Here is a 244,048-nt window from a genome sequence, read left to right as displayed (position 1 = left end):
CTGTGCCCAGGAGCCACACACAGGTGTGAACCAGCCCCTGCAGAAGAAGCAAGTCACAAAAAGCCCTTCTTCAGGGCAGATGTTCCCCAGGGTCTCGTTCGGTGGCAACAGCCACTGCAGCTTTCAACTTCCAAAAGAAGAATGCCGCTCCCCAGCACGCTGCCTGCGGCTTCACACCGCCCAGCCGCGGATCGCCGCCCATCCAGCCCCTGAGTCCTGCTGCGGGACACCTCCGGTGGGTGCCGGGAGAAGAAGCCCAAGTAGGCGATGGGCAGGCCTCCTGGGCTGGCTTTACAAGGGAATGTTGTGACAAAAAGCCAAGGCGGAGGCCCCCCTCCCGCCGCCTCTCCTTCGGCACTTCCAGCGGCAGACGCGCCGCGCCGCCGCTAGAGGGCGCGGCCCCGCCCCGCCCCACCCACGGTCCCGGGGCGCGGTGCCGGGAGGGGCGGAGCATGCGCAGTGGGCGCGCCTCGCCCGTGCCGCGCGCCCCCGCCACCCCGAGCGGGAGGAGGAGGAGGGAGACAGGGAGGGAGGCAGGTCCGGCGGCCCTCTCGGGTACCCCCAGCGGCGAGGGAAAGATGGCGACGCTGGGAGGCGAGTCGCAGCCCTTCCCCGCCTCTGCTTTGGCGGCAGCGGGTGGGGTGGGCGGCAGCGGCGGCGGCAGCGGGGCGCTGGGTCTGCAGGCGCCGCTGAACCGCGGTCTGGAGCGGGCGCTGGAGGAGGCGGCGCACTCCGGGGGGCTCAACCTGAGCGGCAGGAAGCTGAAGGAGTTCCCGCGCAGCGCCGCCGCTCTCAGCCACGACCTCTCCGACACGGTGCGGGCAGGTGAGCCCGGGCGATGGACCGGGGGCGCAGGGAGGGAGTGGCCGGCGCCGGGCTCTGCCGGAGCGGGAGGAGAGGGGAGGGGGACTGTGGTTTATTCACCGGGGACGCCCCTCCGCGCCCCCTCGGGCATTGGTGCCCCCCAGGCTCCCTGAGAGGCGAACACCCACTCCCCACCCTTTCGTTCGCCCTGCCCCAGGCCCATCCCCACGCGGGAACCGAGCCCACCCACCTCGCTCCGCGGACCCTGTGCTTTCTTTATTCCCCCCCGCCTTGGTGTATGAGGTAGGTGTTTGCTCCCATATGGCTGGATCTCCGCACGCTCCTCTCCATCCCCCCAGCTCTGCCTTTGGTGAGGCAGGGCTGGCTCTCCCGTGGCACAGTGGGGGAATGTCTGTGTATGTGTGTGAGGAATTCTTGCTCGCACCTGTCCGTCTCTCCCTCTGGGGAATGTGCGTCTCTGTGCCACCCTTCCCTGACTGCTGAGGTTTGCGGTGGCTGTCAGCCCACCTTTGATTCAGCTGCGGGAGGAATACGTACACGTGCCAAGGTGGATACCTGCGTCTTCTGCCCTGCTGCTCGTGGGTGGACCTGCCAGGCACGGAGGATGTAACTGCATAAAGATACTGATGTGCCTCTGGACATGTCACCTGTTTGCATGCCATAGGTGGAGGCATGTCCGTAGGAACACGTTTCTCTGCAGCTACCCCAGAGAGCATGCTGTCTTTCACTAATGACACTTGTTCAGCACTGGGGTTGACAGCCACAAGTACCAGCTCTGTGCAATGCTATCTTCCAAGGCAAATGTGAAGAGAAATCCCAATCTTCACAGGCAGCGTGCATATTCTGCAGTGGGGGACACCATCATTACATAAATCTGCAGGCAGCAGTGGTGAGGGGAGGTGTATCTATCCAGTCTGTGTTTACCTTGCCCTAACACTTTCCTTCCAACATGGAAAAAGGCACACTTATTTCTCACCTAAGCAGACAGACCTCGCTAAAAGGGTCATACTTGTTTTCCTGCCCCTGTTTATGCCAGGACTTGAAACCTAATCCATTCTTTACATATAAGGAGGCAGAACAGTACAAACCCGCATTAGAAGAATATATTAGTGTATCCCTAAGTTCTTTAGTGTGCTGCCTCCGCATGCCCTTTTGTGTCCCCATTTGCCTGCTGGAGATAATTGTGTTGTAACAGCAGAGGAGGAGACGTGTAGTCACTTGTTCTTGTCCCACGAAACAGCAGGTGCTATACCTGCATGCAAACGTGTGATAACATGAATCGCAATTCTCGGCTGCTCCTGCACATGAGGGTATTTATGCCTTCCTGTATGTGGAGACATATGTGCTGACTGCATACTTGTGTCTATCCCAGGTATAAAGAACAGAGTGTATGTCCCAGATGTGTGGTAGATGTCATATGTAATTGTTATTTAGCTTTGTCACTTGATTGCTGTTGCTGAGTGTGAACACCTGTATCATCATATCAATAAAAGAGAAATATGAGAGAAACCTGATGTATGAAACTACCTTGAATTGGTAGTGGGAGCTGCCACGCTAACAGTTAGTTGACTCAGTAACAGATGTGAAGGGGTTAGGCATGGTGGTGGAACTGTATGTGGTTAGAAGGAGGACTTTCAGCTTGTCTTCCCAAGCAAGGCATTTTATCTCATTTCTTTTTTAAAGTTATAGTCTAAAAAAGACATGCCATGATACGAGATAAATAGTTTGGAAATCCAGAAATTTAGCTTGTTTGGTTTGATCCTCTATTGATCCAAACTGTTGGAAAACAAAATTTTGTATTGGGGAAGAAAATTGTTTGATTGGTGGTATGTTAGTGTTTATGTATTGTGTAAGTATGTGCTGTACAAGCATGAGCTGTGTGTGGTATATATAGGTAGTACCTGCTTGTTACATGCTTGCTTATTCTACTAATTTTTCTAGGAAAGAAGTAGTCTTTCTAGCATTAATCTACTTTTGTCAGAGTTTACCTGGAAGACATTCAATATGAAATTAAATGTAGAATTGTGTTTCCATTCTCTTTTTATTTGGTATAAACAGCAGTGTAGAGCAGCCCATGTCTCAATCTTGTGACAACAGCAGCCCTTTTATAATTGTCCCTCTTTGGAAGAGCCATGTGTTTATCTATAGTTACTTTATGTTTTTGTTTGTAACAGTGTGTTATAACTGTTGAATGGGAATTGTTTGCCTTGGGAGTTAATAGTGTGTTGATATATTTAAAAAAAAAAATCCATGGTTTTTTTCACTTGTTACATTGCATAACTAAAATATATAAACAGAAGAGATGCTTGGCTTAAGGCCAGATTGCTGAAGCTCTTGGGGCAAACTCTTGATGAGAATTTTCTCTTGCTTCCTCTCCTTTAAATGTGCATAGTATAAAACCAGTACTTTATTGTACTGCTTGGAATATGTCTGTGCAATGAGTGACTTATAGTTTTGGATCTGATGTGCTTACATGTCTCTGAAGCCTGGAAACTTTGGGTTTTGGGGTAGGGGTAGCCTTTCATTGTTAAAGCTTTTTTTTTTTTTTTTTTTTTTTTTGCTAAAGAGGGCCAATTTCCCTGAAAAATGGAAGACACTCCTTGATATAGAGAAGACTATTCTGTAGGGTTGAATTTACAAGTCTGAAGGGCAGGGAATTTCTAGAAAACTAAAACTATGTCTGCATCTTGAGAGTATTTTAGTATTAGAGACTGAAAATATTTTTGGATTCAGAAAGTGATGATCTACAGCTACTCTCAAATAAAGTATTATCAAGTGTGTTGTGGGGAATGGTTCTGAGTGCTTTATGTAGGTCTGAGGAAGAAAGAAGTGTTAAACTTTAATTTTTTTTCCCTTGAAGTTAAAAGTCAGATTTCCTATAGCAATTGATGCAGTTATGAAAGGGACATAGTTTGTTTGCCTTTAACAGCTGGGACTGGATAGTTTGACTTCTCTAGCTCTTGTTGCAGTTACATTCTGTAGTAACTGCAGAGGCTTAACTGTACTTATCACTTTCTATTTGTGGAGCTTCTTGTTACACTTTTTCTTCTGTGACTTTTCTTTCCATTAAATACATCTTGCTTATGATAGGACATTTCTTTCACAGTCTTTGAAAGTTCTGCTTAAGAGCTGAGTGACCCGGTCAGATGGAACTTTCGGGCTGTATCTTTGCATGCAGAAGTGAGTTTTCATGGTGTTTGGTACTGTTAGAAGAAAATAAAACCTCTATGTAAAGTGTCTTGAGCTTAGTCAGACGTTTTAAACCACATCAGTACCGGATGCATTGCAAAAACCATTTCAAAAATAATAAACGCTATTCTTATCACATTTATTACAGGCTGGGTTATGCAGAAGTCAGTGGCACAGTAATCACATAGTTCTTAAGTAATAGCATGCAATTACATTCCTCCAAACTGCTGGGAATGCTGGAAGCATGTTACTTTATAAAAGAGGAAGAAAAGGCCCCAAAGATGTTATTTAAGTGTGTAACCATGGCTGCCTGTATCACTTCAGCCTCTCTCTGTAGGCTTTGCTTGTATTTCTGGAGGCAGGTCCTCTGAACCTTTTCTGATGAATACCTTCTTCATCTATTTCTGCTGGGCGAGTTAGTCACACAAGGAAGGATTACTTGCTGCTGCTGGTAATGACATGGGAGAGAAGCAATACATTTTTTAATTATATGCTAGATTGTTAGAAAATAATTATAAATTGAGGTATTTGATTCCTAGATTTGACAGTATGAAATTTTGGAAGGAATATGTTTTTATTTTTTGAGCTTTAGAATGCTCACTTCAATGAAAGAACTTCTACCTGCTGTTTTTAAAAATGTTTCTAAGTGGACTGTGCTTGCCAGACAATGCTGTGTTGAAGACACCTTAGCCTGGCAGCATCTTTGAAATAGTTTAGACTGTATCACTATGGCTTTGTTTTCAAGATGATTAAAAAATCGCAGTATCACTATGAGGATTGATACTGGTTGGGGTGAAATATGTTCCTTTCATTCCTCTTTGCTAATAACAATAATCATCATAATAATCATCATCATCATATTTCTGATTTCCCATTTTTTCAAAATTAAATAACTTATGGATGGGGCTCTGAGCAACCTGATGTAGTCAAAGATATCCCTGCTCCTTGGAGTGGGATTGAACTAGAGGATATTTAAAAGTTCCTTACCACCCAGACTATTCTATGATTCTGCGTATATTAGATTGCCATAATTTATTCTCACTTATTTTCTCCAACTCCTTTATTAATGTAATTCTTCCTTTGCTTCTGAGAATTCTCCTAATTACAACAGTAAAGGTGCATTTGGTTCCACCTATTCTAAGTGGTGGTTGTGCTGGGAAGAATGTCACATGTACAGACTAGTTTGTTCGTGCTACTGCATGCTTTCAAGTATCAAATATGACCATCAAATGGACTCTTGTTCAGAATTTGGTTGTTATTTGGTCACTAGGGAAAAACAAGAGATTTTATATGCCTCTCTCCTTTTAAGAATTCTCTCTGGTGATTACTGCTTTGAATAATTCATCATCTTGAATTCATATTTCGATTAAATTGTGGGGGTTTTTTTCTGATGGGGCTTTTGAGAGACATTAATTTTGCTCATTTTATCTAAACTCATATCAATAAAAAAAGTCTCTATAAAGCAAAACAAAAGAAGAGAACTCTATTTCTTCTTCATGTTCAAAAGTCAGTCCCTTCCTATAGCCTTCCTGTGTTTATTTGAAGATTTCTAACTTTACTTATTCTGTTTCTTACACCAATAATAACTGTATTAGGACTGGAAGAGAGAGTAAATATGTTTATTATCGCTAATGAATGAAATATTACCCTGCAGCCAAAGCTTATGGGATATAACTCTGAAGGCTAAAAAATGAAGATAAATCAATTTTGTGTTCAATATTATGTATCCAGGAATATATGGAGCATTATCATGTATTTGACGGTTTCCAACACTACCTGATCATGAGCTCTGTCTGAACATCTCTGTCAACATATTCTAGTTTCTGTTTTTTACTCAAGCAATGCTTCATGAAAGAGCTTTATCAAAGTAAAGGAGTTTTTGTAGAAGCATGGTTGTGTGTAGCAACTTATAACTGCAGAACACTATTTAAACCACTGTTTTTTTCTTTCTTCCCAAAGCCTGAGTGCATCATTGCTGGTGGATCTTAGAAAACCTCAAGGCTATTGACTCCGATTGAAAAGAGTTTATTAGTTCTTTTGCTGTAGAGTCTAGTCACTTGTGTTTTTGAGTTACCTCTTTTGTCTGGAGATTTATGCCCCCATAGCTGAAATGTAGTCAGTGACTTTGCAGCTGCTGTTAGACTCTTCTCAACACAAAACAAAGTGAATTAAGTCGGAGTGCCTTTTGTTGCGTAGAACAAATTAACAGTATTCAATTGCCTGGTTTCTGTTTCAGAATGTGCTTTGAACAGATTAATGGCTTTCTATCGCTGACTCTGTGTGTGTGTGTCTCTTTCTCTTGTATTTTTGTTTGTTTTTTCTTTTGGACTAGCTTCAAAACTTGTGCAAGGACTAAGAGGCAGGAGAGATGACAGCCTAAAAATCGTATGATAGGAAGGTGAAACCTTGCAATTTCAGCAGGAGTAGGCTCTGCTGTGTATTGAACCTTTACCCTTAAAGCTGACTTTCAGTTTAAGGTGGCTGTTTTATAAACAGCTCTACCTAGAATTGCCAAAGACATGTTTGGACATGCTGTGCATGTAAATGAATAAAAACTGATTGCTTTTGTAGAAATACTGCCACTTTGTGCATCCTTGGCCAATCTGCTTGGAAGAGACTGACTCAGAGCTCCAGGAGTGCTGTTATGGTAGTTAAGGTCATACAGGTTCCTTTTCAAATGCTTCTAGGCAAACAGTTTTGGAGATCCACTTGCATATGATCACAGGCCTTGTGGGAGGTAGAAACCAAATTATCCCTATATTGTTTGTGAGCCTCCTTTTATTCCTTCCCTGATCTGTTTCTATTGTGTCTTCAGCACAAAAGACATCTTGGTTTAGACATCTGTATAACAGGACAGACTGCATGGGTCTTAATACAGTTACTATATGTAGAGTTTTGAAAACACTAAATACTTTGTCAGGGAGGAAAGGCTGGGGCAGAATCAGCTATGACAAAGTAGAATGAATATTTGCCCAGTAGAACTGGCTTGGAAGAGGAAGGGAGTGAATGCCAATGTAATATAGGTTTGAACAAGAAAATTGATAGAAAGAAGATACTATTAAATAGATACTACTGAAGGCAGAAGGGTCATAAAGAGTGAAAATTTTTGAACTACTGAGCGAAAATATGTGAAGTAGTAGAAGTCAAAGAAGGGACAGGATTTTAAGCAGAGAGGTGAGCTGTGTATTATTGTTTGAAAGTAATAAAAGACTTGGGATACTTTTCTGATATCTGTAAAGCTGAGGAAAAATGCTCGTTACGTTAATCATGATGATTAGAATTTTGTGAATAGAGAATTAGATATACATGGAGAAAATGGTTTGACTCTAATGTCAGTGATATTTATTGACTTTATGCTAAAAATAATAGTTTCAAACTCATAGTTTAAAATATTAACTGTTGGATTTAAGTTTGGAAAACTTAGCATGCATTTGCCTGTAGAAGGAAAAGCCAGTGACATTTTTGCTGCTTACAGAGTTACAAGACCAACCAAGATGGAGACTGACATTTTGCATATCAGAATGACCATTCTAGGAAGGATGAGTAACTTCTCCAGGCCATACATGGACTGTTCATCATTCTGCCTGCTGTGTTGTTGCTGTTAGTAAGCATCTACTAGATTTGTGAACATTCCTGAGCTGGTTAGATTGCTAATTCACTGTTAAAATCAATATGATTAAAATAATTTAAGTGGCACTTCTCAAACCAGAGGTATCCTTAACTTGTTCTATTGAGACCAGAATTAGGAAAACAGTGTACCCATTTATTGTTCTCCTGTGTGTAAAACTGAAAGAGCCAGAAATGTTATTGCCCTGTTCAGCATGCAGATTGCTGTCGAAAGTGGAAATGGGCGTAACATCTCCTGACTTCTGACTGTGCTCTGCTGACAATATTATTTCAGGTATAATACACACATCAGAGTAGTTCTTCGGAAGGGTACTGAGGGGTTAAGCTTTCTGCTAAATTTGTGCATAGATGTGTCCTTGTGGGAGGAGTTCATTTATGAAATTCTAATGCTTTCTCCCCAGCATCTTTTCACTAAGGGTGTCCTGCTGGCCAGCTTTTAATCTGTTTTTTCCTTGTATGGTGTAGAACACCATAATGTCTGTAAACCTCCTAACTATTTAAAAATAGAAATAACAATAACAGTCTTGCATCTTTTATCCCAGTCTGTAGGAGATTTTATTCCTTGGTGCAAAGTGAAGTTATTGTAATACTTTTATTTCCTTTCAAGACTGTGGTGATTTAAAATGTAAGATTGGTAACAGATTTAATTCTTAAGTTTTGGATTTGTCTGTATTGACCAGTTAAGTGTTTTCTACTATTGCAGCCCAATAAATACTTCTTTCTGGTAGAAGGAGGCATTGCTGGGGCAGCTGGTATTAATATGTGTGTAGAGGATTTAAGGCAAATAAGTTTTTGAATTAAAGAAACAAAATTCAGCAAAGTACATCTTGGAATTATGTTTAAACATAGCATGTGGCTTGATTTCTTAATACTGTAAAGAAAACTAAAATACTACTATAATACTAGTTTATATTATAAAATAGTGTGTTTCAAAAGTAGCACAGAAACTGCAAATGACACTTTCATTTATCTTCTGTGTACAGACCTGAGGGTTTTTTAAGTTCTGAAGTCTGCATCTTTCGTTGTGTTATTTGCAGTGACATCACTCCTTTCTAGCATTATATTAGACAGGCAAAAAGCAAAAAAAGAAATAAATTAAATGAGAAATAAAAAGCCCTCCACATTTAACTGTGAAGAGAAAAACATGACTAAGAAGTTGGATTTGTTGTTTGGTGAACAGAAAAAAACGTGCATAAAATGTACGTGCAAAGATAAATCACTGAAACTGATGGAGAAGTTTTGTAAAATGGGCAAGAAGTGGGGTAGGAAGAGAAGAGAAAATTAAATCAGAAATTAATCCAGGGAAAGAAGTGGAACAGAATACACCGTTGGATAAGGTTTACAGAAGTAAGGCGAGATACCAAACATGCAATGGTTCATTTATAATAAGAACCTTGTGTCACATTTTAAAGATAGTGAAATTGCTAAGCAAAATTTTTATTATTAAGTGACTTTTTTAAACTGTTTAAAAATTCAGTGATAGGAGAAATAAGGATTATTGAACCATTGACAGGTTGTACCATTGCTGCTGTTATATTACTGTATTTGGATAATGAGGCCTAGCTGAATTCAGTCTTTTTAAGGCAGGGCTAGTGTACTAACAAGAAAGTGGTCTGTCTATTCAGTGGGGAATGAGAAAGAGCATAGTGTCATTCATATGTTATATAATTAAAAAATGCAGACAGTTATGAAGATTTCTGGAATGGGATGTCTGGTCAAAGCTGAAAGGAGCCTTCTCAGCAGTTGGGGCAGGGTGAGGTTATTAAACACAGCTGTGATTGATTAAGGGGAGAAACTTAAACCTGGCTTCACGTGCTCCTTTTATGTTGTGTTGCTAAGGTTTATTGTTTGGTTGGTTTGTTGTTGTTTTTTGAGTTCATCTCAGTTCAAGAAAACTGTCCTTTTGCCGTCCGCTTTGTATAGTGTCGTTTCCCTATTCGGTAAGCTCTTCCTGTGATCCATGTTCCAAGATTTGAATTCCAGCCTGGCTGAATGCCTACTCTTTGCTTGTGTTCCTTTTACCAGCCAGTTCAGATTGCTTTGTGTTAGTGACTTGTTTTTTTCCTCACTCACACATGGCCTGTCACTTCCAAGGTTTACTAGACATGGTATTTTCCCCTGCTTGGTAAGAGGTATGACCAAGAATATCCTTGTGCCACCCATCTGAAATGTTTTATGTTTCCATGCTTTGTCTTATTTTGACACCTATCAGTACCAGTTCCTCCTACCTTGTATACAACATTAACATGCTTTGTCGTTGCATGTAGTTCTTGATTATTTTTTTCATCTCTCATGAGCAGATGATGTAGTTTTTTCGTCACAATGTGCAGAAACCAAGACTGCTTTACTGAATTGTAGCTGTATTATAATGGATGTTTCCATTGACTATCTGAACTTTCAAATTTGATGGAAAAGTGTTATGTTAATTTGGCAATGTGTAGTTTTATATGCTATTTTTATGAGATTTTATTTGGGGGGTGATGAAAGAGGCTGCTGAATCTAAAATTGCTTGTTTTTCTTTTAAAAAATTGGCAAATTTCTTCCCCAACTTTGGAACTGCTCTCTTTTTTTTTTCCATATGCTTACTGAAATTCAGCATAAAAAGTGAATACGATTTGCCAGACTGTTAAAAGAAACTATTTCATGAAAGCGGTGTGGATTTTATAATTTGAATGAAAATATGAACTACTTTAAAATAACCAGTAACTTCAATTAGCTAAAATTTTTGTAAGGGAATTTGGAGATAAGACAGACGCTGTCATGGTATAGACCATGAGACACTCTTTTCTGTGATGGTACTGCTACGTTGAAGTGTGCTGTGTGTAGCTCTGGCACTCAGCCAAGCAGTCAGGAACTTCTACGGGTAGAGAAAGTAGTCTTTTGAATTTCTTGTCTTTTGAAAGCCTTTTTATGTAATTATATTGATTGTTAATGTAATGACTTTAAGAGCTTAAGTCTTTAAGTCATTAATATAATGGTTTCCAGATTTCTACTTTTAGTTATACCTAGCGCGGACCTTGTTCTATGTTTCTGTTAAAAATTACCTTGCAAATGTTGCTCAGTGAGTTACTTCATTGTTCTGTAATGATGCAGGTTATCCCTGTTTATACAGATTGGAAAAACTGAGAATCAGGTATTCTGAATGGCTTAATCCAGATCTTGGAACAGATCAAAGACAAAACTGTGAAGGGGATCCAGCTTTGGTTTTCTGGCTTCTTATTTTTTTGTCTCAATCAAGACAGTGTATGTTATCTTCAAGACTAGACGCTGAGGGATTTGAATTAAAGTCTTGTTCTGGAAGATACTGGGATGGTAGTAAAGACCTTGAAGCTTCCATTATGGTCTTAAGTCCCAGGAGTGGTTTTAAACGTATTAACACAGTGCAGAAACTCACTTTGTAGTAGCATCTGGCACAGACACACAGATACATCTCAGAAATAGTCATTCTCTAAAAGAATACCACTATGGATTTGTGAGCAGTTAAGTATTAACTTTACACAAAAAACCCCAAACAAACAACAAAAAAACCAAACACTCCCCCCAAAAAACCCCCACCAGCCCCCCTCCGAAAAAAAAAAAAAAAAAACCAAAAAAACCAAACCAAAAAAACCCACAAAAAACCCCTACAACAAAACAAACAAAAAACCCCCCACAAACCAAACCACTATTTTGGCAAGAAGTGCTGTACTCTTTCTGCCAGTTTTCATATCTTCATACTTTTGGCTTCCTAGAGAACTGAAAAGGTTATTTTTGGCCTAGTGCCCTAAGCTAAAAATGGCTTCTGGAATCTCATAGCTCAGTTTGGTGTTGAGCAGTTCTGTGCAGTAGTAACATAACTGCAGTAATTGGTAGTCTTGCTGAAGCATTTTAGTTATGCGCTTAAATGTTAAGCTGTGGGAGATGTGGCTGTGTGATCCCTTCAACATCCCGTTTATCAGAAAAATTTAAGCCATGTTTTTCTATGAAGCAATGGTAGCCTGAAGAAAAAGAGGCTTTTCTGCAAGTACTTGTTAAAGGGAAATAAGAGTCAGTGTAAGGTTTAGCCTCTACAGGGAAAGGCTCTAAAATGAAGAAATAAATCATGGCATTGCTGTGGGAACAGTGAAGCATGAGCATTGCAGCTGAGCCTGTATTTGTGGGCAATAGAATGAGTCTGAAGTTTTCTTGTGTTTCTATCCAGTGTAGTAGGGTTTACCTTTAAAAGTGAAAAAACCCACCCCAACCCTAACACTGCCCTTCCCCCAAAAACAAGTACACCAGTTACTAGATGTACATGTGTACTTATAATAAATGTAGGTTTCTGAATAGTTTGGATGGAGTTTCAAATCAGGAGTTTGAAATAGTCTGGAGAATAGAGAGGCTAAGTATTTAAATCTGAAAAATCTTAGACAAGTAAAAGATCTGAAAATGTGAAAAGGCTGGATATTGCTTCCTTCTCTGTGCCTCACAAATCTGTTAGCTTTTTGCCCAATTGAAACAAGTAGGAATAATGCGTGGTGCTGCAGGAAAGTAAAGTTTTTCTGACTAGAGTTCCTATAAAAACACAGTTATATTAATTTTTTTTGTGGGCGAAGTCAGCATGGGCAAATTCTGCATGAGAATAGGTGTTGCTCTAGACATAGCTCATAAACATAGCTCAGAAACATCCAACAGTAATTTTAAAATCATCCAAGAAATCAGTATTGGTTTTTGGTGTTCTAACCTTGCAGTGTAAGGCTTTGTTAACACGGTTTGGAAGTATGGCCGAAATAAAATGAGTTCTGGTCAAATTTGTGATCACACAAATTTGAGATGACCAGACTAGTGAATGGCTCTTCAAGGACTGTTATCAGACTTCTTTATCAGTGCTAAGGCTGTAAAATGAAGAAATAAATCATGCTATTGCTATGGGAGTAATGGAGCACAGGCATCACAGAGAGCTAGCCACCCTCAAAATTACTGTTTCTAAAATACAAATGCTATTGTTCTAAACAATTTATGAAAAAGAAACATTCCAGATCAGCTTCTGTAGAATACCTGTGCTCAATCCTCAGAAAGCTTCAATTTTGCTTACTTGGACTAAGGAGAAACCTTGCTAGTTGTCCTAAATACAGCTGTCCCTGTAAAACAGAATCTTTTGTGTTTTGATGGCTAAGTAGTATAAGCTGTTTACATTTCTTGCTTGCAACCTCTAGCCAAATAGTTTTATAGAATGTTTGCTATTTTAAAAAAATATTTTTGATATGGTGTTTGATGAAGATAAATCACATTCTTGGTTAAGAGTATTTGAAGGAATTAGTCTGTCTGAAAATTTTTCTTCCTTGTCTTTACCAAAAGCACCTTATTTTTCAATGTTCTTATCCTAGAGAAAATAAAAATATTTGCAGTTGGAAAAAAGGTATTATTTGGGCTCAGTGCATTTACATTATGTCATTTTGTGTGTATTAAATATATTGAATGCATTATATATATAAAAAATATTTCACTTGCTTCACTTTATGCATGATACAGTTCTACTTTCTCGTAAGTTTCTAAACCCTTACTTGATGCATGAAATAAGTGTAGCTTGGGGATAACCCAGTCAATATGTGTGAAAGGACAGGACATAGGGAGAAATATATTACTTTATTGGTAATTATTATGATTAAGTTATAACATATCTAAGGTTTTGTTAGCATAAACACTTTTGTCTTTCTTGTGGAATAGTATAAATAAATCCATTGAAAGTAGTGTTACACAAAAGTAAATGGTAAGAGTGCAGTAAACTGTTAGGGTTTTTTGTTTTATTAACAGAAGCTCTAATACTTCAAGAATATTTTGTCCATTCTGTTCTTTACCAGATTTGTCTCACTTTATTTTGTGCTGCTGTTTTCATTCTGGTGCTAGTGGACTATACTTGTTGAAGTGTGTTGAAGCAATTGTTTCATCGTAATAATAGAAGAGACTTCTATATTGATGCAGTTTATCCCTCTGCATAATACTGGCCATCAATTTCCCTGACTGAGTCTGTATATCTAGATCACAAATTTATGGCTCATATGTACTGTCCCAGTTTTAAAGTATGCCAGTGGTAATAGTATAATTTATTATATATTTCATTTGGAAATAAATAAATAAATAAATAAAAGAGATTACATACTCTGTTTTTTATTTTAGCTTCAACTTCTGGCCATTTTTTTTTCCCCTCACTAGATCAGCTAATCCGCTATAACAGACATTTACTCTTCTGCAGATGTTTATACATTATTTTTTACCTTTGTATTTAATAAACTAAGAGATTTGATTAATGAGGATTAGTTCCTATTACTGTAATTTAGGATGCCACTGCAGTTGTCCATCTGGATTCCTGCTGAAAGGTACTGCCCATATAACTAGGGTGACAAGTGGTGATGATGGCAGATTTAAACTAATAGGACAGGCTTGGAATTGTAAGGTTGAGGAGCTGGCACGTGATTTCACCTGCTGCACCTGTTCCTGGAAGGGTACCCACCAACAGGAGTGGAGGGCAGAATTGAGGCTGCTAATATCTTACCTTGCTGTTCTGAATGTTGCAAGGACTTGTGAGTCAGTCCTAAACAGATGAACCTGTGGTGTTCTGCTGTGAAATAGGATTTCAGATCTCAAATCTTGCAGTTTTATGAAACCTTATATGTTTTTGTGTGCTTTATAATTTTTGTCTTTTACTTAGTTATTAACAACTGGAAATAGCAATTGTGAGGTGATTTGCAAATAGTTTCAGTGGTGTGTGTTCAGCTTATTTATCAATAATTGCTATTAATGCACCCAACTTTCATTACAGTCATTTGCACCTTAGAGTTGGTGGTAACTCATGATTGTCATCACTCCAGGCTTATGCTGTCACTTCCCAAGAGTATGATTCTATGATTGCATTCTTTCATGTTGTATTTTAAGTTTTCGTATGACAGGGTTAACTATGACCCTAGTTGTCTTACGTGCTTGAAACAACATCTCAGCCTTGGCCATATCGATCATCATAACTGGTCTACTCTGGCCTCCAATCGGGAGGCCTGGAGACACACCATCTATAACGCTGCTATTTCCTCTGAGAAAGCACGCAGGATCACTCTCGAGGAGAAAAGACAACGCAGAAAGAATCGTGCCTTGCAGAATATACCACCTAAGGAGTCTTTCTGCTGTGCCTTTTGCAATCAGACCTGTCTATCTCATATTGGCCTCATTAGCCACCAGCGTGCCTGTAATAAATGTGGATAGAGCCTTCCTAAATCTTTGTTCGCGAAACCTAGACATGATGATGATGATGTCTTACCTGCTATGTGCTCCAGGTCCCCATGTATCTATAACTTAGCCTTACTGTTACTTATAGCACCATTAATATCAATCAGTTGCAGATTTTATCAGCAATGGCTTTGTATTCTAGGAGGGGAAACTCTTGAAAATCTTGACTGATGCTGCGTTGTGAAGAAATAAAGCTAATTTCTCATGAGACACTTAATGACTTCCTTGAGGGTACTGTTCAGTTTCTTCAAGTAAATGTCGGATTAACACTCTACAGCCACATCAGAATGGCTGATGTTCAGGAGTAAGCAAACGAAAACCACTCTTCTAGTAGATAGTGTATTCATATGAGATTGTAGCATGTGATCTGTTTCAGTAGCGTACAAGTTCTAGCTTACAACCATGTTTTTTAAAGATATCAAAGTTGGTTTTTTTTCCCTTGTGATAATTATTCCCTTGTGTCTCCTTTGATATTTTGGTATATGAATTAGGAATATAAAAATGAAGGTTATGTGTAATGTTGAAGAAGGTTTTAAATCAAATACAGGTAAAGTTGCTTCTTAATTAATTCCTCCCTGAGTGTTTCAAAATGGGTTGCTTGACTATTCCTTTTATAGAAACAGGATGTTTTGGTTTTATGAAAAGTGCATTTCTTGGGAATTCATTTTGAGAAAGTGTTCGTCTGCCTCTACCCTTGGTGGAATGCAGATGACATCAGATTTTTTTATGTACTGGGGCTACAGGCAGTACATTAAGACCAACTTTAGAAGTGTCAGTGACATAATAGGAATTGCATTCTAAGCAGTCTTATTATTTAGGGTGAATTGGTTGTATTGATGTTCAGGTGATCATATTCAAATAAAAGATTTGAATTTTTATCTATAGAATTTTAAATATTGTAAATAATTGCAGTGTAGGTTCCACTTCAGGTAATTTTGTGATCTAAAACATAACCCTTGAAGTGCCTTTCTTGGATGGCAAAGCTGTGTTGTTCACTTGTTTTGGATCTCTTTTATGTGTTTTCTCTCACTTGTGCTAATTTTGGTTCAACTGGCATTGGAGTTTAATTTGTCCCTTTGGAAACTTTTGATTAAGATTTAATTACAACTTCACAAAACCAGTTTCTTTTAGAGAATATTTTGCAAATAAAAAGATAAGTATCATTTGAAGTATGCAGTTAATTGAATAAAAGCTTTATTCTAACTTTGTATCTAAATTTTATGGGATCATAGGATAACTATGAAGAGACCTAAGATGCTAATGAAGGGACTTCTGTAGGTCATCTAGTCCAACCCCCTGTGCAAAGCTGTATCAAATCTAAACCTGTTCAATCTGTGCTTGTCAGCTGAAACATATTTCATTTAGCTGAGACATTCCAAAGTATCTTGAAGTCCCAGGTGCTACTTCTGCTATGAATTCCCAACATTTTTGTGATGAAAGAATATCCAATGTGATTGAATTTGGTTTACAACCTTGCTTTGCATCTATTCAAAGTATACTGCTCAGACACCTTTTGTTTGCTCACATTTTTACCCACAGACCTACTTGTAGAGTTTTACTCTAGTGTGTATTGACATAAATTCTGACATATTGGGCATCTGTTACTAAATACAGACTCTCGTTATTAGTCTGTTTAGGAAATACTGAAGAAAGGGCCTAGCTTAACACATTTTGGAAGTGCTTTTACAATACTTTAAAGGAGAATGTGGTGCAGTCTTAGTTTTAAATCCTATTGTGGGTACATTGGTGTTTCTCCGTTAGAATGACAGTCATGAGGAGCGTGTAGAATTCATGACTGGAATGCTTGGTAAGAATACTCAGAGACCCTGATTTGAGATAGTTGAGATAGTACAGGGTGTTTGTTTTTCCTTTAAGTTCTGATGGCAATTGTGATGTGCCTGTGTTTAAAATTACTAAACTATTTAAAGTTGTATGGCAGTAAATTTTACTTATTTGTACTGCTTATCCCAGTAGGCAGCTAAGCCCCACACAGCTGCTCACTCACTCTCCCCCAGAGGGGTGAAGAAAAGAATCAAAAAGGTTAAAGGTGTGAAAACTTGTGGGTTGACATAAAGTCAATCTAATAGGTAAAGTAAAAGCTGCGCATGCAAGCAAAACAAAATAAGTTGTGGATGGGTTTGTTTGTTTTGACAATTTGGTGTGCAAATGCAGGTAGGGTGAAAGGTAGGCATAAGTGAAGTTAGTGGCAAAATGCCTTCTGACCGATACATGTGGGATTTTCCCTGTTCTAATTTTCTAAAACAAATTATATTTAGGACTAGGTTATAGCAGTGTAAGGTAGCTTGCCAGTCTTCTGTCTTCGTAAACCTTAGCACAGGTTTATTCAATCTAATTTCTTGGCAAGGTCTCCTGCCATGCTGCTGTACTTTGCTTTCTGTCAGCATCTGAGTTTAGTTAGTTCAGAAGGAATTCAGTGTGTCTGTGTCGCTGTGACTGTAGTAGTATCGATATCTGTAAACAATGTGACTATAATGCAATTACAGCTGTTTAAAGATAGTTATTTTTGCTCTCTAGCTAGTGTGTATGGTCTTGAGTGTTGTGCCTTGGTTTTAATTCTTACTTTTGGGCTGTCTTGGGGATCTGTAGTGCTGTATCAGCAGTAATGTAAACAATAAAATATTAGGAGAATTTGTTCTTATATTCAAGTATGTGAATGTTAGAATATTATCTGACATTTATATTTTGTGATACCAGATTACTTTCATGATTCAGTCATATATTAGTGTAAAATTGCTTAGGTAATGAAATACACCGAGGGCTGGACTATTCAACACCACTATTGTTATGCAGGATTTTGTTGGTTTTTTGGTACAATATTATTAGCCTGAAGAGCAGGAACATATTTAATCAAATCATGTCTTTGGATGTAATTCTCACAAAAACTCCTTTCCATTAGTTATATTTTCTGGTTTCTGTTTTGAAATGTGGTTATCAATGTTTTTTTCCTCATAAAATATTTATGTTGCATTTAACAGTACTTACGACTTTTTATTTATTCTCATAATAATATGATTTATTCTCATAATAACCATCAAGGGCTATAAACTTTCAGAATGGTAGATTTCAATTAGTGAGAACTTTCATGGTATAACTGGAGAAGCCGATGAGGAATGGAGCAGGCAGCAGGTGTATTGGGAGGTGACATTTCTAAATCATGTTTAAATAATATTAGCCCTCTGAATGCCTTATTATTTTTTTTTTTTTAGCACTGATCTCTTCTTTGGGGTGACCAGTGACAGAACCCAAGGGAATGGCCTAAAGTTGTGTCAGAGGAGGTTTAGGCTGGATATTAGGAAAAGGTTCTTCACCCAGGGGGTGGTTGGGCACTAGGACAGGCTCCTCAGGGAAGTGCTCACAGCACCAAGCCTGACAGAGCTCAAGATACTCCCAGGCACATGATGTGACTCTTGGAGGTGATCCCGTGCAGGGCAAAGGATTGGAGTTGATGGTCCTTGTGAGTCCCTGTGGGTCCCTTCTGTGATACTGGGCTACTGGCAAAATAGTAGCAAATAGAGTTATGGTTTTACTGTCTTAGGTGCACTGAATGGTTTTGAACCCTCCTTTAACTGTCTCTTGTATTGTCTTCATAAATGTAGTAAACTGTAAGTTTTAAAGAAAAAGGAAGTACAGTGAGTATAGTAATTGAGCTTATATCCTATCCTGCATTTATTCAGTTCAGTAGCAGGTAAGTATTTTCTTTGAGGGATTGCTCTATGTTCCTCAAATTTCATTTAAAATGTTTGTTAGTCAGTGTACCTGGCAGCAAATTAACTGGAGGAAGTCAGTGTTTAAATATAATATCATTTGACTGTTTAATCTGTGGACTTTCCACTGGATTTCCACAGTGGTGAAAGGTAATTTTTTAGACAGTATTTTTTTTTTCTTAAATTGTTAAAGAAGCTTTGAGTCTTGGTTTCATGAAACTACTATGTAAACACTGAACTACCAATACACCTTTAGCCATTTTCATGCAGTTTACTAATTTGGAGCAAAATTTGCAAGTTATGTAGCATGAATCTGTTGTTTTACACAGTGATTTAGTAGCTAACTTGGAATGACAGAATGGATAAAGTTGTACTGTGTATGAGAGTAAGGTGCTAATACTGAATCTTAGTGCTAATACCTGTTGGAAATATTTTTTCTCCCGTCTTTGGCTTTAACCTTATTTTACAGTAAAGCAACTAATTAATTCACTTGGTGCAAAGACCAACTGGCCTTCCTCTGATGTGGAGGAAAAATGAGAGGAAGAAGACTCAGAAGACTGAGCCTAGCTTCTCTTTTTGAAATTCTGAAAAGGGCATCCTCTAAGAACTTGGCTTTCTTTTTTAGTAGTGCAAGAAAGTTGATATGTAATTCAGAATTTTTTTTTTAATAAAGGAATGTTTATGAAAATGAATGTATGATTAATTTCCTTATTTTTTTCAGTTTTGTTTTCAATGGCCTATGTTACTTGGAAGGGAAACTTGGAGAAAAAACAGTTTTGCATATCAGCTCCTAACAGAAGGACATTGCATCGCACACTTAAACTTTTTAATTGTGATTGAATCTATTAATTTATGACTACATGAGAAAATATTTTGCTATTTTTATGTACCTTTTTTGTGTGGATGATGATCTGTCATTTCCTACCTGATATCTTGTTTCAGGTGAATGAGATAAATATGAAAATCAAATATGAACTATTTCAAGTTAAGATAAATATAGATAGGCTTATGTGGGATACCATAGCCCCAATATCTCTCTGACCAATGATTTATAATATTACCTACTTTTAGCACATGGTGAGAGTCATTGTGTAATTGTAATTACCAGAATGCTATTTTTAACTTCAGAATAAATTAATTGGTTTGTTTGTGCTTGTTGTTTTATTATAGTGAAACATTACTTTGCAAGGACTAGTTGAGTCAAAATTTCTGAAGGTTGCCAAATCAGTATTCTTTGTTTTGGTGAGACTATCTGACCAATGTATGTACTTTATATTTGCTTGTAGAACTTTGAGGAAAATTTAATTAATAGACCACTGATACTTTTTATCCTTCTTTGTTTTCTGTGAGTGCGAATATATATCTTAGTCAAGTATAGGCCTCTCTAAGCCTTGATAGGGCAGGTAAGGTGCTTTTTTGCCAGATAAAGCCACAGTTAAGCCAGGAGAATGTATTTTAACAGACTATTCCCTAGGGTAACTATTCACATAAAACCCCATCTCTTTTTAGTTTTGTAATTCTATGCAGACAAAATATTTCAAATCATACTGACTATTTAAAATTACTACTAACCAGAGTTTTGTATAATGTAGTTTGTCAAACAACGATGTATTTGAATAAAGAACTGCCTCAGTCGTTGTGCATTGTGTTCTCTCATTTACAGGGGTGTGCAAGCACAAGTCCATAGACATGGGAGACATGATGTACATGCATATACACACTTCAGGCATATGGACTTAAAATTTAGATTTTCATTTTTTTGTTTCTGGGAGAAATAAAGGCATGTTTTTATGTCCATAATTTGAAAAGTAGAAGTAATTAGTGTAATCATGGGAGCTTTCCAGTATCTGTTTTAAGAACAAAATTTGTGAATTATGCAGAATTTATTCAAAGAAGTTGTATATATATTTCATTCTGAACTTGGCTGCTACTCAGAATATACACTGTAGGTATTTTTACAGTAATTTCTGCGTATCTAAATACTTTTATGTGTTTAAATAATGTAGTATTGGCTCTTTTGTTTTGTATATTTGTTAGATAGTAACCTTCCATAGAGAATGTAGCTGATTACTGGTTTAAAATCCCTATTCTCTGTTTTTACAGAAAAAGTACTAGAAGAGCACCTCAAAATTCTAGTCTGATCTTTTTTATTTGTGTCCTTATGCAATTGTTTTTTCAAGTATGTCTGGCTACAGTTTAGCAAGAAGAAAAATATTATGCCTTCCTCTTCACTCATTTTATGATTTCTGCAGATATGTCCATGTAAGGTGTAATCATTATTTCCAAGATTGCTTAGGTCTGAGGGTAGTTACCTATCTTAAACATTTGGGCTGAGATATTTTTGACTGTCTTGTTACCTCTTCTCTGACTCCTTTTTGATATTCTCTTAATGTTTTGCCTTTATTAGGCAAAGGAAGGGTCTTTGTATTTCAGATACTTGATTGCATTCTGTTCCTCTCTGTGATGAGGAATACTAAAAGGCTATTTGAAGTGCATTTAAGTGGATACAATTGAATGTTTTTAATGCATATAAGCAGTAATGAAAAGATTTTGTGCCTTTTCTAGGCTGTTTTTGTATCATAATTGCATTCTTTAAAAGTAAGTCTCCAGCCGCTAATGCTGCTTCTTATAAACCCCATAAGAGTTAGGTTATTCCTGTGGCTTTGTGAAATCTAGAGGTATATAGACTACACAGTTTGAAAGAGTAGTTTAAGGCAGGCAAAGCATTTAGCATCCTGTCAGATATGTAACATTCAAATGTGTGTAAAAGTTCACTCAGGTAGTACTTATAAATTCTTACTGAGAAAAAGGTATGGAAAAATCTTTCCCTCTGAACTTGTGTTGCTGAACATTCCATGTCAGAGACGCTTGTAAGTATTTTGGATCTGTTGGAATTGGAGGTGGAAGACATCTTGTACTGATTTTTCACTTTGGACAGTTTCTCTAGAACAGCAGTTTGCAAAGTGAAAAACATTAATTACATAAAAGCTTGAAAGTGATATTTCACTGAAACTGTTTACAGATCCTTGACATGAAACCCAAGGATTTTCTGAAAGAATGTCCTCTTTCCCTTACTAAAAATACAAGCAATAACCAGAAACTAAACCAACTTCTGTATTTTAGCAGTTTTCCAAAGAAGGGCTAGACAACCTAATCCAGAGGTTCTGTTAAGAAGTTTTTGTTGATGTAACAGCTTCATCTGTCTGGGTAATTTTTTTGCTCTTTTTATGAATATTCTAGACTCTCAGAAAAGATCCTTGATTTAAATATCCGGTTTATATTCAAGTTCAGAATTACTCTGTGTTAATTTAGAAGTACAGGATATTTTTAGAAATATTTCAGATTAACATTTTATTTGAGAACTCGAAACAAGTTTAAAATCCTTTTCTTGCTTGTTTTTTTTTTTATGGTGGCTTATTAGAGTTTTGAGCCTTGGTAGTTGAGGTGCTTAATTTGCAAGGCTTTGAACAAAAGGAAGATAGGAAGGAAGGTAGGTTCTTAAGGGTTATACCGCTGTCCCTGACACTGGCAGTGCTTGTGGGTTCCTTGCAGAGTTGTCTGAAATGACTGTGAATCAATATGGGACTGCTGGGCAAAGGGGGAAAACCAAATAAAGGCAAACAATAAAAAAAGACAACAAAACCTACAAATAACTCAGCAAATTAGTAGCCTGTGGTTGGCCATAATGAATAGACTAACCACAGTATAGAAGCAGTTTCTGGATGATGTTGATTGCCAAAGCTAACATAAACCCATATTTTGACATGCAATTATTGTGTGATATCTAAATTCTCAGTAGAACTGAGCCTTTTTTATTATTGAATATATTTTATTATTGAATATAGTTGCTATTTAAGAGCACACCATGAAATCAGAGAATAAAGCATTTTAAGTAATTAAATGAATGCCTAGCCTTGCTTTGTACATAAAGCATTGAAATAATTTTTCATTCTGAAAGAAATAGTGAATAAAATATAATTACCTTAAACCGTTTTAGCCTTATTTAAAAATGGTGTGAAAATTTTCTGTCGGAACTAATCTTAAAATCATAGGATCGTTTAGGTTGGAAAAGTCCTGTAAGGTCCCGAATCATTAGACATAGCAAAACTATCTGTATTGGCACTGGTTTATGGTCTTCACTCTCACTACTGTTAATGCACTGGCACCAGTACAAAGTAGGAATCTGAACTTTACCAAGGTAGGCATATTTTCTGAATCTTAACATTTACATTTAGTAAATGCTGGCTAGTGGAACTCTTCAGTCTTCAGCAAAAACAACAATAAACTGAAAGTATCTTGGATTCTTCAGGCAAAAGCTGGCTTCCTGTCCTGGTATTTAGAACTGTGTTTGTGTACGGTAAAGGTGGAGAGTCTCTCTTTTTTTCACTCCTTCCCTGCCACTCTCAGCAGTATTACTGTGCAGTTTTTTTCTCCTCTGAATCCTTTACAGCCTCTGCCTGATTATTTTCCTGTAGGAAAATAAGATGTCATCATAGAACATACATCTAGAGTAAGACAGACAAATCTGGCTTTCCTTATTAGTCTGGCTTTGCTGACTTGTGCTACTTATTAAATATGGATAATACAACTCCCACTGCACTTGAAGTAAATGATGTGTGGTGTCTTGGAAAAACTAATTTCAAGACAGTCACTGTGTCTCCAATCCCTTGTAAAATAGATGTAACTAATTTTTACATTGAAGTATGATGAGAGCAAGTGTAATAAAGAGAGATACACTGATATCTCAGGACTTGTTAAAATGTGTCAGCAAGATAAAAGAACAAGTGCTGGAATGAATAAGGAAAGATGGATGAAAGTTCGGAACTAGGAGTGGTGAAGGATGGGTTGTATTGTAGTAGGAAAGAGTAACCTTGCCCCTCACCACCAGCTGTTTTAGCAGTTTGGTATAATTTGCAATTACATTAAGCTGTCATTATGTTTTTCTTCTCACCTCTTATTTTTTAATGGCTACAATATACTGGAAATGTAGTTGTTTAATAATGTTTAAATGCTTTTAAATAAAAAATAGAACTTTATAATACAATAAAAATGGCTAAAATGTTGGTGAAATAATAAGTAAGTTGTCTCAAAAACTTCTTTTTTGAGATGATATGTGTAACAATATCTGATAAACACAGTGGTTGAAGTAGAGAGCTTCTATTCCCTGATTTTTATCTCAGAAACCTGGACAGTTTGTTTTATGCCAACTTTATGCAAACCATTATTCTTAGAAAGCTGGTTCTGAATTCTTAGAATACTTAATTCTTAGTCATCTGCTCCTTCTCTACCTTAAAATGTAAGGCTCTTGTGCTCCATATTACTCTTTACTTTCCCTTTGTTGACTGAGTGTCGGGTTCTGATGCCATAGTGAAGAGATTAACTCACTTGTCATCTCCAGATTCATACAACATTTTTGTTGTAGACTGTGACAGGATCATATGCATGGCACTGGGTTGCTTCCCCTAGTTTTAGATGCTCTGTAATAAACAAAGTGATATAACTTTGTCAAGTACTGTTGCAATACACATAAGTTTTACTAGTTCTAGTTAAGACATAAAACATGGTTTGTCATGGATTTGACAGAGAGTAACTGTGATCTATAAACCTTGTAGAAGTATCTGACTGCCAAGATAAGTAACCTCTTCCTTGCATTTCACTAATTTAAGACAACTTCTAGCAGTGATGGCATATTTTACAATAATTTGTCACTTGCAGTTTAAAGCAAAGAAATTGAAGTTATCAGTGTTCCTACAGTTCTGTTTGGGGTGTAACTTTGTTGTTTAGGTACATTTTACCTGCTATAACCATGATCGTTTGCCTAGGCTTGTATTGCATACTGTCCTGATTCATGTGTGAAAAGCATATACTACCCAGTGCTAGTAATGACTTTGAAAGACTCTGTATGTGACTGCAGGTAAGAAAAGAAAAAAACTGGAGGGTTTATGTCACCTGTCACTTCTGCAGTTGTTAAAATATTTGTGATGTGTGGCACATGGATCATCAAGTCCAACATGAAGTTGTTGGACTTGATGATCTCTGAGGTCTTTTCCAGTCTGTTAGGTTGAGAAGTTAAATTGCTTTCTCTTAACTTGCTTTATAAAGAGTGTGAAAATTTTCTAGTAGTAAAGGTACAAAATTCTTAGGACTTAAAGACCAATGTATAAGCCATAGGATCAGCAATAAAGCAGTAGCAGCAGTGATTGTTGTAGGCACTCAAGGCATAATACTTATGTTAGAAAACGGATGATGGCAGATGAACTGTGGTGTTACCCTAGAAGTGACTGCTATCCAGCCAGCTGGTTGAAAAAAAGAGGGCCCAAAAAGACAATGAGGAAATCAAAATTAAAGACAAGCTGGCACTTGTTACCATATTTAGGAAAAAACTTCTTTAGAAAAAATGAACCTAATTTTTGACCAGATTCTTGCACAACTGTGTTAGTTGTTGGCACTGACAGCAATGGACAACCAGAGCACTTTCACCTGAGATTGCAATTTAGCCTTTCATGCAGTTAAACAGTGCTTCGTGAACTCTGCTTCATGAGGGTGTAGCTCATGAGTTTCAGCCTCACCTTAGGTTTTTCCCTTGGGAAGTTCTCATCCTCTAGCAGGTATGTAAGCCCAAAGTTTGATCTCATTTCTGACTGGTACTGGCAGCCCCTTTTTTTAAAGAAAAGTAGGTATTTAAGACTAAGGTGTTACAAATGGTCATCCTTTTCCAGATATTAGGTAGTAATGTGCTATCAGTTTTTATTTGTGGGTTTTTTTTGGAGGTCCGCAGCATTGCCCTAAAGCCCTGTCAGATCATCCAGTTTATAATAACTGTGAAACAGAAAAAGAAGTTTTAGGAAAGTGTAAAGTGTGATATTTTGTCAGACGGAAGAAAATGTAGGGGTTCATGGAAAGTGAACATAAGGTCCAAAATTTGTGTATCCTCTGAGTTAAATTATATTACTTGTATTATGAGATTACTGAATAGCGTAATACAACTAAATCTGGAGGAGGTATGAACTAGTATAGAGAGGCACCTGTTGGTGTAAACGGGGGAGTGTGATTCATGGTTTTGCTTCTCAATTCTGTCTTAGTGACTTAATATTATGTTTACAGGGATAGCTGTGAAATTCCAAGAATTAGGCAATTCATGTCATTGGCATTTCCTGTGGGTATGTTGCATATATTGCATTTTATTGTGTACTTGTACGTTTAATCTCTTCAACATGTTTTCTTTATTGAATACTTAGTGAAGACAATCAATAATAGAACAAACTACCCAATTGACCTGTTAGAAATAAATTATGTGGGTGTGCTGTAGCTTGTTCAGTTGTACTCTGAAAATACTTCAAATTCTGATGAGTGGGTGACTCCACTTTTCCTGTCACAGTAATCCTTTGTGTAACATTCGCCATGTTTTTGGAGCAGTGATATTGTTATCATGTTATCTCTTTTTACTCAGCAAAATGGAAACCTGTTGGCTCAGTTGGAATTTCAGAACCAGGATTTATTGGCACAAAAATCTAAGTTTTATTTTGCCACAGTATAGTTCGGTTTACTTTTGTATGCTCCAGAATTTTAAAAGTATAATTAAATATGAGCAAAAGCCACATTTTCATTAGAAATGAAAAAAAAAAAATCATCCACGTCCTATAGGGCACCCTAGGAACTAATGGCTTGATCATTTTTAGCTATGTAAACAGTACATATCTGTGGCATACCACAAATTCTTTGTGACTTGTCTCTCTAATGGGGCAATAAAATGGAATTTTTAAGGAATTGTGAAAAAATATTTTTTCGGAATAGCTGCAGATCATTTCAGGTTTTTAAGGAATTCATTTTAAAGAAGTTTGTTCATAACAGTAATAAAAGTCTCTGTTTTGCAATGTATCATGATTGTTAAGAACTCCCTGTACATTAGATCTTGAGGTTTTTGTTTCTGCTTTTCAGTGCTTTATGGAAACTCCAGGACACTGTATCATCTGCAACTGGAAAGAGCTATATGTCTCTTAACTTCCAAGGCTGAAAATGGAAGTCACTACTGAATTTCATTCTTGTTTCATATTTAATATGCTTCTATTTTTAATATAGTTTCTAAAATGCTGGTGAATCTTTATGGTACTATATTTACTTTACAAAAATCATTTATTCAGTTTTGTTTATAAGTCTCTTAACTGAAGTCATTCTGCTGTGGTACAAGAATTCCACAACTCAATTACATTCCTCAGGAAATAAGAATCTTATACTTGGAGTAATGTCAAATACAAAAGAACTAAATCACGACTTTCATCAACTTCTTTTACCTCACACAAATCCTAGAATTCTAAAGCTTTAGGTATTTTCTATTTTTGTTATACAACTATATTTGAGCGTGAAGGAATTGGTTTTGCTTGGCTGTTTTTCTTAACTATCACTGGTGTTGAGACTGTTTGGTTTAAGTTCATACAAAGCTTGCCGGGAGCCAGTTGCACTTTCCAACTGGAAAGAGTTGAAGGAAAATGATTTGTAGGTGTGTAAGTCGTACCCCAACTGTACATCATAAAATATTACATATGTTTTAATGGATTCTATACCTACATTTTGTGTACTTCTTATGGATTTGCAAAGTGATTATATGTTGTCAAATCAAATACTGCATTTTTTGTGCAGTATAAATGATTTTCTGTGTGTTTTTTTTCCCAACTAATTGTTTACACAAGTAATGTGTATACATTACAGATGTGTAAACTGTTAATAGCTTACAATGGGCTGCTCACTTTGGTTTTGATTCTTATATCTGCCTTGAATGATTTAGTCCCCTGGCCCTTCGATCTTAGTGTTAGAAATTCAGGTGTACCTTTTCTGGAAGGATTTTGAAATGGCTGAGTTTGTAGGATTGCAATGTTATAAGTGCAAAGAGGGAATTCAGAAGGCAGTTGGCTTGTTTTTCAAGACTCATCCATTTAAAATTTTTGCATCAGAGAAGTTATTATAGAACTTCTTGTTAAAAATTGTGTGTGTCAAAGAAACTGCCTTAATGGAATGTGAGGTGGGGTTGAGCATTGTGTTTAAACAAGAAGATACAAAGCCAGCTGTAAACATGGGCTTGAGTTTTGCTGCTTTAGTTTTGTTTGTAAGATGGACCACACAGTACGAAGTGCTGAGAATATCGATGAGTTTTATAACTACATGGTAACCTACTGTCTCTTTCTTTAGATCAGGATTTGTTCCTGTGAGTCATGATTTTTTTTCCATATAGTTTTAGACTCACTCTGTTCTTGCCAGACACTGAGGTGGATGACTGTGAGAAACAAAGCCTTGTGTGACCTGGGGGGTGTGGATTATGCAACAGTCTGCCTTGCTTACATTGCCTAGCTTCCATTTATGAAAGTAATGTTAAATATCCTATGTTCTTCTACAGAACAGATTTTTTTTCATGCTTAGTTCTCTTCTGATATTGTGTGTAAAATGAAGTAGTTCTTCAGGGGAGAGATGTTTTGATTCAGGAGACCTGAAGCCATCTGGCCAGACTGAGCCTTTGTTTTCACAATTAAAAGAGAAAAATAGAAGTGGGAGTGGCATGGACTTGAATTTTTTTTAACCGTGGTAACTGTGTGTGGGCAGTGCTGGCAAAACAGTGAGGACAAGGTATTTCTATTTTGCTGAGGTAAACTTGCTGAGGCAAGACCTGTATCTCCGAGACTGACCTTGTGTTTAGATCCCTGGAGGTAAAAATTTTTTTACCTTATTCAGCAGTGCTGAACAAACCTGAAAACTTGAGGCTGCAAAACCAGCTTGGACTTGACTTGTTAAAATGCAAGGGTTAGAACTGTGCCTGTTTGTTTGTTTGTTTCTATATGAGCTGTTACTCTGCAGTGTGAAGCGAAGTTACATTGCTATTGTCTAGTAATTTTCAACATATTTATCCCTTTCTTTTAGATCTGTTTTTAATTAACTTGCATATGTGTGAGATTTCTGATTATGCTGGATATAATGTCATACTGCGAAAGCAGGCTAGCATAAGATTTTAAAAAACCTAACTGATGGAGAGGTCCACTTTGAATTTCATCGGAGTTGAAGGAATTTGGAGAGTTCATAAAGGTGCTGAATGCCTCTCTCGGGTTGTATTCCTTGCTCGTAGTTGAAAAATGTGTGTTTTAACTTAAATGGATGCAGGTGAATAATGAATAATCTCCAAGGAAATGTTTTGGGGTTTTTTTCCCTTCAAGAAAGCATGTTTGTTCTGCAATGTCTATGCACAGCTGCTAAGGAACATTAGAAATTAATGTAAAGATTGATATATTCAAAGATGCATATTACTGACTGGTGCATATAGGGAAATAGTGCTCAGATCGTGTAGTTTAAACCACAAAAAGCAGTATATTGATTTATTGTGATTTAAACAAGAATCAGGGAACTGCATACTTGGGATTGATATCAGGAATAGAAGAGCTAAACCAGAGTGTCAGACCATTAGAAAAATTAATAACATCTACAAATATCTAAACACTTTTTATAACTAATCATGAAAAGTTTGAATCTCCTCTTTTCCCCATGTGTTAATTGGCACACAAGCTCCACAAGCAGTGTAGGTTCCAAGCAGCATTTGCTCTTCCAGGAATGTGAGTTCACCTAATTGCACGCACCTGTTCCCGGTGATATGGATGTTCCAGCTTATCCCAGGGTCACTCTCTACAGTCTGCTAACCTGCAAGCTAGCAGTGGAGTGTGTTCCCCATCCCAAGTCACATAGCCCACCTGAGCCATGGATCCCCCCACTTCAGCACTCTGAACTGCCGCTGTGCTGATTGAAGTGTGACTGCCCACGTCCCCCAGTGGGGCAGCTGCTCCCCAAGTCATTCAGGAGGTTGTGATGCCGATGGGGTGTGGTTTCCATTGTCCGATCAGGCTTTGGTGTTTCTCTGTTGCCATTATGAGGTTCTTCTTCCATTATAAACAAAGCACAAATGTTAGTCCTTCTTTTCAAGCTGACTCTTCCTTAGTTTCAAGATGTCTTCATAATTCTCCAGTTTCCGTTCAGTCCTTTTCAGTGTTGTCTTTTTAGTATTACTGTTTTTTTAACAAGAAATGCTCTCAGGTAGTTTTGGGTGTTACAACTGCATGCTGTTTGCAGTTATGTTCCTAGCTTTACAAGTGTTGTTGTCCAGGCCATTAAGTCCCTTCTTGGTGATGCTAATCTTAGCATAATTTTGAATTGTTATATTATCAATTTACAAGAGTATTAATAAATACTGTGTCTTTTCTTGTTTAGCATTCAGTGCTTAATTGATTATTTTATTTTAAATATACTATATGGTAAATTTGTGGTGCATCTAATACTTTCTTGTGTATATCTTACTGTATGAGTCTGTCTAAAGCATTATGTATGGGGGAAGAAGGTTATTTTGTAGTTTTACCTGTCTGAGGCCACTTACAGCTGTGGCGCTTGAACCATACTCACAGTTTTCTGGCTGCAGTTAGGAGGAATATCTTGATTTGCGTTTCTGTTGTGAAATCTAATTTGTTAACATGTTAAGCATGCTGGCTTCTAAGGTACTATATTCCAAGTTGTTAAAGGCTAGTGTAGAGATCTCATCCTGTGGTTATTTTATATCCACATTTTTCAACAATGTAAAATCTGTGGTTTAGTCTACTTTGGTCCTCTAGAAATACTTTTACAGCAAATTGATTTGAGAATGTCTTAATCAAACACACTGCTTTGTGTCTCTCTTTCAATGTTGTAGTTTGGTAGTGAATTACTGAAGTAATCTAACTGGGTTTTCTCTTCCCATATGCCTTAATATGCAAAGTATTCGGAAATGCTGAGCTAAATAGAGATTGCTCTGCATTGAAAGCCTTTGAGAATTTTTTTTATGTGGTAATTGCTTATACATGTAGGTGGACTTTTTCAAAGCACCATATATCCTTTCTCAGTAGTTTTAGACTTTGAAATCACCGAAGGTGGAACTTGGTCTCCTAAAGTGCCTAGGCCCATATCTTCAAATGTTTTGACATCGATTAAAATCAGTCTTTAATGTGACATACATTCTTTCCGCATCTCTTAGGCAACATCATGTGTTTTGTGAATAGAAAGACGATTGACATCTGGTTTGGACTTAGTTTTTTCCAGATTGATCAATCTGCATTCCAGGTAGTCTTAGATTTACTCTGTTAAGCATTTTCTTCTGTCAGTCTGCAATAAGATAATTCTGTATAAAAATAAACATTATAGATAGGCAGTATTTTACGTAAAAATAAATTTGACAACAATCAAATTTAAATTATTTCAGACCTAGTCAGTAGGTGACCTTGCTGAAAACTGTTCAACTGATTTTAATGCTTTAAATTTTTATGAACGTTGTTCTCTTTAAAAGCTTTACAAAAATTCATCAGCTTTCCTATGTCTCTTGTGTGGTTTACATTTCTGTCACCCACTGATGAAAAAGATTGTTGTGGGGGATTGATTGATTTTGACCAAAGTTACCGAGCAAATAAAGAAAGTAAAGAACAAACAATTGGTTTGTTCTGTCAAACCCGTTTATCTTATTTCGGTCATAATTCCCTCAGATGGAAGTGTCATGTGACAAAATTGTCATAATGTTCAAGGCAAAGGGTGAAGCAGACGAAAATAGTTACACTTCAGCTCTCATGTTTGCAGAATAGTGAATATATATATTAATGAGGTGGTGGTAAAATGTAGTCATTGAGAGTCAGATCTTGAACGTAATTAAATTAATACACTTTACCTTCTTCATAGGAACTCAGTTTCCCACATTAAACTCACTGTCATTATTTCACTTGTAAAACACTGCCCTCTTAAATGTTAGATTCAGGTTCCTTGTCTTCATAGGTGCAGTTGCTGGATTAATTGAATAAAACATGTGTTGCTTTATTACATATAATTTAAGGAGAATTTTGAAGAAAGTACCTCAACTGTTCAAGAGATTCAAACAATATAAGTGGGTTTTTTTTGTCTCAACTTCAGTCCTATTCTGGAATCCCACAAAGCTGAGAATTTCAGCATATGACTTCATATATTGTCAGATGTGAAGTCATATCAGAAAGGTGTCTTATTTAGCACTTTTTTTTGCTTGCCTTTTTTTATCTGGTGAAAAATATTGTTCTAATGGGAATCTGCAAGTTTTGTGAAGAAAGGCAGGTGGGTTACATTTCCTTTCTTTGGTGTGGTTCTAGTTGTCTGCTCATAAATCCAGTATTGTGTAATTTAGTTTCTGCATGGAATACTGGATGTCGAGGATGATTATTATTGGAAAGCACAGTTCATGTAGAATTTAGTAAGGTCTACTGAGAACTGTGCCTCTCAACTTCTGCATGTTACACATCTGCTATGTGTAGTTGTCTACCTCTAGATTTAATAATTTTTTTTGAGAAAAATTGGTAAAAGGGCTGCTAGAACCATGCGCAGTCTTCAAAATAGATCTATAGCTCTTTAGATTTATTTAGATTTATGCTGTCACACAGCATAAATCTGTTCATAGAATCACAGAATCAGCCAGGTTGGAAAAGACCTCCGAGATCATCAAGTCCAACCCTTGATCCGACACCACCGTGGTTACTAGACCATGGCACTAAGTGCCACATCCAGTCTCATCTCAAAAACCAGCAGAGATGGTGAATCCACCACCTCTCTGGGCAGCCCATTCCAATGTCTGATTACCCTCTCTGTAAAAAATGTCTTCCTAATATCCAACCTAAACCTCCCCTGGCAGAGCTTAAGACCATGCCCTCTTGTCCTACTGCTGGTTGCCTGCAAGAAGAGACCAACCCCCACCTGGCTACAACCTCCTTTCAGGGAGTTGTAGAGAGTGATGAGCTCTCCCCTGAGCCTCCTCTTCTCCAGGCTGAACAACCCCAGCTCCCTCAGCCTTTCCTAATAGGACTTGTGCTCAAGTCCCTTCCCCAGCCTCATTGCTCTTCTCTGGACCTGCTCCAGCACCTCAATATCCTTCCTGAACTGCTTGTTTTTCTGAATGCTTCAATTACTTTTACAATTGAAATTGAGCATTGTGCTGCTCTTTGATAAACCTGTTTTAACTCAAAATATCTATCCTCTGAAGTAACACACAATGAAGAAAAAGATGAGAAAAGTGTAATCCAACTTTGCTTACTGTTTTTAGGATATGGAAAAGTATTAAGCATACCCTCAAACAGTGTGAATGTTCTATCAATACTTTCCATTTTTTTGGCAACTTTATATTTCACTCTTATATCTTGCATTGCTGCATGAAGTTTTTATATTCCTGTGCCTTAAACCCCATTATTTGATATGTTAAATTAGATTTCTGTCCACCACATACATTATTTTTATACTTCATTTATCTTCCTGTGTAACACTGGTTGCACAGTGTCACAGTGTCATTTGACAACACTTAATTTGACCCTTGTCATTACAGATGCAAGGAGTGTAATATTGTCAAGTGTGTGGTTGTAATGCTTAACCAGGTCATGATCTAGAAAACCACTGTTTGACTAAAAGAATGCAAACAGCGTTTTTGACTAACCAAGAACATAGGGAGGTGTATGTATGTACAGTTGAACAGCTGCTCAAGCTCTCCCTTTAATCAGTGTAAAATTACTTTGCAGCTTGCAGAATAAATATTAAAAGCTGAATTCATTTAGAAGGGTAGAAGCTTATAAAACCTCATCAATCTGACCATAATAACTTGATCATCCCTCCTTCACATTCAGCTAATGTCCTGTTTTCATCTTGTACTTCTAGAGGGATAAAGCCGAAGGCCTAGTGGTCTGCTCTTTTACAGGCTTGCATTCATGCACACACAAAATCCTCTTACCAATGTGGATGCTTTCAAATAAGGGGAATTTTGAGGCAGTCCTAACTTTTAGAAGTTCTGGAACTAAATATGTGATGGATAAACAAACCCTTTTTAATATAGTGCTAAAAGACATTGCTGGAGATGATGAAGGTGGGAACTTTTCAAATGTAAGATCCACCTGAACTGGAATGATGAGAAAAAGCAATATTATGTGCAGTTTCTTCTCATAACATTTTAAAAGTTTGTTTTATATCTTAATTTAGATTCTTAAGCCTCTGCAGAGCGGTTTGTATTAGATTTCTGTGATGTTAATTTAAATTGCAGTACTTTGTGTAAACTTTAGTTTTGCATAGACAGTATAGTAACTCCAACATTCTTTTTGAGTCTCCCAGTTAAAGCAGTTTAGATGGTTGGGCACGTTTGAAGTCAGTGTAGTTTGAATTCATTCAGCTGGGTTCAGCTGTAATAAGTACCATGTCTAAACTACTTCACGCTTTCCAGCAAGGGTGAAAGTTTGTTTTCTGTAGGAAATAAGTGGTACATTAGAGTTTTTATTTAAGAAGATTCTCATCCAGTCTAAAGTAAAATTCTGGATATTTTGGATGTAGACAGTACACTTTACTAAATGAATTGTAGTACTGTGAAAACAGTATAAAAATAAAGCTGAACTTCTGTTGCATATTATTAAGTCCAAGACGTGGGATTTTTTTGTCAATACTTTGTCTCTCCTGAATTTAAGCAGCATCAGGAATCTGTCTTCTTTACTTGTCTTGAGTTGTTGATTTGCCATAAGTGTTTGCTATAGATTACATTCTTAAGTGTTCAAAGCAACATGAGACAGTTCAATTGTCTGTGAATAAATGTATTTACAGTATTACTAATAGCACAGTTAACATTTTTTCCTTCATAAACTCACCACTTTCAATAGAGTTGGACAATAACTTCAGAAGTTTGAGTTGAAAACTATGTATCATAACAGACTTGTTTTCATTCCTGTATATCAGCTACTGGTTGTGATCTGCAATGAAGGCATTTAAACTCCTTGCAAACTTTGTACATCATGTTCATATGGACAGTCACTTTCATCTGCATATGACTTAGCTGTTCCTGGAGCCATAAAATAGCACATTTGTGAAGTTTTATTTTTACTGGTAAAAGCTGGAAGAAAAGAGGCTAATTTGATTTGGTTTGGGTTTTGTTTTGTTTGTTTGTTTGTTTTTTTAATTTTGAGCAACTTTTCTGGGCTTCAGACTTGTATCAGTTTGCAGTTCTAGGAAAATATTAATGGACTATGTTGATCTATTGAAAACATTTGAGTAATCACAGGAAATTTAGAAAACTGTCCTGGAAAGGAATCAGTCAGAACAGTGCTGGTATGAAATAGAAAATGGAGTGCTGTAATTTACTGTCACATATATATCAAAATGCAGATTTTGCTTAGACCAAGATCACAATGAAGTCCTGTGACCTCATGCCCTGGCATGTGTGTCCTTTCTGAATGGTAGGAGCATATCAGAGTTCCAGACCAAATTACAAAGTAAGTATGAAAAATAAATCCTGTGAACCCTATACATTGGGTTTGAAGAGGATACATTAATCTTTACAATTTCTTGGCCTTTCCAAATTACTTCAGTCATTTAGTGTTTTTTTAGATAGAGCAGTTGTCTAAAACTTCTGTTAGGAAAATAAAAAATAAATAATTGTTTTAATAATTTAATAAAGTAAAACTTTAAAATGCTATTTTCCTTACTGATAGGATGGGTAATTCTCTCAGTAAAAAATAGGCCAAAAGTTGTGTGAGAATTAAAATAGAATTAATTCATTGTATGAATAGTGATTTAGGAAAATCTTTGGGAATGAAAGCCTCTGGCTTGGTGTAGTTGGGAAGTTGCTATAGGAGGGATAGCACTAGGGGTTACATAATCTTGATCAAGAGGGAGGAATCAAGCCAAGGAATCAAGCTAAAGCAAACTGGAGAGGATTTGTATAGAAACAGGAATGAGAAATACTGTGGACGGTATAACTGAATTTAATAAACTTTCTTAATTCTAAAAGACAATGTGAAGTCACAACACTTGCCTTCTGACTTCTAGATTGCTAATTAGAATGGTTTTTTTACCTCATCCATTTCCCACAAAGAGAGTAACCACCAAGTTATCCATATCATACAAAAAGGATAATTATTTAGAGCAAAGTCTAAAATCGGGATTATTTTTGCCCCTTGTTTCATGAGTTTTTGACTGAATTCTTAATCTGAGTGCTGTATGGGTTACCTGTCAATCTGTGTGGTCCTTCTCATGTTTACAGTACCCAGACAGTGATTTTGTTAACTTCTTAGTGAACTTTATAGTTCAGTCAACTTAGGACACTGAAAAATTACAATTTGTAATCAGTATATAAGTTATTTGAACACTATTTTTGTAATACAGTGCAAGATTAATCATGTTTCAAAGTCAATGTTGGAAACCCATGTGAGGGCTGGAGTTGATCAGCTAGAGTTTCTTGAAAGTACTTAAGACAGGAAAGCTTCTAGGAACACCTAAAAAGTTTGTATTAAAGTCTGAAAATAAATATGAAGAGATCTGATAAACTTTCATCAGCTGCTTTGGTAGTGCAGTCTTATGTACAGAAACTGGAGTTCATTTATTAGTTACAAGTTTTTGGTTATAATACTTTTTAAAATCAGTATGTGACTTGCTGAAAATATATGAAGGACTCATGGAAGTCTTAAAAGGCACTTTACAGTATTACTTATTTAGTTTTCAGCAAACTTCAAGACCTAAAAGATAATTTTAGCCTGTCAGAATTGGGCAGTGAAAGCTGCTAAAGCACACTGAATAAATGCTACTGAGATGTTTGCTTTGGCTGTCAAAGAAAGGCTGTTTTTCTTGTTTGTTATACCTTTAATGACTGAGAGAGAGGTTTTCAATGTTTGGTTGTGGTTTTTGGAAGATACTGTTGCTCAGTGGCCAAGTTTCAATAAGCTGTACTGAAAGTTTTATATGTTAGTGCAAAATAATAAGGAACAAAGAGCAGCTGGAAATGACATGAGTCTACCACATGCAAATAATTTGGCAATCTGTATACAGAGAATGCAGAAACAATTTAAAAAATGTAGACTGCTCCTGCTGGCAGTAAATTCCCCTGTCTACAACTATAGCAGCTTGAGGCAACTCAGTGATACGCTTTTTATCAGTTGTTTTATGTTCATATGCCAAAAGAAAAGGAATGAAATATGTATTAAGAGACTTTAAGTAATTACCTCTATGCATAAGGAGATTTTTTCATGGGAATACTTAAATACATAAAATATTACATGTGCAATAATAGTACTTAGACTAAAGTATTCTAAGTATTATAGTCTAAAGAGTTAGTAGGTGTGTTTGAGAGGGTTTTTTTACTCATATTTCTTTATAAGTGTGTCATATGTAAGGACAGAAATCCTGCCTCCACCCCATTTTCTTGTTCCAGTTATTGAAGAACTGTTCTTCTAACAGTCATGTAGTATCTTAATTGAAATTTACTTTCTTTTAAAGAAAAGCAAAACCACTTGGATGCATTTAGACTATGGTAATGCCTACTGTAGAACAAGTATGATAGTTAAAATTATTTAAAAAGCTCTTCACCTTAGACCAACCTTTTTTAACTATTTAAAGTAATGTAGTCTTATTTGTAGAAGTTCTGTTTTCTCTAAAATGTATCTGTATGCTGTAATCTTAATTTGTTCAGGTTTTGCCCAAGCCAGATGCAGTTTACACTGTGATTCTAGACTACCCTATTACTAATTATCCTATTACTAAATAATTAATTATCCTATTACTAATCCATGGAAAAAAAGTACTGCTTTCGGCTTTAAGACATGGTCTTCCAGCATTCAAAAGCTGATAAATGGATGTTGGTGACTTTGTGCTACTGTCCGTAGCACAAAATAACATAGGAAGATAAACTCTTAAAAAATCTACTGAAATAGAAGAAAGTAGTCTGTATACATCACTCATCTGAAGTAGAACTGAATTTAGTGGAGAAAATATTCCTTCTCTGTTATTATCTCTGATTTTTTCCATTTTTTTTCTAATGTAAAAGTTAAACTATGTTTTTATGTCCTTGGAAAAACAATGGCAAGTGAGTTGTTGAGCACAACCTGCATTGACCATTCACCTGCTGAAAGAAACACAGCAGAATCCTAGCTCTGCCTCTTCTTCCCTTCTGTCAAAGGCAGTGATGTCATGGGTCTAATAGTAACTCTGGTTGAGTCATTCTTTGATCCATGGCCCTAAAATGCTTTTAAGTGTTGTGTCCTACATGCTGCTGAAGGTCACTTGTTCACTGAAGCTAAGCAAACAGAGGTTTTCCACCTTGGGAAAACCTTATTCTCTCTTCCTACTTGGTCTCTAATGTATGCAAGCACTGACTACAGCAGGACTAGGCTGTATTTTTAGTTACAATGTTGCCTGATGAAGGGGATGCTGGTCCAGATTTGTGTCAGCCTCTTTCGCCTCCTACCAATGTCCTGTTCAATAAATCAATATGTTCAGTGAATTGCTAGGGTGGACACATTGCCCGGTTTCTGTGACACATCTTTGAAGAGGCTACGCTCATCATGCCTGAAGGAAAGGTTCAGTTCCCTCCTTCCTCTGTGCACAGTATTTGTTTCCCTCTTTGAAAAATATTTTCACGGAAGTCCGGTTTGTATATATATAGTTAATCAATAATGTTCTTGGAATTTGGCTGCAATGTCCACGTTCATCATTTACCTTGCAGCAATTTTTCTTGTTTCTCAGTAAAAAATGAATGGTGGGATAACAACTGAGTCTACCCTGATGGAAGTTGTTGAGGTTGTTTGCATGGATTCTGTTGCATTGAAAAAGAAGCACTATGAAATGGAAATGCTAGTGCATACCTGTGAGTTGCTGGTGTTGATGGGGAGTTGTTGACAAATGACTGATGTCATTTCACATCAGCAAACTGACCTGTGAGTGTAGTACCAACATACTTTGTCAAAGAAAGTTTAATCTATTCATATTTGATTTAAGAGTTTATGTTGTGAGAGAGATTTTTTTAAATATCTTTTTAGAGCTTTATTGACCTGTAAAATAAACCTTAAAGTAAGCCTAAATAAACTCTCCTTTTTTTTTATGGGTTTATTTAACCTCCAAAATGGGCTTTGCTAGTGGAAAATGCCAAGACCTGTTTTTTGTGTTCATGATTAAGATATGGCTGAATATTAGTGGAAAGGAAGGGTGTGGGCAAGATTCTCTTCAGATGTTGGACAGAAACGGACCTAGGAAAACTTGGTAACAAAATGGCATTAAGTGTATAATCCACTGATGAAGATGATTTGCTTATTGGCTTAATTCATTAAAGCACCATAAATTTTATCTTTGAAATTGCAATTGAGAGTTGTAATGCAAGATATGCTTGCAGATACTTGCCTAACACTTTATTGTTATGAACTCGTAGTAGAAATTACTGTTGTTTACAGTTTGCTTGTGAGCAGAAAAAGTTGATGGTTTTTTTTGTTTTTTTGTGGTTTTTTGGTTTTGATTTTTTTTTTTTTTTCTGGTAGTGATGGTTGTTTTTCTGTTTTCTTCTTGAATTTCAAGTGTAGTAGGTAACTTAGGTCTGAGACAGGAAACTTCCGTATAGAAACAAAGTATTTTCTAGTGTCAGGGGTTTTTTTCACCTGGTATTGTGTTTCTTAAGCACTTTTTTACTTCTTTATGATGAGAACACAGATTTGTGACAACACTCAGGGTATACTTAGTTGGAAACATTCATTGCTCTATGAAGAATGGTCTAGAAGAAAGCTAGCTGCAAATTTCAAGTGTCAATAATTGGCTGCTCTAAGTCACGAGTTCATTACTGGTAATTAGTAAAGGAAGAAAACCTGAATATGAGACTTGTAAAGATGGTCACAAGCCACCAATTTGACAAATCTTAGCCATGTGATTTTGTCCTGAGGCTTTATCAGAAGATATATTTCAACAGAGACTAGAAATTCTTAACGATGTTATACATGACAGTGGTGTAATGTAATCCTCCTCTGGCCAATTATATCCCATTTATGTTCAAGGAAGATGACTTGAGACTGTAACAGGTGCAGAAAAGGACTTGGGTGGTAGGGAAAACTGCAACAAGAGGAAACTAAAACAATCCAACTTGTTCGTTAGTCTTGCAGAAGAATGACTGGGAAAAAATACTGCTCTCATGAATATCACATGAAAAAATATGGGGGGAGGAATTATTAAAAGGACAGTCTTCATCCTTAGCATTACATATTCATGTGGGCAGTTGTATAATGTGAGCTGCAGAATCAAGAAAAAAAGCCTTTTGCACGTAAAGCATTGGAAAGAGCTGTAGGAGAATTTGTTATCCACAAATGTTTCAGGCACAAAATTTCAGATGACATAGCAGATCTTGATAGAATATGTCTTAAGCTTCTTGGCATGCTGGCATTTTAAAATCTTGAGATATTTGATTAAAGTGCATAAACCAACCTTTTAACCAAGTTTTAACAATCGTATAAACTTTTCCACTTGTTACAAGAGCATGGTATATAATAGATATTTCTGTTCTCAATCAATGGTTAAAATTTACTTTCTGTGAAATTAAATACTGTTGTATGCAGAAAATCAACTGACCATTTATAGCATAAAAGTTGTTTAGTATCTTGCACAGAGTATGTAACTTTGTAATAATAGTCTTTTGAATAACACCTTCAATATATCTGCAGGTGTGCTGGCAGAGGGCTCAGCACGAGCCACATTAGAAGCTTTTTGTGTTAATTTTCTGCTATCTGTGTCAATCTGGAATAAATAAGCTTCAGAGATGAGACTTTCCTTAAGTAAGCGTAGGAAACTCATGGGGATATGTGGTACTATCATTTCTTCAGAGAAATAACTGCTGGTTGAAATTATTCATAATTTCTACATAATCAGAGCCTTTTTTTTTCCCCGAAATAAAATTCATTTATAATTATATATTTGCTAGAGCATCTCTTTAGAGTTCTTCCCAAAAGAATGAATTTCTTAGCTAAATTGAAAGAAAGGGAGAAGTGATGAGAGCTGAGGAGTATATGTGTCAGTCACAAAGATTACCAAGTTTTGGAATAAGTCCAAATGAAAATTTTAGAGCTTCTGTGAAATCTTGGGCATTTTTTTTTTTTTTTGTTATTCCCGAGTAAAAAGAGGCTGAATTGGGAGTGAGTTAGATAAGAATGTGAGACTGTTGTTTTTCTAATGCAGAAAAGAAATTGTAATCTGAGAACGCTAAGCAATTAGGTGTAACCTCTTCTCTATGGGCATGACTGAAGTACTTGACACTGAAGTATTGAGTCATGAGAATGGATTTGGAAAGAGTCAAAGTCAAGGTAGGATTACTTTTACTATTGTCTGAAAGGTGACAAAATCACGTAAATCACCAGTGGATCACTTTACCTGTATATTAATGAACTTGTTGGGGGTACAATTAAAGTATCAGTTATTGAGTCAGAATGTTTAGTGTGTACAGTTAAAAGTATCTGTTATTAAATCAGTGAGTTTTGCAGTGTGTTGACTTAAAAGTTGAATTAACTCAAAATTCCAGATTTGGAGTTCATATCATCAGTGGAAGTTTAGCCACTGAGTAATAGCAGAGGTAGTATAAGGTTAGCAGGTTTAGCACCTCCACTGGTGGAAAATTTGAAAATTAACAGTGCATCTCATAGTAAAGATTTTAAAATGTATATGCTGGATAAACGACCTAAGCCAAAAAGTAAAGTACTTGATAAAATCTTTTGCACTTTCTGCTGCCACAGTTGAAGATGTACTCTCCAAATCTCCCAAGTTCTAGTCCTGAAGCTTTTAACTTGATTCCTTTTTCTTACAAAACCTGACTTGGATTGCAGCAGCATGTGTATGAAGCTGTTATTTGTCACTAATTTGAGCAGGTTCACAGCTTGTACAGCAAAGACTTCTGTGTTCTGACAGGGGTAATTTAACCTCCACTGTTTCATTAAAGCATTATTTTATTTTATCTGCAGGAAGAAGGCAGATTGAGTAAGAGGGGATTACTTATTTTTTAAAAATACAACAACAGTGTACACTGCAGTTATTGGACTTTTTAAATCTAAGAATTAATAGATCTTGCTTACCCTTTTCCTTCTAACCATCAAACTATGATAACTAAAGGGAAATAATGCTGTCCATCTGCTTTTCACAGGACTCCTCATTATCTACCTGTAGGGGTCTCATTTGGGCATAAATCAACTAGCTGTTGTAGCCTCTTCAGGATCAGACGTTAGAGTCTGTAGTTCATTACATTGTGTTTTAATTATTGATGGCAATGACATAGTGAATTAACACTTTCCTGTCCCTTTCCTGCTTTATATGCAACCTGTTCTGTGTCTGTGATAACCCATTGTTACCACACTGAGAGCCCATGAGTCATCAAGCAAAGGGGAAGATGCAAGATAAAATACACATAGAAGCTGAACAGAATTCCTTCAGAAAGAGAACTCATCTCCAGATCATTCTTATAGAAAACTATCATGGTAATACTTGACCTGTTAGATGGAAATTAGACCTCCTGAAAGGTAGTTAGGAAGGAAAACGAATAAGGGAGTAGAAATTAATCTGCGCCAGAAGCAGGAATTGTAGGCCAGGCTCAGTATGCTACATAGATGAGCAATTAGTAGTTTTGTGCCTTTCAGAATACTGACTGTGAAGTGTCCCCTCAAAAAATAACACAAAATGGAGGAAATTAAACCAGAAAGAAACTTTGTTGTCCCTTCAAAACCCACATTGCCATCTGGCTGTTACATATCAACAGCAACCTGTGGTTGCAGACTGCCCTACAAGTGGCATCATTGCCTGCTGGCTTATTGCCATTTTTGTCCCCCAGCAAGAATTATGGCAAACACTAAGTTGTTCTGCCTGCCCAGTTGCAGGCACCAGGTTGTTTATAAGTTGGGGGGGGGGAGGTGTTTTACTTTTTCCCCCAAGTCTTCTTGCAGTCTGTGTATCTGGTGTCTCTCATCTTGTAAAGATGTTAGATTAAAATCCTGTTGTAAACTATGACTTGTTAAAACAAGTTAAAAAAAGAAGTTGAGTGTGTTATCCATCCAACTCAGCCCCTCCCTGACCAACAAGCAGCATACTGGATATCTACTTCGGTTTTGTTTTCCCCAGAGTAGGCAAGGTTCTTTGATTCTGAAGGAAAGAAAAATTAGAAGGTTGAGAAACATTGTCCTAAACTTAAGAAAGAGCCATGGGAACAGTTCATAGGATAGAGATCTTGGTACAGAAATTACAGGTCTTTAGTTCTAGTGGTTCCAGCTACGTGGTTTTTAGTTTAGTTGGTTTTTTTAAGGATAGATAAAGTATGTACTCTGCTAATTTTGTTTGCAGTTCAAGGAAATATTGTCATTATTTTTTCCTTTTTTTTTTTGTCCTTCTGTATCTAGGAATAATCATCCAATTTTTAGTTATTTATTGCAATTTAGTTTGCTTTTTCTGGGATTTTTCTGTCTTGCTGTCTCTCTGATAATGGTTTCATGGATTCCTGTTTTGTTTAGAAGTCTGAAATATTCCTTAGCCATTCTTGCAAATGTTGTACCTCCTACATAACAGCCATATAATTAGTTCATTGTTTTAGGATGTGTTCAATAGTGTCAGTCAGCTTTTATTGTACAAAATGGATTTGTGTTGATAAACTATTACAGTTATGCTGTGCTGCCTTCAAGAACCATTGTGGGACAAGGGCATGAATAATGTAGGTAAGGTAGATTAACCCTGACATCTGTGGGAGATGCACAGACAGAAAGGGAAGTGATTAGATGAGTAATACTCTGCTTTCCTTGTCACTGTAAATTATCATCAGCTAGCTTTCTCATGTCTTTGCCCACATGCCTTTGATATACCTAAAGATCAAAATACTTTTATTCATTTCCCTGCTCATAGCAAATTTTTTTACAGAACATGAGACAGTTCATGTAGAAAAATGAATTTAAAATAAGCAACTGTAGCGTTTTAGTCTGTTAGGTGTGAAAAATAATTGTCTTCAAACTGCAGGCAAGAGAGCTACTTCACAGAAATTGCTTTATGTGCTACTTCTACCCAGATGGGAAATGTGAGGTAACTCTTCTTTGAGCAGGTCACCGAGACAGATAATGCATAGCATAAACAGTGTCCTGTCTTCACAACCTGAGGGTAAAAAAAAAAAAGGCAACTATTAAAATAGAGAATGGAGTGAAAAACAAACCTTGACATAGCATTCAGTTTATTTCTTCTTAGTATGCTCTCTGTGGGCTGGAAAAGGTTCTAGACCTTAGACTGCATCCTGCTCTTTTTGAGAGCATCATGTGGAATTCCCCCATGGAGGTGGAAGGTGTTGACTTGCCAAGAAGACAACGTTAAGAAAGAAGATCTTGGTGGCTGAAACAAAAGATTTCTAATAGAAGACGTCAGAAGAATATGGCCATGCAGGAATCCGCTATCATCTTTGGGAGAGAATGTGATTCACGGTTTTATTTCACATCTTCCCCAGTTCTCCAGCATGTAGAAGTTGCTTAAATGAAATAAGATTGTGTGCCTGCGTGCTTATATGCACACATACGCAATTTACACATTTTTTGAACTTTTCTTTTGCATTTGGTATAAGTAGTGGTCACTGTTCTTCTTTCTGAAAAGAATTTCTTAATCCAAGTCTTAAGTTCTGTGAGATGTCTCCGATATACCTGTAAGTCCCCTTATACCCCACAATTTACCTGATCTCACATCATTCCATGCTAATAATTAAAGTGTATCTGTGATGGCTGCAGCTAATCTTGAGGACTTTTCAGTATCAAGAGATACTTCCACAGAAGAGGCAGGGAAGCTCACACATGTCGGTGTTCACTCTGAAATTTCCTTTCATGTGCCAGTGTGAACAGTTCAGGCAGATGACTGAAATACAGTTCCATACAGTAAAGGTATTCAGCTAGATAGTATATGATGTAAACACTTCATTTATTTCTCCAGTGCACTGAGTCAACCTACTGTAAAGGCTCAAATTGGTAAAGAACAGTTTTTAATGTTTTTGGAGTTGGATGAAGATTTCTTCTTAGTGCTGCTGTGTCTGACAAAACACCTGAAATATTTGTCCTACTTAGGCTAATGTGTACAATACTGGCATGATACAATCCATTGATCCTTCTTAGGGCTGCTTGTTTATTAAGGAGTGACAATTAACGACTCGCGTACTCCCTCTTGTGCAGAAGGCGAAGGAGAAGGAGAAATTCTTCATGGGCCATGAACTGGGTTTCATACCACATGTTATTAAAGGTCATTTGGTTGCTGTTTCCATCACTTTGATGGAAAGTGTTTGCTGCCTAATACATTTTCCATCTCATGATACAAGTGTTTGGGTGGCTGTATTGGGTTTACATGGCAAGATTTTGATAAGAGGGAGGCTGCAGGCCTGAGAAGACACCAGAAGCTGCCCCCATATCACCCAGAGCGAGTTCCAGCTGGCTCCAGGATGGACCCGCCTCTGGCCAAAGCTGAGCCACTGGCAGTGCTGATCATGCCTCTGTGATAGCATATTTAAGAAAAAGTAAAAAATGCTCTCTAACATGGCAGCTGTGTGAGAAAGGAGTGTGAAAAATGTGAGGGAAATGGTCCTGCAGACACCAGGATCAATGAAGGAGGAAAGAGAGGAGGTCCTTCAGGTGCTGAAGCAGAGATTGCCTTGCCAACCCTTGGAGATGACCGTGGGGCACCTCAAACTGCAGCAGGTGCACTGAAGAACGCTGCAGCCCATGGAGAACCCACACTACAGATCACTTTCCTAGCAGGAACTGTAGCCCATGGAGAGGAACCCACAGTGGAGCAGGTTTTCTGGACCTTGATCCATGGGCTATTTCATTGTGTTTTCACCCCATGTCCTGCTGAGGAGGGGATTGATAGAGCAGCTTGGTGTACACCTCGTGGCCAACCAGGGTCAACCCACCACAGTCCACATCTGTTTTACCTACATGGAGATCTGCAGGAAGAATTCTGTTGTTTTACAATATGTTTTTAGTGAGTTTTGTGCGCTTTCACAGCAGGTTCACCTCCAGTATGCGAACAATTTTTTCTACCACCAAACTGTTTTTGTCCAAAAGAGAATGAAGTAGAAGATAAAGGAGAAATTTAAATGCTATGTTGTGGCACCTAAAAGCAGGTGCAATAACAAGACAGACTACTGTATTAACTTTTTTTTTAATTCCTCCGGGCTTGAACATGTTACTTGCAGAAAAATTTCCTTTCATCTCCTTGGAATTGGAGATAATAGTGAGAATAGAGAGCCTTTAACTCCCTTCTCCCACTCTTTATTTCACACAGAGGAAACAGAAGACCCTGAAGTGATGTTTGCTCAAAATTTTGGGGTGTCTGGGAGAGCAAATTTACGCTGCTGGATTGTTTCAGGCTAGTTAGTGCACTACCTGAGAAGAAATGTAGGGTGCATGTTTCTTACATTTGGCTGTGCCTTATTGGGAGTTTACAGGGCAGTGTGGTAAAGTAAGCTATTTATTTCATAGTGGAGTGCTGGATGAAATAGAGTAGATCAGGGTTGGTGGGGTAGAATGCAAACAGAGTCTTATCAGATGTTCACTTTTGTCCAAATGTTGTTATTGCTGTACTACAGAGAGCTCAGCAGTGCCTCATATTCTTACATCATCTGAATGAAGGTTGAGGAAAAGTACTTTCAGTGTGACTGTTTTAGAGTAGACTTTTCTTTTTAAGGGCTTGGGGCCATTAGAAATCAGTGTATATATTTGCTTGCTGCAGTAGTGATTGCAGGTGAGCAGACTCATTTATCATATTTTGAAAACTGTGGTAGGCGATAGGTTCACAGGAGTGCCCGGGTTGGTTTTAAAGTGTACCTTCCTGTTTCTGCCCTTTTCATCTGCTGTGGATGGCCTCTGAAAGAAAGAAACAGTGAAACACCCTTTCAGGGTGTTGGCCAAGTTCGTGAGATCGCAACCCCCTCTACTGGTGATACCTCTGTCAGACACTACGAGTTGCTGCTCTCAGACTGTTTTCTTCAGTCCTATTTTTTTCCCTTTCCTCTAAACCCAATATTTAGTTCCTCTCTGTATACCTTTTTAACTTGCTCACGAGTGCTAAAGGAGAAACTTGATATGTTAAATCATAATGATTAAAAGAAAAGTGGATACAAAAGTATGTGTATGATCACTTTGAAATTTCCTACATCCGTAGTGTATTCTTAATTTAACTGTGGCTTTGAGGTGGAGATTTTTAGTGTTAATTCTTAAATTAATCAATGGGAGACAGATAGAAAAGGAAAACACGCTGGCAGTGCTCAAAAGTAGTACTTACCAGGTGTATGAAGCAGCAGAGTCTCTTCATAATCTGTTAAAAATATTTATCTTGCCAGGTCTGTACATTTTTATGTCTACCTGCCTGAGACAGATGCACTTTCTACATGTTTTCAGTCAGCAGGCATGCAGCTTGACTCAGTAGTGTTGATCTAGATATTATATATTATTACATCAGTAATGATGACTTTGTTAGGAATCAACATTAGAACTACCTTTTCTTGCAATGTGATACAAGTTCTGCTTTCAGAAAGAAAAACTTTGAGTCTATGCACAGTTGTCATATTTTTTTCTTCTATGGAAGTGTAATTATGTTTGAGTTTTTTTATTCTTTGCTTCTATTACTTGTTATTCTGTCTGCTAAATAACTGAAATAGAAATGTCTCTTAGTGAAGAAATGTCATGTGTTCTTTGTGGCATAATTTTCATGAACAAAGCAGAATGCATTTGATGCCAGAGTCAGTGGAGGCCTTTGCTACCTCTTTTTCACTTGTGTAGCATGACTGTCAGTAGAAGTTGCTGACTACGTAAAAACTGGATGTACATCCAGGACATTATTCATTCATTCTGGCAGGTGGAGAGGACAAATAGTTGAGACAAGATATGCTGCCATGCATATAGAGACAATGACAAGTTGTAGAGCATGTCTTAAAAGTATATAGCACTTCATAGTTGCATTACAGTGTTTTCATGACTAACAGATAGCATTTGTCTGTAGAATGGTGCATTTTCCTACCACTTAGGGGGAAAAATTGGCTGAAAGCTAGAAGAAAATAATTGCTTCATTAGATAACATTGAGTATTTGATTCTGATAGGCACAATTACACTGATAATGGATGACTTGGCAAAGGCAAGGTGGGGTACTGTGTTGCCAAAGATCTGAAGTGCACTTAAGTAGATATTCCAAAAGGTCTCTGAGATATAGTGCCATCAATTTGTGGCTTTGGTTATCACCGCTGAAGATATACCTCGCTGAGAAGGAAATACAGGCTTCTTAAAAACCTAATAAAACTGTGGATAGCTTAGAGTATAAAAATTAAAGCCCCATATCATGGCTAGGCTTCGCGAATGAAGATTTGGGAAAGACTCTACCCCCATTTGCTACAAGCACGCTGGTGGCTAAAGAGGCCGATGCGAGATAGACAAGTCTGGTTGCAAAAGGCACAGCAGAAAGACTCCTTGGATGGTATCAGCAAGACATGATTCTTTCTGCATTGTCCTTTCTCCTTGAGAGGGATCCTGCGTGCTTTCTCAGAAGAAGCAGCAGTGTTATAGATAGTGTGTCTCCAGGCCTCCCGATTGGAGGCCAGAGTAGACCAGTGATGAAGATCAATGTGGCCAAGGCTGAGATGTTGTTTTAGGGAGTCCTTGTATCTCCTCATCGGGGCTCCTCTCTTGTGGCAGCCAGTGGCAAGTTCACCATAAAGCAAGATCTTAGGGAGGCAGTGGTCCTTCATCCTTGAGATGTGCCCTGCCCAGCGCAGCTGAGTTCTCAGCAATATGGCCTCAATACTTGTAACTGCTACTTGTTCTAGAACAGACATATTAGTCATGTAATCTGACCAATGGATGTTTAGGATTGTAGGGAGACAGAGTTGATGGAAGCGTTCTAGGAGTCGCAGGTGGTGGTGGTAGATGACCCATGATTTGGATCCATATAAGAGAGTAGACAACACTATGGCTTTGTAAACACTGATCTTTGTACTTTTCTTCAGGTGTTTATTTCACCAAACTCTTTTATGGAGTTTTCCAAAAGCACTATATGCCTTTGCTAACCTGTTGTCTATCTCTCCATCAATCTTACCATCCGAGGAGATGAGGCTACCTAGGTAATCAAACTGCTGGACTGATTTGAGCTCTGATTTCCCAATGGTGATATGGGGATGATGGAAGACTTCCTGAGGTGCAAGTTGATAGAGAACTTGTGTCTTCTTTAAGCTGACTTCCAGCCCAAAAAGCTCAGCAACCTCAGCAAAACAGGATGTTAAATGCTGCAGAGCTGCTTCTGTGTGGGCGATGAGGACGGGGCGGCGTAAACGTAAAGCAGCTCCCGGACAAGATGATTTAAGGTCTTAGTATGGGCCTTCGGTCACCTTAGGTTGAATAGACTTCCATTGGTATGATATCGAATGTAGGGTTGGTGCAGCCTTGTTTCACACCATTGGTTATTAGAAAGGGCTCAAAAAGTGCATTGCCATATCTGACTTGGCCGTGCTGATCCTCATGAAGTGAGATGATCATTTTAAGGAACTTGGGGGGACATCCTAAACGTTCCAAAATCTGCCATAGACCTTTTCTGCTCACAGTATCAAAAGCCTTGGTGAGATCAAGAAAGGTTACATAGAGTCCTTTGTTCTGTTCCCTGCACTTCTCTTGCAGTTGTCTGAGAAAAAATACCATGTCTGTGGTACTCCTGTTGGCTCTGAAACTACATTGGCTTTCAGGTAGAAGTTTTCTGCTATAGCAGGTATTAGTCTGTTCAAAAGTATTCTTGCCAGGATTTTGCCAGCAATGGAGAGCAGAGTAATACCATGGTAATTTGAACAGTCTGATTTAACTCCTTTCTTCTTATACAAAGTGATGATGACTGCGTAACATAGATCTGATGGTAGTTCGCCTAGTTCCCAACAGCGCACCACAAATTCGTGAAATTTAGCATGGAGTGCTTGGCCTCCATGCTTCTAGACTTCAGGTGGAATTCCATCAACCCCAGCTGCCTTGCCAGTTTTCACCTGCTGTATGGCCTTAAGAGTTTCTCCCAAAGTGGGGTCAGTATCCGATTCATTTTTCACCGATTACTGTGTAATGTACTGAATTGCTGAGTCTTGAACTACACGGCTAGTACTGAAAAGAGTCTGAAAATGTTCAGACCAATGATTCAAAATGGAGATTTTATCTGTGTGAAGCACCTGACCATCTGCACTGAGTAGAGGGCATTGGACCTGATATGTAGGCTCGTATGCTGCTTTCAAGACCTCATAGAATCCTCTGTGATCACCCGTATTTGCGCATAATTGAATTTTTCCTGCTAGATTGATCCACCACTTGTTCTGGATGACACAAAGTTTCTGTTGGAGCTTGCTACATGCAAGACGAAAGGTTGCTTTTCTTACATGACAAGATGGCTGAGCAAGATGTGCTTGGTGAGCAGTTCTCAACAATTCCTGGATCTCTTGATTGTTTTCATCAAACCGGTCCTTGTTCTTCTTGAAGGAGAACCCTAAGGATTCTTCAGAGGACTGCAGGATGTTATTTTTAATATATTGCCAAAGTGTTTCAGGAGAGGGATCTATGGAATAATCTTCGAGCCTAGTTTGAAGGTTTGCCTGAAAGCTGTCTCTCACTGTAGCTGATGGAAGATCGTTAACTTGGAGTCTCCTCCTTGGGATACTGCCCCTTTTAGGTTTGAACTCAACGTTAAAGTTAAGTTTGCAGCGCACAAGTCAATGGTCTGTTTGGCTTTCTGCATTAGGCATCACGTGGGTGTGATGAACATCACAAACATCTCTCTGTTGCACCAAGACATAATGAGGTGCCAATGCTTGGATCTAGGATGCATCCAAGTTGCCTTCAGACTATTTTGCTGCTGAAAGATAGTGTTGGTGATGGTGAGCTGCTGCTCTGCACAGAATTCTAGCAGAAGGCGACCATTATCGTTGCAGTTTCCAACACCATGCTTGCCTAATACTCCTTTCCAGGCTTCAAAGTTCTTTCCTACTCTGGCATTGAAATCACTAAGGATAATGATCTTATCATCTGTGGGAACCTTTTGGGTAAGGGGATGCAGGTTGGTATAAAATTTATCTTTTTCGGCACGGTCAACTTGGAGAGTTGGGCATATATACTAAAGAGGACAACGTGTTGCTTGTTGTGTAGTGGAAGGCGTAAGGAGATAATGCAGTCGGAATGACCTGTCGGCAGTTTTTCGAGTTTAGGAACAATAGAGTTTTTGATCATGAAGCCAACTCCTGAGAAATGCCTTTCGGTTCTGAGTTTACCTGACCAAAAGAGTGTGTAACCGGCACCATGTTTTCTAAGGCTGCCTTCCTCGTGGAGACGGACTTCACTGAGAGCAGCAATGTCGATGTGGAGACATGACAATTCGTGGGCAATTAGGGCAGAATGCCGCTCAGGACGTCCACTATCTGCAGTATCAAGCATGGTTCTGATGTTCCAGCATGCTAGTGTCAGTTTGGGTATACCTTTGAAGGCAGGTGTGTGCCTTTGTCTCTTAATCTTTGTTTGACCCCATCAGAAGATGCCCATTGACCGCGGATAACCAACCAGGTGAAGGGTGGAGATGAGCTTTGGTTAGGCCACCTTTTCTAGGCCCCTCTCCATGTGGAGCAAGCAGTGCTCTCCTTGAAAAAGGCTGCTTGCCGTTCCGAGCACGGCGTGGCCCAGCCGCCGTCTGAGTGCCAAAGCCCCATATAGTTATGTCTTATATAGACTTCTTAATGTATTTTGTAACGTTCTTGTTTGCATTATGAAATCAGAGTTGAACTTCTTATTTTTTTTTAGGCTTTTGCAGTGAATTGCTTGCATTCTTTGCCAAATCTGTTTTAGGCATCTCATTTGAATACTTTGATACTTTGAGTGGTATCTTAGTACAAATGCAAATAGGTTTTTCAAAATGATTCCCATCTTATTCAGTAAGTGCTGAATCCTGTAAAAAAAGAAACTTGGTTGGCTGGAGTTAAGGTTGTTTGGGTGACTTTTTTCCTTTGCGATTTCTTGATTTCAGAACTTCATAGCAAAGACAGATATTTCTTTTGTGTATGTATGTATGTATATAGATATAATATATATAAATAAAAGATTTCCTGCTCAATGATGGATAGATGCTTACTTTTCTTACTTGCATAATTCCAGCTTTTGTCTATTTTAGGTTTGTGTGTTAGATATATAAACTTTCAGTGAATTTGTCTATAATCTGAAATTTGTAAATCACTGCTTTTTAATGAACTACTTTCTTTCAAGTTCTTGGGTAAGATTTGTGGTGTAGTAGTGCATAAACATATTTACATAATGAATTACTGTTATGATTTAAAGCCTTTAATTGTTTAGCTCTCCAGTAAATAGTCTGCAATTTTAATTTAATAATGTACCAGTAACTGATACTTGATAATATATTAATCACTGGAAAGTAGTAAAATTGGAGTGCTTTGGTAGCTTTACTGAAAAAATGTAGCTATCTGACTTCTTATATTATTCTGGTTTTTTTGACAAAACCATTTTGGCTTCTGCAGCAGCAGCGTTTTATACCACATATAAATGTACAGTGGCACTTAGTTATCTGGCTGTAAGGTGTGAAGTCAGGAAGGTCCTAGTCAGTGGTGGTACTTCATTGTGGTGGACATACTCAGAGCTACAGGAATGGAAAGATTTCCCCAAGAATGGTGGCCAGTTATTACTGGTGTGATGGCAGCGTGGTCTCTGACTGTGGGGTGTACCAGTCACCAAAATTTGGCTTGGAGTTTTCTGTTAAATGCTTATTTACCAGTCTGAACTTTTTGCTTTTTATTGTTCACTCCCAGATGAGGAAGTGCTTATTTTGTGTAGTTCCTGTCTTCCTTCCAACATAGTAATAACATTTCTCATATAAAAACCATGTCACTGTACCAGAATTCTGCCGACTCTTTCAAAGATCAAGATTCCATCTAATATCTTTTCTAAACTGGCTTGCCTATTTTTTTGTGTTGTGGTACTTTATTTTGGAGTTTTAACAAACTTGTTTTTGTCAGGAAAAGATGAAGTAAAGCAGATGTAGTTTGAAAATGTCTTTGTGCCACAAATAATGAATGAACAGTACATTTCATTTAAAGCAGGAAGCTTATTCCAGTCCATGGCCTCCACTGCCCTGTTGTTTGATGTTTATGTCACCTATTTTGTAATGGAAGTTACAGGAAATAGTCACCTCAGGTGAAACCTATCTGTACTGTCTTGGCCACCATGAAATATCCTTTTACTATCATAGACTCATTAATTTGTTAGATCTCCTTTTGTTAGATAGCATAAGCAAATTATTCAAAATTCCTTTAAACAAAAACTAGTCTGTATAGTAACATCATTATTATTAATTACCATTAGGTGTTATTCATCAAATTAATGAAGTAAGGGGGATGTGCAGCTTAGCATTTTGGAAAGTGTAGAGTTAGAAATTTACAGGAAGAAAGTAAAAGTTTGCCAACTAGTTGTTTCTGTATTTTAAAAATATTTTTAGAACTTGTTTAAAAGTTTAGTTTCTGCATTCTTCCTTTTCCCTAAATAGCCCAAGAATGACTTTGCAAAATATTTTTCAGCAAGTTTATGAATGGTGACAAAATCAAGATACATGCACACTGTTTTTCTCAGTATGTTCAAAAGTTTCTGCAGTTTCCTTTGGGCTTAACCCATGTATTTTATTTTAGAACTTTTATTTCGGGTTAACTCCAGTTTTTATACAGACTAATTATAAGATGGAGGAATTTGAGGCAAAAGTACCTTTGTATCAAGTAGTATCAAAGTAATTATGTAAATTTCAAAGGTGTCTGTTTATGTATGCTTTTAAGCATACCTGTTTATGTATGCTTTTAAGGTATGGTATAAAATCGTTATGCAGGCTATTTTCCTTTTTATTTCTGAAGATGTATGCTTTCCTATATGGAATTTTCAGAAAACTGCTAGGCTTTCTTCACAGCTGCATCATGTTCAGAGGCTCACATTCATTCTAGGATTGACTAAAAGCAATCTGTTTTCTCTTTTTCTTCCATATGATCAAGGAAGTCTGTTTTTTGGCAAAAATTTTACCACTAGTTAAAATGTGATGGGCATTCTGTGTGTCCGATTCTGTTTCTGTACTGTGTTTCACAGAGACATTCAGATTTGGTGTTAATGATACCTTTTATCATTAAATTATAGTAGCAAACTTTGCTTTTCAATGAAGTTATATTACAATAATGTTAAATAAAATGTGTAGTTTTTATTCCTCTGCCTTACAGTGTGAATAGATTACATTTTTTAAGTTATTATCATAACCATTTTTAGGAAGCAACCGCAGGTACAAGTGTTGAAATTATCTTAGACTGTGATAACTAGACAGTAACAAATAATTCACTTCCTTTGTTGTGTATGCAGTGTGTCCTATAACCCATGGTCCTGAGGATGACAGGATGGAATTTTTCTGTAATCATCTGCATATTTTTTATTTGTCTTTCTTCAGTTGAAGAAGTAATGGTTTTGATCTGTGTATCACTGAAGGAGGATCAGCTGAAGGATAGGCTGTCATTGTCCATCTACCATCCAGTGCCATGCAGGTTGTCTTCAGCCTAGACCTGAAGTTCAGTTCACTATTCTGGAATTTGCTGCTCCTTCTCCTTTAAAGGAGGAAATGAGCAGTATGTTCATGGCAATGCCTCCGCAGAAAAGTGTGGTTTTAAAAAAAAGGAAGGTTTTCTTTGCAACTGAATTGTAAAATACAAAGGGCCCCTGAATGATTCAAAAAGTTATAGCATGGCAGTCTTCTGTTAATATCTGATAATAAACATAGCTAGAAAGGCAGCAGGAGGGGGAACCAGTGGTGATTTTATTGGAATGCCATGCTGGTAAACAGGCTCTCTCAGGATAAATAGAAACAGTAGAGGATTAAAGCACTAAAACAGAGGAACATTGAAGAGCTTTCTCCTGCTTGGAAACAGTAATAACATTCAGCCAAATAGGAAATGCTTTAGTTTGATGACAGAAATGAAGGGAAGGAGAAGCTGAGGTAGTGCTGCATCTAACTGCCATCGAAGCCCGATAAGAGGAAGCAGAACAATTCAAGTGTTGCTGTTGTACAGTAGCTTAGAAGTGAATAATTTTGGTTGAGATGCTCAATTCAGTCGTGTTGCAGGGCTACTCTCAGTTACTGCACTTGTAGGCCATGGCTGTTGTCTTGGTAGAGGATGGAATAATGAAACCAGCTTCTTGCTGGAAGCAATGAGGTGAAGGAGAGTGAAGCTGGCAAGAATAGAGTGTGCTGAATTTCAGCTCACATTACAGGCGACAAGAACAAAAGCAATAAATCCTTCCTACTGGTGGTAGTTTTGAATTCAAGCCATGCTTCTGCACAGCAAACTGACAAGTCTGGAACTGCAAAGGAAGTTAAAAAGTTCTTCAGACTTCTGCCTCTTTGTTCCCAAAAAGAAAAGAATTGCTTTATGGCCCTAAAGCGAGAAGTCAGATCATCAGTGCTGTGAAAATATATCTGCTGTACTTTGGCTGCTTTTCCCTGTATTTAGTTTAAGTAAGTAAGCTTTGAAATAAGTATTGAAGGATCAGGGAGGAGGCTTAAAATAGCAGCAGTGAAGAAGTGAGAAGATCATTAAGTTCTATTTTTTCCTGCCAATCAGATGTTTCACTTTTTGCCTATGCACATTCCTTTCCTTCCATTTAAGGCAGATGACCTTTCTTCAGGTCAGATTATCTGTCTGATGACATGGGTAGGTAGCATTTGTGTGGTTTCTGATGATGAGAGATGTTTGTTCTGCAACACTATTTAAGCAATTATTTGAACCCAGTTGATTCAGTTGAATGCTGACATGCACTATTATTTTATGACTTGAACTCACATCAGTATTATGATACCTCATTCTTCATACTGTTATAGGTAAGGAACAAACCTCAGTAACATTTTCTTCCTGCTGATTTTCCTTTGTGTCTGTGTGCTTAGAATGAGAAATAAAGAATGAACAACTGATCAAAAGTCATAAGCTTTTGTTCTGTGGGTACAAGCACTCACATGGGGGATTGGAATCCACGACTGTCTTGTCTGTACTTATATCAAATCCATTTCTGAAGGCCTCCACTATTTCTATAGGTAACATTCATTTATAAATGGTTTAGACCTAGGAAATACAGGTCAGTTTGAAGAGTTACCCAAAGAAAAACTTATTTATTTAAAGAAATTAAAGATGTAATCTTTGTTGTTTGTTTTCTCTCAATGCTATTATTATTTGCAGATGTCTAACTGTGTATTGGCTAAATCTTTGGGTATATTATATGAGCTTTGGAATCTACACTTGGCTCTGTCTGCAAGTATTTCCTTAGCATATTGAGTACTGCAAATAATTACTTTTTATTAGACCAAATATATCATAATTGAATGTTTGCTCTTTTATACACAGTCTCTTCCATTTCAAGATTGTAAATGTTCATGCTAGATTTATTTTGCATAATAAAAATTCCTGTTTAATTTGCCATCTCCCTGTAGATTACATTTATTCACTTATTTTAATAAAGTGTAGCTTTTCAAAGTACATCATTCTGATGGTTCAAAAAACATACCTTCTTTTTTTCTCTTTTCAGATTTATCCAAGAACAGATTAACCGAGGTTCCTATGGAGTTGTGTCATTTTGTGTCACTGGAAACACTAAATCTATACCACAATTGTATTAAAAATATACCAGATGCCATAGTAAACTTGCAAATGCTAACTTATTTAAATTTGAGGTAAGTTTAACTTTGCCACTTTTTTTGTTTGTTTGCAAATGTGTAAAGGTTTTATTGTCTGCGCTTTATATGTTTCTGGAACAACTGACTACCTTTTTCATTTTACTGGAAACAGTAATGCAAAAGCTCTTTGGTTGTAGATACAGCTCTGTGTGAAGGCATTTTAAAGGCCAAAATGTAAAACTAATTATTAAGAGAAAGACCCAGAAATACTAATCCATTTCTTTCCCATATTCTTGTAACAAATTCAGGATGCTAATCACATCAGCACAGTTGGATTCTTATAATTCACTTCTCATGACAGATTTTGTAAAACTTGACATAGATTTTGTACTTAAAGATGAAGAGACAGACACAGAAGATTTATGTTTTTATCTATGGGAATAGAATGGAAAAGCATGATACTTTATCACTAAGATTTTGTCTTATGCAATAAATATACTTACTACCTGTTTTAAGGAGGAAATGGCCAAGAATTAGACACCATTGTCTCTTTTCAATGAAAAGTCTGTGTGAATACTAACCAATATAGAGAATTGCTGCTGGTTAAAGTACAGGTGAACACATGTGCTTTTAATGGAGGGCACGTGAACCCTTTTTCAACTGGACCAAGGTGTGGAGTTTTCTTTGCAATTAATAATGTAAAAACTGTTATGGTAAAATATAATAATCTGATCTTTGTGAGAATGAGGTTTGAGCGGATGGTGCAGTGGCTCTTGGTCCTTTAAATTCAAGGTATGAAGGTTTGATCATCAGTTTTATCAACACTGAGGATCTTTCTTAAGCCTTCCTGTATTATTACTGTACTGCAATTTTGGCCACTGTGGAACCCCGTTTTGGCTCTAAAAATCAAAATGTTATGGTGTGTTCTGAGTATCTGCACACATGCAGGGAATAGGACTTGAAATTTTGCATTAGTGTTTGTTAGATATACATAAAAAAATTAAGACTGGATTAAGTTGTTAAATTTACATAAAATATCTTGGTAAATTTAGGAATTAGATTTAACTCAGAACTCAATATCATGAACCAGTGACTCAGTGTAGTGATGGAATTTGTGTGAATCATCACAAAACCATAATAGTTAGATTTTGTATTACATCTGACAGTAAATTAGACAAAAAAAAGGAAGTTTTTCAAGTTCTTAAGGTCATTTCCCTCAGTTTAAAATCCCCTCTTCACTTGGATGTGCCCTTCCTCCTTGTTAGTTGCTCATAGTAAACAGGTTAAAGAAGGAAATATAGCCTTGACTTTCTAACTGTGTTGCTTCTTGGCAAGAAATACGTTATAGATATAGAATGCATATTTTTCTGCCTGTCACTAGCAGAGCCCATATGTTGAATAGCATTAGAAAGTGATACCAAGAGATATACGGTGTCTTTGGGCCTTGGTGGATACTGTTCATGTTTTATTTAAAGAAATTCCTTTTAAACTAATGATGATTTATTACTCACTTGCCCTGGTGATGTACTGTTCTTTATCTCTTAGTGCGTTGCTTCTGAGTTCTGTAGAGCTTAAAAATTGTTTTGACTTGCTTTTTGTGTGTGTCTAATCTGCTGATCTGTGGCATAGTGTAACTATTTTAGAATCTAGATTTCCTCAGTTTGAGTTCTTTAGAACTTAAAAAAAATATTTCTACTTAATTTTTAGAAAAAGTTGTGTCTTGGGCATCTGTAAAGACACTAGAATTAAGAAACCTGGCTCCACAATAAGCATTGATTCTTTTTTCAGCTACTGCTGGTTAATAGTTGGATTTCTCATTTTTAATGTCTTTGGGTTTGTTATTTGATATCTGTCTGTTTCCTGGCTTGTGCAACAGAGATATGATGATAGTTTGCTTTGTAAAACGTTTTGAGACTGTTGGCGTGGAGCATGAATATAGATCTTTATATGTGACTTTGTAGTATACTGCTGGATTGACAGTTGAAGAAATGCTGTGAAACTTGTGGAATTTTGATTTTTGTTTGTTTTTGTTTCACTTCAAGGTTTCTTACTGAAATTACACATGGCAATTTTTACCATGTGTTTTCAGAGTTCAGACACACCTTTGCTCTCTGAAGCCTTAACACTCAAGCAGAAGCTAATTAAAATGGTTTACACTGGGGTGCCACTTTTAAGTTACTGTTCGTTGTTTTACTACAGGTTAATACTCATAAGAAGAACAAGTATTTTAAAAACTTTTAAATATTCTACGACAGAGTAGTTAATATGTTATTCTGATAAGCATGAAGTTTCTTCTGGAAATTGAGCCACAACTCACTATTTTTAACGATGTGGTGATCACAAAGTGTCGTGACATTTGCCATCTTTTACATTTGTCATGTTTTAGCTTATGAATCTTGGAAAGAAATGAACCATTGATAGCCCCAGGATTTTTTGACTCTGTTTAACTGGGTTAATATCATAGAACCACAGAACAAGAAGTATCAAGTAATTTTCAGCTATAAATGTTCCTAAAAGGAATTGAGAAAAATAACCATTTTGTCTGTAATTTATATATTTGTCTTTTAGTTGGAACAGAAGGGATCCATTTTAGTGGCACATAAAACCACAGGAATGTTTAAATACTTGCAAAATACTGTCTCAGTTGACTTTCCGGTATTCATTAGGAAGGGAAACAGCTGTTCTTGGTGAAAAACAGATTTGTTACAATATTGTTAAACTGATATAGTGCATTTTTTCCAGAGTGATAAAGTTCGCAATGTTGTTTAGTCAATAATGCAGGCATTTCTGATGTGCAAGTGTTTTCTTAATGATTGGCATTTGAAAATTTAAATTTTATCTTCTTAAAATCTGACCCAGGAAAATGAAGAAATTTTACAACTCTCAGACTTTATGAGTGTACAGTAGAACATCACTGATGGTTTTAATGTTTTGTTTTGTTTTGTTGCAGTCGAAATCAGCTTTCTTCTTTGCCAGCTTGCCTGTGTGGTCTTCCTCTAAAAGTCTTAATTGCAAGTAACAATAAGCTAGGTTCCCTTCCAGAAGAGATAGGTCAGCTAAAACAGTTAATGGAATTGGTACGTTACTGATCTTTTTTTTTACTTTTTATTTTGACTTCTTTTGTATTTAAATAGAAACAAAAAAAAAATCACTTTGCACATATATTTGAACAAGTGTTTAATACTATAACGCAGGTTGAAAGTAAGTTTTTTTCAACTGTTGGGTAGTAACACAATAATAGTTTCCTTTATATTCTTTCGAACTCTTTTAAACAACATCAGTGCCCTTGGTTCATTCAGTACTCAGTGTCAAAGTTCATGGTCTTTATAAGTTTTACTCACCCCTGCGCTGACTCCCCGTTTCACTGTATCAAGTTCAAAAGTTCTGGCATCAGGCTCTGCAAGGCTGTACCCCTTCCTTAGCACCCTCCCCTCCTGCTTCCTTTTTGTCTGTTATTACTCTCTGCTTACCACATTGCATTCCACTCCTGATACTGGTCTTATCAGTCTATTTTCATTTTATTTCACTATGTTTGTCATGCAGCCTTTCTTTCCTGGAACACCTATCTAAACAGATATCCAAAGTTATATTCCTCTTGTTTTCAAAACTGTCCACTGTTCTGCAAGCAGTAGATCATCTGTAATAGATCATCCACTCAATGACAATCTGAAAAAGTAGAAAAATTATTTGGTACTAAAGATAAAAAATAAATTTAATTGCAAATGCTTTTTTAAATATATATGTGTGGACAATATATATAAGATAATGCTTCCGTTTCTCTCTCTTTATATTCCTCTTCTATAGGAAGGCTGAGACTGAATTCTTTATGGCATATGCTTTATGTCTTCTGGTTATTCTATTCATCTTGACCTTTTGAGATATAAATTGACAAATAAACTACATTTTGACACTGCTAATTTATGCATAGTAAAACAATGACTTTTGAACTTTCTTCCAGCTGCTGCTATCTCCTTTGGCAGCATTTATCACGCACGTCTTTTCTGTACCTGAAAGTGCCTGCTTATCATATTATTCTTTTTATAATAGTAGTTCCCCCATTAAATTGTGTTGCAGAAATTGAGCTAATCTTGCTCTAGGCTGCAGTCCTGCTATTGATTCTTCATATGTGGAGTGAAGTGACAACGGAGGGGCTTTTTTCTTCTAGTATTCTTGAATGGCATTCCGTGGTATCAGTCTTCTGTCACAGATTACAATTGATCTGGCTGTTGATGAGAATGGACAGGTGGTTACCTTTTCCTTTCTGGGTTATGCCTGAGAGTTTGCAAGTTTGTTTTGTTTGCTGAACATTATTAGTTTATCTTTTCAAATAGTTGGAATTTTTGTGTGTGTGTGGGTATACTAAGATTACAGGAATGGTTCTGAATTAATCTTAAAAGGAAAAAACATGTTAGGCTATAGCATTGTTTTTGTTGTGCTTAAAATAGATGCAATAAAAGGTGATGGTTCCAGTTTTATAAATAAAGTTAAATTTAGTAAAAAATGAGTTTAAAATTAGTAACAAAATTTAGTAAAAAATTAAAAGCTTGAAAATCAATGTAGATTATACTCAAAGCAGATGGGATTTGTTTAGTTCAAACATATGTTTAAATTCTGGAATACTGGATTTTCATATTGCTTTCCACTTACAGTATAGTTTCAGTGTTACACTTTCTCAAGAAGAACACAACAATTCCTGCTCTAACAATGAGAGGGTCTAGCAACATGTCACTTGGTAACCTAGAAGATTTATGAAAACTGAAAAGGTCTGATGCTTGTTCTTTGTGATCAGAAAGCAACGGGGGGGGGGGTAGTTGAATAAGAAGTTTTTGTTAAATTGAGCATGATTCTGCTCAGTTGAGATGACCTTATTACTTAGTTTGATGCTACCGTGTGTGTTTGGTACATTTCCAGTGAAGTGAGTTGCACTATTTAACTGGAAATGACATAACTCTGATGTATTGGGAAAAGCAAATAGTGGTAGGATTGAGAGTGGAGATTTGTATTGGCATGTATAATATAATGCAGTTTGGATAATAAGGTGATCATTGTTCTGAAATGAGTAAAAAACCATAAATAAACAAACAAAGAAGATTAAGTCATACTGCAGTTGTTGGATGAAAAATTCAGCTGTGTGAGAGCAATGCCAGCCTGAATAGCAGGGGATTCAAGCAGAACCCTTGCCCAGCCCTCTGGCTGGGAATACTGCTGTTTTAATACATATGCAGTGCTGGTGTTGAGCTGGGCCAGGGGATTGATCCCAAGATGCCACTTGGCTGCAGTGCTTGTATTAATAGGACTTTTCCAAGCAACCTCAGGTTCCCCAAATGTTTCACAAACTGCATGCAGTAAGAAGTGTGTGTACATAGCAAATGGATTTTTTTAATCTAACTTTTTAAACAAAATTTACCTCTGTAGCCACTGTAAAGTGACATAAACATAATTTGCTGCAAATTAGATCAGATCTTTCCAACAAACATTGCATTTTTCCCACTCTCCTCCAAAATGGAGCAGGTAATTCTTTTTCTATTACATGTATGTATTTATATAAATTTCATGGCATAGAGTAATTTAGATATTACATGCAGAAAATGTTCAGGTTTTCTTTTAATTTCTAGGGTTCCGACAGTTAATGTACAAGCACCAAAGTAACATGAATTATTCTCCCTGCAGAACACTTTGCAATTAATTGCAAAATTTGGTTGGGACATTTACTTTTATTTGCAGCTCATTATCTCAATCATACATCTGCTGTCAGCCAGGAGGATGAGTGCAAAATTAGTGTGAAGATAATCTGAAACCCACTTTCTGTCAAGGAAAAGGAATTAGGCAGAGATGACTCAGTAATTGTATCCAGAACTATCAACTGTATAGTAAGATTCTGGTCTCCATCCTATCGGGCAGTATTGCACTGCTGCCTTCTTCAGATAATGGCCCTCTCCATCTCTGAGATGCTGCTGTCTCATGTTGGAAGCCTTTAAATGTCTCAGCTTGGATTTATGTCCTTTACCTCATTCATCTAATCAGCCTGACCATGCAGGACCTGCTGTTGCCTAAGAAAGTCCATGTACTCATGTACTGTGTAGCTTCTTTTTACTGTTCAATATGTCACAAACTTTCTGAATCCACACACTTTTCAGGAATAACTGCTCAGTCAGGAGGCCCAAGTTTAAAATGAATGTAAGGAGGAAGTTTGCCTTAGTTTGAATGGTTCGGATAAACTCCCTGTGTGTGTGTGTGTGTGTGTGTGTGTGTGTGTGTGTGTGTGAATAAATATGTTATATAGACTCAGAGTCCCATATTGATCTGTTTAAGACCATTTAAACTTTGCCATAAACAAAGGAAAAATGCTGATCATTTTAATTTGCTTTCATGCCACAGAAATTAATGTTAAATTTGAATATGCCTTACACTTCTCTGATTTTGAGAAATTGTCTTGTCATGGCAGGACATAGCCTAACTGGTAAGAACAGAATAGAATTAATGCAAGTCTGACCTTAGCAAATAATAGCCCCTCAGAATGTGAGTAGGTGTTTGAACTTCAGTTGCCTACAGATGTCCATGAAGCAAACTGCTGGTTGTGTAGTTCCTTAAAAAATTATTAGCTTGAAAACGATAAGCATTTGACTCTGATAGTGTTGCATCCATTATTGGCAAAGTGAATGGGAAAGGTAAACACTGTCTCTGTCACATACACACACTCATGAAGTCTAATAATAGTCAAGAGCATAACTAGGATAATGTTATAGGTCTTTGTTTTCCATGGCTATTCAAACAAAGTAATAAAAAAAGCAACTTGGGCTGCAGTGTTTAGTAGGATAAAGGATACTACTGTCTCTAGAGATCTTGTGAATGCTGACATGCTGTCACAACAGATCAGTCTTATTGAGGATGTTTTGAAAGGCTGTAGGTGGAAGTGGACTTTGTTTTTGAGGCTACACACTGCCAGGCTTTTTTTTTTTCGTTGTTTTTTTTTGGTACTTCGTTTACAGTTCTCTGTCTCTTTCCCTGACTTTTTCTGACATGTGTGCCTAAGTGCACTTGATCTAGAAAGTTTCTTTGGCACAAGGTGACTTTAAATTCTGTGCTCTAAAAATCAATTATCTAATTATGAAGTCATTTAAAATGTGTAGATTAAAAATAGGACAGTAAAGCTTCAAAAATAAATGATCTGAGAACAGTACAATTAAAGAAACTTTGTGGCAAAAAAATGCACTCATTAGCTGGGATTTTTAATTTCCTTGTCTAAAAGCTACAATAATTTCCTGACTGTGTTTTGAGAAGGGAAGGAAGCCTTGGCAACAGTGAGATTCTGTTACAAGAAGAAACTTGTCTGATACAGGGAGCAGCATTGGCAAATCACATTTTGCTTTTACTATCATTATTTAGGCTGGAAGACAGAGAGTAAATGCAATGCTTTTGACTAGTATTAAAGCGAGTGTCTTCAAAGAGATTACTTAGAAATCTGACTCATTTCTAGAACTTTTGTAGTCCAAGAGCTCCCAGATACTGTATAAATCAATTTGAAACAGTTGAGAGAGTAGGTGTATTCCATTGGCTATTCAGGAAAATTTTGACATGACCCCACTTAGCTTTAATACTATGAAATACTGTTTCATTCTTTTAATACAGAAATGAAAGCATAGTTGGGACATCACTCAAATTTACAGGTTACCTGGAATGTAAGAAGAGGTTTCAATGTTCATTTGGCAGCAAAAATGATAGCTAGTATCTGACAACTGTCTCATATTAGACCGACTTTATCCAAGAAGTTGATCTTTCGCACACATTCGTAACAGTTTCTTGTTATAAATAGTGTTAAAGTATCATATTTATTACAGTAATATCACTGTATATAAACTTCTTGTTTGAAGCTGTGCTCAGTAGTGCCAGATCCTGTACTTTCAACTCAACTTTACAAAAGTTGCTCCTTTAAGAATGCTGAAATGAGGATGGATACCAATTTCATCCAGATTATTAAACCATTTGTATTTAGTCATCAAAATCAGACCCGCTTAGAACCTGTCTAGGCAGTTAAGAAGTACATTTTACAATGAATAATATGTTGAATATCTGTATAATACTAAACAAGATCTGTCCTATTTTATTATGGCCTGCTACATGCTGTGAGAATCAAATATGTGCCTTTACTGAGCATCATTAATAGAATGCTATTGCTGATTATTATCATCATCATCATCATTATAATTATTACATTTTGCTTAAATATTTCCTCTAGAAGAACAAGAACCTTTTTAAAAACTCTGATCCACACACTAGCAGTATTGCATTTCATCCTAATGTATTCGGTTATATAACCATGATACCAAATTCTTAATGTGAAGAAAAGAACAAAAAAATAGGACATCTTAAGCAAATGGTTTTGAATGTTTCTACACAAATAAAATTAACTTTCAAAATTAACCTGTTCTTCAAATAAGAATTTGCTCTGCTTTTAGGTAACGCATAAACATTTTCCCATGTATCTTGTTTTACATTGTGACAACAGGACATAGATTGTTGCATGTTGTAAGGTTAATAAAATGTTACAATGATAATAGCAACTTGGCTACATTTGTATTATTAAACATCTAGAATCGGAAAGTTCATTATTATTTGTTATTACTGTTTTGCTGTAGGATGTCAGCTGTAATGAAATCACAGCTTTGCCACAGCAGATAGGCCTGCTGAAATCTTTAAAAGAACTGAATGTCCGAAGAAATTACCTCGAAGTTTTACCCCAAGGTAAAAGCAAATTACAAAAAATACCTTTACAGTAGCTCTTTTTATTAACATTTTGGAAGTATTTTTTACTCATATTAGTAAATGTGATTAAAAGGTAGTAATTACTTTGTGTTCAAAATTATTTGAGTTTGCAGAATATAACATTGTGGTATTCACTGAAGAACAGTGTGTGAGGTTTTTTTAATGTCTTATCTTTATGATTCTAGGCGTCTTTTAAGTTACACAGGCATCTGAATGCAATATGGGAACTGTCATCTGAGTTTCAGGAAAAAAAGATATTTCAAAGAATTGGTTTTAATATTTATGAACACTTGCATAATAATAGCACTCTTTTAATTTCCTAGTATTGAATGGAGTAAATGTTGATCTTATTCCTCCCTGAGTTTGTATTTTTCCTGAATGCAAAAGAAGCTTTTTTCAGAAATATTATTTTATGGCAAAAATAAAAACAGATATAACACCTTCTCTCCTTTTTGTTACTTTTAGAACTAGTGCATCTTCCCTTGGTAAAGTTTGACTTTTCCTGCAATAAAGTGCTTGTGATTCCAATTTGTTTTAGAAAGATGATGCAGTTACAGGTATTACTGCTTGAGAATAATCCTTTGCAATCTCCACCAGCACAAGTAAGTAACAGCTATGATTTAAATTGTGCCTTAATATTGGGTGGATGATAGCAAATTATAGACTATAAAATGTCACGTTCTGTAATTGCAGGCTTCTGAATTTCAATCATCACAGACATTAGTTGTTGATACCTAAATAGGAAATATCTAAATAAGACATGAAAATATATACTGTGTTCTATGTATGAGTCTGTGCACCCCTTCAACTAACACACATCTGTTAGCTGCTTGTTTATTTTTGTCATTCCTATCTGCATGTGAAACCTGATGTCAGATTATGTATATAATTTTGAAAAAGAGAAGTGAGAAATTTCCTGGATAATTTTTCTCTCTGTTAATAAGAATTCAGTTCTGCAGTGATTTATTATTAACTTAAAGATATGCAGATGGTCTAGAACATAATCCATGTGAAATTTATTTAACTTCATAGTGTAAGTTTATAGATGGTGATACACGGAGAAATCAAACTCCTATTCTGAACTGTAGGCCACACTGAGTAATAATGATAATAAATGAATGGAACCTGTGCTCTGCATCTCTCTGAAAGTTACAACTGTTCTAAATTAACAGCTGTTGAAATACTTAAAAATTTTTATTACATTGGAGAAAAGTGATGCTGCTTTTAAACTAAAAAACAGAGCAAGTTGAAGTGTGCACTTAAAGAAAAAAAATTCTAAAATGCAGGAGAAATCCATCATAACTATGCTTGGACACTAGCAAAAACGATGTGACCAAGAATATAAAGGACACACTAATTAATTAACTGTCAATATTGACTAATTTTGGAAAGTAATTTTTCAATTTGTCATTAGTAATAGGCCACACCATATATTTAATGTAACTTTTTTTAGTTAAAAGCCCATTTGGATTTTTTTTAAGTAGGCTACATTATTTTCTTGTTTTCTGTCTTCATCTCTGAGGGTATTTTTACTGGTACACACAAATAATTGATTAGATAATTGAAGTACTTAGTAATTAAAAAAAGAATAAAATCCAGTTTTCTTTATGTGATATTCATTGTAATAATAGTATTTGGTTTTCAGGGAAGTTTACGCTAAGTGACATTTGAAATAAATTATTTTCTTTGTTGTAGTTATAAACCTAACTTTTTTTTCTTGTTTAACAGATTTGTACAAAGGGTAAGGTGCATATATTCAAATATTTGACTGTGCAAGCCTGTCAGATTAAAACAGCAGACTCGCTGTATCTTAATGCCATAGAACCACAGCATTTGCCACAACCTGTGGAAGAGAGGTATGTATGAAAGTCTCACTTAGTTTTTCCATGTAACACTTACAAACAAAGTGAAATAATATTTATCTTTAGATTCACAAGTTTTGTTTGTTTAGATGCTATTTAGAGTGCGCTTTTTTGAACAGAGATTTGTTTTACTTTAATTTAAATTAATTTGCTTTTATTCTAGTGAAATCCCTCTAAGATCTTAGGAAAAAAAATATTAATCAGTTCTAAATGAAGTTAGCAGCATGTTAAGAATTTAAAAGTGAACCTTAGTTTAAATCTAACCTCTTAGTATTGGCCTCCTGTAATATATTAAAAATAATTCAGATGCAAGTAACATTGGGTGTTCAAACTTTCTTGTAAACCTATTAACACACTAAATAAATTTTAATTATTTGTGTTGTTTTGTGATGTGTATGTTGTTATACATTTGCAACATAATTTTTAATTCATCCAAAGTCTTATTTGTCAAGCAAAGAGAACTGCATGAATGTTGAGGTGCTTTTAAAGTGAAACGTGCTAATCTGTTAGCAAAATGAAGGACAAAATCTTTCGTGTCTTGCATCAAACATCTAGGAAATACCATCTTGTACCATGGTTTAAGGACAGGAACTGAATGTGAAGCAGCTCCTTTCTATGAGATGCTCCATAGCCAGTAGGAAATGAGCTTTCAGCCAGCTCTTTCTTTGCTAGTGTGGGCAGTATAATATAAGCAGGTATGATATTTTTGGAGAGAAGTTCTCAATAAAAACAAAGGGTTGATGTGAATAATAATAGAGTTGTGGCTTCTGAAACCCTGGGGGAAAAAAACAAGAGCTGTTATGCAATCTCTCTTTCAGTCATCTATATAAGGTTTCAGACAAATCATTTTTCTCCATGTACCTTTGGAGACACCTTTTTGAATTTCTGTCAGATAAATTTCAAAGGTGAGAAGAATCCAGGATGAAGAGTAGGTTTTCCATTTGGGAGACACTTCCTGGCTTTCTGTTTTAGTATATGAGAGAACTGACAGGAATGTCGTATCTTGTATGATATTTTGATCACAGTGGAGATATTACAGGTTAGGGTAAGGGGATAGTACAGAGTAGATATCAGTTGGTAACTAACAGCCTAATGCTCTATCACATAATAATTACCAAATTTTTATTTTAGAGTGTAGTTTTATACTTCTAATGAAAAACCCAGTTAGGATTTCCATAGGCAGTTTCTATGAAAAAATCCTTAGTGTTTACTGGTAAGAGGTAATTTAAGATTAGGATGAATTAATCAGATACCTTATTCGTGTGAAGACTGATAAAACCCCTTTTTTAAATTGCTATATCAATCTGAATTCAGTATTACAGCTTTCAGGATAGCAAATTAAGTATGTTTTAAAAAAGTTAGATGATGAGAGTATTGCATCTAACAGTGTACTTCAAAATGTCTAGAGGGCATATCAGGTAATGAAACCAGAAGAGAGAGCAATTGCCATTATTATAGTAATTTTCTTAAAAACCTAAATTTCAAAGTCTATTTTAAAGCACAAAAAGGAGGTTTCTGTGTTAATAATTACTCTAAGCTGCAGGGAGATATTTTTAATGGATCAATGGTTGCAATTAGATCAGTTGACTCCAGTTTGAGTTCAACTATTTTGGTTGCTTCTCCCACAGTAAATTGCTTCAGTTGGACTCCTGTGCTACTTAGCTAGTAACTAAGCATTTTTGCCTAGTTTATAGACAAAAATAAGCTTATACTGGATGATTTCTGTTATTTTCATTAATCCTTAGGTTAACCAGCCATTCCATCTGATACATTTTACTACTACCAGACTGTAAATTTTAAGTTTTTAATTGTACCAGGCTATTTCACCCTCAGCTATTAAGACTGGTTGGAAATTTGCTCTGATTTAAGTGAAACAAGGACAGAATTTGAATGTAAATGCTATGGTAGCTTTTTACCAATTTTTTTTTTTTTATTCACATCTAGCATTGATGACATCTACCCAAGTAAAAAGGACTCAGATTCAGGTGTTGGTAGTGATAATGGTGATAAACGTTTGTCAGCAACAGAGGTAAGTTACTTGCTCTTTGCATCCAGCTCCCCTTCCAGCACTCATATTTTGCCTATATTTTTAATTTGGGTAAAAATTTGAATAGATTTTTAGCCATAAAAACTCTGCAACCGTATTCTTGACATAAATTTCTCACTAAGAAATGGCTGAAATAATGATAAAAGGAGACTGGGATATTTCAAATTCTTTTTGTGTGTACACTATCTGAAGAGGGAAGTGAGATACTTGCTTCTGAGTGGTCAACAGCCTACCAATAATGAAAATTCACTACAGTTCTCGGGCAGTTTACGTAATCTAGAGAATGAGAACCAAACCAGAATCCACATCTGCTGTTTTCAGTGAAGGAAATATGCCAACAGGTTACAGACTTATGACTTCTCACTTGATTTCTCTCTGACTGATAACTCTTTCCTGTTGGGAATTAGTAGTGCCCAGTCCCAATATGTTCTGTGATGGGGTTATGGCAGATTGCTGTAGCACAGGAACTTTAGAAACTTTGCAGATCTTAATGCACTTACATGCTCTGGTGGTTAGACAATGCTGGAAATAAGCCTTCAAACTCTTTTATGAACTGTGATGTCTGACTGAGCAAAGAGAAAGAGTACCTTTGTGGGACTAGTGTTGTCCTAAGCAGTTAGAACTGACTTTCCTAGACCTTTTCTTCTGAGGCGCTGCCCAACTGAACAGGGCACTAAATCTAGTTGGAATTGAACTGAATAAATAATGATAAATAAGTAATTAGCAATATAATTCAGTAATGATCTTTCTGAAATATACAGTGACAGAATTTGTGATCTGACCTTATGGGAAATATCTAGGTCACAATAGAATAATGACCTTCTCACTACTTAAAATAATTTTACACTGATTCTTTAGTGTTTGTCTCCTCCTTTGAGGAAAAGGAATTCTGTTGCTTTTGAAACAAATGTATAGAGAATCAAGCTTATGTACTGAATTTTTAGTTACTGAAAAGCAAATTGAATGTGAATCCAGTTACACACTGATTGGTCTGTTAGATACAATAGCATTTAAAGAAGTCAAACATGGAGATTTCCAAGTATTTGGACAAGTTTCTTGCTAGATGGAAGTGAAGCAGAGTTGTAATGATTTCTAGCCAAACCTCTAATGGTTTCCCTCTAACTATAAGAGCATGTAGTCCATTCAGAGACGCTTACTAACTGTTTTGCCATTTTTACACTTCCTGAAGCTAACTTAGCTTATTAATAGAACTATTATTCCAGAATTTCCTCTTTAACTATCACTATTAGAAAATAGATCGTATTACCTGTAATCAAAATGTAGCAATTTAAATGCTGCAAAAAGTATTTTAAACACAACTAACAGTGAGCCAATACATTTTTAATAGCACCAAGGTTTTTTTTATATGAGAACTGCTTACTCATTCCATCCCTGCCTGACTACTGCTCTGCTATTAAGGAGAAACAGATGCTGAGATCAGTAATCCCAAATGCGTTTGGTAATAAATTTACCACTCACTTTGCTTCTGATGAGATCTTTAATACCTGTGTAACACATGAGAATTGTGCAATAAATATTAGCATATTGCAAATATAGATTCACATACAGTCAGAAAGCTACATACCAAATGTTAGATAAACATTAAATGATCAGTGATAAAATGATCATTAAAACACGTCTGGGAGTTTTTATGAATACAAATATGGTAATTTAGTCTGAAGGGTAGTGGCTATTGAGTTCCCAGTCTTTTACAGGCAATACTACAGTGTCATTTTGCACATGTGTAACTTAAAATCAGTAACTTAAATTAATCACTTGTTTGAATACTAATGTATTTTTTAGGAAGCTTGTGAATTGACTTTGGCTGAATACACCTAGGAGGGAATACTAGTTATGTATCTCTGTCTGACTTGGTAGGGTCATTGCAGCATCCATTTTCAAAGCTACAATCATCTTGGGCATTTCAAGTGAAAGATGTCTTGTAGTGTTGCTGTCAAGCTGATCACAACCAGTTAAAGACATTTTCTGCTTTAAGGTAGCATACTCCTGTACTTCATCTTTTAGGAAAAGTTTAGCATTTTGATTCGTTTTCAGTCTCACTTTGGCCTTATTTTTTGGTTTTGTTAAAGTTCATTAGAATGAGAGGGTACTTGCTAAGATCCAGATGGTGCCCGTGCTTTATTTCCCATATGAGCAATGCATTAGTACCAGCAGGAATGTATATGAACATTCTGTCAAAGTGCATCATCTGAAATCTATGTTAGAATAATGTTAGGTATTTTTGATTCTTATATGCTATTGTCTTCTGTTGCTAGCTGAATAAAAAATAAAACTGTGAATGAAGGAAGTGAGATACAATATTTCACGTGTGAAGGAGCAATACTTTTGTATTATTGCAGGCTGTTTGGATAGTTTCTGTTTCAGAGTATGCTGGCAGGAAACACCTGGAAAATCAGTTGCAGAATTCTGTAGGTCTTGAAAGTGACACATAGCCTGCTTTGTTTCCAACTGAATGTCCCATGGCTTTTTTTATACCAACACTCCAAAATATTTTTCTTGGAGTGTGTGTTAGTCTGCTGAGAAAAAACGCCCTGTTTTGTTATTCAGAACTTGTAGTAGTGTGTATAGGAACATTTTACTGTACTATTTTCGAATGCTGGTTGAAAAGTTAACAAAATATGAGCTTTCATCTAGAATAACTAAATTTAGTGCTTAAATGTCACATGAGATGTAGTCTGAAAGACAGAGAAGGAACTTCACTGTAACATCAGTTGTCTGAATGAATTTTTACTGTGCGTGTCCTCTTTTTTTTTAAGCTGTTGGATTGTCATTGTTTCAGATCTAAAAGAACAGTGACTTTTGTGCTTACAATACTTGGAGCATGGTTTGTGTCTTTTCCATTTGAGATACTAATTTGTTTCATTTTAAAGTATAATTAATTTTAAAATTTATAATTTATTTTAAAAATACCTTATGAAGTCCCTGAACATCCTTTTGAATTTTTTTTCCCTTTAAGCAGAGGAATGCAGCCAGTGAATTCATTGCATTAATAATATGCAACTTATAAGGAAGAACATTCATGGTTGTCTATGTTTACAAAATATTTTAAGTCAGAGGTATTCTGGGAAAATAGGAATAACCACATGTATCTTTGCAGTTTTTAGAAACAAGGTAGATTTGCTCCATCCTTTATCACGAACCTTAGCTTCAGGATTTTAAGAAAATATTTTCTACCTGGAATATGAACATATAAAGGTAGCAAGAATGGCATAGTTCTACTAGAAGCTAGCAACTATGGAATTAACTGACTGTATGTAACACTCTCCCATTCCATTGGAGATCTTTTGTTAAAATGGTCTGAGCTGATAACATCGGAAATATTTCTGTAAAATATATAATCTGAAGGGATATGGAACAAACTGCTATATATCTATTATAACAGTTATAATTACAGAATGCATGTATGGAATATGTACGTGCAGAGTAGCAAGTTACAGAAATAGAGGATTTAAAGAATGAGTGACACCCGTGAGTTTGTTGGGAAATACATTTGCAAAGTTCTGAGACAGTTCTTAGTGGTAAGTTCTGTCTCTCAGGAGACTTAAGAATAAAGACTTGGCCTCTTCTACAAACTGTGGTTTGGCTCTAGTTCACCTCAGGAGAGAATATGAGCAGGTCCCACTCAAACCAGGTTGCTGCTGGCCCTGCAGAGCAGCAGAGCTTTGGTGGCCTTGGACAGAAGTGAAGCCTAGTGTATCGATGCCTCTGTGCAGCCACTGTCTGTAAAGTCATGGACAGAAAAGCCCTGTAGATATAAGTAATGTGTTTTAGTGTACCAGCTAATATAGCTGAAAAAAAATGGATGAGCTTTTAAGCCAAGACAAGCTATTGTACTTGAGTCTTATGCTCTTTTTTTCAGCTCTATCAGTTAATACAATTAAAGATATTGCCTCGGTCTACAAAGTTCATGTTGCTCACCTTAAGGCATTCAGTTAACAAGCTGCATGGTAAAGCAGGGAAGAAGAGTCTTGGAGGGAACAAAAACAAGGACTCACTGTTTCTACAGACTTCGGTGGCTACAAGGAGGTCCTATTTTCAGCTGGCCCAGGAAAGCACAGAGAGCAGCACAGTGCAGCAGTGTCACTGCAGGGGGAGGACTAGAGCAGTGAGGGAGATAGGAAAAGAGGACAGATGAATTGTTCTGCTTGGCAAACCTGTGAGGATGTATTTAGCATGACTACAACTTCCTACAACAGGATTTGGTCATATGCTCTAGTATCCTCTACTGGCAACTCTTTAGTGAGCACTCTTCTCAGTATGTACATTTTTCTCAGTCTAGATTTAGTTTGGAACTAGTGTTTCTCTTGTTTTTTCCCAGCCATCTGATGAAGATAATGTCAGCTTTAATGTTCCAATGTCAGACATCATGGAAGAAGATCATATTATAAAGGAAGATTCAGCTCACCATGCTAACTCAAGAAAAGGTTGGAATGTAAAAACCATGGAAGTTAAATATGGGGGTTGTTGATTCCATACCTACCTACCTACCCAGAAGGTTTTGAGCATGTATATGTAGTTGTGAAAAAAGAAAAAGTATGCTACTTAGAAAATTTTTAAAAATCTGAGTCCTTATAGTAGTTTTCCATAACATTTCCAATAAACTTGTTACTCTATGTCTCAAGACTTAGTAAGATCTGATTTTGACTGGGGGGAAAAAAGTGAAAGTTGTTTTAAACCATGTTTCCCAACCAGTAATATCAATGTACAGTAATTTAGCAAATGTACGGTATCAGAGTCCATTTCTGTAGTTGGACTTAGTGCATATATAAAACTTTATTAGTCAGCTTTGCCTCTGGAAATTTTATCTAAATTTTTTTAAGTAACTTATATTTTTTCCAAATTATACTACATACCAAAAAACAATGTTTCTCCAAGTTCTGCACACACTGATGATAAATGAAGGATGAAGTCAGTGAGTTGAATATGGCAACCACATAAATAGGAGGTCAGCCTTTACACACTAGATTAATGAACTTCAGTTGAGCTATTCATTGGAATTTAAAAGAATACAAAGATAGGAAAAGTTTTATATCCTACAGTGTTTATTAGCAAACTGGAGAGGGTAAGTTATAGGATCATATCCCTGGAAATACTATATGTAGGCAAGAGATTGGCATAGGCTCTGAATAATTTTGGTAAGCATTTGACTCTTCATTACAGCATGACTCGGAAATTACATTCAACTGCAGGTCCCTGGCTGTTACACCTGAATGTCTTAAAAATCTCAGCAGCTGTCCAGCTGTGTTCTTGTACCAGTACTGGCAGGACAGACTTGGTGTAGTTAAAAACTGACTCAATCAATGCCTGCTGTGGTGCTTCTGATAGACAACTGTATATGCCCAGGCTATTAATTTATTACAACTTTGAAATGAATTGGCATCAGTCTTTACAATGCAAAGGTCTTACTTAACCTGTTTGAAGTTTTTAATATGCTTTGAATTAAAACTTTGGTTTTGAGCTCTATAATTTAATACAGTTAAATTATATTGAGTAACAAATGTTGAGCAGAAATCATTCTTCTGTCTTTTTTTTATTGCTGTTACTAGTGGAATTCCATCAAGGATCTTCTCACTTGATTGTCAATGATAAGTCAAGAGAGACAGTAAACCAGTTCGATGAATCGGATACTCTTACTTCTGAATTTATGAGTTACATGAAGGCAAGTTTGCAACAATTTTAAGTGGGGGAGAAATATTTTCACTACTTTTGTAAGTGCAGAGCAAACAGGAATATAAACTGCATATATTTTAGTGAATAAGAGATTGCATTTGATATTCATTATTGTAAAAAGATACAGAAAGCAAAAATAAGCAGGTAGGTTTAAAATTATTACAATTAGTTTAGGCAATCAATTTACCCATAGCTCTTTCTAGTATATGTAAGAGTTATTTTCTAACTATGTTTAAGGCTTTAGGAAAAAAAGGTGGGTATGTTTTGTGTTACTTGCTTTATATTTTGAATTGAGCAATTTTTTGTATTTGTTACATTGCTAAAATGCAAGACAACTTTGTGCTAACTGTGGTGGCTAAAGTTTTGAAGTAGTGTTATGGTAGTAAAATACATTTTCTTAAATTTTTTAAACATTATAGTAAAAGTTGAGAGATCTATCAAGACAGATTGTATCAAATCACCTTCTAGAATAAGTGCTGCATTTTTGTCGTCTTATGATGTGTGCCCTTCTTATAGGAAAAGTCATATTCTTCTTTCTTATAAGGTGAGGAAAAATGAAAAAGAATGGCTTTATTCATTCTAGTAGGGATTGGCACTGGCAAATTAACCGTCACTGGAGAATGTTAGAGAAGCTGGTACACTCCTCAGTGTCCCATATGGCAGAGTTGGACAGCATTTATTGGTACAGGGTGATGCAACTGATGTGCCAAACATGACACAAGAGAGGATAAGCCTCTCTTTTTTGCTGTTGATTCTTTACAAGTACAAAAGCACATTCATTCAGAGAGCTTCTGTCTTTATTGGCAGCTGAACTAGTTCAGTGTTCCTGCCTGTCTGAGATGAAAGGGACAGTTGCAAAGCACCAAGTGGAAGCGTAAAAGGGTCAGGTTTTCAAATAAGTAGAACTTCATAGTTATAGGTGTAGGAGCTCTAATTTATGCCTACATTGAACCCAAAATAACTGGCTGACTGATACGAAGTCTTGCATGCAATTTTTGTTCTGATTTGTTCTTTTTTAAAAAAATGTTTCATGACCATCAAAATTGTCACTTATGAATTCTGTTAGTAATTATGGGTGAAGTACATAATTGCCACTGTTTGCGTATTTGGAATTTCCTTACTCTGTAAACAAATCTGGCTGCGGTAGGAGGGAAAGTAGGAGGAGAGTTAGGGTCGTGTTTAATTGAAGCATTGTTTCTATGTACCAGAAAGTCACAAACAGAGTCTGGGACATAGAATGAAGAATTCTTATGCAGCTTGACTTTCTTTTTACTGTTAAAGGAGGGTAAGGGCTGTTGACCTCAGTAAAATCTGAAGAGTGAATAGAAGATCTTGTAATCAGTATCTTAAAAGGGGCTAAAGGAAGGAGTGGAGTGGAAGTGTTGAATTGCTTCAGGTAATCAACCTAAACTGTTACATAAATTAGGTCAGTGCAGAGTCTGAAAGCAAAATTTATCTGCCTGCTTAATTGCAAAGTTCAGTTCTCATTATCGCTTTTGTCTGCTTACAGAGCAGAGCAGCGGAGTGTGATGAATTATTGAGAATAGAAGAGGACATACAATGGCAAGCAGACGAAATGTGAGTATTTTTTATGTATCTATAAGTAATTAGCTGTGTCACTTAATTAGTTTGACCAGAACTGGTATTTCCTTGTCAGTTAATAATTTTGTAGACTTGGAGGCATGACAAATGCTTAGCCTTTCACTTTGTGTGTGCTCAATGTTTTACGTATTATTGCTGAATAGAGTGGATGTTATATTGCAACTAATTAATTTGTATGCACCAATAATGCTGTAATGTATTTTACCTATGTAGAATGCAAGCTTTTTTATTAGATATTTTGATATTTAGCTTATTAAAGGCATTGGTAACAAAATATTTTATCAGAACTTGTAAGATTTAAATTTAATGTGCATTTAAAAAATCGATTTAATTGGAAAACATCCCTCCATTTTTTGTCTTCTTTTATCATAATTTTAACCGTGGAGCAATCATTAACTCATAGATATTAATTCAAGAGTAGAACAAGTGAACATCAGTTGCTGGGGTGAATGCATAAGAAAAGGGAATTTAACATGACAGTGTACTGTGAAGTTGTCACTTATCAGAACAGCGTAGTCCTATATGATGCAGCAATGAAAACTGAAGGAAGGAAAGAAGTACTTTCTGAAATAGCCTTACTGGCAGAACTAATAGGAGATAATACTTCTAAACCCCAAAAAGAATTACAAATGTCGAAAAGCAAAAGAAAGCAAGCTGGCCTTTAAAAAAAATTCATTGTATTTATGTTAATACTGTTCATGTTAATACATGTGATGAGTGCAGTTAAGAGTCAAATATTGGTAAATAAATTTTCAATTTTAGAATACATTCTACTTTATTGAATGCTAAAAGTTTTAGTTCATCAAATTTGTTTGTTTATGTATGTCTTAGGTTGAGGGGATTTGTTAAGGGCGAAGTGTTGGAGAACTTTTTCAGAAGAAACTCTTTCCATAAATTCAGCACATACTGGTGTGCAGAGAGGCTGTTTTTCTCTCTCTATAGTGCTTGCATGCCAGTTGGAAGATGCAGCTCACAAACTGAAATCCAGACTACCCTTGATAATTGCTGTTATACCTTTTCTTTGAATGCTTTTTTTTTTGTTATAGACTAAATTTATCAGAAGAACAAACTATTGATATAGCAATGATAGAACAACTAAGAGAAGCAGTAGATTTATTACAAGATTCCAACAGGTATGCTTACAGTAGCTGATGTGTTAATGTAATATATTTTAAAATTTTATTAATTACTTTAGAGTACTCTTTTAACTGACAATTGATAAAGTTTTCTGGAGTTATGAAGTGCTTTGTTTGCATAGCACTGTATGCAAGATAGTTAAGAAGGAAACTCTTTCTGAGTATCTAGACAAGATTTCCAGTAAAATAAGCACATTTCAAGTATAAGAGAAACCTAAAATTAGAGATGAGGACACCCCTAGGCATTCATCTCATGTACACTACTGTGATATTCTGATGTTTTGTCCAGGATTTTCACGTTCTTTTAGAGAATATAAATTTTCCTCTTACTCGTGATTGGTGTATTTTGTTGGACTGAGAAGGTCTTCTGGCCCATCTTCATCCCAGTTCAAGGGAGCACATAAATGAGGTACCTGAATTAGTGGTGGAGTTTCTTTAGTCTTCTGAAATCCAAAGGAGAAAGAGGAGAGGCTGAGTAATCTATTTAGACTTCCCCTGACTACAGAAGGCAAGATTTTATAATTTAGGTGCCTGTTTTAAGAGGCTGAAGTCAAGGTGGAATGACTCTGAGTTTGTGGCTAAGCAAAGGAATAAGTATTTAAAAGAAAACAAATACTTGCCCTACTGAAAAAGTCTGACAATAGTGGTGTAGGCAGTTCTGTCCAGATGCTTGCTCTTGCTTTTCTTTGTGTAACGACCTTCAGAAATTGATAAGTTCAGTTTAATTCTTACTTCTATGAGGTAGCTGGTTTACAGCTTCATTTCTCTGAAGACTAGAAACCTCTCTGTCACTTCCAGTCTTAAGTATACTTGATTCTCTTTCCTCCCTTGACCAGTTCACCACAGCTATTTGCTTTCGTGACTACACTGTTCTTTACTTGAAATGCCTGTTTTGTTACTGATTTTCACCTAGCAGACCTTTGTGCTTTTAGGACAGAAACTTGCACCTCTTAGTATTTCTAGAGGCACAGTTAGCTGGCTTTATTTTGCATCATGTAAAGAATACTTGAATTCTTGAATCATATAATGAATACTTGAATCAGAAGTATTTTTGCTTAATAAAATATTGTACAAATTAGGAAATCTCTTTAGTTTCTATAACTTCCTAGTACCATTGCTTCTGCATATCGTATGAGGCTTATTACCTTGTGGGAAGAGTTTTGTAGTTAAAAAAGGAAAAGATTTGTTTGAAGAAAAAGCAACAGTGAAAAAATTCCAATTGTTAACCTTTTGTCATTTTGATTTTTATTTCCAAATGTTGTTCCAGTATATCCTACATATTTAGGGTTTTTTATAAAATTAAAAAGGTCAATAAAATACAGAAACTCTGTTTTCCTATGCACATGCAGGTGTGCTTTCATTAGTAAGACTACAGTAAATTCGAAATGAGACTTTTAAAAATGGCTAATCATGTAATATTTTTACTAATGGGTATGATTATTAAACTTGTAAAATGCTTGTCCTGTAACTGTTTTTTTTTAGTGTTCTGCAGAGTTTCAAATCTGTATACCCTATGTGCACATAAGCAGCATTTCAGTTCTGGGAAGGAAAAAGATTTCAGATTCAGTCTTCTTTTACAATATTTTTGGATGTTTGCTTCATATTTCTATATTCCCTTTCCTATATTTACTACTTTCTTTCATTTTCTCATGCACTGCAAGAGCAAATTAAATGTGAATATCTGACCAGGTCTATGGCTTCTATTTGGACAATGGATGCTAGAGGTCAGATACAGAAATCTACAGATAATGGCATGGTTGTTGGTAGTAAACAGGTCCTGTTTTGATACAAGCCATTGCTGAGGGTGATATTTGCAGATGAGAACATTAAAGGGGCTTTGCTGAACTGAAGCATCAGGAGACACTTTCAGAAGTTCTTAAGAGATAACGCTGAACAGGTTAAAAACATGACTATAAAAGTATTTCACATATCCATTTGTTTGAAATTAAGTACTAAACAGAATGGTTGCAAAAGCTATACCCCAGTGCAGTGTTTTTATTTCAAACCTTGTAGATTTAGCACAGATATTTCAGAGAGCAGTGATGCGAATCTGTATCCCATGGAACCAGCAACAGATTTAGAATTTCAGCAAAGTGTGTTTATATAGCTTCTTTAGAAAAAAAATAATGCATTTGTTAGAAGCATCGTATTCAAGTTGCTACATAATGAATTACATATTTCCATTTGTTTATCTTCATACATAGTGGTCAAATACAGATGGAGATGTCTTCCCTTGGTCAGGTATGTTAATGAGTGTATTATTACAAAATATTTTTTTAGGGAAAGACAGGAAATGAGCCAACAATTTCATCAATTAATAATCTATCAAGTAGGGAAGGGACAAAGCTAGTAGGCTGGAGGACAGAACTCATTTTTCTTTAACGTATTTATAGAATTGTTTGGGAGGGGGGTTTATCTGTATATGTAAAATTTTTCTGGGTTTATCAGTTACTTTTTCATTGTAGTTTCCCTACTCCTGTGTGTAACTGTCATGTATGCCAGTTCAGTTATGCATCCTTGTCTACCATCTGACCCCCCCATCTCCCTCTTCTGGTTTAAGAAAACAGTGCATTCATTAAGAATAACCACAAAATATTTTGTGAAATAGCAATTAGTGTTTTTCCAGAGTACTGTCCTGTAATTACAAACACTATCTGAAGTATATTTTTGAATTTTTACAGAGTGATATATGTAGCTTATTATTTTTTTAGTATGCTGACCGGTGGACTGATATTCTTTATGAAGTAGTTTTAGATTTCATTATCTATCTGTTAGCACTGGAACTGTAATTATATAGTATCTGCTTACTTCTTTGTTTACTTTTCAACACAGTATTTGTAAGAAATATTTTAAGGTAATGTTTTACAAAAAAAAAAATAGTTCTATTTCCAGTGGTACACAGTCTGAAGAGTTATTTATTTTACAGAGAGAAAATGCTGAAGAGGAACTAGAATTTCAGAGGAGGAGGGAGTTGATTATGGAGAAAGCAAAGCCTGAAGTGAGAACTTGTGAACACAGTGAAAAATGGTCATTGAGTCAGGTATGGAGGTGTCTAGATGCAATAAATGTGGAAACATTTGGCATGGATCTTTTCATTCTGTCAATTTATGTGTGGGGATAATGGGTTTAGGGCCATTTGGGGGGTTGGTCTGGCTTTGCTGCTTTTTTGGTGGTTTTTTGCCTTACCATGAATCTCAAGGTTTGACTATAAGTGGAAAGTTGATTAAGACCTAGCTCTTAGGAAGGAACTGATATAATACAATTAATAAAAGTATTTTTGCCCAATATAAAGTATAGTAGTTGCAGTGTTTGCATTCCCCTGGAAAAAAATGTCACCTCAAAGTTATATCTTCGAGAAAATGAAATACCTGATTCCTCTTCTGCCCTCACCCCAAATATTCTTGTAGTTATATAAGCTTCCAACTTCTTATTAGCAGCAGTATTTTTATTGTGTTTAATATTGCAAACAGACTGTTTATAGGTTGAGATGATAGTTTTAAAGTTTCAAAAATATTTTAAGATTTCTGTACGTTGTAATGATCCAAAAATAAAGAACTGCAAAAACCCCTAATTTAAATATTTGAGGCATATATTATTACTTCAGAACTTGCTATATAGGGATTTTTGTGACTGCTCTTGCAAGAAGATTGTGAGAACAAAATTACAGAACATACTGTTTATATTGGTAGTACATTAATATGATCTCTTGTATTTTGTTTTATGTTCATGCCTTTCAAATGTTTTTATGTGTCATCATCTTTACTATCAACTATTCCTACGATAACCTTGTGACTTTGTTAATCTGAATTTTGTCTTTGCTTTTTCTTTAAAATGTCAGAAAAATTGAGTTGGTTAATCTCCTTTGTTGTATCGTTGTGCGTTGGGTTTACCACATTTTATTTGGAACAGTTCTTATTGCTTGTTGAGATGAACAGATAAGGCTAATTCGGTGTCAAAGTATGTGTGGTCTCTGTAGTTTAATGAACTGTTTAACAAGGATACACCACTGAAGAAAATCTTTCTAAACACCTGTGGGGGCCTGATATGAATTGTATTATGCAGGTGAAAGTACTAGGCACATTCTGTGACATGGAAACACTTCCTGCAGGACCAAGTTTTTAATCATACTATGTTCTTTGCAGTACAGTAAGCACTTGTGTTGCTGCTTATATTACTAAATGAATTCAATTCAGCATAAAAATCAAAATTCTGACTAGCACAGAAGTGCTCCAGCATGCAAGTCCCCAGGTAGAGCTGGCTGGGATCAGATGAGTAAGATTTCTTTCTGTTTATTCTAGGTAATACAGTGGTTGAGATAATGTTATGAAAGATGTCTAAAGCTGAAGAATTTTTTTTAAGCTTGAAAAGTGGCCAAGAAAGGTTATGAAGCAAAATGGGTGTGTAATCTTCCTTCCCATCTTGCTGGCTTTTGGAAAGCTCTGTGATTCTTGGGACCTAGTGTTCCAAGTGCTCTCTTTTATCTTATTTACATTTTTTATCTATTAAAAAAACTTTTGTCCTAAGGAAATTGTTTTGAATTGAATTATAATTTACTTATGCCAGCTGTGTTTCTGCTAAGTTGTGATTAAAGCTGAATTAATGATATTATTTCATATTTATTAATATGATGTACATGTTTCCAATATAACTGTAGCAGAAGTGGTAACAAAAGGTATGTTACATTGCAATTATAAAATTAATTGCTTATGGAATACTTCTCTCCTCAAATTTGTATTAGAAATGTATATTTGTATACTAAACCTTGGTGGCAGTTTAATTAAAAAATATGTGAAACAAAATTGTATGTGGCATTTTAACCAACAAACATTAAAGTCTTACAAATACAGTTATAATCCCTTAGTATTGAAGCTAAAAAGTGAATGACAAATCTGTGCGAATAATTTCCATGTTTTTTTAAAGTGTTGCTTGGCTAGCAACAGCAATAATATTTATTACTTATGCAAATTAATGGTTTCAGCGAAAAAAAGAATTGGGTATTAATATGTATCTGACTATCATGAGTAAAATGCCCCATTGTGTTGTATCAGTAATATAGTTTCTGAAATAGTTTTTTCTTTTTTTTTTTTATCTTTCCAAACATGCAGAATGATCTAATTGTTTGGAATACAAGTGGACAAACCTCTCACAGTGAGGTAAGATGCTAGTGCCATTTGTTTGTCTCTCATATATTTTATATGAGTGGTTCATATACTAAATGAAATGTAACTGAATATCACAGAACATATGACTGAACTCATCAGAAATGGATATGGGGCTTGTTTGGCCTGTGGTTCATTCTTGTCATCTTAAGGATTTACTAGCATATAAAAATACACTTTCTGATAAGCTTATTTCTGAGTTATGTAGTTTAGTATAAAACATTTATTTTTTTAATATTTTCTCCATTCTGACGCATTTTCTTTTTAAATTTTTTTGGGTTTTAATTCTTCCTTGTTTGACAAGACTTTCAGTTAATTTCAGTGTAATTTCTTTTTGCAGAGTTGTGTCATGTCCTTTATTAGGTTTCAGAGGGGAGCCTGATTTTATTGAATCTATTACTTACACGGTTCCAATCTCATCAGAAGATCAAAAAAGGGAAACTGTATGGAGCTCCTTACAGAGATTTTTTTTCTCTTCATATTGTTTTTGCAGAAATAGGGCTTCTCCTTCTACATTGCATTGTGCATGAGCATCTTGCAAATTCATGAGCACCCAGGCACCTGCCACCAGTCTTGGTGATGGGACTTATATAGTTCCCAGCTCCCAGAGGAATCACTTTTTAAATGGGATTCCTATTATGGAGTTTGGTCATAGGACTTCTTCTGTGTTACCATTAGTGGTATGATGATTATACCTCACCTTCTCCTGGATGTTGCTGCTCCACTCTTCCTGCTGCAACTCTTAGCCTAGTTTAGGGTCAAGGGTGATTCTGCTCTGAGGTGTATGCTTAATTTCTCCTTTTCTGCTTTTTATGCAGAAATTCAGTGTTGCACGGAAAATACCGTGCACAATGGTAACTAATTCTGAAAAAGAAACAAACGTATCTAGGGAAAAAACATGTCTTTGCTTTCTTTTTCTAAATGTACTCTGCTGCAAAATGTATATTTGATGGAACTAAGTGATGACATGGGAGAAAACTGAGAAATAATTGAGCTTATCTATAACTAGGGGGAGTATCTTGCTGTCTTTTGTCAGAAACTCATCTTTTCCAGGAGAGGAATAGGGCACAATCAAAGTTTGAGGCTATATTGTAAACAGATTATGGTGGAGTTGTAGCATGCAGAAACTTTTGCATTTTACATAGTCAGATATGCTGAGATATTCTGGATGTTACTCTTATTTTGATTTATGTTCTTGAATTACACAGAATAAGGATAAAAGTCCAGCAATGTCTCCTACTACAAATACCACAATCCCTTTTGGCCTGAAGCCACGATCAGGTAATGTGGGAAAGAAAATTGACCAACTTGTGTGTACTGGTTTGGGGTTTCTTTACATCTGTGTTTTTATTAGATGTCTCTATTTTTTTCCCTTAAGAAGGCAACAGTGTAACATTTTCTGTACAACAGTCAGAAGATCAGAACATTTTAAAGTTTTATAGGTTTGAATCAAGATTGAATTTGTAAGAAGTATGTATTTGGCATATTATATATGGATCAATTTTCATCCCTTACTAATAAATTAGATTTTTTATAAAATTATATGTATGTACAGTAAAAAATGTGTTTGTATCTAATGATACGTATTTTATATGTATATACATATTTATCATCTGTGCTACATACTAATTGAAATAAAAGTTTTACTTGATTGGTATGTAGTGATAGAGTTGAGATTTTGTTGAATAATGTATCTGAATAATTGTTTGGAAGACACTTATACATTGCTCTGAAAATTGTTCCCTGCATTGAGTCTTTCAATATTTATGCTTGTGTAAAGATCAAGCATTATGGGAAGATCAGGTCTTTACTTCATCGAGTTTAATGAATTTACAATACACTAAATCTGGGTAACCACCAGTCTTTGTGACAAACAGCAGTTTATTTAAAAGCAAACAAAACAACCAAAAAGCAAACAACAAAAGACTCGCAAACGTATATATGTATTTGAGAGCTTGGATAACAACTTCCTTTAAAAACATGATTAACTCAGTCTCTGTTCTGAGGTAGTCAGTATTGTTAAGTCATCTCACATCTCCTCTAAAGAGTAACTATAGATTTTTCAGTATGTTTCAGCATCCTAAGACTGTAGTTCTGATTTCTCACATTCCCCACAAATGCTTTTAAGCAAGTGCTCTTAAACCACTACAAGCTTGTAGTTTCCATAACAAAATACCTTGACAACAATGGCATCAATTTAGCTTTTTGAATGTTTATGAAATTGTACCCATAGATTTGGTGGGGGTTTTTGTGTTGGGGGGGGTAAGTGTTAAAAGGCAAGGAAAATGGTACTGAACCAACCTTTTTTATGAAGGAAGATACTCTTAAGTTTCTCATGTAGTTATGATACAGAGTTTGACAGATCTGTTCAGTTGCATTTCTTAGATTGTTGGAATGTTAAACTCTGGCTCAGTTTTTTTTCCTGATGATTTAGAGATGATGTTATTTCCATATATATCTAAATTATGAAAACACAAAAATGATGAGCAAATGGGTCTTTTCAGGATTTGTTGAAAATGAAACATTGAGTAATACTGCATAGTCCAGTGGCAAGATTGCAATTTCACTGTTAGGAGAAGATGTGTGAAAGCAAACAGGCCCGTGCCATGTTGCTGCTTTCATGGGATGTGGCCTGTGTTCTGAGCCACCAGTGAAATCTGCTGCAGGGACTGGAAGCAGCTTTGTTGGAGAGTATGCAAGACCATGACTTTCTTGTTAGTTTAATGTGTGCTTCCACATCTTGGTTATATCAGTGTGCCAAGATTTCCTATACTTAATGACTGTAATAGGTCAGGGCAAAATAACCTATTGACTCTTTTTGAGAGAATTTTCAGAAAGACAGGATTGTAATGTGTTGCAGTCCTTTACAACAAAACTTTAAAGTCATGTCATGCAAGACAAGGTGTACACAACTCCTACAGTTCTTTCCCAATTATATGGCAGCTGTGGACAGCCTCAGTGAACACCAAAGTCAGTTGGTTAGAACCTGCTCATTTTCTGCACTATACTAATTCAAGTTCATACATTTTAATAACTTTGAGTATACCAACACTATAGAATTATAGTATTATACAGTATAGTATATACTATACTGTAGTCTTTTGGTCACAGTATGGGTTGCAGTAAACTTGATAATCTGAACTTATTTTCTTTTCCATGTCAGATGCAACAGTCACCCGATCACATACAGTTTCAGTCACGTTAACTTAAATTTACGGCCTGGTAAAATAGGGGAACTTGCAAAAGTAAAACTTTAGATCCAACTTCAGATAAAAATATAGGTATATTAGCTATGTAGAACCATGTAACAAAATGAAGCTGTACAGAGGCATAGTAAAACTTCATATTGTTTCCTGTTCTGCTCCCACCATAGAATTGCTTTAAAAATAGTATTAAAATTTTTTTTGCTAATACCTAAAAAAAAATATACAGATAAAAGTGCATGACGGAAAATACTGGCATGGTTTTCCTTTTAAAGCTGATTAGCTTACCAGGTCTCTAGTTTCTTTGTGTTTCCTTTAAAACTTTGTGCAAGTTTTGTGAGTTTGAACCATTCCACTGTCGAAATTTGCACTTCTTAATTATATACTGCTTTATTGCCCTAGACCTGAACTAGTGTAGAAGTGCAGCATTTCTGTGATCTAGGAAAGTTTTTCAGCTTAGTCTGTAGTTTATTCTAATAGCTTTTTTTCATTTAAGTTCTTCATGGCCTTAGGTGAAGTGTTAAAACTCACTGGAAATGTAAGCTCTAATGAAGTTAAATAGTTTTAATGAGTTTTGAGTACTTAACTTTATTAGAGCTTACATTTGAATTAGTTGCTTCTATAAATCTTTAAAAAACATGTGCAAGATTAAAAGAACATTGAAGTATTCTAACTAAAATGCGTACATCATGCTCTGTGGAAAAAATAGTGGCAAATTTTCAATGAAAATATATGCAGCCATATTTTTTCAGGAATTTGAGAGTTTATTTTCACTGTGTTTGTCATCTATTTTAAATGAATTTAAATTTCTACGTGACTTTCCCCCATCCTCATCATTTCCTAATGATTTATGTCTCTTGGAAAGATGAAAGTAAACTGTTCTATGTCTGGTAAGGATTCCAGTTTTTTTGAAGTACACACACAACTAGAATTGCGTCCAGAGGATAAACCACAGTGGCTTAAACTTCTGTGTTAGTACATACTGATATGTGTTCAGGACTGAAGGTCCTTTTATTTTTCATTTTAAAACTAGGCAAAACATTGGGAAAATTCATATCTGATGGCTGACAGAAAGAACCCTAAGTACCCAAAGAAAAAGTTTTGAAAGGTAATGAATGTGTTTAGATTTCTTGACAGATTCTTTTTCAAGGGTCAGATGTTTACATAGAATGTAAAAGAGAGAACCTTTTTTTAATTTTTCAAGTTATTTCCTCCCGTATTTTAAATACTTTCATAGGGTGTGGACTTTTCAAATTCACATTAATTTTGAAAACCTTAAAAAATATTATTGAAAAGAAACAATAATTACCAGTTTTCTTAGAACCATAGTTTGCTCTTGGGAAGTGCTTTTGGTCCTTGAAAAGGAAACATTTGAAATAGCTAATAAATTTGAAATCTCCCTCCTTCATTCATCAATTGATTAAAATGTTCAGAATGATTGAAATTGAGAGTTGCCAAGGTCTTGCCACAGTATCTTTAATATGCCAGACCTTCCAGTCTGAACGGATACTAATACATGTTGCAATCAAGATTATTTTTTGCTTTTGTTCTGTGCCATTTTTAGGTCACTGTTTTTCTTACTTTCTGCTGAGCAAGGTGGCAGCAACACAGACAAACAAATTTGTACTGTCAGAGATTGAAACAAGCACTGACAAACCTCAAAATCATAAAGCAGTTTGTATTCTGAAGTGAGAAGTTGTTCCCTTGCAACTGTTTATGTAGCATATTCTTACTTGTGAATCTAGTGTCTTCAGCTTTGGGAGCTTGTAGAGGATTTGAAGCACAATATTAGTATCTGTGGTGGACATGCTTGTATTTCAAGTTTGTTGGAACACATAAAAGTCATTAAAACTTGACAGTATTTTCCCTCATTTGAGTGCTAGTTACTGTTTTTCTAATATCTGGATATTTATTCTTTCCATTTGTTTTCTTCTCTAACTGTATTATCTGTGTACTTTGGAAAACAGTGAGAATCCTGATTGCCAGCATAATTGAAGACTGTTTGTCATTTGCCATAAATCTGTGTTCTGTTACCGGTGTTGACTTTACTCAGAGCAATAAATTCTGATTCAGAGTCAAGGCTTTTATGAGGCTATTATGTAAAATCTATGGGTACTCTTTCTTAAAACTTGTTTGTAAACAAGTTGTATGAAGTGCTGTGGTTACGATGATCTTGCTAAGCTTAACAGGCTTAACTGCACCTATAATGTATGATTTGCAAATACTAACATTTAACTCTTCATTCTTTTTATCCTGCACCATCTTTCATTCTTTTCTCAAAATTTATGCATTTTGTATTAATCACCTTTGAATTACATCTTTGTCATTACCATATAATCCTAATGCCATATATGAAATGCTGCTGCCCACTTTTATCCCACCTCCGGTCCTTATACCCACCTTGGACTGGTTATCACTCCCCTCCAGCAGACCCATCCCTCAGTTTTCCTCCTATCTCCTTCAACACACTTACACAGGCACAAACATGGGACAACTTTAGCTACAGTATCCCATCTGAAGGAGACAGTGACAATGGTAGGTGTTCTATACATAATTTACTTAATTTTGTGTTTTCAGAAACATGAATATATGGCAAATGACCCATGTGGCTAAGGATGAAAGACACTACTCTTCAGGGAATGTCTATAAGACTAAATACCTCAGAGGATGCATGTTAATTTGCTGTAGAATATGTAGTGTTGAAAGTAAATGAGTGAAGAGTGTCACTGTTTTCAAGTCTGGCAAAACAACTTTTCACATACACTCCAAGAACTATTTTTAGTGTAGGTTTATTTGCTTGCATTACTTTCAAGAGTTTATAAAAGTTGTACTCAAACAGCAGTTAATTTTACTACCCTTCTTTTAAATTTTTTTTGTAGATACTGACTATTAAAATATCCTACTCCCATCTGCATTTATTGATGCAGGTGCATAACTAACTTAACTAGAAGAAGAATATCTAAAGAAACAAAGCTGAAAAAAATCAACTAAGCAAAATTAGTGATTTCTGTCCAAAAGAAACTGTTAGTACACTGTCAAACTTCTGTTCATAGTGAAAATCAGGTACATTAGAGGATTTTTGTTGCTGCTGCTTTTGTTTTCTTTTTCTCCAGAATCTTATTGCCATGGTACATATAGTCATTGCACTAATTTGCAAAATGGACCATGTTTGGGCTATCAGGATCTTATACTGCATCAATAGTTAAATGTCAGATGAAAGAAATAGAACCTAGACAATTAAACCCATTGTAAATATTCGATAGGCAGATGTTTTGGGTTTGTTTTGGTTTTTGGTTTTTTTTTTAAATATGACTGTTTTTTCCAGGTACCCTAAATTAGAAGAGTGTTTAGAAGGTAGTGAAACTGTCAGAAGTTTCAGATTGAAATCAAGACCACAAATATTGAATGATAAATGCCAACATTTAGTTTACTGTTAAGGAAACTTTCCTGTCTGACCATTCAGATGCCACTCTGGAAGTCACACTTGTACCACCCCAGACTTTAAGTGCTTTAAGGACTGAAGCCCCTTCACAGCAGGTGTTTAGTTCTTAGTTCAGTTCATTAGTTGACAATATTTGCTATTTGTCACAGCGTTCTTGATTACAAAACCATAAAAGACAGCGTGTGTAAGGAATCAGCTCCATAAAGGAAATAAGTGTGGAATATAAGAATTGATACTGGGAAGTTGAAAAACTTAAATTAGTATGATGATACGACACTAACTTGACATTTTGCTGATGAATATTCTAACAGAGAAACCTTGAGGTGGTTCTATTAGTGCAGCACTTGATCTCTGTTAATCTACATTTGTTGCTGGTTTACTCTTCTAAATGAAAGGAGTAACACAGACTAGCTTGTGCATTTGGAACGGATAGATACCTCCTGTCATTCACATCTTAAGCCAAATGCAAATATTAGTGTTTATTACCTTGGGAAGTTACAACAGAAAATGGCTTTTACAACTACATGTTTTTTTAATTGGGGTTATTGCCTTTCTGTTATTTAAATTTAGAGCGAATAAATCAATCAAAGAGAAATATAGCTATAAACTTTTGACCTCACTTCATCTCTGCAGGTCATTAGTCCAGCCTTCTTTTTGTCACTTAGTTTTAGAGTCAGGTTAAATCATTTTGTGGTTTACCTGAAGGATAATGTTGTCAGGCTAAGTACTCAGGACACTAAATTCCTTTATGTGCAATTAATAGTGCACCTATGTGCATAGGAACTCAGTACAGAAATTAAAATTTTCACAAGGAACCTTGTCCTTGCCTGTGGTATGTTGAAAATGTATTGTGTTATTAACTATTACACATCTAACTTGTTGAAACTTGTACAAAATACTTCTTAAAAAAATTATTGGAACAAGCACTACAGAATAACATGGGTTGGTCATGAGTTCAAAAAGCAGAAACTCACTCTTCAAAAGAGTAAAAAGTAGACATTCAGGTGTGTGTGTGAGGTATGGGCTCCCCTTGCTGGAAAATGTGTGTAGTGCTGAGAAGCAAGCAACACTCAGGACTGCCAAAACTTCCTGTATTAGAACATTTTTCTTTAAATTCAGTGTATAATGGAAACCTTTACAGCTAATGCTTTCGAGTGTGGGTTTTTTTAAGTTTTGGGGTTTAATTAATTAAGCTTATTTTATTGAGAAACTTCTAATTGTGGCTTCTCACTGCCTGGGATTAACCTGCTTTTTTCCTTGTGGATGAATGTATGTCTCATTCAAGAATGGAAATGACAAAGTAATGCTGATAGTTTCTGGTAACAGGCAGTTGTAGTCTGAAATTGGAAGGAAGTGCATCTTGGAACATTCATACTGACTTTGCAAAGGCTTAAGCAAGGATAGCTGTGGCCAAACTGAATGAAGACCATAATAATATTCTGATTCTGTGAAAATAGAACATAATTCTGAACTAATGCTTTTGTAGAGAATCATTTGAAATGTTGCTACTGATGATAAAGCTACAGTGGCTTTTAAATACCATTTAAACATGTTATTACTCTGCAAACATGATTTTATCTAGATGTTTTTCATCCATCAGAGCCAGCAAAGCTCAAATTATTAGAGTTGTACAGTGAACTAGAAAATCTTAGAAATTGCAACTACAGTTTTTAATAAATGTGATAGGAGATTTTTATTTGACCTCTTAAAAATTTAGGAGCAGTCTCCAATAAATTATTACAGAGTTGCTTATACAGAAACTTTAACACAGTACAATCCTGGAGTTTAATAGAAGGCTGCACTTGGAATAGTTTCTGCACTTTGAAAACTTGGGATTTGATTTTTTTTTGTTGTTATTGTGGCCATACTAAACTGTATACTTTATTAAATAACATTTTATATATTTTTCACCATATGTAAGTCTTTTAACAGCCTTTGTATGTTTGGGTATGTGCAGTCACAGTTATATGTAGCCTCTCTACAAAATGTTAGGAAGCACAGATCTGTTGGTACACTGTACTTTGGATATAGAATTCAATTCCAAGCGTGCAGTTTGCTGTCTACACGGGCGAAGATTAAACATCAGAACAAGTGTGGACCTCTTGCATCTGAAGGCGTGACTCTGCTACTCTTGTGCTAAGAGTGGGAGGTCAGCTCAATGAAAGTCTTTATTTATGATGTGTGCACCTGCGTGCAGATCCTTCTGAATGGTGACACTGATGAAGACGTTTAGTCCACTTGGAGAAGGGAACTGAGCTGCAGTCACTATCTGTAGTTCTCAGTCCTGCCAGTGGGATTTCTGGTGACATCAAAAAGAATAGTTTACTAAGATAAAATGTAATATTTAGGTGTTTATTTAAAAGGAGCTTGGTTTAACAAATAGCCTTTAATATGGCATTCCAGAAATTACTGATTTAACAGATGTAGCAAATTTCAATTGCCTGAGAAAAGTTTAAACTATGATTGTGATTGCACCCATGTTTACCTTTCCTACAGTTAAGAGTAAATAATCTTTTTTCACTCCTCTAGTAGGTGCTATTAGCAGTTCTTACACTTCCAATTGATGTGCCTTTTAGGAAACAAAAGGCTCCTTTCTTCTGTCCCATTACTTATGGACCTAGAAATTGTCCTAGAAATCCAATAATGGCATTAAATTAACAAAATTGAGACTGTGCAGTAGCTGTATATAAAACCAGAGGTTTCTAGGCTTTGTGCTTTCCACACCATTAATTGGTACTCGGGGTTTCATGTTGCATTCAGGAGAGAGGTGTGAAAATAGTGATACAAAACAGTTCTTTCTTTCGAGCAGTATTATTTTTTCCATAATAATCTAGTTAGCCTATAATTTGAATGGCAAACATGGGACAGTTGCATTTTCTGAAGCAAAATGGCAAAGTGGCAAGCAGATGATGGTTGCATTTTGACCGTACATCTTGTTCTTCCAAACAGCTCAAAACAGTCATTGACCACAAAAATGGAAGTGTAGAGATGCATATGTGTGGAAATGTCATGTAATTATTTCAAGGAACTATATGTGGGCAAAGCGATAAAGTTGACAGGATTGGTGGGAAGCAGTACTGCAAAGACTTTGTGCACTGTTGCATTTGCTATACAGCGTTTTAATGTAGGCAGAATTACTGAATGGCTAAGTCTGCCTACATTAATCTTTGTTTGCTGAGTGGTGGGGTTTTTTATTGGTTTGTTGTGGGTTTTTTTAGCATAACCTTATCTAGTAAGCATTTTGTTCTGTGTAGGAAGCTTGTCACAGCTTGTTACACAATTCAGCATCTTGTAGGAGAGAGTTCTACTTAAAAGAATAGGAAGTGTTTCCTGCCATGTTAAGATAGAGAGTTTTGTACAGATCAGACTCTCTAAGGGACAGTGCTGATGCTTAATCATATGATAAAACTTGCCCATTAAGATTTGGTTCAGAAATTTTCCACTCCATTGATGGTGTGGGAAGCTGTCCAGAGCAATATCCAAAAAATACCATTCATGATTGTAATCCGAGATCAGATTTTACTGTCCTCCTGAGGACAAACAAATTTTCTAACAGTTTTTGCTGGAGGTAGCGCCTATGGATTTTGCTTCATTTAGAAATAAATAAATCAGAGTATTCGTTCTTAAACTAAAATCTCTGTTTCTAAAAATTGTAGTGTTCTTAAGACCACAGAGAAATTTGGAATCAATAGACCCACAATTTACAATTCGAAGGAAAATGGAGCAGATGAGAGAAGAGAGAGAGCTTGTGGAACAGCTACGTGAGGTATGTGGGTATTGGTAGAATTAATTTATGCTGATGGAATGTCTTTTTTAAGGTTTCTTTTTGGAAAGTTGCCTGAGTAGGAGAATGTACGAAAGGTTAAATGAGGTAATATTACTTCTGCAAATTACACTGGTGAGACTGTTCCTGAAGTGCTTTATCACAATCAGATGTCTGTACTTCAGGAAAGGTTTTGTAAAAATGACATACAGTTAAACAGCATACCTTGCACTGGTAGAATTAACCATTTATTTAATCAGAAAAGATGAAGTGATCACTTAAGAGAGAGGTCTAGAAACTATTTCCAAACAGCTGGAGAAATCTTCAGTTTTACAAGTAAAAGACATGAAATCTGTTAGTTAAAGCTGAAAGCAGATAACTAATGCTTGCAACAGCTTTCTTAAAAATTAAATGAATTTTCCATCAATTGACGATTTGAATACAGAAGGTGGTTTCCTGATACATTGTTTTGAATATAGAAGCTAGAACCTAATGCAAAACTGGCTGCATTGGTTGCACAGAGTCTGTCTTACACAGCTGATACTTTGGTAGCAGTTGTTTGTGTGACACCTATTTATGCATAAAAAAAAAAAAGATGACAGCCTTTGCCACAAGGAATGTCATGACCCTGAACCTGTCAAGGTTTCCAGTTATGTTTCATCAGCAACAGAATAGATGGTATAATTGCACTCCTAAATGTAGTGCAAATCCTGAAACTGTAGGTGATTTTGATATCACAACTGGATTACAAGGTTATTTGTTCTTATCTCATTAGCTTCATGGAATGGCTAATTGCAAAATTATGAAGTTATTTTAAATAACATGTCTTCTATTATTTAATTTTAAAGCAGGAGGGTTCATTTTTTTTCTCTTTACCAAATACTGTTTAAAGGGCAGGATTTTAATGTAGAACTATGCAGACTTTTATATTTTCATTGTCTTACCTCAGGCCCTCACCTGCTTTAAGTATGAATTAATCTTACTTTGTCTTGCTCATTTTTTCTAACAGAAAAGATCTTGTTGAAGATTTAATGTAGTTGATGCAGTGTAGTATATTATGAATTCTAAACTTGAATGATACCAGAAGGACGAAATGCAGGAATTAGATGAGACAGACTTATTGGTAATGGAGAAGAAAGTGGAAGTAGCAGTAATAAACTGCAGTAGGGTGTAGTTATTCTGAGCCTAGTCTATTCAGCAGCATCAGTGCAGCTTTTTACATTTATTTTAAACGTTACCACAAATATGTAACAAGTCCCCAAGTAATTGTTCCTAAAAATAATCATAAATAATGTCCTCAGTGTTCCTGCCTTGTGTATTAGTTCAGTTAATCCTCACAGTGAAAAGTAGAACAAGGTTGTTCACCATATAAGGCATGATTATGGACATGTAATAAGGACCTCTCTACACAGTATTCATATTAGATATTACCAGTAGTATTGGTTTAATGTATTATTGACCTTCAGCTCCATGCACTGTCCTTCTTTGCCCTTGCCCTGAAACGTTGTGTATGGAATAGAAGTTATTTTGTTTCTTGTTAGATGTTTGATTACAAGTCAAGGAGAACATATAAGTCGGTAAGTTTATACTTTATTCAGTAGATATACCCATTAGTATATTTTGCTTTTTAATTGTTTCATGGTAAATTAGCATTTAGAGAGATTACACAGAACTTGTAGCCTTAACCAAGTTGTGCTCTAAACAAGAAGGAACAACTGGTACATTACTCAGGCTCCTTATTTAGAAATCTAAATGCACATTTACCTTTAGCTCAACCACTTCACACAAGACACATATTGTGAGAACATTGCTGTTTCTTTCATCCATTCCTCCCATTTCTGTAGAATGAGTCTGTTTTTGCAAAAATTGTTCCATCTCATAAAATATTTTACTTCAGAGACATACTTAGTTTTCTTCCATATGATTTTGTCCATTTGATTCATGATCACTTCAGAGTGATTTACAATTGAGCAGTACAGTCTAGCAAGAAATACTGGTTGATTTTTGTCACTCGAAAGGTAAACATAGAGTACTTTTGACATGCTAAATGGAAGAAATTGTCTGATGTTGTAGTGTGGATGATTTTTGAAAAAGAAAGCAATTCTTCAGTGGTGACAAAATTGAAAGAAACTGCTTTGAGTCTTCGGTTTTATTTAAATCTAGTCTTAAACCCTGAACTCCAGCACAAAATGGCATTGAAATGGAATTGTAGGTGCTCATAAAAAAGTGGAGCCTGATCTATGCTGAATAGTCTCACAATAGACAAATCAGTGTTTTAAGGAAGAAGTTTTTAGTTCATCAATTTATATAAATCCGTTTGTAACAGTTTTGAAAAAGTCTCAAAGTGTATTCTTTTATGAACTTATATAGCGAAAATGTTTTCTAATTTATGAATTAAACCAAGGTGGAAACAAACATTATATTAGTGAACATGATGAACTCTTCTTTTTGGCACTTGAAACCTACATGTGAATACTTGGGTAATGTGGTTAGAAAAACTGGGAAAATATAGTGAAACCCCAGAGTGCATTCAGGGGAGGCTATTTCTTGGTGAGGCCACCCAAACAAAGGAAGTGTAAGGGAAAACCAAAGAGCTGAATTTCTTTAACTTGGATTTCTTGCTTAAAGTGCTGAGAAGATCATATGACTGTCCCCAGCTGCCTGAAGGGTAGTAAAAGAGAAAATAAAGCCCAGCTTTTCAAAGAGGAACAGTGAAACAATGAGAGACAGTTGTACAAATTGCAGAAAAAGAAATTTCAAGTAGCTATAAGGAGATATCCAAAACTTAACTAGCCGAGGGTCTGGTGTCACTACAAATTTGTTAGACCAGGGAACACTTAGAAATCCCTTCCAACCTACTTTCTCCTTTGATTCTAAAAAGAATTATCTATTCATAGATATTCATATTCAACCAGTATAGGTTGAGGTAATGTGTTAATAGAGAGTAATGATATTAAAGAGGTTCAACTAGGAATAAGAAATAGCTATTTAAAGATAATGGAAGTAATTATCTCTAAGTATAGAGTTAGAATGTTTTCAAGATTGGAACACAATTCAGGAAACTCATTATATATAACATTCTTATTGTGGATTGTTGGGCTTTTTTTTTTTTTTAATTCTCAAATATTTTCAAAAATACTTTATTTTCCAATATCAAATTCTTTTCATTGAGTCTTCCATTTTACTTAACAGATATCCAAAAATTCTCTTTTACCTCTGAATGTTTTACCTTGCCTTACCTGTTCTTCTGATCACTCTTATGCTTCCTAAGTAATTTTTAGGCTACTAGAGAAAGATCACTTTTTACTCTCTGCTTGTGCAGTCATTAGCACAATGTCGTTCCGGTTCAATGTGCTGGTGAAAAAGAAATTCAAGATTGATAAATAGAGTGGTAATGGGGGAATGGTTAAAGAAAGGAGCCACATGTAGTGCAGTCACATATCTAATTGCATGCAAATGTGTTTTTATACATTTTCTATACAGGAATTGTGTTTCTTGGTAAATCAAAACTCCAAAAGTGACTATGTGTCTACAGCACAGGAGATGAAGATATATGTTCCCTTTTTTTCCCCTTGATCCATTTCTATATCAAAGTGTACATGCCTTCTTCATTTGCAGAACATAGAAACCAGACTAAAGATTTGTTTGCCTGAAGACCTGGGGTCAGCTCTGATGGATGGTGTCGTTCTCTGCCATTTAGTAAATCACGTTCGCCCTCGGTCTGTAGGAAGTATTCATGTACCTTCACCAGCAGTAGTAAGTTGCATGTTTCCTGCTGCATTGAAATGTTTTATCAATTACTGTTTTATTGCTAAATGATATTTGGTTACATGAACCAGGTTGCTGTTCAGTGAACGTTCTTTGCTGTTAGGGGCAACATATACATTATTGCAAATTCAAATGTTTGTTAATTTTTGTGTATTATATATATACATATATAAAATGTGTGTGTATGTGCGTGTGAATAAAATTATCCTGCCTTTCTCTGATCTAAAAACAAGGTCAGATATTTTCATAATAGCCTTTGTGTTCAGAACAGTATGAAACTGTGATTATAAGTTTTTATTCTAAAAAACCCCAAATTTTAAAAAGAAAATTAGCCCCTTGTTTGTTGATTGAAAAAATATGAGGTTAACTTTAGCAGTGTCTGGCTTAGCAGATGCCATGTTACTAAAACACTTAAAGCACATATTAGCATATTCTTCCTGTTGAGTTAAAAGTACAGATGATTCTTTTTACCTGCAGACAGAATTGAATAAAAACTTGCATTGTAGTGATTTAATATTGACTTGCCCAAATTTAAGGACCTGAGTATTTCAGGACATAAAATCAATGTAATCTCTGTGTGCACTTCTTGAAACTTAGTTTCCGTAGTGCTTTCTCTGTTTATGTCTTTTTCTTGGGCAGATCATTGTTCCCGATTTCTGATAACAGTCTGGTTCTGAAGAGGTTTTGTGTGTTTTCAGACTGCCTTTTTTCTTTTCAATGTTCACATTAGTAAAAATTTACCAGATATTCGATTCTGAGAATACCATGTGGATTTGAGGCAATCTGGAAGAACTTCCAAGAAGACAGATTTAAGGAAAAGATATTTTCTCAGGTGGTCTAGTGGAGTTTCGTTTGCTGTTACTTGATTTAAAATAATTTCTATCTTTGATAAAAATATGACACTGCCAAAATATGCAAACTTTAATTTCTGGGGCAAAAGCTTAAGTTGTCTTGCCAATTTTTTAGAACAAATATCTCGTGGTGTTTTCTGTAACAAAAAGCGCATCTTTTAAATTTGTTTTCGTTTTGTTTCAAGTTCATATTGATTCTTTTCTTTTGCTTGAAATAGCCTTCAAATTACTTTAGCCTAGAAAATTAGTTCTTTAAAGTCCTTGCTACTAGGAGGATATTCAGGAACTACCAGTGTTTCGCATCTTGCATTGAAGAAGTAAAATAGCAAGGAGTTTGCATTTGGTTTTTCTTTAGTCACGTGATATTTCTGTAAGTATTTGGTGAATAGTCCTGAGTAAGACAAATTATGGAAATATTTGAGATTCTACCGTAATAGGAAATTTATTTTTCAGAGACACTAAAATTGTGTATAGTTACTATAAATTTGTGAGTACATAAAAAATTCAAAAGGAGTGAGCCTGATAATTAGTTAAAGTCTGTTCTCCATGATGTACATTAAAATCCTTCAGCACTTTATTTGCTGTCCAGAAAATAAATGTTGTCTGTAACAAATCTTTATAATGGGCATGTTTTAGAACCTCACAAGCTGGATGTGAACAATTGGAGATCTAAATGTGCTGGTGACTTTAAGAGCTAAGTAAAAGCACATGGCATCCACAATTTATGTGCTCTCTATTTGTAGGCATGATGCTTTTAGAATTGATGCTGAGCAGAAATTACTCAATTTGCAGAAGTGTTGAGCAGAATTTTATGCATTGTTATCAGGAGAAATTTGGAAATGGAGCAGCAGTACAAGAATAATGCAATAGGTAAATTGACCAAATGAATGTTTTTGACTTCTTTTGCCATAGACTATTTTTTTTGTTTTACAGCCTAAACTTAGCATGGCCAAATGCAGGAGAAATGTGGAAAACTTTTTGGATGCATGTAGAAAACTGGGGATACCAGAGGTAATTTAATTAAGTCTCTCATTTCTAGATGTTAAAAAATCCAGACATTAATTACTTTAAAGCTGAAGGATAACTTTATGAACCACAGGTTTTCATCAATAAAGATGCTTTTTTAAAAAAAATTGGTCTAAATGTGATTTAATACTACTTTAGTGCATTTCAGTGGCTCATGTCATAGCACTTAAAAATTGCAAATTTTGTCTTAAATTAGTGATTCAGTATTGTCTCTAATACCTCCTTATCTTTGCCATGGAAAGTAAGTAAGGAATTGTGATAAGTAGATAACATGTAATTAGCCAAAAGCTTGCTAATTATTTTCATTGCACAACATTACTGCATTTTTCCTCGTGCTTTTAGAATATGAACTTAATTAATTTTTTTATTTTCCTTTTTTTACAGTACTTCCTTTTTTTACAATATTGAGTAGTCTATGCATTGTAAAAGTGACTAATAGCACACTCATCTCTTGTACTGAAACATTTCTACAGTGATTTGAAGAAAAGCAGTGTTTGATATTTTCTGCTTTTCATTTAAGAATGGCAGCATTCATCATGTAATTTATTCTCATCTTTATAACTAATAAATGCTAGAGTTCCATTGGGAATATTTCAAAGAGTCCCTTATGGTCTAGAAGAACCTATTAAGTAAAAGTTAATTTCAAAAATGTGACCTCAAAAGAAGGTAAAAGTATTATACAAGGTCTTTTTAATCTGAACACAGGAAAATTGCATTATGTATTTTCACTGTTGCCTACATATGACATTATAATGAAGGCAGTTCTTTTTAGTCTGTTTCAAGAATACCAAAATGAAAGAATATTTTTGTGATCTCCCCCCACCATCCCCTTGGGGAGCAGATGGTAATGAAAAGATTTCACATTAGGAAAGAATTCCAATTTGAATTTTTTATGGTTTTTTTCTGTATTTTAGAACTTGATTTGGAGGACAGCAAAAGTAACAGATAATTTTTGCTATTTGTAGGAATTTTGAGGGGGAGACTTTATCTTACAGTTCCAAGGAATAGTTCATCATAAATTTAATTTGTCAGTTCAGTGTAATGGCTGGGTCTCTTAAGCTGTAATAGTTCATTTAGTTCCTGTAATTATGTAATTTTTTATGTTAGAATGATTTCATGTTAAAGATAAAATTTCACTTCAGAGAAGATCCAAATCTCAGTGTTGTGGGCTTGTAGACATGGAGTGTTTGTTAAGCTGCCCCAAAGCTCAGTGTCTTCTGATGCATCATAAGTCATCAGTGAATTAGAATCAGATATTTCTGTCTATAGCCTGTTGGGAAAGAAAAGGCCAAGAGCTGTTTTCATTGCTGTCATGAGATCTTTCAGAAATGGAAATAGAACAGAAATATTTACAAAGTTCCTTGCAGAGCCATATTACAGATGGGTAAGCTAAGCCTTTACGAGTTTTTTTAATTTTGAATTTCTATAAGTAAGCTTTCTGGAGAAACACCTTTTTGATTTTTTTTGAATAGACATTTTCATATGTGTATTTATTATCCCTCCTTTTTATTGCTTCCATTGAAATTAGTGTTGAATGTTTTAGGATTTTCAAAAAATTATTAAAATGAATTTGTTGAAGAGTTGCACAGAAGCTTAAGCACAAGGCCACATCTCACCAGTCTGATTTATGAACTAACCGTCCTTATGAATCTAAATAAGCATTAAGTTCTCTTGAAGGGAAAAACTCATTCACTTAAACACTAAATGAATGGCTTGCAATTGTAAATTTAAAAGAGGTTTTAAGTACTCTAAGGATGTTCTTTTTTGTTAGCTATTGGTAATTTGCAAATGTATATATTTGCTGTAGATTTTGAAAATACATTATGATTTGGAACTAGCTGGTAGATGCTAAAACTTTGCTGTGTGTTGAAGGGACATGTATTAGAAATGCAAAGTTGTGTAATAGTGAGTATGACAGTCAGCTGTCAAAGTTTTTAAAGAACTACAGATGGCGTGCTTAATGCTGCTTTTGATTGATGAGTTGTATGTTGCCTCAGTCTCTCTGGAGAAACAAGTAAAAGGAGTTCAGTGAATTATTACTTTTTTTTGAAAACAAGCATCTTATATGGAAAAGTGATAGGTTCCACTTTTGGGTCCTAATACCCATGGACATTGGGCTTTTTGGTGATACTTGTGTCCACGTTTAGTTCCTGAGAATTAACTTGAAATTCTGTTGCGCAGGTTTTTAAAGGATTTAGAATTTTCATGATTCATGTTGGTTTCTTTTCAGTTATTTAAAGAATAGAGTACATACTATTTCCTGGACTCTACAGGTTTGGAATAATACCCTTTAGTCTTGTAAAATGAAAACAAGAAAATAGCTAAGTAATTACTATGCTGTGCTGATGTGCATGGTCTCTTACTTCTGTGGTTTTTCAGCATTCAGTTCTTGGGTTAAAATTGCTTTGCCCAGAATGATCCTGGGAAACTTCATACAAGTTTCGAAAAATGCAGTTGGTGTCTAAATATGTCCCACTGAGTATCAGACATTGTCATCTTGACCAAAGAGCCACAAATACAAAATTCAGGAACGTGAGTGTCTCTTTATAATGATGTGGTATGTAGATGATTCTGAAAGCCATTACCTGTCAGATGAGAATTTCAGTACAATGAGGGACATGTTGAAATTGCTTTCTGTTAATGACCGTATGATACTCCTGATTGCATGCAGAAAGGATGTGCTGGATCATATGCAAAAGGAATATTTTCAGTGTATGGTTCTGACCCATAATAAGAAACTAAATAGCAAGGCCCTGGCTGCACTGGCAGCCTATCAAAAGTGTGAGAATTGAAAGGCAATCAAGTTGTGTCCAGTTTTGCCCCTAACCTTTACTGTAGCACCTTATCGGAGATCCTTGTAGATCATTTTTTGAGACAAAACAACATTTTCGTTTGATGAGAAAGGAATGGTGTCAGTTAAGTATCTGAAAGCCTGAAGATTGAGAAAAAATCTGCTGTGTCCCTCAGGAGATATATGACAAAAAGGTACAATCTTTGTCTCTTGGAAAATTACAAAGGAATACTTTATTTTGCTTTGTTGACTAAACCCCACCCAATTACCTAATCTCCTCTATAAGAGTGATAGAGTGACAAACACTCTGACTTTCTCAGTGACATGCAGTACTTGGATGGTGCCATTTACTGGACTACATTGTTAATGTCACATGGACCCAAAAATGACACCACTCATATTGCTTACCCAGAAGTGTTCACCTATATTGCACACACCCTCTCATGCTTTATGGGTTTAAAAAATAAAGCTATTTTTTTTATTTATTTCTCTTGCCTGTAAGTGTGGGCTTCAAAGTGTCAAATGTACCACTTCCAATGCAGTTTTAATCTTCCTGGTAGCATCTCATCCCAGAGGTTTTAAAAATTATAAGAAGAGTGAATCATTATCACATGAGTATGTATGTGAAGTTATGGAAGTATTTTGATTTCAACTGTTCTTTCATAGAACCAGTAACAATATATGTAAACAATTGCAAAAACATTCATACACATTTCTTTAACTTGTCATTGCCACATCAGTATTTATACTAGTAGCAAAGAAGTAAACTTTTCCATTTTAACCTGCAAATTAATAATTTAATTAAATTTGAGCTGTTATTGGTAACTATATTACAGAGTATTTTTTCATATGCACTTTCAGTAGTGTTAACAAATATTTGTTTTTTGGTGGGCTGAATGATACTTTTATTATAACCAAGATTTAGACCAAAACAAAGCTGTAAATGCAATATGTTATTTGAAAAGCAAAAGTTACAAGTTTTGGGTCACATTTCTTCTAGTTCTCAGTTATGAACAAATAAGGCATATCAGAAGTAGGATCTTCTAAGCATTTTTTTCAAAAAAGAAAATGAACAAAGTATTTTCAATGTCTGTGAAGTTAGCTTTTTACGAAGACACAAATTTTTATGATATGCAGATTACACTAATGTAGTATCTTAGACCTTTTGGCCCTTTTTGGGGCCTCTTCAGGTCAGAGAAATTACATTAATTTTTTTTAAAAGGAAAGAAGGACTTTCCCCACATACACACCTTGTTATTCTTCATATAGCTTGAAAAAAGATAGACTGAAGTTATCATGATTAGTACTAGAACAGTAATTTTTGTTGATAAAAGGTAGTGATAAAATGAAACTTTTTACAGCCAAATGTTCCAACAAGAGTTTACCCAAAATTCTGTATTCCAGCGCATCAGTAGGGATGCAACATGGTTTAGTGGGAGAAATTATATCTTGGGTGGGAATGAGAGACTTCTACCATGTCTCTCAAATTTTCAGTCAGTTATATGGTGTAAACATACTGAACAGAAAAGAGTGTGATGGTAAGAAATGGCTTTTTGGATCTCAAGTCATATGAAGATTACAAAAGATTTAGCTGTGCCCCTTCCTGTGACTTTCAAGTCCTGCAAATGGACCTATTACAGCGTTTCAACCTCCTCCTCTGAAAACCAGGTCTACTATGTTGCAATGTCTGGCAGAATTATTCTAAAAATCCATGTGATTTGTGTTAGTGTAAGAATTGAAAATTAAGTAAAACAATAAAATAAAAAAACCAGGAGGCTTTTGTATTCTAAAAGTAGCAGAACAAAGTAAAGAAAGCAACCAAGCAGTTCAGTGTGAAGTGTTTTATCTTCTGTCTACCTGTTAGTTGATCAATTGGTAATCGTGTTTCTCAGTTTAACGAAAGGTATATTATCATGGCCACTTATGCTTGTTTTCTGGTCACTTCACGTAATCAGTTACTTCTTCATTGTTTCATCATGAGACATCCATGAAGTTGCAGTAAGTTTTATGAGGTATGACTCCTTTTTCCACTCTTTCCTTCTGGACTCGAGAATGTACATTGTTTGGCCTACAGTGTGGAGTTAAGTAGTTCAGTACTCTGTCAGTTAGAGTCCTGAAAGCGTAATTCTGAGGTTCCTTTCATTTGAGTTTTGAATATAGTGCATATGCACTACAGATTTTATTCCTTAATGCACTTCTGCAAACTTACTCTTGATTTTTTTTACCAGGGTCAAAATTTGAGGAGGTTGGTTCTGAAATGCTGTCTGTTTTCACAGTCACTGCTGGGGCATGTCGAATGAGGGTGGTTTGTGCACAAAAGCAGCTGGTTATGATTTTGTTGTTCCACTTCTGTCTTACTGTGTTTATTCTGTGTGCATGATTTTGACAGCTGTATGATTTAATCATATAGCTTCATAGACATGAAAAGTCAGTCCATAAATGTAATGATTAAGTATATGTATCTTTTTAGTTCTTACCAGCAATAATTTCAGTCCCATAAATAAGAGGGCAGTGCTTGCAATAGATGGGTGGGTGGGTGGTTGTCTTTGAGACTTTGGCTGGGGATCATGTACTTTTTCACTATTTCAAGATGTCTTGTTTTAGTTTTGTATTTTTTTTTCACAACATCAGTAAAATTCTGGTAACTGCAGTGGAAATACATTCACCATTACTGAAAACCTATTTGTTTTATTATCTACAGCTACATTACAGAAGTTTAAAATACATGAAATATAAACATTTTACATAAAGGGTGAATGTAAAACCAAGTTATCCATTGTCACAGAACACACAAAAGTAATCAGACATTTCTAGGGCTTTCCTGGGTTTCATTGAATTTCACTGAAACACAGCATGGCAGTTTCTGTAGGAAGTTTCTTCTGCATGTCTTGGCTGTTTATGTACGCTCTGGCTTCTCCAGTATGCTTTTTAGGATGTTAATCTCTGGTTAGCAAGTTCATCAATCTCTGTAAAAATTCAAGCTATTATCAGCTCTCATTCTCTAACTCTGAAATTGCTTCCTTCTCCATTCGACTACATTAGGGATTGTTGGCATTGTTTTGGGGATTTTGGGAGAAAGATTAAAAAAAATTCCTTGTTTTAAAGTTCTGGCAAATTTTTTTTAATATAAATTTAAGTTAAGTGTATGATAGATATTTATTTTTGGGATGGATTTGCAACAAGTAGGAACTGAGTCTTGCATGCTCTTATAAAATTAATTCAGCATTTGCTGGGTTTACTGGTGTCTTTGGTAAAAATGCAATATATTACATAGTTGATAGTCCCGAGTGGTTTGCCCTAAAACTAGTTTCTCTGGTAAGCAGCTTGTGTATGTAGGTGTTCTCAAATACAGTACTAATCCTATCCCATTTTTAAGCAAGATCAGCATGTTTTGTGCTGTTTGTGAGTTTTCATACTCTAAAAAATGCCAAATAGAGTTGCATTGAAGTGTATTATCATAGTAGAGTTTTGAGTTAAAAAAAATTCTTAAAAATGACTGCAAAAATAATGTTGTTGCTAGGCAGTTTGGTTCCCCCCTCTGTGTCTGCTGGCCTAAGTAACAAAATTTTGCAGCTTTTGACTCCTGGTTAAGCTAGAACCAGTCATGATAAGCAAAAAAAAAATAAAAATAAAAATAAAAAGTGTCACTTTTTTCTTTGTGTATGAATGACAGTTCTGACTTCCAGTTTTACTAGGCACTTTTCAGAATAGAAGGACCTTTTGAATATTTTAAAGTTAATTTTCTCTCAAACTGGACCTTGAAACTTTGTGCTAACAGGAAACAGACATTGAACTTCCATGTCTTGGTTTATTTGGTATACTGTCAGTTCATTAAGGATGTGAGAATGAAAAGCTACTGCAGAAACATAATGTTCCTCTCAAACAGGGGAACTCTTATTGCATGTAATTTTGTTCAGTTAAGTATTCATTATCTTAGTAAGGCCTTATTTGCAATGTAAAATGGTGTATCTTAGATTGCATTTCGAAAGTACTAGTGTTGCTTGCTTTGATTTTAATGTTAAATGTTGTGTGAGCATATTGGTATTATTTTTACATATTACACTTCATTTTATATAGCTAGTCTAGAGTAAATTGCCACATCAAGTCATTGATACTTTCCTAAGATGTTATGGGAGTCTAACCTGCTAATAATTTATAAATGCTACCTAAGGAATTTAGCATCCAATTCTGCGGTCTAGAAACTATTAAAGTTAAGTATAGTTAGTGCTACATTGACTTTTTCAGTTTCTATCCCAGGGTATGATTTAAGTTGATATTTGAATACCAAGTTTTAGATTATCACGTTAGAGAATTTTGCATACATTTAATGGTTCCTGTAAGTACTTTTTCTTGATGCTTCGTATTGCTGCTGCTTGTGCTTTTAACAGCTTTCTAACCCACTGTTTGCTATTATATAAGGTGGATTTTACAGCTGGTTCCATTTAAGCATTTGAACGAGGCCCAGATGGCCAAAGGTGTGCAGATCTCAGTGGAATGAGTGGATCACATGCATCTCCTCACTCTTGTGAATTTGGGCATAATTTTGGAAGGATTCGAAGACCTGAACTCTTCTAGTTTAACATTCTGATGTTATATGATAGCTTCAGTATTTAGAGGAAATAAAAGAAAGCTGGAATGTCTAGTGAGTAAGGCAATACTCAGAAGAAGCTATTCCTACATGTTTATGCTAGAATATTGTGATAATTTATTTATCAATATCTTTCTATTTTTGTATTTTTAATTTTTTGCACTCTTTTTCTGTTCTAATGGCTGCCCTTCGGGATAGGCTGACCTCTGCTCTCCGTATGACATCCTGCAGTCGGATATTCGTCACATTCGAAAGACTGTTGACACTCTGCTCGCCCTTGGGGAGAAACCCCCGCAATCAACTTCTACTTTTCGCTCCTGGGATCTAATAGGCTTTTGTCTTTTCCATATACTTTTTATAGTCTTGATGTATATAACTTATCACTGGAATTTGCTAACAGCATAACCTGTTCGCATGTGCACAAAAACTTTCTGCTTTGTCTCTGACAAATTACAGGTACTTAATTTCCTTCCTTTGCCTTACAAACTTCTCCCTTTCCCTTGCTTCCCTTCCTTGTAATATCTTTATTAATCTCTTGAAATAGGAGAGAGAAGGAGTAGCATCTTGAAGGCAAGTCCCATATCTTCTATCCCCTGTAGCTCTAGTTTAAGAACTTATGTACCTCTGTATTTATAGTTTTTCTTCCACGTTGCCTAGAGTACACACTAAATGGGTTAAAGCAGTGAAGCTACTCTTATTCCACTTTTGGGTGTAGGCTAGATGTGTATCACAAGCTAAACAGAACTAAGCCTCTTACTTTTTGTGAAAATCCAAAAATGCTGCAGATAGGGAAGCGACTGAGGTGGCACTTCAACAGATAATAGTATTTTCTGAGTTGGTGCCATTTATCTCTGCATATGTTTTGCTACAAGCATTTAGAGAACTACCTTTCAAATTACTGTTATTTTTTAATTCTTTAGATTAACAAGAATATGGTAACTTTAAAGATTGTTGTTCTCTCTCCTGTTCTGATTAAATTCCATACTGGCATAGTTACGTTTTCCTACTTATATTTTGGTTTTCTCCAGATTCCATAGAATAATCTTTTTCTTCTGCCGCAAAAAGCAGTGTTGAACTGCTTTCAAACACTTGCTACATTACACCCCTGAGATGACTGTAAGTTAGCAGTGGGTATGAGCAAGCCATAGAATGCAGGGACTTGAGAATGTTTCAGGATGATCATGTGGTACAGAGTGACACAGTAAGACAGACTGAGAATAAACTGTTAGATTCCTGTATCTGCCATTCTTGTGTGTGGCATCAAGAAAGTCACGTCACTATCTTCTTTGTTTCATCACCTGTGAAAATGCAGGCACTGTTTGTTTGTTTGTGTTTATAGCAAAGACAGTGTAGCTCGGAAAACAGATCATCTGGGCAGACTCCAGCTTTTCTACCTAGAAGGTTTTAAAGAAAAGGTTAGACATACATTAGCCAGGAGGTGTTTTGGTATGTTTGAATTCTGCCTGTGATTGGACTGCCAGACTAATGACCTCCATTTCCCTTCTAGTTCTATGTTCTGTTCATCTACTGTAAAACTTCAAATAAGACGATTTTTTTTTTGTTTTGCTCCTTATCGACATGAAATATACAAATGAAAATTGATTGAAAAATCTATAATGACATGACAGTATTGGCCTAGATGCTGTTGACTAAATTTGTAACTCAGTCTCAGGCTATCCTAACCAAAGGACCTCAGTTTTGTGTCTTGGCAATACATGCATTCACCTCTCACTGTCTAGTGTATAATAACATTACCTATAAACTTTTAGTGGATAACTAGCATAGGAACTTATATGTTACTGATTATTTTGGCCATGTGGTTATGATTTAATGCTGCACTGTAAATATCCCCATTCCACAGATACTTGTAAAATTTTGTAAAAAACTTATAAGTGCAGTTCTATCCCTAGTTTCTGTGGCTCAGATATATATACACATATTTATACACACATATGTATGCATATATAGTTTGAAATGTATAATTAGATAAGTATTTTAGGATGAAAAAATTAATTTCAGACAATGGATAAATCAAATATATCAAAGGATTTAGTGTCTAGCAACTTCCACTGCATATGTATAACAAATCTTTTGTAAAGGGTGTCTGTCGTCTGTGACCAGACAAGTTCAGTGAGCCCTTCTAAGCTCTTGATACTTGAGAATTGTTACTAGTTATTTGGGTGTGCAGCTATAGACTTGTGTCCTCATCTTGCACAGACCTGTCTTTTAACTGTGTGCCTGGTTTCAGTGATACCGATACCAGACACTTGTTTACTCAGAGTCAGAGCTTGACATTTAAGTTTCTACTTTTAGCAGATCTTTGTCTTGATATTGATTTTCTTGTTTTAACAATGTTGCTTTTCTGCTGAAACTGAGAAAGTGACATAAAGCTTGAATCAGTTCAGAATCTATTTAATTCTCTGTTTATAATCCAGTGTATAATTGAGACAAAAGTGATGTCGTCTGTAGGGCTAAGATTTCACTACTACTCCCATAAGTGGTAAACAGGTCTCCTGTTGATGCTGTGTGTTGTGCCCTTCTTATGTAGTGCTGAACTGCATGCATGAATACATTTTTTGAAGTTGGAAAATCATGTAGAGAAAGTTTTTGCTACCATCCTGTAGTACACATCTGTCTCATTGTCTGATATCACGTCTGATTATCCACCGTAACCAATAACTTTTGGGTGTCAGGTAAGAGAAGGAGTAGATTAGTGTGTTTTGCATTTTCAGTGTGCAGAAATGGAAGTTCATGTCTTCATTCTTTTTTAATGTTTTATAGACACTGGGTTAGAAACTGAACTACTGTTGTGCCAGTGTAGACCAAATGAAATGTATCCCAGTCATAGTGGCACATAACTCCAACACTTATCCAAAGTTTTAACTTTGCATATGCTTACCATGCAAACAGAGCTGTTGTTAAGTTACTTAGAGTACATTTTCTGTGTGTTCTCAGCTATGAGAGTATACAGTAATTAAAGTGTAATATTACAAGCACTTTCTTGTAGTTAGAGATGGTGAAGCTGTCTTGAGCGAGACTCTGACAAACAAACAATGAACATACTTGCTTCATGGCAAGCACAGCTGTGCTACCATACATGTACCTTATCCAGTTTTGTATATTTTCGGGTTGTTACTGATTACACTTCCAAATATATATAAATCTTACAGGGAAAGAAATAGCGAAATACACCCTTACATTTTCTAAATGTGAATATAGTAAAGTTTCTCAAAATATATTTGAAATATAATGAAAACATGAAAATCTGTGCGCTCATCCCTGAAGCCAGTAATTCTTCCACGAAGTGGGGAAGTGGAAACTAAAACGTAAATGTAGCTCATTAATCTACTCTAATGGGTTCTTTGTTAAATTCAGAGTCCTGTTTCTGTGCTGCTGTTCCTGTGGCTTCAGTACTTGGGAAGTAAACAGTTCGACTGATTGGTGGTTCTTCACCTTTGAGAGAATCCACTGTGGTGACATTCAGTTATATACAATTGGTACTTACTGCTCACAGCCAGTCACATGATTAAGTTGATCACCTGGAGTTTAAAAAAGCTGTGCACTGTAGTTCACCCCCATATTCATTAATAACGTTAATTATATTTGCTGCTCTGTTTCTTTTTCCATTCAGTTTTTTTCCATTGCAATGATCATCAGAGATTTTCAAGCCATGATTTCTTAATAAATTGGTTTCCAATCCGCACTGTATGCATCATATTGATTGCTCTTTTATCCTGTGGAGGTCATCTCATTCATACTGCGATAAAGTAATAAATACAACTGGTAGTGGATAAACTTGCAGGTAAAATGTATTTGCACTGGATTAAAAGTGATATTTTGATGTGAGGATTTGGCTTTCTTTTTCCTCGAGTTAGAAAAAAGATAAATATTTTCAAGTGTACTGTAATGCAGTGTAGTAGTCCTTCAAATGCTTCTTGCTTGTATATTAGCAAGTTTTTACAGCTCATAGCTGTATATAGATCCCATTACGTTCCTAATAAGTTTTCTGAAAGTTATGCTTAATGTGAGTAGGGATTAAATTAGATCTGAGCAAATATGCAGTACAGTTTTCTACTCAATATACATTAATAAGTTTCCAAAGTATTGCTGTATCAGTTTTTAAAAAAAAAAAATTTACTACTGTTACACTCCCCCCCCCAAAAAAAAACCAACAAACCAAAACCCAAAACCAAACAAACCAAAAGAAGGATCATATAGGAAGGCTGAGATAAAAATAGTACAGCTGGACTTGTGAACCTTTGCCATTTCCTTCATTTCTAGCACATAAACTGCGTCATGCAGAAAGAGTGGTAGAAAAGTACTTTATGGTAATGGACCATTCTACTTTGATGATACGAAACACTCATTTCATCATTTTGTCTCTTAGAATTCAATGTATAAGGATATGGCATAATTGGTATTTCCCCTTAAGTATTCATTTTCTTGTACTGTTTCATGTGTGTCTGTCTTTGTTAAGATTTTTGTTCCTTGCGGTTTCAGGGCACTGTTTTCTAAGCATGTTAGAATAAAACTGTGAGGCATTTTTGTAAAATATAGGGTCTACTTTTAAAACTTTATGGTTGAAGGCTAGAATTTATAAAGACTCTGAAGCCCACCATCTACAGTTACAGTTCTGTAAATATTGGCAATTTATTGAGTGATCAGAAAATGCACATATCTAGACATCTAACTAGCTATGCCTCCAAATACAGAATTGCAGCCATAGTATTGAAGGTCAGAGGGTTTGGTTTTTTTTTTTCCTTTGTCAAATCTGGCCATAAATGTACACTTTAGAAAATATACTAATCTTTCCATTGGAAATTAAAAGAAAAAAATGAAATATGCCTATGGCCTGAATTACTGTGCTTTTTTAATCTTCTGCTGTTTTCTTTTGTACTTCAAATGGTACCTTCAGAGCATTTGGACACACACAGGCATCAACAGTAATAGTTGAAAAATATATAAAAAGACATAATTTCAAATTTCCTTATATGAAAAAGTAAATATTTGCTGTAGCTTTTTTAACCGTTTAGAAAGAAAACTGACCTTGACCTAACAAAATGTCAGAAGTTTTGTATGTTGGATACAAGTTTGCTTAAATGTAATGCCCTGATGTTTCTTTTAGTGACTTCCCATTTCAGAATAGTTGGCTCCAAACATTAAATGATGGGCGTTACATGAACTTAGTTTTTTTTAATTTGTGCTTGGAGAAATTGCACATTCCACTATTGCCCTTTTTTTATGAGTATTTTATTTTTCCCCTGTAGATCTGAAATCACATATTCTACAAATACAGGGAAGAAAGATGTTGCCAAATTGTAGAATGCCATTTCTCTTTATTTTTACTAACAAATACAGTTGGGCCCTGCTGTTATTATCATGTGGTCATTTTACTACTTGTCCATCTGATATTATGGCAGCAATGTCTTTTTTGATAATTACTTACTGTATCTGAATTGCCGAGGTGCTTGCCCTACCATAAACTAATTCTAACAGTTGTCATGACTTTGAAGTCATGTGGTGTCAACAAAAATAGATGTATCTGTGGATTGTGTCACTTATCCTTGTGGGATTAGTGTCCTTGTGTATTCCTGGCTTTTTTCTGCACTGTCTAATTCATACATTTTGTTCCAGGATTAGAAACTTGCTCTGGCAAGCACATGCACGCGTGTATGTTAGTGGATACACCTGTTGTACTGTCTCTTTGTGTTGCCTTGTGATTCAACCTCCTGGCTGCTGCCTCCTTTTTGTGCACTTTTTAATATTTTTGCCATCAGGAGGGGTTTGTTCTTTTGCTTTGTGCTGAGTTTGAAAACTCAGCCATTCAAAATGGCTATGTGTCTGTAGAAAGTAGTTTGCTTGCAACAAGTATATAAGTTCCTTTGTTTTCTTAGGGAGAAAAAAAAATTAAAAATATATTAGATAGATACTATAAAAATATAGTAGATAGAGAAGGGAGATATCTGTGCTGGTATGAGTGGAGTGGCAACCCTTTCCACCACAATTGTTCTAAAAGACTTTTAGGCTGGTCTTGAGAATTAGTAGCCAGTTCTCCTGTCTGTTTTTCTGGGGTTTGTTCAGTAATGGTTTCAAGAGGGATGTTTTTAGAGAGGCAAGACATACTTCTATATTGAAGTGTTATGGATCTGAATCTATTGTAAAAGGGTTGAGAGAAGTGGGTACAGCTGAATCTTGGGCGAGTTCTCCTCTTGCTTGGTCAGGCATATTGCTTCAAAATGCCAAGATTTAAGAAAAGTTTTGAAATCTTTATGGCTTGCAGTTTCACAGCTCTGCTGTCAGTGGTTTCCAGAACGCAGTTTTAGTGGATTAGAGAGTGAGGCAGAGCATGGAAGATGGACTGTGCTGCAGGGACAATGGCTGAACCTGAGTACAGAGACACCTGGCATCTTGGCCCAAAGTAACTGCTCTTGTGCTGAGTTATTACTGGTGTGCTCTGGATTCTGTCCTTGGCAGGATTCGATTTTTCTTATTCTGAGAAGTAAATATATGATTCATAAACTGATTTGAAAAGTATGTGAGGCAGGATTGATGAAAGCCATTTACAAAGTTTTGAAGATAGTGGTTAGGGCTTAGATCATGGCTGGGCTTCACGAACGAAGATTTGGGAAGGTCTCTACCCACATTTGTTGCAAGCGCGCTGGTGGCTAAAAAGGCCAATGCGAGATAGACACGTCCGGTTGCAAAAGGCACAGCAGAAAGACTCCTTAGATAAGAGAATTGATTTGTGACACTTTAAGATGAAGTTTGTTGTATTTAGAAGATGGTGTCCCGACTCATTGTCAAGTTTGGAAAGTTCATCATAGCCACGTGTTTGGCTGCAGAGTTACAAAATATTAGCCAAGTTCCACCTGCTTCATAAGAGAAGGCTGTCAATTATATGTTGCAAGCACTGGCAAAGAATGATGTATAGTATAAAATGTTACATGCTGGGAAACTTCTCACTCCTAGAACAGAGTCTTATTTTTTTATGGAGCTCCTAGAACAGCTTTCCTAATGGGAGTATGTATCTTGTAAATACAGAAGTGGGAGAGAGGTTCCTTTATACAAACTAAATTACTGTATTTAAAAGAATTAGATAATGCATTGTCTTTTAAAAGAGAAAAATCTTATTGCATGGAGGTTTTATAGTGCATGCATTCCTTTATGCTTTTAGTGAAAATGTGCTTATAAACAAACTGCAAAATTCCTAGCAAGAGGGCATGACAGAAAGGTTCTCTAAATGCTAGAAGGTGACACAAAAATGGTGAGCTTAGAATTTTTTTATAAGGCAAGCGTCCTTAACTGTGGTGTTTTAAACAAATCCGGCTTCAACAGAAAAATGTATAATATTTTCAAGCATAAATATCTAGCAAGGTAGGTTGTTTCAGGGCTAGATTTTTGGATTCAGTCCCTACCCTTCAGCCTTGCAATACTAATCCCTCGGTTTTCAGATATTGGATTCAGTAGGCTTTATTATTTAATGCCTTTTGTCTAGCATGGAAGACTAATGAAATATTGGCATGCTAAGGGCCACCAAATCTGTGGAACAAGACCCGACTGTACAAGGTCAATGAAAAGAAGAGAGTAGAAAGAATAACATTTCACTTCACTTCAGGTGTCTGATTTGCATTCTCAAGTAGTATTTTTTTTTTTTAATTACCCAAGTTAGAGCATTGTAGATTTTTATATGAACTATGTCCCAAGATATTAGATTGGCAACATGTCTAGTAGAAATCACACATCTGAAGTAGAAATATTTGGAGTGTTTTTCCCCCCCTTTTTATTTCATATCGCTGTCTCTACCTTCTCTTGTAGGTTCTCCAGTGCTAACCAGGTATCAGTTTAGGAGTTTGTATCCTAAAATATATTTATGTATTTCTCTTGAAAAGGTACTTTTTTTACAGAGGAATAAAAGTTGGGGAGAACCATCTCTGACGGCTTGCAGGTCAATATTTCAGTCAGAAGAACAAACAAGAATGAACTGCAGAACTCAGTGTCTTAACTTAATAGGCAATTTAGGGCAGGTTTGAAATGGAAATGCGAGTGATGACCTGGAATGGCTGCAAGATGGGGGTAGTTCCTTGAGCTGCCTGGGCAAGTAGCTGCAGCAGAGAGTGACGGGATGGCAGACAGGAGCAGGAGGCATTTGCCACAACTGTTTGGTCAATGTGAATCTGAATCCACAAACTCAACTGAAGTGGGAACACAGCATTAGCAGATCACCAGAATGTTAGAGCATCTTCCCTGTGGGGAAACGTGTGTTGTCCATCTCCTGCAGACCTTCTCAGCCAAGTTCCTTGAAGATTATCTGTTTGAAGTTGTTTCTTGGGTCATAAAAAAACCTCTCAAACATAAAATATTAAAACAAGTAGTAAATGTAAAATGTGAAGAGAATATAGATAAATTACAGTTACCAGCATCAGATGCCATGATTTTGAATGAAGTCTGACTCTCTCTTGTTTTTAGGTTTCATAGTTAATAGGTAAGTTTTTTTCTCCCATTGAGGCTGGAGTGGGGTGTGAAGAATTTCACCAAAAATTTAAGCAAGCTGAATGTTGGTTATGGATAAAGGAAATAATCATTAACAAAAGAAAGTCATAAATATCAGAAGCAGTGCAACAGCTGTTTAATACTGGTACTTTTTTGATGGAGCTGTGGCCCACTGGGGGAAATTTCCCTGAGCAAGGACTGGACAACAATGGAAGCAGACAAAAACTATTAATCATAGGTGCATAACATAGTACAAACTGTATGAATTGTACTTGTGCATCCCAGTTCAATCATTTCGAGTATTATATTTAGTTTTAAGGTTCCTAGGAGTCAGGGAAGGGACTAGAGCTGAAAAAATGTGTAATGAGAAGAGAGGTTGAAAAGATTAGTGATAGTTAAATTGAACAGATAATCAGTATGAGGAAGTGTGGGAAAAGGACATGAATTGTATAAAGATAAAATAAGGGAGCCTTAGTTAACATTGCAGAAGCAAGAATAATATTCAGTAGAAGACAAGCAATTAATTAAAATAGGATCTGAAATGCATCAGTAATTTTAAAAGCTAAAAGTTTATTGAATAGCTAAGATATTCAATAGTGAGAATATCAAAACAATTGTCTCTTTCCAAAAAATCAGTATCCCCCATCTGCTGATGGTCATGTGTAGATATGTAGGAAAGGAGCAGAAGGTTAGATCACATAGATGATTTTTTCAAGTTTTTCAACCTAAAGTTTCAACTTAAAGCTTTTCAAGCTTAAAGCAGTCTGACATGCAGTTGAGCAGACACTGTTTCCATGTGTTTGTGTTTAACACTGTTGTTTGGGGTTTTATCTATCTGTATATTTTGTCATCCCACTTATGCTTTTGGCTTTCATGTTGTGGCAATGAGTGTCACAGTTGTGATTATGGTTTATGTGATGCAGTCTAGCTTTTCCATTTATTTATTATAAACCTGCTGCCTGATTTCATTATTTCATTGATTTCATTAACAAGAATACCCAGTTACATTAAGAAAAACAACTTTTTAAAGAGGGGACCAGTCATGACTCAAGGCTGCCTCTCTAAGCAAGGCTTTCTCTAATTATTCACTGGTGAGTGTCTTGTTCCCTGTAGGAGATACAGTATTTACTGCTTGACTGTTCTCTGGTATAACAGCTTCTGTGGACAGCCAGTAGGTTTCATCCTGGCTGTGATTGCTGTGTCCTTATGGTGATTAAAGTTGATTCCTGGATATTTCTAATACAGTGGTAATACTTGAAATGAAACACTTCGCCCATTGAACGCACAACATTGCACACACTTTTCTGTAAATACTAGTGCATAGTTTTCAAGGTGCATATCTTGAGACCAAGCCCTACCTCTCTAGAGCCCAGTGGTAGAATGTTTTTTGACAGAACCTGCCTTCTGTCCCCAGACTCACACACATGTAGTAACAAGGCGAATGCTATGTTATCTTGCGCTGTAGGCGAAAGTTCTATGTGTGCTTGCTGGCCCTCGCCTTAGTTAATGTGTTTACACACTGTAATGACCACAGAACAGGTTGGTTTCTGAGGCCCAGAATATAGCAGATCTCTCACTAACTCGTAGGTGTAATGAAAGCAAAATCAGAAACTTTCTGTCAAAATCATAGGAAGTTCTTTTTAATTAAAAATAGGAAATGGTTCCTGCTTGCTGGGCTTTGTGTTCCAAATGTGATCATGTAAAGCAAGGGTTTGCAGTACGTATTGAGTATCCTAATCTTTACTCCTCTGTTGTTTTTTTTTTTTCTAGGAAAAGCTCTGCCTACCACATCACATCCTAGAAGAAAAGGGCTTGGTAAAAGTGAGCATAACAGTTCAAGCATTGCTAGATGTAACCACAGTGAAACAAGCTTTATTCACATGAAACTACTCTCTCTGCTGTTACCAGCTCCACTGTGCCGTGAAAGAATCAAAAAACTGCCCGTCTGTTCAAACTGCATTGAAAAAAACCCCAATACTCCAAGAGTATTCTTACATTTTGATTTTAAAACCATGTTTCAGACTGTACGTATGTGTCAAACTACAGAGCAGAAACTAAACAGAAACATTTTCTAGAAGAAGTTGGCGCTTCACTGCTTTTACATGTCACTTTGTACAGTACTTACTAAAACAACCACCTCTCTGCCACTTAAAAATGTGTGGAGCACAGAGCTGTCTTGCAGCAAGATACCTTCGTATTATTAAACTAAGAATCGCTGTAATCATTTGGGGGGAGGGAGAAGGGAGAGTAAATCACACTGCTACCATGGTAGGTTTTTCTGCAGTTGCGTCAGGCTATTGCCTTTTAAAAAAATCCAGACATAAAATATTTATATAAATATTATTTATTAGTGAGTTGTTATTCATCCTTTGGATGCAGAATGTAAATTAGGAAACTGTATTTTATTACTGCTTTTTTTGTGGTTAAACACTTTATTTTAATATAAATACTTAGTTATTTTTTATTCTACTTGGTGTGCAGTAGCTCTAGATCTTCGTAAATTGTATTTTCTAACGTAAGATTAAAAAAAGCAAACAATAGGTGCTTTTAATAAAAGAACAGCTAGCTGGAATGGAATTCTTTATTTCTTGAATCTGTGGAACATTGGTAAAAAATTCCATTCTGCATTCCACTGAGTTTCCTACATTCCAGTAGCACTTCTCCCCTCACTCCACTAAATCGGCTGAAACTGAGAGCACACCCATTTTATTTGTATATAGATGTTTAAAAACAAACAAACAAAAAAAGGAAATATGTAAACTTGAACAATAAATGTGAACAAATATTTTTGATTGCTTATTTTACTATGCACAAGACATTTAACTTTTGCCACAACAAAATGAATGATGTGCATTAGGATCATGTGTCTTGAAATATAATTTTGCACTGTAACTCGATTTCTTTTAAACACTACAGCACTACAGAACGAATACAAAAAAATAGCACGAGACCATTAACAAGATTTACCAGGTAGCCAAAAAGTTAATTTGTTTTCTTCAGTGATTCCTTCAAGAGGAGATAAAATGACTAAAATTGCCAAAGGCAGTCTCAAAGATGAGATCTCCCAGATCTAACCCGCTGCTGGGTACAGTGCTTCTCCTTAAGAGTCTCTGCAGAATTAAGCACAATGTTCTGTAGTGCATGTTTGCAGGATCAGACCTCTAATCCCACATCAGCAATAGGAAATAAGGAAGATTCTTCTCCTTTTCACCACTTTATGTTTTTTGAAGAGATTTTTAAAAGCATAATTTATTACTAAGACATCACGCATTTTAGATCAAAAAGATCCAGCACAGCGATTCTCACAGTATCTGGAACATCCATTTTTCTTTCATACGAGAGGCCAGTGATGGGACTTGGGCAAGCAGGATGGGGAAGCTGCACGTGGTAAAAGGCGAGCTGGTGGGGGGCACACAAGCAGGTAGTTGGAAAGGCAGAGTGGCAAAAAAAGAGGCAATGTGGTGGGAGGGATTAAACATTTAAGCAAGAGCATGTGGAGAGAACTATCACATGAAGACTTTTGTGAAGAATGATACACACTTGTCACTACCACATATCCAGGCAGTTTCATGCCCGTTCACAAACACTGCATTCAAACCCACCACTGTTCCAATGGCAGATTTTTAATGGCTCACATGGTGTTTGAATGCAGACCACGTGCTTTGATACCACAAATTGCTGCCATGCTGGTGTGTGGTGACAGCAATGTGTTAGGAGGAGGAAAGGGGGCTCGCAGACAATGAGACATCCAGTATGCATGGCATATCCAGTTACTTCAACCAAAGCAAAAGCGTTAATTTTATAGAGGGAACATTGACTTAAATTGTAATTTTGATTGGCAGCTAACTTATTTGTTTCCTTTAAAATGTACTGTGCACTTTAACACTAAATGAAAATGTATTTTAATATTTTACAGAGCTGCACAAATATCTGTTTTGTCAAAAGCTAAAGCAATGTAAAGAAAATTAAGTTTTCAAGTCAGAGTTTATCACATTTTAAAAGCATTCGAGGATGGAGTATAAAAATAGGAATATTGATTTCTGCAGCTTGAGGAATAAAATGCAGGTTTCCTGAGTATTTTTTTACAATGTATATATGTCAACATGAAGCTTTGTAATTATTATTTTGACAAATCTTGTTTTTTCATAATTAAAATTTGGTTTTCTTCTGATAGTGTCTTTCAGTATTTGCTTGAAGTTGGCTGTAAATAAATAGCTCTAAATATTTTGTAATACAGCTTTTTTTATGCAGTCTTAACCTGTATGGCTAAAAAGAGAATCTTCATGAACCTTTGTACAATATTTATATGTGCAATAAAACATGCATGGCAAATCTATAATATCGTACGCAGTGAACATAATGTATATAGAAAATCTTTACTGTAGTTATAATTAAACTATATTATTTGCAGAAAGCCTTTAATGACTATCCTTGTGATTGATGGTTTCTTGTGAGAGATGGTATTTGGAGAGCTTAACATTGGGAATGATGGGTTTGGGGATGGAAAAGGTGATGATGTTGATGCAAATAAAGGAATTTTGCAGCTAAACTAGGAATAGGTTCCAGCTGGTAACTGTTATGTAACTGCAAATGTGGTTCCTGCACCTTTGCTGCTCCTGTTGTTAAGGTCTCCTGAGTTGTTCATTTTACTGCTTCTACTTCTCTGCACAGGGCAGTTTTTTCTGCTCCTTCCCCTCCTCCTGAAATGTAGAGATTATTCTGCAGACTTCTGCTTTAGCAAACAAAATCTGGGTTTATTCTGGCTAATTTTATCTGGCTAATTCCTTTATTCTACTGACTCTGAGCAATAATGCAGTAACACCTTCAGACCTGGGGATAACCCAGTGCACCAGGGCTGTGCTGAGCTGCTTTCTGCTGCCCCTGTCTGCAGAAACAAGTAGTAGGTAATGCTGCTTGTAGGTAGAACACACATACAGCCTTCTCTTTCCCATGCGGGTTTCTGAAGTCTCCCAAGTACAGATTGTGCTAGATTCTCATTTCTCTAATGAAGTATCTTTACCTTAACCAGGTGACTTCATGGCTATATTTTTTCACATTCGGTAGTGGATTTGGGAAGGAGAGAATCTTTCTGCAATAATCTCCTTTTGGAGAATTTTTGCAATGCATACACTTGCATATTCCTAGCCTTCAGAGCTCACCTCGCAAATAAGTAGATGCAACATTGATAAAAGTCATTACATAATTAAAGCCTGTCACCAGCAGAGAAATGTAAGTTCCCAGCATCGGACTCCCTGTAGCCCAGAATCTAGAAGAGGCCAGAGACACAGAAGAGCATTCAGCACTGCTTAAAAAAGGCATCTGATCCTACATCTATCCTACTATTTTCTCTGGCAAGAGTGAGTCAAGGTTTGAGCAATGATTCAGGTCCTACTGAACTATGAGAAAGCAGAGTTTACAAGTGATTACTTGAACATATGATAAACAGCTCACTGGAACAATCTGTGTTCTTGTCCAAGGTAGCTGGCAGGATTATACCACTGGGAACTATTTTAGATCTACAACTGTCAGGCCTACATTCTGCCATCTTTTGTACAATAAGCACACACACTTTCAACAATGACATATGAGATCATCTAGACAGGAATTGCTTTTTTCAGATCTATTTAGTAGTTCCTTGTCAGTCCTGTTAAATCTAAGGAACACAGCATAAGCCTTTCCCACTCAGCAATAATCAAAGGAATGGAGAAAATAACCCTCCTTTACTACAGACTGCTTCCTTCACAAGGTTTATAAGAGGCCTTTTCTTTTAAGTATCATCCATTAAATACTCCAGATCATCTGTTTGATGTCGTAATGCACAGGACAGTAAACCACTGTGCACAGAAAGCTGTCTGTATTCTCCACCAGACTTTGTCCTTGGAATATATTCAGACAGGCCAAGGAAAAATACACCTACCACTTCAGATTAATTAAGTAGCTTGATTACTTGTGCCGCTGATGACTTCCTTCACCATTAAGGGATGAGGTGAACCCCAGTAATTAATTAGCTGAAGGGACACCCTGTCTCTGCACAGTTGCACCAGAAACTGTCTTGAAGTCCCACCTACATACCCACACTCATAGCCTGAAACTGACTCAGGTGCTGAATTACATTTTTACCCAGAATGCAGCATGCACCTTCGTGGTGTTCAGAGAGTTTTCCAAGCATGGAGAAACATTCCAAATACTTACTCTAAAGCACACACATCAGATTAAGGGGGACTTTTATTTTTCTTAGCAGTACAATCAGAAGAGTTCAATTTTACAAACGTTACTTCAGCAAATGATTTTTGTTTAGTTCATCTCTATCCCTTGATTCATGTTGGACAGGCAACACTCACATCCAAGTGGTTCAGGCATTGAGGTATTTTGCATGGTGTTTGATGTGATCATTAATAAATGTAGCAATGAAAAAATAGCTGTGATCATAACCCTAGAAAAGAACAACAACAAAGAAATCAGCAAACAACATGAGGTTTGTAATAAAGAAATCATGCTAAGCTCTCTGATAGGAAAGGTAATGACTCTCCCGGTTTGATCCATTTTAAGAAATACCTGGATTATGTCTAAAAATGGTAAAGAATATCCAAGAGGTTAGGTATATATGAACACTAGAAAGCTAAAGAAACAGAAAGTACCTTAACCTGCCCAAATCTGGGCCACTAAGCTAGAGAGGGGTGTCAGCTCCAGACTGAGATGCAATCAGAGAGAACAGTTGGTAAAACATAGGGCATATGGATAACACAGCCCGGGTCTGAATTGCCTCTCCATCCATACTGCTAAAATGATGTCAACCTCTGAACCACTCCCCTTCATCAGCACTAACTCTAGGTGCAGGGTTTATGATAAATCAGAGAGGACAATCCCTCACTCTCCAGACCTGGGCCCCTCGCTGGGTCTGGCTGGAAGTTGTCAGTGGCTTACAAAGACTCCATTGCTCTCAGGACAGTGTTGTTTTGGGTCACTACACTATAGCAAAAAGCAATCCTTCCACCCAGGCCCTTAAGTGATTCTAAGATTTTAAGCAGTTCCACCCCTTTCCTGATTTACACAGACACATGCAAACTAAATCATCATGAAATTTTATGTTGAGCACAATACCCACAGCACAGAGAAGAGATCCAGCAAAAGGCCATCTGTCACTTTGCTTGTACAGTGACTGTGATACTTAGTAAAAATGACTAATGCTGTGTCTTCAGCCAAGCACTGGCAACTCGAGCCACCAGCAAGGGATCGGCCTGTACAAACTGGAATTGTGACGGCCCCTAGTGGTGAAGTGCAGCTGAATCAGGTGGATACTGCATCCCTTGATGGCCGATACAACAGAAAGTGTCACTTCCCACCCTCTTCCTCGCTTGGCCAGTGACAAGAGTGAGAGCATGTCCCGTTAACAAGATACTCTCTTCACTGCCTGCTGCATAGATCCAAAAATCACAAAGCAAGAACCCAACAATCAAGGGCTGCAGAAGCAACTTGCCTGCTGCAGTCTGAAGACTACTGGGATTTTTTGCTCTGTGCAGGCAGCGATGAAGTTATCAGGCAGTAACTGGCCTGCAGATAGGAACTGGTCATCTTTGCCCTGATCGATCAAGATGTCAAGGCGAGGGCCTGAGTAGGCCTTCACAAGCTGTGTAGCATCATATGCCTGCAAAAATAAATGAGAAGCAACATCCAGTTACATATGTGCGGCTGACTTCAAGAAAAGAACGGCATGGAGAGGGTACTGGGCAGCACTGATCAGGACACCAAGTTACACTTTGGAAGAGCAAAAAACTACGGAAATTCCAAGCAATTGAAAATTAATACCCATGGTCTAAAAAGGGCAAATTGTATGATCTACCTAATTTCCAAGTTGGCAGTTTGACCGAACAGAATCTAGCCCAGGAGAATCAGAAAACAGCAGTATAATCAGTACTGATTCACACCCTCGTTCAAACACTAGATCCTGCTAAAGAAACTTGGTATCTTGATGTAACTACTTTGGCAGCACACATCATAACTTAAAGGCTCTAAACATACATGTATCAAAATGTAATTGTGCATGGGGAACATGTTTCCTGTGGGGTCCTGTGCTTGGTACATGCTCAAAATAAAAAATTCCTTTAAAAAGACAGCAAAGTGTTCAAGGCTGTGGAGAAGACTGGTCACCAACAAACAGCAAAGCCGAAGTCCTGCACCAAGGCGTCAGAGCCATCCTTCCAGGATGCCTTTAGATCCAAAAATGACACTACAATGGAAATGGGAGCTTGGGCTCAACCAAGCATTGTGGCCATGGTATAAAATGATCCTGCACATATTTACATGGCAATCTTAAGCCAAAATACAGAAATCAGAGGTTGTATATCTGTGCCAATGGCGGGTCTAAGTCTGTTCCTGATGACTGCTGTTGATCAATTGGACTGGGTTTACAGAAGAACAAAGCAAGTTAAGGGGACAAAAACCAGGTTTTGTTTTGGGGGTTGTTCTATTTTGTTTTGTTTCACAACAAATATATTAAGTCTAATCAAGTCTAACTGGTGATTTCTAAGTATACAAGCTACTCTATTAGCAATTATAAAAGCAGCTAGCACTCTCCTTTTCTGTAGTGTTTTAATCAGATCTGGATGTCTTCCTAGCAGGTACTTTAATCAAATTTCCAAGGGATTTAACTGCAGCTTGTGCTTATTTACAAGGAAATTTGAGTACCTGGTCATGATGATCCCTTCAACTTAGTTCTAGAAATACACTGCAATGTTTAATCTGAGATTAAGAACACTGAAGAGCTGCCCAAATAATGCAGCAGCATGCAGATAAACATTTTTGTATCTCAGCCATTCACATATGACTACTTACATCTCAAAATTAAGGCCCGGGAGCTAAAACCTAACTTTGTCTACTTTAATCCTGTTCTACAGGACATGAATTTCCAAGTATCCAATGGGCTCCTCTTCCAGCTGCCTCCCACAGGCTGCCCCTGAAGATGCCATGAGGCTCATCAGTCTCTGAACAGTTTGCGGCAGGCTCTTTTCAGGCTACTACAAAAATCAACTGCTCATAAATCAACTGCTCACAATTCTTCTTAGCACAGATTTTTAAATTTTCATAAACCAGAGAGGAATGTAGTCAATTTGATGAGAGACCTCTATCTCATTACATTTTTATAAGCACCATCAGGCAACAGCAAGTCATACCCACCAAAAACAAACAACGCTTTTCCATGCTTAGGGGTGTAGCAAAACAACAGCACCAGCTCAGGGGAACCCCAGAGTTTCATTCCAGACTCCTGCTGTGATACATTTACAGATCACTCGTTCATGTGTTATTAAAGAACTGTGGTTGCAACACATACCTCCCATTTGCTTGTATCTGGTCCCAGATATCCACCAAAGGCTTTCTTCCCCCACTGACACTGAATTGGGTTGCAGATAGGAGCAAATGCCGATACAGACTGCTCAGAAAGAAAGCATGAAAAAAATACTATTTAACAATGAACTCCTGAAACTGAAACTGTTGATACATTTAATGCTGTTACAGAACTCAGAATTATGTTTTCTTCTGCCACATCTACAGAATCACAGAATCACAGAATCAGCCAGGTTAGAAGGGACCTCCAAGATTATCGAGTCCAATCCTTGATCCACTACCACCGTGGTTACCAGACCATGGCACTAAGTGCCACATCCAGTCTCATCTTAAAAACCTCCAGGAACAGAGAATCCACCACTTCCCTGGGCAACCCATTCCAATGCCTGATTACCCTCTCTGTAAAGAATTTCTTCCTAATACCCAACCTAAACCTCCCCTGGCACAGCTTAAGATCATGCCCTCTTGTCTTACTGATAGCTGCCTGGGAGAAGAGACCAACCCCCACCTGGCTACAACCTCCTTTCAGGGAGTTGTAGAGAGTGATGAGGTCTTCCCTGAGTCTCCTCTTCTCCAGAGAAATCTCTATAAGCATTAGTATACCTTATATAACCTATACTGTATCTTACTTTGTACTTTCCAGGATTCTTCAGAGCAAGAATAAGAGCTCCATGACCTCCCATGGAATGGCCAAAAATAGACATCCGTTCAGAGTCAGTTGGAAAATTGGCATTTATTAGTTTAGGCAGCTGTAAAGGAAACAACAGTGTAATAAAAATGTTAAAGCAACTTGAGTGTGTTTAAGAAAAAAATCACACAACGAATTAACTAACCAATTAACTAACACATTTTAATGCCATGAAGCCACTGAAACCAAAGGTACATCTGTGTTCCAGCCTGACATCTGTGACCATGGCCTGAAAGCAACCTAAACATGACTGTAAAATCAAAAGGAAACAATGCAATAAATAATAAGTAACTCAAACTATCTCTAGAGAAATCTATCATAACCTTGTAACACAAGATGTGGGAATTTCCTAAGAGAAATTTCTTGATAGAGACATAAATATACATGTGCTCCTGTAAGTGACCAGAATGGCAAATTTTTCTTGGGATACTATTTTTTCCCCATATTCCCATTAACTCTGGTTTTATTGCAGACCACACAAAACACGTAAGAGTAAACTGGACACTCACCTTTCTAATATATATCTCAAGGATTTCCTTTTACACCCAGTTAAAGAACCACCTCCCCACCCCCCGCAAGACAGCAAAACCAGTGTGAACAGGCAATACAACTGAAGTACTGGTGCAGTGAAATGCAATGAGTTGTTTCACAAGCAGCAGAGCAGAGATTTTACAGGAGCAGAGAATGCACAGGTAACAAACTAAGATCAGAAGCATAGGCCAACCCTGTGGCATCTCCAACAGGAAAGCAGACTCAAGGAGTTCCTGCTCAAGCCCTGCCAGATCTTATCATCTCTGTGCTGTGGTTCTCTCTCTTCTCAGTTCTATGACAATATCTGTTTGGTGGGGAAAGGCGTAACAACTCAATAAATCCAATCACTGAAACAATCAGGGATTCCAAAAGAAATAATACATTCTTTTTATAACAGAGAAAAGCAAGAAAATGACAAACCATCCACAGGCTATCAAAATCACCTTAAGGAAACTTTGGTGCTAGGAACAGAGAGTATGACTGAACCGTACCCCTTTACCTTACCCAGCATCAAGAGGAGCAAAGTTACCTCATCTTTTATGTAGGAATACATCCTATAGTTTGTTTTCCAAGGATCTTCAGTGGCATCCACATAAAAACCAGCACCAGTGCCAAAATCCCAGCTTTCATCTTCTCCTTCAACATTGCAGCCACCTAGAATGAAAATTCTTTCTACAGTTACTGTCTTTACTACATGTTCAGAACTGGAGAACCTGCCACACAAATGAGAGACTTGGGACTCGAGTTTCCCAATCATCATATCTCTACCCCTCCAAATATAAAACAATTCAGATTTTCATTCATTAGTGCAATGTTTTCAACCGTTATTTCAATAACACTTTCAAGATGTCACTTACATAATACCTGCATATATATCAAACTTCTAAATAGTTTCAGTATCTCTTCATAACTAAATATGACATACAGACCTCTCCTAAATTACTTCTGTAAAGCTTTGTCCAATTTACCTAGGGACTTAATCAAAAGTTGTTATTTGTTAATTGGCCCTATCAGCTTATTTCTGTCTCTAGGCCTCATCCTATCAAGTACAAGAAACTACCTTAGAAACCGAAACTGAAGAAAATTTCCTTTTCCTCAGAACACGTATCACCAAATGGTGTGTCTAGGCCAATTTATGTGCTTCAAATAATGTCTGCTAACCTTCCTTTCTAAGATTCTAGAGAATAATAACACTTACTGTTCCTGTAATTTAAGTCTATACCTCTACCTTTTCTACAATTCATTTCATTGCTTCCATCTATATCTCTCCATGAAACTTAAGTAGCTTCTTCTTTGAATAACTGCAGGGTTGTAACCTCTTTTCCAAGGCTATGCTTTCAAACTAAATTTGCAGATGTGTCCTTGAAAGTAATACATCCCATCCAGTCCTCCCTTTGATTGTCTATGATTTACCAGCCTGGTTTGCAGAACAGAATGTAATATTTCAAGGTTTATGTGGTACGAAAATAATGGTCTCTCTTTCTCCAAAATGTTCCTCGTTTCTGCAATCCAAAATTACATGGGTTTTTACCACTGTCAGATTACACTGCAAACCCATGTGTAATTTGACAGTGCCTCATAATTTGTGTAAAGATACCTGCCACCCTGTCACAGTGTGAAATCAGATTTGCACAAGGATTCAAAGCTGACTCTGCTCCAGACTGACATGCCCTTGAACGCTGAGTGATTTCATAACTTAACAGCCCAACAGCCCCAGGGACTCAGGGTGCTTACACAACATGTTGGATATAGAAAGTCTATCTTCAGTACCTCAGAGACAGACAAAAACTCAGCAAGTCCTGCCAGGCAATGAAGGCAACGCTCATTATGCTAAAAGAAACTTTCATGAAGCCTTGTAAAACCAGAAATTTGAAAAGAAATCTGCATAATAGTGCTCAGCACACCCGCCTGGAAAAGCAAACCCCTTAAAAGAAAGAAAAGTAAAGTCTACCAAGGCCTGAGAGAGGGTCTGTAATGACAGGTATTTAATGATTTCATGCAGTCTTTTTACCCACCAGGTACATTTCCTAGCTCCTGGAAGATAATTCTCATTTAGTCATAACTACACAGTTAAAAGGCATATGTAAGCATTTTCACTGCACATGCTCAGATCTCTTAACTAATGATTATATTTTAATTGCTCTTCACTTGTTTCTCCAGACAGCTCAAAGAGACTTAAGAACATTTGGAGTCTCTGAGCTAAAATTTAAGAGTATAATATGAAACACATACTGACTTTCATCCAAATAGTGAAGCAATCCTTATGAGTTATTAGACTTAAAGGCACAAGAGAAGCTGCCAAAAGGGATTAAAAAAAATGGACACAGCAATGAATATGCAAATGCAGTTACACATTGATGGAGACAACTTACACAAACAACATCAAAAACAAGTTCCAGTATAATCACTCAATGTCAATAAGGCAAAGGTTAGCTGCCCATCTCTAGCCTACAGCAAATAGCAACAATGAAGTGTAAAGTTCATTCATACACAAATTTTGCTCTTCTGTCTCTCTTCTTCACTAGAAACATGTATTTATGTTCTTTGACCTGACACAACTTCAAAACTTCAACGTGAAAAATATTTTATGGACAGAATATCACATCATTTCAATATTTCAGATCTGACCCATTAAAGCTTGGGAAACAGTGGAAGACTGCCACCTTTGTATATAGCACCCATGAGAGTTTAGCAGAATCCAGCAAATACGAAACGTAAAATACTGAATCCCCAAATGACTCTATTTCCCGTAAGTGCTGATCCACGATTTTCAGGTTTCCCATACTCAGTCTTATACAAATAACAGCACAACATTTAAAAACCTCGTTCATCAGTAGTCTATTGTAGTGGCAGGGGGGGAAGGGTTTCTGGTTTACTTTTCCAAGTACTGGAATCCTCTACAGACGTGTGTTTAACTGGCTTTAGAAGACAGAATACAATAAAGAGCAAGCATTGCAGTTTTGTGTCACAACACAGTTCTGCAGGTTTTACAGAGTCTCAGCAGGTCACAAAGTGTCAGCAAGAATTCTAATAACACATGATTCTTGTTTCACTTTTCTTTCCTCTCCTCATTCGTGCTGACTTCAATGGCCCCTTTGTTCTAGTTTTAGTGCCACAGCAGCAAGAGAGTTTCAAATGTCGAACCCTCACTACCACGTTATTAAGTACATACACAATATGATCTAGTGAACAATTCAAGATACAGAAGGTGAGGTCATATTCTGACTCAGGTGGGCAACACACTTTGTAGCAAATTGCAGCACTCCATTAGCCAAGGATAGAGACAGTGCCCTTCAGTGTAATGACTCTTATGTCTCTTGCTAGAACTTACGTGGGCTTGTGTCTGGTGCAACCACAATAAGACCGTGTTCAGCTGCAGCTTGTTGAAAACCAGCTTTTGTTATAAAATTCTGTTCTGTGCAAGTTAACCCTAGAGAAATAAAAATATCATTGGTTACCCATCATTCACAGTATACCGGTTTCAAACCCCTTCTTGACAGAAAAGGTTTTGAAAAACAAGGGATTCCTATCTCCATAAACATGGGAAAGTCTTTTCACTAGGTTCAACAATACTTAACGATCCACAGGAACAGACACAGTTACATGTAAGGTCTAGTAACACTAACACTAATATGTGATCAAAACCGGGTCAGTGCGTACTCTGTATTCCCTTGAGTCCCTATTCATATAGCTTATAGTGCCCTCAAGTACCATGAATTTAAATCCATTAACCACAGACACTGTTGCTAAGGTTGACATCCTTTACTTTTGACACCTAACCCTGTAACTACATTTTTCTGTCTACTGCCATCTCAGCTGTTTGCATCACAGAATTACACGTGTGGTCTGACAAAGGTCACATACTTTAGGCAGTATAAGGGCCTGTAAGCACTTTGCTCCAAACCCACAGCAATCCATGCCTTCTGTACTGCAGCAGGCCCAAATTAAGTCCAATTACAAATACTCCACACCAATATTTTAATATTTCTTCATTGTGCAATTTGAGAGGGCTTGATGATTCTTGTTTTCTCTGAGGACAAGTTGCAAATAACCTCATCTGATGGATATACTAGCCAAGACAGCATGGTTTACATTCAAAAAATAAATGTGCTGCATGGCTCAGAGCTCTTCAGATGATTCTGATGTTTCTAACATTAAGGATAAACATTTTTACGTAGTCTGCTGTCATTCTCCAAATCAGACCTAAGCTATTTTGTGTAATGAATACATACAAGGAGCATATTATTCACACTAACAGTCAAGTCTCCCACTTTTTAAACAGAAGTCTCAATAAAGCAACTCCTAAAATTACAGAACAGAGTTTCTGCTTTTCATCTTGAATAATAGGAAAAAACCACAACTATTTAATTAATTTATCCAAGAGCCTTCACCAACATAAATATGTCCATTTTGAAAGCCTTAACATTATTTATGCAATAAACAATGCCTTAACATTATTTATACAGTTTTGGTGCAAGATCCAGCTCTACGGGAGATGGTAGAAATAGGATGGAGAAACAAAGCCAGGATAACTGGGAGCACATGTCTGTACACGCAGACTCATCCCAGCTTGGCTTACATCCAGCAAGACAGCAGCTGGATAGGAAGCTGCAGGAGCTGGAGAGACAAAGAAACGATGCTGTGGATGGACAACTTCACTGCTCTTGCACAACCTTGTTCAGCCCCTGGCCCTTTCTGATCCTCTGTTAGCTGAGGCAGTCTGTCATTAAAAAACGGAAGCAGGAGGTGCCCCAGTGGGAAGGCCTTTCAGGAGAACCTTTAAATGTATAAGTTTTGGAACAAAAAGTATGAACATTTTAGAACACAAGGGCAGAATATTTTGAACACTGAGCATTTAGAACTGGTAGGCTACCCCCAAGGCTGGCTGCATCCTGGTGTATCACAGTACACTCAAAGTAAATGCTTCTTCCAGAAGATGATCTTTTGTAGATTTCAAGAGCTCCCACTTTAGTACCTCTACATTAGGTTTTCAGTAACCGTAGCTCAGTAGCTTGAACATGCTTAAGATTATCTTTTTTAAATTACTGAAATTCACATTACTTACCCGAGAGCCAATACAGCACAGGACACTTCCCAGTTTCTGCTTTTGGAGGCAAGTAGATTCCAAATTTCATTTTGCATTTTAGCTCTGCACTGTATTAATAAAAGACTCCTTGTTATCACCACTACTTGATTAAGAAGATCACTATCATTAAAAAAAGAAAGGTAACTCAATGCATTTAATTCAAAGAGAGATTTTGTCAGTGAATTGTAACAGCTAAGGTAAATGAAGTGAAAAGCCACTTTTAAACTCAGCCTTAGATTCAAATTGGCAACAGCTGACTTTCCTACCTTGTTCTGAATATCCTTACAACAGAGGCTTTCAAATAAGCCACATTTTTGCAGTGCTGCTAACTGGGAACAGTTTGAAAACTGAATTCCGAACCCCAGCAATACTTAACTTGAGCTTTGGCTATTAAATTGCAAAGTAATTTTTACTGAAGAACTATCTACTGCATCTGTCTACTCTTTTCCTGAGTGCATAGAAGTGAAATATCTAGTAGAGTGAATGGAACTTTGCACCCACAGTGATTCTCTGTGCCGCAAATAAGACAACCCAAAGTGATGGAGCTTCATTTTCAAAGGCAAAAATAGCGGCTTCCTATCTCAGATCTGCAGCACTAAGTACACTAGATTATGTTAAACATTAACACAGAAATACAATAACACAGCCAAAGCAGCAGAAGACATTTCTTACTGAAATATGGATATTAGTGAGAACATGCTATTTTCCTGCAGACTGAAAACACTGACAGCAATGACAATATATGTTTAGCCCCATGCTAAATATCTAGGCTGCTTTAGTGGTGTTTACCTGTCGTGTTCAAACACCTTCTGGAAACCCTCAAAGCATTTGTTGCTGGAAACTTGTTTCAGAGCCATGATTTTAACTGCAAAAAGACAGGAGCAAGTTAAATTTGAAAATAAAACATTCCTGGACTTACAGTGAGTTTTGAGAAAAGAAGAGTTGAGTACAAACTTGAAATATCTTTGTTTAGTTTTATAGTTTTTCAGAATCTCCTGAAAACACTTTCTGATCTTTCATTAACTTTTTATTTCCCCACAGAAAAGGGACAGGGGAGACTGAACTCTTGTGAGCAGGACAGGCAAAGCCTTCCTGATTTCCCATAGACCCACATCTTCAATCACCTTTACCTCTGCAGTAACTGTTGGCTTGCTCTTTGTCTACCAACACCAACACAGCTACCCAACAAGCAACCTCACGTGCTGTGGTTAACCTGCAGCTGCCTGTGACATGGGGCCAGGCTGCTACCTCCACAATGACTGTACAGGAGAGAAACCTGTCCCACCTTTCACTCGCTGTGTGTGGCAGTATCCAGCCACTAATTACCACAATACTGAGGACTGTTCTCATCTTTGATGGAAATTAATTACCATGTTCTAACATTCTGTGGGATGGTAGAAACAGAGAAGCAGAAGGGTTATTTCCATGGCAAGCAGTATGAAAAATACAAGCAAAGAAAGAGTAATGGGAGTTTTAGAATAGCTGGTAGTGTAAAAGTACCAAATTTGCTAAGGAAATTTGGGAAGGCTGACACAGAAGTGGACACTGTCAGCTTGCACAGGCAGTAAGGCCAACCAGGCAGCTGAAAGGGGGACAGACCAAAAGGGTCACAGAATATACTGAGTTGGAAAGGGCCCACTAGGATCATCGAGTCCAGCTCTTAGCAGGACAGCCCGAAGAATCCTACCGTGTACCTGAGAGCATTGCTCAAACGCTTCCTGAACTCTGTCAGGCTTGGTGCTGTGACCACTGCCCTGGGGAGCCTATTCCAGTGCCCAACCACCCTCTGGGTGAAGAATCATTTTCCAATATCCAACCTAAACCTTCCCTTACACAACTTCAGGCCATTCCCTCGGGTCCTGTCACTGGTTGCCAGGGTCGGCATACAAGAAAATCCTGAGGAGAAACCAGGTAATATCACACCAGGTAACAAACGTCAAACCGAAAACGTCTCATCCCTAAGAGTTGTGCGCTTCTGTGGGGCACCGGCCAAGAAAAGACACGCACCACGGAGAGCCCTCAGGGGCTGATCGTTGTCTTCTATCACCCCGGCGGGGCCGGAGCCGAGGGGTGCCCACCAGGCAGTGCCTTACACCCATCCCACCGCAGCACCGAGCTAGAGGGGCTAAAGCAGTATCAAGGCCCCGGCCCCGGCTCGGGACGCCCCTTTCCGTTTCCACACAGCCAGTCCTGCCCGCTGTCCCTGAGCGCTCTCCTGTGCCTCCATTTCCACCCTCCCGCCCTCGGAGACAGCGATCCCTCCCCCGCGGCCTCCTGCCGGCCGGGCCCGCACGGCCCTGCCGCTGCCGCTGCCGCTGCCGCCGCCCGCTCTCCCCGCAGCGCGGCCCCGGTCCGGCCGGTCCGGCTGCCCCGCGCTCCCCAGCCCGCACCGCCCGGCCCGCGGCCCCTTCCCCCGCTCCCTTACCGCGGTGGGGCCGCGGGTCCTAGCGCTGGCGGTCCGGGGCGAGAGGCGGCCCCTGCGCGCAGGCGGCCTCCCGGTGCCCCCGCCCCGCCCCCGCCTCTCGCCCGCCATGGAGCGGCGGCGGCCCGGCCGCCGGGGAGGGGAAGCTGGGTAAGGGGTACCGCCGAGCCTCCGCGCTGCAGAGGTGGCGCTCGCGGCTCTGAAGGAGAATATATTGAGCAGTAAAAAAAAAAAAATTAAGAATTAAATAAAAAATTAATCCAAAGAATCTGATAATATTGGACTATTCGAAGCAGCAAGTGTTTCTGTTAGTGTCATTGTCCCTCTTCAAGGGTAGACAAAAGGCCTGAGCCGAGACCGCTGAGTCTGTACGTTCTAAATGTTTTACCTCCCCTCAGTATTTTAGAGGTCTTCATAGCAGCTGCCACCTGATTGCCTGCTAATTTTATAATGGACCCAAATTCTAGTGTAGGCATTTTACACCTCACCTGCAAGATAGCAAAGTAAAGCAGACAATTGGTAGTGTTTCCATCTTATTCATAACCCAAATTCTCTCACTTAATGCTGTTAGAAGGTCTGGTCTCTTCCTAAATTTTATTTTTTTTTAATTTCTTATTTATTTATTTATTTATTTATTTGCAGTTAAACGTGCCTATCAGTTGTCAAAAAGTGTCCTCAGCAAAGCTCTCTCCCTCTTTGTAGTTTTGTACCATGTATTGCACTGGCAGCAACTATTTTTGCCCATAACATTTTGCAGTCTTCACTTTGCCAATGTGACAGTAATTCCCTTTGTATTTTTGATCCCTTTTTCCAGCAAGGCAGAGTACCGACAATTTTGTACCCCTAGAACTTTGTATTCTTCCCTGGCAGATCTGTTTGGACTGCAGCTACCAGACCTTAGACCTGGGCCACACATCCTGCCTTCCAGAGCAGCTTGGCTATCTTGTCTCTCTACTTGGATGTAGTTGGTACAAATACTCTGTCTCTGAGCTGTTTAGATTTCCTTTTCTCAGTTTTTCTTTGTCAAGATGGGGTTAAGTTGCCATTAATCAAATTAAATTGTGTTTCTTCTTGTATTTCTCTAGCACTCTTCAGGTTGTTGTCGATCTTGTCTATCTCACATTGGCCTCTTTAGCCCCAGCACACCTGTAGCAAATGTGGGTAGAACCCTTCCCAAATCTTCGTTCGCAAAGCCTAGCCACGATCATGATGATATGATGTATGCCCAGCTTGCATAGAATAAACTCTTTACAAAGATGAAAAGGATGTATTTTCTCCAATTTTGTGAGTAGATAATTGAGGCAAAAGAGAGGACCCTTTGCTTTCTGTAGCTGTGCAAAACACTAAAATTTTTAGTCGGTAATATAACTTTGCAAAGATACCAGTGACAGTGTACAGCAGATTAGATAATGAGTGACTCATTCAAGTTCACAGAGAAAGTTTTTTGGAAAGTCGGGAACTGAACCCAAGTCTCTTTGGCATGACCCAAAAATCAGCAATTAAAAAAAGGCATGACTGTGGCATAGGAAAAAAGAACGACCATTCTCAACAGGTGAACTCTCAAGTAGTTAACTCCGTGTATTTGATTATGGATGGGGTATAAATATTAAACAAATTCTTCTATGAGTGCAGTTCTTAATGAAGGAATATGTGTTTGCTTTGAACATTCCCTGCGGTACATTAAACTCCCTTCAGTTTCTGGAACTGATGATTAGATTTCGTCTTGCTGCTAAAAGGGGGTGAAATGAAAAAATACCCAGCAAGACAGAGTTGTAAAATAATTTTGATTTTAGTGATCTGGGATGTTATTAATAGCACACAAGGATTGAAGACGGATGAGTTTTGTGTTGATAGGTTTCCTTTGAAAAGCTACTAGTTGGAAAAACAAATTGTCAAGCAGGTCATATCTACAGTTACAAAACATATTTTGACATTTTGCATACAGTTGTATGTATCTATAAATAAATACAGCATATATTATCTTTGCGCTGCATGTTCCTAGTGCTGTATATGTTGCTGCGAGATAGACCTCTTTAGCCACCAGCGCACTTGTAGCAAATGTGGGTAGAGTCCTTCCCAAATCTTCGTTGGTGAAGCCTAGCCATGATGATCTTCAGGTTGTTCCTTCCATCTCTGTGTGCATTCTGTATCTCTCTTAATACCCTACTCTCTCTAGCAAGATATTGCCTGGTTAGTTATTTGAGCTAAACTTTAGCCAGTTTGTTTTCTCTCTTGGATATATAGACAGTTCTCATTAAGCACATCTCCTTTTCCATGGTATCTGCAATTGTTTCTAGCTATTTATTTCTCTCTTGTCAGTATAAAAATTGACTAACTCAGGCAGTGATGCTGATAAGATTTCTATGTGTTCTTGGTCTTCCTACCCAAGTCCCTTAGATAGGCTCTGTCCTATTTGCTCCCGTTTCAGTGACATATGCAGAAGGATACAAATGGCAGCCTGCTGACGAGTTTGCCTGGCCTCCCCACGTCTCCATTGCAGGCATTATTTTTTTATTTATTTTCAATCAAAAATGAGTGAAAGTAAATACATGGGTATGTAATGTGAGAGCTGTGTCACAGCCCTCCAGAGAGCTGTTTTCATGGCATAGAGCTGACACACCAGGGTAGTGTCAGGAACAGTGTAAGACAGAGGGAGCCAGACTGGTACAATCTCTTCTGTGCTGTGGTTAGATCTTTCTGGTTATGTGCATTTGTTTAATATTAATGCCATTTCTGTATCCTTTGATACAATGTCTGAAGCTCTCACCTGTGAATTCATTTTGTTAGCGTTCTGCCTATCATTTCAGATTCTCCAAAAAATACCAGATGTGAAACAGGCTTCCTTTCCTTCATCATTAAATGGCTTCTCATATGGTACAGCAAGGCAATCAGTAGAAATAAGAATATTAAAAGAAAGATATATACTCACTTTGGAAAATCTTTTGGCTTATGGATTCTTGCTTTACGTGTTACATTATTGTTGTATACAACGCATACTACTCCAACATACTTTCTGTGAGGTCCTCCTACACAGGCAGTGTTTTCTACCATTTTTAGTGCTTTCTCATATTTTACCACTGATCTAATCCAGTGATATGATTTCACATCATCCACCTAGAATTTCTGTTGGCATTAGTAAGAAAGTCTTCGTATTCTGTCAGAAGGGTTTCTGCCTTTTCACCATCCTTTCTGTACTTGGGGAAACATAGTATTAGGTTCAACCCGCTCGAACACATTTGCTGTAAAGCTTCCAGCAAGAAATTTTCACATTGTAGGCAAGGAACCTATGTCTTAAGCTCATAGCACCAAATTCTTCCTTTCCCATTTTCTTTTCAGAAAGTACAGTCCTTCCCTCAGCATCTGAGTACACACTTTTCCAATGTTTTGTGATAGTCTGAATTAAGGATGGTAGTTACTAACTTCCTCCTGCCAGTGCTTTTCAGTACTATTTTCTCAGCTTTTTATATGTGATCTCATTTTCACTTTGGTTATTCAGAGCACTGAATTCACACTTCACAGTCCACTTTACCAGGATATTATTTGTATGTTCTTTTTTTCTGTAAAGAACTTTTCCAGTGTTCTTGATAGCGATTGTTCATAATTTAGCCATTTATGATTCCAATGTGGTATTTGTAAAAATTCTTAAATTGTCTTATTAGCTCAGTTGGTTAAAACTTGGTACTAATTACAGCAAGGGTTACAGTTTCAATCCCCTGTATGGGCCATTCATTTAAGAGTTGGACTCAGTGATCCTTGTGGGTCCTTTCCAGCTCAGAATATTCTGTGATTCTGTAAATCTATGCTTTATACCATGCTATTGGTCATTTCCAAGCAACATATATGGGTGGTAACAGTATAATCTCTCAGTATTTTTTCAGGTGACTGTATTGACAAAACCTGTTTTAAGCCTTTACCTTTTCAAGGGAGAAAGTCTGCACAGGGAAGAGAATTTTCTGCCGCTTCATTGTTATTGATTATTTTTTCTGTTTCCTTTTCTTTACCATATCCATCTATCTTACCTTTTGTCTTAGAAGATAGATCTTCTGAAGTTTATTTTCTTTCTTCCCATACCATCAGGATTTCACCTGGGTGCAACTTGTCATGTCATTAACTGCTGTCCCTTCAAGGCAGTTCTTTATTTTTTCTGCAACTTGCCCAATGTGCTTCTTATTCAACAAAACCCAAAGCAGAGGCTAGAATCTACACACACTCACTTACTTTATCTGCAAACATTAAGGTCTTTTTCTCTTTTGCTCCATTTCTTGATTTCATTACTTCTTTTTTGTTCATTAGAGACTTGTCATTCGAGTCCGTAGGTCTTTTTGGGAAACAGTATTGTCCTTTGGTCTTGCTTGCACTGTAATGCAAGTTACATAGCTCCCCTGACTTCTCTTTAATTTGGTCATATCTTGTATTGGTGTTTCTGCAGCACTGCACTGGTGATCTGGAATGGCCTCGATAGCTCTGAGCAGCTGTGAGATTGAGCATGTTCATGAACTCTCTTTGCAGAGAGACTGTGGGAAATATATATGCACAGAAAATTTGCAGTTGCAGAAGCAAGTAATTTGTGAGAAGAAATTAGAAAAAGTTAATTTTAAAAAAAAAATTATTGGTTCTTGGAGCAGTTAAAGTACTAAAATCTTTTCTGAGGGGAGGCAGGTGGTGGAAAACAAGCATGCTTCTTTTATTACAGTAATGTAAGAAATATTAGTAATACTTGCTTATTACATCTAATACTAAATCCAGTGAGGAATATGCATCTGATAATTCTGCCAGAAAGTTTTTTTCTTTTAATGCTTTACAATTAAAAATTAAGCAGTCTTGCTTTTTTATAGTAAATTAACTGCATGTATTTGTACTGTCTTTTGTTTTCTATTTTTTTCTAGTAGAGATTAATTTTGAACTTATGAAGAGTCTACTTGTTTGAGAAATTTTTCCACATACAGTTTTAAATATCTCATGTATTTATGGAGCCTTTAAAGCTGTTATTTTGAATTGAGATATTCAAGTAAAATTTGAGGTGTAATTGCAGCTAAGTAAAGATATTGTCTAACAGGAATATAATAGTTAATATCTGACTTAGCAAATGCCAAAGGACAAATTTAAATTCAACTTCAACCAATAAATGATTTAGTAGAACATTAGGGCTCATCTTACTAATAGGAGCCACAAGGAGAGGTGGAGGCATAAATGCCATTTGTTTAGGCTTGTTGTCTTTCCAAGAAGACATACATGCTATTCTTTAGGTCTTAGGGAACAAATTAAGATGAGCAGCACCAGCTAGCATTCCTAGGATTTCTTGATCCTTACATGAGCCTTGAATTAATACAACTACAGTAGACTTTCTTTCTTGGTCTTGGAGTACAATTCAGGCCACAGATTTGAGGAGAATTAGCAAAAAACTTGATTGATCTGAATTTAAAAACATATAACTGTCTTCTGAATGTCCTCATTTAATTTGATTCTGGCTGAATAACTGAAATTTCAGAAAAGAATAAGCCTTGAAGGGAACAAGTTTTCAGTCACTAATACATGGGATTATTTAGTTATAACTGGTGTCTAAAAGTGGGGGGAAAAAATGGAGTCACAGCCTTGAACTTTGGGAGAGAAAACAGGGGTTATTGGTCAGGTCCAATGGGAGTCTGCCCTGGCAGGCAAAGGACAACCTCTTCCAAGCACAAAGTGAGTGCATTCCCTAGGCAGAACACTGAGCACAGGTCAGCAGGGATGAAGAAAAGGCTCCTGACTGTGCTGACTGCAAAAAAGAAGCCTACAGAAAGTGGAAGTAGGAATGGACTACTTGGGGAGAATATAGAAATATCTTTAAAGCATGCGAGGATGGAGTTAGGAAAGCCAAAGGTCAGTTGGGAGTGAAACTAGAAGTGAAGGGCAATAAGAAGTTTCTTCATGTACATTGACAGCAAAAGGAAGGTTAAGGAGAATGTGGGCCCACTGCTCAGTGAAACAGGGGAGCTACTGTCAAAGACCATGGAAAAGAATGAGGTAGACAATGGTGCTTTTTTGTCCCGGTCCTCACCAATAAAGTTGTCCCTTCAGGTGAGTATTATCCAGAACAGGGCATGTAGGAAGATCGAGCAAATTAAGGGCAGGTCAGCCTTACAACCATCCCCAGGAAAGTAATGAAACAGATCCTCTTGGAAGCCATTTACAGGTATAAAAAGAACAAGAAGGCAATTTGAGATAGACAACATGGATTTACCAAGGGCACAGCACACCTGACCAGTCTATTTGCCTTCTGATGAGAATTCCATCTCGGTGGACAAAGCAGGAGCAGTAGAAGTTGTATACTTTAGCAAGGGGTTTGAAAGAACTTCTAATGGTCCCCTTGTCTCCTTTTAACAAGATTGGAGAAATATGAGCTCGATTAGTGGATAATAAAGTGGGTGGAAAATAGGCTGGATTGATGGGCTCAGAGAGTATTGATCAGCAGTACAGAGTCCAGCTGGCAGAGTGACACCCCTGAGCGATCGATACAGAGGACAAGACTGTTTAGTGTCCTTATGAATGACCTGGATGATGAGATGGAGTACAATATGATATATGTAGCTAAGAAAAGAACCAGTTTATTGCACTCCTTGCAGTAACAGAAATAAAGAGAGAAGGATAATAGAACTTTATGAAAAGAAGAGACTTCAGTTCAAAAACATATTTTGGAGTTTAGGAAAAAAATCGAACTTGCAGTAAGGAAGGGAAAAGTTATTCAGCATTGTTAATAAGTCATTGAAAAAAAAGGGAGATTATTGCCATTGACAGTGACCAGGTCCACAATGCAAAGCACTGCACAAAAACCTGTTGAAGCAAACCTTCTGATTTGAAGGGTTCACCGTCTACAAGACAAAAGGGGGGGAAAAGGATTTTCTACACTTCTCTTCTGTGGAGAACAGAGATGCAGATTTCCAGAGTGCAGCCATGATGAGTATTGCTCATGTGGAAACCTCATCTATTACTTTATGCATAGTTATATGCAGCAATTCCAAATACTTTGGTGGAGTAACTGTTGACTAGTCTGCCTCTAAATCATGAGATTTCCCACCTTTGTTTCGCTCTGAATAGTTCCATCTCTTTCACAAGCCAATTTCTAAAGTGCCTCAGATTAATTTTCAGGCCCCTGTGTGCTACTTCCCAAATGATTACCTTTTTTTTTTCTCATGGGAAGTGTCAAAGAGGAATTTTGGGATAATGTGGTTTTCTTTGGGTTATTCAGGGTCTCAAAACTGCTGTAATTCATCTCAGAAAGTGTATTTATAAACCACTTGTGTTCCATATTTTTGCTGGTTCTACAAACCTAAAGTAAGTAAACCTGACTCATTTAAAACACATAAATCTTAATTACAATAACTGTGCATTGCTAGGAATTTTTTTTCATGTATCAATAAGAACTGCACATTCCCAGATGTCCTCTGAAAATCTTTTATTTCCCAAGCATGGAAAGTAGAGGCTTACAGGGAGGGTACCTTTACTCATGTCTTTTAAGTCCTGGGTTCTACTCCTACCTCATTGAGTGGCTTCTTTTGCCAATTTTATCTCACTGTATGCCTCAGTTGCCCCTCAGCAAATAAGTCCCAGCAGTAGTTGTCTTTTCCTGGAAAAAACTGTAAGAATAAATAACTATGAATGAAGTCTAACAGTGACTGCAGTAATCTGTTTAACATGTTTCTCTTTCGCCCTTCTTTTTTCCTCAGATGTAGGTCTGTAAGGTGAAACCTCACTTAAAATGTTACAGTATGCTTCTCTTTCATCAGCTGCCAGCTTTTTGGGCAGATTAGAAGATGGCACAGTTCAGTCTTTTCACCTTCTCCCCGATGGTTGTTGTTCAAAAGCTCCATTCAGCAAAGAATCTGTGCTTCTCTCAAGGACCCCAAATGTGACTGTTAATAGTCCCTGTACAGTGGGAAGTTTATTTCCTATACCACATCTCCAGGCTTAGCCTTAGTCCCATCAGACTCAAATATTTAGTTTTGAAAAGCACTATTATATGGCTACATTATAGCTGCTGTTAATTGTGAATAGAGCTATTTTATACTCATGGGATTTCAAGATGAACTTCAGCAGGCAATTTCAAAGAGTGATTCTTTCCACTTTTCTGAAATATTAGTTTTAGACTGCCTTTCTATTGCCTTTAGGTGCTGGGTCAACTGGCTTAGGTCTGGACACTTAATGGGGAGACCCCAGCAGTTCCAGTCTAAATGACTCCATGAAAAAATAAGTTTTTCAACTTGCACACTTTTCGCTTTTTCTAAAAAGAGATGTGGATCACCCAAACATCTTTGTCATTTCAAATTATTCAGCAGCAGAGACTTTACAAAACAAGCATGTGGTAAATTTGATTGGAAACTCAACAATCATCATTTTAACTACTGTTTTCTTTGCTTCCACTTCCTACAGCAGTTTTATGGTTGCAGGAACATAATTTTTATTATTGAGTTCCTGAGAGCAGTGAATAAGTGTTTAAGGATTTTGAGACTTGCAATCTTTTCTACTGCTGCAGAACACTTAGGAAGAATAACAGTGAACTCACAAAATGCTAATATTTGTATTGCCAGTGAATTGTGACCTAAGAATTTGCAAATAAACTCCTTGAGATTTTTTTATGTCAATTGCAAATGCACTTGCAGAAGTATATATGAAAAAGTAGGAACAGAAAAATGGGGAATTACTTAATTAAATTCACGTACAGATCACTTTTTCATTTGAAATCTAGTAGAAGAGCAACAGTAGTGGGGCAGAACAAAGGTCCATGCAGCCCAACACCCCATTTTGAAAATGAACTGGTAGAAGGAAGACCACAAGCATTTGGCAAGTAGCTCCCACTAACATCTAGCAGTCTGAGATCCCTTCAGTTCTCTGACTGGAAATGTCTATCACCTCTATGTTAAAGAGCTCTCAATGGCTTCATGAACTGGCCCAATTTTTTAAGAGTCCTAATCTATTCAGATATTTACCAATATAATTGATTATCCTTGTTGCCCTTCTATGTACCCTTTACAGTTATCCTCAGACTTTTCTAACTATTGCTGATCATTTTTTTCCACAGTACCATTACACAAAAATCTTGTTCCCATGCAATAATGTTCAGCTTAGAGCATATTATTCAATATGAAAAACTAGAGTTGATTTTTTTTAAAAAAAAACCCAACCCATCACCTAACTTTTCCTACTTTGAATTTCACCTGCCATTTTCAGAGCCATCACAGAGTATTACATGGTCTTTGCAATCAGTTCTCCACTATGTACACTGTCACTTTTGATATTTTTTTTCTAGAGGTCCCTGTAAGACTCACTGATGTTCTGCCTCCATGGTGAACACTGATTATACTGAAAAGAAACTGTCTTAACTTCTGGTTAGTTTCTATCGAGCCCTTGATGAGGGACCATGTTGATGCACATGCATGCTGACTCTCTTCAGAGAATACATCCATAGGTTGGTTTATGTTATTTACATAATCTTTGTATGGTTTTCGCTTTTGCTTCACTATCTCACTATCTTTTTACTGACGAGTTGACTTGAGGCAAATCTTCTGACATATGACCATAAGAAAGTCTGCTGACATAGGACCATTCCCACATGTCCTCAGTGAACACAGATAATAATAATAATAATGAAAAAAAAAGTATTTCTGCTTATATGTTAAGATCTCCTAAGAAAAGATCCCAGATCTGATTCTCTACACACTCTTTTCACATCCAGGATGGCAAAGTAGTCATATTTAAAATATAATAACCTTGCACATTTTAGATAAAATATAAGCAAGTCCAGCACTTAAAAATTTATAGTGCACGGCCATGATGAACTCCAATTTTTCTTCACAACCACCTAAAATTCTTTGTTAAATTTTTAAATTTTTCATTCTGATACTAATTTGGTAGTTAAAATATTAACACAACTATAACCGTCACCTATTTTACATGGCTTTGTACTGTTTGCACAGTGACATACCCCAAGCAATTTAGATGCAGTTACTCACAACTGATGTCCTGCAAATATTAAGAATATGCATAACTTTACAACTGTAAACCTGCACACTGAATTTGAATAAAACTATTGAGCTTGTGAGCTTTTCTTTATCCTATAATAAAGATTTCAATCTCACTGAAAAATTTTAAGCTTATATGTAGTCAAATAACTTTAGACATAATTGATTATGGTTTGCAGAACTATTTTTTGGGTCAGGTAACATGGTATGTCTGTGATCATAATTTAATCCAGCATAGCCAGATTCCATCAAGGAGGTCTTTGAATTGCTGTGCCTATTTTCCAGGTCTTACATGTCAAAGCTGCAAGTATATAAAAGAACTTCATTGTGCTGCATAAATTTCCAAAGACCTTTTTGTCATATTTCAAGGAGTTCCCTCAGAATATTATACTACGTAGACTAAGTATCTTCTTTTCCAAATATCTTTGCTTTTATATCTTGAAGTGCCAGATGGATAAGCTAAATGTATTGCCTTTCAATGGTCAGTGAAAATTATGTAGAAATAGGTAAATCTGGAAAGGAGTTTTCAAAAGAATATAGGAAATCATGCTACACTGGACTCTACATGCAGTAGTCTAGTGTTATTGAGGTAAAACTGAGTGGATTTTCAATTCAGGGATCTTATCTGACACATTTCACCCTGTTGGTGCCTCACAGGTTTGCAGCTAGAACGATTTTTTTCCCTTCATTTGATAGCTTCTGAAAAATATGCCTTTGTGTGATTTTCTCTACACATTATGAAGCTTGATAAAACCTTTAGATTAGAGCGAGGTTTTGAAGGGATTACTTACTAATAGTTGTACTACTTTGATATGCATTGCAATTGTAAGCAAAAGCGAGTATGCTGTATTCCTCAATTGGAGGAATATATTTATTTTGTTTTTAAGATGAAGAAAATGAAAAGGTATCAAAATCTATTTGGGGTTTCTGATTTCCATGCTCTCCGTGAAAGGAAATACCGCCCATAGATGGCACTGTGGTCCTGTGACCCGGGGCGTATTGATGTCTGTGCAGCTGTGCCGCGCTGTATGCGCTGCTGTGGCTGTGAACTGGCCCTGGCAGGGAGCTCTCACTCTCTTCCTCAGCTGGACAGGGAAGAGAATACACAACGAAAGGTTCGTGGGTCGAGATAAGGTCAGGGAGAGATCACTCACCGGTTACTGTCATGGGCAAAACAGACTCGACTTGGGCAAATTAGTTTAATTTATTGCCAATCGAATCAGAGTAAGCTAATGAGAAATAAAAGCTAAATCTTAAAGCATCTTCCTCCCCCCCCGCCCCCAATTCTTCCTGGGCTTGACTTCATTCCCGATTTCTCTACCTCCTTCCCTGCAGTGTTGCAGGGGGACGGGGAGTGGGGGCTGCGGTCAGTTCACCACACATTGAGTCTGCCGCTCCTTCCTCCACAGGGGGAGGACTCCTCACACTTTCCATGCTCCAGCGAGGGTCCCTCCCACGGGGGACGGTCCTCAAACATGAGAGCTTCCCATGGCCTGCAGTTCTTCATCAACTGCTCCAGCGTGAATCCTCCACAGGGTCACAAGTTCTGTCAGCAAATCTGCTCCAGAGTGGGCTCCTCTTTCCACTGGCTTCCCACAGGTCCTGCCAGGAGCCTGCTCAAGTGCAGGCTTCCCACGGGGTCACAGCCTTCTTTTGGGCATCCACCTGCTCTGGTATGGAGTCCTCCACGGGCAGCAGGTGGATCTCTGCTCCCCCCTAGACCCCCATGGGCTGCAGGGGCACAGCTGCCTCACCATGGTCTGCACCACAGGCTGCAGGGGAATCTCTTCTCTGGCTCCTGGAGCACCTCCTGCCCCTCCTTCCCCGCTGACCTGGTGTCTGCAGGGCTGTTTCTCTCAAATATTCTCACTCCTCTCTCCGGTTTCAGCGGTGCAATTCCACATACCCCACCACCACCACCCCTGCCCCGTCTTAAATCTGTTATCCCGGAGGGGCTATCAACATTGCTTCTGGGCTTGGCCTTGGCCAGTTATGGGTCCGTTCTGGGGCCAGCTAGCATTGGCTGTGTCAGGCATGGGGGAAACTTCTATCAGCTTCTCACAGAAGCCATCCCTGTAGCTTCCCCACTACTAAAACCTTGCCATGCAAACTGATACAGCTGCTTATTAATATTAAACTTATAGTCCTACTTCCTAGTGAAATAAATTTAATTGGCTTATTACTATTGCAAATGTGCTGTTTCTGAGTCTGAAATGTTTTTAACTCTTTGTACTTACCTAAAGAGTATACCACTTCAGTAGAAGAATGGCTGTCCTTGGAAAAAGAGAATTATTACAATGGCTCATTTTGGACCAGTTTAATGAGACAGTTAAATTCTGCAACATGCAGAATTTCCTTTTGTCCGGCAAAATATTTAAAATTACTTTGGCCTTCGGCAGATATTGTACTGAGTATTTGTGGAAAAAATAAAACCAAACCAAATTAGCTACTTAAGACAAACCTCCAGTTTATAAAACAACTGATGGCATTTAAATATTTTAATCTGCTTTACGAGCAGTGGGATCTGACAAAACAATAAAGCATTGGAACACCATTTTACATTAACATTACAAAATACAGCAAATGTTTTTCTCTATGTATTTACATAAGCAAACATATATGTATTCAAAATAGAATGCATCTCACTGTCTGGCAATAATTATATAAGTACAGTGCATGGTTGATTGGATGGGATAGATACATAGGAATTTTTACCCTGAAGTGTATAAAGGATGCACACCAGCTTAGGAGATACATGGTGAGCTTCATGTCTTTGGACATTTTTCAGATACAGTCTTAACAGTAATAAAATGTCAATCTACTTGAAAAATTGTTGGTTACAATTTTTTTCAGATGAAGTGGGGTTTTTTGGATGCAGATATGACAGACTGATTCAGCATGCTTTTCCTGTGAGGTACGGGATGGCCCTAACCCTCTGAACTAATCTGTATGAATGAATGTTTTCTCTTTTTTTTTTTTAACTGAAAAATTATAAAAATTTCTGTTCCAGTCTGATGTGTAATGAAAACACTCACATTTTTTTGCAAGATGGAAGTATTGTTCTGAAGCTGGTCATACTAAACTGTGGTGTTCATCCCAAGTGTGGGCCCAGTGCTGTAAATCCTGGTTTAAAACAGCTGAACTTTGTCATCTGTCTGCAGCATAATGACTCTATTAATTGCTATCTACTGATGAACAACCTCCTGCAGATCTGGTATGGCGCCTAGAACAAATTCAGATCCTGACTGTCATCCTCACTAAGGCAAACTGCACAAAAATCCATTAACATTTTGGTGCAAGATGACAGAATCAGGCCTCACTAAACTGTCAAAAATGTCCATAAAGAGCTGGAGATATTGGTCTTTAACTGCTGTGCATTCTTGGCTTTGAGAGGCTTCTCAGGTGGCAAAAGCTGGTGATCACTCAATAAAACCTCCTGAGTGCTCAAAGAACCAAAATGTCAGGCATCAGTTATCCCTGTTTCTAAGCAAAAGATAAGTGTTACTTTATCTCCAGCTGTCAATTAAAGAAATGCTGTCAATCCTCTTAGGTCCAAAACATAGGTTTTATTTTAATAAGCTGGAAAAAAATGATTGTTCAGAGTCATTTTCTAATGAAACCTCAAGCCAGTAATTGAAACTCTCTCTGATTGTAGTGAAGTATTCCCTGTCAGTATTTGCAACCTGAGCAATTTGACATCGTGGAAGAGGAACAGAAGGTGAAATGAAAGAGAAATGGTGAGCTGATCTGCTCTGCCACATGGGTGAAATGCAGACAGTAAGCCGAGAGCATAAGCTGTGATTGTTAAACGTTCAATAACAGTTTACCAAGTGCAAGCTGGTGAAGGAGACTGCGCAGACCAGCAACTGGAGCCTCAGGAGTCTTGGGAGGAATTGAGCCCTGGAGAAGTGCAGGGCCATATGCATCATACAGTATGCAGGTAGGCTTTGTTCCCTGGCACAAATGGGCAGTAAGACACAAAAGCTGGCTGTCCCATCTACTTCTTTCTCTTGCAAGGCCAGAGAAACTTGCATCAAGACAGACACAAAATGTGGCAATTCCCTCCACTGGTGGAAGCCTCTGTGTTTCCTCTCCTCTCACACACGAGTTTAAAGGCCTTCAATCCCCTATCATCATATGAAGGCAATCTGTTTTGGTGGCAGATCTTGAGCCTCAGACCTCTACTCATAAAAGACCTTTGGTTTTGTTACTGCCTACTTATTCCCTGAGGTGCCTGTTCCCAGGGGAAAGCCATTAATGACCGTGAGCTGATAGATGACATGCATCACTGCAACGGGGCTACAGCATGACACTTAGACACAGAGATGGAGGTTGAGGCCTGTGGAATGAGTCAGTGTCACCATAGGCCTGCAGAGCTCCTGTATGACCAGTGCATGGTGGCTCTGACTATCCCACTTCGGAGGAAAGGGCTCATAAAACTATCAGATTTAGGTATACTGTATATATAACAAAAAAATCAGTTTCTTTGAATTTGGTCAAATACCCAGCCAACTTTTAAGACCTTGTCTTCCACAGATCAGTATCTTATCTCTCTGTCCTTCTCTTTCTTTGACTTAGTGGAAATTTAATTGTTCTGTGAAAACTGAAAACTTCAGGGGAAGGACTGATAAAGGTATTGGAGCTTGGTTTCTGGATGGGCAGTGTTTTTTCCAGAGAAACTGGAATACATCCTGGTTCTAATGAGATTATGGCTGCAAAATTCATGGAATGAATCAAATGCTTGGATTTAAGTTTTGTCAGTGAATGCAACATTTGTATTTCTTCTCTGTGGCAAAGTCCCACTGGCTTCAGTGATATTGGCTGTGATGCCCAAAAGAAAGGAGTTTCTTGACTAGGCATGTCTGTCAAACAACGTTCTTTATGGAACGTATTCTGCCCTTGGAACTATGCAGGTGAAATACAGTGCCACTTAAAAGTCCTGTTATATTTCAAGAGAGCCCCATTTGCCCATACATATTTCATTAAGGCTGAGTCCTAGTAGTGCAAGTTACTGACCATTCCTGAGCAATCTGCCTTAACAGCAATACAGCAAAACTAGGGAAAACAATTTTTAGCAACTAACAGTTTTCTAATAATTCTAGCCCTGCAAATCCTAAAACAAAACCAGGAGGACATTCTTCAAAATGGCCTTTTTAAATCAAAAACGAGAGACAATCCGCTGCAACCTTTTACTGAAATCTTTACTCATGCAAAACTTCCTCTGACATAACTTAAATCAGCCTTTGTTAGAATTGAACAGAGGCATGGACCTGGAACAGTTCCTGAAATTATTTAGCAATGTTGTGCCTGGTTTTCCAGTCTTCTCTCGCTTTACTTCCCTGACAACACCAGTGGGAAGGAGCAGGGAATCAATCCAAATAATTACTTTTGAAAATATTACTTTCAAGTTTTAAGCTGAACACATGAAACATGAACACAAGAAATTTTTGAACAGAAATAAAGTACAATGCATAAAATGAAGATTACAAATGGTGGTAGAAACAAAGGATCATTTAAGTATAATTTCTCTCTGAAGATTCCTAACTTGAAATACAGAACAAACGGCAGAAAAGCCCAGTGACATTTCAGAATGGTTACTCAGAAGGAAAAAATAACCATAAAACAGTTAAAAAAATGCCCATATAATTAATCTATAGCAGTTTTAATAGATTTTCTTTAATAGTTTAAAATTTATTTTAAATATATATTAGCAAATTAACCATCATTTTATTTAAAATTTGATAAAGTGCTCATTCAGTTAATGATAACAAAACTCGATTGTAGCAAGACAAACTAGCTGGAACCTACTCTGCAGGAACATCAAAGGACAGCTTAGCTTTCATTTGCAAAGAGAAAAGAAATGCGTAAGTTTCTTCACAGCCCATATTATAGTACCAGAAATTGCATTTTTTTCTTTAAGAAATATATCCTTTAGAATATTAAAAAAATAAGTTTAATAAAGCCTGTGCTTAAAACAGCCAAAGTACTGTATGAAAAAAAATTGCACATTTGATACCATTAAAACCCTGTTTTTCATCCACAGGGTAATATGAGGAGTATATGATGTTATTGGAAAGTCTCTTGAACAGGGCTGATTTTCCTAAGCTATCAGAGCTTCTCCCAGCCAGGTGAAATTTTCAGCAAGCACACGGTGGTTGTCATGGCAGCTGCCAGCCATCACACACCACTAACCTTTTCGTTCCCTGGGCTGATACTTCCCTTAGAGGTACCATCCAAACGATGTATTCCTATTGTGACCATTGAGTAATCCTTAGCCATCATTTTTGCCTCCTTTTTCAAACTCTTCATTTGTGCTAGCTGGAGCTGACTGGAATCGTATGCAAGTGCTGGGATAGTGTTCACTAAAATCAGCTGGAAAGGTTTCTTCTCCTCCTTGTAGCGACACTGAATGTAACGAGAGAAAGCTGAGCGGTAGGTTTTATTGAACAGTGTATATACGAGTGGGTTGACAGCTGAAGAAAGGTAACCAATCCAAACAAATATGTTAAGGAGTCCTCCAATGACTTTTTCATTGCATGACTCCTTGCAAATTACAGCCATCACATTGGTGATGAAAAATGGACACCACATCACAACAAACAGAAAGAAGACAATGCCAAGAACCTTGGAAGCCTTCTGCTCATTGCTGATGGATTGCATGGTTCTTCTCCCAGAAGTCCCCATGTCTCTGTTCAAGGAGCGCTGAAAGAGTTTTTCTGAGGACAGGGAACTCTGAGGGAGGAAGCTAAATGAAGCAAACTTGGTCTTTGGGCCAATGTCATTCACACATAGCATAGCTTCCTTCTGCAGCGACTTGATGGTTAAAAAGTAAGTGACTACCATGATGGTCAGAGGGATGAAGAATGCCACAAAAGAGCCTACTAGAACAAAATTCTCGTCTGCAAGTAAGCAGCTGCAATTCTTAAACACTTTAGATTTATCTTGTAGTCCAAAGACGGGTATAGGCATGGAGATACCTGAAGGTGGATCAGAGAAAGAAGAGATTAAACACAATAATGAAAAACAACATTTCCAGTCCCCAAGAATAAAATAAACAGACATCTACCTGTGCTTTACCTCTGGCTAAGGTGATCTTAGCATATTACCTCAGCCACAGGCAGAATACATTTGTTTACATCCAACTGTCCCATGACACATGGTAGCCACAAAAGCATAACTCCTTAAATTCTTGAATTTTGTCCCCTTATAATGATCTCCAGACTTGCATCTTGGTTCCTGCCAACTTTGCAAAGGCTTTTATGAACTATGATCAAGATGATACTGTCTTTCTTTTCTGAAGTGACTTAAGAGTGATCTTGGACTGTTTCACAGTAGAGGATTAGAACTGTTCTGGTACTGGTTTCTGTGCAGGCTGGGAAATCCTGGTGTCAGGAAAAAAGATAATTTTTTATATTAGGTCTACGAGTAATCTTTCACTGGGTCTTTCTCTTCTCTTCCTGTAATCTCCATACAGTCAATGTAGTCTAAATGCTAAAAAAAACTTTCCATGGCAATGGAAGTGGCAATGAACAATGGGGACAAGTTAAGCCCTGAGAGACACCAATATGAGGCAGCCTGAGATGTGGTTTCCTTTCAGAACTGCAAAGGTCCTTTCATAGTATTGCCAAATGCTAGAGGTTTCCCTCTCAATGCACAGCTATGCAAACTTTGTCTTTCCCTGGAGCATGTGCTGCATCCTTGCCTTGTCATGAATGGTAAGGCAAGGGGATGAAGTCCATTCTCCTTGGACTGCTCTGTCTACTTCAACCTACTCAGTCATTTCCTCAGGGACTTCCTGCAAATGCTGCTAGTGCCTGGGCAAAATCAAACAGCTGCTGTTTCTTTGGTTGTTCTTTTGGGCTTTTTTTCAGCATTTGTCTCTTCCCTTCCATGCTGTCTCTTGATGAGAGGCAATGTTCAGACAGTGAAAGGGATGATGTGCTGTGAAGACAGCAGAAGTGGAGTTGTAAAGCAGGGGGTGATAATGCAGCCCTGTTTGGATAAAAGCAGCTAGGACTCTGATTCCTGTAGAAAGTTAGCATAATCTGGGAGCTTCAGTTCCATTTGCATTTTTTAACAGAAATCCCAGTAGCTGTTTTTGGTTTATGAGGAAGAAAAACATTAATTAGAGAAGAATTTCTTATGATGTGAGGAGGATGATGTGCCCTACTTTGTTCAGTGTATGCCCAAGAATGTCCCTACTGGTTCACAGATGAGTTCTGAAACATCAGCTTTTCAATGGAACCTTCCTCTACCTCTCTTTCCCTTCTTCCCACTCTGGTGCTTAGACTGGGAGCCCTTTAAAAGCATAAACTATCTCTTCATTTCACACACTTCCAGTGCCCAGCGCAACACCTCCAGTCCTAGAGGAAGGCTGTGGAATACAGGCTCAATACAAGAAAATAATAATAACAGTAATAATAATATTAGACTACTATTATCTTCAAATGCTTCAGTCTTTTGGTGCTTCTGGAACTTCTACAAAGACCTTTATTTTTCTAGGAACACTGTAGCTTAATTTATCTTTGCAGCTTTGAACTGAGTCATGGCAATGTCTCAGGCCAGTTTAGAAAAGTGCTGCTCTTATCTGCCCAGGGCAGAAGCTGGTGGAGAGCCTGTGGTATTTCCCTTTCTGCTCCTGCTGCACAAGCTCTAAATACTTGAACTTGCACTAGGAGAAGCCAGTGGCTAATATGCAAACTTGTGCAGTGTGTGGCACCTTCTGAGTGGAGCTGACAGAAACTTCAAGTGACTCCAGGAAAGCTTCTGGCTAAAAAGGTCAAGTTAGTCTGACTGACAGCATGGAGGAAGAGGTCATCTGCAGAAGCCAGACTGCCCAGCTGCAGCTGAGTAACCTGTGGTGCTGAGCACCTCCAGGGAAATGAGGAATGCTTTGAAGTTCCTTTTCTTTTTTAGGGTGAGTTGAAGGGGTGATGAAGGCACACAGTGCCTTCCAGCATTAAACTTCAGCTGCATGAAGACACAGCATTAGTCAGAGCAATACTACAAGTTTCCAGTCTGCTTCTGCCCTGTGCTGATAACAGCAAGGCTGTTTTTATATTTCAGTCAAAGACCTAGTGTGAACTGCAGAGATAAAATAAACAATGGTATTGACGGAGTTAAAAGATGCCTTTCATTACTACCTTATGGTTCAGCTGCATGAGGAGGCGAGTGCAGAGGCAGCAGCACTAGAAAGAAGAAAATTTCAGCATAATTGCACGCTTTTTCAAGTAAAGGGCCTAAGTCAGTTACAACTCCTCACCTGAAACACAAGAGCAGCAAATGCCCAACTGCTTTGTTTTGTTGTTAGCAGCTTCTGGAGACTGGCATCTAAACCCAGATTTCTGGCTTTAAAAAAATTGAAATGAGCTTCAGCTTGCAGCTGAAGTTTCCACATTTCTTTGTCAATCCATTAACAAGCACAAAAGTGCTGCACCCATCAGAGCTGTAGAAGGCATTGTTAGTCATGTAAATTTTTCTGAGTGACCATTCAAGGCGTCTTTCCCCTACAGCCACAGGTAAGAGGACTGTATAGTTTGAAAACAGCAGAGGTACCACGTTTCAGTGGCAAAGAACATTAACAGCTGTAGCCTACTTTTTGTATACACCCCAGTTCAGCTGATGCAGGGGATCCCACAAATTATATCGTGGCATTCCTGCATGGAATAAATAAACTTCCAGCCCATTTTTGTGTTTTCCTATCTCTACAGGGACTAAACTTACTGCTCCCTTCCTGAAAGGAGCAGAGTTTGTCCCTCTTCAAAAGGTAGTTTTTGGCTTCTGCAGCACGAGTATAGCAAATCCCACGAGGACCCAGGGATCAAATTCAAAGGCAGTCATGTTTAAACTGTAAATAAAGGAGCTTCCATGTGCAATCCACATCCACTATTATGATAGAATTTTTAGGAAGCATCACATATGGCCAAGAGTATCACCCACACATCACTGAGGTTTGGTCAAGATCAAACCTGTAAATCCGTAACAAAAAGTCCTGGTATAATTTGCATTAACACTGTTGCAGCTGACCAAATTAATTCTTTAAAAGTTGAAGCTCAGTGATGAATTTCACCTTGTTGTTTCAGAAGTATAATTCCTTGTTCGTTTATGGTCCTTGCTTTCCAACTCCCTGCTCTTGGTGACTGTGGATGTTTAAGAAGATACAGATGGTGCCTGAGCATTCAAATGTCATAAGAAGGAAATAAGCTTCACAAGAAAGGGTCATGCAGTGCTACCAGGTAGGGACAAACACATATTTGGGAAATGGAGCATGTGCAAACAGAAGATCTGGATGAAAAAACTTGATAGGGCTGTAACAGAACAGCTATTCCACACCCTGCCCATTCCATGTTCCCAGCTCCCCCCACCCCAAAGTCAATCTGGAAAAAACCTGGTTATCCCCTGAGGGCTTTTTTACGGTTTATCTTTCTTGGCTTCCAAAACAAACTAAACTGAGGCACGAGGAAGCATTCAGCACAGAATGGGAACATCCATCCAAGCCCTGAAGGTACATTAGCCACTCCATTTCCAGTTGACATTCCCACTTTAAACATTTTCCCTTGTGGACAAACCCTAAATATTATGTTCCTCAGGTACAAGGTGGTTTATTTATACAGCTTGATTTATACAAGGTGGCTGTCTCAAACTAGGGATTTTAATAAACCACACAACAGATCCCAAACAATAAAGAGCAGTAATAAATCCTGCATTAAACCTCAAGCATTTGGGCACAATTTCAGAACGACAAAAGGCTCTTGAAAACACCAAAGGTTACGAAGTAAAGCAATGGCATCCTTCTTTTTATTCTCTCAAAAAGCCTGGTAAAACTGACAAAGGTTGATTTAGTGGAACACATTGCTGACTTCAGAGGTATACAACAGCCATAAAACCACTTTAGCTGGACAGGTAAACTGGGTTTGCAGCTGCCTTGAGCTGCTGAGGCTATCAATAAATTAAAGCTAGAATTTACAATATGCCCTGAAGGATGGCACACTCGTGTTACTTAGGGTGAACTGTTAAGATCAAGGTTCCTTCTGTGAAGTTTCCTTCAAGCAGAAACTGTCAGTCACATGCTTTCACCTCACATATATCCATTTCAAATTATTTTAATTCAAATGAGCCTTAATACCATGTGCCTTAATACCATGTACCTTGATAAATGTCCAAGGGATAGAAATCACCTTTTTGAAACGTCATTACAATATTTCTCAATAAAATTTGGCACCTTGGTTCGCCTTCTCATGAAAAAGAAAAAAACCTCTCCATCTGAAGTTTTAGCACTCACATTGATTCAGACATACCAGGTTACAGGCCAGCTCATGGGCCACTGCACAGAGATGTGCTGTGACACTGAATATGAAAGGATTTCTGCTTGGAGAAACCAGTCTCTCCTTCAAGCAGCCCAATGTGGCAATACTGTCTAATTTCTTTATAAAGGCCCATGCCCACTATCCGATGCCTTTTTGTAGTCAGAAAATGTCGTCCTTTGGTACATCTACACATTCAAACAACAAACAGTAGTCCATGTGCACTCGCCTGCTATGTCCCAAGTCATACAAGCAGTTTCATGTTGTATGAAAATTTCCTTGTTGCACACTGCCATCATATTATTTTTGATATTTTATACTTAAATAACCACACAAAATAGTATTTATTCATTTGGGCTGCCATGGTGTGTGTTTGCTTGCTCTAGGAACGCAAGCCACAGTCAGCCACTTGCAGAGGGAGGACCATGGACCGCGTCCTCCCCTGAGTATCCAGGATGTAAATATGCCTGAATCTTATATCAGGAGCTGGAGTTTAACCACAGCTACTTTCATTTAAACATCTGCAGAAGAGCCACTCAATCTGGCTCCATGTCTCTGCTTGGTGTTTGGCACTCACTAGTGTGGGAGTCATCATTTCCCCAGAGCTGCAAACACTTAGCTGTCTTTTCTGCATGCACCTGAAAATGTGCCCAATCAGTTCCTTTCCAGTCATGGCAAACCTTTCACTGTTATATTTTTTTGCTGCCAAAATAGTGCCAGCCACATTTTCAATAGCAAGGTTGTACTGTTTGCTACTGGGTGGCAGTGCAGAAGCAGAAATTTCCACCTGGGGAGGGGGGATGTTGAAAAGCTCTGGGTGGACTGAGAATCACCATCTGAGGCTGCATCTAGTTAGCATGAATGTTAAAAAACTTCTGCCTTTCCTAGTCAGTGTGGCAGTGTCCCCAAAGTCCTGGGCTAGAATTTCTTCTCACGTGTGAGACAAGCACGGAATTCTTCCCTAACAGTAGGTACATGTGTTGGTGGGGGCAGGAGTGGGTGAGAAGTTTTCTCTCACAAATCCCCACATAATGCTTGTTTCAGATGGATTTCTTCGAGAGCTAAGTGAGTCATAATGCTGGTGGAGTATTGTCTCCTTTCTGCATCCTGAGAGGCTGGCCTCATAAGACTGGAATCAGAGTGAGTCCAGACATTTTCCATATCACTGTTTATAAACTAAATTTAGTCCTTTATTCAAGGGCACACACAGGTGGTTTTCTGTGTCTTTTCCTTGGAACACTTTATTTGGTCACACATCTTCTATTTAATACAACTGAAAGGAAAACTAATTTAAATTTAACTTCACATAGGGGGTGCCAGGTAATACTTGGATTACTCTATTATTTTTAAAATGGTTTTGTTCTTGGCAGCTTGGAAAATCTCTAAGGAAACATATTATTTAGCCTAGTAGAAGATAGATTAAATTCCATTTATGTGTGAAAATTATTGTAATTGACCATTTATGGCATAAATCATCTATTTCACTTCAGAAAAACAAAATCAGAGAAGTCTGTGTCTTCCTAATATGTTTCTCATTTATGTCCTCACTCCTGAAGCCTATTTCTTACAAGACCAGAGATGTGTCTCTCCAGATTAATTTATAGGAATGTGATAATAAATTAAATAGAAATGGGATTAGAGGAGAATTACCAGGAGGACAGTGCAAGAAATGAAGGACAGGTACCCCTTTTTTGACCTGATTAGAAATCCAGGGCTCAGAGCAGGGTCAGTTACGAGAGAGGCAACAGCTGATGGAGTCGCTTGCTGCTTTGGTATAATCCTATTCACTTATAAAATGTGCAAACAGCCCAAAGGCAGCAAGAATCCAGCAGCAGGAAGCATTCTCTTTGCTTTTGACGTTACGTGGTTTTCCTGCTTATACACACCTCAAATTCTCTTTGTTAGTTGTGCTGCAGGACTTGTTTAGTCTGGTCCTTCTTATTTTCTCGTTGGATTTTCCAGACCTTTTGCATAGTAATTTCCAGTTGAGCCTCTTCACAAACACAGTCTTTGCTTTTCAGCTAGTGAGATTATCTTTGGTTTGGATTAAGGCTTCTGCCAACGTGTTTACCGGCTTCTCACAGAGATCTCAAAGTGAGAGAAGTTGTTATCCCTCTGTGTGATATGGTTACTCAGTCACTAAAAGGAGTAGCAGAGGTATATAGAAGTCTACACTTATCAAACAGTTAGAAAAAAATAAATAAATAAAGGTTTGTTAATGTCCTGAAGACATTTCTTTTGAAAAATGATCCAGGGACTGGGGATTTCAGATGATGCCATTCATGTGTGCAGCAGAGAGCAACGGTGAACAGATCCCAGCAGTTTCAACTGAACAAGCTGAAAGAGAAAGTCTTGTTATTGCAACCAAACTCTCTTAATTTAGTGCCCACACAGGTTGGCACAGGCTGCTTTCACTGTCTGCTGACTGCAGTGGGCAGAGGCGAAGCCTCCAAGGGATAAGAAACTGTTGGACAAAGCTTAGCTGCCTGGTCTGGTGTTTCATAAGCAGAGAGACAGTCACACGTCTAAAAGCTAGTCTTGGTACCTCATTTGAACATTAATTATTTTAGTTGTTTCCTAACATGCTTGTAGCTATTCCCAGGTAATGACCATCTCGACATGTGACTGCACGTTGCCTCATTTTAACTGAAGCTCTGCAGTGATTCTGCCTTTGTAGAGTAAAAGTCTCCCTTCTTGGAGTTAGCATACTACTTGTATGAAACACCTGCAGGTAAAAACTTCACCTCTAGGGCCAGCAAATAGAAAGAATATGTAGAAACCTCAGAAAATTAAAAGACTTTCTCAATTTATACAGAAATTTTCTTTTAGATGACACATACTTGCATTCAATCTGCTTGTTTACTATAGCATTTATATCTACTGAGGGGCACATAACTTTTTCTAAACAAGTCAGAAATACCAAACTGCCAAGTAAATAGAATTTTGTACGATATGGCTCAAGAAGAAAATAACGTGTAATACATGCCATTTTCTTCTCCAGGTCTGCCATGGATTTCATTAACCTTCTTTTTACTGTTCTTGGTTAGACCTCATGGTCTTATTATGAATATTTTAGTGATGTTAAACCTGGAGAAAGATGTCAGAAGACCCCAGCCCTAGACTCAGTAAGGGTGTCAACCTTTCGACAAGAAGTAAATGTCTTTGCCTTGTGTAGATTATTGTGTATATACAAGACATTATAAATGCATGTACAGGAAAGAAGAGGCAGACAAGAAGGTATCTGGGCCTGCTTTTGCAGCAGAAGGCCAGATAGAGCAGTTTAGCTCCAGGATGTCCAGGAGGTTAAAAGCCAATAATAGAGACAGCCTAAAAATCCTTTTCCTCTTTACTGATCGAGGAACCCACTCAACCTGATTGGAGCATACTATCATGCCATGTAGAGCCAACTTGTTTACCTGAGAAAGCACCATCTCTGTTTTTCCCATGTGAAAAATTAGCCTATCCTTAGAGATGGGACAAAGAAATGTTTACAGGAGTCACTCAACAGTGTTTTGGTACCACATTGCCACATCACATCTGAGATGAAATTGGTCCTCTTGCAGTCTGGTCTTTGGTGAGATTGAGACTTATCACTGTCCCTGAGCCTGGAAAGAGTAGATAGTAAGATGGTGTCAGGCTAAGACTGGACAGGAGGCCAACAAAGCAGCTTGCCCAGGGGATGCTGGCTGAGCAGAGCCCAAGTCCAAGAAAGACAGCCAGCAGTTACAATCCTGCCATCAGCTGAGGGTTGGAAGGGAGGTGGGCTTGATGTTCTCCTCCAGGGAACATAGACTGACGTCAGCTGTGTAACCCCTTCATCCATGGTGATTAGAAATAATGAGTAAAGAGCTGAATATTTAGTCTGAAAAATTGCAAGAGATTCTGCAGGTTTTCAGCCTAGCTCTGTGCAGAAGGACGACGTGCTTCTCATTCTATTTAAGACTGCTAGTTCTGTGGCTCAGCAAAATGAAGCGGAGCAGGTTAAACACCCTTTTTCTGTTCTGTGTACTCAGTTAATGTGGCTTTTAAATTCTCTGTAGTAACGGTTTAATTTCTACTCAAAAGAAGTTACAAATTTATGGTTGTCACTGGCTTAGGTAAATATGTTAATCTGAAAAGTGCCTCTGTGTGGGATCAACTCCAGCCACCTGTAATATCCCTTCTGTTTAGCGTGGGACCTCTCTGTATTCCGTGTTGGATGGCTTCACAATGTTCCCTGTTCTGCCTGCTAGGACAATAGATTTGGGAATAATTATGCTTTGAGAAAAAAAGAAATACCATATCTTTGTTACAGGATCCTCCTAGATCACACACTATCAGTCTGTCTTTTTAGCTATGAATCTCCTGAGGGGTCCTCAGGGCTAATTTATTATGTGCTATATATGCTGCACACACAGTAGAAAACTTATCGCAGCAATAAGCTAGAAATTGTGGAAAGATCTTAGATATTCCACTACCATAAGCAACTAACGTGATGCCTCTTGGAGCACTCTAAGTGACAAGATCCTCTACTATCCCAGTTTTTATAACTGTGGGCTTTTAATTATTACATGATGTGACTTGTTGAGTGCTGATAGTTTACTGAACTCTGCCTTAATCCTCCACTGAATGGAATAGATTTCTGTTGGTATCTCTGAGAGTTCTTCAGCAGTGCTACTTGGCCTTGTTTTGTAGTTTAAAAGGAGAATGAATGTAACTATCAGATAAAATTTTTAATTCTTATTTTTTTTCACAACAATTTCACACTCCATCTGAAGGCCACAGATAACCAAAACTGTAATTCTTCTGGATTTTGTAGACCTCAGACCATGTCCCAGTTTTTGTCCATGCCTTCTTTTGCGGTTGCTTGCAGAGGCTGCTGATTGGGCAAATGGTCAGCTTATCACTAATTTTACGAGGAGACTGAAGCAATGAGTGGAGAGTTATCAGGGTAGATGCCCTGATGTGATGGATAATTTGGAAGGAAAAACAGAATGAGAAGCAGCTTAGAGGCCTGCACTAGTCTGCAGATTGTGATTCAGGATGCTGTACTTTATGTTTCACTGCCCACCCTGTGGCTAATGCCCTTCAGCCTGACTGAACTGCTCTTCTGTGGAGTCAGTCAATGCCCTGGTCACATTTACAAGGCAGGGTTGAAGAAGAGACGAAAAAGGGATAAATCGTGTCTGCCCATATTTCCCATCTACAGGTATCTATGGGTGCTATAGCATAATTCCTAGGGTTACCTTTCTGCTAAATGTCACAAAGCACCTTGAAAATCAAGAATTAATACATAAACTGTCCTTGCAACAAGAAATGCAGGAGGGATCTCCTCATGTCGTGTAGTGATATGCAAGGCACTGTTGGTTTTAACTGGTGAACATTCAAACTAAAACTTCTGGGTACTTTTGTGCTTGTAAGAAGAAATTTACACTGCTTACTCAGTGCACCTGAGAACTAAACCCAAATAGTATTTCTGTCAGGATACTCACAGTTCAGCTGGGTCTGTGATCCTAGCAGTAGCGGTCAATTTGACATTTCAAAACTCAGATCAAATACAAAATGATAACAAGGGCAATGTTCTGCCAAAAAGAAACAAGTCTTCCCAGTGGGTGTGATTTACTTTCAACATAAAAGCATGATTGAATGTTGTGAAATACACAGATTCCAGTTTTGAACAGCCAGAAAAGAGAGCCCTTATCACAATGCCACAGCCTGCTTTCAGGACATCTTAGGAGTTCAACAGGCTATCTTCCATCAATGACTCTGGAGGATATCATAGGAGAAATCAGCTGACAGGTATTTCTAAATTTGTTGCAGGTAATTAGAAATATGTTGTCTCAGTTCTAACAAAACCCCTGACTCTTATTTGCTGGCCTTCTGCTTAGAAAGGATGCCAATGGTCCAGGCCAGGAAATGCATGGGGAAAGGTAATAACAGCCTTGGTGTGTGATAGTTTGCAATATTCCTGCTAATTGGGATAAATGTAAGGATTTCATTTGAAAGTAGAATTCTGTGATACATGTATCTTTCTTAATATCAAAAAATGCAACATCTGGCTTAAATAAAATTTGATTCTTTAAAATGCATAAAAGAAGTTGTGAAATTGCTCTGTATAATTTTTAAATGAGTGAAATTTTCTCTCTTCTTGACATCTTCTTTTATGCAACACAGTGCTACTTTATCAACACCATTTTTCATTTAGAAGATGATTAAATGCAATTACAGTGTACAGATGACAGAGTTTATAATTCCCAGCATAATTCCTTGCATGCTTCTCTTCTGCTCGTTTGTACTGTATGTGGTTTCTGCTGTGTGGAAATCCCAACTCCTCTGACTAAAGATGCTCAAGTAACTTCTTGGCAACATGGAATCCCCTTTTGAGCATGTACTATTGTACAGACCTCCTGGGAAAAGACTAGAGCAGCCTTTGAACATGTCCTTTCTGTATTTTGCAACACCTCACATTGCACTTTCTGCAGAAAAGAGTATCCTGCAATAGGACCCAGGCTCATCCTTCCCCCTCCACATGGGAAATCTATTATGGATGCTTGTATGTATTGTACACTGTGCTAGGAATATGACTGGCTAAAAAGTACATCCTTTCAGAGGAGGGAGAGTAATTTATAATAGATACTATGCTGTTATTGCCTTTTTTCTTAACACATTCCATTTATGGATATATCTATCTCTGATATATCCTACGAAGAGGGACTGGCCATACTGTAGGTCATATTGCCACCCACCAACTTATTTATTTAAAGAAACCTGACAATAGGACAGGCCTGGACCAAGTGAAATTAATGTTTCTTTGCCTGTAGCTTCAAGAGGAAGAGGACCATGGTCTTTGTGGTCTTCAAAACAATGACAAGTTTAAAAAAAAAGACAATTAGCAAATTCTTTCATCAGTACCTTAACTAACCAGGTTCTTTCCACATAGCTCTGCTCTATCGTTTACAACTTGCCTTTAAAAATAAAACCAAAGCAGAAAGAAACACCACATATTAATGCTGTAACCACTCCTCATTCCTTTTTTCACCCGTAAGGCAGAATGTTTCTGGCAAAAGAAGTGCTCAAAAAAGGAGTGTGTGCCTTTTTCCCAGGCAAAAACCTTCATACCTTGATGTAATTACCCAAAGAATACTGTAAATGTATACATAATATTCTTTATTTTTATATTTAATTATTCTTCATTTAATGATACACATCTACTGGTATAATGTGTTCTACCCCATCCAGATATATGCCAGGTTGCTCATTGTGCCTGGTTTGCAAATGTATCCCTATGGACATATGAACTTATGTTGTTTCTTAATCTCTGTATTTCCAAATCCAGAGAATTCAGAAAGCATATAAATCATTAACATTCCTTTGAGCATTTTTTCATAAAGAAAACAATAAGGTTAGTAATACGTCCATGTCAGATAATGAAAAAAACATAAACAAGTTTAAAATGCAAGCTTTTTGAACCTTCACGGTTATGAGAGGGAGATATGGGTGGTAAGCTGATGGTCTGGTGGATGAGATGTGTTCACTCTTCTGGGAACAACAAATCAAGTAAAGGATTCTGTTACATGGGAAATACGGGAATAATTGACATCAATGAGGAAAGTAAATAGGATATTTATGTCTCTTTCTCAGAACCACCTTAAGTAATGTCTCATAGCCAGAATACATGTGCTAGTCAACTCAGAAATGTGCATCACAACAATGAATGTCAATTGTGTGGAACTGAATTTTACCTTCCCTCAGACAACCTATATGGGAAGGGCTTGTTCACTCATTAGTTGTGACTACTGTTGGAGTCATCAGTACGGCAATGAACTTTCTGCTGAAAAAATTGTTGCTGAATACTGAGCCTCATACACTGTGTCTCTATAAAGTAATAGAATGAAGATTCTGTTTCTGAGATGATTCTGAATCTAATACTTTATTTAAGAAATTTCATGCCAACCCCCTTCATTATAATTGATGCAAATTTCTCTATATGTTGTGCAACAATTTTTGACAACAACATTATGGCCTTTTACTTTTATGGTGGCATCTATGTCCACAAATGCTAAAGGTTTCAGGGGATTGCCCAAACAAAAAAATCTACAACGTTTGGCCTTGAGATCCTCCAGCTGGAATGAGCAAACAGTATATTCACTCTCTGATTATACTCAAACTCTGGTTTAAAGAGTATGATAAAAATAAAAGACCTGTTGACCAAGGAAATGATTATAAAAACTGCTAAGAATGCAAAGTCAAGTTTTCAAAAGAAGAAATAGAAGTGAAGTGTATGACTATATGGGAAAGAGAGTAGTGTGGTAGGTATTTCAAGTTTAGCTGCAGCACTTCCAAATTTAGGTGCTCAACTTTAAATCTATATTGTGAGAGTACAGTTCAGTGTGTAATTCTTTGCAATTTTATATATTTTGGCAGTATATTCCATTTTATAACAAATTGTCTTTTCCTATGCCAAGCCATCCCTAAATCAGACTTGAATGAAATGGCAAATTATGTTGTCTGGAAGAAATAGATGTGTAGCAAATTTGGGACAGGGATTCCCAACCTGCCGCCTCTTGACTGTTTGTGCCTTTTGAAAACTGTAAAGGGACTTTCAAATGAAAGCTGTCCTTGGCAGAAGGAGGAGTGAGCCGAAGGAGGTCAAAGTTTTCAGCAAACCACAATCCAGAGACACTGGTGGTTGTACTCTCCCAATCCCTGCTGCTTCCCTGGCCCTTCATACTCTGTAGGGCAACAAGAAGTCACGCAGAGAAATTGCAGGCTGCCTGTGGAGGAGGTGTAAGCCTCTGTGTCAGCAAAAGCTGCCAAATTATCAGGGGCTCAGTTGCCCTGGGCTTGTTTGGTATACCTGGAGGTAACTTCACCCTGCACTTTGGAGAATATTGCTTCACATGCTACAGTATTTCTAATTTTTGAAGTCTCAAAAGCAATGGCAAAATTTTAGAGTTATGTGGTGGGAGATATTTTACCAGCTGCATCCAGCTCAATGTTGGAATTTTTTTCTACATGAGAGGTACTGAATAAATCTAAGTTGTTAGTGACTGGGGAGTGCAGAGACTGCCTGAAGGCAGTGAACAGATGTGTAGGCTGAGTGAGAAATGATAAGAGAAAACTCAGCTTAGGGTATTTGGGTTTCATCAGAATTCACATTACTTAGACCATTAACAGAGGAATAGAGAGAAATAAGAACTGAGGAATGTTATATATATAACGACTTAACATTCATGACTGTAAGTCTTTTATGCGACCCTTTCAAGGATTTTTGGAAGAGGGAATGATGCACTGTTAGCCTCTCACAAACCAATGTGTTTGTTAGTCCCACTTAGGACTCAAAGGTATTTTACCCATATTTTTAGCATAGGCTCTATTTACAATTCTATAGATTCCAGTTCTATTCAAAATTCTAATTTTTCTAGCAAGGGGAAATGCTTTGGCTTTTTACACCTGTTCTCGGTAATGACCTCTGTGCTTTAAAACAAATGGAACAATTTTCAGGGTTTAATGGGCTTTTGCCTTCAACAGCTACAAATAATCTAATTATCTAGCCACTGTGGGTACTGGATGATTTAAGAATTAAAGACACGATTAGAATCTGTTACAGTAATTAGAATCTATTTTAAACCAATTGCCTATGGCATTGTATGGTCTAGTGAAAGAAAGGTTGCTGGCTAAATGCTTTTCTTCCACTAAATGCAAAAACAAATGTTAGCACACATTTATTTTTTTAAACTGAGAAAGTCAAGATTTCAGAAGTCAGGTCAATCAAACTATTTGTGCTTTTTTTCTGCTGTTTTTAAAATGCTTCATATGTCACTGAAGCCAATGAAAGGAAAATCACTGATTGACTGGTCTTTGGATCAATTAATTGAAAAAAATTATGAATGTAGTGAATAGAAGGAAAATTCAAAATGTAGTGAACAAAAGTGTAATTACTTAGGTAAATTAGAAGTCATAATGAAGATGTGGGTAGATGGGGAAGCACTACAAGAACTTCTGCAGGCCCTACAAATCATTGACTAGTATTTGGAGGAGTCAGTGAAGCAGGTGGATAAGGGTAATCCAACTGATGTAATGTTCCTGGATTTCTAGAAAGCTTTGACAAGACTCTTTTGTCAAAGGCTGTTAAAGAAATTAAACCGTAATGTCAGAAGAAGAAAGATCCTCATCCAAATGATGAGCTGAAGGACAGAAAATTGAAAAACAAGTGGTGGGATTAAACAGTTTGTTTCCATAGCGAGAGCGGTAGAAGGTAGCATCCAGCAAACCCCTGTGTTCATCAGTGCTGGTCAGTCCAGCCATGACCTGTTTGCATGGACACTGGAACTTATTAAATGTGCTGGCAACACACAGCTGTTGGCTGTTTTCCCCTCTTCGTCTGCTAAAACGAACCTCTGCACAGGAGAATATAACGTCTTTCATTTCTTTCTCTTGCTTTTTACCCTCCATCTAATACTTCAAAGAGTTCACAGGGCACCAGCTGAGCTGCAAACTGCAGAAGCATGGGGAAGTCAAAATATATCTATCTGAGGCTGGAGAGCAAAACCTTGGATCTGAATTTGTAAGTCAGATGTCAGCCACACCGTGCACTGTGCAGGTTGTGTTGTTCCCAATACTGGCTCTGCCTGTGCCAGCTATCACAGAATCACAGAATGGTTTGTGTTGGAAAGGACCTTCAAGATCCTCCAGTTCCAACCCCCCTGCCATGGCAGGACACAGTCCACTAGACCAGGTTGCTCAGAGCCCGATCCAACCTGACCTTGAACACTTCTAGGGGTGGGGCATCCACAACTACTCTGGGCGACCTGTGTCAGTGCCTGACCACCCTCACTTCACCCTAGGGAGTGTTCTCAGCCATAGCTATGTGAAAATGCAAAGAGTTAAATAATTTGCAGCCCTGTCACTCTAAGTAGCACTGATAGTCTAGAAAGTGGTAAATGATGCATAGAGCACCTCTGTTCACGAAACATGTCCTACTAGTAAACAATATAGAAAGAACCTTCAGAAACCCATTTCCTACATATCCTGAGCTGGATGGTGGCAGGTCAGGAGGACAGGGTTGATGAATGACTCATAGCAGGTTGTATGGATGATCTGGGATCTGTCAAGGTTCCTTAAAATAATGGCTTTTTTTTTTCTAATAATGTAGTGATGTGCCATGGCGTAAACTCAGTCCAGCCTGGCAGTGACTAACCCATCAGCTTTTTTATAGCTTGCTATGTGTTTTCTTCCCTGTCTGTACTCTGGAGTGCATATCCCATTTGCCAGTTTATCTATGAATGTTGCATGCTGGGAACTGACCCGTCTTCCTTCAACTCATCTCCCCATGCCCCTTGCTTCCATAGGACTAGAAACCAGCTCAGCACCACTTTATTTCTGCCCACCTCAGTGTGCTTGTCTGCATTCATTTATATCTATTTAACCTTCTCACTCTTTTGATGACAGGCTATGTGTGAATGAGCGGGAGTTTAGCCTATCAGCCCACCTGTTTTCCTGACATCCACTGTTCCCTTACGTGTCCTTAGCCAGCTTCAGTAAAGCAGGACTCCATCCCCTTCACTCATGCCACAGCTGAGTAATTTCCAATAAAATAAGGAGTTGTACTTTTCAGAGTTATATAAATAGGAACCTTGCCATAGTAATAACAAATATCTGCAGCTTATTGTATTGCTGTTAAAGTTCTCTAGAGAGCTAAAAAGGTGTTTTTACAATGGGTAAGTTATCAGTTATTACCGCAAAGAAGTCGTAACTTTTGAAATTAAATATTAAGCTATGTCCTGCTACAGGACATAAACCATTTTCTAACTAATAGGGCTTAAATAATATATTTTTATGGATTCATTTGAATAGGGAGCTAATTCAGATACTCTGGCAGTAAGCCCCTGTCTGAGAAAAGATAGTAAGCATGCTGGACCACTGGTTTGCCTCTGGAATGGTCATTCTGATCATTCGGTGAATTCGTGTTTCAAAAGGGTAGTAATTTCACACACACTAAGCATGAGGTACCGCACATAAATGCAGACAAACACAGTACATACAATTTTAAGGACTGCTTGACTTTTTTATGGTTTTTAAAGACTGAGAAAACTGGACAGAAAAATTAATATGTTTTCTACTTGATTGATGAAAATGTGACTGTAAAGAGACAAGGTATGATTCATCTAATCTAAATGAAGATATCTACATCTGAGTTGCTATAGGTTTCCTTTATAGTTGAGAGCAAGGCACTTTTAGGGGGGGGTTCACCTGGCCTTTGCTAAACATCTGCATCTAATCAGCTGAATTATGTGCCCAGAGGCACACATGGTGCAGTTGAACTTCCTTAAGTCTTGGAGGATGCAACATCCTCCTGCTGAGTGAGGGCTCACACTATTTCTTGCTGTGCAGTAGAAGATACAGCTATTTTAAATCATGTAAATCCCAGACCGCTATTTCTCAGACTGTGGGAGTCAGGGGAGGTCAGGAGATGATTTAGAGCAGCAGGCAGGCATCAGTGGTAGACATCATCTCCTTTCCTTCCCCTCAGAAGAATGGTAAAGGATCACAATTACCACTTGCAATGATTTGTATTAGCCAGGGAGGCAGCTAATTACCTTTGATTGCTGACAGCACTCATTTCTTTCAGGGTGAAAGAGTGAATTTTTCCTGCCTCTGAATAAGCGAGCTACCAAGTGCTCAAGGGTCTACAAAAGCAGAAGGCCAGAAAGGGAGCTGCATTTTCAAAGCATTTGAGAGCCTCCGCCCCAGGTGTGTGAGGAACTCCCTGATGGCATCACACATCAAACTGCCACCTCCCATGCCATGAGACTGCTCTGCACATGCTGCCACCATGGGAATGGAAGAACAGTGCTCCCATGCCTAGTTTTGGGGTTGTGGGTTTTGCCAGTTCAAAAAGAGATTCATGTACTGGGTCATTCAGAACACTGACTTTAGACTGTAACTCTGAACTGTCCTTTGGAGAAACTCCTCTCATTCACACTGTGTACAGAGCATTTGTTGTCTCCTAAATAGGGCACATAAATTCCCCACCATATGCACCAAGAAAGGCAGAGAAAATCTGCCCATAAGAAACATCTTTAAGCAAATTACCCTAATAAAAAACTGGGAACAACTGACTTACATAAAACAGTAAAATATTTTTTTTCAGTTGATACACCTTTTTTCTTTTCAGATGTTAGGGTAATGATGGATAATCAAAATGAGAAATAAACACATTTTTAAAACAGTCCTATCACTGATGTATATTCTTTTAGTGACAGTGCTGCTCAGTTCTCCTCCATTTCCCATTGTCGTTGATTTCCACTGCAGAATTGCTACATGACAGCACTTCTTAGACTACTGAAAGCAAAATATTGCAGGCAGAGAATAAAGGTTTTGACTGCAGTATATACGTCAAATCCTCTCAAAAATTAGAAATCTGCAATTACGTGGTGAAATATTACCTCACTTACCAACTGATATGGTCCAAACAGCAATTATTTTGGCAAAAGCCTTAGTTCTTGAGTTAAACCGGCTGTGGTGGATGGGGTTTCGAATGGCAATATAGCGATCCAGTGAGATGGCACAGAGATGCATGATGGAGGCAGTGGAGAAAAGCACATCCAAGTAGATCCAAATGGCACAGAGCTTTGTAGGTAGAGGCCATGTGTATCCTGCACAAGAGAAAGCTGACATCAGATAAAGATGTGGCATACATCTTTTGTTGTGACACGTACGTCTTAGTGGGGAAGGTCTTTCTAGGAGGATAGTAGTAAGTACTAAGCAGTAGTAAGTGGTAGGTTCAATAGAAGCTACCTGACACTGTTTAAAGAAAATACTTTCATTTGCTTGCAGCCTTCTAACTCTGTAGATTCAGGGTTAACTCTGCCTCTTTCTCAGGCTACAGGCAGCATATGTTTTTTCTTTTTAATTTTATTTGTATAACACTGATGCTTGATGCTATAATTAACCATTTCTGGCAGCAAATCTATGGAAAGAGAAGAAATTTTGTCATTGTAAACCTGCAAGGTCTCAATTTTGTTTCAGGACTTTTAATCCACATAATTACTGCATTATCAACACCTGCTGATGTGCAAAGCTGCCTGAATTCTGAAACTGAAACTTTGGATTTAGTGGCAGCTGAAGAAAAAATTATTTTGTTGCATACAAGTGATATTTATCTCACCTGTCTTTAAGCATCAACCATATACTTGACTAAGAATCAATGAATATTGATAGGTTCCTCCAGGAAATGCAATGCAAAACTGACGCATTAGTGTTTACCAATATTCAACCCTACAGCTTCTTTGCTGCACGTTAAGCCTTTCCTTTTTCCTTGTTCTTTCCACTACCCATGAAAATTAATTGATTGCTTTCCTTTCTGGAGGCTATCAGAAGATGGCTATCATGTCTTGTCGAGTTTTGTGTTCATTTTTTTTTGTCTTCTGGACTAAGAAAAGCCAAGTACTTTATCTTTTTATTACAGATCATGCTTTTAAAACTCGTCCTTCTTTTTTCTCTGCCCTAGAATCTGTTTAATTTATCTGCATCTTGTGTACCATTCAGTGACTAAAACAGGACTTGGTACTCTTGCAAAGGCCTCCTGACTGCAAAGTGAAATACAAGATTGCTTCATGGGTGTTGAAGGAAATGTCTTTACTTATGCAACCTGGAATGATGAGTGCCTTTTGTATGAAAATATCATGCCAGTGATGCATGTTTAGCTTATAACACATTTTGACAGCCAGATCTTTTTCATCATTCTTGAAGCCTGGACAAATTTCCCCAGCAGAAGTTGGTTTGATTCTTTACGTTTGCATTTATCCTCACTAAATGTTGTTTGTTGATTTCAGACTTTCTCTTCAGGGGTCAAGATGCTTGTTGATTCTCATCCTGCCTCTCTGAGTGCTTGCAACCTCTCCCAGCTTGGTGCTTTTAGAAAGCTGTGTAAGATCAGACTCCATACACTATATGAGTTGTTAGGTGCAGTACTGAGCAGACCCAGGCTAAACAGAATCCCGCAGGACCCCTATTTGAAGGTCCTTCTATTCCTGCAAGGAATCACTAATAACTCTCCTTGGAGCAAGTTTTGCAGTTATCCATGTCCTTATCTGATTTAATTTAGTGATTTAATTTAGAGCATATTATCCAAGCGGCCTGTGACAGTGTAGCATGGGGCAGTGGTAAAGCTCATATTGTGAGAATATGCTAGTATTTGGGGGAGTACCTGTCTCCTTTGGAGAGACAGTATAAGATTTGCAACAGCAGGAATGGAGGGAAAGGCAGAAGAGCTCTGTGCCTACTTAAATTTAGTTTCAGTGGGCACTGAGGAGACATCTTTCTTGGTGCTCTTGGATTGCTCCAATATGAGCTGACAAGCCATACAGCTTTTATGGATGTGTTTTATCATCATTTCTGGTCTTTCAATGGGAAGTCTGGTCTCCAGAGCATGTTACATGGTGGCTGGCTTTCAGGGGCATGACTTCCCAGTAGCATCCCTCTGTCAGGTCAGGCCAGTTTACACAGGGAAAAGTGTTAAAGTATTTTTATTGATAACATACATCTGTTCTCTTGCTTCAGTGACCTTTGGGAACGTATTTGTCACATCCTTCTAGACCTCTTGTCCTTGCTATAAACCTGGATGGTGTAGGGATAAAACAGCATCTGCCAGATAAACTTCTTGAAGTCTACATGTTCAAGAGAGGGGAAGGTATGAGGGAGAAAACTCTGGATGCAGTAAGACTTTGGAAGGATGTAGATAATATCCTCCAGGCAATTTTCTGCTCTGTGGACGTGTCCATCTTGGTAGGACTTGCTGGGTGTCTTTTTTCCAGCAGAGGCTGGTGCTGCTGGGTGGATGGAGAAGTCTGCCTGGCCCAAAAGGTGCAGACTGGGGCAGGCACATAGCTGGTATGGCTGGGCACCAGAGCCAGAATTGCCCATGGTAGCTGTAAAGCTCTCAAGAAGAAAATCATATCTCTCTGGAGCAAAACAGTCACCATACCCCTTTGAGGGGCTGTGGAAAGGGTGGTGGAGCACCCTTGCTCCACAGCCTCTGAGGTGTCCTGGCAGAGTAGGTGTATGCAAAGGCTGCCAGTTTGGGTTCAAGACTGTCAACATGTGATGTGTTTCAAATTAAGCAGCTGAGGCTAAGTAAATGCTGCTGTGTAAGGGGAGGTTTCCCTCTGTGCCATGACTGGTCATCCCGGAGGTTGACAGTGCACCACACCAAGACGGCTCTCCTGGTACCTGTGTCCACCACCAGATGATTTTCTACTCCAAGTTACGCTGCAAAGGCCTTCCATTCCTGGTCTTGCAGGGGAAAAAGTAGGAAGAGAGGAGGCAAAGTCAACACAGCCTCTCCTGTACGTCTTTAGGTGCCTCGCTGCTCCTCCGCGCCGGCCGGGAGGGAGGGAGGGAGAGCGGTGCCGCCTTTCCCCGCGATGAGGGCTCCGGCTTCACGGCGTGTGGGAAAGGCACCCAGCGCCCCAACCCCCAAATTCCCTCCCAAGCCGCGGATTTCGGGCGCCTCTTCCCTCGGCAGCGGAGCCTGGCCAGCAGGAGTCCCTGTTGCTTGTCTCAGGGAATCGCGCACGACTTAAATCGCACTCATCGGACAACTTCTGTTTTACGCTGTTTCTCCCACCAAAGGTAATGGCACACTAATACAATAAATCACAGTGTTACACCGTCACTGATGCTAAATACAGTTTGCAAATGCTACGGAGGGCAATCTGTGTAGAAATACTGAAAACGGAAAGCAAACTCTCAGTTTTCTGGATGAAATCTCCCTTGAAGTCACAGGTTCATGCTTAGACTTTTAGTCCCAAAATAGTGAAGCAATAGAAATCTTTTAAACAATCTCACTTTCCTCCTGACGTTGTCTAGCTTCTTCTTGAACTGTAGAAATTCAGTTGTGGCACTGGATAACTCTTTTCTGAAGTTTACAGATAGTAACAGCCTGACAATATTGTTACTGAACACATAGGGTGCTGCTTTTTCCTTGCTTGCAATCCTTGCTTGCTGCAAGTGATTGTGGTGAAAATGAGAAGAGCTGCTATTAATCACCTGCAAGGGCATGAACTGTGAACCATTATTAACTTAATTCTCAAATAACTTCTCTTAAGAAATCATAGCTTTGCATTTGTAAATGTTACTGAAAAAATTAGGCAGAATTAATTCTTCCATCCATTTTTTAACTCCCAAAATACTTATTCCAGCATTTGCTGGAAAGTAGATGTCTAAGCAGGGTCTTGGGAATAAGAAAATTATTTATGTTTGTATTACTTAATTAAAATAATGGAAGGGTTGCCTACTTTGAATCTAAAGGTGCTTCTGTGCATATTTGCAGAGCAAAGTAACTGGCAGGACCCTATATTCTTATTAGGAATATTAAAATTATAAGCCAGGGTAAAAATCCTGAAAGCAGTAAAGAAAACAAAGCATCTTCATATACACTTTGAGACAATTCATTTAGCAATTGAGTAATAAACTAATGTTCTGACCTGTGTTTAAATGCTTGTAACTAGAAATATAAAGTAGGAAAAGATTCAAGTACTTCACCTATTCCATCCATCAACCAGTTACATATATTTCAACTTACATGGAATGATTACAATTTTCTGTAGTGAGAGAATGAAATAATAATTACAACAGGATGTGCATGCAATGTTTAAAGCTTCTCAATACATGCAGTAGATTATACAGCAAATACTCACCGTACAGAATGGTTAACATTGACACAGGCATGACAAGGAAACCCAGCAGCATATCAGCTATTGCAAGTGACATTAGAAAATAGTTAGTGGCATTCTGTAGTTTTTTCTCCAGTGAAACAGCCATGATGACAAGAATATTTCCAGCAATAGTTAAAACAATCACTATTACTGTCAGGAAAGCTGGCCAGTTTTTCTGTGAAAGCTGAATCAGGGAAGAGTAGCATGGTGGACTCGTGTTACTTTCACATGAAAGATTGGTAAGATTTTCAGAGTCCACAGTCAAGTTAATGAGATGCGATATATTAATTTCTCCAGCTCCATAAACATTTCTGTAGAGTCTTCTCTCCTGATTTATTTGTATGAAGGAGTTTGCTGTTGGGTTCACAGAGCTCTCCTCATCACAAAGAATATCCATTGTTAAGTCCAAAACCACAGAGATAAATAGTGAAAAACAGGAAATTATCACCCTGTGTCACCATTGGGCATTATATTCCTCAGCTGTCCATGCCAGAAGTTGAGGGACCACAATCTTTTGTTGACTGAATTCTTGCCACTAGCGTGATGTAGAAAAACATACCAGAATTACTCCAAAAGCTGAAATGTTTTGTTTTCAGTTCCATAGGAAGTCCAGTGTTGGCATACATTGAAAATCCAGCTGAAAAGCAAAACCAGGCTGTAGGATAGAGAATGTGGATTTGAGGCTTCAGAGAGCAAAGATGTTGGAGAAATAAAAGAGAAAAAACTTTTTCAACCACTAGGACTCCCCTCTGGAGCTACATCTTATTGCTATTGGTAACTGCAATCACACAATTTTAAACACAGCAGTATTAAAATAGCTTGCCATATTAAACAGCAGAGTTCTTGCTTCCCTATTAAGAAAGTTGATTAAAGATTCCATCCAGCATCTTTCTGTTGAAATAATTCCGTATGCCCTTATTTATAGTGCATCTTCCATAATATGGCTGATAGTCTCTGTCTTCTGTTGTATTTCAGTATCATTTTCAGCCTCATATTAGAGATTACACATTCTGCTCCATGCTGATTTTCGTGGCTAATTGTACCTTTTGGCCCAGCATGGTTTTGGAATGGAAATTAAACAATTAGATACTATTACAAAAGAATACAATTTAAGGAAGACTTACGTTGCACTTCAGAGCCCACTTTCAAATTGCAGTTAGATGCACTTTGTACCCTGGTTTACGATATTCTTCACTATATTTAGCCAGTTTTGTGCCCTTTTTCTTCAGTCTCCTCCATAATGCTGTAATTTGAAATAGTTTTTTGACTTCTAAACTGCACACTTGAGTAAAGCCAGTTCCTGTGCTGCGAGTCTTGCTCTTTTCTTCTGAGAGATAGGCTGCTTGCCAGCTCTTTCCTTGTGCATTTCCCCGCCCCAGGGCAATCTATATTTAAAGTAATAACAATATCAGAGCCCTTCTCGAGGTGACACAAAAGAAAGCACATGCACACACTCACAAAAAAGCAGCCTCCTCCTCCTCGGAATTACTGATTTCAACAGGAATGGAATTTCTTGCTCGCTGTCTTGTTCGGGTTGTCAGACCTCCCACTATCTGGATGTCATAAACTACAAGGTAGTGACAGCAGAGGAGGGCAGGGGAGAGCAGACCAAAGAAGGTCTTTTAGGTAAATCAGCAGCTTTTTCAACTCCTCCTTTTTCAGAGGTTCTCTGCTTGGGGGCTTTTTCAATGCATGCTTTCAATTTGCAGCGGATAGCTCACAAACAGCTGCATGCAATTACAGGGATTTACAGGATGCAGTCTTGAGAGAGAAAAAAATCTAAGGCTTGATAGATTAGATCTGGTAGTATCTACATTAGATATGGTAGATAATACTGAAAATATAAATGAGAATTTTTTCCATACAGAGAGGAAATTACACCAGCCTTAAAAGAAAGATGTAATATTCAGTCTCCTTCAGTTTTAAACTCCTGGTCTATGCTAACATGTTAATGAAATTGGCAATATATATTTGCAAAAAATTAAAGTCACTCTGATGTCACACTCATTTGTCAGGAGGCAGATGTAACAGCTAATCCCAGTAGCCTGTCCCAAGCAGGTATCCCAAATGAAGCAGTTCAGTAAGGCAAAATGGTATACAGCAGAGGGGAAACAAGACAGTCTGCCACTGCTTCTGCCTTGTATCTCTGCTGCCAGGACATGGATGAAGAAATAGCCAACTCTTCAATTTGCCACCTAACACAACACCTACTTCCAGATTTCCTGAGACTTATAATTGTCAAAATTTCAGCTGAGTGGGTCTGCTGCATCCTGAAATATATTGCAGATTTCCCTCATGTGGAGAGCAATGGCTTTATACAGACAGGCTCAGGGAGTTTACTGTAAGAGCTCAGAGAGATGTGAGTGTTGCTGGGCACTGATGGGTCCAGGCAGACCCTTGGGAGCTACAGGCTGCTCCCATAGCTCAGCATTATGTGCAGCATCACTAACTCCACTGCAGATCCCAGGGAACTGCAGACACATGAAGCATTACTACAGCTCAATTGACATATGCTAATCTCTTCATGGACCAAAACCTTACCAAAGTGAGTCTCAGAGCACTCGCCAAAGTCCATTCAGATCATTGAGACACAATTACAGAGAGCATATCACAGTAAAGTTCCTTTGGAGCCAGTTTTATTCCCAGATAAGCCCAGCAAGGTGGGACTGACAGTCAGTATCTCTTACTGATGCCCATGTGGGATTTGGAAATGTATCATTGCAGTACATTCCCGATCCCACAGGTGAGGCCAGAAGACTATCAGGCAACACAAACTGGTAAAAAAAGCTGATCATGCTGAATTTAGAAATGTTTCAGCCCTTGCAGTCCTGTCCAGGATCCAGAAGAGGCCCTTTCCTTCTCTCTTTTAATACAATAACCAAATGGGTTACTGTGCTCACCAAGTGAATTTGTCATCCCTGCTTCAGAGGGTTGGGCAGCCATCCTTGTGAAGATGCCCTCAACATGAGAGTGCAGATCTGATGCAGAGGGTGGACTCTGCTTCTTTTGAATGCAGCTACTGTGAAAAATAGGGCACAAGACCCATTGGCTGGGACTACATATAATCCTTTGTGAGGAAACCAAGTGACCTGTTGTTTTATAGATGGCTGCTTCTGGGCTCTGACAGCTCTAATGTGACAGTCATGGATGTGTCGTGGATGGACTTCACTCGTAAGAAAGAAGTAGCAATATGTTTATAGATATAAACCAGCGATTTAACAAAGCTTGATAATAAATGCAACAGTGTTTTAATAAGATTTGATGGCAAGGTACACTTGATTATTTACTGCACAGAGGGCAAGAACAGACAAATTGTCAGGGAGACCCTCCTGTTGAGTCATGAGGTTCAGAAAGGGCACACTTGTGTTCTAAACACTTTCTCAGGAGGGAGTTTATGTGTGGTTAAATTCAAACTTGGTCTCAGCCTTGGTCAGTAGTTTATGCCTCAAGAATTATATGTGCACAATCCATCCTTTATATCACTTAGCTAAGACTTCACAGTTTAACATGCCATTAATCACTTACTGAGAATCTATTGAGTCAAAGAATCCCTTAGCTTCTAGGAGTAACCTTGAGAGGTGTCCCTACTCAAGGGAAGTTCCTGGCAAGCAGCCCACTGTCCTGCAGGAGAGCTCAATGATCCCTGGGCTGTCCACTATTTGTGAAGTAATATAGTTGACTTATAGTCATATTTGTGTACCGACGATAGAAGTTAGTTTCTTCCAAACTTGGCCTGAGTTGGACCTTGAAAAACACTACAGTTGTGGGGGATACAATGACTCGTTTAAGGCTGCAGCTCTGCTCTGGACAACAGGAACATAAAAGTGAAGTGCAAACAACTTGAATGTTCCTTGTCCAGGATCTTTGCAGGTACAGTCATAAGCTCTTCGTATAAGGACTGCATTGTTTACTTTGGTCTAGCTGTAGATCTATGACCACAAGGTCTGAGACCTTCTGAAATCTGATCTGTCCCCCCCAAAAAACTATTTGACATATGTGAAACTGAGGCACAAGTATATTAAATCGTTTTTAAGCTTTGCACATGAGACCTGGATGAATCAGAAGCCACTTTTGTATAGGTCAGTATAATAGAGACAAATCCATGATCCTATGTCTTCTAGCAAAGTATGTTGGATATGCCACTGATCACAATCTTGTTTTATTATTTATCTCAGGATTTTTGTTTTTTACTGCAAAAAACACTCCTCCCACCTCCCTCCAAGAACTCAAAATTATTTCTCTTCCATATAGTATCATTGCAGGGGTCCAGCGAAAAGAGGGTACCAAGGCTTCCACAAGTGCTCTCATCCCTTGGCAAAATTAAGCCTGCACCATCCCTTAAAGAGCAGCGTGGTACAACTCCTAGGTGATTAATCATGTCTAAACCCAGCCTTGACCATTGCTTTTCCTAAAAGTGGAAAGTTCTGGAAACCTGTAGGTCCCATGATCTTCCATTTTTAAAAAAACAAGCTTGCAAGCTGATAGCAGCAGAGCCTCACACACTGCGACCTGAAATCCCAGGCAGCGAGTCTGCACTGAAAAACAGACAGCTGCAGTCGGTCCCAGTCTATGTAAATTAAGTGAAATCTTAGCTTAAAATGGCGATAATGTGGTCTGCATTAGACAGAAAGCAGTCTCTAGAAACACAGCTGGCATGGGAGCAGTCTACATATTGCTTTTTAATTTCTGGAAGGCACCAACGTATCGAATTCAAGAGAGCCTCTCCTCTGTTCCCCAGCTCTGCTTGGAAATTTTTTGTAGGACATTAATCTCTTCTCTTGGGCAGGATTTCTGTGCTTGGCATATAAACACTTCCTCAAAATGCTGCTTTTCAATGATTTTATCTAAAAGACTGGAAATAAAAAACCTAGTTTACTCAAACTTGGTGGTCTCAGTATTATTTCAGGTGTAGGAATCGCCCGTTTCTGAGTTTGCCATTGCTCTCTGATGTTTTGAGTACACTGTGTAATCAGTAAATGTATAAAGTGCAGAGATTAATTGTTCACTCTGATATCTAAAAGTGAGGGAAGTAGAATGTGAATAATTTATGTTGTGGTTGAGACTACTACAATTTGGTATGTTTGTTTGCATTCATTGGGGGCTGTTGGACATGAATCAGAGGCTGGTTATTACAGACCAGAGCAAATAACTATGTATTTTGCTCTCTTTTCGATGTAGTTGAGCTCATTCTGCATCTCTCAACCTTCATGACCCCATGCCATTGCAGTGAGGTGAGAACAGCTTGACATGACCTTTCTGAAACCCACACAGGAGCAGCATCCCTCAGCATCCCTCAGCCTCGCTGTCCACAAGTGATGATCCAGAGCAAGCTGGGTGTTGCAGCACCAGCACCCTGTGTCCTGATGACTGTAAACCTGAGGAGAGTAACTGGTGTGTTGTTGTAGGGCTCTCTGCTGTAAAAATGGCTGTCTGTATTGATTTGGTCTGGACTGCTTTTGAATGACAACTGAATATTAGAAGTTAGGGCTGAAGAGGAAGCTGAAATAACTCAATGTAACTATAATTTCTAAGTGCAATATATTTTAAGCAATCTGTAAGAAATAAACATATATCATATATGTAAGAAATAAACATATATCATATATGTATCTATGTATCTCTCTGTATATCTATATAAATAACTGAAACTCTCTAAACTTTCATGTCTATCTCACACACAAATGCTAGTTTCAGTCTCTCTTGAATCCCAGGAGAAGCTGGGCTTATCTCCTACATTTAAAAGCCTGATTGTCTCATTTATCAATGAGTTTTGGAAAGATGTGCAGTATTCCAGGTGGTTTGTAGGGTGTCCTCCTTTCTAACCACATGTTATTGTTTCAGGATCTGCAAGCTTCTCAACATACTTACAGTCCCAAGAAGAAGATAATATGAGAGAGAGAATGGAGCACCTTAAGAAACACTTTTTATCTACCTAAAGCCATGCACTGAGGTCAGATTAGCAGCACTGCACCTCCAACCCCTTCAGGTTGATATGATTCCAGTGTCATTCCAGAGGAGCTCAATGGAATTACTGTGACATCAAACTGAGGTAATGACTAGTTGCTTGGAAATTAGAGTCAGAATTTTTTTTTTCCTCTTGTGCAATTTTTACTATTTAAACATTCCTTTCTGCATATCAATTTTTTTCATTGCAGGAAAAGTTATGAAGAACTTCAGTTTGGAAGTATCCAAACATTTTGCTTCAGTCTTGCTGATACAAATGTAACATTTTAATATTGTTGAATTAATAATATTTTCTTATGAGCCAGCTAACCGGCTGAGATGCAAATTGTCTTATTCCAGATTCTCCTGTGCAGTTCATATCCACCATAACAGCACACCCAGAGGCAGTTTCAAGTTGAACTGAGTAGAAATAAAATATTCTTGTTCAGTTAAAAAATAAACTGAAACATTTGGTTTGGGTCAAGCCCACATGGTGAAGGAAATATTTTGTTTTTATTTTCCCAAAGGAAACCTGAATGCTTTGGGCAAAATTGATTTTTTTCTTGAGTTGATTTTGTGGAAACTTAATTTCCCGCTAGAGGCAGAACTGCTGGGGAGTGTCCCTAAGCTTTCATTCTGAAGCAATGAATGGCCTCTCATGTTTTAAAGAGGAACTCTGCAGCCTTATTCAAAGAAATCTCTCTAAAAATCTATTTTAGCTTTATTTTAGTGAAATCTGAAGGGACAGGTTTTTTCTTCATGTCTTGCTCTCAGCTGTAAACATTAACTATTTATGTACCTCAAAACACCTTTTATATCATCAGAGGCATCTGCATACATTTGATTTACTGAAAGATATTTGGCTTTAGATATTTTCATTTCATCTCTGTTAGGAATAAACTGACAGGTTGGCTTGCTCTGAGACAATATTATGCTGTGTTCTGATCACCTGAGTTACAAATGGGCCAGCTTTTCTGTAGGTAAAATTTTATTGCGTCCAGACACACATCACTGCAAATCCCATGACATAAAGATCTGTATGCCAACACTAATACCTGAATCTCCTCTGCTATTTTTTTTCTCGGTTTAAGCTGCCAAGCAGTAGTGAGCATTTTCCACTACATTTGCTTACTGCTTAAAGATGTACTTGCTGCCCACAATTAACCCTGGTCATCATCCAAACCCTGTATAACATCAGCTGTTACCCAGCGAAAGAACGTCTTTTTAATGAGGTGATCAAAACCATACACCATATTATAAAGGTGGCATTGTGGGAAATTTTGCTGGCATCATCTGTGGGGAGTCTTATATGTCTGTTAAAAGTTGTGTTAGCCTTTCATCATGTGATAGACACTGCAGAAGAAGGTGGGTGCATTTCATCCTTCCTTCCTTTCCCCTCCTCAAAAAACTTCCATCAGTTTGTAAAAGATGACAGAGTTTTTATTTTTTCCTTTATTCACCACTGTAATTTTAGAGCCTGTGGTATGCTAATTAGACATTTCTCCCTCTCAAGATGAGTACAATATTACAAAAGGAAAACAAAAGCTCTTTCAACTTTTTTTTTTTATTCCAGGTACATTGCCCATATTTTTCTGGGCTATTTTTGTTTGCTCTTATTTCTCTAGTAGCGCATAAGCACAAAAGCAAGAATAAAATGAATCCGTAAGGACCTTGCTACATTTACGCTTTGACATTGATGGATGGAGAAGCATTTAAGAGAAAAAAAAATCAATATTGAATCCAAAGAGGTGGGTCATCTCTTCTGGATTAGAGATATTCCACGATGACAGAGATTAACCCAAATATGTTTGTACTTCCCATCTCCCCAGAAGCTCATGGGTTCATCAATATATGGCAGACAGTACCAGAGGTTTGTGAAATAGGTGGGGACCTGCCAGACCACAGGAGTGATGCTTACAGTTATTTTTTTCTCTACATACCTTTCTTGCTCTCTCTATACATGCTATTTGTTACAGCTCTCTATTACAATTGGCAGGTGATGGCTGTTATGTTTTCCCTATGTTGTTCCTAGGATAGCCTGTTTTTCCTAGTTGTTAAGTTTTGGTATGCAATTTATAACCATCAAAGTAGAAAACATTATACAGTGCATGAATTTGCATCAGTATGAATGTCTGTTATTGAATATGTGCTATATTTCTAGAAATATGCAGTTATTCCTCCTTGGCAAACCTAAGATTTTTACTATCGGGTTTTGTTTAATTATATTTAACAGAGTAGAACAGCTTTAATGGATGCATGCAAAAGTTCTATAAAGGGCAGTCCCCAGTAGGCAATTTAGTGTGAAATAAGCAAAGTTGTAGTCTCTATGCAAACATAGTCCAGCATTAAATCAAGATTGTTTGAGCAATATGGACTGACAAGATGGTGCAAACTAGTAACACAGACACACTGTCTGATTGAGCCCTTAAATATTAGTCATGATATTGTGACTATGGCTTGTCAATAATGCTTGGCATTTGGTAATGGTTGGCATTACAGGCTGGGATCCAGTCTGCCTGTTTAAGGTAGATATCCACCTAAACTGTAGATGCATAGAGAAATAGTTACTTTAATGGAAAGCAATTGCTTCCACTGATTCTGCAGCAGGAAATTCAGGGCCACTCGTTCAGTGGGTTGCTGCTGGATCCCACCCTCCAATCATTTCATTGATGGTGGTCTACATATCATGCTATTAATTGTATCTTCATAGCATCTGGTTTTTAAAACAGTGCAAGCCGAGACAGATCTACAAAATATAGTCAAAGAATTACATTGTGCCTAAGTTTTTACTTGGCTCCCTGCCAAGTCCCCAGACCCAGCACAAAAAAAACCTCCGGCAGAGACCTAAGAAAAAAAATTGTGAAAAATCTGAACTAGCTGAACTATATTAAAAGAAATGTATTTACATATATTACAGTTACATACAGTTGAAATACTATGTACAATTCCAAAAGGAAAAGGGAAAGGGAAAGGGGAAGGAAAAAAACCCCAAAACCAAAATAGATATATACACAATCAAAAAACTCGGGATCTAGCAAACTAAAGAATTAGCAAAAGAATATCTCACTACTCTCCTTGGGACAACACAATTGCCCAAACGCCGCTGCCACACCACCAGACTCCAGGTCACCAGAAAACAACAGGCCCCACAGGCCGAGCCAAGCCCCAGCTCCCCTACAGAAGCGGGACTGGCTGCAGGGATCCATCGTCTCCAAACCTCGTCGGAAAGGAAGAGAGGAAGAGGCTTCTCTCTCTGTCTATTTATGTATTTGGATTACGTAAAGGAATAGGACGGAATACTTCCTTCTGGTCACCAGGAAGGAAGGCCTAATACTTAAAACCATTACATATTGTCTCCAAGTATGTAAACAGTCTTTTACATCTATATGCAACACTGCCTGAACTAGTTGAATCGGCTCAAATGAATGTGCTGAGATTTTGCCGTTTCTTCCAATATTTTAAATGCTGTGTTTCTTGCAGAGTGATCTTACTATAATTTAAGGTGTTCTAGAGGAAATGTAACATCCTTCTGTTTTAGTAATAGAGCTAACTCCCACCTTCTTTTTAGACACAACATGTGAACAGGTACTCTCTACAGAGAATCACTTAAGGAAACAAGTGGAATACTACCAAAAACTAAAATATTTTTCCAGCAGGGTTTGATATCTCTGTAAACATTTTTTTATTTAATTTTCTTCCTACTCATTTTTGAGTCCATCAAGGGTCCAAAAATCAAGTTTTCTATCAGTTTCCACCAGGGATGCAAGTACTTTAAATCGGACTACAAGTGAAGAACTGATCGCTTTATGTAATTTAATTTATACCCTCTTCCATTCTAACATATGGCTGAACACCACTGTATTGTAGAGTCCAACAAAAGATAGTCTTATGTTAGAGTCTTTTAAGAATATCCACACTCACTGGACATCTCCATGTTTTACACACTGATATCATGCAAACATGGGCTACAGATGAGCGTTAGAGTCATGCAGGGCAGGCACAGGAATCCCTGAGGACCCCTCTGATCTGAATGTTAAATTAGCTTTATTGAAATATCTCTTTTAAATGAACTGAGCCTGATGTCTTTCTTGTACTGGAATACGCCGCCTTAACGATACTTCCTTGAAAGCTGTTGATGAGAGGCAGGAATGAGGGAACAGTCATTATCATTAAGAGTATTAAAGTGTTGAATGGTAAAAGTTATTGCCTTTCTTCCAGCCATGAGTTTTCATAGTGTCTATTGATACAATACAGGGCCCTGTAGCCTTCAGTAGTACATGACTGAACTAATGCATAGATCACCCTCTTTCACATCAATAAATCCCAGTTATCTACTGATTTGCTCTGGCCATCTGTGAGAAAGTACTGAGAGACGCTGGAAAGGAAGATGTGCGTGAATGGGCACAGGACTAGGACCGGGGCAGATCAGAGTACTTCCCACATCTTCATGAAGATGGCTGCTAGCATATTATGTAGCTTTGGCAGCTATTCCATATGTGTCCTTGCGAGACATAATCAAGGAAAAACTTTATGAAGATTACCAGTGCAGGGCAATGACTGCAAGGGCAGGGAGGATGCATGAGCATTTTTGGCCTGCCCGTAGGATGAACGGGAACCCTCCAGGCTGACAGCATTCCCTGGGACATGCTGGCAGATACAGGGTGGTGACACCCCCAGTGCTCCAGTGACTAAGTGGGACCTGCACCACAGCTCTCACACAAAGAGTAGAGGCATGGGCAAAAAGGGAGCCACTTCAAATGCAGATGTGAAAGTAGATGTTCAGGTTGAGGAGAAGAAATACTAGGAGCGTGGGCTGCTGCAAAGTGGCAAGGCCTACAGAACAGGAAGTGCAGGGTGTATAGGAAGATGGAGAAGGATTTAATGTTTGGTGAGTGAAGGAAAAAAGGGGAGGGAAGGAGGATTTATGAGTTATGGTATGCAGATTCATGACTCAGGTATCAGGCATGCAGAGTCAGATGAGTTTTTGGCAAAAACTCCCTTGTAAGCCCAGGAATAACCCTTTCCAACATCCATGGTTTGAAGTTTGTTACTTCAAATGCAAAAACACTCAGAGAAAAAAAATTTCCAAAAGAATCTTCAGGGTCCTGTAGGGCTCTCTTTAAAATTTTAATCTTTTCTTGGCTTTCATACACTCTCAAGTACTAATTTTAATGTACATTTATTCTTCAGTGTTTCTTAGACTGTTTTATTTCCAGTGTTTGTCAGGCATACTGTAGAAGAAAAACTTCTCCAAGTGACTTAAACCCATGTCCCTGTTTGTACTAAAAAAAAGAGAGCTTGACAAGGGAGCATGGTGGTTTTCAAACCACTGGTAAATCAGTGTAAGTGGAAAATCTTGTTTTCACTCTAACATGTTTTCAGGTGTGGGAGGGAAACAGCTTGTCTGAGCCAGGTCCAGAATCTGGTACTTAGTGATCTTCTTACTACCATTTCCCAAAGTACTGTGCCAGTGTACCTTCCTGCCTGAGACTGACTTTTAATATCTCTAACAATGGAAATCCAGTAACCATCTGAGACAAAACAGTGAAGAACCTGTGTTTGTACAGGAAGGCTTGGAATGAACAGGTGAGCTTTCAGTAGAAACTATGTGTAGGCAAGAAGTCATAATTAGTTGCACTGATTATAATGAGGAGCAAATTTAGAACAGGGATTCATGATCTTTGGTTTGCAGAGGCAGCCTTCTAGTGCCACTGAAAGTCCCATCGCAAACTGCTTGGCAGAGGTTAGAGGCTGCATGTTTGATGTGTCTGGTTTTATTTATGGGAAGTTCTGGGATTGCACAATCCAAGGGAGAAAAGGCGGTGGGAAAAATCCATCTCCTATCCTGGTTGCCTCATAGAAAAAGTTATTATGAACACAACTCATTGCTCAGCAACATACTGTTTATGAAAGTCAGAAACTGTGCGAAGAGCAGTTTGAAAGTTAAAAGGACAGAAATACCTAAAGCACTTTGGATAGACACTTCTGTTGTAAGGCCTGTTGTGGCTTTTACCATGTCCCCAGGAAACACATCAAGAGGGGAACAGAAATCAAAATGTTCTGTGGTACTGGAAAATTTCAGGACAGTGAGACAAAACTGGCACACACTAGGTGGAATCAGTACATCACATGAGAGAGCTGAATTGCTTCCTTGATGCCCTCTGTGTAGTGTTTAATGTAACGCATGGCATTAAAATGCAAAATTCAAACTAAAAGTTTTGTTCTGAAAGTAAACTGGGCATCCATCCAAACGCCTGACAGGAGAGGAGCCTTGAATTCTGTAATGGTCAAACTCCCTGGGCCCTGCCAGCCTGGCAGAGTCCAAGCCCCAGGTCAAGGGCTGTTCAGGGAATGACTTTTTCTTGTAAGTATGGGCTTAAATACCATGCCGCTGAACTGGTACATTCAGCTTGACTTATTCTGTGCTGGTGACAGGTGAACGAAGAAAACAGCATGATCCAAGACAAATAAAGGAAGACTCTGTAAAAGCAAGAACTTCTTTTTCCCAACAGTGAATTCTCTGGAATCATTAATGTGAAGTTAATGGAGAATTGAGGTCCCACAAAATATAAGCTGGAAAATGTAGGGCAGAAGTTCCTGCATCAAAGTGCGTGAACTATCTCAGTGAATCTAAAAAGATGTGATCCAGACCTATTTTATAGGCTGCACTCTGCAAAGTGCTTCCTGATATGGGGGCACAATACTTACTGGGACTCGGAGGTGGTTCTCAAAAAAAAACCTGCTACCCACCTAGCTGTTCAGGCTATGGAAAACTAATTATTATAGAGACTCATGAAAACTATAAATCAGCCTGTTGCTTTAGGAATGCCATCCCAGGAGGCCCTGAGCTCCAGGAAAATGCAAACACGAAGCTGAAGAATGGTGAACCTCCTGACTGAAACTGTCTGGGACAGGGCTCCCAATTTCCCACCCCACTGCTGCTCTTTAGATGTTTAGATATGTTGTTTTAAGTTCCCTTAATGTCCTTGGCATCCATGTATGCTGGTAAGGGAGAGCAGTAAGCTCTGTAATGTCCAAACCAACTAGCAAATTGCTGCCTGAAGTTTGCTTTCTGAATGTCTCCCCACCCAGCTTCTGGGATGAGCTATACACTGTGTAGCTACTGACTTCTACGACATAAAAGTCTCAGTGCTTGCACACTGTATTTCTGTCTCACACATGCTCCCTGGCAAAGAATAGGAATGAACCATTAGATTCAAAATTTGAAAATTGGAAATGCTCTGGTGTGTATCATCAGCTGGAGAAAAATCCCATCATTACACAGCTACTACAGCATCCACCTCATTTGTGCCTCCAACTCAAATGTATTAAATTTAATTACACAGTAGTACAACTCCAAGACAGATTTAATATATTGGGATAAGAAGAGCTTTTAAAAACCCACTTCTTCATTAATAATTGAAGCAGTGCTGTACTGGCAACAGAGGAAAGCAAAGCGATGACAGCCTGTGGGACACAGCAGAGAAGCAGTCATGGAACTATAGAATGGTTTGGGTTGGAAGGGACATTATGCAGTGACAATCCCCCTGCCCTGGTCAGGAACACCTTCCACTAGACCAGGTTGCTCAAAGTTCCATCCAACATGGCCTTGAACACTACCATGGATGGAGCATCCACAACTTCCCTGGGCAACATGTTCCAATGCCTCACCATCCTCATAGGAAAGAATTTCCTCCTAATATCCACTCTAAACCTACCCTCTTTCTGTTTAAATGCATTCTCTTCTGTCTATTGCTACATGTCTTTGTAAACAAGTTCCTCTCCAGCTCTCGTTGTCCTCCTTTAGGCACTGGAAGGCAGCCTTCTTTTCTCCAGACTGAACAGCCCCAACTCTCTCGGCCTGTCTTCATAGTACAATCTCAAACTATTTTAAAAAATACATGCAAACATTGGGTTTGTGATCATTTAATCCAGAACATGGAGTGAACAGATGCAAAACCCCCATTAGGTCATCTACTTTTTGTCCCTGGAAGTGTAGGAGTACGCCAAGCAGTGTGCTTCTGTTGAATCAATCTAGTTCTCCATGCTCCAAGTAATGGGATGCCTGCTTCCTAAAATATGTTCCTCTGTAAAGAGGTTTCATTTTTTTACCCGTAACAATGGGCAGTTTAAATTCACCTTGTGATTTCATCCACTGTTCCTAATTGCATGCTTTCCCCTCAAGGAGGTAACTCCCCTTGGTGTGCAGACCCTTCAAATATTGATAAGAAAATCACTATGTCCTTTTCTTTTGCGGATGTGTTTAAGCCCAATTGTATTCATAGGTAGCCTTTTAAATCTTTCCTGCTGCAGCCCCCGCATCCTTTTTGCTGCTCTGCTTTTGCGATTTCTCACTGGGCATATGTCTTAACATTTCAGTTTTGATGGTAATACAGCAGCCAGATGGGTTTGCCGAACCCTTGCATGCAAAATGGAAGATAATAATACAATTGTTCTTCCATTTTACAGTTGGAGACAGACAACTTGCTTTTGCTTGGAGTCTCTTCCCACCATCTTCTGAGCTGGAACAGATTGCCCCCTCCAGTGTAATTTCAGCCATATTCAGTCCTTCAAATTGTTTTTGCATTTTTTTTCCCCCTTGAAAACAGTGGAGGGGAGGGGTGGGAAAGAGGAACTTTTCCAAAAGCTCCAAAAGGAGCTTTTACCCTTCCTTTCACAGCTGTTTCATTCCATCATTAACCCTATCTGTGCTAAAAAGGTTTGGGGAAGGTCAGGTGTAGGAGGAGGCTGGTGACAGGTGAAGGGGATAAAGCAAGGCAAATGGTTTGGAGGACTGGGGAGCATCAGTGGAAAATAGGCAACTTTTGAGCAGGGCAGCTGCAGAGGGTATAGCAATGATTACATCGGGAGGTTGAACTGGGGAGGCCAAGTAGGCAAGAGGTAGCAGAAGGAAGTGGTAGGTCAGTGGCAGCTCATGGGATAGAAATGGTTCAGCATCACTGTCAGCTGAATTAATCACCTGCTGCACATGTAGGGTGAAGAAAGCAATCCTTGTGGTGCAGCAGAGACCATGAGAAAGCTGGATTTGTAACTTGAAAGAAAGTTAATGCTTTGGGAACATCTTCTTTCCTGAGAATATATCTTGATATATTGGCATTTCCACACCTATAAGTATCCAGGACAAAAAGTGAACGTAATTTCCCAAAGCGTAACTGTAGAAGTTCCCAAACAGTTTGTACAATTCTCTCAGGTATATTGGTGTGAGTCTTGGGGATGGTCCTGTGCAGGGCCAGCAGTTGGACTCGATGATTCTTGTGGGTCCCTTGTAACTCAGCATATTCTGTGATCCTGTGTGATTCTGTGATTTGAGGTACTTGATTCCTTGATTACTTGGTTCCTTGATTACTTGATAACCTGCAGTCATTAATCACTGGTGTCACCATCCCCTGTTCCAGCTGCATGTGCTTGGGCAGGGTTTTGGGCAGTGCAAGCAGTCTTATTTTGCACACAGTCCAGCTGGAGGCCCCATGGTATATGGACAGGCATTTTCCTAAGGGTTAACTGTATGCCTGCTTGATCACAGGAACAAGGAGTTGGGCAGTACCTTCGTGTGAAGCAGTTCAGCAGACAAAGTGACTGATTACTGTGAACCAGCAAATAATCCCCTTCCTGTTCCAGGTAGAGAAATATTTGTAGGTGCTTACCCTGTCCTATACATAAAAATAAATGAGCAAAACAAAGTAGGACTGCCCCTGAGTGTAATTCTGATGTCTTGTTTCTGTCCCAGTACTCCAGGAAATGTTGAATTGTTCTTGACTTCTGGGAAAGATAAAGGAACCCATGCTTGGGCAGACTTATAGGGCATATTTTGCCCAAGGTGCCTGGCCTGTGGTATGTTCTTATCTGTATTTGTTACACCTCCTGATTTCAGCCCTATCAGTATGTTTTATAAGTTACTGAATATGTTTTCCTTGCAAAAGTCTATACATTAGACTACCCTAGCTTTGACTTCTCTGTTCATTCAGTGTGCTGATTTTCTGACTGCATGTACTCCCTGCCACAGAAGGGTCCTGAGAAATGGTGTTTAACAACTGATCTGAAATTTCAAGGAGTCCTATGTCTCTGCTTCCCAGATTTATTTACAAAATATTGTACTGGATCTGGTACTATACATGCCACACTGGAACAGCTTAATCGTTTAAGATTTGTCTTACATAAAATTTAAAAAATCCTCTTTTGGTTTGAAAAACAAGTCTTTTTTTCTCACTTAGGATGAATAAATCTCTCTGCAGCAGTGACTGGCCAAGGTACAGAGCTCTGATAATAGCAGATAACACCTTTCAATCTAAAGGGAAGGTTAAAATTCCCAGTCTCTTCACTCTAGGTAGCATGATGTGAAGGATGGCAAACAGCAGACAGAAGCCAGGCTAGGAAGAGGCAAGACCTTTAGGTGTGACCTGTTTTGGCTACAGCATTTGAGAAGACAGATACCACCCCATCCTCTCCCCACAGTGGTATTGGCCAAGCAGTGACCCACCCTGCAAGCCATGTATGGATGACAATGCTGCTGTTGAAGAAGCACTGAAGAGAACATGAGACATTAAGAAATATAAGTGATAAAGCAGCAAACATGCCACAAACAGGACACAATGAGTGGATGCAATCTGAGGAGGACTTACTGTGAACAGAGAGGTGCTGACTAGCTTATCCTTACTGAATGTTTGATGCAAATGCAGAGTAAGTATTTTTTTGCTAAGCACAGAATGGTTGGGAACAAAAAGCCTAGACAGAACTGCTTTAATTTTTTGTCTGTGTAAAAGGCTGGTCCTCCAAAGCCACCTCTTACTGACAACAAAAGCAGTTGGGATTCATATATAGATTTGAGGACTGGTAGAGTTTTTTCACCCTGGTTTGGTCGGGGTGTCCTGTTTGGTTTCCATTTCTACCTGGTGAAGCTATGTAGAGAGAAGATGTGGTATTCTTCTGCAGACATGTACTACTTTGGTGTTATTGTACAATGGAAACTAAACATACCAGGACTCAAAAAAAAAAACCACAAAAAACCAAACAAACCAATAAGTAAATGTAGGAGCTTATCTCAAGAGGAAATATTCAATTCAGTTGATGGTTAGTGGAGGTATAAAAGAAGGGATGACAGAGACATGAAACATTTGTAGAATTCTACACAGAATAAATGGAAGTAGCAAATTCTAAGCAAGGAAAAGGGTGGGCTAGAAACAGGTTGAAGCAATGAGACAATTTTTCTTTAACTGTCTTACCTCCTTCCCTTTCTGAGAAATCCACCTCAGGGAACCCTGTGAATGAGGATTTTAGAAAATACACAGATGACAGCAAGTCTTTTGCACTGAATTAGAGTCAATGTCTGGAGAACTGCTTTTTGTCATTTCTAGCATCCAGCTCTAACTGTGACACTCTAGAACATGGCAACAAAACCTTAAACCGTGCGGTACTTTCTGCTTGTACAGTCAGAATGAATCTTGTTCCGAACAATATTGGTCTGAGGAACCACAGAGAATACCAATTTCTGACATTTCTTCTTCCATCAAAATCAGATGAAAAGCTGAATTCAAAATAAATGTACTGATTACAGTGTTAAGGTAGGATTTATAGAAACTACAGTACAGTCAGTGTAATACCATACTGGTAATGTGCGTATTTTGTACAACTCCATATCCTTATTTTCAGATTAAATTCTTCACAGTTTATAGCATTTCCAGCTAAAAATTCATCGCACAGTTTGGAAGATTCAACTCCTCTTCATCTCATGGCAACGACTCTGCTTGACATCCTAACATTGCTGTTGCCAAATGATTTTGTAATGTTAGATGTTCATATTAAGCTAAATTAGCAATAGGAGTCCTGCACTGAAGTTAGAGTACATTGCATCATCGCAGAGTGGGAAATTGTTTGATTGAAGCAATTTCCTATCTAGCCACAGTGGGCAGCTCATAAGCTGTTCAGGGCTTTTGCACATGAGAAATACGCAAAGGAATTTAGGACTGAAAAGGAAATACGCTCCTGCCCATACTCGCATCACCAGTGGTGCATGCAGCCCTGAGCTGAATAGGGAAGGAGATGTATAAGACTCAATATATTAATCCTTGCAGGTTAAGTTGCTGGCATGGACAGAGAGAGGAAAATGTCGTGCAGTGGTACAGACTTCACAGTATCTTGGAAAATTTGCTGCCTGACCATAACTTGTTGAATTTCAGCAGAACTAACCTGCACTACACAAGATGACTACACAAGATTGACCTTAAATGATAATCGTTTATATAATTAGTCATTGGCATAAGATATCTACTAGAACTGTTTGGAAAAAAAAGTCCTTTAAAAAATACTGAAATTTTGTTGGAAAAAAGGAATATATATTTAAGAAAAAGAAAGGTTTTTTCCTCAGAATCTGAAAGCATCTGAAAGAGAACAAAGCTTTCTGCAGAAATGTTTTATTTAATAAACTCCCTAATTTTCTCATTACTACAAAGTGTAGATGCAAAACATTAGATGAGTCCCAGTGCTTGGGAGTGATGATCTTATCAGACTTCTGTAGGAGCAGAACCACAAGCTCCCTTCCCTCCAGGGTCTTTGTTCAGGAAAGGCAAAGAGAAGGTCACAGCTGAGAACTTCAGATGTAACAATGCATGGATATTTTGACCCCCAGAGAAGACAGCATTTGCATAAATTACATAAATGCGCCTTTGTGCATGTGGCTTAAAACTGCACTTACCTCTTTTTCCCACTTCTGAAGCCACTTCATTTGTGCGCATTCACATCTATACTGTTTTTTGGTTTAGAGGCAAGACTTTCCAATTTTAATTCACAGAGGCTCAGGACCTCACAATAGGTATTAAAAACATTTTTGACCTTTTTAATATTATACCAAATGCTGCTAAGCAATTAAGGGAATAAATCTGTGTAAACTGAATATATAATTCCTCTTAGGAATATAAATATGAGAAAATAAATGTCAACATCTACCTCGGTGTTTACAAGTGCAGCCATAGAATGTGAATTCATTGTCTTACCTAAATTTCAGTATTATCTGTACTGCTGTTAGAGGGGGTTTATGTTGTTGTAGGGTTGGTTTTCTTATGTTTTTGTGGGTTTTTAAGAAGTTCAGATACATAATCTCTTTGGTAGCACTGAATGTCCCACTTGTGAGGGACTTTCTCAGACACTGTTTTCTGCTGATCTGGTAGAAGCAGATGTAAAAAACATCTTGCATGATTTTGAGAGAAGTACAGTTCCCAGCTCTGGCAATGGGTAGCCTGAGTGACATTATTTTACCTCTCTGTATTCTGTTTCCTTTTACGGTATTTCTTGTCTCATTGGACTTAGAAACTTCTGCAGTCAAGAACTGTGTCCCATTCTGCTTTTATACCATCCCTGGTGCCATCAGGGGACCATGTGCTCTGTCCCAAACTCAGCTGAGGCCTATACATCGTACATAAACACAAACATTAATAATACACACTGACTACTCCTGTCTACCTGTGCACTGGGAGGGAAAGCGGAGAGAAAGCAGGAGCATTTTTTACACTAGGGTACCATCCAGAAGCTCTTTCTGTTTGGAACTGAGACTATAATAGCTATGTGCTTCCTAACGACTCAAGAATTCACTGCAACTAAAAAAGATAAAGAAAAATTCTTCCCTCGGCATATCTTGTTGATATGTTGAGTCCTGATGCCATCTGAAAACATGGTGGATTTAGGTTAGAAGGTTGCTATTGAGAGGTTTTGACTTGTTTCACTCATAGTTTTGTAAATCTCCTCAGCTAGCTAATCTTGCCAGAATACAGAAGGAGCCTACTGTTATTTTAGTGTAGACTAATCTGGTTGTTCTTCATTATTTGACTGAGTTTGCTTTACTTAATGCAGCAAACTGACACCACTACTGTGGACATCACTTCTGTGTCGTCTACTGGCCTGAGTTCAGGTGGATCAATTGCCACAGCTGCATGATGAAGCTGACAAGAATATTTCATCACCCAAATGTGAAGCTTTTACCTTTTCATGGATTTTTTTCCTTGACAGTTAAAGATATAGCCTGGTGATCAACTTGGTGTCAGTTTAATTAGTATTTTTATAATTTAAAATTGCGTAAAGAAGGGGAGAGTTTGATTTTAACATTCAATTTGCTTGTATTTTTATGTTAGTAAAATTATAAAAATGCAGTGGATGCCACTGTCTCAGACTGACATCCTCGGAGAGAAATAACCTTGCTTCTGGTGCTGGCTGAAATGTAAGAACAACATCTGTGAAGTCAGGCCAATAACCCCCCTTTTCTGAGTTTCAGAAAAGTTGATTCACCCAAATCCAATTAAAAGAATAACTCTGTGAATTAATTAGGTTGCCCTTCCACTAAAGTTGAGGCTTAAATAATTTGTTGCACTTGACAGAAAAGCAAAATAACTTTTATTGAATAAAGGGTGAACTGAAACAAAGTCTCTGCCTTAGAGGTAAACTGGGAATTGAGTGCTGAGCTCAGAATAAATTATGAACTTGACTATTTCCATGTAGTTCCTGGATGGGTTCATCTGTATTTGCAAGTGCTTGCATGATCACTTTAGTCATCACCTACAGGGATTAATTGCTTCTGAGCAGATGCACAGTGATAATCACCTTGCACACTTTCGAGAGAAGACAGTGCCTTTCCAGTAGACATTCTGTTCGCTACATGCCAATTTCCCCAAGTCCAGCAGTGCAATGCTGTTCCTCTCCTGACCAGGACAGGGAGAGAAAACTGTGTAAAAAATCAGGATAAAGACAGAGAAGTTGCTTACCAATTAACAACATGGGCAAAACAAACACAACTTGGGGAAAATTAATGTAATTTATTGCCAAAGAGAAATGGAATAGAATGGTAAGAAACAAAGACAAATTTTTTCTACTAGAAACTAGGAAACATTTTAAAAACAGACTTTTGAAACCTCTGTCAAGAGTTGATAATTAATAGAGGCGCTCCTGTGCACCGATATGTTGTTCCCTGTTCAAAGAACTATATTGTAATTAGCTGCACTCAACATAATTTAGACCTCCAAGTATTGGTGAAAACAAAAATAATTCTTACCTGCTTTATGCTGTTTCACACTTTGCTTAATGACGAGCAATTGTAATGCCCCCTAAAGTTAAGAGCACACTTACTGTGGAAACATATAATCCTTCCATAGTTTTTGCTACATTAACTTTTAAAAGTTGTTTACACACCAGTGGGCTGTTATGGATACTCTCTGAATCATACACAGAGTCAGAGCAAAGGTCATAACCAGGGTACTGATGTTTTATTAGTGAAATCAAAAAATATAAGGGATGTTGGATTGACTTATTTTATGCTTTGGATTTTTTTTTTCCAAAAAACTCCACCCCTCCTTGTTGAATAAACTTTACAAAATAACCTGCATAGGTATGCATAAGAATGAGAATAATATCTGAGAGCAAAAGGTTTTGGTAAAGCTGGTAAATTGCAGTGATAACAAAAGAAATGCTTTTTTGTCTCATCACTATGTACATTTTGCTTAAAGACAACAGATAACTGAAGTCTACCAAAAAGGCTGGATAAAAATTTAATTAATAAGTGAAAAAAATCACTTCAAACATTGAATCTGATGAAGCATTGCAAACTTAATTTGATATTTCCTAGTTGCATACCAAATTAGTATCCTACTTCTTACAACGTCTTGTGCATAGTACTATATATTATTATATATAACATGTTTGCACATACTGGATATACATATGCAAAATATTTCTCGGTGCCCAGCTTTAGAATTAGTAGCTTGGAAGAGTTTCTACCCTTTGCCTGTGGAACTGATGTAGACTTCTGTCCTAAGAGATATTACCCCAATTTGCACATTATGAGAAATTTAAGTTAGGAATTCATACATAAAAAAGAAAGCTACCAAAGATGCAGTATGCAGACACTGATCAATACTGGGACACTTTGGAAGATGCTATGGAATCTCTGTTTCTATTATTGAAGTTTTTATTTTAGAGCTCAGCTGAAAGATGACTGGACCAGCTTCTGTATCTGCTTCTGTAGGGTAGTTGATCAATTCTGACTCGAAGAAAAGCCACTCAGGGACTACTCAGATCACAGGTCCAGGTGAGGCTCAAAGCTGTGGTAGAGGCGGTTTGGAAGAGCTGGCTGTTAATTGCAGCCATTTCTCTGACTGTCACCAGGTCCAAGAGGACCTCAGACTTGCCTGCTGCTGCTCCACTCCCAAGTAATGCTACCCTAGGGTCTGGTTTACTGGGTGGCTGTTCCCCTCCAGCCTGCTCAGCCTTAGACCCCAATCTGGAACCAGCCGGTATTTATTGGGCAGAAGATACTCCCCTTGTCAGTGGTCTAAGGTAGGTTGCTGGAAAAATGCTTGAGACTAATAAACTTGAAAACAAATGTAAATAAAAAACCTGACCCTCCGGATATGCTGTCCCACTGGTTCTTGGAAACCGCAGCCAACTCAACTGGAGCATAGAAGCTGTGGGACCAAATCACTTCTTATTAATTCCTTGCAACAAGTGCTAACAGCAGCTCATGGGAGGTGTAGATGTTTACGCTTTTCTTTCCCTTCTAGCAAAGATTTCTGAATATAGAAAGGAATATATTTCTGAGTATATCACTGATAGATAGCTGAAATCCTGTTGAATCCAGGACAGCAAAAGTTCTTAGAGTGCTGTTGTCTTCTCCTGGGAAAAATTACTGTTCTTTGTAGTATGGCAAGCAAAAGTACATTTTCACTGTAACATTTTCAGTTTGAGAAGGTTTGATATAATATTACAAAAAAGGAAAACCTCTCAGCTTCCAAAATATTTTTCTCAGTTCCATTTTCTGCATCAGCTAGAAAAATAGCATTAGTTTTCTATTTTTTTCTCCAAGTAAGAAGACAAAGAGAAACTCAGATCTAATTCTTCAGAGAGGTTGAATGAATTCATGACACTTGGTTTAGAGTTGTAGTCATTTACAGTGATAAAGTCCTCTGTTTGCATAAGGAGAAATGTAGCTGTCACCACACAGCTTGCTGACACTGGGTAACAGAACACATGCCCGTGTTTTGGCAGGGAGATAGCAGATGTCATCCTGTGGGAAGTCCAGCGGGAAAGTGCAGATGTGACCTCAAACTGTACTTGTGCCTTTAGCCTGGAAGCATAAACCTCCCTCTATCACCCATCCAACTGTGTGTTGTGCCTGACACCTGCATCACCCAGCACTAACAATGCTGCAGTCAATGGGGAATGTAAACAGCCAGAGTTCATTGCTGGGTGGTTTTGTGCTGCTGGTCCTCATCATATGCTTGTCTGATGTTGTGAGTGTCTGGTTTAGATGCAGGTTCCATAGGGAAAAGGATGTCAGACACTGTGTGGGGCCCCATTAACAAGCTATTCTCCACCTTGTGATGTGGCCACAGGCAGCTGGCTGTGTCAGCCATTCATCCCAAGAGCAGTGGGGTTAATTTTCTGCCCTGCTCTCCTGAATATGGACTCTTTGTTGACCCTTATTCTTCCATGGCTTTGGAAGCTTTCATACTGTAACCACTGAATGCACAACAAATCCAGTTCACAGACAGATCTGTGCATCTTCTGATTTGGCAGAGCAGATACAATTTCTGTGCATATAGGGAAGCCAAATGTCCCCCTGAAATAAAGAGGTGAACTCCTTGGGGAGATGTGCCATTGCAAAGAGCTGAGGGCAAATTAAATTTGAGAAGAGAGACAGCAGAGGGTAAAATCTCCATGAATGTATAAGGCAGGGGGATTTCTGCAGAAGGCATTATTGCCAATTCAGCTGTAATTAAACTGTCCACAGCTGCTGTTTCTCTGTCACCTTTGGAAGGGGAAGATTTTTAACCAACATCAAAGTCAAAGGAAAACTTTAGGTATAACCTAACATCTCAAGTTGCTTGAGAGAAAACCAGTTTATTTTGTCTTGTCACCTTACAGATATCCGTGATTAGAATAGAATAAACTGCTTTCATGTGGAAAGATTTTGGAGTATATTGCCTTGAAAATATCAAAAATACCTTCATTTCTTCTGTGCATCCTGATGGTTTATCCCCCTTCCCAGTCATAAGAGAAAGAGAAGATTAGAAAGAAAAGTTTCAGAATTTCTTTTATTTTCTTACTTTCTCTTTTAAAAGTGTGCTTCTGAAAGATAGAGGAAGTGAAAGGAAGAAAATAGAGAATGAGACTCTTAAGAAGGAAAATTTGAGGACTTGCCCTGTTCACTTCACTGCTTTCTATTCACTCTTTTTCCTACTTCTTTTCAGCAGAAGGAAAGGAAAAAAAGTAAGTGAGGAAGGCGATGTTAAGGAATCCAAACATGATCGGTTTTCCCTTTAATAAAGCAACTATGTTCTTAAATTTTTGGTCAACAGTTCCTATGGAAAGAATACTTTTAAAACCAGCTCTACTTGTTACATATAATTTTTTGTGTATATGGCACTCTACATGTCTGCAAGGAGTGCAGACAAAGTCATTCTGGAGGGTTTGTCAGTGCAGACAGATGAGGCAAGCAGTCTAGCTTCAAGTTACATTAGTGGAAATGGATGCTATTATTGTTGACACATGATGGGTCTCTCTCTGAGGTAAGAAGATAGTCAGAGCACTGCAATGCTGCAAAAACTGTTTTGGAATATACAGTCAACAAATGAAGTGAAACTAAGTTTAACCTAGGGAAGCTCAAACTGAACTTCCAAGCTAGCACTCAAAAAGCCTATCTGAGGAACAGAATAAGTCTGCATATGTGAAAAAGAGAACCAGGTTTTACAGGCAGGAAATACAAAGCAAATTGATAGTCATGCCATAAAGGTGGGGGTTATAAAGAACAAACCTAAAACAGAAGGGAAGAAAGCACAGAGTATGGTGGACCATTATCTTTAGTGTCAAGAATAGTAAAGCATGAGAAGCAATTGGCTTTCATGTCTTTTAAGGCAGCATTAGATATACAAAGACCAAATAATAAGTCTAGGAAAAGGGGGTTCCCCAGGTTGCAGGTAACATTTCGCACCAGCAATGCAGTAAGCCCTTCAGTATTCTTCCAGTTATAAACCAGTAAGTGCATAGTTCAGATGCGAGCTCCCCAATTTCTCCCTGGTAAACCATGCCAGTATAAAATACATTTGTCCTACAAGTATTTCTTAGTCATAAGAACTAAATTGCTAAATGGCTGCTTTCCTTTTGTAAATGTTTTGCTTTTATCTGTCCTATTATTTCTTAGGAACTTCCAAATGGGACAACTGGAATTTTCTTAATTAAAGATATCAGGTCTGAACATGGTGCTTTTAGGTTATTAATTTTATATCAGACTATCCTTCAAATGTTCTACTTTGCTTCTTGAGGGATTCTGCAGCAAAGTGAGATACTATGATCTCCTTAATCAGAGGCTCTAAGGTATCGGAGTTAAAACTAATTAGGATTTATGAGATTGGAGGGAATATAATTTGTATGCAAACACTATAGGTGATAAGGGATTTAGGATGATGACTATGGATCTCAACTGAACTCGGGTACCACAGTTTTACAGGATAAATCATTAGGAGTACATTACACATTATTTTTCCACTTCATCTTGTTTTCAGTCAGAAGGCTAAGATAGGGAAATACTGTGCATGTAACATAATTTTGGAGCCCATCTTTTGTTAAAATCTATGCTGGGACTGAAGCAGCAGTCAACACCTCCTGCTTAAAAAGCATTTTGTTTCAGTAAATTCTCAGTTGCCGAAACAGCACCTTCCCATTCAAATGCCCATCCTGCTTTCCCCTTAACACCTGGATCATAACACATCATGAGTAGGTATGTGCTCGCTGAACATTGACTGGGGGCTCTGTCAGAGGAATACAAACCTGCTTCAGTGATTTTAGAGTAAGTGCTCTTGAGAGCTCTTTGAACCATCCCACTAAATCCAAGGCAGCTGTTCCATTGTAAAAGTCAGATTAACATATGGTTTGTAGAGATAATATATTATATACAATATAAAATAAAACAAAAGGTGCTTGAATTCTATGAAGACAGCAAATTGCTATAAGTAGAAATGAGAAGAGAACAGTGATTATATACAATCTGTATTAGACTAGCATGAAACACTACCAGCAATAAGAGAGGAACCAGGAAAGAGAGGACTTCACAACTAGGACAGCTGTCTACTTGGCAGCTAATATCAACCGATATTTGATGAATGAAATATCTCTAGGAGCCTCCGGTGATGATAGCAACATTTTTTAACTGGGGCAGCTTGGTGGGATACTCTGAAAGTTGAGTGTGTAGGATTTCTGTTGTGCACATATGTGAGTATATTAATTAAAGAAAATAATACTTGAAGGTCTTGAAGAAGTCCTTTTAGCCATCTCCCTTCTGTGGGAAACGTTAAATGCATGTCTTTTGCACTGCTTTGAAAGTGTCAAATATTCCTAATATCCATGTTTCAAGATATCGACAAACCACCTTTGGAAGGTGTTTTTCCTGGAATGTTTATCTTTTGTGGCAAAGAACTTTCCGTTCTATGCTTGGTGCAAAATCAAACCATTGATGGTAGAAACTGTTAATTTTAGAATATGTGGAAAACATTTGACCTCTGTTTCTCTTTTTCTTTAAGTCTCTCTATTCTAGATAGAAGAAACAAAATTTTTGGCAATTGTTTCTCATCAGTCTGTTTCCTAAAGCTCTTGGAAATAGTGTTACTCTCTTCTGGGATTTTCTTATTTTTATATTTTTGTACTTCAGGCAAGTTCTCAGTAGTGCTGTGTGGGGCAGAAAAATTACATTCTTTGCCAATTGTGAAACCTCTGTTTGTACATCACACAATTGGATTGAAGTTTCTTGTGTCAGTGTGTTCTTGACTGAGTTACTAATCTACTGTAACCTCTAGATATTTTTTTTTTTTTTGTAATGTCCTTCTTTTGTTAGTAGAGACGGTGACAACTAGCAGACATATAACCTAGAAGTCTGTTTACAAGATGATTCCTAATCTACATGGCTGTATATCCTGGTGTAATCTCCAATCAAGGTCTTAAAAGGTAAAGTTCTAACAAAGTCCCTAGACTGGGAATGGGGATTCATGACACAGGAAACTCTAAAAGCTGCAAAGAAGCAAACAGAGGGAAATAATTGTGGAGTAATTTTAAAAATATAAGGCTCACCAAGTCTCCTAATCATACTTCTCATAGAAGAAAAGAAGTTATATTTAGGACACATATGGTCAAGAGTGGCAGTGATAATTTTGAAGGCTGGATTTTGGAGCTGCTAACAACATTTCTATCATTTGTAAATTACTTGAGAAATCTAAATCATCAGTTCAATAGTAGTAGGTAGTGGCAGTGTTCTTGGCTTGTTTCTGCACTATTTTGGGGTAGGTGTGGAGAAGAGGGGATATAAAACACAGGGTCAAAGCTAATACCCCGTGGAGCTCTATATATTTCTCCCTGATGATCTTGTATGAACCTCAAATTGACTCCAGAAAATTACAACAGCAGCTCATCAGTTTAACTCAGTTTCCTGCGATGACAAGGAACTGAACAGTCATAACCAAAGGAAGAAAATTATGGGTTATTTTGAGACAAGAATGAGACAATGTGGCTTTTTTAACGGGAAAGGCATCTTCTAGTGAAGGAAACAGACTTTAGTGACAGAGCTGTGGAACTGATGTTTCTTCTGCAAAGAGTTTCAGACTGTATTTCTATTTAATTGGCATTAAGCCCACTTTCAGAGTTACACTTTCCTCTGAGCTTTAATTTGCACTTACAGCTACACTCCACTGACTGAACACTGTCCTACAATTACTATTTTCTCACCTACAACTTTTGCTTTTAGAAAGAAACTCTGCCCTCACCTAAGCTGTTCCTCTCTTGGTCCCTCACCCTTTTTTCTCTGCTTCACTGCCACAGCTGTGCTTGCAGGAATAAACCCACACAGCAAGTAATCAAACAGTTGGCAGTGAAGGTAAAGATGGTACAAGTCTAATGGAGAAACTCACTGGGAACAAACAAAATTGTACAAAACTAAGCAGTGATAAGTAGTCCTTTTTAATATCACCTGACCACTTTGTTGTCCAGGGAGCAGTGGGTACTCGGGGTACATGGCATGCCAAGCAGTACATGAGTACCAAGCCAAAGGCTGCATGTGCATTCAGCTTTCTGGTCCAGGTGTCAAAGGTTCTTTGTTCTGATCACTTCTATAATTTTTCCAGTTCTTCCTTTGAGGCTGATAGTGCTTATCTCAGCAGCTGCTTTTCCTCTGCCAATTTTTATATTCCTTTTTTTATTCGTCTGTTTTGTTTAGGGAAGGGTAAATCACACTGTGGCAGCTACTCTTTGTTTTCCTTTTGAGGGTGAGGTTAAGAATAGTTAAATTTCTGTTGTTGGATAATAACTGGATTTCTCACACCAGCTACAAGTTTTTAACCTATACCATTACCCTCTTGACTGTCGTCCTTCATCTTACCTCTTAATTGCTGTTCAGCCAAGTAGTATTTCCTAAGTTACCATGGGATAAGTTTGAGATACAACTAGCTAGATTCTTTTAAAGGAAACAACTATTTCAGTTCAAATTGATCTCAGTAAGCACGCACAGAGAACAACAACATACATCCCAAGGTATTGTTTTTTCAAACCACAGCTGCACAGGAAAACATGTGTTAGACAGAACTTGGCCTTAGCTTGAAGTGAAGTCACAGACCTGCTATGTGCTTCTCTGAAAACCTGAGTAAGTTCAAGCTATGGTTACTGCCAGATTTTGGGAATGTATTTCTCATTTTCTTTCTTCTTCTCTACCGGGGGAATAAAAAAAGGCATACAACTGCAAATAGAAAATACCTCACTCCTTATATGAGGAAAGAGAGCTTTGAAATCTCAGTTCTTAATGACTTCCCTCCAGGCATGTACTAGAGTTCTCCTTGGGGATCTTGCTCTGTCAGGGACTCGGAGGACAGTGTTGCTCTCTGTCAGGGATCTCACAAAGTAAAGCCCAGCTGAAAGAAAGCGACTAATACCAGAGCTGTTCTGCCAGGTAAAAGGTGTGATGGAAAAACTATTGCCATTAGGCTGTCATCCAGTTAAGACTCTCATAAAGGATGATTACATGGTAGTACTTGCTTTTCTTGCCACTTTTGCTAGAATCCTGTGGCATCTGCAGAGAGGTGCGCAGAAAAGTCTCCCCATATCATTTTGACCATTCTCCTCAGGTCCAACAAAGAGGACTGGGCTCCTTCCCAAGCAGTCAGAACTGAAGTATGGCTTTTAGATGAATGTAGCTCTCTAACTCCTTTGGAGTAACTAAAATTTGAAGTCTGAGTTCAGGTCCTTTCATTTATTCATTTTTACTCCTGAGAAATACATATATATGCCTTTATGTATATAGACAAGTAACGTGCTAACATGTATGAGAGGAAGGAGGAGTAGGGGGAATGGAGAAAATGAAAATTATCTTATTTGTTGTTTTTATTCTATTTCCTACAACAAATGATGTTCCTCTATCCTCTCCTTGCTGCAGCTGTGTGGCATTACAATGTCTACAGTAACTATATGAGAGTGTTAATGACAAAGATGAAGCTCAGTTGCTGTAAACAAGGATTAAAAGTTTGTTGCACAGAAACAGGTGATTTTTTTCACAGCTATTTGAAATGAATGTACATTTTCTCAACGCATGTGCTAGCAAAATAAACACACATGGCTAGAAGCCATTTTCATCTAGTTTGCTTTTATGCCTGCATGTTTCACACCCCGTTTGCTGTCAGTACACTGCATGGAATCTGTCAGCACAAAAGTTCCTTTTTCTTCCCCAGTTGCAACGAAAAGCTAACAGGGATATGCTACAGAGAGAAGTAAACCAATAGGGTTTCTTGAAAAAGTATTGACTCTAGAGACAATATTTCTAATTAAGAAACTGGTGTCTTACAGAAAAATTTACTGATGGTAAAAATGAAGGTCAGAGTAGGGTAGACAAATTTATGAAATCTAAGAATCAGGAAGAAACTAACTCACTGAAACAATCCCCTCAAAACTGGAAGAGCTAGTCTAGGTATAGCTTAAACTGGACATAATGAAGTGGTTCTTAAGCCATATGGTTTAGTAAACCAAAATAACCAAAATTTTAGGGTAGAATGTTACCTATTTTCTGGTATAAAACACCTGAAATATGCATAAATCTCTTATTGAATTGTTCAGTACACAAATTTTTTTCATTTTTTTTTATAATCTAACCTTTTGTCAGGTTTCAACCTTTCAGAAATCCTTATGATTTCCTTAAAAAGTAATTTTTTTTAACAAAGGGACTAGATTAAGATATTGTTGTTCCTCAATTCAAACTGAAATTCATATGAATTTTATGTTTCTAAATAATGTTCCAGTTCCAATTTTACCTGCTTCATCATGTCATACTTTTAAATAAGAATGGCATTCTTATTTAACATACCTGATGTTGTTTCTATTGTATTTTACTTCTCAGTGAGTTAATAAACTTCAGCACATATGGAATATTCTAATTTTGAAAGGGTTGTATGTAGCATTCAGTAATTAAGAGAAATAAAACCCACCAAAATTATGTCTGCTTCTTCCCAAAATGTACCATTTTCAAAGAACTTAAAAGTTTCAAGGGGGAAAGCTCAACCATTCTGTAGGAACTTCTCATAACAGAAAACCAATTGAATATTCATTCAATCACAAGACATGGAAAGAGCCACAGTGCAGGCTACCCTACCTGACAACTTCATAACAACAGAATTCAGGATCTTCAGTAGATTTAAAACTTGGAATTACAGAAAAAAAAAAAAAGTCAAAATCATTGCTATACAGTGAGCAAGTTTATCTGTTGATTTATCTTTTGAATGCTTTGCTGTATTGTGTAGACCAAGGTATTTAGCAGGAAGCAACTATTTGTTATCCTTTTCCATTTATCTGTGGACAGAAAGGTACATCCCAAAGTCCTCATTAGCAGTACAGTTATAATGTTGTCACAGATGATGCATTACCAAATTCAAGCTAGTTGACTGTAGTACACACTACACACAGTTACAGGCATTTCTTACAGTTTCATTGTTGTCTTGAACTTTATGGAATATTCCCATGTTGACCATGCAGTAACAAACAGTATATCATAAATATTTTTATATATCCATGGTTTGAATGATCAGTAGCCACAGAAAAAGGTTTGTCATTTTCTACATTGGCTTTAAAGTCTTTCTCAACTGAAAGGCAAGTTAATATTTTGTGAATGATGCCTGAAGTTGTTGTCTTAAGAAGACAAAACATTTTAACTTATGGAAAACTTGCAAAAATGTTATTCACTGTGTTGTCAAGTTAGAGTGACCTGCATTAAAAACCTTTATGCAAAATACAGTTGTTATCTTACGATAAATGTTTCAAAAGTTTTCTTTTAGCTCATGTTAGGAATTATTATGTATTATGTTTAGAAGCAATTGTGAAAATTGTGTCTGTAAAGTGCAGTAAGTCTTACGGGAACTACTGCTTTCTCTACTGAACCATGAAAAGTCACTTCTGTGCTCATTACAGGAATGCTTATTCCTCTGTTTCAGCTTAACGACTGTATCTTGATTAATTGATAAAATGCTGTTATCGTAATCTTTACTGTACCATCAGCCACATGACAAAGCAGTGTCATCAACTACTTCTAAATCAATAATGTGCAGATTCCTACTTGGATATAATCAGTCACTCTGGTCCACACCAGTTGGGGTAATAAACACTTTTTGTGACGTAGCCAGTAGTTAAGTCTGCTTTTGATAAACATTTTGCATAAAGATCTGTTCAGATATGAAAAAGTTGCATGTGTAATATAAATTCAGCTGCAGCTCTTTGCTTTTTGCATTGCTGTGGCAGGTGGAATAATTTTTGTAAACAATTTATAAGGAAGTGCTACATCCTTTGGTTTTAGCTGGACTCTGTAGATGTAAACTGCTCAAAGGCCCTCCCCTCAGACACCAGCATGGCTTGGAGGAATAAGAGCCATCTTCAGAAATGGACAATTCCACTCCAGTTGTACAAAGTCCCTGTGGAGTAATACTTCCCTCAGGTCTTCTTATCTCTTTAATAGGTTTCTTGATTTGTCAGCAAAATTATGAGGCAGTTTCCAACTTTTTTCGTCTTCATGTCATCTTCCACCACACTTCTCTCAGAAACACTTGCCTTGAGGTTGAATGTGAAGGGAACCCATCCATCACTTCTCCTAACTCCAGCTTCCTCTTCAGTCAAGGACAGGCTGACACAGCATACTGAGCTTGATGGGGCTGAAGTCCTCTCTCCTCATAAGCTGAAGAAAATGGATAGAAATATCCTGTGGTTTCTGGTAAGACATCTGCCAAGGACATCTCGCTTCTACAAGTAAAAGGGCTTATTCCCAGGTTCAAAGCTCCTCCTTTAGTACACACTCTGTGTACTAAATCTTTGCAATGAGATATCTGAAATCTATGTAGAGCAGCTGGTGCTCTTCATTAGTCTTTCTGGAAGTTTCTCACCTGTGTGCAATCTAACTGAACTATAAGTGAAGGGGTGTTTTGTATATAAATGCCATACAATGTTCTAAAGGTTCTCAAATATGAAGTCTTGTTTGTGTTTTTTTTAATGTCAAGTCTGTGTTTCAGAGCTGTATTAGAACAACTCACATTTCCTTTTAGGAGGGTGTGTCCTTATGTTCACAGAATCACAGGATGGCTCCACTTGGAAAGGACCACAGTGGGTCATATGGTCCAACCTGCCTGCTCAAACAGGATCATCCTAGAGCACATGGCACAGGATTGCATCCAAATGGTTCTTGAATATCTCCAGTGCAGGGGATTCCACAACCTTTCTTAAAATTTTCATTTAAAAGATACATTTTATGATACTGAATTCTATTCTGAAACCAGTATTTATTCAATAGTTACTTGACTCTCTGTTGTTCTGGCCAGGTTTCATTAATGATTGATTCAATCTTCCTTTCACTCATACAAGAAAAGAAAGAGGGGAAAAAGTATCTTAAAATAAGGGCTAACTAGCTATCTTACAATTGCCTGTAATAACCTTCTGTCTGCCTTTACATTTTTAACAGTTGTAGCAGGTTGTAGTGGTACACAGTCGTAGATGAATTCAGATTTTTGTATGCTCTGAAGCTATATTATACAACTCAGATTAATTGTTCATTGGAATTTAGCAGTGTCTGAGCCCCTGCAACATCACTATCAAAATTCCTGATACTCAGGAGAAAATATTAGAGGAACCAAATACTTTTAACTTAGGTATGTGTTGACTAACTGCAAAGTTTTCAATATTATAAGCACTGAACCCGGTGAAGGTATTTAAAAAATACATAGTAACAAAGGCATGAAATTATAAGCCATCAATGTGAATTTTTAATTTTTTTTTAAAGAAACTATTTTTTCAGGCAAAAATTTCCGCCAGTAAAATCTGAAAGAGGAGGCAAAAAAAATGCTGTTAATTTGTTTAAGATAGCTACAATATTACTATATATGCTAGTAGTGACAAAAATGTAATAATAATAACAACAACATTTTTATTGTGCTAGGGGTACTGATTAAACAACACAACAGTTTTTCTAATTATAATGAATTTTGTAGACAAAACTAAATCAAACAAAATAATTCTGTGACATATTAGTGACAGAAAGTTAGGAAGAAATGGTCAGAAAATATAAAAGAAAATTTATCAAATGCATATCAGTTGATCAGTATTTCTTGTATGTTGTAGGGGGGAAAAAAAGACCTGATCAGAATTACAAGGCCCCCAAAAATGAAGGAAAAATCATATCATGGTTTCCTATGCAATCACTATTCTCTCCCTCTGCAAGGAATATCATTACACTATGTGGGATGAATTGGATCACAACAAGGGAAAAAATAGCACAGAGGAATAAAAGTAGACTATATCATGATGGATATGGAGATTATTCATGTGGTTTTAAATTTAACTTTTCTCCTTTTAAGAAAAATCTTGAAAGAAATCTTCATCTCTGTAACCTTAACTATCTCCTTCTCAGAAGCGGGTTATCCTGTGGGACTTAGCCTTGTTGTTGTTGTATTAGCTGTTGGTCAGAGAAGACTGTCATCCCAGGCAGGAGATGAAAAGCCAGTGCTTGATGCTGTATCTTAAGAGACTGGTTAAATGTTTTGTTGGACTGAACAGATTTTGCTTTATGTACCAGGATATGAAGGGACCATGTATAGGTGTAAGGAGAAGTATGGCCAGAGCAACCACACCTGGCCCAGGCTCCTGCTGTCTCGTGTCCTCCAGAGCCCACTGGTGCTGCTTGGCAGTGCAATAAATCAATGCATAAACCCCTCTTTTTTAACTTGTTTTGTCATTTTGCCAAAAATAAATTTTCTTGAGGATTTCAAGTTTTAATGGGGAGTTTGTGGTTTTTTAACAGTTTATAACTCAGCTAAAGTTAAATGGAATTTGATAGGACAAACTATTTCTTTAGCCTAAGGGCTTTCTCTCTGCTGAATTTTGACAGTTTCCTGCAAACTGCAGGGATAAATTAAAACAGCTTTGAAAAGCAAAAAGAGTCTAGCTAGAATGGGATATGTCATCTTCTTTAATGGAGGCTACTAATCCCCTTGCAAAGGGATCTGTTGGTCATTTTAAGGGCCTTACTGTATAATCTCAGGTATGGAACACCAAAGCAAAAAGAGTACTTGCCAGTGACAGGAAAGCCTGTGTTCCCAGTCTCTGTATTCTCCTCTCAGAATTTGTGTCACACACCAGAAAATAATATCAGCTATATGGACTACAAAGAAAGCAAGGAGATGTTCTCGAGCCTGGTGGTTGGGGAGAAAAGTGAGGTGTCCCTTTTGCCTCATTTTAGAAAAAAAACCCTCAACTCTACTTCGTCAAATGTTAATGTTATAACAGATTTGTCCAATCTACATTTTAGCTTCTGCTAGATATGTAGGGTGAATCATCTTGGATGACTAGTATGTCAACTCTAGGTTCTCCTTCCAGTCAATGGAAAGAAATAGGCACTTTTCAGGTACAGTTCCTCTTACAATGAACCTGCAATGAGATGAATCACACCTCAGGAATGATATTTCTCTCTTCAATTAGGAAGAATAGAATTGTTTTGTGGTGGTCATCTACAAATTAAACATCAACAGTAGTCAGAGAACTTCCCCCAAGGTGTGAATTAAGGTGAGGAGGTTGCTGGGGCTTATGATGCCCAGGGCCTAGAAGCAGCAAATCTATCTGACTCTCGTGGAGATAGAGAATCTGAGGGCTTCCAGTTGCCCCAGCCCCTTAGCAACATGAAGATCTGGGACCCATCTTCCCCACTCACTGATGAAACCACTTCAGAGCTTCTTTGGGCTGCCTATCTGCTAACTGTAAGATGGGAGCCTAGAAAATAATTTGAAAATATATAAACCCTGGCAAAACTGAAGCATTTCAGGGTATGTGTTTCTTGGGGATATTTAAAAAATTCAGTTATGTGACTTCAGATCTGAGTCTTCCAAGGTATTCTGCAGAACAGAAATCCTAGCTGTTGTCTGTCTCTGTTAAGTGTATTACTTTGATGGAGAAGAGAGGGCTTGATAACTATCCAGATTATTTGGCTCTGTTCTCAGTAAAGTGACCCATTTTATTGTCTTTCCTGGCTCACTGGGGAGGTCCCAGATGACTGGAAGCTGGCATATGTCATACCCATCCACAAAAAGGGCCGGAAAGAGGACCCAGAAAACTACAGGCCTGTCAGCCTGACCTCAGTGCCTGGCAAGGTTATGGAGCAGATCATCCTCAGTGCAATCACACAACACCTACAGGATGGACAAGGAATCAGACCCAGCCAGCACGGGTTTAGGAAGGGCAGGTCCTGTCTGACCAACCTGATCTCCTTTTATGACCAGGTGACCCGCCTGGTGGGTGAGGGGAAGGCTGTGGATATGGTCTATCTGGACTTCAGCAAAGCCTTTGACACCGCCTCCCACAGCATACTCCTGAAAAAGCTGGCATCCCACGGCTTGGACAGGGACACCCCGTGCTCGGTTAGGAACTGGCTGGAGGGCCGGGCCCAGAGAGTGGTGGTGAACAGTGCTGCGTCCAGTTGGCAGCCGGTCACTAGTGGTGTCCCCCAGGGATCAGTGTTGGGCCCAGTCCTGTTTAATATCTTTATTGATGATTTAGATGAGGGAATCGAGTCCACCATCAGCAAATTTGCAGATGACACTAAGTTGGGGAGAAGTGTCAATCAGTTGGAAGGCAGGAGGGCTCTGCAGAGGGACTTGGACAAGCTGGAGAGATGGTCTGATTCCAATGGGATGAGGTTCAACAAGGCCAAGTGCAGGGTCCTGCACTTTGGCCACAACAACCCCGTGTGGCGCTACAGGCTGGGGACAGAGTGGCTGGAGAGCAGCCAGGCAGAAAGGGACCTGGGAGTCTGGATTGACAGGAAGCTGAACACGAGCCAGCAGTGTGCCCAGATGGCCAAGAAGGCCAATGGCATCCTGACCTGTATCAGGAAGTGTGGCCAGCAGGATCAGGGAAGTGATTCTTCCCCTTACTCAGTGCTGGTGAGGCCACACCTCGAGTACTGTGTCCAGTTCTGGGCCCCTCAGTAAGGACATTGAGGTGCTGGAGTAGGTCCAGAGAAGAGCAACGAGGCTGGTGAAGGGATTCAAGCACAAGTCCTGTGAGGAGAGGCTGAGGGAGCTGGGGTTGTTCAGCCTGGAGAAGAGGAGGCTCGGGGGAGACTTCATCACTCTCTGCAACTCCCTAAAAGGAGGTCATAGCCAGGTGGAGGTTGGTCTCTTCTCCCAGGCAGCTATCAGTAAGACAAGAGAGCATGGTCTTAAGCTCTGCCATGGGAGGTTTAGGTTAGATATTAGGAAGAAATTCTTTCCAGAGAGGGTAATCAGGCATTGGAATGGGCTGCCCAGGGAAGTGGTGGATTCTCTGTCCCTGGAGGTTTTTAAGATGAGACTGGATGTGGCACTTAGTGCCATGGTCTAGTAACCACAGCGGTGTTGGATCAAGGGTTGGACTTGATGATCTCAGAGGTCTCTTCCAACCTGGCTGATTCTATGATTCTATGATTCAGGCAAAGGGCTGTCAAGCTTGTACAATAAGGAAGCTCAGGGTTTGTCAACAAAGGGAAGGTAAGGCATGCTGGACAGGTATCTCTATGTTGCAGTTGTAACTACTGAAGTCTGAAGTACCTGCCTCATCTACCTCTTATCTCTTCCCTGTCCTATTGCTACCTCATATGTGGCAGCAGAATTCCTGGCATAATTATGCCAAAGAGTCTGATGGGCAAATAAAAAAAAAGAGAAAATTTTTTGAAATCCGGTGCATGGAGAAGCTGCAGAAGGGCTGTGAACTGCTGGAGGAAAGATCCTGAGCAGTCTTACATACCACTGACACAACTGTTTGCTGAATGTACATATTTCACTGACAAAGAAATACAGGCAAAATGATACCACTATCACTCCAACTCAGAACAGCTTGATTTCAGACTATACAGTTGGAGATTTGTATTAGTGTCTTAGTTTTACATAACTTCTGAAAGTCTTGTACAATGAATTAAGTACACCACACATAGATAGGTGTTGGAAAATAGTGCAAAATGCATGTAGACATTTGTGCTCTGTGCCCTATCTCTTTCCTTTATCGAGGAGGAAAAAAGTAGCTTGTCCACTTAGGAAGCATCTGACCACCTCTGCTTTCTCATGCATTTCGTGTTATTAGTGACTGAAACATCTGTAATTTCATAATACTGTCTATTAAATAATTTTTCTTTATCCGTTGTTTCTATTAGCTCTTTAACAATTCATCTTGCATGATATTTCTTCCACATAATTATAATATATCTGACAGTGCTTAATTGAAAGTTTAATAATTTCTCATTTTGTTTACTTAGGATATATTAATGACACTAGGTTTCCAACAATGAAGAGGCTTGTCTTAGGGAGCCTTCATTTACCTTTGAATGTGCTTTTCTAAACAAGTGGGTATGAAAGGACTTTAAGTATTTAAAAATGTGCTATGATGTCTCCTGTTTTATAGTATTCCATAAATATGTTTAGTAACTTCTTTCTGAGATATTGCAGTTTCTTAAATCAGCACCATTATGCCCATTCCACATTGTTATTTAGTCTGGTTGCTCCTTTATTTTAGGATAAAAATGATTGACAGGAGCACCTGTAAGCTAAGCCTCCCTCCTAGAGAACTTTCAGGTGCCGCTTAGGAATCTTTCAGTTAAATTATCAGTCCCTACATATCTACCTGTTGTTTGAACTTCCACAATGATATCGAGTGTCAGCAGGATCTCTTTAGCCTCTGGTTATCAAGAAGCTAGCTAGCAATATGCCTGAGTCTTCCTTAGCTACACGAGCAGATGGCACTACTTGAAGTGGCTTTGGAAAACTCTGTTCAGTGCTAATGCAAAAGTCAGTATCTATTTTCCAGTGGTTGCGGTGCAACAAAGTGCACCTCTTTTATCTAGCTAACAATCTGAACACTCTACTCTTCTGACCTGCTGAAGATCGGTGAAATCTGACGTCTCCTGTATTTTGATCAAGATTAAAGTGCTAAGTACATTGATCTACTTCTGGCTAAATGTAACCCTCTTGACACTAGTTTATCAGCTTTCTGTTATTTTAGGTGTTGCTTTCAGAATCATCATGATCCTTTATTAGAGACAAACACTTATTAAAATTACTTTATTCCACAGTACAGCAAGATTATGAACTTCCATTGTTAATTCTTGCCCTGTGGTCTCAAAAATATTACATGTGCCAAAAGAGAGGTGATAACTAAAGATTTGGGAGCAAATCTCTCTGTGTGGTAGATTTTGTAGAATACAGAAGACAATGTTTGTGGAGATGTTGTTGGTAACAGGATGTAAATTGTCAGGCACCATCTGCTGTGATATTGATTTACCATGATTCAGACAAATATCATTTAGAGATTCAACAACATTTAGAGAACTGTGTAGAAGTTTTGTTTTCTTTTTTCTCTGCTTTCCTTTCCTAGTGGTCACTTTTTGTACTAAATTTTAAGTGGATTTATATTTAAATTTCTGTTTATGTAAAAAAAGGCAATGTAATATTGACTTTTCAGTTTCATAATAGTAACATGGTATTCAATATAAGATTTCCTTCTGACATAAATAACCTCCAAGTATTTATTCCAAACATATAGTGTTGCAAAAATAAGTTTAATCATGTGTAATTAGAAATATGGGGTTCAGATATTTATTAAAATGTCTCATATTTTTGTGAAATGCAGATATTTTTTTATGAACTTGATTGTTAAGATAGTTCTGCTACTTAGTGTGTATGTGATCCCCCCTACTCAGCACTGGTGAGACACAACTGGAGTGCTGGGTGTGGTCCACTGCTCCCCAGTGCAAGACGGGCTTGAACATACAAGAGTGAGTCCAATGCAGGGACACAAATTTGATTAGAGGAATCCTATCCATGTGGATGAATACCTGATGGGAGAGAATGAAGTAGACAGAACCAGGCTTCTCTCAGTGGTAACCATTGAACATAAGGCATTAGGCACAAACAGGAGTACGTAAAATTCAATTTAAACATGGGAAGAAACTTTTAAATATGAAAGCTGTTGAACACTGACACAGACTGACCAGATAGGCTGTGAAGTCTTCATCCTTGGAGATATTCAAAGCACAATTGGACACAATCATGAACAACCTGCTCTAGCTCACCCTGCTTTGGCCATCAGGTTGCACTCAACAATCTCCAGAGCTGCCTTTCAATCTCAGCTATTCTGTGGTTTTGCAATACCAAAATGTATCTATTTCTATCATATTAATACATACTAATACTAATTCTGAGTTGTTTATCACAGAAAGAAATTAACAGAAGAAGCTCTCTGAAAAAACGTCAATTCCTTTGTCTGATTATTTGGAGATAATCTGAGAGAGCATTTTCCAAGTAATGTCCATCATGACATTGTGATGTCTTTGTTAAACTCAGCCACACCGAGTTATCTGTGTGGACAGTTGAGGCTTTCCACTCCAAATTGCAATTGCAGTGGTATGAAAAAGGCACACACAGTTTGATAGCTAAGGGTTTGCAACTAATCCTGTCTGAAACCCAAACAAAATTTCTAGGAGGCTTTAGGGAATCTCAGATGATTTCCCACACATTAACTCGTGTATTGTTCAAGGGCCGGGCACAATTGCTCTCTGTCCCAAAGACAGCAAATGAATCTGAGCTCCAAACAGTACCACTAGTCCAGGCCTTTATCTCTGCTGACTCCACAAGCTGATGTCCTATCTGTACCTTTAGAAAGTTAGGCCCTGATTCCCTTGGCATGTGCATTGAAAACTAAATCTCACGAATCTGTGACTTGGCTTCTCCACCTTGAGAGCAACACTACTAGTCTTGTAAAACACTTGTAATTAAAATGTTATAAAGGCAAATATGGTAAGATACTTTACCAAATTGTAGTTTAATTTCTGTGATCATATCTCAAGATGGTGTGATTCAGCATTGTGGTACTTTATTTAAATCCCTACTTCCTATTGATGCAAGAACAATGATTTGAATTTTTTTTTTTAAAAAGTAAACTATTTGATTCATTATCCTTTCTGTCATATTACAAATGGTTTTAAATTTACTTTACCTAATGAGACAAGTACAAGGAATTCGGGTCTAATACTAACAAAAACAACTATGACTCTGGCAGAGAATAGGTTTCCTATTTGTTTTTGAGTCTGTGCACTAGACTGTAGCCCAAGTCCTGCTCAGCTTGGCTGAGTGCTCCGTTTAAATCAACAGCCTATTTGTGGGTAACAGCAGTACCAAGGTATGTTGAGTTGAGCATATACTTCTCCTTCCTTCAAATAATCGCTGATGTAAAGTATATGAGAATGTATTAAAATCTGACACATAGGTTGAAGCAAAGTAATCAATCTGTATAAACTGATAACCTAATTTTCTCAGAAGGATTTGGCAATAGTAAATAAATCTTAACAGTTCCCCAAGGTAATACACCCAGAGTTGAGGGGTAAACCTATTTTCACAACTGTATTTTAGGGACTAGTCCTCTTAACAAGTATCAGTTCTTGAGCTTTTAGAAATCTTACTTATAAACCAGAGAGGTTTATAAGAGAGTAGGGTTCCACTACTGAAGAGTAGTGATGCAAAGCATCCTTAGAAAAGACCCTACAGTGTAAATGGAAGTGCAGTATATGACTAAAATCCCAGCTGTAGGAGCTGCCTGAGCCATCCAGGGAAGGAAGACTAAGAATCACATTAAGGATTAGATCTTCCCCCTACTCTCCTTCTATCATTTATTTTCCCCCATTATTGGGCATTCAGACTTTGCAAGCGCTGAAAGGGGAAGTCCTCACACGGAAAGAAATTTCTATCTCTTCTGTGTTCACAAAGTCAGTTTAGATGCCTTCTCCTGACCAGCAATCCTATTCTGATCAGGGAAAGAGCCACTCTTCCTTCCTAGAGATAGAGTAGGATCAGGCTCAGAGATCTGTAGGTGGGCTCACAGTAGTTATCAGCCATCCAGACCAGTCTCATATAGTCCATACACTGAGGTCCAGAATGTAGGCCATCCTTGACTCCCATGCCATCCTCTGGGAAACCTGTTGAACTTACCTCCCTATGGTAATATTTAGCACAAGGAGACTACCAGCATCCCCTTTCCACCCCTTCTCAGTTCCTCTCCTGTCCAGAAGGAGGGAAAAGACATCCTTGACAAAACTGTATTACAGCTCCTCTTGGATAAGGAATATTGTGTATACAGTTGTAATATGGGTAAAAGGTTTGTTATGTACCTGAGAGTCCTTGTAGATAACTTCAAAGCTGACCCTAATAACCAACGTAGATATATGTCTAATAATCACCCTGTGAGTTGTTGTTATTTAAAAATCAAGGGGCAAGAAGAAGCAGAAGCCAAATTTAGATCACACAATTTTAAATTACATGTACTCCTGCCAGCAAAATTTATATCTTTTGAGATGTGAGCAGGCAGCTGTCCAACTTGAATGAAACTGGAATCCATAAGAATTATAAACATAATTTTTATTCCCTATCACAGTGGTATGGCTACCTCTGAAGACAAATACATATGCAAATAATTTAAAGCAGGGCTTAGATATATGATTGAAATCTCTGTTTGAGCAAGAATGCAGACCATTTGTTCACAAAATTAAGTTATGCACTTGAGGTTTTTGCAAATATATGTGCTGTTAGCATTTCAATATGGGATCCTTACAGCAATTTTCTTCTAATGTCCCCCATCAGCTTCTCCTGTGCACAGAGAAAAATTTGACCAGACAATTTCATATTGTAAGATTTACCTCCGAATATTTGTGCTTGCCTTTTAAAAACAACCATTTTTGTGACTTCAGTGATAACCATAGCTGTAGTGACAATACCAAACATAGATGTCTAATCCCAAATCTAAGGCCAAGACATCTATTAAGCCATTCGTTTTCGCAGGGCTGCAGAACTGGAAAGTCTGACAGCGCAAGACTGAAGAGAAGTTGATGGTGGTATGTTGTTATGTTCAGGTCTTTCGGTTTCTGTGCCTTGCTTTGGTGCCCCAACAACCATCTCTCACTGACAGTATAGGGAGACCTGATTCTGGACAGAAATAGCTCTGAACCTCTTTTCTTGGATTAACATGCCGGAGTATGTGGTGACTATAAAGCCGTGTAGCAGGTGAATGAGGACGAGGGTATAGGACCTTATAGACTTAGAGGAGGAGACAGGAGTGCCATCCTGTGACAGGCACACATATTCACCCCTACCCCCCTCAAAAAACAATGTGACAACACTGAAAAGCAGATTTTCCCTCCAGAAACACTAAAACCAATTTCTGCTGATGATTTAGTACTATTCAGGGATGAAGTGAAGTGAGATGAAGCCAGGGGAAATCAGATCAACTTTCCATTAGTTTTGGTGACATAATTTGAAGGAAGAGAAGCTGAAGGCTCTCAGTGAATGCAACTCAGTGTATTTTTCCTTATTATGAGCCATTCCAGGAGAACTTACTTAAAGCATGGGGAAATATCTTTCTGTCTGGGCCAGCCTGGACTGTAGGATGTGCTTAGTTTGAGCATGAGGTTAGTGGGAATTAAAATGAGTACTTATCAATGAAAAGAGGTTTGTCAGATTGAACACTGTATCGTTACCTTTCTGATGGCAAGAAGAGTGGGCTTCTACATGTCATGGAACATGAAGTTTCCGGTTGACCTTTGTGGTACACAGGGACTAGCCATTCTGCACTGAAAAAGAGGAAAGCCCAAGACATGTCCTGACAGACAGGGTTATAGTGCTGTTGAGACCCCAAAATATGAATGAGTAGAGTTGTATATACCTAGATTCCTTTCATCCAGACAGAAGAATGTGGGATTCAAAGCCTATTTTACCAATTTCTGTTATTTTTACTTAGTCCTTACTCTACATTGTTGGTGAGACAGTGATTCTGAACAAACAGTCACAAATACTCAGTTGCAATAATCTATTCACCAAATCTTATCAACCCCACATGCAGTACGAACTCCAGCCTGTGCAGATATGTCACTACAGACAGGGAAAGAAGCCAAAGTGGTCAGGAAGAAAAGTTGCTCCCTATTGATGAAACAGCTAGTATCAGTGCATACTTAACAGTAATGAAATCACCTATTTGACATAAGTTCTAGATATGTACAACTTCTCTGTTTGTCATGTTCTGTAATGCTGGTGCAAATCTCCACTTCAGCTAGATATGGAGATCTAGGATGACAGGTCTTTCCAATAACTGAACAGCATTTCTGTGAGCAATGAAATGAGTCTCTGGCCTAGAGAGAGCCATTACCACAGGCTTTTCTGCTGTGTTCCCAGTCTAGAATGAGGATGGAATGAGGGGAGGACTGAAGGAGGCCGTTTTCCCAGTCCCACTCCCAGCAATGCTCCTCCTGCCTATGATCACAACAGCTCACCCTACTTTCTGGTACTCTAGTCCAAAGCTCCTTGTTCTCACCAGTTGTGCCTTTGAATAGCTGCTACTTAATTTCTGCTTTCTCCTGTCTCATGTTTGCCTCAGTTTCCTCTCCTCGGCTGCTGATGTCTGTTTTGAAGCTACAGTATTTGGCTGTTTTTTCCCAGAAGTGCTTGTTTTTTCATAAAAATTCCCTTCATACCTTAACTTATATTTTTTCTATTTTTCCCCTTTTTCTTCTCCTGTAATGGGTGCATAGCATCAGATGGTCACATTCATCAGGAGAGTTGCAGCCATTGGTAGGCACAGTAACCAAACCATGCTCTGTAATCTCATCATGGCTGGGCTTCGTGAATGAAGATTTGGGGAGGGCTCTACCCACGTTTGTTACAAGCGTGTTGGTGGCTAAAGAGGCCAATTTGAGATAGGCACATCCGGTTGCAAGAGGCACAGCGGAAAGACTCCTCTGTAATCTCATAATGCTTTACTTATTCCATTGCTGTCATTCATAGTTTTCTGATGCATGATAGACAATAAAGTAAAAAAAGGTCAAAATTAAAACATTCTGGTATTGGTAGTAATTGCTGTAGACCTGTGTTTAGGCAATAGTCGTGACTTAAAGGGCTGCTGTGACAGTTTGCTTGATTTCATAATATCCAAGGACACATAAGATTTATTTTCTAAATATCTTTATTACAGATTGCTGCAAATTATTATTACAGCAAATAAAAATTATTAAAGCAAGTATAGTTATTATTAATAAGACAATTATATATATATATATATAAAGTTATTCAAAATTAGTACCAGAAAAGCAAGTATGTGTATGAGTATATGTATACCAACAGTAATAGTAATCAATACTAACAACTAGTGCATATTCAAATATTACAGGTTACTAGGAAATTATAGCTAGTAAAGCAACAAATACAGTCATGATTAATTAGTTATATGTACACCTAGTACCAGTACAGCACTCACCAAACTGTTCCCAAGAGAAGAACCTCGAAATAAATGACAGACAAAGCCACACTTCAAAAATTATCCCCGTCACAGGGTTTGGAATCAGTCAGATGTCCCCAATAATGATCCAATCTATCCAAGAAATCTCATAGAAAAGTTCATGCAGGGGAAATTCTCAGAGAAAAAGGCTCCATTTTGGGTAAAGATCAAGTCAGAGTTATACTGCAGGGATAACAGGGTATAGGACTCCAACACCTGGAGCAGCTAGTAGATGACACTAATTTCTATTTTCCATGGGGGCAGCCAATAGATAATGTGCTTTCTCACAGACCAGTTCTTGTTTTTGCAGATGGCTTTCTTATTATTTCAGCTAGGACAACCAGCAGCAGTTGCTGATTACTGCTTCCCCAGGTTTTTTTCCCTCTTTTCCAGACTGTTTTTCACCTTTCTAGGTGATAAGTTGCTGTTACAGTTTCTTGTTCTTGCACTTACCAGTAGTACCTCAAGATGTCCTTGAGTTTCAGGTACCCGCCTGCACTTCAAAGTTACCAGCTGTGCTTCTCAACCGTGTTCACTCAGCCCTGGTTTCTGTTAGCAAGAATTTTCTCTGCCAGTATTTTCCCCCTTATAACCAGATTGCCTTTATGACTCTTCCCATCAGCAACCCAAGCTCTCTGATCTAGAAAGGCAACAGCACTCAGTAATTTTCTGGGGTACCTTACTGCTCACCCTGAAGAAGAAGAAGTAGAGAAAATATTCTGTAGTTTGTTTCCCTTCTTATGTGAGACAAGATCAGCCTTTATCATAAGAAAAAGCAAGTGCCGAGGACTCTAGTCACTGGTGCTCTTAGAATATCTGTGAACTAATAGACAATACAAGGAGAAGTGGCACAAGGGTGCAAACCTGCCAGAGAATCAGTAAAGTTGTGATCCCTGAAGGAGGAAATGCATTTAGGTTTGTATGTTTCTATGGAGAGTATTGCTGGGAAACTTCAACTTGTGTTGAGGTGAGGAATACTGGCTTCAAAGTGAGAAAAATTAACATATAAACATTGTACAGAAAAGTTCTGGAATTGGATTGTTACCTCTTGGTTCCTGATACTATGTGCAGTCATCTACAGCCCCAGAGAATGCCCCTTGTAAGTAAAGAATAGGTCAGGAAGGAAATTTTATTTGGGGTCAGAATTACACAATACAGGAAGGAATATATGTCACCAGTAGGCACTGGCAGGATAGGGCATGCTGGCAGAACATTGCAGCTGGGGAAACTTGCCATCATTTTCTGACTCATGTGCATTGCTCAGTTTTCCAACTCAGATTCCAATCTGCAGAGAGATATAATGTTTTTCTTCCTCATTGGGTGTGGCAATTTTAAGATAATACTGAAAATATAAAATATAGTAAAATCTCTGAGTTGCTGAAATATTGCAATGAGGAGGTCTGTGCAAGTATTTAGATTACATCTTTTCTGTAAAGGGCTTTTTCCAGAGGTTTCTCACTCTGTGTTACCTCCCAGATCATAACTCATTGCTGAACTAGAACAATGAGATGTACATTTATACAGACTCGGAGTTGATGGAAGCCACGTTCCCATGGCTACCCAGCAATAAAGTCTTATTCAACAGAGTGGAAATGTTTTTACAGGAACATGCCCTTTTTTTGAGGCCACTTCAGGTTCTCCAAAAGAATTCTACAGGAGGGATATCAGAGAGTGCATGGCAAGTATGTACTGCTTGTGTGAGGGGAAAGGAGTCTGAATTAAGCAGTTCCCAGAAATACATATGTGTCCCGGGGCTGATGCAGGATGTTGGTGCAAGCTGTCAAATGAAGGATTTAAATAGAGCCAGTAGAATCGATCTGAGCAGGAGTTTCTGGCAATATTTCTTTGCCCTCTGGTCCTCAGTTTTAATTGCTTTATTCACACTGCTCTCACACAATTACCCACAAAACTGGCTAAGGGATTTCAGAGAGGATTAACAAGATAACTCCTTAGAACATACTGCAGTTGTGTCCAACTCATCATATTCTAGAAGAGTAGAGGAGGGATCTCAAAGGTGTCATGCAGTCCATCCATCTGTTTTGTGGAGGAATTGGATCTTAAATCTTCTTCAGAAGCTATTTGGTGGAGACGCTGCAAACAGTACAGTGAATCATCACCATCCCTACAGCAATCTTTTGCATAATCAAAAATTTCTACAATAAACCCAATTCTTTCCTCCTAAATCATGTTCTCTATATCTCTTATCCCTCTTGTAGGCTCCAATAATTTTACATTTCTTCAGTGTACAAGGATCACACCAGACCCACTATTCTAGCTGTGGCTTCCTCCATGCCAAATAGAGCAGAATAATTACTTCCTGTGTCTTGTGTGTACCTCCCCTGTTAATAAGGATATAGAGTTGTCTATTTTTACCCTGCAGGTTCACATAGTTGACTCTTATTTTCTTACTTATCCATTATACCCTGTAGTACTGCTCCCTGCTACATAATTTCCCATTTTAGATTCATTCATTTAATGTCTTCCTTAAAGGACCACTTTGCTCTTCTCTTTGCAGAACTCTACCTTTCAGATTTCATATTATTTTTTTCAGTTTATCAAGTTTAATTTTTTTGAACCTGTTCTCCACAGTGCTTACACACTTTTCTGCTTCCTTTTATCAGCAAATTTATATGTACCTTCAATTCACTAACAGTCCACAAAAAAATACATCATCTGTGGGGTCAATGTAGATTTCTGCAGGGCTCCATCCTTTTCAATGTCACAAAAAGACACTGGTAACTACTCTTTCAGCTCAGTTTAAATGTGTATGCTTACAGCTTACTGTTGCAGCTGCCTTCTTTTTACAATCCCACAGTCATCTTCGTTTCCATTCTCTTTATAGATTGCTCTGTCTGATATGCAGGTCTAAGGGACAGTGGGAAGGGGACTGAATTAACAGTGAAATTCAATGCAAGTTTTTGCTAAATAAGCAGACCCGCAGAAGGAAGAAAGAAGTTACACATTCTCACTGAAGTGAAGTCACCAGAGCAGTGGGCAAAAAACAGTTCATTGCTGAAATCTGAAGGGATACAGCAGTGCAAAAAGATCACTGTTCTTTACTTGAAAGAATTAGCCCAACATTGTGAGGTTTGGATAGATGACGTGATCAGTTCTTGGAGTAGCTCCAATTCCATCACAAATTAGAGAGTGGAAAAAAGAAGTGTTGGCTACCTACAGAAAACTTAAGGTACATTTGCAAAATCATAGAAATATTGGAAGTGGCCTCAAGAGGTCATATAGCCCTGTCTCCCACCCCAAAAAGGACCTATAGCAATTCTGAGTTAACATTTCTGGCTTCATCCAGACAAATCCCAATAACTTCCAAACATGGAGTACAATTGCTTCAGGTATCTGTTCCAGCTCTGTGATATCTTCCTAATAATAAAGTACTTCTTAATGTCCAGTCCCATTTGCTGGGTCCCATGGCGTTTATGTTTCCACTTCAGACAGACAGCACAAGGAAGTCATGATGAAGGTGGGTGTTGGACTCCGAACAAAATCAACATATTCACAGACAGGAGCTCTTATAACAAATGCAAGTTGGTTCACAGGGCTCTGATATGAAAGGTCGTGATTGAGCACTGTTCCATCCTATCTGTCATCTCCATACCCCCGGGCTGACTCATCTAGACCTGCTATCTTTTGACTGCAGGAAGCTCATGACACTATGAAAATTAGATCTGGTAGTTGTCTGATGGGTGGAAACACATGGCAACATCTCCTAAGTGATAGCTGCAGTGGAGGTGGCTGTAAAGTTGTGATCAGGACGGTGACAACCCTGTTGCCCTGTTGATTAGAGAATATCTGGTTTTATTCTCCTTAAAGATAAAGGGGCTAAGAAAACAAGATATATTTGTGTGTGCGTCCTCCAGCAGTATTTGACATCTCTCTATTATATCATACAATGGCATCATTGAACTTCATGGTATTCACTTTACTTTGAAGGTATGATAATAATTGTGAAATATAAATATTTATAATTAAATATTTTTTAAAAGTTTCATAAAACTACCAAGCAATTCCTGTGGCTTTTTAGGTTTTACCTGCATCATATATAGCAGAAAGAAAGGTATAACTTGATCATTAAGAATAAAAATACTCTTTTTCAAAGCATCCAATATAGATACATAGGTAATATAGGTAAACCTTTTTTTCATTTTCTCCAAGAGAAGGAAAAAACTATAAAGATCCAAATATTCAAAGATGCTGGCTCCTTCCTGGAATATGTGCAATGCCCTCAAATATGACTTTTGCTAGTAGGTACCTTATATAAAATTTGCTGTTCACTTCTCAGTATTTTTCTGCTGTCTCACAGATTGAAAATGATGTTACTTCTAATGAAATCTGTAGAGCCTGGTTGAGATTTGCTTTGATAGGGCAGGAAATGGCCATACCCCAGCCCCAGGAAGAAGTTAGGGATAAAAAATCCAGATTAACAAGAATCAAAGGTTTACTTTTCCGAATAAAAATAATTTCCTTTTATCATTGGTAGTGTGTCATATCTGATGAATTCTCTCAAGTTTTGGGAGGCAAAAGGAATTATAAAGTACACACGTTAAAGCAGCAAAAGTTATGGCTTTTCTGGCAAATAGACTAACATTAGCACCAAGCTTGATTTTCCTCTTCCATTTACACTGACAAAACTAGAGGCAGCTCTGTCAAAATCCAGAAAATGACAGTCATATCATAGTGCAGGAGGACAAGGTGACGAGGAATTTATTCCTTGAATTTAATTTTAAAATGTTCATGAAGCACAGCTCTTTTCCTCTTGGGGAAAAGAGCTAATGTTAAGAGCAAAAATTCACCCTCATCCTGTTTTTCAGAATGCTGTCATTGCAATTGGTGCAAGCAATGGGTATTCAGATTCTGTGAAAAAATGTACTGGTTCTTCTTGTGTATGCTGTTCACTAGCATTTAGAAAACAGGCAAAGTTTTTTCTCAGTAAACATCAAGAAAAAAATGTGCATTTGATTTTTTCCCCCTACAACTCACACCTCCCATCCTAGTATTTTGTTCTACAATTACACTGCAAATAAAAGCAGGGAACAGGTCACCATATTGAAAACGCCTCCTCAAAAATCAATGAGTGTTTCTTATTCTGGATTGCATTACAGATAAGAATGCTGTAGTAATCCTTTTCACAAGGGAAAAATAGAGACCTTTATATAGCACTATAAATTATGTCTCTCCAGAGTGAACAGCTATTCTCAAATAGCTGCTAATAAGACTAAATATGATAGAGCATTGCAGTGAATCACAGTGTTGTACCGGGTTATGTAAGTGTAAGGTCACTTACATAAAGAAGTGAACAACTGAAGTGCAAGCAAATTCCTCTATTAATTAATTTGTAAGGCGCACAAGTGGCATTTAAAGAGAAAATGACTTAAGAATGCCTCTTGCAATAGGGTGCAAGACTCTGACACTGGTGTAATTGTTCTTTGTGTTTTCTGAACATGTCTGAACCACTGGATCCGTACACTGTTGCGAACAATTCTGGTTGAACCTGCTCAGTCCTCTCTTGGATTCCTACTGGCCTTGGGCAGAAGGGAGGTTGCTGGTGTGGCTCAAATTATGTGGCTGATTGTAAAATTAAGTGGTGGGGAGACAGGAAAGAGGAGGAAATAAATACACCAAGAAATGACATACTGTGAAAAGTGGTGTCAAGAGCCTCTTCCTGTAAGTTTAGAAGGCCTTGCCCCTTCCTTACCCTGAGTATTACTGACCTCTAAAATTCATATTGCTACCCATATGTGCTGTTTAATAAGACAAAACAAATTCTGGGTTGTTAATGGCAAATGAATTGCCTTCATGTACTTTCTATGTTTCAAAGCCATTCAAAATTTTCCACTGGCATAGGAAAAGAGGATCCATAGCATTCAATAACAGGCATAACTTGAAAACTGACCTGCAGTAGAAAAACATCAGAGCTTCTGAAATGTGGGAATATTTTTGCATGCAACATTTCATTTTTGTCTTTTAAGGAACTTATATACATGGACATTTGTGTAAAACGATTCAGAGTCTGTGCAAGAAGGAAGTATACCAAAGACCAGCTGTTTATCTAAAAAGCACAAGTTTTATCTTGCATCAATTAGTTACAGCTAAACATATAACAAATTAGCCAGTGAGTTATTTACTGACATTGCGGGTGACAATCCAAAGTAATTGTTTGTTTGCTTTACAAACCACATGCTTTTTCAGCTTAGGCTCTGTACTCAGAATCTCTCTAGTCACCATTATATTTCAGAAGCACAAGAGATGCCCAGAAAGGCTGAGAGAATATTTTTAAGTCTGTGGCAAATATTAGTGGTTTCAAACTCTTCTGTGATCCGAGAGGTGTTGAAGAGTATGCAGCTCACTGGAGAAGAGCTAGATAAACTTTAAATTAAAAAATGTGAATCACTGAAGTGTTTTAAAGGTGGTGTTTCCATGCTGGACCGGGTAAAGGGATCTTTAGAGTCTAGATTAGCTCTTCAGAGGGATGTGAGCAGCTGCTATAATTGATCCAAGCTATGAGTGAAGGGATAACACAAAACAGTTCATGGGCCACTGTCTCATAGACATCATTAGTATAGAGGTGAAAGGCATGAAAGGTACTTCTGATAAGCTTTTTCAAAGGATCTGGATACAATTTTACACAACCCATTTTGTTGCATTTTCCTTAGTTTCAGCTGTGCCATCTTTCACTTACGTGCAGAAAACTTCAAATGCTTTTGCATGGAGGGACTCTCCCTGCTAAGTGTGTCCAGAGATAATGCATTTCACCTTCTCAGATGTTGAGAGGTGGGACAAAGACCCTGTGTGATGTCTGTGCTGTTTGTCAGCGTAGATCCTGGTTATTCATTCCTCAGTCCTTTTTGTTGCTGTCAGCCACAACAGAAGGTTTCAGTGTGGTTTGTTCACTGACTGCAGTTCAGATTGATCGAAGTTGCTGTAAGCACTCTCACAGCAATTTCCTCTCTCTGGTAAGCACCTTGTGCTTTCCTTTTACTTTTGGAAAGAGCTGTCCTTGCATGGAGGGCTCATGGCTTGCTCTCTTCATTGTGGAGGATCCCTTTGATTCTTTCAACAGCTCAGGGATTTCCCTGAGAAAGTTTAACCAGTTTTCACACATTATTTTCACCACCACAGGAAAAGCTAATTACTCAGCAGTTCAGGGAAACAGTAGAAAAACCAAATTTCTAGATTTTTTTTTTCTGAATGCCAAACTTATGCAATTTATAAGATATTTTAATTTGGCAGGAGAAAACAACAGTGCACAGGTTTCATCCATCCAACAGGATCAGCTATTTGTTTATAAGAAGCTGTGGCTTGTCACGTTTCTCTACTCTGAAAGGTTACAGTACAAAGAAATTAGAAAACAGTAGTGGTGAGAACACAGTTGTATGTTGATGTGGTACCTGAAGGTGCCGGGGCAGAATTTACAGCTGGAACGTTTAATTTAGAGTATAAATTCTTTCATACATAGACCATAAATCTTTTCAGGTTAGAGTCTGGCACCATGTGTCCGTCACCCTGATAGAGCACAGAACTGCAGTATAAATTTTTAAAAAGAAGGAGTTTATAAAAAGTTCCTCAGTAGCATAAGGAAGCCTAAGAATAGGTTGAAAATATTGAAATACAGCAATGGACTATGACAAATAGCTTATGTCTGTGACAGTTTATCACTGTACCACGATTAACCCAATATATCATCATGGGGTAGGATATGCTTTTTCAGTATTTCCACCTGCAAGGGTTTGGAGAGGGAAGGTCGTCTGTTCATGGATCTCTGGGGAGGGGGTGGCATATGGAAATCATCTGAGGCAGGATGATAGAGATGCTGCTGGAGGTACCTTTTTCCAAATGTCTCTTTTACTTCTCTCTTTCTCTTTTATTGGAGTTTACTTAAAAGAGAGGATCTATCTGACTACTCTTTTATAAACATCTTGCTGGCTTTTGGCCAAGCCTTGAAATGGGGCTTGAAAAATTTATATTCTGGGAAGGCTGAAAAATAGTTTGTTCTGGCAAAGTCATTCCCATGAACAAGCCCAACAGTCTGGGCAATTTGTCTTCCTAAATTTTAAATGTAAGTTATTCCAGATAGAAAGGAGAAATTCAAGAGAGGGAGCTAAAGAGAAGAGAAGAGAAAGAACCTGCACAAGCAATAAAAAGATAAGAAAGAAATGTAATTAGTTTACTTAGCTTTTTTTCCCCTTGAAAAAGAGCTTTTGTTTTGATTTTCTCTTGTTTAAAAACTGTGCTGAAAGGTGTGAAACAGCATGAATCCATTTTTCACAATTTCATGTTGCCTGAGAAGCGTTACAGCAGCAGGTCTGGATGCAGGGTGGAAAGAGACAAATAAGTGCAAATAGCAAAAAATGAGCAGGGGGTGACTTAAAGAGAAACAACAGCTAACAGTTTTTTCAGCACAGAAGAAAAGAAGAATAGGTAAAGAATGGGCAAAACACAAGGATGTGTCTCTTCCTTCTCCCAGGCACCATGGTTGGGGTGTAAGAAACCATGATTGTTACATTTGAATCATTCATTATCAACCTTAAATCTGTGAAAAATACTTGTGATGAGATTCACTGTAGACACATATCAACATTAGGAATCGTTTTTTAATCCTCAAGGAATGTTATGACTCAAATGAGAAAAATTCAGTATTATTCTAGATCTCAGTGAGAATTGCAGAGAATAAGTCTGCTTTTTCTCCCAGGAAGTAAAGGGAAAACTCTAAGCTTAAATTTACCAGAGTCCTTCAAATAATGACTAAAATATTAAAAATGCTAGACAGAGAATTTATGTTAATTAGTGTCTTCTCATGGGGGCGTGTTTCCTCGAGCAAGCCTGTAAACTTTGATTTTGTGTAATTGGAGGTTAAAAGTTTTCCTAATTAGCATCCATTTCTATTGGAATGTAGAACCTAGCTTGCAATAATAAAGGTGAGGATTTTTTGAAGCGCTGCTAATTATGGAGTAAATTTACCATTTGAAGAACAATTCAAGTGTGGACCCAAATGAAGTCTCAGAACCACCATTTTTTTGTCAGTGTCACATGGAAGATTAGATGGCTACATTATGACCATGGAAATAGTAAAATGGAAATGAAGTGGTCAAATGTGTCTATTTAACAAATCATTTAATGATTATGATCAATTAATTTTGTTTGCCCTAAATACATTTTCTGACTTGTACTTATACTCTGTCTCCTAGGGATGGAGGCTTCTCCATGGGACTCTAGAAGAACAACCTGCTGGATAAATGTTGGGGTTAGTGAGACTCACTAGAAATAGCCCTCAACATAGATTTACCTGCTGTTATTTCAAATACTGAGCACATCAGTAGAGACTTCTGTCTTCTGAATATTAAAATTTATCGTGATGGGCTTTTTCCTTTTCATTTACTTCTCCTGTCTAGAGTACAAATGCAGTTGAAGGTTTATACTTGTAAATCAATGAGAGACATAGTTATTTTCACTTTTATATATTATATGAAGTTCTTCTCAAGGGTAATACATTATAAAAGGAGACCAATTCATTGCGGAGTGACATATATTAGTACTGCAGTTTACCTACAGAATTACTTGATGGATATGGCATGGAATTAAAATATAATTTCAGAGCTGCACTACTGAAATGTGAACATAAAATTATGGACTAAACTCTGCCAATCACTGGTCCTATTGATTCTAAAGGATGCAGGGTTAGATAATATTCAATAAAATCAGTTTTTGTTCAAGACTAAAATAGAAGTTATGTTGCGAAGTATGTTTTCCAGAGGTAGAGAGTTTGGGAGGAAGAATGAGAAACTGGTGCCATCTTATATTCAGGGCCTTATGCTGGAATTTCTTTCATGTACACATGGCAAATTCAATGTACATGACCAAGCAATCACCCTGTAAATGAAAAGTTAGTGTTGCATCTCATTTTATGAAAATGCAGTAAGACAACAGGGTCCACTTTTCATCTGAGTGGTGACAGCCTTTTCTATGTGACTGTATTACATGTGTATTACATACTCAGCATTTGCTATGGTTCCTTGAACAAAACATAGTATCAGATATTACTGCTTGTCTGTTATTTTCAGTGTGTATCTGAAGGTGATGTGCTATCATTCATCACCTTGTTCAAAGAATAGATCTAGTCACAAGGTGTTGCAAAAATAGGCAACCAATAGAAAATGGTAGGCATTGGGGAAAGTCTATATCTCTCTGAGTTAGAGGACAGTATAAAGGAAATAATGTTTTTGGACCAAAAGAAGCCTTGGCACTGGTATAGATTACGTACTAGATGGGAATTTTAAAAATGGTGCTAAAAATGCAAAAACGTTAAAAAAAATTTGACTGACTCTGCTCAGAAAGAGCAGAGTGAGGTCTTAGAATTATGAAGTGTATGTTGCTGAAGTATGTTGCATTCCCTTATCGAATTGTTGTGTTTTAAACCCAGCCAGTTACTAATTGCCATACAGCTTCTCACTCACTCTCCCTCCTCACCCAGTGGGATGGGGAAGAGAATCAGAAAAATGTAAAACCTGTGGATTGAAATAAGAACCGTTTAATTATTGAAATAAGGAAAAATATATTATTAATATAATAAGAACAACAACAACACTAATGGAAAGGAAAAAGAGGGAGAAGAGTAAAACCCAAGAAAAACAAGTAATACACAACACAGTTGCTCATCACCCACTGACCAACGCCCAGCCCATCCTGCAGCAGCAGTCAGCCCCTATGGACCAATTGCCCCCAGTTTGTATACTAGGCATGACATACTATGGTATGGAATATTGCTTTGGCCAGTTTGGGGCAGATGAACACGTTTCCTCACAGCTTCTTGTGAACCTCCTGGCTGGCAGGGCATGCAATACTGAAAATGTCCTTGACTTAGTGTAAGCTCTATTTAGCAACAACTAAAACATCAGTGCATTATCAATGTTATTCTCATACTAAATCCAAAACACAGCACTGTACCAGCTACTAGGAAGAAAATAAACTCTATCCCAGCTGAAACCAGGACATTAATGGATGTAGATTACATATATTTCTTAAACTGTCAGTCCTACACTAGCAGTCAAGAGATGATAAATATATTTTACATTTGTAAGTAGCGTGATTTCCCACTAGATCTTGGAATATCAATTGAAATATGCAAGATCCTGAAAGTGCTTCTGTTGTGCCAGTGTTCAAACATGACCTTAAAGTTGTACAGCCATTTAAGTGCATCTGCTACAAGCAAAGTGACAGACCAGCTGACCTAGGAAGAAGTACAAAGAGAGCTTAAGTAATTAATGATAGTCAATATATGTTAAGTATCTACCTGTTTTCAGACAACTCTGTTTTCATTTTTGATGAGATTACAAGTTCTGCTGGCAATGGCAGTTACAAAGATGTGGTTTTACTCAGATCTCTACAAAGTTTTCGGTTAAGTATCACACAATATAGTGAGGAACAAAGGAGCTCTCTAGGGTATCAATAAAGTACATACTAAGTAGCTTAATGCCAGTTTGTCTCAAAGATCTCAAAAAAATTGTCATCATTAATCTTTATCAGACAGGATTAGGAGCTTTTGTGGAGATCAGTGAGAAATTTCATGGTCATTAATAGTCTCACCTGTTTAGGAATCTAATACAAAATCCCTAGTGATGCCATACTAAATATTGTCAAGATAACAAGACTGTCAAAACCAGAGAGAGGTTCATCTCATGGTATGGCAGGTTAAACCCTAGCCAAATCAAATCATTCATTTCAAAGGAGGCATTATAGACCATTCTTGCAGAAAGGTGTTCTGTAAAATGGAAAGCACTAACTGAAAATAGCATTGGCTTCTAAGGGGAAATGAAGTAGCAGGAGCTCCTGTACGGTACAGAGGCAAAAAGTGCTAATTCAATTCTTTTCAGTATAAACAACAGAATAGTGAGTAGGAGGAGGAAATTGACTTTTCTTTCTGTGTGACATTATTGGGACTGATGTGAAATAATGTATACAGTCCTGATGTCAACATTTTAAAAGGGATGTTGAAATACTACAGAGGATATAGAAATAAGCCACAGATATGTTTTGATGTCTGGAAGGGGAAATAAAAAGAGAGAACAGTGAGAGCTCAATCTGTTTATCTTATCAAACAGATCAGAAGACAGCTTGATTATAGCATGTAAGAACCTTCATGGGGAGTAAATACTAGTTACTGAATGGCTCTTTAATCTAGCAGAGAAAGACACATAAAGAGCTAGTGGCTGAAAGCGAAGCCAAATTCAAAGGAGAAATTAGACACAAATTTCTAACAGGGTGGGTGATAAGCCATCGGGTACAAAGAAGATGATAAATTGTCACTTCAATTTTTACGGTAAAGGATAGATGCCCTTCGTAAAGTCCATGTCTAATCAGACCAAAGGGATCCAGTTTCATATTGAGATAACAGTGTTAGAACTCTTGACTCGGGAAAAAGATCATGTTAGATCGGGTGGTCTCTTCCAACCTTCACCACTGTAAATCTTGGGAGTACAAATTCTAGTACTGAGTCCAGCCATACTTTTAATTCTTGTATGATTTCCTCTATAAACCATGATGAGGTTTATTCTAGTACTGTTAGCAGAGGGGTTAACACATTCCCCTAGCAAAACACCAGAGAAGTGACGCAGAAGAAATGTTAGAGGAACAATTTGCTTAGATGTTCCTCCTGGGGAAAGAGGAGAGCAAGCAGATAGGAAATGACAGAGGCTGGCCATTTCTCGGTGCTCACCAGTTCATGCCACACCACAGAAAAGTCTGTAGCAGGTTGCTAGATGAATACTGAGCTCAGTACAAAAGGGGGGGAAAATGACTATTTCTTCTGCATCTCAGGGGTACACAGAAAGGCAGTCTTCACCCAGCAGGGAGGATTTATTGCCTTATTATTAACAGTTTGTTCATTTCCCTATGCCCCAGGACAAAAGTTTTGCATGCCCAAAGTCAGGAATATAAACATTTAGATTTGAAAAATTGGCATGAATAAAAGGAAGATGTTAATTGTGTTGTGACGGTTATCTAACACTTCACTGCAAGAGAATTCCAGAGCTCTTTATATTATCCCATGACCAACAATAGAGGAATTAATTCTAGATCAAGCTCTGACATTTTCACCAACATTCCATTGCCTCTGTACATAGTTAATTGAATGAGAGAGAAAGTTTGCATGATGTGATGGCTTCTCTGCAGTTATAGCAACACCAGGCTTTAAAATCCATTACTTGAGCTGTCTTGTGCTATTTCTGTACCCTGTAATTGTTTAAGAAGATAAAAGATTGACAAGAAAGCAACTTTTCTAGTAGCTCTCTTAGCCCTGAAATCCCTTTCTGCTCAGCCTGAGTTCTTCCTCTCCACTTAATGAGGTACCTGAATTCCTGGGATAGAAAGAGACACAGATGAGTCATAGGTATGGTTGCCCTCAAATAAAGATATCCTTCCTCTGAGAAAGAAACCTCTTTTGAATATGGTGGTACGATAGTCCTCATAGTTTTCCAGCACACAATCTCAATCTGGAATGTGTAACACTGAAAGAGCAAACTGTGTTGATTTCCTCAGGCAATTTGTGATCTGTTTATTCAGAACAAAAACTTCTTAAATTAACATCTGACTGATGTTACTCTCAAAAATATTTTATTAACTCTCAGCACCTTGAAAATATTCCCACTGAGACTTCTTCACAGCAACACAAGCTTTGACACCTTGTTGGATAAAATGCTTACTGCAAGAGGAAAACAGATGTGCCAAGTCAGCTAAAGCTCAATGTGCAAAGCAAAAGGGTAAGAGTTGGCAAGTATGCAAATATGAAATCTGTTAAATATACTCTCCTAGGATTGCTTGTGTGCAAGGTGATATATCCTCAACACTGCCTTCGTGATTAGAAGCCCTGGACACCATCGCTTCAGACTCCAAAATCTCTTTCTTATGCAGCATTGAATCCAATGTTTTAACACCTTTGGATCTGCAAAAGCAGATTTCTTACCTCAGGGTAAATTTAAAAGATTTCTTGCTAATATGGTCTGAATCAATACTGGAACAGAAATTAACATGAAGCTCAAAGCAGTAAAAAACCCTCCACATTTACAATACTACAAGGGTTATTAGTATTAGGGAATAGAAGTGGATAGATAGTGATACTTCATAGAATTACATATTGAATACTCATAGAATCAGATAGGCACACACCCAAGACAACTTTTAGCCATACAGTTAATTGCCAAGTATTTTACTTGACAGGAGTATCATAGGATTCAGAGATTAAAATTATTTACTGGATTATCATACTCACATGATTCCCTTTTCTTTTAGTGTGCCAGGATAAGGAACTCACAGTTATTGTCTGCATTTTTCAAGTATTCTGTCTAGGCAATTTCTGTATTACTAAATCATAAAACTTATACTCTTTCTCTACAACATTATTCCTCAGCCTAACGAGCGCCACTAAAATATTTGTTTCCTGCTCATCACAAATTCTTTTTTTTATTATTTTCATATTATCAAGTGCTGAATGCCAAGAAAATAATGATGAACATTATAAAAATGATGGACATTATAAAAACTTGATAAGGATTAAATGCAGTAGAAGTCATTCCATTTACCTAGCAATTGTTAGTAACCCAGTTGGGAATTACGTAATTGTATTTCTACCCAATTACTTAAATGTTTCCTCTTTTGCCACCTACTTGGTGTGCTGATCTGTTGGTAGCTGAAAGAGAGAATAACCCAAGCAGTTCAGCTAGCAGATTCCAGTGGGAGGAGGTCAGTATAACATCTGCTTTGCAATTTGCAATTTTCTACTTATTCATGTGCAGAGTTCTGTCCCAGGAATAGTTTAGTCATGTAAAATACAGACTTCTAATAAAAGGAAAAAATCCATACTTACTGAGTTCTCAGAAAGTTGGATTTTGCCTCGCTTAAGCTGAGAATTCTAATTTTCCTCCACAATATGAAAGTGAGTTTGTAATGCCAGGTTCACTGAAAATTTCTTGTGTGCCTAAAGAATTATCTCCTATTATTGCATATGTACAGATGATTATTTTTTACTGTCTCTTTTCTGTTAATTACGCATTGAAATTACTTAGTTACTCAAGCTGTGGCTATGAATGGGCCTGAATTAAAACCTAGATCAGAACATCCTTAAATGGCAAGAAATCTTTGACACACACATAAGCCTCACAAACAGCCTTTCTCTGTATAGTGAGGTAATGCAGTAAACAACTGTTCATTTTCTCCCAGCTCCAAAAGCCTCCAAATGCCTGAGCAAGTCCTATTTTAGCCTGAATTTTCCAGTTCATCACCCTTTGCAGCTCTACTAATAGGATGTAAGCATGTATTACAGCTGTAGTAACAGCTATACAACATAGCATTTGCCATTTTGAATTAGGCAAATCAGCTGTCTCATTCTGGAGACTGTCTGTGGCACTGACAAATATTAGATGCTTACACAGAAGTAGGGGGGAAAGAGAATATTACCTCAGAAAAAAAATAGTATTTTGTTAGATGTTTTTATGCCCTGGGTAGTGACAGCATTTTTCCTAATGTTAGCCATGCTTTGCAAAAGCAAATTCAAGGGTATGAAGGTTTTCTGCCATATCTGTCACAGGAAGGCAGGTCCAGCTAGGTGTCTCAGATATCTGGGGACAACACAAGTGGCACTGAAAATGCCTAGGTTTAGGTTCGTGTGTTGAACCACAGTCAATAAATCCAAGAGAATTATTTGGCTTAATCAAAGTAGGTCAACTACATGGAAGCCTTGCTCTCTGCTGACTTTTGAATATCTGTCTATCAAAACTACAGTTCAATGCCTTAGTCATTAACTGAGTACCAAGTGAAGTTGCAAATCAAAAAACAAGCACAACAGGGGAAGTTGCCTATGTGTCACACACTAGCTAGCAAGTTTTGTCCTGTGAGGAGCTTTGATCCTCTTGAGCACTTCATGCTTCTCTCCTTAACATATTTGCTTCCACAGACACTGAGAAGGTTCTTTTCTGGTGGGAAGCTCCATTTCAGCTCCATTGGGCATGAATCACCAGCACTAGCACGTGCCTTACACAGAGCTAGCCTCTTGGTTGCCTGGTCTCTCAGATAAGAGGGACTTCTATAGGGCCCCTCTTCCTGTAGGTTTTCTGTGTTTTATGAGACCAGCTCAGGGCATAGGCAGGATTAGGGGATCAGATAACAGCACATCCTGCAGCAAAATGAACTCTGATAACTTGCCTAAAAACATTCAGATTTTCATCTTTTGGGTCTCTGTGTCATCCTGAACTTGAATGTAATTACAGCTATCTCCCCTGGCTGGCTGCCTGTGAATTATTGTACCGTATATCACCCACTATTTGACATTTATTTGTACCAAATTAAAATGACCTTTGCTCTTGGAAGATAATAAATTATTTTTAGAATTATAGCAATTCCCTTTCAGTTGAAATAATGCAGAAAGACATGTTAGAATCAAAGGCAGGAGAAGGAAAAGCAAACACTTCAGATATGTGAGCAATCAAGATTGATAGGTTATGTATATTACTGGCTTGCTATGATTTTTTTTACTGTGCAAATATATTTAAAATTTACAATATCTTTTAGCAAAAAGATTCACATTCATTATATATGAAAGGTCTCCTCATGAATCTTCAAGAGAAAAATAACACAGGGTTCACACTTTTATCCTAAGGAAAAATGATAACTAACTCAACAGATTTTCATACTAGAGAAATTTGGCCCCTTTCTTCCAAAAGCCCTGTAGGTCACTTTTTGCATGACCTGCAGATCAGTTGGCCAGCTTGCAGAAATTCAGATGATCTGGGAAGACTTGCTAAGGAACACAACCAGGCACCCTTACCTGTTGTAATTTTATTGCAAAGTAATACATGCCAGTGTAAGTGGGACATTTCATTGTAATGAACACTCTTCAAACATACCTGAGGTGACTAGAAATATTAAAATAACCCAAATCAGAGATAGATTATTAGAAAATCTCATTTTGTGTTCATCACCAAGTTTAGACACACAAACTTTAAGACCAGTTTTCCTGTATCCCTGGTTGGGAATCAGGCTCTTCACAGTGGTCTGTCTGAGCAGCAAGGTACTTGCATACCACATGTTAAAATGGCATAATGCCAGCATAGAGTATATTCATCACATTGAGTGTGAGCTCTAGTTTAGAAGAATATCCACGTTTTCTTCTCCCGTCTAAGAGGAAACCATGCCTCAAAGATGTTTGATTTTCAGAGTACTGAAAAACTTAAAAGGTGATAAATCCTCTCTTTTCATGGTCTAAGGCATCCCACAATAAAGAGCAAATTCTGAAGCCAAGTGGCTCAGCTGTTTCTGAGCCTTTCTGGATCACACTCAGAGGCAAAGCAGAAAGAAGTAAAGAGGGAAAAACCTGCATACAGAAACTCTTAAAAAATGCAGGTTTAATATTTCATGCCATTAAAAGGGTTTAAGCACATCTTCCTAAGCACTTACTGAAGGACATACATAAGGTGAATATTTGGAATTTGTTACTCAGAATATCCCTGGTGTAATAAGGAAAGCTTTTTCTTGATGAAAAGTCAGACAGGGTGAGAAAGAAGTGGAAGAGAGAGCTCAGCAGTCCACAATCCTCAAGCTGAACAGAGCAGAGGCCAGCTTTCTGCCTGTGAAAATTCTGGATGGGAATGAGGTCCAGCAGCAGCAGCAGACAGCTTTAACTTTCTGTTCCAGATTTGTCACAGCTCAGGTCATTTTGACTTAGATACAAAACAAGATGGAGAGATTATTTTCCTAATACCATGCAACAACTATTTTTCCTTTCATCCAGAAGATGTTTCTGACCACTCCCAAGACACTTTGAGGTGTTCATGCAGGTGTCAGAGAAACGGGTAAACTTCTCTGATGCCAAGCGGTAGCATGAAGCTTTTATTTCACCAAAGTCCCACTTTAACATGCAAAATAGGATTTACAGAGTGCTCAAGAGCAATCTGCAATTAGCGTGCTTTTTTTTCCCCTCTTCTCTGTTTCGGTACTGTGTATCCAGCTCTTCATTTTTTAATTGGGAATAGACAGTAGCTTTAACCAAAAAAAAAAAAGGTAGAAAATGAATGCCATGACTCCCACAAAAGCAAGAGCTGGCGGTCTCAGTGAGGCGTATCAGACGAAAATTTTAGCTGATATTAGGCTCACAGGCCTCCTAAGATAGGAGGCCTCAGGTAGTGCCAGATCCCAGGGCTCTGAGGTACACAGAGCTCTCAGGAACGGTGAAGACAGATCTTGGGGGAATGGAAAAGCACACAGAAGACAGCTGAAGCCTGGACAAAACCTAGAAGTGTCGTTGACTTTAGTCTGGTCCCAAGTGCAGCAACATAGGGCTGACAGCCCTCTCTGTTTTCTCAGCATGTCAGGAAAATTGGGTGAAGCTCATAGATAGTCAAATCCTTCTTTCAGAAGTGGGTGAGACAGTTCTCAAAAGCTCTGGAGCAGTTTTTTCCCAGGCTGAAGGGAATGAGCTGATATCATTCCAGCCTTGACTCAAAGCTTCCCAAGGGCACTGACAAACAAACATCCCAGAGAACCCTGAGCAGTAAAGAGTGTATTTCTTGTGAGCGTGTGTCCTTCAAATATTATGTATTCAAAGCAATTTTGGATGAGAATAGTTTAAAGGTCTAGCTATGAGAAGCCAGGCTGTTGCCTGCTAGCAGATTCAGTCAGTCCATTTTTTTATACCGCTGAGGTAAGACATCTCTGTGCCTTTCCTTTACTTCTTCTCTTTCAGTATGTTTCTACAAGCTATATCTTTGTTGCCACTATTACCAATGAACAGAGATCATGGAGAAACTAAACTTAAAATTAGATGTCAGAATTATGTGGATCCACATAAGGAATTTTTTTAGGAAAAAAAAAATCTATTCAGGAACTGTGATTATATTACTAAAATGGCAGTATAGTCACTAATAATTGGTGTGACAGATTACAGTTAGTCTAAATTATTATTTCTGACTTCTGTGTTTACTCATTATGTTTTTCCAGGCACTGTCTATTTCTACTAAGTCTTTCTAATAATTTTCTGAGCCTTTCTTGTTCAGAACCTTTTCTAGGAAGTTTTTTAGTTTCTAAGTCAACAGTATAAAAAAATCTGTCATGCATCTGTTTTTTTAAAAGGACACTGTAACCCCATCACTCAGAATACCTAATAAGCTTGTGAATGTTTCATGCTTACATTATTTGCTAGTTTTATGCAGAGGGCTTCCTTGGAGAACCTCAAAACCAGGGTTAGCCTAGATGTAATTTTGCATTTTACTTCCACAATATGCTCTCTGCATTCTCTTGAAAATATTTCCATTCTTTCTTCTTTGTATACTGATATGTGTGCATTATTGACTGACAAGAACAGAATCCAACAAAGCAGCACAAAATTATGTTACAAGATTATGTGACAGACAGCATTCTTTGACCAGCCATGGGAGCTAACCTGAGTGTGCCAGGTATCTATAGCAATTGAATCATAGCTTTAGAAAGGAATTAAAATGCTTCAGAAAAATTGTTTTTTTGAAAAAGGAATATTCAGGGTAGGTTCCACATATCCTCAAGATTACCTGCTAGAAAGAAAGACTTGAGGCAAGAATCAGATTAGCAACATGAATAAGGATTCAATAGAGTTTCCAGCTTCATTTTATAAGTACCTTTCCCCAGCCATATCCTGTCTCCCCCAAATCCTTCATCAGACTCAGCACAATAATCTCGTCATTCTCATCTTTCCATCTTCCAACCAGCCTCTAAAGACTTTCATATTCTCACTCCTCTCATTGCACTTTCATCTCCTTTCCATTTTTCCTTCATCTCCATGTTTCAGCCCCCCCCCCGACCCATCTTTTTTTCTCCAGTTCCCACTTCAACAGCCCCATGCACTTCTTCAATTTTGCCTGTTCCTGGCCTTATGCAGAATTGAGTATAAAGTCAATGACTGCTATAATTGTACTAGAGGTGTCATGCGCTGGTGGGTTGGTTGGTTCCATGCAGAAGGGGTCACATGTAAATTCTACATCTTGTACCCTGAGACATTATTAAATGGTGACTCTCACATATCCAGCTATCCATATTCATGAAGATCTGAAAAACTTTATGCTTGTACATGTCAAACTTGCTGTCAAATTTGGTAGAAATTGACCGGTGGGTTCAATGAATGTGAATTGGTAGAAACAGAAGCAGAGAAACAAGTTAAGCCTACGTAATTTATCATCAAGAAATTCAGTAAGAAGTAATGTAAAAGGGCCTACCTTTAAGACTACTTCTTTCCTCATGAAAACGATGAGCTGCACTCACAAGTGTGAAGGAATGAACATCAGATAGTTTAACTTCCAGAAGTAGTATTCTAATAAGAGTCACAAAAGTGTCAGTCATAAAATGACCATAAAGTAAATCAGACAATTATTAAGGTAAGAATCACTGCCTAGAAAATAAACTTACCTGTTATCAATGTAAAAAGACCACACCAAAAAAAAAAATAAAATATACACATATATTACTACCTTCTTAGAACATCATTGTTTTAAATGCAGATTAGGAATATCAAACATTTGTTAGTAGTATCATCACCAAGTTCAGTGTCTAACTGGGATTACTTGTATGTTTTATTTTTTCACATATATTCTATTATTTTTTATATCTATAACTACTGTGTATCAGAAAACATTTCTGCAAATGCAGAGCAGCCAATTTGCTTTTACTTCTGCAAAGCTCATGTTGAAAGGAAACTAAATCACATTTTCACATGGTTTCTTTGCCTGAAAAACTGCATGGAAATGGAGGAAGTAATATATTGCAGGGAAGAAGCCATAAACTGTGAATGAGAGTTAAATTAAGAGCTCACAGACTATCATTAATCATTTTACATCACACATTCTCCAGTAAAGCTGGGGGCATAAGGAGACCTGAGCACACCATTCTTTCAAGATACATAATTCCATGACTTCACATGAATTAGCCCCAGCAGGTATCTACCAAAGTGATGGAGAATCAAGTCTCAAGGCAGCAACTTTAATATATAATACCCAATAAGCTCAAAGAAAAGTACTTAGCAGAAAATTTATGCTGATCTTCAGCGTCATCCTGGCTTTACTTTGAAAAGTCCCTGGGGGATGAGTCTGGTACCTAGTAGTGACATTTATGGAAATGATTTGTATGTGTTAGGATCAGAATATCCACCTGGAGGCTGGTAGTGCTGTTTAGAGTGGAGAACTATGCATGCTGTGGATATGTTTCCTCCTAAATACATGCATGTATTTCTCAGCTTCGTGGGAATTACAAGAAGCATTTGTAGATGTAGGAGCCTCAAGATAAAGTTAAGACATAGTGGGACAAGGTACTGAGGTAGGGAAATAACACATGAACTGAAAACATTACAACTACTCTGGTTTATACTAGCTGAAAGCCTTACTTGGAGATGAATAGCACATTTAAACAGCATCAAAAGTGAAAATATTCTAACCTCAGCCAAACTAAGGATTGAAACTTTAGCTTCTTCATGTTTCACGAATTTCAAGGAATTAATAATTATTAGGATTCAATGCTACTGAAGCACAGTAGATCTGCGATTGTCAAAATGTTGGTAGTAATAAAACATATGGTTAGGAAGATATGAAAAGCTCCCTGTCCACACCCTCACCTGGCCACTCAGTATATTTCACTTCCAAAATGAAATATGGAATTATTTGAAATTAATTGACTGCAAATACAAAGTGTAGTTTGCAGGAGATGTGACTGTGTTTGCTCTATTGAGGGTGAATAGAAGAGGGGTCATGGAGGGAATTATTTTGTCCTGCTACTTCCTTTACAACAATTTTAAGGAACAACTTTAACATGCTGCTCATAGTTGTGACAATATCTGACTACCCAATACCTACTCCAGGCAGTCATTAAGGAGCCATAAGAGACATTTGTTGGCTCTTCACCTCCCAGAACTGAGATCCTTCATGAATTCTTCTTTGAGAAAGGAAAAGAAGTTCATATGGCTGCTTTTGATATTGCAAGGAGTAGCATTAGCCCCACTGCCTTGTTGCTATGGAGATGCATTCTGTTATCCCACTATAATCATTTTGTCAATGACATTTTGTTGCTCGCTTATGAGCCTGCTGTTAGGAGAAAGCATTTCTGCCAGAGATTAAAAAGAGCTATCTGAGATTCCTGCTTGCACGTCATGCAGAAGAGGGCTGAACCAGTGAGTGCAGAAGTGATCTTCCTCCACTAGAACTGAGCAGGACTGCAGTGTACCCGAACTAGAAAATCTCACACAAAAGGCGTGGATGCATTTACAAGTGACTGCAATTGTACTCACAGTATTAACCAAGGACAAATTATCTGAATAGCTATACCCATATTACAAAAAATTGATGTTATGTGAGGCATGGATTCTTCTTTTTGTTTTATCATGTTCTATATTTTTATAATTCTTGAACAAAAAAAAGCAGTGGTCTTCTGCCATGTTCTCACCACATGAATTTGATGATCCTTGGGGGACTACAAAGAGTTGTTCGTTTTAATGTCCCGAGTCAGGATTGTCTCCATTAGCATTGCAGAAATTCTGTAGTAGAAATATGAAGATTGGTCTATGATTCTATGATTATATGAAAAGCACCAGAGAAAACAGCAGAACAAAGTTTAAAAGGGGAGGCATGTGTTAATCACTGTGAGAGGCATGTGTTAATCAGTGTGGAACTCAGTATCTGTGATTTCATGTGGAGGATGAACAAACTGAACTAAAGTTAAAGCTGACAAGTGGATAAAAACAGGATATAGCTTATCAGTCAAGGAAAATAAAAGTTGTGAAATTCAGGAATTTTGCCTAACATTTACAAAGGGTGAGTCAAAATCACAAGGCAAGCAATCCAGAACAGCATCTGTTCCTAGAAGACAAAAAAGACAATTCAAAACCCCGAGATGCATGTGGAGGCTGCAGCTGCTGATATTGTCTTCCACCTTGCATACAAGGGGTCCAAAACTTCTTAGTATTGTGTCTTGCTACATATGAGTACAGAATGAAACCTGTGAGAGATTGAGAAGGAGTGGAAAAAGTGACTTAGAGATTTTTGTATTGCAAAATCACCTTTCTTTTCATAAGATCTCTTGCAGAATTCAGCTACAATGATTTCTTATAAAGCTCATAGAGTAATATGAGTACAAAGGTCTGAAATGAGCTTAAAGATTTTCTCAATATTAGGATTCCTGGTATGGTTTTGTAATTATTTCATTTTCTACTGAGAAGGATAATCTTTTATTAGACTAAGTAGCATAACTGGGAAAAAAGATCTAGAAGATTTTCTTCAGAGTACTCCATTTCTAGGATGAAAAAAGGAAAAAAGAAATTTAACTTTATGCAGTAGGGAACTCCTGCTCTGAATTTATCTTAATTATGTTAATTAGTTAGACAACTTCAAGGTACAGTTGCACAAATATTTGCCTGCTAACAAATTTGTTTGATGTAGATCAACCCCAACCTCTTCATAGCAGCATTGTATGAGGGCTGTGCCATAGACTGGATCAGCAAAATAAGCTGGGGTTAAAATAGCAACTAACAAAAAACCAACAACAACAACAAACCCCCCCCAACTTTTTCTATTTCAATCTTTTTATTTGGCAGTATATTTCCTTGGTTTGGTTTAGAGCACTCAGGCCCTCAGAGAATCAGTGTGGAAAACAGAGGAGGCAGGAAAGAAAAGCATGAGAGGGAATGATGGAGACTTTGAAGGTCACAAAGAACTAACCTGCTTTCCCTTACTCCCTTGGAAGTAGAGTCATCCTGCTCTGCAGCCTGTGCCTTGCTTCTCTTTTACCTGTGGCTTGTCTTTATTTAGAGATGTTACAGAAAAGAAAGGAAAGGTCAGAGGACCAGGAACAGCTAATATGGGGCATAATGCTGGTGGCTTTGCTGTCCATGGTCTACCAGGCACAAATAAACTCCAAACACTGCAGGCAGAAGTCAAGTACGGCTGAACTGCTTTGGAGATCAAATGGTTAGAAACTGTTTAAGACCTTAAGCAATCTTAAACCTGTCATAAGTCCTGCCACAGTGGAACTGCATTTGACACATGTGTTATGGTCAGGTTCTTTAAAATTATTAGGGAGATGCCTCTGTCCAAATTAAAGTGCAAACAAGACCATATGCCAAAGTCAACAGTATGGATTTTTATTTAATAGTAAATGTGAGGTAGAGAGAGAGATAGAAAGAAATAGGAAAAAGAGAGAGGGGGGGAAGAGATGGAGAGTAACAGAGACAGATTAAGTAGTAAAAAATACCATCACTCCATGGATTCTGATGGTGTCCCATTGATCCTCTTCTTGTGGTCTTCTCAGTGACGAGTCCCATTCTTGTCAAAGTGATGGTTTCAGTCTGAATCCATTGAGGGAAGGCCAGGATGGCGAGGAAAAAGCCCATATGGTGAGGGAAGAAACCATTGTGGTGAGGGAAGTCTTTTGGTGAGCAAAGACCAGGGTGGTGAGGGAAGAAGCCTGTGTATTTATTATGCTTAGTCTAGGTGGGAATGCTTCTGATACCTTCCCTGGAGAGGGGAGTTTTACCATGGATGATGTAATACAGGATCACAGGACACTTCAGGAGTCTTTGACACTTTCTAAGAGGTTACAGCTGCCTGTTATGGCAGCACAGTTGAGTTCATTATGATCCATCAGTAGAGATGAGTATCTTCAGGCTATGTGTGAATTTTCTCAATGCTTCCACAGAGTGGAGTTATTACAGCTGAGTTATCATGTAAGGACAGAGAAACACTATCCCACCTCACAGGAATTACCTCTCTCCTTACCTTGTTCAACAGCCAGTCTGTAGCGAAAGGTGGTGGGTGTGCACGCCCTCAGCACCTGGACGGTTACTTTGCACATTGTCCTCTTGCACCTGGATTGTCTGATCCGTTGGCATTGTAGTCTCTCACACTTGTGGATATATTCTTCTCCTGGATAATTGGACGATAATATCACCCTTATCTCAAGTTTCCATATTAGGCATGTGAGGGGTGGGCTTCAGTGAGCAGTTGCTTCTTTGCACAGTTTGCTACAGTGGACAAAAGTCTTTCAGTGATTTTAACAATTTTTAAGCCATAACCCATTTCAGTGTGTCACAACATGACAAGTGACAAACCTGCTGGCAGTAGTCTTCCCCAGTGGACCTTTTTCATAGGGATATTAGCAGGCCTAATAATGACTGATCTTGACTTATTCTCATAGATTTTGATGAAAAGGTAGCAAACATTATATTCCTTCTCAGTTTGGCACATATCATTGAAAATCCTCAGAATGGTGAGTAATCAAAGAGCAGCCTAAGAACTGTATACCCAACCGCTGGGCAAGGCAAACCGGGGCTGTGCAAAACTCTACCTGGCTGACATAGGCTGATCTTTGTTTTGTGTCTCTTAGGACAGCCACAGCCTTTTGCTTGGAGCAATTGATTTTTTAAATGATAGTCTAGTGCTGAGGGACTGTAACAGAACTGGAATAATTTCTCTGTACAATCATTGGCAACTACACAAGGACATTTTCACAGCTGCAAAGTGAAAGCAGACAGGCTGCAAGAAGGACTGCATGGCATGACAAAGGCATGACTTTTGCTCTGTCTATTTTCTACATGACAGTTAAGTCAAATTTCCCTTTTCTGGTTGCTTAAGATCCTGTAAGATTTATTAGTAGGCTAAAAGGTTTAGCCAGTCTCAGCTCTCTCTTTGCATTTAAGTATTCTCTTTTATAAAAGAAAATAGCCTTTGTTTTGACAAACTAAGCATGCTGGACTTTTTCAGGCTGCTTTTTAACACACTAAAGTGTTAGTACAGTTAAAGCGTGTTCCTTGCCCCAAGCTTTGCGTGCTAAATGTGACAATGCAGGTTGTATGTAGTCCAACTTCATATGAAAACTCTAGCACTCTGTGGCAGTTAAGGTCAGCATCTTCTGGGAAGGAGTCCATGGATTAACTACTAATGTCAACCATGGCATGATTGACCAGTCTCTTCTGCAGGTTAGAGCACACTGAAATCTATGTTAAGCAGTATAGTGGGACCAAAGTCTAAGCTCAGCACTCATCCTACATGAACTATAACTCATATAAACCCTGCCTTTGTAAGGACTTGATCAGACAAATGTTTTAATTGTGAAGTACTTTTAGCACCGTTCCAGCCTGCCACTTCCCCTGAAAAGTTTGTATGTGGACAATTTCCAGCATCTGCTCTCCTTTTGTTGTTTTAAGCATGGAAGTTCTGATTGTATACAAGATCCAAGGGGAGTGTCACTGTTGACTTAAACTGTGGAAGAGATAATTCCCTATTCTTTTCTGGAAACATCTCACTTCAATCCAGCTTAGCTTTGAAGTTGGCTTTCAGTGACTGCCTCCTAAAGGGCCTGAGAGTCACCCTGGGCCTAGACACTGTGCTCTGATCACTCTGTTATTTCTGGCTGGTTCTTGAGGAGCTTCATTAGTAACCCCATCCAAAATTTCCTCTTGTAGTATCCCTCCCGTCACGTCCCATGTAGCACCTTCCTGTCAAACCATGAATTAATTTAAGTCTCCTGTTTAACTGCAGTATCCAATGCTTTGCAGAATTTCAGGTGTTTGAGATGTATTGCTTGTCCTTTTTAAACTGAGGTAAGGACTAAGACAACATTTCACAGAAAAAAATTTCATTTAGAGTTCCTTGGTTACATCATCAGCATCAAATGTTTTATTGCTTAAAACAGTTGCCAAAACTTTGCACTGGAAAATTAGTTTTAGTGTAAATGAACTTTGGAAAACCCAGATGTCTACACTTAATGATTCTTGAAAGATTTTAATTTCCAACCGTGTTTCTTTTTTCATACTTTTTATCAGGCTTATTAACCTTCAGCGCAGATATAGAAATAGCTTCTTTGAGATTGTAGCCTCTGATTTGTTGAAAATATGGGGCGGGAGGGGTATCAGATCTATCATACAAATCACGGTATTTTCTGTTGTTAGTATAGCATTTGCATGGTTTGTAACCATGCATGATTTTTCTGACTTCACCATAGTCCCATTAGCCACAGGAGCATATGTGATCCATGAAGAGACTGTGCAACCAGCTTACACAAAACTGACCATATATTTTGTACCTGTTCATAGAGTGGTACACTGCTGTACCTGCCCAGCTTTGTGACACTGTACTAGAGTTGAATAATAGCCTTATACCAGTAAAAACCTGCAGGACCTGAAGCACATGGAGTGCTAAAAAGCGCCTGCCTACAAGCACTTATCCGTAACTCCGGGTTCCCAGAAAAGGCTCTCATTTCTCTGAGAGGTTTCAGGTAAACTCTGAAGCTACCAAGATCCCCAGAGAGGCATGTGCAACACCTGCATTCAGGTGCCTCTCTGCCAGTGGGATGGATGTTTGTTTGATTTAGGACCTTTCACTCCCCATCCAGGGCTGGGAGACCTGAGTTCCTTGGGATTGGACCTACAGTCAACTACAAGTGGAACAGCTCAAACCTGTTAATAGTGGTCCACAGTGAAGGTGTCATCAGCCATACTTGGTTGGTCTATCATGCAGGAGCTCTGGATCTGGATCCTCCCCAGCTTTTAAAGACAAACTTGGCCACAAGGCTCCTGCAATGGAGCTTATCCCCCAAAGAAAACACGGCCGAGCCTTGCACACTCAGGATGTACAACACCAGCAGGAGTCTCCTGAAGGTGAGGGCATGGGGTCTCCCCTACAAACCTTCACCTTGGATATGACTTTTCAATGAAAAAGGAAAAGACTATGTTCTTGGAATTGAATGTTTGAATTCCTTCAGGTTCTTCTCAATTTGTTTTAATCTGAGTTTCGGTCTCACTGCCTCTACCCTGCAGTCTAATAAAATCTACCACTTATAAAACAGAAAATAGTTTGGAAAC

At 37.9% G+C, this 244,048-nt stretch overlaps 3 protein-coding genes and 1 long non-coding RNA gene across 13 annotated transcripts; 1 reads left to right on the top strand and 3 right to left on the bottom strand.

The window, feature by feature from the left end:
• The first annotated feature begins 512 nt into the window (after positions 1-512).
• LRCH1 (leucine rich repeats and calponin homology domain containing 1) lies at positions 513-118,711 on the top strand. Of its 7 annotated transcripts, XR_004355718.1 has the most exons (21): positions 513-825; positions 56,028-56,172; positions 59,066-59,192; positions 64,752-64,857; positions 65,344-65,480; positions 66,607-66,734; positions 68,685-68,769; positions 73,127-73,232; positions 74,355-74,467; positions 75,989-76,056; positions 77,127-77,213; positions 79,421-79,457; positions 80,143-80,256; positions 82,322-82,369; positions 83,584-83,656; positions 88,009-88,113; positions 92,677-92,786; positions 96,402-96,539; positions 98,336-98,413; positions 106,006-106,263; positions 116,068-116,178. XR_004355718.1 is itself a non-coding variant. In XM_032681156.1 (20 exons), the coding sequence occupies exons 1-20, from the start codon at positions 579-581 to the stop codon at positions 116,179-116,181; spliced, it is 2,166 nt and encodes a 721-aa protein (XP_032537047.1). In that variant the 5' UTR covers positions 513-578; the 3' UTR covers positions 116,182-118,711. The 7 variants fall into 7 exon arrangements, 3 of the variants coding, with proteins under 3 accessions (XP_032537047.1, XP_032537046.1, XP_032537049.1); XR_004355719.1 differs by lacking the exon at positions 77,127-77,213; XM_032681156.1 differs by lacking the exon at positions 106,006-106,263 and having other exon boundaries at positions 116,068-118,711.
• LOC116783513 lies at positions 22,857-29,418 on the bottom strand. The gene is made up of 3 exons (XR_004355722.1): positions 29,216-29,418; positions 23,988-24,079; positions 22,857-23,071 (listed from the first exon to the last, which is right to left on the bottom strand). It is a non-coding gene; the product is annotated as an uncharacterized LOC116783513 (long non-coding RNA).
• A 1,793-nt stretch (positions 118,712-120,504) lies between the features above and the next one.
• On the bottom strand, positions 120,505-132,464 carry ESD (esterase D). Of its 4 annotated transcripts, none has more exons than XM_032681161.1 (9): positions 132,370-132,464; positions 130,734-130,809; positions 129,924-130,012; positions 128,190-128,288; positions 125,388-125,512; positions 124,269-124,388; positions 123,626-123,724; positions 121,775-121,942; positions 120,505-120,730 (listed from the first exon to the last, which is right to left on the bottom strand). In XM_032681161.1, exons 2-9 carry the CDS (start codon positions 130,799-130,801, stop codon positions 120,650-120,652), a joined length of 849 nt encoding a protein of 282 aa, XP_032537052.1. In that variant the 5' UTR covers positions 130,802-130,809; positions 132,370-132,464; the 3' UTR covers positions 120,505-120,649. The 4 variants fall into 4 exon arrangements, with proteins under 4 accessions (XP_032537052.1, XP_032537053.1, XP_032537051.1 ...); XM_032681162.1 differs by lacking the exon at positions 132,370-132,464 and adding an exon at positions 131,952-132,113; XM_032681160.1 differs by lacking the exon at positions 132,370-132,464 and adding an exon at positions 131,778-131,865.
• Positions 132,465-146,913: 14,449 nt separating this feature from the next.
• Positions 146,914-172,923, bottom strand: HTR2A (5-hydroxytryptamine receptor 2A). Its single transcript, XM_032680888.1, has 4 exons — positions 172,822-172,923; positions 171,346-172,018; positions 167,101-167,301; positions 146,914-149,338 (listed from the first exon to the last, which is right to left on the bottom strand). Exons 2-4 carry the CDS (start codon positions 171,758-171,760, stop codon positions 148,539-148,541), a joined length of 1,416 nt encoding a protein of 471 aa, XP_032536779.1. The 5' UTR covers positions 171,761-172,018; positions 172,822-172,923; the 3' UTR covers positions 146,914-148,538.
• Positions 172,924-244,048: the final 71,125 nt, after the last annotated feature.

This window comes from Chiroxiphia lanceolata, chromosome 2 (genome assembly GCF_009829145.1).
Source record: "Chiroxiphia lanceolata isolate bChiLan1 chromosome 2, bChiLan1.pri, whole genome shotgun sequence".
NCBI classification, from domain to species: Eukaryota; Metazoa; Chordata; class Aves; order Passeriformes; family Pipridae; genus Chiroxiphia; species Chiroxiphia lanceolata.
The sequence above is the reverse complement of the archived record's forward strand: the minus strand, read 5'-3'. Positions and strand labels throughout refer to the sequence as shown.

Excerpts from the sequence above, each read along its gene's own strand:
- HTR2A (XM_032680888.1), bottom strand. The coding sequence starts at position 171,760 with ATGGATATTCTTTGTGATGAGGAGAGCTCTGTGAACCCAACAGCAAAC. Across the intron at positions 167,302-171,345 it reads AATGTTAACCATTCTGTACG|GATACACATGGCCTCTACCT; the intron begins GTGAGTATTTGC and ends TCTCTTGTGCAG. Across the intron at positions 149,339-167,100 it reads TGTTTGGACCATATCAGTTG|GTATCTCCATGCCTATACCC; the intron begins GTAAGTGAGGTA and ends ATCCACCTTCAG.
- ESD (XM_032681160.1), bottom strand. The coding sequence starts at position 131,829 with ATGCCGACCCTGGCAACCAGTGACAGGACCCGAGGGAATGGCCTGAAG. Across the intron at positions 130,013-130,733 it reads AAGGTGTTTGAACACGACAG|TGCAGAGCTAAAATGCAAAA; the intron begins GTAAACACCACT and ends TTATTAATACAG. Across the intron at positions 124,389-125,387 it reads ATTCCTACATAAAAGATGAG|CTGCCTAAACTAATAAATGC; the intron begins GTAACTTTGCTC and ends TTTCCTTTACAG.
- LRCH1 (XM_032681155.1), top strand. The coding sequence starts at position 579 with ATGGCGACGCTGGGAGGCGAGTCGCAGCCCTTCCCCGCCTCTGCTTTG. Across the intron at positions 73,233-74,354 it reads CCATGCTAACTCAAGAAAAG|TGGAATTCCATCAAGGATCT; the intron begins GTTGGAATGTAA and ends TGCTGTTACTAG. Across the intron at positions 82,370-83,583 it reads GACAAACCTCTCACAGTGAG|AATAAGGATAAAAGTCCAGC; the intron begins GTAAGATGCTAG and ends TGAATTACACAG.